Genomic DNA, 288,358 nt, shown 5'->3' on the forward strand with positions numbered 1-288,358 from the left:
AATGTCAGCCTACACATGACACAAAGATTATTATATTACCATTATTGAAACATTTCAAACTTTAGGGTAATACAGATCAATGCAGCATAATACTAAGTCATGATGACCACCATATTCAAGGTCTAAGATCTGTAGGGGATGGAAGTGCTTACCCTGAGGGGGGTCGATGGAGGTCAGAAAAGCCTAGGTAATTTGAACAAGATTGATCAGTATTTGCACGACTCAATGCACATCTGGGACACCTGCCAATGAAAGGGGCCATAAGTTGAGTATTCCTCCCGCCGGGACAAGCTGTAACGTATAGCCAGGAGGATGATTATACACGAAAAAATCTACTGTTTTGGAATGTCAAGATAGAATCCGAACCTGGGCTCCAGTCTCCACTGCCCCCCTCCTTCCCCACCACAGGCGGGGTCCACATCCCCATTTGGTGGCTTGATACACCCTCTCTCACCAGCATATTGTTCCTGATCCTATGCCTATTGAGGAAATGGGAACTCCCGATAATGGGGAATGATCCTTTGAGAACTGAGGAAATGGGAACTCCCGATAATGGGGAATGATCCTTTGAGAACTGAGGAAATGGGCACTCCCGATAATGGGGAATCCCCCTTCGCTTTCCTGAGGGAGCTCTCATCACTCCCATGTTTCAGCCTAACGTCTGGTGAATGGAAAGGACCTGGGGCTAGATTCTCTGCAGCCCCGCACCAAAATCACGTTTGGCACGGGAGCGGAAAATCCACTTTTACGCCCGAAACGGGCCCGGCACCGCTCCCGCGATTCTCCGGTCTTCGGGAGAATCGCTCGCGCGCGATTTACGCGGCACGGCTGGGGAGTAATTTTTAGAGGTGGCGATCAGGCGGGTTAGATGGAGCGGCATGGGGCAGATCATTGGGACCTTGTTTGTTGGTCCAGGTCCGCCGGCTGAGTCCGCCATCGCGTTCGGCACGGCCACTGGAGGCCACCACTGTGCACATGCGCGGACTTGAAACCAGACATGCGGGGGGCCCGTATCCGCAGCTAAAGCACTCCGAGGCCCTGCCAGCCTCCTGCAGGTAGGGGAATAGGTCTTCATTTTTTTTAAGGAAAGGCTGGCAGCGTTTTTACGCAGGAGTGGGGTCACAGCCCCATTTTTGGTGAATCCAGCCCCTGATATTTTCCCACACTCACAGAGTTCCATATATTAAAAACAGAAGATAAGTTATATTATTCAATGCAATACCTGTTGTACTTGCAGGGAACGCATGGCATTAATATGAAGTCCAGTACAGTGTTCCCATCTAAAGCAGCAGCTGGGATGCAGAGATAGCAGTTATAAATTTTCATGTAGTTCTATTCTTTGGCCACCAGGTGGCTCTGCAGCAATGTTTGTGTTCCAATGAAAGTCTGAAAATATAATTAGAAAACTAGAATGATTTATAATGTCATGATGGGAAAGAATGTTTAAGTTGAAATTTCTGAAATGGAAATGAATAGATTTTAAAAACTGTAAACAGAACCAATTTTGGAACCCATCCTCACAGCCAAAGGCACCTCACTCTCTAAGCTTCAACATACTTCATGTTCAACATAGCTCTGTGACATTGGCCATACTACATTTCAACTCCAAGATCTTTTCTGTACCCTGAAACTGGTAGGCTATCTCGCAATTCAGACCTGACTGGTTTCCTGAACTATTTTGTGTCTGATGGCCGTGCCACACCCAGTCCTCAGATGGTTCTACATCATTCCTGACTCAACAATAACCCTCGATAGTTCACTACCCCCATCCCACACTCTTAGAAGCTTTAGAAACTCATAGAAACAACCTCCCTCCAGGATTGGTACATTCGTCTTCTCATCAGTATAAACATACCAATCATTTTTTTTATAAATGTATTTTTATTGGGTTTTTGAACAAAGTATATTTACCATTATGTACACAGAATAAGAAATATATATATATATATATACATATATAGAAGAGAAGGGCACATCCCAAACATACCAAAAAAAGAAGTAATAATAAAAAAATTAAAAATAAAATAGAATAACTGGTAGGGTATTGTGCACCAGCTCAACAGCAGCAACTCTGTACAACTGGCAAAATTATTTACAACACATAAGTGGGTGACTGTTTGTGGGGCGGGAGGGAGGGGGGGTGGGGGGGGGGGGTGGAGTCTGGGGAGGTAGCACATTTGGGTGCTGGAGAAAAAATTACAGTGGGCAATACTCGAATGGGCTTGGTGTTGGTGTTGTCACTCGCTTCTCTCGGATGGATCTCGCTGCCGTTGTCGTCTTGTGCTCAGCTCCGCTTCAACCGTTCCTCCCGTCTTTCGCCTGTATTCTCCTTGTTTTCTGTTCCTGGAGATGCCAAGTTTGTTATCGTATCCCGTGCCCTCCTTCCAGCTCTCATTCCCCTGCCTCCCCCCCCCCCCCCCCCCCCCCCACCTCCCTGGTTCTCCTCTCTTATTTCCTGTCCCTGCCCTCTCCGCCCCCTCCCCCCCGCTTCTGCCCTCTCCCCCCTGCTGCGGTTCGCCTTTCTTTCCACTCAGGTTTAGCTGTTCCTCCCCTCCCCACCCCTCTCTGGGTCTATCTCTCCCTCTCATGGCATCAGCCATGATTGAATGGCGGAGTGGACTCGATGGGCCGAATGGCCTTACTTCCACTCCTATGTCTTATGGTCTTATGCTTTGGCTACTTTCCCCTGATTCTTGGCTACCTGGCTATTCTTCTGCTTGTTCGCTGGACACAAACAGGTCCCGGAACAATTGGGTGAATGGCTCCCACGTTCTGTGGAAGCCGTCGTCTGACCCTCGGATGGCAAATTTGATTTTCTCCATTTGGAGAGATTCCGAGAGGTCGGACAGCCAGTCTGCAGCTTTGGGTGTGGCTGCTGACCGCCAGCCAAACAGAATTATACAGCGGGCGATCAGGGAGGCAAAGGCAAGGGCGTCTGCCCTCCTCCCCAGGAATAGATCTGGCTGGTCTGAAACCCCGAAGACCGCCACTTTCGGGCATGGCTCCACCCTCATCCCCACCACTTTGGACATGTTGGAACTAACAATTCTACGGACACGTGCTTGTAGGATTAGAATCCGGTGGGAATCACATTCACCACATTCACCCCCTGTGAAAAAATCGAGTCCAGCGGGGGTGGTGGCTCACAGAGTTAGTCTGTCCGGTGGATGAATTGTTCTTTTCGATCTGCGGAGCACCGGGGTTGCAGCCTCTTGCGGTGGCTGGGTGGGTGTTGAGAGCTGGGATACGATGGTAGACTCCGGGGCGGGTCTCGTCCGAACTTTATACACCTCTGGCTCGACCGGAGACTGGGGGCGCTGGGGGCGGGCTGGTTCTGGCGCGTGGGAGACTTGGAGTTTTCTAGACCGGAGGGTCAGTAGGACGGTCTTCCAGACCGTCGCGTTCTCCCTCTCCACCTGCCCGTTCCCACTGGGGTTGTAACTGATCGTCCTGCTCGAGGCGATGCCCTTGTCGAGCAGGTACTGATGCAGCTTGTCGCTCATAAAGGACGAACCCCGGTCGCTGTGCACGTAGCTGGGGAAACCGAACAGAGTGAAGACACTATGCAGGGCCCTAATGATTGTGTGGGAGGTCATATCGGGGCATGGAATGGCAAAAGGGAATCGGGAGAACTCTTCGATGATGTTGAGGAAATAAATGTTCTTGTTAGTGGAGGGGAGTGGCCCTTTGAAATCGTTCAAAGGGCCTAGAAGCCTTGACCAGGTGGGCCCTGTCTGGTCTATAGAAGTGCGGTTTGCACTCTGCACAGATCGGGCAGTCCCTGGTGACCTCTTTTACCTCCTCGTTGGAGAAAGGCAGGTTTCGGGCTCTGATGTAGTGGGCGAACCGGGTGACCCCTGGATGGCAGAGGTCAACGTGGATGACTTTCAGACGGCTGATCTGCGCGCTGGCGCATGTCCCGCGGGATAGGGCGTCCGAGGGCTCGTTGAGCTTCCCCGGTCGATATTTAATATCGTAACTATAGGTGGAGAGTTCGATCCTCCACCGAAGGATTTTATCATTTTTTATTTTGCCCCTTTGCGAGGTGTCAAACATAAAGGCAACCGATCGTTGGTCGGTGATGAGGGTGAACCTCCTACCTGCGAGGTAGTGCCACCAGTGACGAACAGCCTCCACGATGGCTTGTGCTTCCTTCTTGACTGAGGAGTGTCGGAGTTCTGAAGCGGATAGGGTACGGGAGAAAAATGCTACGGGCCTCCCTGCCTGATTTAAAGTGGCTGCTAGAACTACCTCTGAGGCGTCTCTCTCAACCTGAAAGGGAGTGGATTCATCCACCGCCCGCATGGCTGCTTTGGCGATGTCCTCCTTGATGCAGCTGAAGGCCTGGCGCGCCTCAGATGACAGGGGAAATCGTGTGGCCTTAAAGAGTGGGCGGGCTTTGTCCGCATATTGAGGGACCCACTGGGCGTAGTATGAGAAGAACCCCAAGCACCGTTTGAGGGCCTTGGGGCAATGAGGGAGGGAGGGTTCTAAGAGGGGGCACATGCGGTCCGGGTCTGGGCCCAGGACTCCGTCCTCCACGACGTAGCCGAGGATGGCCAGTCTGTTTGTGCGGAAAACACATTTCTCCTTGTTATAAGTGAGATTTAATTTCTGTGCCGTTTGGAGAAAACGGTGGAGGTTGGCGTCGTGGTCCTGCTTCTCATAGCCGCAGATGGTAACATTGTCCAGATACAGAAACGTGGCCCGCAGCCTGTACTGGTCTACCATTCGGTCCATTGCTCGTTAGAATACCGAAACCCCGTTAGTGACGCCGAAAGGGACCCGGAGGAAATGGAAGAGGCAGCCATCTGCCTCGAATGCCGTGTAGTGGCGGTCCTCCAGGCGGATTGGGAGCTGGTGGTATGCAGACTTCAGATCCACCGTGGAAAATAGCCGATATTGGGCGATCTGATTAACCATGTCTGCAATTCTGGGGAGGGGATACGTGTCTAGGAGTGTAAAGCGATTTATGGTCTGGCTATAGTCGACGACCATGCAAAGTTTTTCCCCGGTCTTGACGACCACCACCTGAGCTCTCCAGGGACTATTACTGGCCTCTATGATCCCCTCACTGAGCAGCCGTCGGACCTCCGATCGGATAAAGACCCTATCCTGTAGGCTGTATCGCCTGCTGCGAGTAGCTACTGGTTTGCAATCTGGAGTGAGATTGGTGAAGAGCGGAGGGGGGGGGGAGATGCGCAGCGTGGTTAGGCTGCAGATATTGAGTGGGGGCAGGGCCCGCCGAAGCTGAGGGTGAGGCTCTTGAGGTTGCACTGGAAATCCAGGCCTAATAAGAGTGGCGCGCAGAGGTCGGGCAGGACATAAAGTTTAAATTTTGAATAACTAGCGCCTCGAATTGTGAGCGTAGCAATGGTGCGTCCTTGGATTTGGACTGAGTGGGAGCCCGAAGCGAGGGCAATAGTTTGGCTCACAGGGAAAATAGGAAAGCGAACAGCGTCTTACCAGCTCTGGATGGATAAAGCTCTCAGTGCTCCCGGAGTCAAAGAGGCATGGCGTGCTGTACCCGTTGATCTGGACCTCCGCTATCGAACTTCGTAAGTGCTTGGGGCAGGATTGATCCAGGGTGACTGCGCTGAGTTGCGGGTAGTCGACGGCTCGATCAGCTGGCTGGAGTGGCCCTGTGATGACTGCCCTCTGAGTTCGTAGTCGTCATGGTGAGTTTCAGAGTTTGAAGGGAATGGATCCCAAGATGGCCGCTCCCATGAGTCGCACATGGCCGGCCGCATGGAGGAGGATTGCCAAGATGGCTGCCCCCATGAGTTGCACATGGCCGGCCGCATGGAGGAGGATTGCCAAGATGGCCACCCCCATGAGTCGCACATGTCGGGAGTCGGCATACAGGCTGCAGCATTTCGGGGCCTGCAGGCCGGTGAATTCAGGGAATGAGTGCTTTGAGCCGTGGGAGGGTTAGAGGCTGGGGCTTTCTTCGCCAGACACACTCTGGCATAGTGTCCTTTTCGCCCGCAGCTGCTGCAGGTCGCATTACGGGCCGGGAAGTGCTGCCGCGGGTGCTGGCTTTGGCCACAGAAATGGCAGGCTGGAGCAGCCGAGTAGCTGGCTGGGACAGCAGAGTAACTGGCTGGGGCAGCAGAGTAACTGGCTTTGGCAGCGCGGTAGCTGGGGGGCCGTGCGGCACAGGCTTGGTGGAACTATTGGTCAGGGGTCCACGATGAGGTCGCGGGGTCAGCGGGAAACGAGGTGAGGCTGCGGAAGGAAACGTCCATAGTGGTAGCAGCCTCCACAGTAGTGTCTAAGTCCTGGGCCCCCTTTTCTAGCAGTCTTTGGCGCACATAGTTAGACCTAAGGCCCGCCACGAAAACATCCCGCACAGCAAGCTCCCTATGTTCAGCCGCGGTAATGGCTTGATAATTACAGTCATTGGAAAGATTGTTCAATTCCCTTACAAACTCGGCTAGCGTTTCTGTAGGCCGCTGACGGCGAGTTGTAAACACGTGGCGTGCATAAACCTCGTTAATGGGCCTAACGTACATTTTGTCCAATATCGCCAGCGCTGCGGTGTAAGAACTGACCGGATTTAGCTGTGTGGAGATCCTGTGGTTTACGCTCGCATGCAGTAGGCTGAGTTTTTGTTCCTCCGTTGTTCCGGCGGTGCTGGCTTCTGCCAGGTAGGCTTTAAAACATCTCAGCCAGTGGGAAAAAATTTCCTTAGCCTCTGCATACTGTGGGTCGAGTTCTAGGCGTCCGGTCTTGAGGGCTGCTTCCATGATTTCATCGACTGTTTCCTGAGTATATTAAATTGTTGGAACCAACAATTCTACGGACACGTGCTTGTAGGATTAGAATAGCGGTTTTAATATACTCACAACAGAACCAGCCTATTAGCCATTGAACTTTCGGTGAACTGGCCGGCTGACCATGTGGCATTGATCTTTATACAGCAGCTTCCAGGGGAGGAGTCCTGGGCAGAGCCAAGGGAGAAGCCCCGTACAACTCGAGCATTCCCAGAGCTACTCCCCCTGGAGGACAGGTAGTGCAACTTCACTTACAATATAGACACATGTATATACAGATTATAATCCGGTGTGAATCACATTCACCACAGGACATTGCCTCGAAGAAGGCTGTCCAGTACCCCGCAAGTCTGGGGCAAGACCAGAACATGTGGGCATGATTGGCCGGGCCTCCTTGGCACCGTTCACATCTATCCTCCACCTTGCTAAGTGGGCTCTATGTACCACTTTTAGGTGCGTCAGGCTGAGCCTTGCGCACGTGGAGGTGGTGTTGACCCTGTGCAGTGCTTCGCACCAGAGTCCCCACCCTATTTCAATCCTCAGGTCCTCCTCCCATTTCTTTCTTGTTGCGTCCAGTACGGTGTCGGCCCTTTCTACCAGTCGGTCATACATGTCGCTCCAGTTTCCTCTCTCTAATATGCTTACGTCCAGTAACTCTTCCAGTAATGTCTGTCGTGGCCGTTGTGGGTACTTCCTTGTCTCCTTTCGTAGGAAGTTTTTGAGTTGTAGATACCTTAGCTCGTTCCCCCTGGCTAGCTGGAATTTCTCTGTCAGTTCGTCCAGTGTATAGGTCCCTGACTGTCAGTGTCCCTGTCTCCTGCCCCCACCTTTTGAAGGTGGCGTCAGTCAGTGCTGGTGTGAACCTATGGTTGTTGCAGGTTTGTCCGACATTTTGGTGAGGCCAAATTGCTGCCGCAGTTGGTTCCAGGATTGGAGGGTGGCTATAATCACCGGGCTGCTGGAGTGTTTTTTGGGTGGGGATGGGAGTGCTGCCGTGGCGAGGGCCCGGAGGGAGGTCCCCATGCAGGAGGCCTCTTCCGCGCGCACCCACTCGGCTTCTGGCTCCTTGATCCATCCCCTTATTCGCTCGGCTGTCACCGCCCAGTGGTAAACTTGTAGGTTTGGGAGGGCTAGCCACCCCCACCGGGTGTTGTTTTTGTAGGACCTTCTTTGGGATCCTAGCATTCTTCCCCCCCCCCCCCCCCCCCCCACTCCCTCCCCATACGAACGCCATGATTAGTTTCTCCAGTGCTTTGAAAAAGGCCTTGGGGATGTAGATCGGAATGGATTTAAGTAGGAAGAGGTACCTGGGCAGTACATTCATTTTGATCGTCTGGACTCTCCCTGCGAGGGAGAGTGGGAGTGTGTTCCATCTTTGCAGGTCCTTTTTTACTTCCTCCGTCAGACTGGTGGGGTTCCATTTGTGGATCCCTTTCCAGTCATGGGTTATTTGGATCCCCAGGCAGCGGAATTTGTGTCAGGCTTGTTTAAACGGCAGTCCCGTTAGTGCTGCCCCACCTACTACTGGGAAGATCTCGCTTTTGCTCATGTTGAGTTTGTAGCTCGAGAAGGCGCCAAACTCTTTCAGGAGCGCGATGATTCCGAAACATACCAATCATACACAAGGGTTGGTGAAACAATGATGTGGGTTCCTTATTTGAAGATACGACCATGTATAGATAGAGTTAACTGGGAGACCATTGTAAATATATCTTATGTCTAGTCCTGGTGCTCATAAGCTGCCTATGAGTCATGGGACTAATATATCACATGTGTCTAACTGACAACAGTTTACGATATGATACCATAAAGCTGAATGCACATGATACCACAACAAGGTTCAGCTTTTTTTATTTGCTCCATGTTGTGCGTTGTATTGAGTATGATTAACACATGCCAGCTACAGGCAGCCATTATTGAATTAAATGTATTTACACCTCCCCAACAGAGAGGGCTGAGGAGAGGGCAATACAACAAAATGTTCAGATCTTGCAACATACTATGCTCCTTCCCCATTTAAAAATCAACTTATGCTTTAAAACATAAAATGGTATCTGTACATAAGTTCCTATGGGGATATGCAGGGGGCCTGGGGAGATCTTGTACGATGCACATGATCTGCCAAGCAAGGAACTCACGCCATTGAGAATGGAGCTAGTTCCGGCTAGTTTCTCGATTGTCCGAAGACAGTTATCCATAAATGCATTATATGATATGATATTTTATTGATTAAACATACAACAGTATTTGAATAACAACAGAAACAAAAATTTGCAAATTATCATAGGATACCCAACCCAATGCTCCCAGGGAACATTCGTATTTTCACAGGTCCTTACCCAATCCTTCGGGGCTCAGACGGATGGGTGCCATGTTCGGAAAACGTCTCCTGGTTTGTGCAAACCAAATCTTGTCATCATCACCAGTGACTCCCTTTCAGGACAGCCACCCAGGCCCTGGAAGGGTCACCAACATCCATCCATGGTACTGCTCTTAATGGGTGCTCGGCTCTTCATTAATAGTCATCGACTTTTATTTCCTCATGACCGTTCAAAAGAGTTGAGTTTGCTTGTCCCTCGGCCGCCTGACAGCTGTACAGTGTAGTGCTCCCATCAAAAGATGAGAAGATACCAATACGGAACGGTGATTATCATAGAATTTACAGTGCAGAAGGAGGCCATTCGGCCCATCGAGTCTGCACCGGCTCTTGGAAAGAGCACACTACCCAAAGTCAACACCTCCACCCTATCCCCATAACCCAGTAACCCCACCCAACACTAAGGGCAATTTTGGACATAAGGGCAATTTATCATGGCCAATCCACCTAACCTGCATATCTTTGGACTGTGGGAGGAAACCGGAGCACCCGGAGGAAACCCACGCACACACGGGTAGGATGTGCAGACTCTGCACAGTGACCCAAGCCGCAATCGAACCTGGGACCCTGGAGCTGTGAAGCAATTGTGCTATCTACAATGCTACTGTGCTGCCCGAAAAAAGATGAATGTAACAATCCTGGAAGGAGGTTGTGGAATCTTTACTTAGGCGTATACACACTGACTACTCAATGTTGGAAGTATACACTTCCCATTTTCCAGGTGTGGCAAACATCGGGCTTAAAAGATTATTTTCAACCATAGCCATCAACTATATTTAAGACAGTGTGTGGTGATGTTCCTGATGTGACTCACCGGGGTATAAAATAGCCAAAATTCCTGCAGCTACAATAGCTAACCCTCAACTCCACATCTTATCTAAATTGGCAGAAAGCTTGGCAGCAACCTTTGACCTGAACACTGACATTTAACACGACGGCGAAGGCTTTCCAGCCAATACCCCCCGCACAGCTGGATGTGTTAAGTGGAAATACCATGTCAAAGAGAGTCATAGTTACTCCCACCAAGGGTGTCTGGGAACACTCACTTTAAGGTCCCTCACTTCCTCCACACCTCTCAGTATTCTCCCATTTAGTATCGAATAACTTGCTGGTTTAGCACAGTGGGCTAAACAGCTGGCTTGTTAATGCAGAACAATGCCAGCAGCATGGGTTCAATTCCCGTACCAGCCTCCCTGAACAGGCGCCGGATTGTGGCGACTCGGGCTTTTCACAGTAACTTCATTGAAGCCTACTTGTGACAATAAGCGCTTATTATTATTATCATGCTTTGTTTGACCTCCCCAAATGCATCACCTCATACTTCTTCAATTGATATCCATTTGCCACTGTTCTGCCCACCTGACCAATCCATTGCTATCTTCTTGCTGTCTACAGGTATCCTCCTCATTATCAACCACCCGGCCAATTTTAATATCATCTGCCAACTTCTTGATCATGCATCCTACATTTAAGCCCCAATTATTAATATATACCACAAAAAGCAGGGCACCCATACTGATTCCTGAGGAACCCCACTGAAAACAGCCTTCCAGTCACCAAAACACCTGTCAAAAATGGCCCTTTGTTTCTTGCCACTAAACCATCCCTGGGCCCGATCCTGGCGTAGCTAAAATGCCAGCCTAGCACCCTGGAAGTGGCCCTGTCAGCCTGGTAGTGCCACCTGGCACCTTGGCAATGCTGAAGAGTCTCATGGCCACTTCCTCCCAACTGTATAGCATTGTGGCGGCATATTGGTGGGTCTGTCCTTTTGGGGGGGGGGGGGGGGGGGTGGCTGGACACGTTCCAATTATGGCTACGGGGGGAGTCTGAGTTAACTAAAAGGTATTATCTTGTGAATATGATTTTTTTTTCCAGGAACACCTTGTTACTTGCAAATATGATGGAAAAATAATGAAAATATCTCTGGGCCAAGGGCCCAAAGAAAGAAGAGTGGTCCATTTTCTACAGGTGCCAGGCCTCTTGAGTGTTGCTGCCACCTCATTGCTAAGTCCCCAACTTAGAACCTGAGAATCCCTTCAGTGCAGAAGAGGCCATTTGGCCCATCAAGTCTGCACTGACCCCCCGAAAGAGCACCTTAGCTAGGCCCTATCCAGTCATCCCCAGACGGCTCACCAATCTTCGCCGCAGCATCTTCCAACCCGCAATCTCCATTGTGTGCAAGGACGAGAACAGCAGGAACATGGGAAGACTACCTGTAAGTTTCCCTCACGTTTCTAAAGTGCCACAGGGTCAAAATCCTAGATCTCCCGTCCTAATAACACTGCGGATGTGCCCACACTACACAAACTGTAGTTCAAGGAAGCTCACCACCACGTCAAGGGCAATTAAGTGTGGACAACACTCCTGAATGCTTTTTCCTCCTGGATCATGTTGTGCTATCACAGTGGGCATGGAGGAAGCCATAGATTGATGCTTTTGCTAATACATTATAGAGACTGCTCAAGATATGAAATACTGCACAGAACAGATAGTGTTAGCCTATCCCACAATATCTTTGTGAGGAGAGTTAATCTTAAAGCTCTCTATTCAGCATTATCTGTGGTTCAGTTGGTAACACTTAACCTCAGAATTGGAATTTTGTAGGTTCAAGCTCTACTCCAGGGAGTATACAAACCAGGGCAGACACTCCAGTGTAGTACTGAGAGACTGCCACAACATCAGAGATGATGCTTTCTGAATGATACATTAAACGGAGGCACAGTCTGCCCTCTTAGGTGAATGTAAAAGACACCATAACACTATTTTGACAAAGAGCAGGGGACTTAACCCTGATATCCTGGTCAATATTTATCTCGCAACTAAGGTTGCTTAAAAAGAAAGATTACCATATTGCAGTTTGTGGGAGCTTGCTTGCATAAATTGGCTGCCACCTTTCCTATGTTACAACAGTGACTACACTTCAAAAGTAGTTTGTTGGCTGTGAAGCATTTTGAGAGTCTGATGGTCAAGCAAGATGCTATATAATGCAAGCCTTTATTTATTCTCAAAAAGAATCCAGGATTTAACTCCTCAGTAACACCCAGGTGATGACCATTCATCTCTTTATTCAGTTTAAAGTGGCAATTCATGCTCGGCTGCAATTTGCAACTTGTGGCAACCTTTGTTACCTCAATTAATTATGTGTGAATTTGAGCAATGTGTCCAAGCAGGCTATTTAACTATGGAGACCATCACAACCTCAAACCTCACCGAACTACATGCACTTCCAGTACAGAGTGAGTGACCCAGAACTGTGATGAAAAATTACCTCATAAAAATAGAGGTATTATGTTGTATCATATAATTCCCAAGGTCAATATAAATGTCAGATAACATTATCATTGCCATTCATTTCACATGTTTTATTCAAAGGCTCAGTTTTCTATTTTTGAAGAAGTTATTGCTGCATTCCTTTGATTTAAATGTACTGACCGTACATGGAATTCAATGCACCAAGTATGATGTGCTTAGTAGGTTTAAGTGGAAAATTAGTATTATTGAATGTCTGGGGAACTAATTCTACCTACTTTCAGTGACATTAAAATGGGTCCCTGTGCCCACTTGCTATGTCAGTGACTAGTAGGCTTGAACTGTGTCGCCAAGGTATCGGATGTTATCTTGTTTTGAAGGCGCGAACCACACTGCAGCCACTTGGTGAGAATCCTATGAGAGGCTGATGATGTATGGGTCCAGTCACTGGCCATGTTCCAGAAACATAGTTCAACTTTCAAGGAATTCTTCCTGCTTTCTCACGCTGGCCAATTTTCCATAGTGCCTCAAGCCGCATTGATCAGCTAGATGGGGTCCTCGCCTGCAATCACCAAAGTAAGATGAACTAACAAGGTCATGGTTTTGTTTTGCATGATTTAATTAATTTGTAAGCCGTGAATCTATCCATATTCAGGCTGGAGTGATTGATACTGTTGCGACAGCTTACAAGCTTTCAGGTAGATATTGTAGATAATTTATTTGCTCCAGTCAGAACCCATAATTTTATCAAAAGCACTGGTGATGAAGAAATGTTAGCGGTGCCATCAGCATTAATGGCCAGGATAAAGGAAAATGCGACTGCGCAATGAAGGCACGCCCCACGCCGTGTTTTCTGCCAGCGGAGGCGGCGCGGCATTGGCTGCCAGTGAGATTTTCCAGTCCCGTTGATGTTTATGGCGTTTTGTGTGACTCATCCGTCCTGCCGCTGGGGAACGCATCATGTGGGGAGTCCCCTTCGTCGGGACCGGAAAATCCTGTCGGCGGGAAGAGCTGGAAAATCCCACTCCAGGAGATTAGTAAAAGACGTGTTCTGTATTTGTCATGTTAACTAGATTTGATTGATTACTTCCCCACCTTTGCTGTTCTGTAGATAAAGTGTGGTAAAACAAAATAGTGGATGGGCAGAAAGGAAATAGAAGGACAGGAATCAGAGTGGCACAGTCAAAGGCAGTCAACCCCTTTGATATTAATCACTGCTGTTATCTTCCATGTTGTCTTTAGAAGGCCAGCAACTGAACCCGTCCTCATTTTCAGTACAAAGTAAGAACAGAAAATGGCGGAAAAACTCAGCCGGGCTGACAGTTTTGAGTCTGCATGACTGACTTGGAACGTTAACTCTGTTTCTTTCTCCAAAGATCCAGCCAACATTTTCTGCTTTCATTTCAGATTTCCGGCATCCGCAGTATTTTGCTTTTATTTTAGCGCTTTCAATTTCAGTTTGGCTGGGAATCCTTTCGGCTTGAGAGAGGTGACCGAGCGGGGATGAATCACAGGAATACATGAGGAACATCCCCAAACATGAGCCTTAACTGCTGTCAGAACATAGACGAGGAAAGACGGAAAACACACTTGTCCATCAGTTTGGAATTTCTGACAGGATCCTGGTGGTGAAGGTTGTAGTGAGACAGATTTGAAATGAATTCCGAAGGTGATCTTTTGTACTGTGCTTTAGTTGTCTAAGAATAAAGTTTAGTTTCCAGTCAGGACTGGGTGCTAACTTTGCTGCAGTGGTGTCCAGCTTTCTTTCTTTAAAAAAATATTTTTGTTGGAGGTATTTTCAAATATACACAGAATAGAAATGAGCAAACAACAGTTTACCATGCACAATTGCCACTATTCCCCCATACCAACCCCTCCTTTTACACCCAGTCCCCCCAACCCCAAACAGAACACAACCCCCCCTCTCCCCCCCCCCCCCCCCCCCCCCCCCCCCCCCCGACATGTCACTGTCCTTCAGACACATCAATGAACAGCCTCCACCTTATGGAGAACCTCTCTTCTGCCCTCTTATGGCAAACTTGATTTTCTCTAGGTGAAGGAACTCTGCAAATTCACTCACCCATGCCCCCGCTTTCAGCAGCTTTGAGTCCCACCTGCCCAACAAGATCTGACTCCGGGCTACCACGTCAGCCTCTCTCCGGACCTGCACTCCCGAATCCTCTGACACCCCAAACATCGCCACCCAGTTGCTCGGCGCCACCTCCACTCCCAAGATCTTTGACATTACATTTGCAAACTCTTTCCAGAACCCCTCCAACTTTGGATATGCCCAAAACATATGAACATGGTTTGCCAGATTCCCTGCACACCGCCAACACCAATCTTCCACCCCTGGACAAAACTGACTCTTCTAGACCCCATCATATGAGCCCTATGCACCATCTCAAACTGTATGAGACTTAATCCTGCACCCAATGAAGACGCATTTATCCTCTGCAGCGCCTCACTCCAAACCCTGGCTTGCATCGCTCCTCCCAATTGCACCGCATCTCCTCCACTGGAGCGTCCTCCTTCCCCATCAGATCCCCATATATATCTGACACCTTACCCTCACCTATCTCATCCTCGGACAACAGAATGCCCTGTAGCGCTGGAGGAGGCAGCTGCAGGAATGAATCAAATTCCTTCCTCAAGAAGTCCCTCACCTGCAGGTACCTGAACCCATTCCCCTTCGGCAGCAAGTACACCTCCTCAAGCTCATCCAATTCGGCAAACAGGTCCCGAAAATACTCTATCCCCAACTACCCCAACCCCGAATCCTTGCATCCAGCCCCACCGGAACAAATCTGTGTTTACCACAAATCAGCAGCCACAGAGACATGCTGTCCAGCCTACAATGCTGCCGACATTGATTCCACACCCTCAACGCTGATACCACCACCTGGCTCGTAGAATACCTGGCCGGCGAGAATGGAAGAGGTGCCAACAATAGTGCCCTCAGAATGATCCCTTTACACAAGGCCTCATCCATCCATCCGATCACTGACCTCTCCTGCAAAGCCTAGTTCCATATCATAGCTATGTTCGCCACCCAATGATAATTCTGCAGATTCAGCAGCTCCAGCCCGCCATCTCTTTCCAGAAACACCCTCCTGGTCCGAGGGTGTCCAGCTTTCTTAACAGTTGTGTTGATTGAGACTGTTGTCTCACAGTGTCACATGCAGGTATGACCCTGCTATATTCAAAATAAAAATGAGACCAAGACTGATCGGTTACCATTGCACTCTAGGAAACACCACTGACGGAACATCAGCAAAGTTAAAGTTAAAAAAAATTTTTTTTTAAGAGTACTCAATAATTTTTTTCCCATTAAGGGGCAATTTAGCGTGGCCAATCCACCTAACCTGCACATCTTTTGACACAGACAGTGACCCGGGGCCGGGATGGAACCCGGGTCCTCAGCGTCGTAGGCAGCAGTGATAACCACTGCGTCACCGGGCCGCACATCGGCAAAGTTAAATAAATACTCCCTTGCAATGTTTTGCCAAAATAGCATTTATCCTCCTCCCGAAATAGAATGGCTTGGGTGCAATTCCTGTCATACTTGACGTCAACTATGTGTTATTGGCAGGAAATTATTTGTAGCAACAATGTTGCCATAATGGAGGCTATAAATTAGACTGTTTTGCACACTGTTCTTCCAGTGACTAATTTCATTGCAAAGCTGATCCCCGAAAGCACAGCAGTAAAAGCATAGCGGTGAATCAAGAGCAACACAGCTAATGACTTGTATCTGTGTGACTGTCATGACCGGTCCCCAGGCTGGGTTCCCCAAATTTGTTAACCTGAATGAAATCCCTCAATTTATTTAAATTCTGGATGGGATACGCCCAAATTATTAAAACCCTGAGTGAGAAGGGGCGAGCTGGCTGCCTTTCTTTATTCAACCTCCTCAATTGGTCGCAACTAGATTGTTTCAAAAACAATCCCTCTCTTGTGGATGCCTTTTCCTAGGCATAGAACATAGAACAGTACAGCACAGAACAGGCCCTTCGGCCCTCGATGCCGAGCTTTGTCCGAAACCAAGATCAAGCTATCGCACTCCCTGTCATCCTGGTGTGCTCCATGTGCCTATCCAATAACCGCTTTAAAGTTCCTAAAGTTTCCGACTCCACTATCACAGCAGGCAGTCCATTCCACACCCTAACCACTCTCTGAGTAAAGAACCTACCTCGGACATCCCTCCTATATCTCCCACCCTGAACCTTATAGTTATGCCTCCAGCTACATCCACCCGAGGAAATTGTCTCTGAACATCCACTCTATCTATCCCCCTCATCATCTTATAAACCTCTATTAAGTCACCTCTCATCCTCCTCCACTCCAAAGAGAAAAGCCCTAGCTCCCTCAACCTTTCCTCATAAGACATACCCTCCAAACCAGGCAATATCCTGGTAAATCTCCTCTGCACCCTTTCCAATGCTTCCACATCCTTCCTATAGACACCAGTCCTGTTGTTTTTATGTTTTATGTTAACCAGACTTTCTTGAGTTAAAGTAAGAGTGGGTTTATTAGCTACTAAATGTGAGAAAAATGATAAAATATGTACGCTCACACAGATTGGAAGTGAGAATTGAGTCCAGATATAAGTTGAAAAAAGATTTACGCATCAGTCTTTGACTTGTCCAAGAGGGGTAGGTGGTGAAACAGGGTGCCATGACAGCACAGTGGTTAGCACTGCAGTGTCACGGTGCCAGGGGTCCGGGTTCAATTCCTGTCTTGAGTGACTGTCTGTGTGGAGTTTGCACTTTCTCCCTTATCGCGTGGGTTTCCTCTGGGTGCTCCGGTTTCCTACTACATTCCAACTCTGGGGCCGTTTAGCACACTGGGCTAAATCGCTGGCTTTGAAAGCAGACCAAGGCAGGCCATCAGCACGGTTCAATTCCCGTAACAGCCTCCCCGAACAGGCGCCGGAATGTGGTGACTAGGGGCTTTTCACAGTACCTTCATTGAAGCCTACTCGTGACAATAAGTGATTTTCATTTTCTCATTTTTCAAAAATGTGCAGGTTAGGTGGCTTGACCATGCTAAAACTGCTCCTTAGTGTACAGGATGTGCAGATGAGGTGGTCTCAGGCAGATAGTGTTGGGAAGTGTGCCTAGATAGGATGCACTGTAGGGGTTCTATGCAAACATTGCGGCCACTAGAGGTTCATAATTCCAGTAGTGCTGACTTCAGCAGTTGAGTAGTTGGTTTCAAGGTTCCAGGATCCTGTAGCTTAGCTGAAAGGTTGCCCTGCTTCCTTTTCAGCATTGGTTTCACTGATTTAGCTGGCTTCAAAAAGCAAAGTGAGAGCAAGACTTGTATTTTTACCTGCCAGAGCAGCAGAGGTGGCTACTGCTGTCTTTTTGTTTCTGTGTCACACGCTCTGACACACCCGACACTAGTCCACCCTGACCAAGTTTTGCAGTTGGCTTTTGTCCCAGTCCCTTGCATATTGCTGGAAAATCCACAAACTGGTCCAAGACATTACTTACAGGATATCATTCTGCTGAGATGATAATCAGCTTCCATTATCTCCACAGGAGATGGCAGTTATTTCTGTACGGATTTTGTGCCTTTGATAAGTCCCTATCTGGAAACAGGTTGTGATATTCCATTGTCCCTCTCTTATTATCACCCACACCGGAGCAATTCAGATAGTGACTAAATGAACATTCTCAGAATTTACTTCGGCAGCTATCTTTGGCTTGTATATCCAATTTTAAAAACACATGTCTTATTTAAAAGTTTAGCATGTCTAAAAAGGGTTATAAATCATACAGGTTCAATAAAAACTAACAGGCTCACATGGGCTGATACTTGCTATCTGGTAAATTCTTAAAGGCAGAAACTAGTGATGAGAAACCAGTTGCTACAGCATTCAAGGATCCTTGTTATATTAATTGTAGTAAGGCTGCAGTCACATAGCTTGCACACAAAAAGTCAATTGATCATTATGCAGCTGCCGCCCATGTGTGTCTTACAAAACACTGGACAATGAGATGGGAGTATGAGTATCACAGCTCAGGCATATCTTTATCTTACTCATATCTAGTAGTTAGTAGATAAGTGGAGACAAATATGTGCTTACTGATATTATAATGATACATATAATTGGTGGTTATACTCATATGTAATACATTAGTTGGAATGGACATAAATAACTTTTAAACAAATTTTGATTGTTGTATGTTAATTACTTGGGAGATACATAAAAATATGATTGCTTTGTATTTTCTATGATCAGGGAGCTGGCAAGCCACCTAGTGGATGTTTAGCTCCCCTGCTATAGCTGGAATAAAGTTCTCGAACTGAAACTTGGGGCGCGATTCTCCCAAAACGGGAGAAATCGTAAGGCTGGCGTCAAACCCGGGCGGGTTTGACGCCAGCGCGCCCCTTCCCGACTGGGAACCGATTCTGGTCCCCGGTCGGGGCTAGCAGCCCGACGCCGCAAGCTCCGGCATCACGGGCTTAACGAATTTCGTTAAGCCCGCTTGCCGGAGTTAGCGCCGGCTGACGCGTCATATGACGTCAGCCGCGCATGCGCGGATTGGAAGACTCCAACCCGCGCATGTGCGGATGACGTCATCGCGTATTTGCGCGAAACCCGCGCATGCGCGGGCCGGGATGCCCCTCAGCCGCCCCGTGAATGGATACTGCGGGGCGGCGGAAGGACAAATAGTGCGCGGGCATCGGGCCCGCTGCCCGCGATCGGTGCCCACCGATCGCGGGCCCATGGCACCCTTGGCACGGCCGTGGTACTGCCGTGCCAATCGGTGCCATGGTTAGAAAAAGCGAGTTGTTCCAGCCGTTTTTACGAACGGCCAGACCAGGTCTGTTTGCCGTTCGTAAAAACAGTGTAAAGGGCTGGGACTTCGGCCCATCGAACAGCTGTGAATCGCTGCCAGCCGTAAAAAAACGGCGGCAGCGATTCTGTGTCGGGAGCTGGGCGGGGGGGGGGGGGGGGGGAGGGGAGAATAGCGGGAGGGCGGGAAAAATGTCGGGAAGGCCCTCCCGCTATTCTCCGACCCGTCGTGGGGGTCGGAGAATTTCGCCCTTGAAGTCTGGTCAGTTGGGGAGTAAGGGATATTATAGTCAAATGGTGGGGGCGGGGGGCACTGTGGTGCAGTGGTTAGCACTGCTGCCTGCAGCGCTGATGACCCAGGTTTGATCCCGGCCCTGCGTCAGTGTCCGTGTGGAGTTTGCACATTCTCCCCATGTCGGCATAGGTTTCACCCCAACAACCCAAAGATGTGCAGGTTAGATGGATTGGCCACACTAAATTGCCCCTTAATTGGAAAAAAATAATTAGGGACTCTAAATTTATTTTTAAAAAATAGTCAAACAGGGTTGGAACACCCAACAATGTCCGTATGTAATTTTTTTTCCCATCATTGTGACAATGACAATGGAGACCAACGTTCCGCATTTCGTTCATTTTTAAATCATGAGTTGAGGAATCTTACAGTGGTGCAAGCATCCAGAAGAGTTTATGGCCATTACATTTACACCTTTGTGTGATTTATATCCTTGTCCTTCTCAGCGTTATTCAAAGTAGCTAACCCCTGATGTGTTGGGCAAGCTGGGTCTGCGAGGACTGCGTTTACTGCAGCAGTAAGAGAGACAGGCTACCAACACTTGAAGAAATGAAACTCGATTTTATTGAACTCTTAACTATCATACATACTTTAACTGTGGGTTGACACTATGCTGAGTTGACTGGAGACCTGAGGCTAACCTGACCAGATTACCTTGCTACCACATGGTGGATGTCCTAATTGTTGCTCACGGGCTCTGACTGTCTCAGAGGCTGGATCCCAAGAGAGCGGGAAAACTAGTGCCCTCTGGCTTTATAGTGGTCGTATCCTGTCTGGTGATTGGCTGCTGTGTTCTGTGTGTTCACTGGTCACCCTGTGTGTCAATCACTGCCTGTCTGTGCACCATCATATACCTGTGTGTATATTATGGCAACCCCAGGACTACTGACTGAGTCAGAAATCCCCACCTCTTACCCTAAAACTAATACATCAGGCACTAGGAATTTCAGGCCCTAGAATTTAGATAAGGACTATTTTACCCCAAAAACTATTTTCATGGAGGCCAATCATGATTTTTAAAATTGTTTCTCAACCACTTCTGCAGAAACATATCTAATGTTTGTGAGCACATCTACACTCCCTGGAATGACTTTGCAAAGCAAATTATTGCATAGAATTGCTGGGTATTCTGCAAGTCTTTTACCATTAGTGGAAAACCCAAACTTGATTTTTCTTCTTATTCTTCAACTTCCTCAGTTTTACCTTGTATTGAGACTTCTCATTTTGTTGATCATTTGCCTTGATGTGCTTCGGCAATCTCATTTGAAACCCACCCTAAAGTCTGAAAACAACGCACCCGGTCTCCTTAATCTTTCCTCTTAACTTAAATTCCTTTCATCGGAAAAACAAACCATTCATACATCTTACTGCACCAGAATACAAAACAAACCTGTTACAATGGCTTTTCCCACACACGTTTTACATTTCCCTGTAGCTAGCTTAAGTGGCAGCCAAATAGGAAAGATTACAGCGGCCTTCCTTCTCTGCTTACATTGCTGGCAAGATATGTAAAGCCCCTAGTTGGTGCTGAACCATGCGTAGAATGGTTCCACACTATTCTTCGAGCTTCTGAAGCAATGGTCACATGGGAACACTTGTTCCTTCTTGTTTCAAGTTGAAATTATTAAATTAGAGAAAAATGCTCCCTATTCAATAGGTCAATACTTTAAATGTCACTATGTAAAAAACCTTCATGTTGTGCTCCAATGACTCCTGTACTTAACTGTGATATCTCCCTGCCTGAAAAAATCACTTCAATCTTCCATTTCCTGCTCTCCCAGCATTGTGATAACAGGATGACTAATCTCTCAATGTGGTACGAACACATTTCCAGTATGGATATACTTTACTGTGAATTTATATTTCAAATGGAACTCCCTCATCAGTTGCAAGCTTGGTTTCACCTCCGGTTTTTTTTTCAACGACTCTCAATTCTATGTTAAGGGCAAATCCATCCAAGTCTCTAATAGGCCTGCCATGCCTGGGGAAATCTTTGAACACCCCACTGGATTTCTGCGCAGAATAGATACCTGATCCAATTTTCACATCAAACCTCCATAACATCTCTGCCCATTGAAACCTTTCCTCTTTCATAAGTTCTAAGTTCATAAGATATAGTAGCAGAATTAGGCCATTCGGCTCGAGTCTGCTCCGCCTTTCGATCAGGGCTGATCCCATCCTGGCCTCAACTCCACCATCCTACCAGTTCTCCATAACCCTACAACCCATTACCAATTAAAAAGCAGTCTAACTCCTCCTTACATTTACTCACTGTCTTAGCATCCACCCCACTCTGGGGTAGCGGATTCCACAGATTCATAACCCTTTGGGAGAAGTAGTTTCTCCTCAAATCTGTTTTAAATTTGCCACCTCTTATCCTAAGACTATGACCTCTTATTCTAGAATGCCCGACTAGAGGAAGCATCCGCTCCATGTGTACTTTATCCGTACCTCAATTTGACCTAATTCTTCCAAACTGTTCAATCTCTCTTCATACGACAAACCCTCCATCTCTGGAATCAGCCGAGTGAACCTCCTTTGAATTGCCTCCAATGCCACTACATCTTTCCTCAAATAAGGGGATCAGAAGTGTGCTCAATACTCCAGGTGTGGTCTCACCAATGCTTTGTACAGTTGCAACACTTCTCACCTTTATTCTCTATTCCTTTAGCTCTAAATGCCAACATTTAAAAATGGACGGCACCTAACAGCACGTCTTTCGGGATCTGTAGGAGGAAACCGGAGCACCCGGAGGAAACCCACGAGACAAGGGGAGAACATGCAGACTCCGCACAGATAGTGACCCAAGCCGGGAATCAAACCTGGGACCCTGGCATTGTGAAGCTATAGTGCTAACCACTGTGCTACCGTGCATATCGAGGATAGTGACCACAAATCAGTTACATTTAATGTGATTGTGGAAAAGGACAGAGTTAAATCAGGAGTAAAAGTTTTAAACTGGGGAAAGGAAAATTTAACAAAACTGAGAAGTGATTTGGCTAAGGTGGATTGGAAGAGATTGCTAAAGGATAAATCAGTGGTAAATCAGTGGGAAGCATGAATAAATGAGATCCTTATGATACAAAGCAGACATGTCCCATCCAAAACTAAGGATGGAGCCCCATGGTTGTCTGGAAAAATACAGGGAAGATTAAACAGAAAAAGAAACCTTATGATAGTCACAAACAACTCAACACTGCAGATAGCCTAGAGAAGTACAGAAAGTGCAGGGATCAAGTAAAAAAGGAACTAAGAAAATCAAAGAGGGGCATGAAAAAATATTAGGAAGCAAGATTCAGGAAAACTCAAAGATCTATTACCAGTATATAAAGAGCAAAAGGATAGTTAAGAAAAAAGTGGGACCTATCAGAGATGAAGAAGGAAACTTGTTTAAAAATGCAGAAGATAGGGGAAGAGTTTGAAATGGATTTTTTGTCTCTGTATTCACAAAGGAAAGGGATGATACGGATATAGTAGTCCAAGAGGAACAGTGTGAAATATTGGGTAAAATAATCATAATGAGAGAGGAAATGTTAGAAAAGTTGGAATCCTTGGTGGATAAATTGGCAGGGCCTAGGATATGACAGGTCAGGGAGGAAATAGCAGGTGCTCTGGGGGTTATTTTTTAATCCTCACTCGACACAGGGGCTGTTTAGCTCACTGGGCTAAATCGCTGGCTTTGAAAGCAAGCCAGCAGCACGGTTCGATTCCCGTAACAGCCTCCCCGAACAGGCGCCGGAATGTGGCGACTAGGGGCTTTTCACAGTAACTTCATTTGAAGCCTACTCGTGACAATAAACGATTTTCATTTCATTTCACAGGGGAGATGCTGGAGAATTGGAGGAATGTAAATGTGATTCCATTGTTTAAAAAGGTTATGAAGGAAAGACCAATCAATTATAGGCTGGTTAGTCCTACTTCGGTGGTGGTCAAATTGTTAGAATCAATCTTGAGAGATCGGATAAACTGTCACTTAGAAAGTCATGGACTGGTCAGGGATAGTCAGCACGGCTTTGTTAAGGGATGGTCGTACCTTACAAATTTGATTGAATTCTTTGAGGAAGTGACAAGCGGGATCGATAAGGGTAGTGAAGTGGATGTTGTCCACATGGACCTTAGTAAGGCATTTGACATGGTCCCACATGGCAGACTGGTCAAAAATGTAAATGTCCATGGGATACAAGGTAATGTGGCGAATTGGATCCAATGTTGGTTGAGTAACAGGAAACAAAGGGTATTGGTCATTGGTTTAACATAATAATGATTTGGACTTGAACGTGGGGAGCACAATTGGGAAATTTGTCATGTAATGGAAAGTGTAGCGATAGCTGTAAGCTCCAAAATGATATAGATGGGTTGGTGGAGTGGGCAGGAAAATGGCAGCTGGAGTTCAACTCTGATAAGTGTAGGGTAATAAACGGGAATATACTGAGAGAGGTGGATGAAGTAGGAGATCTTGGTGTGCAAGTGTACAGGTCCCTAAATATAGCAGTGGTCAAGATACGGTGGTCAAGAAGGGATATGAAATGCTCTCCTTCATTGGCAGAGGCATAGAATATAAAATTAGGGACATATGATGGAACTGTATAAGACACTGGTGAGTCCATAACTGAAGTATTGTGCGCAGCTCTGGTCACCACAGTACAGGAAGGACGTAAGTGCTCTGAAGAGAGTAAAGGGAAGATTTACTGAAGAACGCGGCCAGGAATTGTAGCTACGAGGAGGGAATGAGAGAAGTTGCTTTTTTCCATGGAGCAGAGAAGGTATTCATAAATTGTGAGGAGTAGAGATAGAGTATAAAGGTTTCCCTTGGCAGTGAATTCAAAAACCAGGGGCCATAGATTCAAGCTAAATGGGAGAAGGTGTAGAGGGGACATGAGGAATAACTTATTTTATGCAGAGGGTGGTGGGAGTCTGGAATTCGCTGCCCGAGTTGATGTTGGAGGCAGAGACCCTAAACTCCTTTTAAAATGTATCTTAAGTGCTGTAAGCTACAGGGCTATGGACCTGGTGCAGGAAAGTGGGATCAGAAAGGACACCTGGGTGTTCTTGTGATGTAATGGACAAGATGGACCAAATGGCCTCCTTCTGTGCTGTAACTCTTATGTGATTCTATGAGGAAAACCTTTTTACACAGAGGGTAATGGGAGTCTGGAATTCACTGCCTGAGTTGATGGTGGAGACAGAGACCCGAAACTCTTTTAAAAAGTACCTGGATCTGCACCTTAAGTGCTGTAAACCCAGCGCTATAGCCCGCGTGCAGGAAGATGGGATTAGAAGGAGTACCTGGGTGTCTTTGGGTCGACATTGACAAGATAGGCCGAATGGCCCCTTCTGTGCTGTTTCTTTTCTGTGGTTCCATGGTTCTACATCACATGGTGCGCAGCTCTAATTCATCCTCTGAAAGGAAATTAAAAATGGGAAACACTCTGCTCCCACTTCGCTGCCTCCTGCTGCAAAGCTTCATATCTTTGGCAACACCAAGCTATTCCTCTCTGACAAAGGCGGTTCGTTAGGTGAGGACGGTCAGGCACAGACTCCCCGAGAATTGTCAGACGTGCACTGACTGCAGAATGGCTTAAACATGAAAAAGAAATATTGTTTTAGAATATTCCAGGCGCAAACCTGCAACTTGCAGCGGAAAAACCTTTTGTTCAAATGGCATTATTTTCGGAGTATCCCCCCCACCCCTCACCCTTGACAGGCAGGACACCCCCACCCTATACTCCCACAATCCTTTTGAGCTTCTCTGCGGGTTACGGGGTCTCCGTTCCTGCTTTGCAATGTGTGCAGCCAAAGATGCTGCAGATGCTTGAAGGGCCTGTCACCATGGTGACAAGCTAGCTTGGTTATACAGCGTGTGCCTCACTTACCAAAAAGAACACCAGCCACCACGGTTTCTGAATTACTTTATCTCTTTTTAACTTCAGCGCCCTGCAGCATGAGTCATGTCTCGTTCCTGTGCAGTATTGCTGTTTGTTGCAGGCATTTTGTTACTTAACACATTTGAAGAACATCCTTTGTTAATTGTATATTTTGCCAATGCAGGAAAGACATGCCTGACTTTTATTAATGAGATTAGCACTAAAGTAACACTGAACAATAGGAGCGTAATTGGTAATGACAAAGTTATGTATCAGAATCACATGCATTGCATGAGTGCAGTCTCTGGTTGGAGGCTGATCAATCTGATACAGAAAACTGATTTGTCAGGGAAAGTATTCACACTTAAAAGCAGAGGTCCAAAAGATTGATAATGGAATTCTGCATTCCCAGTAAGTAGTCAGACTTCATCCCAAGAATACTGGGCAATCCCGCCCAGTAAATCCCGCCCAGTTCTCCCACCTGAAGGCAGAGTGTTCACGCCGTTGTAAAAACGGGAGAGTTTAACGAGGGCGATCATCGGACCGCTAAATGTAGCGATCCTCTGCCGTCCAGGAGGCGAGCACGGCACTGGAGCGACCCACGCTGCTCGAGCTGCCGATACCGACGTCAGATGGGCGCCGCGGGTCTGCGCAGGCACTCTGTTACCGGCGCAAATGCGTGCATGCACATTGCGACCAGCACAAATTCGCAGGCGCATAAGCAGTAGCTTCCTTCTCGGCGCCGGCCCCGACGCAACATGGTGTAGGGCTACAGGGGCCGGCGCAGAGCAAAAGAGGCCCCCACCACGAGAGGCCCCGATTGCGGGCCAGGTCACGGTGGAGCCCCCCCCCCCCCCCCCCCCCGGAGTCAGACCCCCCCTCCCCCCACAACCAGGTCGCCCCTGACAGGATAGACGCCGATGTCCCACCGGGTAAGACCAGATGTGAACGGCGCCGGTGGGACTAGGGCTTTGTTGGGTGGCCAATCGGCCCATCCCGGGCAGAGAATTGGCGTGGGGTCCGTGTAGAGCGGCCCCCGACCTGCTCCGTGCCGACTACGCCGGTACCAATGGCGCCGATTCTCCAGTGACTGGAGAATCGGCGGACCGGTATTGGGGCGGCGTCACGTGAATCACGCCCGGCCCGGCGATTCTCCGACCTGACTTGAGCTGAGAGAATCCCGTCCACTATCTGTGATGCCTGCCTTTCCTGGCACGGTGTTTTTAAAACTGTGCAATTCAGAGAGTGTAAGGGACAAATGTGAACACAGAACAAGAGATATATTGGAAAGAATCTGTAAATAAGTGTAATGGTGAATAATTCCCATGTGAATCATCATAAATAGGGCACAATTGTTTTTTATTATTCGTTCCTGGGATGTGGGCATCATTGGCTGGGCCAGAATTTATTGCCCTTTCCCTAAGGGCACTTACGTGTCAACCACATTGCTGTGGGTTTGGAGTCACATGAGGGCCAGGCCAGATAAAGGTGGCAAGTTTCCTTTCCTAAAGGGCATTAGTGAACCAGCTGGGTTTTTTTTAAATTTAAAGTACCCAATTCATTTTTCCAATTAAGGGGTAATTTAGCATGGCCAAACCACCTACCCTGCACATCTTTGGGTTGTGGGGGCGAAACCCACACAGACGCGGGGAGAATGTGCAAACTCCACATGGTCAGTGACCCAGAGCCGGGATCGAACTTGGCGCCATGAGGCTGCAGTGCTAACCACTGCGCCACCGTGCTGCCCCCAGATGGGTTTTTAACGGCAATCAACAATGGTTTGATTGTCATCATTAGACTTTTAATTCCACATGTTGTATTGAATTCAAATTCCACCAACTGCCCTGGTGGGATTCAAACAATACCACTATGTCACTTCATAGCTCTAAATGGCATGCCCTTAGCATTCTGCCAAGTCTTTCGTAAACCAATGAATCAAGAGTTCAGAACTTTACTAAACATTGAAAAAGAAAATCATACCAGTGTTATTTCAATAAGTTTTGGGAGGAAATCAGAACTGTCCATATGATGATTATATTCTATTTTGTTGTTTTTAAAATGGACTTCATCTGAACCACAAAATGGCTGCTAAAGGTCACATGACTAACAAGATTGACCATCTGTTCTAGTAAGTTCCATCAGAGGTTACAAGAACAGAAGAGTCCCACTCCCATCCTAGTGGAATCTCATACCCCATTGTATGTCACATCCTAATCACAAAAATCGACAACTCACAGATGAACCGATGCCCCCCAGCCAGGGCGATAACAAGCACAGAGATATCGTTATGCCCCAATAAGTGCCAACAGCCACCATTTCACTCCTGAGGGAAACAATGGATTTTAGTCAGTAGCATAGAAACTGGTTGCAAGGCAGCAGGGTGACTTGGACAGGTTGGCTGAGTGGAAATATACTTAACATATGCAATAAAAATGTGGGTAAATCTGATGTTATCCACTTTGGTGGCAAAAACAGGAAGGCAGATTACTATCTGATTGGTGGCAGTTTAGGAAATGGGGAAGTGCAACAAAACCTGGGTGTCATGGTGGAACAGTCGCTGAAGTTTGGCATGCAGGTACAGCTGGCGGTGAGGAAAGCTAATGGCATGCTGGCCTTTATAGCAAAATGATTTGAGTATAAGAATAGGGATGTCTTGCTGCAGTTATACAGGGCCTCAGTGAGGCCACACCTTGAGTGTTGTCTGAATTTTGTGCAGTTTTGGTCTCCTAGTTTGAGAAAGGATAATCTTGCTATATTGAGGGTGTACAGCGAAGGTTCACCAGATGAAATCCTGGGATGGCAGGACAGACATATGAAGAAAGATTGGATTGACTGGGCTTGCACTCACTGGAGTTTAGCAGAATGAGAGGGAATCTCATAGAAACATAAAATTGTGATGGGACAGGACAGGGTAGATGTGGAAAGAATGTTTCCGATGTTGGGGACGTGCGGAACTAGGGAGTCACTAGTCACCAAAAATAAAGGCAAGTCATTCAGGACTAAGATGAGGAAGAACTTCTCTCAGAGAGTTGTGAACTTGTGGAATTCTCTCCCACAGAAAGCTGTTGGAGCCAGTTCGTTGGATACATTCAACAGGGAGCTGGACGTAGCCCTTGTGGATAAAGGGATCAAGGGGTATGGAGAGAAAGTGAGACTGGGATACTGAATTGACATGATCATATTGAATGGTAGTGAAGGCTCAAAGAGCCAAATGGCCAACTCATGCACCTATTTTCTATGCTTCTATTAACATTTAAAGGGCCACGTCACATGACCTCATGCTGCTAGACTTTTGTAAAAGCAAATTACTGTGAATGCTGGAATCTGGAACAAAAACAGAAAATACTGGGCAATCACAGCAGGTCTGACTGCATCTGTGGAGAGAGAAAGGAGATAGCGTTTCAAGTCTGTATGACTCTTTGTCAAAGCTAGACTTTTGGATCATTTTAATATTGCATTTCAAGGTTCACAAGTGAGTCTGCTGCTTTAACGTCAACTGGAAAGAGCTCCAGCAGCTCCCGGCTGACAAAGCAGCCAGCCACCATCTCTCAACGCCTCGAAGCCTGGCTTATTTTAAATGCCCCTGAGCATCTCCTGCCATGCAGCACGGTAGCACGGGGGTTATCACATTTGCTTCACAGCTCCAGGGTCCCAGGTTCGATTCCCGGCTTGGGTCAATGTCTGTGTGGAGTCTGCACGTTCTTCCTGTGTCTGTGTGGGTTTCCTCCGGGTGCTCCGGTTTCCTCCCACAGTTCAAAGATGTCCAAGTTAGGTGGATTGGCCGTGATAAATTGCCCTTAGTGTCCAAAAAAGGCTAGGTGGGGTTACTGGGTTACAGGGATAGGATGGAGGCGTGGGCTTAAGTTGGGTGCTCTTTCCAAGAGCCAGTGCATTTTCGATTGGCCGAACGGCCTCCTTCTGCACTGTAATTTCTATGATTCTACGATCTCCTGCCAAGCGGCCTAAGCACAGAAAGCCCATCATTTGTTTCAAGGATTTTTATGTTGTTGCCTCTTACCAAGAACTCATCTGTGCTGAACTCCACCACAAAGGAGACTCCCTCTGAACCACTGACTTTTTGGACTCTGGAAATCATGTGAACTAATATTCATTTCTGAGGTTCTTTTCCGGTTGTTGCCCATAGTTGTAAATCTTCCTCTTTTCTGTCTGCCATAATGTATGTTGCGTTTGTGTGGTTGCGAACAATCCCCACTCACACAGGTTTGAATGTGAATAATCTGACCTTCCGACTTAATCATAATGCGAGTTTGTTGGGTGGTTATTAAATTGGATCACCCATACTGAGGGGTTTGGAAAGTCTGCCACAGCTGACTATAAATTCTCCACCCCCTGTCCGAAACTAGGTAGCTATGGTTTTCACCCAATAAATGGAATAATGGAATACATTGTCCTGTAGTCTTCACTATTTGAAACTGGCATTCAATTGAAACCATGGAGACCAGAAGCTTCTCTGGCCCTCTGAGATCTCAAGGTGGGGATCAATCACTAACCTCCTCATAGGGGCTGGTTTAGCACAGGGCAAAATCACTGGCTTTAAAAGCAGACCAAGGCAAGCCAGCAGCACGGTTCGATTCCCGTATCAGCCTCCCTGAACAGGCGCCGGAATGTGGCAACTAGGGGCTTTCACAGTAGCTTCATTTGAAGCCTACTTGTGACAATATGTGATTTTCATTTCATTTGACCACATTGGCAGGGCTCTTGGCCAATTGATCACACTATGTGGGCTGGTAAAGGGAAATATGGGCACATGGGCGAGATTACAATGTTGACACAATCCAAAGTCAGGTTAGCGCATGAATTAAATGGGTTTGCAAGCAAAGCAAGGATAATAAAAGAAAGACGAGATGGCAAAATTGCTGAACTTGAAAAATGAAAATCACTTATTGTCACGAGTAGGCTTCAATGAAGTTACTGTGAAAAGCCCCTAGTCGCCACATTCCGGTGCCTGTTCGGGGAGGCTGCTACGGGAATTGAACCGCGCTGCTGGCCTGCCTTGGTCTGCTTTAAAAGCCAGCGATTTAGCCCAGTGTGCTAAACCAGCCACTTTAGATAGACAGTGATCAAATACAACGGCTGAGAATACAAACAGGAAAAATCAGAATCCATGGCATGGTAGAGTAAGAAGGACACGGGGAAGAGGCCGAATTGTGTCTCTATCTAGACAATTGGGCAATACCTTTTGCCTAATTGCTCTGTACTATTGCTACGTGATTATAAATACCTCCGTTGTCCCTTATCAATGAAACCATTCATCAATATGGAGCGTCCTACCAATTGCTTACAAGTTTAGTGCAAAAACAGATTCTTCTTAGACAGTGTTCTTTTCTCTCCGGACTGCACAAAATAAAATCACTGCGTTCATTTATTTTTCGATCTCCCATTTACCAGTTTGAGGAATTGCCACAGAAAAGCTATTTGGTGTGGCGGCGAAGGCTGTGTTGCTGTTGCTGCTGGAACTGCAGCAGCGTTAGGACCTGAGGGTCCCGGGAGTTTGCTCCATCTCCAGGATGGAGGAGCTTATCACCAGCGCTGGGCTGCTGCGAACAGTCCCCAGGACCATCAGGAGGCGGAGAAGGCGGATTCTGGCAAGAGATCGCCCTCTGCTACTCCCGTTTGGTGTTGAGATGTTTTGACTCTTAAGTGACTGGACCCGGGCCAGGAGACTGTCAGCAACCCCCCTCCCCCCCCCCTCTCTGTGGCATCAAACCGTACGAAAGCTGGATGAAAACCTCACAATCGTGTGTGATCAGATCAGTGGTGAAGCCCAGCAAAGGAATGGACTAGTTATTTGTTTTTTTTTGTTGTTGTTGAAGAAGGCTAACCCATCAGCTGTACAGCCGTCTGAAGTAAGTAGATATTTGTGTACTGTATTTCCGCTAAATAATGTATTAACATTATTTTCCTTTATGGGCTTTGCTATGGGGCTTTAAATAAAAAATAAAGGTTCCTTCTAAGCTTATTTTTCAATGAGACTTTTTTTTTGCATTTTAGTGTATAGTACAGCAATGAGATCGCTGCACAAGTTATGATGCATTTGCCACCACGATTTGTTGAGATTCTCCTTAATCGTGTTTATTTGTCTGAACTCGCGTTTTTTCCTGGATATTCCAGCTCGCTGTGAGGAACTGTTCGCTGTCCAATCCTTTCTAAAGTTACTGTTGCCTTGGTCTTCCCAGCTGAAGACTGCGGTGTGTCACTTTTTCATGAGCGGTCTCAGAGAGAATCACCATCATTATTAGATTCCAAATTAAACTAGTGAGAAAAAAGATCCACTCACTGACGAGTAACGAGCATGTGTGTATTTGTAAACTTACCCAAGTCCAGAGAGGTGGAAGAAGCAGTTGGCATTGATATAGCGCCTTTCTGGACCTCCCGGAGGCACTTTTCAGATTTACCTTGAAATGCTTTTGAATTGTAGTCACAGTTGTAATGCAGGCAATAATGTTGGCAACGGTTAAGGATTAGGAATTTCGAGTGTATATATAAGGGTTGCTGAAGTATTTTAATTCACAGGATGGGAGTGTCACTGGCTAAGCCAGCATTCTGCTGCCCATCCCTCTTTGCCCCTGTCCTTCTTGAACCGCTGCAGTCCATGTGGTGTAGATACACCCACTGTGCAGTTAGGAAGGAACAGCACAGTGACAATGACACAGACCCAGTGACAGTGAAGGAACGGCAATATTTTTCAAGTCAGGATGGTGTGTGGTTGGGAGGGGAACTTGCAGGTGGTGGTGTTCCCATGTACCCGATACACTGTTCCCTCTAGATGACAGAGATTGCAGGTTTTGAAGGAGCTGAAGAAGCCTTGGGGAGCTGCTGCAGTGCACCTTGTAGATGGACTGTTTCTGCCACTGGGTGTTGGTGGTAAAATGAGTAAATGTTGAAGCTGGTGGATGTGGTGCCAATCAAGCGAGGCTGCTTTGCTTGGGTCGTGTTGAGCTTCTTGAGTGTTGTTGGAGCTGCACTCATCCGGGCAAGTGGGGAGAATTCCATTACACTCCTGATTTGTGCCTTGTAGATATTGGACAGGAGGTGAGTTACTTGCTGCAGATTCCCAGCAACTGACCGGCTCTTGTAGCCACAGTTTTTATATGGCTAGTCCAGTTCAGTTTCTGGTCGATGGTAACCCCCAGGATGTTAATAGTGGCAAATTCAGCGATGGTGATGTCACTGAATGTCAAAGGGTGATGGTTAGATTCTATTTTGTTGGAGATGTTCATTGCCTGGCACTTGTGTGATGCAAACGTTGCATGCCAGTTATCAGTGCAAGTCAGAATGTTGCCCAGGTCTCACTGCATTTGGACATGGACAGTATCTGAGAGTCGGGAATGGTGCTGAACATTTGTACAATCATCAGTGAGCATCCCCACTTCTGACTGTATAGTGGAAGGAAGGTCATTAATGAAGCAGCTGAAGATGGTTGGGCCTAGGACATTATCCTGTAGCAATATCCTGGGAATGAGATGGTAGGCCTCTAACAACCATAACCACTTTCCTTGTGCTTGGATGACTCCAGCCAGCGGAGATCTTTGCTCTAATTTACATTGACTTCAATTTTTCTAGGGCTGCTTGTTAAAAGAAAGACTTGCAATTGTATAGCATTTTCATGATCACTTTTACTGCCAATCAAATACATATTGAAGTGCAGTGACTGTTGTAATGTAGGTAATATGGCAACCAATATGCACACACCCACAAGAATGGCCTCCTTCTGCACTGTAGGGATTCTATGGAAATAGCAACATGGTAATGACCAGATAATCTGACTTCTGATTGTGATTGATGGATAGATATTGACCGGGACATCCCTGCTTTTCTGCAAGATAGTGCCATTGGATGTGTTCACATTCACCCTAAGGGGGTTGATGTAGCCTTGGTTTAGCATTTCACGGGGAAGACGGCACCTCCAACAGTGCAGTGCTCCCTCAGTATTGCACTGGAGTGTCAGCTTTTATTTTTGACCTCAACCTCTGTAATGGTACTTGAACCCAGACCCTTGCAAGTTAAATGTGAGTGATGCGCAATCAATAACTACTGAAACGAGGATGTAGTCCGAATTGAAGGCTTTAATCAACAAGATGTTTTCCCAGCAGCTCGAGTACAGAATGAGGCCGGCTGCTGGGAAACACGGGTTCTTATACCCCGCCTCACTGGGCGGAGCTACCTTACATTCCGACCAATGAAATGCAAACACTTGGGGCCAATGAGCAGCGAGCCTTCTCCACCAATGGTAGCTCACACTCCCAGGTACCGTAGTACCTCTAGTCATACTACCACAGTGAGAATGCTATAAACTGAGGCACCGCTGGTACTCACTACATTCGGTCAAAATCCACCTTGATTGCAAAGTTACTCTCATCTCACTTCTGCAACTTAATGGGTGGGACACTTCATTTCTGAGACTAAGTGTTGATGCAGGGGCAGAATTTGTGGACTTTACCGACAGCAAAACTGGCACCGAACCTGCATCGATTCAGACTGTGGAGGGGCTAGCATCGGCGCCACCCGTGGAACACAATCGATTCCAATGAAAAACAGGGTGGGATTTTCCAGGTCCGTGATTGACACTCGGGAGGCTGACGAGCTGCAGCCGCACATATTACAATCCCACACACACTCAGCCCAGCCAACAAGATGGCACTGGTTGTGATGGAGCGCGCCCTCGACCCCACAGCCCACCTCCTGGCCATCCCCCTGCGTCTACCCCCCCAGCCCTGGAAAAAGCCCCCTGGCAAGTGGTACAACTGTCAGCAAACTATTGGACAGTTTCCGCACCCTCTCTCTCTCCCTCAGCAGCCACGACACCGGTTTCATGATTTTTAAAAGCACAAGTGTACCACGCAGTCGGGAACTCGGCCCATCGGAGGCGGAGAATCGCGGAGGCCACGGAGAATACCGGGTGGGCCTGCTAATGACTTGCAAATGGTGTGTACTGTACATGCATTCCGGATTGACGCCGCTGTCGGGATGATGGAGAATTGTGATTTGGCGCCAAATCGGCACCCATTGTGATTTTGGTCTCGGAACCTATTCTCCGCCCAATCGGGGTTCGCACTTTCAGCGTCGGACAATGGACAATCCCGACCCATATCTAGTCTATCAAACCCCCTACAATTTTAGTCTCCCCACATAACTAAAGTCCTTCATCCCTCGTATTCTGCTGCTAAATCTTCTCTGCACCCTCTGCAAGACTTTGAAATAATTGCGAAAGTATGATGTCAGAAATGAACACATCAATCTCGCTGAGGCCAAATCAGTGATTTCTAGATGCTTAGCATAACTTGTTTGCTTTTGTACTCTATGGGCGGAATTCTCCGACCCCCCACTGTGGCCCGAATTCTCTGCCACCCGGGAATTGGCGGGGGCGGGAATCGTGCCGCGTCGGTCGGCGGGCCCCCCACGGCGATTGTCCAGCCCGCGATGGGCCGAAGTCCCGCCGCTGACAATCCTTTCCTGCCAGCGGGAATCAAAGCACATCTGGTGCCGGCGGGATTGGTGGCGTGGGTGGGCGCTGGGGTCCTGGGTGGGGCACGGGGCGATCTGGCCCCGGGGGGTGCCCCCACGGTGGCCTGGCCCGCGATCGGGGCCCACCGATACGGCAGGCGGGCCTGTACTGTGGGGGCACTCTTTTTCTTCCACCTCTACCATGGTCTCCACCATGGCAGAGGCGGAAGAGACCCCCTCCCCCGCGCATGCGCCAGGATGACGTCAGCAGCCGCTGACACTCCGGCGCATGCGCGGACTTCCGCCGGCCGGCGAAGGCCGTTCGCGCCGGCTGGCGGAGCGGAAACCACTCCGGCGGGGGCCTAGCCCCTAAAGGTGCGGAGAATTCCTTGGGGAGGACCGACGCCAGAGTGGTTATTGCCACTCCACAACGCCGGGACCCCCCGCCCCGCCGTGTAGGGGAGAATCCCGGCCTCTGTCTCTATCTGTGTCCTTTTTAACAGCCTTCTCAACTTGTTTTGTCACCATCCAAAGTTTGTCTATATGACCACCATCATCCTCTCCCCAGGGCCCCTCTTGTACCATTTAGTTGACATTTTTCTCATCATTTTACTGTTCATTACATTTAATCAGCCATGTGTCTGCACTGTATGTTCTATGTTCTATGTTCTACATGCTGGTAACCAAGCCAACAACAAGCCCAGAAGGTAAGATTTTACTTATTTGCCAGGGGCTTGGAAACACTAGAGTCTCTGCAGTTCAGCAGTTGACTGGTATCATAGGTGGAATTTTCTCCTCTGAACATATTTAAGTGTTGGATCCAGTACTGGGTACAGATCCCACATGGGTCAGAGGGATGCCGACACAGGCAATCATGAAATGGCCAATCAGGAATCTGTCTCTGCCTTTGCTGTCCAATTAAGGATAGCGGGTGTGTTTCTCGAGATGGGAGTGCAGAATGTTACAGCCCACTCCAACGGAAAAATCCCATTGTGGGATCAGTGGGAGTGCTGCTGAGCAACCAGGCTGATGGAATGACAGGGAGGCACTGCAACCACCATTTGAGTCCGTGGAGCAGATGAAATGTTAAATGCATCTGGACATTGGCAACATTCACCTTTATGGTTTGATCACCAAAGAGTCAAAACTGCAATACGGGCAGAGAGTAGCCTTGCCATTTACTGCCAGTAAGCAACTTCAACAGCGTCAAAATAAATAGGCTCCAGCTTCCCACTTCTCACCCGCCAAGAGGCTTATGCAAGGTTTGGTGGTAGTGGGGGGGAGGGGGGGGGGGGGGGGGGATGTTGCTCAGGGCTGGAGGGGAGGGGAGTTGAGTTGATCAGAAGGTGTCTGATATGATAGGCTTTGTTGTGTTGAGCTGGGTATCTCCAAGGCTGGTGTGGGATGAGTTGTGGTTGAGTGCTGCCTTCAAGACTCCAGCTATGTTCAAAAATAGGGCCGAATTGCCCTTTGAAGTACATTTATTGGAAGCCAGACAGGCATTTGCTGCCAAAGGGACTCTGCCTCCTGGAAGATAAGATCAGTTCAAAATTGTCAAATCCCAATAAAAATCAATAATATTATGACCAGTAATACTGGAGTTCCATTTTGAGGTAAACAAGATCTATTCAGACAAGCTTTACAGGTCTCTATTGTTTCCAAACTTTATTGGTTTTCTTTTTAGGTGACCTTCGGCAATTTGACACCCCCTTAACCTCCACAGTTGCCTCTGTGGGCTGGTAAGATTCTGACTATGTTCCTTGTGTACAGCCATAAACAACAGTCTTGGGTTCTGAAGTTAGAACAGTTTGCAACCTTCCCCCAAATCCAAGATGCTATTGTTTGCACCCATATCGCCTTGTAGGCTCCTTTAGATGATCACAATGCTTTTAAATTGTAAGGCCTTTCACTTCCTTGTAATCAACAGAGCATTTGCACATCTGTGCCTATTTTCCTGTAATGTGGAGATGCCGGCGTTGGACTGGGGTGAGCACAGTAAGAAGTCTTACAACACCAGGTTAAAGTCCAACAGGTTTGTTTCAAACACGAGCTTTCGGAGCACGGCTCCTTCTTCAGGTGAATGGAAAGGCTTGTTCCAGAAATGTTTATATAGACACAGTCAGAGATGCCCCGGAATGCGAGCACCTGCAGGCAATCAAATCATCAAAGATGCAGAGAGAGAGGTAACTCCAGGTTAAAGAGGTGTGAATTGTCCCAAGCCAGTTCAGTCGGTAGGCCTCTGCAAGTCCAGGCTTGTTGGTGGGGGCCGAATGTAATGCGACATGAATCCCAGATCCCGGTTGAGTCCGCATTCATGCGTGCGGAACTTAGCTATAAGTTTTTGCTCAGCAATTTTGCGTTGTCGCGTCTCCTGAAGGCCTCCGTGTAGAATGCTGACCCGGAGATCAGAGGCTGAATGTCCTTGACTGCTGAAGTGTTCCCCAACTGGAAGGGAACAGTCCTGCCTGTTGATAGTCGCACGATGCCCGTTTATTCGTTGTCGCAGTGTCTGCATGGTCTCGCCAATGTACCACGCTTCGGGACATCCTTTCCTGCAGCGTATGAGGTAGACTACATTGGTCGAGTCGCACGAGTATGCGCCGCGTACCTGGTGGGTGGTGTTTCCACGTGTAATGGTGGTGTCCATGTCGATGATCTGGCATGTCTTGCAGAGATTACCCTGGCAGGGTTTTGTGGTGTTGTGGTTGCTGTTCTGAAGGCTGGGTAATTTGCTGCAAACAATGGTTTGTTTGAGGTTGCGCGGTTGTTTGAAGGCCAGTAGTGGGGGTGTGGGGATGACCTTGGCAAGATGTCCATCCTCGCTGATGATGTGTTGGAGGCTGCGAAGAAGATGTCGTAGTTTCTCCGCCCCAGGAAAGTACTGGACGACGAAGGGTACTCTGTCAGTGGTGTCCCGTGTTTGTCTTCTGAGGAGGTCGGTGCGGTTTTTTGCTGTGGCGCGGTGGAACTGTCGATCAATGAGTCGAGCGCCATATCCCGTTCGTACGAGGGCATCTTTCAGCATCTGTAGGTGTCTGTTGCGCTCCTCCTTGTCTGAGCAGATCCTGTGTATACGGAGGGCTTGTCCATAGGGGATGGCTTCTTTAATGTGTTTCGGGTGAAAGCTGGAGAAGTGGAGCATCGTGAGATTATCTGTGGGCTTGCGGTAAAGCGAGGTGCTGAGGTGACCGTCCTTGATGGAGACGAGTGTGTCCAAGAATGGAACTGAATTTGGAGAATAGTCCATGGTGAGTTTGATGGTGGGATGGAACTTATTGATGTCATCGTGTAGTCGTTTCAGTGATGTCTCGCCGTGGGTCCAAAGGAAAAAAATGTCATCGATGTATCTGGTGTATAGCATCGGTTGAAAGTCCTGTGTGGTGAGGAAGTCCTGTTCAAACTTGTGCATGAAGATGTTGGCATATTGAGGTGCAAATTTGGTCCCCATGGCTGTTCCGTGCGTCTGGATGAAGAATTTGTTGTCGAAGGTGAAGACGTTGTGGTCTAGAATGAAGCGCAACAGACACCTACAGATGCTGAAAGATGCCCTCGTACGAACGGGATATGGCGCTCGACTCATTGATCGACAGTTCCACCGCGCCACAGCAAAAAACCGCACCGACCTCCTAAGAAGACAAACACGGGACACCACTGACAGAGTACCCTTCGTCGTCCAGTACTTTCCTGGGGCGGAGAAACTACGACATCTTCTTCGCAGCCTCCAACACATCATCAGCGAGGATGGACATCTTGCCAAGGTCATCCCCACACCCCCACTACTGGCCTTCAAACAACCGCGCAACCTCAAACAAACCATTGTTTGCAGCAAATTACCCAGCCTTCAGAACAGCAACCACAACACCACAAAACCCTGCCAGGGTAATCTCTGCAAGACATGCCAGATCATCGACATGGACACCACCATTACACGTGGAAACACCACCCACCAGGTACGCGGCGCATACTCGTGCGACTCGACCAATGTAGTCTACCTCATACGCTGCAGGAAAGGATGTCCCGAAGCGTGGTACATTGGCGAGACCATGCAGACACTGCGACAACGAATAAACGGGCATCGTGCGACTATCAACAGGCAGGACTGTTCCCTTCCAGTTGGGGAACACTTCAGCAGTCAAGGACATTCAGCCTCTGATCTCCGGGTCAGCATTCTACAAGGAGGCCTTCAGGAGACGCGACAACGCAAAATTGCTGAGCAAAAACTTATAGCTAAGTTCCGCACGCATGAATGCGGACTCAACCGGGATCTGGGATTCATGTCGCATTACATTCGGCCCCCACCAACAAGCCTGGACTTGCAGAGGCCTACCGACTGAACTGGCTTGGGACAATTCACACCTCTTTAACCTGGAGTTACCTCTCTCTCTGCATCTTTGATGATTTGATTGCCTGCAGGTGCTCGCATTCCGGGGCATCTCTGACTGTGTCTATATAAACATTTCTGGAACAAGCCTTTCCATTCACCTGAAGAAGGAGCCGTGCTCCGAAAGCTCGTGTTTGAAACAAACCTGTTGGACTTTAACCTGGTGTTGTAAGACTTCTTACTATTTTCCTGTAGGCTGCAGGGACTTTATATGGAGCTACAATTGAATGAAGACCTACATAATGATGACTTAGATGACACTGATGACACAAAAGGTGACAAAGAAGATGGAGGTTCCAACATCTATCAGTCGTCAATGCTCTTTAGCAGGAATTCATTGAAGAATGACCGTCATCTTTGCTATCCATAATGCAGTCTGCTATCTCTCTCTGCCATGGTGATTGATGTCAGACTTTGCATTGTACCAACATCCTCCTGTTCCTAAAGTCTTCCTATTGCATTTGCCAGATCTTCCTGCAAGATGAATGGAAGTGGATTAATGTGTGGCCCTTTGAAAGGCTTTGAAGATGCACAAGACAACTTAAGGCAGAAGAAAAAGCAGCACGGTGACACAGTGGTTAGCACTGCTACCTCACCACGCCAGGGACCCGGGTTTAATTCTGGTCTGGGTGACTGTCAGTGTGGAGTTTGCACTTTCTCCCTGTGTCTGCATGTGTATCTTCCGGGTGCTCCGGTTTCCTCCCAATGTCCAAAGATTGACTGTGCTAAATTGTCTAAAAGGTTGGGTGGGGTTAAGGTAGGGTTACTGGGTTAGGATAGGGTGGGGTTCTGGGCCTAGTTAGGGTGCGCTTTCGGAGGGTTGGTACAGACTTAATGGGCCGAATGGCCTCCTTCTGCACTGTAGGAATTCTATGATTTTATGAAATGTAGGCAAGAGGAGGAGATCGTTCTGTGAGCAGCAACAGGTGGTATTGGGAAGCTCCTGTCCAGATCATTGCAGGCTACTGCAAATCAGTTGTTGCAAAATGAACTTGCCCCTAAAGGGAAAAATGTACGCGCATTTCGTTGCTCCAGGACTTGAACATATATTCTAGATCAGGGGTGGGCAAACTACGGCCCGCGGGCCGCATGCGGCCCGCCAAAGGTATTTCTGCGGCCCACCAAGTCATTAAAAAAAAATTAATTAAAAAAAAATTTTTTTTTTTTTTTTTTAAATAAATTTTTTTTTTAAAAGGTTAATGGGGGGGGGGGGGCTTTTGGGTTACTTACTGGTATATGGTGGATACGTTGACTTGAGTAGGGTGATCATTGCTCAGCACAACGTCGAGGGCCGAAGGGCCTGTTCTGTGCTGTACTGTTCTATGTTCTATATGAGGCGCCCAAAATCATAACCGGGTGAAGTAATTATTTTACTTAATATACTATGCGGCCCTTTGTGAATTGTGAATTTCTGAATGTGGCCCTTGCACGGAAAAGTTTGCCCACCCCTGTTCTAGATGGATGTAGTGCAGCATTGAAGGAATGGTGCTTCAGCAGAGGTGTTTTTCTTCAAATGTAATTTTGAACTGAGACCTTGACTGCTCCAGTGATTTGCATAGACATTAAGAATCCATCAGTAGCGAGTTCACTCAGTGTTCTGGCTCACCCACAAACAGCACCATGGAAAAATATCACATAGTCATTCACCTCACCACTGTTAGAAAGACTATTCTATGCTCAGAATGGCTGCTGTACTCTTCATAAGGGCTAGCTGCACTTCAAAGTAATTCATTGTATTTAAATTGTGGGACATTGTGATGTGTAAGGCACATGATATGATTGTGTAGTAGTTATGTTGCTGGATTGGTAATCCTCCAAACCAGAACTCAAACCTTTCGGAAAATGCAAATATGAAATTAGTTTAATAACATAAAGCTGTAATGCCATCAGTAAAAATAACCAAAAGCTGCTGGATGGTAATAAAAGCATACCAATTCACTAAGTTTCCGAAATGAAGAAAATCTGTTAGCATTACCTCATCTGGCCTGTATGTTACTCCTGTCCTGTTTCAATGTAATATATTCATAACTGTATTCTATAATGACTTTGCATGCCACTTAGTGGTATCAAATTACTTAAATGCTGCATCAAAATCTTGGAAGTCCCCATACAACAATACTGTGAGTGGAATCCTATCAACCTCATGATAGGCAGATTTGGAGGTAGGGAGGGAAATTTGGAAATGCCACATTAATAATACAACGACGAATCAGGCTACAGGAGGGAGATAAATCACTTGGTTGCATGGTGTACCGAAAACAACTTCTTTCTAAATGTTGGAAATAACAAGGAACTGATCAACTTCAGGAAGCGTAGCACGACACCCACTCCCGTCTGCATCAATGGCTCTGAAGTAGAGATGATCGATAGCTTCAAGATCCTGGGGGTTACCATCACCAACATTCTGTCCTGGTCCACTCATGTTGATGCAAAAGTCAAGAAAGCCCAACAACATCTCTACTTCCTACAGAAGCTAAAGAAATTTTGCAAATCTCCATTGGCTCTCACAAAGTTCTACAGATGTGCAATAGAGAGCATCTTATCCAGCTGCATCACAGCCTGATATGGCGACTGTTCGGTCCATGACCGCAGGAAACTGCAGACTGTGGTGAACTCAGCCCAACGCATCACACGAGCTTGCCACCTCCACATTGATTCTGTCTACACCTCCGGCTGCCTCAGGAAGGCAGACAGCATTCTCAGAGACCCCTCCCACCCAGGCATTGCCTTCTTCCAGACCCTTCCATCAGGCAGAACAAAGAACAAAGAAAATTACAGCACAGGAACAGGCCCTTCAGCCCTCCCAGCCTGCGCCGATCCAGATCCTTTATCTAAACCTGTCTCCTATTTTCCAAGGTCTACTTCCCTCTGTTCCCGTCCGTTTATATACCTGTCCAGATGCCTCTTAAATTATGCTATCGTGCCCGCCTCTACCACCTCCGCTGGTAAAGCGTTCCAGGCACCCACCACCCTCTGCGTAAAAAACTTTCCACGCACATCTCCCTTAAACTTTCCCCCTCTCACCTTGAAATCGTGACCCCTTGTAACTGACACCCCCACACTTGGGAAAAGCTTGTTGCTATCCACCCTGTCCATACCTTTCATAATTTTGTAGACCTCAATCAGGTCCCCCCTGAACCTCCGTCTTTCCAACGAAAACAATCCTAATCTACTCAACCTTTCTTCATAGCTAGCACCCTCCATACCAGGCAACATGTTGGTGAACCTCCTCTGCACCCTCTCCAAAGCAGCCACATCCTTGTGGTAATGTGGCGACCAGAACTGCACGCAGTATTCCAAATGCGGCCTAACCAAAGTCCTATACAACTGTAACATGACCTACCGACTCTTGTACTCAATACCCCGTCCGATGAAGGCAAGCATGCTGTATGCCTTCTTGACCACTCTACCAACCTGCGTTGCCACCTTCAGGGTACAATGGACCTGAACTCCCAGATCTTTCTGTACATCAATTTTCCCCAAGACCCTTCCATTGACCATATAGTCCGCTCTTGAATTTGATCTTCCAAAATGCATCACCTCGCATTTGCCTGGATTGAACTCCATCTGCCATTTCTCTGCCCAACTCTCCAATCTATCTATATTTTGTTGTATTCTCTGACAGTCCTCCTCGCTATCTGCAACTCCACCAATCTTAGTATCATCTGCAAACTTGCTAATCAGACCATTTATGTAGATCACAAACAACAGTGGTCCGAGCACGGATCCCTGTGGAACACCACTAGTCACCCTTCTCCATTTTGAGATACTCCCTTCCACCACTACTCTCCTGTTGCCCAGCCAGATCTTTATCCATCTAGCTAGTACACCCTGAACCCCATACGACTTCACTTTTTCCATCAACCTGCCATGGGAAACCTTATCAAACGCCTTACTAAAGTCCATGTATATGACATCTACAGCCCTTCCCTCATCAATTAACTTTGTCACTTCCTCAAAGAATTCTATTAGGTTTGTAAGACATGACCTTCCCTGCACAAAACCATGCTGTCTATCACTGATAAGTCTATTTTCTTCCAGATGTGAATAGATCCTATCCCTCAGTATCTTCTCCAACAGTTTGCCTACCACTGACGTCAAGCTCACAGGTCTATAATTCCCTGGATTATCCCTGCTACCCTTCTTAAACAAAGGGACAACATTAGCAATTCTCCAGTCCTCCGGGACCTCACCCATGCTCAAGGATGCTGCAAAGATATCTGATAAGGCCCCAGCTATTTCGACCCTCGCTTCCCTCATTAACCTGGGATAGATCCCATCCGGTCCTGGGGACTTGTCCACCTTTAATGTCTTTTAGAATACCCAAAACTTCCCCCTTCTGTATGACAACTTGACCTAGAGTATTTAAATATCCATCCCGAGCCTCAACATCCGTCTTATCCCTCTCCTTTGTGAATACCGATGCAAAGTACTCATTAAGAATCTCACCCATTTCCTCTGAGTCCACGCATAAATTCCCTCTTTTGTCTTTGAGTGGGCCAGTCATTTCTCTAGTTACCCTCTTGCTCCTTACATACGAATAAAAGGCTTTGGGATTTTCCTTAACCCTGTTAGCCAAAGATATTTCATGACCCCTTTTAGCCCTCTTTATTGCGCGTTTGAGATTCGTCCTTCTTTCCCGATATTCCTCCAAAGCTTCATCAGTTTTGAGTTGCCTCGATCCTATGTATGCTTCCTTTTTCATCTTAGCTAGTCTCACAATTTCACCCGTCATCCATGGTTCCCTAATCTTGCCATTTCTATCTTTCATTTTCACAGGAACGTGTCTGTCCTGCACTCTAATCAACCTTTCCTTAAAAGACTCCCACATTTCAAATGTGGATTTACCCTTAAACAGCTGCTCCCACTCCACATTCCCTAGCTCCTGCTGAATTTTGTTATACTCTGTCTTTCCCCAATTTAGTACTCTTCCTTTCGGACCACTCTTGTCCTTGTCCATGAGTATTCTAAAACTTACGGAATTGTGATCGCTATTCCCAAAGTAATCACCGACTGAAACATCAACCACCTGGCCGGGATCATTCCCCAATACCAGGTCCAGTATGGCCCCTTCCCGAGTTGGACTATTTACATGCTGCTCTAAAAAAACTCTCCTGGATGCTCCTTACAAACTCTGCTCCATCTACGCCTCCAACACTACACGAATCCCATTCAATGTTGGGGAAGTTAAAATCTCCCATCACAACCACCCTATTGCTCCTACATTTTTCTATAATGTCTTCATATTTGTACCTCTACTTCATGCTCAATTTTGGGAGGCCTGTAGTAAAGTCCCAACAATGTTACTGCACCCTTCCTATTTCTCAGCTCCACCCATATTGCCTCAGTGCTCGAATCCTCCGTCGTGCCCTCCTTAATCATAGCTCTGATATCATCTCTGACGAGTAATGCAACTCCTCCACCCCTTCTACCTCCCTCTCTATCCCTCCTGAAGCATCTATACCCTGGGATATTCAGTTGCCAGTACTGCCCTTCCCTCAACCAAGTCTCAGTAATACCAATAACATCATATTCCCAGGTACTGATCCAAGCCCTAAGTTTATCAGTCTTACCTGCTACACTTCTCGCATTAAAACAAATGCACCTCGTCCTGAGCAGGGGGCTGGTTTCGAGGGTGGAGGATGCCATTGCCATTTCAGATCATGCCCCGCACTGGGTGGACCTCGGGCTGCGGGGGGAGAGGGACCAACGTCCGCTCTGGTGCTTGGAGGTGGGGCTGCTGGCAGACGAGGAGGTGGCCGGGAGGGTTCGGGGGTGTATTGAGAGATACCTCGAGGCCAATGATAACGGGGAGGTCAGAGTGGGGACGGTCTGGGAGGCATTGAAGGCGGTGATTAGAGGGGAGTTGATTTCCATCCGAACCCATAGGGAGAGGGGGGAGCAGAGGGAGAGGGAGAGACTGACAGCGGAGATGGTGAGGGTGGATAGGAGATATACGGAGGCTCCGGAGGAGGGATTGCTGAGGGAGAGGCGTAGCCTTCAGGCCAGGTTCGACTTATTGACTACCAGAAAGGCGGAAGCTCAGTGGAGGAAAGCACAGGGGGCGGTGTATGAATATGGGGAGAAGGCGAGCAGGATGCTGGCACACCAGCTCTGAAAGCGGGACACGGCCAGGGAGATTGGGGGAGTGACGGATAGAGCTGGAAAGGTGGTGCGGAGGGGGGTAGATGTTAATGTGGTCTTCAGGGACTTTTATGGGGAACTGTACCGGTCTGAACCCCCGGTGGAGGGGGGTGGAATGGGGCGCTTCTTGGACAAGCTGCAATTTCCGAGGGTGGAGGAGGGGCAGGTGGAGGGACTGGGGGCGCCGATTGAGTTGGAGGAGTTGGTTAAAGGGATAGGGAGCATGCAGTCGGGGAAGGCGCCGGGGCCGGATGGGTTCCCGGCGGAATTTTATAAAAGGTATGCGGACCTGTTGGGCCCCCTGTTGGTCCGGACCTTTAACGAGGCAAGGGAGGGGGGGGGCTTTTCCCCCAACCATGTCACGGGTGCTGATTTCCTTGATCCTGAAGCAGGACAAGGACCCTCTGCAGTGTGGGTCATATAGGCCGATCTCGCTGCAAAATGTAGACGCCAAGCTGCTGGCAAAGATCTTAGCCGCAAGAATAGAGGATTGTGTGCCGGGGGTCATTCATGAGGACCAGACGGGGTTTGTGAAGGGAAGGCAGTTGAATACAAATGTACGAAGGCTCCTCGCGTTATTATGATGCCGGCTGTGGAAGGGGAGGCGGAGATAGTGGTGGCATTAGATGCGGAGAAGGCCTTTGATAGGGTTGAGTGGGAGTATCTGTGGGAGGTGTTAGAGAGGTTTGGGTTTGGGGAGGGGTTTGTCCGTTGGGTGAGGTTGCTCTATGAGGCCCCGATGGCGAGTGTAGCCACGAATAGGAGGAGGTCGGAGTACTTTCGATTGTACCGGGGGACGAGACAGGGGTGTCCCCTGTCCCCCTTGCTCTTTGCATTGGCAGTTGAGCCCCTGGCCATGGCGTTGAGGGAGTCGGGGAACTGGAGGGGCCTGGTGCGGGGTGGGGAGGAGCATCGAGTGTCGCTTTATGCGGATGACCTGTTGCTGTATGTGGCGGACCCGGTAGGGGGATGCCGGAAGTGATGAGGATTCGTAGGGAATTTGGGGGCTTCTCTGGGTATAAGCTGAACCTGGGCAAGATCGAGTTGTTCATGGTGCACCCGGGGGATCAGGAGGAGGGGATTGGTAGGCTCCTACTGAAGCAGGCAGGGAAGAGCTTCAGGTACCTAGGAGTCCAGGTGGCTGGGAGCTGGGGGGCCCTGCACAAGCTCAACCTCACAAGGTTGGTGGAGCAGATGGAGGAGGAGTTCAAAAGGTGGGATATGTTACCGCTGTCACTGGCGGGGAGGGTGCAGTCCATTAAGATGACGGTGCTCCTGAGGTTTTTGTTCCTGTTCCAGTGCCTCCCCATCTTTCTCCCGAAGGCCCTTTTTAGGAGGGTCAACAGGAGTATTACGGGATTTTTGTGGGCACATGGGACTCCGAGGGTGAGAAGAGTGTTCTTGGAACGGGGCAGGGATAGGGGGGGGCTGGCGCTGCCCAACCTATGTGGGTACTATTGGGCTGCCAACGCAGCGATGGTGCGTAAGTGGGTAATGGACGGGGAAGGGGCAGCATGGTAGAGGATGGAGGTAGCGTCCTGTGTGGGCACGAGCCTGGAGGCGCTGGTAACGGCGCCGTTGCCACTCCCTCCAACGAGGTATACCACGGGCCCGGTGGTGGCGGCTACCCTAAAAATGTGGGGGCAATGTAGACGGCATAGGGGAGAAGTGGGGGCTCGATGGAGGCCCCGATACGGGGGAACCATTGGTTTGTTCCAGGGAGCATTGATGGCGGATTTCTGGGCTGGCACAGGGTAGGGGTTAGGAGGTTGAGGGACCTGTTTGTGGATGGGAGGTTTGCGAGCCTGGGTGAGTTAGAGGGGAAGTTTGGGCTCCCCCGGGGAACATGTTTAGGTACATGCAGGTTAGGGCATTTGCCAGGCGGCAGGTGGAGGGGTTCCCCTTGTTGCCCCCACGTGGGGTACGGGACAGGGTGCTCTCGGGGGTGTGGGTTGGAGGAGGGAGGATTTTGGACATATACCGGGTAATGCAGGAGGTAGACGAGGCCTCAGTGGAGGAACTGAAGGGTAAATGGGAATAGGAGCTGGGTGAGGAGATTGAGGAGGGGACGTGGGCGGATGCCCTGGAGAGGGTGAATTCCTCCTCTTCCTATGCGAGGCTTAGCCTCATACAGTTCAAGTTGCTACATAGGGCCCACATGACTGGAATGGGGATGAGTAGGTTTTTCGGGGGCGAAGACAGGTGTGCTAGGTGCTCGGGGAGCCCAGCGAACCACGCCCATATGTTTTGGACGTGCCCAGCGCTGGGGGAGTTTTGGAAGGGGGTAGCAAGGACGGTGTCGAGGGTGGTGGGATCCAGGGTCAAGCCAGGCTGGGGACTCGCAATTGTTGGGGTTGCAGTGGAGCCGGGAGTGCAGGAGGCGAAAGAGGCCGGTGTCCTGGCCTTTGCGTCCCTAGTAGCCCGGCGGAGGATTCTTCAGTGGAAGGATGCGAGACCCCCAAGCGTGGAGGCCTGGATCAATGATATGGCGGGGTTTATTAAATTGGAGAAGGTGAAATTTGCCCTGAGGGGATCAGTACAAGGGTTCTTTAGGCGGTGGCAGCCTTTCCTGGACTTCCTGGCGGAACGGTAGGGAAATAGGCCGGCAGCAGCAGCAACCCGGGGAGGGGGGGGGGGGGGGGGGGGGGGAGGTTGGTTCGGTGGGAGGGAGGACTGTGTACATGGGTTTGTGGGATGTGGCGGGTGTTATCTCTTTCCCCTTTGTTGTTTGCTTTTTTTCCTTTGTTTTCAGTTGCTTTTGTAGTTGGGTGGGTGTTGTTCTTGGGTTTTTACCATGGTTGTTTTGTTAATATTGTTTTGTTGTTTATAGTTTGTGAAAATCTTAATAAAAATGATTTTCAAAAAAAAACAAATGCACCTCAGACCACCTGTCCCTTTGCGTTCATCATCTCTTCCCTGTCTACTCTTCCTCTTAGTCACATTGAGTTTATTGTCTCGTACCTTACTGGCTTTAGTTGCTGCTTCTTTACTGACCTCTAACTTCCTAATCTGGTTCCCGTACCAGCCTCCTCGGACAGGCGCCGGAATGTGGCGACTAGGGGCTTTTCACAGTAACTTCATTGAAGCGTACTCGTGACAATAAGCAATTTTAATTTTTTTTTCATCCCCCTGCCGCGTTAGTTTAAAACCTCCCCAACAGTGTTAGCAAAAATACCCCCTAGGACATTGGTTCCAGTCCTGCCCAGGTGTCGACCATTTGGTTTGTAATGGTCCCACCGCCCCCAGAACCGGTTCCAATGTCCCAAAAATCTGAACCCCGCCCTCCTGCACCATCTCTCAAGCCACGTATTCATACTGACTATTCTTGAATTTCTACTCTGACTGTCCCGTGGCACTGGTAGCAATCCTGAGATTACTACCTTTGAGGTCCTACTTTTTAACTTATCTCCTAACTCCCTAAATTCTGATTGTAGGACCTCATCCCGTTTTTTACCTATATTGTTGGTGCCTATATGCACCACGACAACTGGCTGTTCACCCTCCCCCTTCAGTATGTCCTGCAGCCGATCGGAGACATCGCTGACCCGAGCACCAAGGAGGCAACATACCATTCTGGAGTCTCGTGTTCGACCACAGAAACTCCTGTCTACTCCCCTTACAATTGAATCCCCTATGACTATAGCCCTGCCAGTCTTTTTCCCGCCCTTCTGTGCAGCAGAGCCAGCCACGGTGCCATGAGCCTGGCTACTACTGCCTTCCCCTGGTGTGTCATCTCCCCCAACAGTATCCAAAACGGTATACCTGTTTTGGAGGGAGATGACCGCAGGGGACACCTGCACTGCCTTCCTGCTCTTTCTCTGCCTTTTGGTCACCCATTCCCTGTCTCCCTCACCAATTCTAATCTGCGGTGTGACCAACCGACTGAACGTGCTATCCATGACCTCCTCAGCATCGCGGATGCTCCAAAGTGAGTCCACCCGCAGCTCCAGAGCCGTCAAGCGGTCTCACAGGCGCTGCAACTGCACACACTTCGCGCACGTGAAGGAGTCAGGGGCATCGGCCGCGTCCCTGAACTCCCGCATTGAGCACGAGGAGAATAACACGGGTCTGGGATCTCCTGCCATTTTTACCCTTTACCTTAACTGACTACAAACTATACTATCAAATAATTAATAAGTGAAAGGAACAAAGATTTTACTTACCAATCACAATACTTACCAACACATGGAGTGTTAAATTTCTCCCAGCTGCTGCTAATTGGAGCACTTTCCTTACCAGCCAATCAGGTCACTGCTTTGCTGTGATGTCACTCTTCCAGGTAAGTTTTTAAAGTTTTAAAGAGGTAAACTTACCTTCCCAACGACCCCTGGCCACTGCTCCCGCCGAGAATCTGAAGGCCGCTGCTCCTTATCAACACAGTCTTTTTTTTTGGTTAGAGGAGGAGGGCGGTTGGGAGACACTACACGTGTAGTGTCTCGGGTTTAGCCGCTGCCCAAATATATCAGTTCACTCACCTTCCCAGAGCGCTATTCGGCCGCTCCCGTTCAGCTCCTCCCACGCACTGCTCCTGCAAGGTAAGTTTTTAAAAATAGGGGACCTTACCGCTCCCGTTCAGCTCCTCCCATGCACTGCAACTGCAAGGTAAGTTTTAAAAAATAGGGGAACTTACCGCTCCTGTTCAGCTCCTCCCACGCACTGCAACTGCAAACAACCCCCTGGTTACTGCTCTCGCTGAAAAAAAAGCACACTCCGCGCTCCTGAAATGGGTCTCACCCCTGTCTCTCCGCTCTTTTATGAAGTCTCCTCACCTTCCCAGAGCGCAATTTGGCCGCTCCCGTTCAGCTCCTCCCACACACTGCTCCTGCAAGGTAAGTTTTTAAAAATAGGGAAACTTACCACTCCCATTCAGCTCCTCCCACACACCGCTCCTGCTAGGTAAGTTTTTAAAAATAGGGAAACTTACCGCTCCCGTTCAGCTCCTCCCACGCACTGCAACTGCAAACAGCCCCCTGGTTACTGCTCTCGCTGAAAAAAAAGCACACTCCGCGCTCCTGAAATGAAGATACAGAAGTCTGAAGACCCGCACATCCAGACATAGGAACAGCTTCTTCCCCACAGCTACAGGACTCCTCAACGACTCCCCCTCGGACTGATCTGTTCCCTGTAAGAACACTATTCACAACGCCCTATGTTGCTCTTGGTCATGTATTTGCTTTGTTTAGCCCCTTATTCTGCACTGTAACTAATCACTGTTTGTTGATGTACCATTTGTCAATGTTCTCTGTTGATTATTCTTTTGTCTACTATGTACGTACTGTGTATGTTCCCTTGGCTGCAGAAAAATACTTTTCACTGTACTTCGGTACATGTGACAATAAATCAAATCAATCAATCAATTAATACGCCACAGCACTAGGGGAGCACTTCCTGCACATGTGCAGATGCAGTCCTGGAAATCATAGTGACATCTGGCTGGATTCAGGATTTGGGTCTCCAATTCTTTAAAGAGTAAATGAAAAGTAAAAGTGGTACCATTGGGCGATATACACTTCTGAAATAGCTTAGAAGCCTTATAAAAAAAATAAAAGCAGAAACACGAGACACCAGAGAAGCCAAAAATGTGAGAAGGAGGGAAAAATTAAATAAGAGCAAGGAGCAGGTCAAAGATCTGACTGCGAGTTTTCGTCATTAGAAGGAAGCACATTGATAGATTCCAATCTTAAAAATCATCAGCTTGCCTTGCAAGGAAATTCAAAATCAGGAAAACAGCAAACATCCGTCATACAAAGCACAGGTCCTCAAACTTTACATCTTTATAACAGATTGAGTTATTGAATTAACCTTTGACAAAAATCCCACAGTTCAATTTAATGTGCAATTACACCAAAGAATGAATGTTAAAGGGAAAGGTTTCTGCACAGAAATCAATGACAAAAAGGAACCTAAACACTAATTATACGGATTGTACCCACTCCATTTGTGCCAAATTTAAAATTATTACTTGTTGGAAGAGTTTGTATGGTAATTGTGCTGATATATGTCTGTGCCTGTGCTGACCTGGAGAGCACAGTAAGAAGTCTTACAACACCAGGTTAAAGTCCAACAGGTTTGTTTCAAACACGAGCTTTCGGAGCACGGCTCCTTCTTCAGGTGAATGGAACAAGCCTTTCCATTCACCTGAAGAAGGAGCCGTGCTCCGAAAGCTCGTGTTTGAAACAAACCTGTTGGACTTTAACCTGGTGTTGTAAGACTTCTTACTGTGCTCACCCCAGTCCAACGCCGGCATCTCCACATCATGGCGACCTGGAGAGAGTTTGGATCGAGGCTCTGCTCTCTACCATAGGCAGGCAGATTATTACCTGAATGGTTGTAAATTGGGAGAGGGGAGTTTGCAACAGGACCTGAGTATCCTTGTGCACCAGTCGCTGAAGGTAAGCATGCAGATGCAGCAGACGGTAAAGAAGGCTAATGGTATGTTGGCCTTCATTGGGAGAGGTTTTGAGTGTGGTGCTATGAATCACTGTAAATACACAAGGGGTTAATGTAAATACATGTAGACTAGCTAGACACTAGAGGGAACACCAAAGACATGACACACAGACACTCAACCAACAGATCAGTTAGATAGGACATGACTAATGGGCATTCACGATACACACAGAGGTGACACCACCACAGGAGGGCATTACACCAACCCATATATAAAGGACACAGCACACATGATCCTCCTTTTCCAGTGGAGACACTCAGTGAGAACAGACACAGGGTTGATTCAACATCACACCCACCACGTGGATTGTAGCAGACTGGTTAGTCAGTCTGAGTAGCTATAGAAGGATTAACAGTAGTGGCGAACCTAAGTAAGAGAATTGTAAATAGTTTAATAAAGGTGTTGAAGTTATCTCCATGTCTGAACCTTCCTTTGTCAGCGTGCACATCAAGGAAGCCGCTTATGCTACGCTAAGAGCATAACAAGACATTGAGTATAGAAGCAGGGATGTGCTGCTGCAATTATACAGGGCCTTAGTGAGGCCACACCTGAAGTATTGTGTGCAGTTTTGGTCTCCTTCTCTGAGGAAGGATGTTCTTGCTCTCGAGGGAGTGCAGCAAAGGTTTACCAGACTGATTACTGGGATGGTGGGAGCGTCATATGAGGAGAGATTGACTAGGTGGGCATTGCTCTCGCTGGAGTTCAGAAGAATGAGGGGGGATCTCATAGAGACTTATAAAATTCTAACAGGACTAGACAGGGTAGATGCAGTTACCAATGATGTGTGTGTCCAGAACCAGGGGTCACACTCTGAAGATTCACACTCTGAAGAACTGTTTTGGACAGATATAAGGAGACATTTCTTCACCCAAAGAGTGGTGAGCCTGTGGAATTCATTACCACAGGAAGTAGTTGATCCTAAAACATTGAATATATTCAAGAGACGGCTAGATATAGCACTTGGGGAGAATGGGATCAAAGGTATGGGGAGAAAGCAGGATTAGGCTATTACAAACAAAGAACAAAGAAAAGTACAGCACAGGAACAGGCCCTTCGGCCCTCCAAGCCTGCGCCGACCATGCTGACCGTCTACTAAAATCTTCTACACTTCCGGGGTCCGTATCCCTCTATTCCCATCCTATTCGTGTATTCGTGTATTTGTCAAGATGCCCCTTAAACATCACTATCGTTCCTGCTTCCACCACCTCCTCCTGCAGCGGGTTCCAGGCACCCACTACCCTCTATGTAAAAAAACTTGCCTCATCCATCTCCTCTAAACCTTGCCCCTCGCACCTTATTGAGTTGGGTGATCAACCATGAGCGTGATGAATGGCAGAGCAGGCTAGAAGGGTCAAAAGGCCTCCTCCTGCTCTATCTTCTATGTATCTATGCATCTATAGGGATGGATTGCTTTGATCACTCTGTGTAAGTGTGACAAGAAATACGTTGAGACAAATTCTCGTCACCGTTTCTGGCAAAATTATCACTTGATTTGAAAAAAGCTTCTATACTCTGACACCATTTTGATGACATCATTGCCTTCTTTGTGCATGTGCACATGCACAAATATGGCTTTCAAACAGTGGGTTACAGTTTTTTGTTAGAAAATCTTGTGTTGGGCAGCTCCCTGACCCGTTGCGATCTTGTCAGAGAGATGTGAGACAGGCATCGGCTATCCGTTGCTGCTCAGAAGCCCGTTAATTGTGAACAATGATGTGCCCACTTGGGAACAAAATAGTGATGCCATCAGGACATTCCCAGTGGCAGATAGGCCTCCCCATTGAGTGCCTCTTTGCAGCAGGAAGAAGAGGGGGGGTTGCAGCCATTATCGCAGTTTATTTTAAGCTTTTTTTGAAGTCCTCAGTCAGTGCCTCAAATCCTAAGGATCACTCACAGTCTCCCATTGGGGCTGCCAATCGCCCTGAGCCTTGGATGCTCTTATCTGTGCAGCCCACCAGCCATCCTAAATGACAAAGGTCTCCAAGAACAACCTGTTAATTATCCTCCTTCAGTGAAATCACCCAGGTGGGTGAATCTCATAAATCATCCGGGCTGGGACACGGAGATGATCTGTCTCTTGTTTAAAAGCAAGATTGTAAGGGCGGGATTCTCCGGCCACCGGAAATTCCCGCCCGAGGTCAATGGACCTTTACATGGTATGCTTCCCGCCCATGGCAGGGCAGAAGAATTCAGCCCTAAACATCCGCCCTCTGAGAGCACTCTCACCAAAGGAACTAGTATGTTTTCACGCAAGGCACTGCTTGCGCAGGGAATCTCAAAATGAACCTTGGCATCAATGCCTACATCAAGAGAATGAATAAAGGAAACAAAAATGAATCATCGGCTGGATTCTCTGACAGCGGGATCCTCCGTTTCGCCGCCAGCATACTCATGCCTGCGGAATTTCCGACGGCGCTGGGGTGCCCACAATGGGTAACCTCATTGACAGACTGCCAGGACAGAGAATCCCGCCGCACCAGAATACGGGTGCGGCGGGACAGCGAATCCTGCTCCATATATTCACATCCATCATTTAATCATAACCTTCGTTCAATTTAGAAAATCAGACATGTTTCCCCCACTGCTGAACATGACAATCAATGACAACTTCATGTAATTAAATTATGATATGAGGTTTAAGAGAGTGATGCCTGGAATGAGGAAAGGTTAGATAGGCTGGGCTTGTTTCCACTGCAGTTTTAGAACAGTGAGGGGTGACATAAGATCCTGAATGATCTTGACGTGGACGGGGAAAGGATGTTTCCTCTTGTAGGTGAGTCCAGAACGAGGCAGCACTGTTTTTAAATTAGGGATCGCCCTTTTAGGACAGAGATGACGAGAAATATTTTCTTTCAGAGGTTTGTGCGAGTCCGGAATACCCTGCCTCAGAAGGTGGTGGAGGCTGGGCCCTTGAATATTTCGAAGGCTGAGGTAGATAGTTTCTTGTTCAGCAAGGGAATCAAAGGTTACTGGGGGTAGATGGAATGCAGAATTTGTAACACAAACTGATCAGCTATCTTACCAAATGGTGAAGCAAGCTCGATGGGCTATATGGCCTTCTTCTGCTCCTATTTCGTATGTTCGTGTATGAGCTTGACAGATCACTGGATTTGACAACAGACATTTTGCTTCAATGGTTGTACCTTCACCTTTAGGTAGGAAAGTAATTACACTCCAGAAACCTGATCACTTCAGTGCAGTACTGAGTGTGTATTACACTGTTGGAGGTGTTGGGCGGGATTCTCTGTTGCCCGATGCCGAAATCGTATCCGGCGATCGAGCTGAGAATCCCCGTTTGCTACCGAATCGGGGCTAGCGCCTTTTTTTAGATGCTCCGGCCCCTCCAAATCGGCATCATCGTGGTGCGTGCCACACACCGCGCGTCGCTTTGTGACCCTCCCCTGATGGGCCAAGTTCCCGACCACGCACGTCGCATGTGGTCTGAGTTTTTGTAAACCCGGCGTGGCTTCTGAGCACTGTGTGCAGCACTGCCACAGTCGGGCAGTATCTGTGCCGCTGGCAGGGGGGGGGGGGGCTTCGGCGAGGGCTGAGGAGACTGGTGAGGGGTGTCGAAGGTGTGGCGAGTGGATGTCCAGGGCGACACTATTTGGTCGGCCGGGTCCACGCGTGGCCGGTGGCATGTTGTACGGGTGAGCGCTGTAGGTCATCGCCGTGCGCATGCCCGGCCACGGACCAGGAAATTCTCCAGCCGTTTATGACGGGAATGCTGGGAGTTTTACGTGGCGAGGCTGCTATCTCCCCACGGGTGGAGCATCGATGCGATGTTAAACTAGATACTTCCCCCAGACATAGCCTTAAAATCGGAGTACCCAGCTCCTTGTCCTTCAGATGGAACTTTAATCTGAGACCCTGTCTGCCCTCACACAGTTGTAAAATATCCTTTGACACTTTAAATGAAGACGAGCAGGGAAAGTTCTCCTGTGTCCTGTTCTTAATTATCCCTCGATCAGTAACACTAGGACAGATATGGAATGGGTGAGGACTCTGGGTCTGTACTCGTTGGAGTTTAGAAGGATAAGGGGGGATCTTATTGAAACTTACAGGATACAGCGAGGCCTGGATAGAGTGGACATGGAGAGAATGTTTCCTCTTGTGGGAAAAACTAGAAGCAGAGGACACCATCTCAGACTATAGGGACGATCCTTTAAAACAGAGATGAGGAGGAATGTCTTCAGCTAGAGGGTGGTGAATCTGTGGAACACTTTTCCGCAGAAGGCTGTGTAGGCCAACTCACTGAGTGTCTTTAAGACAGGGATCAATAGGTTTTTGATTAATAAGGGGTTATGGTGAGAAGGCAGGAGAATGGGGATGAGAAACAAATCAGCCATGATTGAATGGAACAGACTCGATGGGCCAAATGGCCTAATTCTGCTCCTATGTCTATGGTCTTGGTCTTATTATCAGATATTATCTCATTGCTCCTATGGGGCTTTGCGATGTGTAAACTGGCAGCTGCATATCCTGCAGTTCAAAATTACTTGAAGATGCTCTTTAAGACATCCTGAGATAGTGAAAGATTATAAATGCCAGTTTCCTGTCCATTAGCTACGTAACGCGAGATTGGTAGATTGTCCATATATCAGAAGAAATAACGGGTACTGATGGAAAGCAATATTAAAATATTTTGCAATATGAAAACGTTTCATTTCAAGATTTTCCAAAGAAATAAAACAGCAGGCACTGGGATAAAGCACAATGCGGCACATGTTCGTGAAAGCTTATGGAGGTGTGGAAGACATGTTTACTCTGACACAAATGTTGGCTATTTACATTAAATCTTCCATGGATCATTCACACCACACAAGTGCCAGGCAATGGAGAGAGGCTGTGCATCTTCCTTTGTCACTGAACACCATTACTGGAGAATCCGACAGATGAGAAACACTCATAGGACACACAGTAGGACACAGCAAAAGAGATTTATGAAGATATACCACTAATCTCCCACGACCAGAAGGGCCACCCTCCTTGCCCTGCACCCAGGCTGAGGTTTTTATTACTGTGGCGCCTTCGCTGTTAAGGGGAAATCCGCCCCCAATTACCGGGCAAATTCATACTCGTTATGAGTTAATGGGAATCGGATGGTGCATACACTCCCTTAAGGGTCATAGGGGTCATAATACTCCTCCTTCCCCCATATCCGGAGAAATGTCCATCTCCTCTGGCCGATCCATGGGGCCCTTTGTCTGTTTTGCTGGTGTTGGTGTTCTGGCATTGAAGGGGTTAGCCCAGGAGGCGCATACCTGATTGGTGAGCAGTGCTTCTGCGCTGAGCGTCAAGGCTGGTGTCGGAGGAGGAGCGGATGCATGTATCGACATGGGTGTGGATTGTCTTTGTGCAGCGGGACATCCATGTCAGAATCTGAGTCGGGATCCGAGAAAACGGCGTTGGGCATCTCGACCGCCAACTGATGGAGGGGATGCTGGTTACGGTGGAGGTTATGGCTGGGGGATCCCAGCGGGTGCTGGAAACTCTTGGAGGCAGCCAGGGATGTGGCCCACATGGTTGTTAGATTCCCGGCCCAATGCCTGTACAGAATAAGATACCAGCATCGAATGGCGTAGCACGAGCCCTGAGACCCACGTGGCTCCATCGTCGAAGTTCTGCATGTAGATGGTGTCCTTAGGAGTGGAACTGTGGAGTGGCCTCCGAAGTCCCGCATCGGCTTCATACCACTCTTAACCCTGCTGGACCTTCCCGATATCCGGATGGCCAAGGTTAACCACGTCTTGAAGCATTGACCCATGAGTAGCTCAGCCGGTGCCACCCCAGTGGTTGCATGCGTTCTGGTTCTGTAACTAAACAGAAAACAGGCCCATCGGGTTTCCCAGGTTCCGTTGGTCAGCTTCTTCCTCCGCCTCTTAATTGTTTGGACCGTCCGCTTGGCCAGTCTGTTTGAGGCTGGGTGATATGGGGCGATGCGCACGTGGTGGATCACTTTCCCGGCCATGATGTCTCAAACTCCGCACTAGTGTAAGTGGCTTCGTTGTCGGAGACCAGTACATGCCATATGTGCTGAAGATGTAGCACAGGCGGGCCGCAATTGCCATTGTGGTTGTTGCCTCCATCCTGTGGATGTCGAGTCGCTTCGAGTGTGCGTCTACAATGATCAGGAACGTCGATCCCTGAAAAGGACCGGCAAATTCTAGGTGAAAGCGCGGCCTTGGTCGACTGGCCATTTCCATGGGTGTAACAGTGCCACTGATGGAGCTTTCTTCTGCTCCTGGCATGCCCCAGCTTCTCTAAATACATGTTGATGTCTGGCCACCAGACATAACTGTGGGGTAGTATCATCATCTTGGACACCCCCGGGTGTCCATTATGGAGGTCCTGTAGTAGTGTGGCTTTCCCATGTTTCGGGACAACACAAAGGAGGACACCGTCTTCCATACTGAGCTCCAGAATTTTGGAAGTGTAAACCTTCCAATTGTTCAGTAAAGCCTTGTGATGTGCTCTGTGTTGCTACATGTGGCAGACGCAGGATAGCTGTGGGTCCGCCTGGGTCCAACCCTTTATTCAAGCCGCTGTCACTACAGTGTAGCGCAGCCAGCACCTCCTCCATTGGAGGGGCGTCCGTGGACTTGTGTAGCGGAGGAGCTGGCTTAATGCATTTGCATGGTGCCAGGGCAGTGTTTCAAGCTGTACGCGAATGTCCCCAGAATTAGGGCCTAATGCTGGATCCAGGAGAACGGTTTATGGTAAACGTAGACCGTGAAAGTGTGCCCGTAAACGCATTGAACTTACAGACTTCAGAGACGACTGCTAACCCTTCCTTTTCGATCTGTGCATAATTGCATTCAGTTTACCGCGAAAATCCCCGAGTCGCCACACTATAGCGCCTGTTTGGGTACACTGAGGGAGAATTCAGAATGTCCAATCCAGCTAACAAGCATGTCTTTCAGGGCTTGTGGGAGGAAACTGGAGCAGCCGGAGGAGGAAACCCACGCAAAGACGGGGAGAACGTGCAGACTCCACACAGACAGTGAGCCAAGCTGGGAATCGTACCCGGGTCCCTGGCGCTGTGAAGCAACAGTGCTAACCACTGGGTTAGAATGCTAGAAATCTTCCTTTACTGCACTGTGGGAGTTCTTCCTCTGTTGTGGTTCAAGAGTTTCACCAGCACCTTTCAAGGTCAGTTAAGGATGGGCAATAAATCTTGGCCTTGCCAGCTATGCCCAAAATGCTTGAACCTTATGTGGTTGCATTTTGATATCTAACACATATCACAGTTACCTTTCATGGAATGTTTTAACTTGTTGAAAGACATGCTGTGACTGAGAACAGAAGGCATATTTGCATCGATGCTGGGAGAACCACTCCAATCTATAACACAGAAGGAGGCTATTTGGTTTCTTCTGTCTGTGCCAACTGCTCACAAGGCAGTAACTCTCTGGGGGAAGATGGACTGTGCGTTGCCAATTGATTGTTGTGTTCAGCCCTCAAAACAATTTTTATTTCAGTTTGAGCCCTGCTTGTCGATCTTGAGTTCCATCTCACATTTGTTTACAGGCATTTTGCTCTGTATTAAGCTATTTTTAGCTCATTTCAAACTGCTTAGTCATATCTTTTCATTATGTTCCTGTCAAGATCTTTTATCAGATTTTAGAAGATGTTGATCAACAATAAACTAGTTTGGAAAGTGACAAATTATAATTTCTAACTTTGTTCCAAAAGTTGTAGATTCTTGACTAAGATTTTCATCCTTGAAAATGCTTTGTCTCATCTCTGATGTTACAGCATGGTATAGGATTCAACAAAAATCAACAGAATAGCAATTCTCAGGTTTAAGTTCTTCTGGCTATTATCAGAAATTTACTGTTCACCGAAGTTGACAACCACACATTGATGTAATACTATACCCTAATTTATTTTCATTGGAAACAGGCCCCGAGGTCAATATATGGAAATATTCCAGTGCCACTATGATCAGTCCCACTGCACCTGGTTTAGAGAGTAAAACATTAGTTGGGATTTCTAATGGCGCTGTCTATCCAACATAAGTAACTCGAAATACAGTTGTGTGGATGTGAGGTGAGAATAGGATTGGGTTTGGATCTGGAGAGCCTATTTGAACTCAAGATAAGGGTTTACCCATGGATAATGGCAATTTGGGCAAGACATTGGTGGGTGCACAGCATGCATGGAAACACACCCTAGCATGGAGTCAATCTCTTCAGTGGAGGGTTAAAAAATCTGAAAGATTATGACTGTACTGGCCACTGAAGTGTTTTTCTCAGTTTGGTTGAGCAGGTGTATTGGACCAGATTGCACCCTCTTTATATGTTCCAATAGAAATTGGACTTCAACCTTCTGCATCAATTCAAAATGTCTACACAGAATATAAGCAGTGCAGTTTCAGATAATGTCTAATTCAGGCCCAATAATATAATCCCCTGAATCTCGATCAATTATACATATCGAAGCCTTACTCGACATGTATTAAGCATTGTCCAGGAAATTCGGAACATTCCTGAATCCCAAGTGTTCTGAGGATGAAGCACATTGGGCAAGATTTTCCACCCCCTCCGTGGCATGTTTTGCGGCAGCAGAGGCAGCCCGTCATTGGTCAGCAGTTGGATCTTCCTGTCCCACTACTGCCAACAGGGTTTCCCACTGTTTGCACTCCCACAGGGGGTGTGGGTCGCCATCGTTGAGACCGGAAGATCCCACTGGTGGGAATGCCCGGAAAATCCCGCCCATTATTAACTGTGATCCACTGAAGGATTGATAGGCGAGGAGAAGATGGTGGTAGGCCACGTTTTGAACCTCTGCAGTCCATGTGCTCACACTGTGTTGTCAGAAACAGGAACATTGGCTCAGTCAGTTAGCAGAGTCTCAGAGCTTGATTTAATGGTCTCGTCACGCCCGACGTGGGGTCAGGACAAGGCTGTTGAATGTCATGAGAGACCTCACACGATATACTCGACGCTCGAAACGCCTCGCCAGATTTAATGGAGTCTGCGAGACGTCGCAATTTGAATCTCTCCCTCACTGGGCATGATCCAGATCAGCATATTTAATGCTCATTAGACTGGACCAGTCGTAATGGAACCTGGGCGGCGGCCTCAAAGGCCGTTAGAGAGCCCTGGGTGGTGGGGAACAGGGCAAGGTGGCAACCTGGCACTCTGTCTGGCACCTGGGCAGCTTGGGACTGCCAGCCTAGCACTCTGGTAGTGCCATATGGGCACCTGATCAGTGACAGCTGGGCACTGCCAGGGTGCCTGGGTAGCACTGCCAGGGTGGCAGTGCCAGGTTAACGCTGTCAGGGATTGGGTCGGGGGAGCCTTACAAGATGGAGAGGGGATGAGGGGGTGTTCCCAGGAGCCTCCGAAAGGTTGAGGGGGAAGTGGTTCGAAGATGGGGGGTGGCATGGGGTACTGAAAGGGGGGGGTGGAAATCGGGGCAGCCAGATAAAATGGCACCCCAATTGGCGAGGAGCTTTGCAGCTCGGCAGCAGGAAGTACCTCTAAGTGCTGCCCTGGTGGAGAGAAACTCTCCGAGCCAAAAGGAATGGCAAAGTGTAGTTAAATAGCAAGATGTTTCTCAGAGCCTAATGGCCCTGAATTCATTAATATGAATTTCCTTGTAAAGTGATTTGTGAATGACAGATCATCATTCAGACTTCAGGAAAGTGTCATGTTCGGGGCCTCACGGTAGCATGGTGGTTAGCATCAATGCTTCACAGCTCCAGGGTCCCAGGTTCGATTCCCGGCTGGGTCACTGTCTGTGTGGAGTCTGCACGTCCTCCCCGTGTGTGCGTGGGTTTCCTCCGGGTGCTCCGGTTTCCTCCCACAGTCCAAAAGATGTGCGGGTTAGGTGGATTGGCCATGTTAAATTGCCAGTAGTGTAAGGTTAATGGGGGGATTGTTGGGTTACGGGTATAGGGGTTACGTGGGTTTAAGTAGGGTGATCATTGCTCGGCACAACATCGAGGGCCAAAGGGCCTGTTCTGTGCTGTACTGTTCTATGTTCTATGTTCTATGTGAGAGTCATTCTTTATAAAGAAATGGGTGTTTATAAATGGATGTGTATATAAGTATCTGCAGTGAGAGTACCTTTAAGAAATGGGTGTTTATTACTGCAGTGATGTCAGAGAGTGGGTGGAGCTGGGCTGTCTGTCAGCTTTTTACTTTTATTTTAGGCTGTTTGCTGCAGGGTGAGTTTTAGTTTCGTTTCAGAGCTGGATAGCTGCAGTCACAGCTAGAAGGTGCATTAGAGTCTCTCTCTGTAATCTAAAGACTGTAAATCTATTCAGGTGATTTAAAACTAATAACAATAGTGACTTTAACCTGATGTGCTTCTGGTAAAAGGTGTTTTAAGTCTTATGGATGTTAAAAGGAAAGCTTAAAGGATTACTTAGTGTTGTATTCTTTGGGGGGTTGTATTTGAATTAATGGTTGCTAAGATGTTCACTGTATGTTTTAATTTCTGCTGTACCACACATGTAGAGTGGGCCGTGTGCTCCCATACCACAATCTATTAAAAGTTGTGGGTCAGGTGAACTCCATGATACACTTTGGGGTTCTCTAAACCCTGGCCCATAACAAAAGAATGGTTACAAAGTTCCTTTTTAAAATGTTTGTCATGTGAGGGCAGTGGAAAGGCCATATTTGGAGACCATTTGTCATCACTGTGATGGCAGTAAGAGATAATCACAGGGTGTGGGATTGCAGTGACATGTAGGCTAGACTAGTTTTTTTTCAATGGCAAGTTGGGCAAAATATATGGGGCTACATTCTCCGTTTTGCGACGCCGGAAGGGCAAATCACAATCGGGCGGATAATCGCATAAAATGGAAACAATCACCAAGCTCTGGCCCCCTGCTGCCGGCAAAATTGAAGTTTGCGCCCTGCACCAGTGGGCCTAAGCAAAACCATTGTTTGTATAAATTTTTATATAATTAGCAGCTTGGGCACTTCATGATCCACCGTTCTGCGAAGCTCTGACTCTCTTAGGTGTATGTCCTGAAGGCACAAATTAGTGCAAGTATTTACCAGCAGTGATTGGATGCCATGGCTGTGGAGGGAATGCGGAAGGCTAAAAACACTGAAAAAGACTCAAACATTGTCGGACTTGCTGGGGGGGGTGGCTGTTCAGGCCAGTGAGAGTGGTGGGGAATAACATGGTGCCAAGACCGTGGACTCGGGCTGTCCCCTTTGAGATCGGGGTGGTCTGGCTCAGACCATCATTGCTACAGTAGATGATTTGAACACACCCTTCTGGTGTTACTCACAGGCCCCTGGTTGCTCACATTTCTGAGTGCTGCCTGTGTCCTTTGGATGCTCAGAAGGCTCTGCACATCTTGGAGCCCACTCAGCCTGCCCCTCTGGACACCCTCAGAGCACAGTTGGTTCACCAAGGGGATGAGGTGTATATAGGGCATCTGGACTGTGGCGTTTAGACCACTGCCTGGTTCTCTGCCCCTCTCAGGACAGAGGCCTCTCCAGTGACCCCCACCCATCAGATCAACGGCTGTCTTCACCTTTGGAGACTGGCAGCACTGACTGTTTCTGCCATCACCTAGAGGCTGTTCAGGAGGGTAGACTTCAGTCAGCGGCACACGCTGGGGAAGAGGGTGTCTCTCCGCACCTCGCGGGGGGGGGGGGGGGGGGGGTGCGTGGGTGCGTGGATGTGGTGCAGGTTTTCTCTGAGCCACCTTGGTGGCTACAGTGAGCATGTGGTGAGTGGAGCGCTTAAAATAAGCTCCAGCTGCCAGGCTCTTTGGTGCTAACTCCGGCCCCAGTGCTTACAACGTCTGCTAGGCCGGGAATTGCTCTGAACTTGCTCCGACAGAGTGCTGCCTCATTTGCATGTCTTGACTCGCTTACCGAATAGCGTCCTTAATTGAAGTGCGAATCGCAAGCTATTCAGTTCCAGTGGCAGCACTGTCTCCCAAACATAGTGGGCGGGCCCCGACTGCGGTCCAGGCCACTATGGAGTCCCCCCCAGGGTCGGACCCCCCCCCCCCCCTCTCACAGGCCGCCCCGGGACCCCTCAACGCCGAGGTCTCGCTGGTTCAGAGGATGTTAGACTCGGATTTTGTGTGACGGCCGCTCGGCCCATCTGCGGAGAATCGGGGCGGAGGATGCAATGCACGCCGCGCCGATTCTCCGACCCGGCGGATGGTCAGAGAATTCCGCCCAATATTCCGGCCACGATAGTTTTCTGGTGCTTATCCTCAAATCACCATGGGGTGAATCTTATGTGGGAATGGCAGTAGTTGATTTGGAGTTTGTATTTTAGAGGCAAAGTGAGGGGGCACAAGGGTGAAGGGGGGGGGGGGGGGGGGAGATATCTTGGGAAACGTACTTTCCTATGGACACAGAGCCTCCCTCGAAAGAACCAGGGAAAGTAGTGGACTAGCCACCTTTCTTCCTCTTATCACCTCTTTATGGTGGAGGAGACAGGAAAAGACTCCAGGGGGGTCCTTAATTGCCAGTTAAGGATCTCGATCTTACCGAGTGTGAGTGGGCTGACTGACCCCTTATGCGCCAGTCTTGATATGGGAACTGCTTGGGGGTCGGACAGGCAGCAGGCTAGCTCCTCCTCCCCCACCCCATGCCTCCTCACGCACACACACACACCTTCAAATATGCTTGGGGGATGCTATATTTCACTCCCATATTTTTGAATTCATTTTAAAATTTTGGTATGGAGGGAATTTGAACTCATAAACTCTGGGTTCCAGAGTACTTTATGGAAAGCAAACCAGAGGAGAAAATTTTCCTTTTCCCTTCCCTAGCTAGTGATCCTAAGCTCAGTTGCACTTCCCCATTCCCATTTCAAAAACTCAACTAGTCTCAGAATTGAAACTGGCTTGTTTCGTCTCACTGGTGCTGACGAAGGTGACTGCTGCACGCCCCACTCCACATATACTGGATTGGGTTTGGCCTTTCCACACAATAGGCCACTGCTAATCATGATCACCTCGTTAGCCCTTGGAAATGATGTGTATGTAGCCGCTTTTCTATTCCTTATCGTATTTTTGTTAAGTGAAGTTTACTGGTGTGAAAACAAGATTAAAAAATACAGGAATAGATGCAAATCTGACACACAAACAGCCTCTCCCAAGGTCTAGCAATGTGACATACTGAATAATAATGCATCTCTTGTGCTGCTGTGCATGAACTAAAAATAAAAATCACACTTATGCAACGATGGGATAGATTTTCCAAACTGATGCTCCCAGGGTAAAGCTTACAGGGCAGAACCACAAATCAGAAATTCATACACAGAGATCACATAATTTTCCATGTAAGTAGATATGAAATGTCCTGTTGTGTGGTCCGATAAGATGTATGAGCCCCGTGGTCATGCTCTATGTGCAGATTACTGCTGGTGTCCTGCACTCATATTGTTTTGTTAATGTGCTGGAACTTTAGCGTCAGTGTTTAGGAGTGAGATGGGTCTATATGACCCGCACTCCTTTGGGTCCTTGTCCTTAGGGATGAGCGATAGCGAGGCCTGAGCCAGCGTGGGCGGCAGGTTCCCTCTCGAAAGTGAGTCATTAAACATCTCCTGCAGGTGTGGAGCCTGTGTTGCCACAAACATTTAAAGAAATACATTGGGAATCCGTCCAGACCCCGATGCCTTCCCTGGCTCAATGGAGTTGATGCTCTCCATGACCTCCCCAGTGCTAGTGGTGCTTCTAGTCCCTGTTCTCCCCGCTCCCCTATATTGGCATGTGATGCACCATCAATTGGACTTGAGTCGTGAAGAAGTTCCAAATATCTGGCTTTAATGAACTAGTTGTGTGCTCGGCAGTCGACTTACAGAGAAAGGCCGGCTGCTACTGGTTCTTATACCCCACCTCTTAGGAGGGGCTACTGGCCTCTCGGCCAATCGGCGAGCAGTCACATGACTGACCTCAGCCAATTGGCAGAGAGACACATGACCTGCCTGAGCCAATGGGCAGCGAGTCCTCTGCACCAATGGCAGCACTACTCTGAGGTACCGTAAACCTCCTAGTCATACCACCACAGCATGTCCAGTCCGTAGAGCAATGGTTTGTTCCTCAAGTACTCCTTCAGGGGTTCGGAGGTGTACAGCCCTCGGTAGTAGGTCACAAATGCCTCATTAATCTTGACAGGGGCCATGGCTAGTCCACTGTTCTTATCTTTTATCTGTGCTATTTCCCTCGTGGCTGCTTGCTTCTTCAGCTGGTGAGCCGGCCGGCCTTGTTTCATATTTGTAGAAGTTGCCCCATGTCTCACGGAGCTGGTTCACTGCTTTCCCAGTGAGGAGCAGGTCAAACTTCATTTGTAACCTTTTCATCTCCACCAGTAGTTCCACGGCCAGGGCCGTGGAATATCGCCGGACCACCTCCAATATGGAGTCGACCAGTTGTAACCTGGCGCCCTCTCCTATCTGTTCCTAAGCACCTTATATGTAATTATTTCACCCTTTATTACTGCCTTAAGTGCCTCCCAGACTGCGGAGGGTGAGACTCTGTGTTCTGGTTGCAGGTTACATATCCCTCGATGGCCTGTGACATTTTCTCACAGTAAGTGTTGTCGGCGAGGTGGGCTGCGTCCAGCCTCCATGGGGTGCGTTCAGCCCAGCCTGCTTCCACGGTAGCATTGTGGATAGCATAATTGCTTCACAGCTCCAGGGCCCCAGGTTCGATTCCGGCTTGGGTCACTGTCTGTGCGGAGTCTGCACAACCTCCCCGTGTGTGCGTGGGTTTCCTCCGGATGCTCCGGTTTCCTCCCACAATCCAAAGATGTGCAGGTTAGGTGATTCCGCCATGCTAAATTGCCCTTAGTGTCCAAAATTGCCCTTAGTGTTGGGTGGGGTTACTGGGTTATGGGGATAGGGTGGAGGTGTTGACCTTGGGTAGGGTGCTCTTTCCAAGAGCCGGTGCAGACTCGATGGGCCGAATGGCCTCCTTCTGCACTGTAAATTCTATATAAGAAACCTCACATCTACATAATGTGGAGCGTGAGCGGAGATTATCCCTGGCAGCACCAATTCCCCACTCCAAAGAAGTCAATGCGGGAATATGCATTGTGGACTTGGGAAAAGAAGGAGAACTCCCTCTCCCTCGGGTATGTGAACCTCCATGGGTCCACCGGCCCCATCAGTTCCATAAAGGCGTTCAGTTCTCTCGTCATGCCTCACTGTTTTGATGATTTGGGGCTAGATTTATCCATCCTTCGGTTCTGTACACTGTTGAAGGTTGCCCCCCCCATGATTAGCCGGTGGGAGTCTAGGTCGTGGATTTCTGCCATGGCCTTTTTTGTATATGACGTTCCAGGTGATTATTCTGATTGGGTGTTTCTGTCCTCCACCTCCTGCAGGGTCAGCCATACTTACCATGTGGATGTGCGCCTGCACTCCAGGGGTTTCCCGTTGTCCAGTGGCCATCCAAGATTGCCACCATTCTTTTTTTTGTTCTGACCATCCTACGTGCAACCTGTTATAACCAGCATTCTAGCCTCCTCCCCTCCCCTTCCCCCTACCCTCTCCTATCCTGCCTCCTGTGCCCCTGTGGGTTTCTCTTCCCCATCGCTCCCTCCTATACTCTCTACCCCCCTTCCCCCTCCCTGCTATTCTACCCCCTTCTGCCAGGCATTCACTCTCGGGAGCTGTGCCGTGGCCCTCCCTCTCTTATCTTGGTGTGCTCACATATTTACTCGCCCAACGGCTCCCCTCCTGGGAGCGTTTCCTCCTATCTTTGCCGATATTGTTCCCCTCCCCCTCGCCTTCCCCCCCACTTCCACGGAGAATCCGCCCCTGTTGTTGAATGTTACCCAGAGGTTTGCCTGGTAGAACATCCCAAACCGTATTTGTTTTTGAACAAGGCAGCTTTGGCTTTGTTGAATCTGGTCCAGCGTTTGGCCAGCTCAGCCCCAATGTCTTGGAATATACGGATCGCATGGCCCTCCCATTTACAGTTTAAGATGGATGGCACAGAGCACAATAGTTTGCACTGTTGCTTCACAGCGTCAGGGACCCGGGTTTGATTCCCAGCTTGGGCCACTGTCTGTGCGGAGTCTGCCCGTTCTCCCTGCGTGGGTTTCCTCCGGGTGCTCCGGCTTCCTCCCACAAGTCCTGAAAGATGTGCTGTTAGGTAATTTGGACATTCTGAACTCTCCCTCTGTGTACCCAAACAGGCGCCGGAATGTGGCGACTGGAGGCTTTTCACAGTAACTTCATTGCAATGGTAATGTAAGCCTACTTGTGACAATATAGATGATTATTATTAAAGATCCACTCCTTGTCCTGGTATCTGTGGAGCTATGAGATGATTGCTCTTGATGGTTCCTCTGATTTGGGCCTTTGCCTGAATGATCTGTGAGCTCTGTCCACTTATAGGGGCTTGGGAAAGCTTTCACCCCTGACTAATTTCCCCAGCATTCGTGCTACATAGACTGTTGGGTTCCTCAACTTTAGGTTCTCCCGTGCCAGGAAGTCTATTGCTCCTTCGGCGGCTTGGTTGGTGCCAATGGTCACGTCAGCGATTCCTCCCAGTCCGGCATGCTCTGTTTGGCTTCACTCCTCATGTCCACGTCCTCCTCTCCTAGCTCTTACCGCTCCTGCTGTCTTTTCTGTTTCTTAATGGATTTGAGAGCATTTTCTTGGGTGGTTGCCATTCTGTTTGTTGCAGGTGAGGGTGGGCAGGGGGACAGTTGGTCGGTTTAGAGGTTGCTTTTTAGGCTGAAGGTGCCAAAATTAAAGTTTCCAGAGGAGCCCTGCCTATTGTGCAATTGTTCAGCACATCGCCACCACCGGAAGTGATCTTGAATGGCGGGATTTATTTTTTTCTTCAACTTTCAAGCGCCCAATTGTTTTTTTTACCAATTGAGGGGCAATTTTGTGTGGCCAATCCACCTACCTGCATATCTTTGGGTTGTGGGGCTGAGACCCATAGAGACACGGGGAGAATGTGCAAACTCCACATGGACAGTGACCCAGGGCCGGGATGGCCACTACGAACAACAGTGGGGAGAGGGGGCATCCATGCCTCGTCCCCCTGTGCAGCCTAAAATAGCCCGATGTCAGCCTGTTCATCCAAACATTTGCCATGGGCGCCTGATACTGCAGCCTGACCCAGTCAATGAAGCCCCGCCCAAATCCAAATCGCCCCAGTACCTCTGTTGCTCTTTTTAACTGGATACTGATATGGTAGGTATTAATGATGATATTGATTTTCAGAGTCGCCAGGTATCAAATGATACCACCACAAGATTTTACCGGATATCGATCAAAGACCAAACAACCAGTTAGTTAGTTCAAGTTCAATGAGAGTTTATTTACATACAAGAATTACTTCGACATGCAACATAAAACACGACAAGCTAAATTACATCTAACACTACAATACTTAACTTAACTTCAGGCACCGAACACATGGCAGTGTCTCTCTTTATCCTTCAGGGGTTTTCTGCAGGCTTCGATTACTGCCTTCGATTTTGGCCAATAAAGGGGCGGTTGTCTTGATGGTGGGACGAGTCCTGAGCGATCTTTAACCATGGCTTTTTGAGCTCCCTGAGCAAAGGGAATGGCGCTGATGAGTATGTTTCTGTATCTGTTACCTGAGTACAGGTCTTTTGTTCTGAGGAAATGGGCCATTAGAATGCAAGTAGCTGGGGGTTTTGATAGCGTCTAGTTATCTGAGTTGCCAATATACATTAGCTCTGGGCGTCTGAGTCCTGGGTTGACCATATTTCCCATGGTTCTTTGTAAGTGGCCATCCCAGATGGCTACACCTCCCACAGATAATCCCATTCCACCCAGCCAAATACCTTCTCTGCTTCCATTGCGACCACCACCTCTACGCCCCTACCCTTCTTACGTTGTCCGCCAACTGCCTCCCTTTAACAAATCCCGTCTGGTCCTCCCCATTCACACCCGGGATGCAGCCTTCAATCCTGGAGGACAAGTTTTAGCCAACAATTTAGCGTCTACATTTAGTAGGGAGATCGGTCTGTAGGACCCGCTTAACTCCGGGTCCTTATCCCGCTTCAGGATCAATGAGATAGTGGCCTGTGACATCATTGGGAAAAGCACCCCCTCTCTCCCTTGCCTCATTAAATGTCCTCATCAGCAGTGACCCCAGCATCCCAGAGAACTTTTTGTAAAACTCCACGGGGTACCCATCCGGTCCCAGGGCTTTACCCGACTGCATGGCCTTCAGCCCATCTGCTATCTTTTCCAACACGATCAGGGCCCCCAGCCCTTCTATCAAGTCTTCATCAACCTTTGGGAACTTCAGCCCCCCAAAGAATTGCCTCATCCTCTCCGGCCCAGCTGGGGGTTCCGACTCATACAGCCTGCTGTAGAATTCCTCGAATGCCTTATTGATCCCAGCTGAATCTCCGACCAGGTTCACCTCTCTGTCCCTTACTTTCCCAATCTCCCTGGCCGCCTCCCGCTTTCTAAGCTGCTGCGCAAGCATTCTACTGGCCTTCTCCCCATATTCACAGATCGCCCCCCCCCTCGCCTTCGTCAGCTGCTCTACCGCCTTCCCTTTAGTTAACAAGCTAAATTCCACCTGTAGCCTCCGTTGCTCCCTTAGAAGCCCTGCCTCTGGGGTCTCCGCATACCTCCTGTCGACCTGTAGTATTTCCTTTATCAGTCGGTCCGTCTCTGCTCTGTCTGCCTTCTTCCTGTGGGCCCATATCGAGATCAGGTCCTCTCTAACCACCACCTTCAGCGCCTCCCAGACCACCGCAGCTGAAACTTTGTTAACTTCAAGATAGTTATGGATACATTTTGTCAGCTGCCCACACACCTCCTCAACATCCAAAAGTCCCACGTCCAGCCTCCAAAGTGGGCGCTGGCTACTCTCCTTGCTCACCTGAAGGTCAACCAAGTGCGGGGCATGATCCGAGATTGTGATTGCTGATTACTCAGTGTCAGTAGAGCCCTGTTCAGGATAAAAAAGTCAATCCGGGAGTACACTTTATGCACGTGCGAGTAGAAGGAAAACTCCTTCACTCTCGGCTGCCCAAATCTCCATGGGTCCACCCCCCCCTCCATCTGCTCCATAAACCCCTTTAGCTCCTTTGTCATTGCTGGCACCCTATAACCAGCTTATGCAAATCCAGGTCCGGGATCTTCCCCAACATCCTTCTTATGAACTCTACATCATCCCAATTCGGCGCGTACACATTCACGAGTACCACCGGCAGCCATTCCAGCTTCCCACTGACCATACTGTACCGACCCCCCACTTCCGCAACTATTCTTCCCGCTTCGAATAACACTCGCTTATTAATCAGGATCGCGACCCCTCTAGTCTTAGAGTCCAGCCCCGAGTGGAAAACCTGTCCGACCCATCCCTTCCTTAGTCTGACCTGGTCAGTTACTCTAAGGTATGTCTCCTGTGTGTCCACCTTCAGTCCCCTCAAATGCGCGAACATGCGTGCCCTCTTAACCGGCCCATTTAGGCCTAATACATTTCATGTCATCAGCCTGGTTGGGGGGGGCTTCCCCCCCCCCCCCCCCACCCGCCTCCCCCCCTGCCGATCAGCCATCACCTTTCTTGGGCCAGTCTCCAGCCCGCACCCCACGCGTCCGCAGGCCCGCCCCCCAGCAGCCTCCATCCCCAACCTCCCTATTGTCCTCCAGCCCTACAGCAAAAGTCCATGCCCCGTCAGCAGAACATTTTCCCCCCACACACTCCCCCCCCCCAGTAACAGCCCTATACACACAGCCCCCTCCAACAAGCATATCATCTGCTCACCCCCCACACTGCGCTTCCATGAGCTAGCCCACCCAGCTAGCTTGGTGGCCCCCACCCATAGCGCCAGATATTGTCCCACATATTGTTCCCCCCCCCCCCCCCCCACTCTGTATGTGCCTGGCCCACCATAGAATGCACTCCTTGTCAAGGTACCTGTGGAATCTCACCACCATTGCTCTTGGGGGGGTCACCCACACGTGGCTTCCTCGCTGGCGCTCTGTGTGCCCTGTCCACTTCCAAGAGTCGGGTGAATGTCCCCTCCCCTAGTAGCTTCTCAAACATGGCCGCTATGTATGCCCCTGCGTCCGCTCCTTCGCATCCCTCCGGGAGACCCACGATTTTCAGGTTCTGCCAGCGGGACTTGTTCTCTAGATCCTCCACCTTCTCCAGGAGCCTTTTCTGTTGGTCTCTCAACATTCCCACCTCCAACTCCACCGCAGTTTGATGTTCCTCCTGCTCAGCCAGCGCCTTCTCCACTTTCTGGGTCCCCCGATCTTGAGCATCCAGTCTAAGTTCCAGTCGCGAAATCGACTCCTTAATTGGGTCCAAGCATTCCTGTTTCTGCTTGGCGAAGCTCTCCTGTATAAACTGCATCAACTGCTCCGTCGACCGCTGGGTGGTCAAGCCAGAACTCCGGTCCTCCGCCATGCTTTCTCCCGTTGCAGTCTCAGCCCAAGCCTTCTCTGTTTGCCTATTTCTTCCTTTGCGAGCACTCCTGGTTCGCTTCTCCATGCACTGATGTAGGATTCCTTGTCACAGTGGTATCCAACATCAATTTTCCACTTCAGATCTGATTAAAAAAATCGGGGAAATAGGTCCCAAGTTCCGGCCTGAGCGGGAGCCACCAAATGTGCGACCTACTCCTTCATAGCCAGCACCGGAAGTCTGGGATCTCGATGTTATGAGACCCATGAGTCGGAAACAAACCTGCTGCAATGCAGTAGTATCTTTGACATCCAGTTGCCTCATAACTTTTAGGGTGTCCCTTTCGTTGGCTCTTGTGCTGGTCTTGAACTCCATCCTAAAAGACCCTCCTCCTATCTGAGGGATCTCAATGACTGACTAACCGCCTGGTTAAGTTCAGTTTGGAAAAAAGGTGTCGTCACCTTTCAAACTTGCTCCACCACTGCCTGTCCTCCCCCTGTCACCCACCAACTTTTCTCCATCACCATAGACCCACCTAATATCACCATTCATTCCCCCTTTGAACCTCCCCAATTACCCTGGACCCGACAGCCCCACATGCCTCCCCTCCCTTCAAAGCGGACACCCGATACCATCCCCATGTCCACCCTGCCCCCTCCATTTAATCAAGCCACCTGTCTGATTTTTTTTTTTCTTAGTATACAGCTAGAATACCTGTTTCGAATAATCCAATCCCGATATGGGAAAAGTGTGGGTTTGGGAACCCAGTAACCATGGTGTCCAGCCTGATATTCTTCAGGGATAATGGAGTAATTAACTGAAGCTTTTTTGCTTGATTTTGCTGAAGCTTTTTCTTTGTTCTGCCCGTTTCACAAGATTGTGGAGCTGTGTGAAAGGAGGGGAGGGCGAGAGCGGGTGGAGGCAATGGCATTCAAAAGTGAGACCATGCCAAGGTGGAACAATCTCAATGGATCACCTGTCCTTTCTTGTATATTCAAAATCCCAGCGCTGCATGCCAAGTTTACTTGTTACCATCTGGTTACTTCGGATTCTTGTGCATAAGGTTTTGGCAAAGAGACAAACCCACTGTGAGGCTAGTTTCTCTTCCAAAACAGTCCAGTGATCCATGACCGTGAAAGGAGTGGTCCCGATTCTTTCATATTTATCATCTTCTCATACCATGGATTGTTGAAGAGACGTAAAGAGCTATCAAGGAGGGAAATAAAGGAACACCTTTTCACTGATTACCATTGAAACCTATTTTTGATCATTCCAAATCTCAGAATTTTGCAATTAATATTAGAATGTTTGGTGATCCATTTTAAGTTAAATTAGCATCGTTATCCTGGGCAAACCTGAAATATGTCTGTCTCTGAAATAGGACTGACTTTGGTGGCTTATTTGCATTAATAGTATATGACAGCAATCAAAGGGGGGTGGGGGGGGGGGGGGGGAGAGCCCATGTTTTCACCAACCTTTTCAATCAAAAGAGGAATCAGATGTTTGAGAGAAGGGTATTGAAGCGGGGAGAATTGGAGTCTTGGATAATATACACTTCTGTCTCTGTTCTGTTTCTTATCGGGTGCATTGTGCAACATCAATCCGAAAGCTAATCTCGAGATTTGAAGAGAATGAAAATCAGGTGATGTGTAGAATGGACGCCGATGCACTATTGCCCATTTTATGCAACTGTCCAAGATGAACTTCCCCTCCATAGTGACTAAAGTGGACCATTTTCCTCCCACAGTTGGGACTGTGAAATATATAGGGTGTGATTTAACGGGAAAGACAGTCTCATTTTGGACATGTTTAGCGGGGTTATTCTCGATGCCTGCAGCGCCATGAACAGGCCTGTTGTCAAAATGAACTCTGGTTATTTTTCTGGCTTTGTGAGGCAGCTTGGCGACTGCCTCACAGCGCTGAGGACCCGGGTCCGATCCCGGCCCTGGATCACAGTCCATGTGGAGATTGAACATTCTCCCTGCATCTGCGTGGGTCTCACCTCTACAACCCAAAGATGTGCAGGATAGGTGGATTGGCCACGGTAAATTACGCCTTGATTGGAAAAAAAATGTCTGTCCTCGGCGAGGAGCTCACCGACGACCCTGCACTGATGAAATGCTGCCCCGATCTCTCAATCACACCACGGCCTCCGGACCCTCCCAACTTACTTGTTAGAGGGTCCTTGAGCCCCCACACCTCATCTCATGAGGGCCTGAACCCCTGGTATGGGCAAACTGCCAGCTGGTCACCTTGGCATTGCCAGCCTAGCACTGTGGAAGTGCTCCTGCCAGCCTGGCTGTAACACCTGGACACTCTGCTCAGAGCCTGACCACCCATGGGCCTTTGATGGGAGATGCCCCCAGGTGCCATTTCACGTTTGAGTGGATCAGTGCTAAACGGCGGCATGTCTCCTATGTGCGGGTGTTTGATCCCAGGCCTGGGAGAATCCGGCGCACACATATTTACGTGAGTCCAACAGCTCACTTAAATATGCAAATCTAGATCCTCCCTCAGAGTGGGGGAGATCTAGATGGGGATGTCTCACAAGATCTCGTTAGATCTTGCAAGATGTCCCAAGCGCTGCAAACCTCAAGAGAGGCCTCTTGCGAGATTTCAAGGCCTCGTCGCGTCCCGAGATGAGCACATGAGGGCGTCCGATTGCGCCCGTAATGTATTGTCAAAAAATGCATGTCAAAGTGCCTTTTTTAAAAGATGCAGTTGGAAATTACTGCGGCAGGACAGGATGCTGTGCAGTTTTGATTCTAATGGATTTGAGACCACAGGAACAATTGAAGCAATTGAATTTCATTATCAACAATGCATTACATTTCCAGAGTTGTAGCATGTACTCCTGCAACCATGGTTCAGCAAAAATGATAGTTTGCTCTGCATTTATACCCACACATGCTTTGTGCAAAGATCAGAGAGGGTGAAGAAGGTCATTTTCACTACATTCCTTGGTCCATATGGTTTCGAAGCCTGAGAGCAAATGATATTGTTCGGAATTTTCCAATCCTGTTGTCGGTTTCGTGACAAGAGTGGGAACCCAAAGTGTTACCCGTGATGAGCCAATCCACCTTCTAGCTGCTAGAGTTTTGAGGTCTTGTTGGGGTGATGAAGTAACCTTGGGGATTAGCGGTAATGCATTGTCCACACGGCACACAGCTGCCACTATGGGTTTGTGGTGGAGGGGCTGAATGTTGAGGGTGCTGGATGGGATGCCAAATCAAGCAGGTTGCTTCGCCCGGGATGGTGTCCAGCTTCCTGAGCATCGTTGCAGTTACATTTATCCAGGCAAGTGGACATTATCCCCTCAAGCTCCTCACATGCAAGACAGGCTTTGGGAAGTCAGAAGGTCATGTATTAACCACAGAATTAGCAGCATTCGACCTGCTCATAACGTCCAGCCCCTCACACAATTTGAAAAGCAGGGAGGGCCATGACCAGGCCTGTGCTGATGGCAAGGTTGACAGTGAGGAAGCATGCTTAATCTCTGAAAATCGGGAGTTGAGGGTGATGCTCCGTGCACTGTAGGAGCCAGCCTAGGCCCTCACCCATTTCTGCTCCCTCCATTCCAGCTTTTAGGAGGAAGAAGGAGAGGCTCAGCCCGGGATAGTTCAAATAATGATAACCACTTGCTCACATATGTAGCGCTATCACAGTGCTCACCTATGTTAGATGTTTAGCTGCTGTTGTATAAACAGTCAAAGATTCTGCTCCTATTCCAGAAACACCTTTAATTTACTTCAACAGGCTCTGCACACAACTCTATCATCACATCACCTGACACAAAGGCCACCTGAAGCCCCATTACATATCAGTGTCAATTATTGGATACTTAACATAAATGAGACAACTAATTGGAATGTCTCTTAACCCATTACTTAACAACCTACTAGCAGCACGGTAGCATAGTGGGTAGCACAGTTGCTTCACAGTGTCAGGGACATGGGTTCGATTCCCAGATTGGGTCACTGTGGAATCTGCACATTCTCCCCGTGTCTCCCAGACATGTGGGGCTGGATTCTCCGCAGCTCCGCGCCATAATCGTGAAACGCGGTCGGCTGGAGAATAGGCTCCAATGCTGAAATCGTGATGTCTTTGACGCCATTTTGCCACCGGTTCCCAATTCCCCGGATCCCCCATCGTGACGGAATTGCGGCGTCCGCCGCGTGGCCCAGAAAATCGCATTAGGTGCCCCGACGACCGATTCTCTGGGACCTGAGCGATTCTGCGGCCCGGATGGGCTGAAGCCCCGATGCCATGGTTCTAACCACGTATACAAAATCGTGATACTGGTGTGCTGGCTGATGTGTCGACGACAGGAGGTAGGAGTTGGCATGGGGGGACTGCGGGTTCCCTTATCGGACACCGGCCGGGTTTTCTGTGGGGGAGTGGCTGCCAGGGTCGGGGGAGGGGAGGGGACAGGGTGGGCAGGCCGAGCAGTTGGGGAGCCCCCGACATGACAGGGCGGTGCCTAAGCAACAGGTGTGCCATCTTGCTGGCCACCCACCCCAGCCCCAGGAGAACGCAGTGCTAACGGCCGTATGGGTGGGTGCCAACCTCCTCCCCGGCCACCCCAACCGGCAAGACCCACCAGGGGACCATCCAGGGCCACACCGACGGCAGCCCCCAGTGAGGGCAGTGCCATCTGACGGTGGCCCTGGCAGCGGGGACGGGCGCCAGGAGTGGGAGCACCGAAGGGGCGGGGGTGGGCGACATGCGTGCTCGGAGCACAAAGTTCCAACTGGGGCCCCATGTAGCCCTTGGTACCTGGCTGTGTACGGGTGCATGTGCGATGACAACACTGTGTCCCCTCACCCCATCAACGATGCTTGCCGCTGTGGAGGGGGCCGCTGCCTGTGGCAGTGTGAGAGCATGCAGCTCAGAGAGGAGGCTGAGGCCGCAGCAGAGGAGCGGGCTGCAGAGAGGCAGGTGCCAGCCACTCAGGCTGGAGGGCCGCCTGCTCGACAGGGCGAGGAGGAACGGGACGAGGGGGGGGAGGAGGAGGAGGAGGAGGAACAAGACGAGGAGGTGGTGATGCCAAGGAAGCGCCTGATGAGGTCCTGCGTGTACAGGCAGCACATGGCCTTTCAGGAACTCCCAGACTTGGCATGCAGCAGGAGGCTGCGGATGAGCCGGGAAACCGTCGCCCATATCTGCTACATAATGGCACCGCGTGGGGCAGGGGAAGGACACTCGGTACTGGAGGACATCAAGGTGACGGTTGCCCTCAACTTCTACACCACGGGGTCATTCCAGTTGCCGAGTGGGGACCTATCTGGCATCTCGCAGGAATCGGTGCACAGGTGCATCGGTGCTGTGATGGACGCCCTGTATGCCCTGGCGGATTGGTACATTCAGTTCCCTGTAGACCACCAGGATGCCCGGGCAGCAGGGTTCGCTGCCATCACCAGGATTCCCAGGTCCAGGGCGTCATCGATGGGGTGCATGTCGCCCTATGGGCACTGGCGGATGAGAGGTTGTTGTTCATGAACAGAAATGGTTATCATTCCATGAACGTACAAATGGTCTGTGAACCCCAGATGAAGATACTGCACGTCGGCGCCCGGTATCCGCCCAGTGTGCAAGACTTGTTTATCTTGGCACAATCATTCATACCCAGCATGTTCGAGGGACAATCCTCCCCCCCTCCCCCCCCCCACCCCCCTCCCCCCCCCCCCCCCCCAGCTGCGAGGCTGGTTGCTGGGCGACAGGGGTTATCCGTTGCAGTAATGGCTGATGACGCCTGTACAGAGGCCACAGAGCGATGCAGAGAACCGCTACAGTGAAGCCCATTGTGCGACAAGGGGTGTGGTAGAGAGGTGCTTGGGCTGCTGAAGATGCGCTTCAGGTACCTGGACTGCTCTGGAGAGGCCCTCCAGTACGAGGTAAGGAACGTCGGCCACATCGTTGTGGTCTGCTGAGTCCTCACCAACATTGCGCAACAGAGGGATAATGTGCTGGAGGAGAATGAGGGGCAAGGGCAGGCCTCATCAGACGAGAAGAATGGGGAGGGGTAGAGGGACAATGGGCGGGAGGTGGGGGCTGGGCATGCACGGGAGGCTTCGCTATGCCACCGGCAGGCGCAGCGAGCATGGGACGCTTTGATCGCGCATGTTTCACCAACTAGTTAGGAGGGGGTGCTGGGCAGGGACATGGACACCAAATTACCACACTCCCTCACCACCGAACACCCTCACCTCCCACACCACCAAACAAACTCACCTCTCCCACCACCGAACAGACTCACCTCCCCCACCACCGAACTACCCGCATGCACACCACCCCTCCATACACCTGCGACACAATGAACTGGGAGCACACGGTTGGCAGTGACAGCGGGTCTGGTCCATGGGATGGAGGATAATGACAGCCCGCTCTGCGATGAGCTCCACATCATTAGACAATATCTGACATGCCCACAGTAGTACTCCCACCTTGGTGATCCCTGCATGTGAGCTTGCCAGTCCATCACATGGCCCTGTCGTATCACTGGGGATGGGGTGGTTGGGGCTGCACGCGGGCACCCACTGGGCCTCACTCTTCCACCACCCCTCAGCCACAGTGGCCATCACTTCCCATCGCACCCCCACCCCCCCCCACCCCCCCCCCCCCCCCCCGCCCCCCCCCCCCCCACCCCACCCCACCTCCCCACACAGCTATCGGGCAGAGCACACAGGCAGCTTACATCGGTGATAACGTGTGTTTAATGTGCACAGGTATATACTGTCTGTGCCCTGGCCCCTATAAGTAAACTGTGCCCTGCACCCATGCCAACTGAACTTGTGTCTATCTTTCTGGCCTTACGGGTCCTCTCACTATGCCTGGATGGTTCCCCAGACGGTACAGCAAGAATGGAGGCGAACTGCTGTGACTCCTGCCCCGCGATGAACATAGAAGGGTAGCATGGTGGTTAGCATAAATGCTTCACAGCTCCAGGGTCCCAGGGTCGATTCCCGGCTGGGTCACTGTCTGTGTGGAGTCTGCACGTCCTCCCCCTGTGTGCGTGGGTTTCCTCCGGGTGCTCCGGTTTCCTCCCACAGTCCAAAGATGTGCGGGTTAGGTGGATTGGCCATGCTAAATTGCCCGTAGTGTCCTAATAAAAGTAAGGTTAAGGGGGATGTTGTTGGGTTACGGGTATAGGGTGGATACGTGGGTTTGAATAGGGTGATCATGGCTCGGCACAACATTGAGGGCTGAAGGGCCTGTTCTGTGCTGTACTGTTCTATGTTCTATGTTCTAACAGTACAGCACAGAACAGGCCCATCGGCCCTCGATGTTGTGCCGAGCAATGATCACCCAACTCAAGCCTAACGTATCCACCCTATACCAGTAACCGCACCCCCCCCCCCCCCCCCCCCCATTAACCTTACTTTGACACTAAGGGCAATTTAGCATGGCCAATCCACCTAACCCGCACATCTTTGGACTGTGGGAGGAAACCGGAGCACCCGGAGGAAACCCACGCACACACCGGGAGGACGTGCAGACTCCGCACAGACAGTGACCCAGCTGGGAATTGAACCTGGGACCCTGGAGCTGTGAAGTATTTATGCTAACCACCATGCTACCGTGCTGCCCACAAGGTGCCCTGTTGGCGCATGGTTCCTGGGTTGCCCGGCCTGGGTGAGCCAGGCTGCTCCTTGGGCGTCCCGGCTGGCATGGTGCTGTCCTGTTTTGCCCGCTGCCTACCAGATGCACCAGGAACAGGAGGAGGGGAGTCCGAGATGCTGCGGTGTTCCGGCATCTCCCCTGCAGGAGTCACCTGCATGGGCCCCAGCACCACCTCCTCCCTCAGGGTGCCCGATGGCCCCTGGGCTTCTCCATGGGACGGGGGTGCCAACAGAGCCAAACCCCGAAGCCCCCCCGCCACCTGCCTATACCAGTCCTGGAGGCCCGCTCTGGTGTCTACCTGGGTCCGAGCGCTAGCAGCCATGGAGCTCAGGGAGTGGGCCATTCCTGCGAACCCGGCCAGCACCTGGGCAATGGTGTCAATGCTCTCAGCCATGGCCTGCTGAGACTGGGCCACACTGCGGAACGCCGCTACAATCTGCAGCTGGCTCTGGCACATGGCTGCCTGTGAGTAGGCAGCCCTGTCTTGGGCCATGGCCCCCGCCTGCCCCAGGCCTTGCATAATCTTACCCATGTCCGACACCTTCGTCCCCAGTGTCTCCACTGCGGACGCCACCCGTGCGGTGTCGGCCTGGGTGGCACGCATGACCAGCACCACTCCCTGCTCCTGCACGTGGTTGGACCCCTCCACCTGCGTCTGCAGGTACTGAAAGCCAGCCGTCATCCCCTTCGGTTGTCCTAGGTCTCTGGACTGCACCTGGTCTTTGTGGGACTGGAAATTTTCAGAACCCGGGACCCATCTGGGCAGCAGCTGGTTGCTGAGGCCGGGCTGCCCTCCTACCTCAACCTGCTGTACCGGAGCGGCTGTGTGGTGCACACCAGCAAGTCTCCCAGAAGCCTCTTCACTAAAGAGCCCAGCCGAGGTGATAGTCTCTGAGATGGTGGAGGGTGTAGGGAATGGCAGTGACTGAAAGTCCAAGTCTTCATCGGACCCGAAGTCGGGGGTCTCCTGTGTCGTATTGTGTTGTGTGTCTGAGTCGTGTGCAGGGGGTCAGCCCTCAGCGCTGACCCCCTGCACAGACTCTTCTCCATTCTAACCAACTGGAAGTCCCCCCCACCCCTCTAACCCAGCCCCTCACGTTCTCCGCATTTGTCACCCAGTAATAATATAGTAAATTCGGAAGACCCAGCCCCCCCTGACTGCCGTCAGTTCCATAACTCTTAACACAATAGCCTAACAAAAAAGAATCAGCCTCAGTTTGACATTTTCAAGCTGGCTGGGGGATAAAATTGCTAAATTTTCACCAACCATTGTGTGAAGAAGTCTTTCCTGACATCATCTGGCAATGCTCACAACTGGAAAATTTACAGGTTTTATCGAGTAGAGCTGGGCAAAGCATAGAACAGTTGAGGTGTCTGCATGTCCTCTGCCAAAAGCCATATGCTCATCCAATTGAGTCTGATGGTCTAACTGATACCTGTAAAATCACAGGGGTCATTGGAGCCCATGTTTCTGCTTTTTTGAGGGAGAGGAAGGAATGGTGATGAAGCATTTATCATGAATATGTCCATATAGGTGGCACAGTGGTTAGCATTGTTGCCTACGGCGCTGAGGACCCGGGTTCGAATCCCGGCCCTGGGTCACTGTCCGTGTGGAGTTTGCACATTCTTCCCGTGTCTGCGTGGGTTTCACCCCACAACCCAAAAGATGTGCAGGGTAGGTGGATTGGCCACACTAAATTGCCCCTTAATTGGAAAAAATAATTGGGTACTCTAAATTTATAAAAAAAAATAAAAAAAAAGAATATGTCCATATATATTCAGCTACCTGCACCCACCATTAATCTCCTGTTCGCTATGCTGGCTTATTGAACTCCCAGAGATCTGTACCTATCTGTCACTTCTATTTAATGTAGATTGTTATCAAAGGATGGAATTTCCAAAGCTTTCGTTGAAGATTGAATAACTTGTGACCATATAATAATAATCTTTATTGTTACAAGTTGGCTTACATTGCAATTAAGTTACTGTGAAAAGCCCCTAGTTGCCACATTACGGCGCCTGTTCGGGTACACCGAGAGAGAATTAAGAATGTCCAAATTACCTAACAGCACATCTTTCGGGACTAGTGGGAGGAAACCGGAGCAGACACGGGGAGAACATGCAGACTCCGCACAGACAGTGACCCAACCAGAAATCGAACCTGAGACCCCGGCGCTGTGAAGCCACAATGCTACCCACTGTGCTACCATGCTGCCCAATAAACCTATCACCAGTTGAAATTGAAGGAGTGAGGTGGGAGGGGAACTGATCCCATCTCTTTCCAATACAGATGGCCCCTTAGAAATTGTTGTAGTATATACAGCAAAGAATACCCAATACTTATAGTTAAAGGGTGTCTGGTTAGAGGCATGAGGGAAGGAAAAGATAAGAAAGCCCACACTAATAAATGGTGCTGATAAAACTGAAGTTTTATCAACCAGTGAGTAATGGTTACGATGGTGCATATCTTGTAATCTTTGTTTTTTTTTAACCAACCAATAAGAGTACCGGAAAGCTGGAACGATGGTGCTCCATTGTAATGCTGCAGCAAACTCCATCTATTCACTTCCCACCTCCACTGTTGCTGGGCCTGCATTAGTGGCATTGCCCCTTAATGTGTCAGAACATCAGTTGCAATGCCTTTGAGCAACAATTCCTGATAGCTCTGAGCTTTTAACATAGTTTAGCACAGTGGGCTAAATAACTTGCTTGCAATGCAGAATAATGCCAGCAGCACGGGTTCAATTCTTGTACCGGCCTCCCCTAACAGGCGCCGGAATGTGGCAACTAGGGACTTTTCACAGTAACTTCATTGAAGCCTACTTGTGACAATAAGTGATTATTATTACAACCCGTAGATCAATCTCCGACTGTGCCCCCAAATTTCACTTAGCCATCCCTTCTGGCGTCATGTTAATCAATATGCTGTTGTTTAACAAGCAGTCCTGCAAAAGGTATTTTCTTAATACATTTTCGCACAATAATATATTATGGCTGATTAGAATGAAGATTAAGTATTGTGCTGCAGCCTTTTCACAAACTGGGATCATGGGTAGCTGAGAATTCTGGAGAAATGTTTGGGAGATTAATGATTTACAAATTGATGAGATCACAAAACCATTTGAACATTGGGAACCTGGTACAGTGGTTATGTTACTGGACTAGTAACCTGGACGAATGATCCAGGGAGATACGAGTTCAAATCCCAACACAGCAGTTGGGGAATATTAATTCAATAATTCTGGAATGTAAAAAAACATCTAGCCTGAGCTATGAAACCACTGATGTTGTAAAAACCCATCTGCTTAACTAATGGCCTTCACGCAAAGATAATCAGCTATCCCTACCTGGTCTGACTGACAGCAATGTGGTTAACTCTTAACTGTCCTTGGCAGTATGCTAACAAGCTAGTTGGTTACACCATACTGCTCTGAAAAATTCTAATACAATTAAAACTAAACAACCCAGCAGCAAACTAAGCACTGGAAACAATATAAGCACATCCACCCAGCCCAATTAACATTGCACAATGCTCCTCACTAACATCTGTGGGCTTGTACCAACATTGGAAGTGGTGTGCCACAGACTAGTCAAGCTTGACATGATTAGTACTGAATCATACGGTTCAGGCAATGTCCTAGACTTCTCCATCTCCGTCCCTGGGTATATTGTGACCCATTGTCAAGACAGACCAGCGGTGGTGGCAGAGCACTATATAGTCAGGAAAGAGTATTTCGGAGTCCTCAACATTGACCAAAGTCTCAAGTCCTGGTGAGGAAAATTCCTGCTGATTAAGATCCCCCACCCCCCCCCCCCCCCCCCCCCCCCCGCCCCCTCCTCCACTCCCGTTGCGGATGAATTAGTACTAGTCCATGTTAAACAGTGCTTGGGAGAAGCACCTTAGGGAAGCAAGAGCACAGAATCTACTTTGGGTCGGGGCTTCAGTGTCAATCACCATGAATAACTAGGTAGCACCACAACTGACTGAACTGCCCGAGTCTGAAAGACATAGCTACCAGACTGTGTGTGGGCCAGGTGTTGAGAGAGCCAACATGAAGTGAAAAACTAATCGGCTTTATCTTCATTAACCTGCCTGTCGCAGATGCATTATCCATAACTGCTCTTATGGAGAGACAGGGACTGACGTTCCACCAATTCAATTCACCCACGTGAAATGAAGAGATAGCTGAGCTCACAGAATCATAGAATTTACAGTGCAGAAGGAGGCCATTCGGCCCATTGAGTCTGCACTGGCCCTTACAAAGATCCCCCTACTCAAGCCCACGTATCTACCCTATCCCCGTAACCCAGCAACCCCCATTTAACCTTTTTAGGACACTGAGGGCAATTTAGCATGGCCAATCCACCTAACCCGCACATCTTTGGACTATGAGAGGAAACCAGAGCACCCGAAGTAAACCCACGCACACTCGGGGAGAACATGCAAACTCCGCACAGACAGTGACCCAGCCGGGAATCAAACCTGGGACCCTGGAACTGTGAAGCAATTGTGCTAACCACTATGCTACCATGCTGCCCGTTGGGTACAACAGTGGCTATGGTTCCATCCAGAGTGTAGTGCTGAATACTTGTACTCCAGAACTAGCCATCCCTCTGGCCAAGTTGATCCAGTACAGCAACAACACTGGCATCTACCTGACAATGTCCAGGCATGTCCTGTTCACAACTTGGAGAACAAATCCAATCTGACCGATTCACTGACCCATCAGTCTACCCTCAAACATCAGCAAAGTAATGACAGTGGTATCAGTGACATTTAGCCATCATTTAGCCTGCTCACTGATATTCAGTTTGGGATCCATGAGGGCTACTTGGCTCCTGACCTCTTTACAATTTTCTTCCAAACATGCACACAAGACCTGAACTCCAGAGGTGAGGTGAAAGTGACTGCTCTTCACATCAAGGTTGCATTTGACTGAATATGGTATCAAGGAGCCCTGGCAAAACTGGAGTCAATGGGAATCAAGGGAAAGCTCTCCACCAGAGGAGACATAGCTAGCACAAAGGAAGATGGTTGTAAATTGTTGGAGACCAATTGTTGGAGCATCTCGTCCCCAAGCCATCACTGCATGTGCTCCACAGGGCAGTGTCCTAGCCCTAACCATCTTTAGCTATTTCATCAATGACCTTCCCATTATCATCAATTCAAAAGTGGGGATGTTCACTGATAATTGTGCAGCTCCATTCACAACTTCTTAGATAGTCCATGTCCCGGGTTTGGGCTGATAACTGGCAAGTAACACTCATGCCACGAAAGCGCCAGGCAATGACCATATCTAACAAGAGGGAATCTAACCAGCCCCACTGGAAGTTCACTGGTATTAGCATCACTAAATCTTCCAGCGTCAATAGTCTGGGGTTACCAATGGTCAGAAACTTAACAGTTTCAGCCATGTAAATGCTATGGCTGTCAGAAAAGGTATGGATGGTGGAGAGACCTTGGTGAGTCACCTCCTGCCTCACCAAGGTCTCTCCACCATATGCAAGATACAAGTCAGGAGTGTGATGGAATACTCACCATTTGTCTGGATGAGTGAAGCTCCAACAAAACTTAAGAGGTTTGGCACCGTCAAGACAAAGCAGCCCACTCTTTTGGCACTCACATCTACTACCTTAAGTATCACTCCCAGGGCAGCACGGTGGCGCAGTGGTTAGCATGGCTGCCTCACGGTGCCGAGGTCCCAGGTTAGATCCCAGCTCTAGGACACTGTCCATGTGGAGTTAGCACATTCTCCCCGTGTTTGCGTGAGTTTCGCCCCCACAACCCAAAGCTGTGCAGGGTAGGTGGATTGGCCACAGTAAATTGCCCCTTACTTGGAAAAAATGAATTGGGTACTCTAAATTAAAGAAAAAGTATTCACTCCCTCCATCATGAGTGCATAGTAACAGCAGTGTATGCCATTTGCAAGATGCATTACAGAATCTCGCAAAGGCACCGTCAACAGCACCTTCCAAACCCTGCCACCTAGAAGAACAAGAGCAGCAGACTAATGGGAACACCCCCACATGCAAGTTAACATCAAAGTCACACACCATCCTGACTTGGGAAAATATCGCCATTTCTTCACCATCACTGTCGAAATCTTGAAATGCCCTCCCTCACAGTAGTGTGGTGTGCCTACACCACGCAGACAGTAGTGGTTCATGGTGTGAGCCACCACATTCAAAAGAGAAATTAGAGATGGGCAGTAAATGATGGCTTTCAAGCCTGGGGAGAAGGCAGGAGAATGGGGATGAGAAAATATCAAGCATTATTGAATGGCGGAGCAGACTTGATGGGCCAAGTGACCTAATTCTGCTCCTATGTCTTCTGGTCTTATGGTCTAACACTCATGTCCAATGAATAATGAACATGGATAGAAAACAGAAACTGCTGCAAATGTACGGAAACTCTTCTGCTCGCCTGCTTTGGGAAGGCAGCTGAGTGGCAGACAGTATCTGGTGCCCAAGACTCAGATTATGTAATAAAAATAGAAAATGCTGTAATAACTCAGCAGCTCTGACAGCATCTGTGGAGAGAGAAACAGAATTAAAGGCAAAAAAATTTAAGTTGACACTGCGGACGCGCGCCCGTCCCGGAAGCGCATGAAATTGCATGAGAAGACGCCGGCACACATCCCAGCATCATCGCGCACTCGCACGGTATTTCTGTTGATGGGCACAAACTAGAGTCGGATGCACATCCGCCGACAATTAAGCAGTTTGTTCAGAGGATTAAAACTCGAACAGGCTTGAATTTTATGATGTCTGTGCGACTTTTAGGTCAGTGCATGGGGAGCGCGGGCAGGTGGCCAATCTGTTTTTGCTGATTTGTCATCCAAAGGCAGGATAAGAGGCAGGGGCAAAGGCAGCGTAAGTTGGTAGGAGTTAGTGGGAGTTTGATGTGTGCTTAACATAGAGTTTTGTGAATGTTTCCTCTGCTTTCTTGTGAGGGTTTTGCATATTCTGTTCTTGTCAGGAGATGTTATTCTTGTAATATCGCTGAGAATTTCAACCGATTGGCACCTACAGTGCACAGGTTAGCTCCATTTGCATATCAGCAGATGGATATTGTTTACTCCTGCAGGATTCCCCCCATCTGACCTTCAAGGTGCAACTAGCCAGCTAGCCAGCCAGGCACCTTTTGACAGTAGGAAGGGACATTCCACCATGAATGTTCAGTTTGGGACCATAAGACCCAGATTCTGCAAGTTTGTGCGAGGTTCCCTGGCACTACGCACGATACCTACATATGTGCCACTCACAAGTGCCAAGATGTTTTGCATTTCCAGCTATTCTTAATGGGTGATTGCTGGGTGACATGGGGCACCTTTTGAAAAAGTGACTCTTGATTCCACTCAGGCACCTGAGAACAGAGGTGTAGGAAAGATACAATCACTGTCATGTTTCCACAGGGGTGATGCTGCTTAAAATGAGGCTCTGATGCCTGGACTGCTTGGGTGGCCCTGCAATATCCCCAAGGGTGCCAGTTGCTCACAGCCATTGTGTGCTGTGCTCTGCACAATCTAGCTCTTGTAAGGCTGGCGCCACTGGACAAGGAGGACTCTGAGGCAGGTGCATCCGCCTCAGAGGAAGAATCCAATGAAGACTCAGGTGGGAAGCCTGTGCAGGCACATGGTGAAGATGAGGAGCTAAGCATGAGGAGCCTTCAGAGATGCAGGGACACCTGGGAGGCACTAATTCAACAGTCCTTCAGCTAGGCTGCCTGGACTGGCCTTCCTTCTGAGAAGGTAACCCTCTCCTTCACAAACATTTCAGACAATACCATGCTTGACCACAATGTCATTTCACTACTTCTGCAATAAAGTTTGCTGCCCCTACCATCTATCACAAGGCACTGATGAGACCTACACCAAGAGAACACTCAAGGTAATTGCACAAAATCTTGATTTATCTTTATAACATAGATGCAATTAAAAACATAAATTGTTGATACAGTTAAAACAAAAAGATTGTCTTAAGGAAAACAACTAAGGTCACCTATGAAAATTCCTTCCTGTGGTCACTGAGCCTTAAACTTATGATGTGGAGAAGCCGGCATTAGACTGGGGTGGGCACAGTAAGAAGTCTCACAACACCAGGTTATTTGGAAACTGGTTTATTTGGAATGACGAGCTTTCGGAGCATAGCTCCTTCATCAGGTGAATGAACCTGATGAAGGAGCTACACTCCAAAAGCTCGTGATTAAAATTAAACTTTAACCTGGTGCTGTAAGACTTCTTACTGTGCCTTAAACTTATGCTTGTGAGTGCTATCTTCTCACTGACAGTGGCATTATAGGAAAATGCTGAATTTCCTGTTGTATTGGCCTTGATGACCTTGGGGGTCATCCTCTGGCCAGTGGGACCCGAGCAGACACTGACATGGCTGGGCACAACTAAGTCATTTCAGACTCAGAAGATGGTGTGGAGGCTGGCAGAGGAGCGGAGGAACTGCCACCCTCATCCGGAGGATTGCGAGAGAAATCCACAGAGACAACAGGCCGGCGTGAGGTATATCTGTACCTCCCTGTTCACCATTGATGGATGCTCACATATCTGAAAGACTGGGTGCCACATTAATGCCTCCTGAGGTCATTGCTGGTGTGTGGGTCCAAGTGCAGCCCCAGGAACCGTTGGTTCTGTTCCTGAAGCTGCCTCTTGATGAGAGTTGCCACTGTCTCTATGAAGGAAGCTGTGCACTCAGGGCTCAGGGTCAATGCAGTGTCCCGCTCCGCATGGACCCCTCCATGACAGAGACCATAGCACGCCGACGTCCCGCCCCCCCGCGGGATGGAAGCCCGATTTCTCCATCTCCCCCCCCCCCCACCCCTTCCCCCTGGGATCTAAGCCTGATTTCTACATCCCCCCCCCCCCCCCCCCCCCCCCTCCCCCCGCCCAGGTTCTAAGCCAGATTTGTCCACGCATACTGCTGGATACCGAGGATCTGTTGCCTGATGGACAAATCTAGAGGCTGATTGTCCCCCTTGGACTCCACATGGTCCTGGTCTCCAGCAGTCCTCTGAATGCCAACACCCTGCCTCCAGCATCTGCCCCCTTATCTCTGTTTCTCTCCAGAGACACTGCCAGACCTGTTGAGTTTATCCAACATTTTCTGTTTTCATTTCAGATTTCGAGCATCCTCAGTATTTTGATTTTACTCAGATTATGTAACTTCAGAACTCACTAATCTTGCCCCTGCGCCCAACCCTTACAGTTCCAAACCATTTGGAGTTAAATTTGAACACTGTCATTCAAAATGGGCGCATTTCTAAGTAGGATGTATGCAAACTGACGAAACGATCAAGGAGAAATCAAAGGCTGAACTCTGAAAACCCTAATTCGGGAAATTAATCACATTGCTCTTGTTCGTGAATCTTATGACAGGAGGAAATTCGGCCCATGATGTCTCTGCTGACTCTTTAGAAGAGCGGTCTAATTAGTGCCATTCCCCATAACCCTGTAAACCTTCCCTTTGAGAAGGGACATTATACAGTGTGTGATAATGTTGCAATTATTTGGAAAGCAACTAGAAGGCAGATGTGAGAAGAGACACTTAGGGAATTTGGTTATGAATCAGTAAAGACAAAGTCTGACAGTTTTCGCTTGCATGTTACATATTCTCCTAAGAGGCCTCTTTCCTTCTACCATTAGATTAAGTGCCATTTTTCTGTTCTGATTTTATCGACATACACAATTGCCTCTGGAAAATGAATGTGTTTGTAATTCCGTTTGCTGCATTCTCTGGCAATGAGTTGTATAACACATTTCTCAGCAAATTCTAGTATTGTTCTTAAAATCCTTGAGATCTTGCTTTTTAACCTAGGACCTATGCGGTCTATCCATATCCTTTTGACAAGAATCACACCTTTTGGCTGCCCTGCCTTCCTTTCCAAAAGCTTTTCTGTCCAATTAATTATTTCTTGCAATCCAGGGCTAAATGTTACCCTGCATGGTGGGTGAATGTTGGTGCATATGGCAGGGTTTTTGTAAAACTCATTTATGGGATGTGGGCATTGCTGGTTAGGCCAGCATTTATTACCCATCCCAAGGTGCCCTTCAGAAGGTGGTGTTGAGTTGCCTCTTGAACCACTGCAGTCCCTGGGGTGCAGGTACACCCACAGTGCTGTTATGGAGGGAATCCCAGGATTTTGACCCAGCGACAGTGAAGGAACAGTAATATATTTCCAAGTCAGGGTGGTGAGTGGCTTGGAGGGAAACCTCTAGGTGATGGTGTTTCCAGGTACCTGCTGCCTTTGTCCTTCTAGATGGTAGTGGTCGTGCGTTTGGAAGGTGCTGTTATAGGAGCCTTGGTGAGTTCCTGCAGTGCATCTTGTAGATGGTACCATAAGACCACAAGACATAGGAGCAGAATTAGGCCACTCGGCCCATCGAGTCTGCTCTGCCATTCAATCATGGCTGATATTTTCTCATCCCCATTCTCCTGCCTTCTCCCCATAACCCCTGATCCCCTTATTAATCAAGAGCCTATCTATCTCTGTCATAAAGACACTCGGTGATTTATACATGGCTGCCACTGTGCATCGGTGATGGAGGGATTGAATGTTTGTGGAAGGGGGAGCAATCAAGAGAGCTGCTTTGTTCAGGATGGTGTGAAGCATTTTGAGTGTTGTTGGAGCTGTATTCATCGAGGCAAGTGGAGAGTATTCCATCACAGTCCTGATTTGTCCCTTGTAGATTGTGGACAGGCTTTAGGGAGTCTGGGGGTGAGTTACTTGCTTCAGGATTCCTAGCCTTTGACCCGCTATTGTAGCCACAGTATTTATATGGCTTATCCAGTTAAGTATCTGGCCAATGGCATCCCCCAGGATTTTGATATTCTGGGATTCAGTGATGCTAATGGCATTAAATGTCAAAGATTAAAAGAACAAAAGCAACCAAAGTGTCAGCAAGCTGGCACAACCCAGCAAATCCGACATAGTGTCGAGGGAACGCCCATGAGACAGGTGGGTCTGCTATTACTGTAGGCTGAAAGGCAATTGAGTGCATTTTTGACCATGGATTCTGTCTTCACAGTGAGGATTAACAGGGCCGAGCAATTGACTGCTAGAAAGGCATTAATACTGAGAAATGACACTTGCTTCTTTGTCAAAGTAAAATACTTTTTCTCACAGGACTTGCTCTGACAGTGTGTTTTCATTGCTTTAGAGATGACTTCTGCAACTTGCCATTTGTGCCTTTCATCTGCACTTTCTTGATGATAACCCCCCCCCCCTCCTCCCCCCACCCACCAGGCCTATCTGCCAGATCCCAGCATAAAGCAATGCCACACTTAGCAAGCCATCCTTTACAATGATACTGCTTGTCTTCAGCTCTTGTCACATCATCATATTTTCCCCAAGGTGGAAGGCTACACGATAACTAACAGGAGGATGGAACAATGGAACTTTGAAAAAATGTCTCTGATGTGTAGACATTGAGCATAAAAGTGATTGGGAAGTGGTGACATACAAAGGGACCAGAGTATCCCTGTGCACCAGTCACTGAAAGCAACCATGCAGATACAGCAAGTAGTTAGGAAAGTAAATGGTATGTTGGCCTTCATTGCGAGAGGACTTGAGAACAGGAGCAAAAATGTCTTCTACCACTGTACACGCTCTTGGGGAGACCACACCTGGAATATTATGTACAGTTTTGTCTGCTTACCTAAGAAAGGATATACTTTCTATAGAGGGTGTGCAGCAAAGGTTTACCAGACTGATTCCTGGGGTGACAGGATTGTGGGATGAGGAGAGATTGGAGTTTAGAACAATAAGATGGAATTTCATTGAAATGTGTAAATTTCTGACAGGCTGAACAGACTGGATGCAGGGGTGATGGATGCGATCTACCCAAATGGAAACAGAGTCCCATAGTGAGTGCATTTACCCGGGTGTTTCTCGACGCTATTGAATGCCCATTCGGGTAGATACAGGACCTCAGTGGGGAATGCACTGTTTTCTGCATCGAGGAGCGCCTCTCGTCATGTTTAAATGGGGTCCTGATCTCTCAACCCCGCAACGTGACCCCAAAACCCAACTCACCAATAAGGGGGTTCTCGGGCCCCACCGCACCCGCACAAGGAACCCCTGGGCTTGATCCACAGCATGGGAAAAATACCAGCTTGGCACTGCCAGCCTGACACCCTGGCTGTCCCTAAAAACTTCTTTGCAGAAGTGCCCCTGCAAACTGGCAGTGTTACCTGGGTACCTTGGCAATGCTAGGCTGGCATCCAGGTGGCAGGGGCACTGCCAGGGTGCCAGTGCCACCCTGCCCAGAGGACAAGCATCTGGGGGCCTTTCATCCAGTGCCATTCTGTCTGGTTCACGTTTGTGGAGACCAGCACTGAACAGCGCTCGCCTGAGATCTCCAAAGCGGGGGCGAGATCCCATGCCTTGGGTATCGGAATCATAGGAATACAGATTGGATCATAGGAATACAGATTAGAGTGAATCTAGCTGAGACTAGCAGATTTGCTAAAAAGAGCATGAGAGAATGATCGCGCCCACAATGAGCAGGGTTCATGTTACGACATCTCAGGAAATCGTGTTAGATCTCGCAAGACGTGGTGGTCGGGATAGATCCTGAATTAGGGTGCTGTGCAGCTGGTAGATTGCGCCCGATGTTTTATCTGGCTGGGAGGGTCTCGAACAAGGGGTCATGATCTCAGGGTGCAGGGCAGGATATTTAGGATTGAGATGAGGAGAAACCTCTTGACTCAGAGGGTGGTGAACTTGTAGAATTCTCTAGCACAGAAGGCTGTGGAGGTCAAGTCACTGAATACATTTAATAAATAAATATATTTTTAGACTTTAAAGTTGTCAAGGGATATGGGGAGAGCATATGGTGTTGGGATAGAGGTTCAGTCATGATCATATCAAATTGCAGAGCAGACTCAAATGGCTGAACAGCCTACTCCTGCTCCTATTTTCTATGTTTCTACACATCTATAGGTTCTGCAATCTCTCACTATTTAAATAATATACTGCTTTTCTATTCTTCCTGCCAAAGTAGAGAAGTTCGCATTTTCCCACGTTATTCTCCATCTACCAAATTATTGGCAACACATTTAATCTATATATATCCTTTTGCAGACTCCTCCTGACAACTTCCTATCTTGGCGTCATTGGCAAATTTAGCTGCCATACATTGAGTTCCTTCATCCAAGTCATTGATATGGATTGTAAGTAATTCAGTCCCCAGCACTGAACCCTATGGCACTCCACTAAGTTACAGCTTCTGTTAGCTAACCAATTCTTTATCTATGCTAGCATGTTACCCCTTACACTTTGTGCTTTTATCTTTGATCTGGCACCTTATCAAATGCTTTTTAGAAATTCAAATCACCAGATCCGCGGGTTCTCCCTGATCCACCTTTTGTTACCGACAGGTGTCAGCTTAATTTAAGCAGCCTAATTCTTTATTTTTAAAAATGTATTCACTGGATGTGGATGTCGCTGTCCAGGCCAGCATTTATTGCCCATCCTCTCACCCTCTCCACCAGTTCCTCACACCTCGCATCAGTAAACAGAAAGATGTTGTTGATTATTGATTTCCTCCTTTGTAAATGGTGCCCTATTTTTCCAACCCCTCTGTATTGGTGGATCCAGTCCTCTATTAATAACCACACAGCAAACTCGAGGTAGGGTCAAGTCAGAGGGTGCATTTATTTGGACACACTTAAACAAGAGAGGAGGGTAGCAACATGGCTTCCTTTTCATTCATACCATAAATGTGAGATAGAGAGGAGAAAGTGGCTCAGGTCAAGGACCACAGATAAAGGGCACAATTCGCCCCCAAAACTTTTCTCGCCAGCAAAGTCACCTTCCCCCAATCACTGGTACAAGTGCCCCCCTCCCACCCTCCAGGTGAGTGACACTCCACTATGGGGGGGGTCACCAAATACCCCACCTTGTGCCATATCCCTTCATGCTGTGCCAACCTGGCACCCACCCTGGCAGTGCCAGGACACTGCCCTAGAATGACTCCGACCACCCGGGGCTGCAATGGCCTCCGAGCCCACCCCAGTATAGCCATCATACCAGGTCTCTTTCGTTTGTGGAGACCAGTAGTGATTCACGCAGGCTTCGCTTGGCACCAGCAGATGGGAGAATTGCAGGAGCCATGGAAATCCGGCTCAAAATAAATCCCGCATATTTAAACGAGGATTTAAATGTGCTAATCTGGTAAAGGCCCGGTGAGGGTGTTAAACGGATCCCACCAGCTGGAGTGGGCCGAGAGCATTATAAACTGGCGCTTGGTGCAAATCCCGTTTTTGGGTCTCTCCTGGAATTCTCCCGACATAGTGCCAGGCGCAACACCGCCAGAGAATCACCCCCAAAAAAGGAATTTTTTTTTCACATGAGCCCAGAGTCCAGAATCAAAGTTGACTGGTGTATTATTTCACAGAGGCCAGCAGGTTGAAGACTGATAGAAACATAGAAAATTGAAGCAGGAGGAGGCCATTCTGCCCTTCGAGCTTGCTCCACCATTCATTATGATCATAGCTGATCATCCAACACGGTACCCTGATTCCACTTTCCCCCCACTATTCCTTTGATTCCCTTTGCCCCAAATGCTATATCTAACTGCTTCTTGAAAACACACTTTTTGACTTCAACTACTTCCTGCGGTAATGAATTCCACAGGCTGATCACTCTCTGGGTGAAGAAATTTCTCCTTATCTCTGTCGTAAACAGTCTACCACATATCCTCAGACTGTGACCCCAGGTTCAGGACACCCCCACTATCAGAAATATCCTTCTTGTATATACCCTGCCTAGTCTTAGGATTTTTGAGATTGCCCCTCATTCTTCTGAACTCTAACGAATGCAACCCTAACCAACTCAATCTCTCCTCAGACGTCAGTCCTACCATCCCAGGAATCAGTCTGGTAAACTATCGCTGCACTCCCTCGAGAGAAAGAACATCCTACCTCAGATAAGGAGACCAAAACTGCACACAAAATCCCAGATGTGGCCTCAGCAAGGCCCTGTATAATTTCAGCAAAACATCCTTGCTCCAGCACTCGAATCTTCTCACAATGAAGGCCAACATGCCATTTGGCCTTCTTTACAGCCTGGTGCACCTGCATGCCTACCTTCAGTGACTGGTGTGCGAGGACACCCAGGTCTCGTTGTGCATTCCCCTCTCCTAATTTATGGCCATTCAGATAAAATATGCCTTCCGGGGGGCCTATGTTCCTCCGTGCCAGGCCCTGTAGGACTCCGCCATGTTGCGTGGGGTCGGCAACCCATGTGCATTCGCGGACCCACACCGGCCATGGTGCGCATCCGTGGACCTGCGTTGGCGTGGCACGCATGCGCGGACCCGCGCCAGCCGTGCTGGGGCCTATATCGGCGGCTGGAGCTGCGTGAAGCGCTCCAGTGCCATGCTGGCCCCCTGTGGGTTGGGGGATCGCTGCTCTTAGCAGCTAGATGACGCCGTTGTAAAAACGCTCTGGCCTTTACGACGTCGTCAACACTCTGCCGCTGAAACGGAGAATCCAGCCCATTACATTTAGATCCCTCATGTTACAAGTTTATAACCAATCCATCAATTATCTCTGCTGCCACTTTTAAGACTATCTGGAAGTAGGAAGTAAGTCACTTGGTCCTGCGGACGTTTTAGCCTTTAGGTCTAATAGTTTTCCCAATACCTTTTCCCTGGAAATCATGAGGTGAGTAGCCATCTTCGCTCACAGACAAAGAGCCCGGCGCACTGGGCTTGCTGCCGCTCTGCTCAGAGAGGGGTGGGGGTAATCGTGGGGTGGGGGGGTTCCAATCTCAGTTGGGGTGGGCTGCCATGGGGGGTAGGGGTATCGGAGCAGGGGGTGCCTCTGCTGGGGGATGGTAACCATCCGGGGGTCCGCTATGCCAACCTCTGGCCCTACATTCAGGAGGAGAGAGCATTGGACCTCCGAGGGACACCTTGTACTGGAGAGAGTATAAAGACATCCCAAGGCTCAGGGACGGCACTTACCGTGGGGGGGAGAGAGCAGTCACATAACAGGAAAGTGGTAAGCTGATTGGTCGGTGAGTAACTGCTATTAGGGACTGTGTATAAATAGCTGTACCTGAAAGAACTTAAAAAATATATATTTGTCCACGGGACCTGGCTGTGTCAGCGTTTATTACCGTTCCCTAATTGCCCTTGAGGGGCAGTTATGAGTCAACCACATTGCTGTGAATCTGGAGTCACATGTAGGCCAGACCAGATAAGGATGGCAGATTTCCTTCCCTAAAGGACATTAGTGAACCAGGTGGGTTTTCACAACAATCAACATAGTTTCAGGGTCATCATTAGAATTTTAATTCCAGATTTTTATTGAATTCATATGTCAACATCTGCAGTGGCGGGATTTGAACTTGGAAGCCCAGAGCATTACTCTGGGTATCTGGCCTCCTAGTTCAGTGACAATACCACTATGCCACCTCCCCAGGAGGCTGTCTAGCCTGCTCAACCTTTCCTTCTACACCATACCCTTCATCCCAGGAATCAACCTAATGAACCTTCTCTGAACTAGCTCCCAAGCCACATCCCTGCTTAAAATAGATAACCAAAACTATACACAGCACTGCTGCCTCAGTAAGGGACCCAGATTCGATTCCGACCTCAGGTGACTGTCTGTGTGGAGTTTGTACATTCTTCCTGTGCCTCGTGGGTTTCCTCTGGGTGCTCCAGTTTCCTCCCAGTCCAAATATGTTCAGGTTCGTGGATTGGCCATGCTAAATTGCCCTTAGATGGGATTACGGGGATGGGATGGGGGTATTGGATTGGGCCTAGGTGGGGTGCACCTTCAGAGGGTCGGTGCAGACTCGATGGGTCGAATGGCCTCTTTCTGCACTGTCGGGATTCTGTAATAGTAATGCCTTGCCCCTTTGCAGCAAGACTTCCCTACTTTTGCACTCCACCATCCTTGCAATAAGGGCCAACATTCCATTAGCCTTCCCAATTACTTGCTGTGTGTGCGAGCTAACTTTTTGTGATTCTTGTACAAGGACACCCACATCCCTCTGCATTCTGCAGTCTCTCGATTCAAATAATATTCTACTTTTCTATTCTTCCCACCAAAGGGGACAGCCTCACTTTTGCCCATATTACCCTCCGTCTGCCAATGTTTTGCCCACTCACTTAACCTATCTATATCCCCTTCACACTTTTTGTGTCTAACATAGACATAGAACAATACAGCACAGAACAGGCCCTTCGGCCCTCGATGTTATGCCGAGCAATGATCACCCTACTCAAACCCACGTATCCACCCTATACCCGTAACCCAACAACCCCCCCCTTAACCTTACTTTTTAGGACAATACGGGCAATTTAGCATGGCCAATCCACCCAACCCGCACATCTTTGGACTGTGGGAGGAAACCGGAGCACCCGGAGGAAACCCACGCACACGCGGGGAGGACGTGCAGACTCCGCACAGATAGTGACCCAGCCGGGAATCGAACCTGGGACCCTGGAGCTGTGAAGCATTTATGCTAACCACCATGCTACCGTGCTGTCCTTCTCACATCTTGCTTTCCTACCTATCTTTTTAACATCAGCAAATTTGGCAGAGTACATTCTGTTCCTTCATCCAAGTCATTGGTATAGATTGTAAGCAGTTGATTCCCAGCACTGATTCCTGCGGCACTCCATTAATTACCAACCTGAAACTGGCCTATTTATCTCAACTTTCCATTTCTTGTCAGTTGGCAAATATATTTTCCTGAACACTGTGAGCTCTTGTCTTGTGCAGTAACCATTTATACAGCACCTGATTGAAGATCGAATTTGGAAATCTAAATGCAATTCATCAACTTTTCCCTCTTCTACCCACTTGACTTGTTACTTTCTCACAGAACTCTAATAAATCAGTGAAAAACGGTTTTGCTTTCACAAGATCATGTTGAATCTGATTGTAGCATGATTTTCTAAAAGTCATTCCGCCAATTTATAAGTAATGGATTCCAGCATTTTCCGAATGACAGATGTTTGGCTGACTAGCCTATAGTTTCCTGCTTTCGATCTCTCTCCTTTTTTGAATAGAGGGGCTGGATTTTACCATTCCCTGTTTATGCGATTGAAGTTGTAGGTGCACGTAGGTCCAGCAGATTCTCTTCCTGTTGGCTACCCGCCAGCCTCTGAACTATCTGAAAATGTACAGGGGCAGGGAAGGCACCATGCCGACTGCCTGCTCTTGGTCCTGTTGAAGCCCTTCAGTGGCAAATTATTAGCCACTTAAAGGCCTCCTTTGAAGATTTTCTGAACCTGTCAGACACACTCCCCAAAAGGTCAAATCCCCTTTAACCTTCCCTCTCGCCAATTAAACCTGGACCCTACCCCCTCATGCTTCTCGCTAAGACGCATAACTCTGGACTTACCTATGCTCGTCAGTGTGGGGGATTGTTTATATAATAATCTTTATTAGTGTCACAAGTAGGCTCACATTAACACTGCAATGAAGTTACTGTGAAAATCCCCTAATTTCCACTCTCCGGCACCCGTTCGGGTACACTGAGGGAGAATTCAGAATGTCCAGCCCACCTAACAAGCACGTCTTTCGGAATTTGTGGGAGGAAACCGGAGCACCCGGAGGAAACCCACAAAGACATGGGGAGAACATGCAGACTCCGCACAGACAGTGACCCAAGCCAGGAATTGAACCCGGGTCCCTGGCGCTGTAAAACTGTGAAGCAACTGTTCTACCATGCTGCCATATGTCCCAGCTGCGGCCATTGCTCCCAGTGGTGCAATTGATTGGCCATCTGATTGGTTGGCATCTTTCTAAGGCAGAAGTCCCTCCTGGGTGAGGGGCAAAAAGCCTTAAAGCAATTAACACTGCTCCTGGCATTAAATTGCTGAGGGGCATCCGTTGGGAGAGTGGGCAGACTTCATCCCTTACCTATTAGATGTGGTGGCAGGGCCTATGGTGCCCATAACATCCAGCCGCATTTGTGGTTTTTCCATCTGAGGACCTTTCCAGAATAGAGGGAACTCTGTAAGATAACAGCTAGTGCACTCACTATCACTGCAGCCATTTGCAGGTCATCAGCCCAGGGGACCTGTTAGCTTTTAGTCCTCATAGATTTACTGGTACTTTTTGTTTTGTCATAGTGATTGTTTAAACTTACTCCCTCTCTTTTAACCGATGAATTTCTACTATTCTTGGAATGCTACTGTAAAGACAGAAACAAAATACTTGTTTAAAATCTCTGCCGTTTCCTAATTTCCCATTATTAATTCCCCAGACTCATCCTCCCAGCGACCAACGTTCACTTAAGCTAATCGCTTCCTTTTTATATTCTTGTAAAAGCTCTTAATGTCTGTTTTTATACTTCTTGCCAGTTTATTTTCATATTCTAATCTCTCCCTCATTTTTAGTCATGCTTTGCCTGTTTCTAAAAAAATTCCCAATCTTCTGTTCTGCAATGGAACATCTTTCCTTTCAATTTGATACCATCTTTAAGCTGCTCAACCACAGATGGTGACATGTCACACATTTAACAAAGAATGATATTAATCTGGGTTTACTTCCAGATAATGAAGCAGAACAATTAGGTGAAGATGTAAGAATGCTGAGGTAATAATGACCACAATTTAAAAGGTTCCAAGCAATGGCAAAGTTGAAGTTATAGGTTGGTTGGTTCCTCTTTTGGGGTTTCCCACGTCATACAGGCACACCACAATGCTGGTTGAACATCTTTATATCAATTTGGAGCTGGTTATGCATCCAGATGCCCTTCCTGTTGCGAACCCTCCTGCACGGTAGCAGCTACCAGCACGGTAGCATTGTGGAGAGCACAATTGCTTCACAGCTCCAGGTTCTCAGGTTCGATTCTGCCTTGGGTCACTGTCTGTGCGGAGTCTGCACATCCTCCCCATGTGTGCGTGGGTTTCCTCCGGGTGCTCCGGTTTTCTCCCACAGTCCAAAGATGTGCAGGTTAGGTGGATTGGCCATGATAAATTGCCCTTAGTGTCCAAAATAGCCGTCAGTGTTGGGTGGAGTTACTGGGTTATGGGGATAGGGTGGAGGTGTTGACCTTGGGTAGGGTGCTCTTTCCAAGAGCCGGTGCAGACTCGATGGGCTGACTGGCCTCCTTCTGCACTGTAAATTCTATGATATTATGTGGGCTGTGGACCAGCACACACCAGCTTGCCTGCACCAGTGGCTGGGTTCTTTTGCAGCCAACAAGCCCTGGAGTGAGTCTTGTACCCAGGGTCTTCCAGCTCAGAGACAGGAGAGCTACCCACTGAGCCCTTCGGTGGGTAGGTGTGGGTGTCAGACGCAAATGTATTTGATGTCATTGGGATGAAAAAGGACCCTGTCCAATTTATCTGGGTGCTTCCCTGGAGGGGATTTAGCAATGATCTGCAGAAACCCCATTTGCAATTGAGTCTTCGGCTATAGGAGATTTGACCCTGAACCTGTAGCTGGCCTGTGACTGAGACAATAATTTTCTTTGAAGCTGTACTAAATGTATAGATGTTAATGTTGGGAGGAACAGAGAACTCCACCTAGTGCCCATTTTTGTGTGCAGATATGGAAAAGTCATTTCTGGTGCCCATTTGAATTGTGCCTGCAACATGCCGAATACTAATGATTGAAGATTTCCATTTTTTGAAGTATAGAAAACTTAGTTCATTTGCCCATATGATGCTGTATGATTGGCAATGAAGAAATGTGCAAGCATGCATCAGCATGATTCAGCATTTCTTGCTGCCTGTGGGTAAATGGCTGAGTTCACTCAACAGCTATCTATCACAATACAAATGGAACCAATTATTGAGGAATCCATGTTTTAATAATGTTTACACAGTGCCCTTGCCTTCCCCTATTTGATGAACTGTTTATTGAGAATTTAATAGAGCACCATTGATTTGGTTTCCCAGAAGTACAACTTGCATAATTCAATCGCAGTCTTGGACATGATTCAGGGTCTCTTTTGACTGGATGAGCTTCAGTTATTAATTGGTATGAAGCTCTCCCGAAAGAATACAGTTGTGTCACTGCCTCCTGTTGCATACAAACGGTGGACTTAACTTTAAAAAATTGCAAACCTTTTGCTGTACAGTTCATTTCTAAACGCAAACAAAATTGCATGGGGGTAAAATTCAATTTCAGCACGGGGCACCAGTTTGGTGGGAGCAGAGGACGACTGATTCTCCATCAGAACATCTTACAGCTATGCAAACCACAACTCTCCTTGACTTGAATTCTATTCTTGTGGCTGTGCATTTGATTATTAAGGATGGGCAATGAATGCTGGCCGAGACAGTGAAGCCAACGTCCCTTGAATGAATATTTTATGAAATGATCGTTGTGTTGATTTAGTTGATTGCTAATCTGCACTGGTAGGATATGTTAGACTTTGAGTCTGCTGAGTCTTTCTAGGCTCTTTTGGTTCCTTTTGAGTTGGAACGGCTGCACAGTGGTTAGCACTGCTGCATCACAGCGCAGAGGCCTGGGTTCGATTCTGACCTTGGGTGGGATGTCTGTGTGGAGTTTACGCTTTCTCCCCGGGTTTCCTCCGGGTGCTCAGGTTTCCTCCCACAGTCCAAAGATGTGCAGGTTAGGCAGATTAGCAATGCTAAATTGTCCCTTAGTGTCCAAAGAGGTTAGATGGATTGGCCATGTTACATTGCCCCTTAGAGTCCAAAGATGTTCAGATTGAGTGGTTTGGCCATGTTCAATGCGCGGGGTTGCAGGGATAAGGTGGGGGTGCGGGCCTAGGTAGGGTGTCCTTTCAGAATGTTGGTGCAGACTTAATGGGCCGAATGGCCTTCTTCTGCACTGTAGGGGTTCTATGATTCATGGCTCTTTCAGATCAGTTGGAGGTCATTCTCATAGCTCCACCCCCATTACAATCACCAGCAATTGTGATTAAGTTCAGTTTTCTACATCTCGGGGCGACTTAAATGTAAAGAATAATGGTGGCTGTGCTCTAGTTGGGTGACACCACACCTTCAAATAAATAACAGTGAGAAAATATTGTTCTAATTTAACAAGAAAGCTAATTGCACCAAATCGCCTGCAAAATGTTTGGAAACAAATGCACCAAGCACAGATCAAGTTTCCACATTTCCCCAGAAGGAAGAAACATAAGAGGGAATGTTAGGCTTCAAACGGTGTCTGATAGATTGCGCCAATTTCCTCGGTTGAAATCATCCTGTTCCTGATTTGTAAATCATTTCATCACTTAGTGGTTCTTGTTATTCTTGAAAAGGAACTTAATACCTGAGATACCCTCAATCATCACACAGGAGAGAAGATAGATGATTCAAAGACTTTAATCATCTGAGAACTGTACAGCAGCCGAGAGGTGTGCTCATCACATGTTGCCTGAGTGAGCCTTATCTTATGTATACCGTTTCCTGGGGGCGGAGCCAGAGGCAAAGTCCCCCAGGGTTCCAAGCCCGGTCTTAAAGGGCCAATGCATTAAAGGTAAGGTACCATTATAGCAGCTACTGATAACATTCATCACAATACCCATAAAATAGATTTTGCTGTCAAAATAACAGCGAGGCTAATGATTGTTGGGGTCATTTATGAGTTTCAGACCAAGGAAGATGTACGGTCGAATGTAAGTTTCCGAAGGTTGCATTCCAAGTTGCCATTAGCTCTGTGCAAATGGTGTGTTGTGGTCTGCCTCACCACTGACATTAATTGAATATTATGAGAATGCTATAATTGTGCAGTATATTCGAACCAAGGCTGAAATGAAAAAATGAAAATCGCTTATTGTCACGAGTAGGCTTCAAATGAAGTTATTGTGAAAAGTCCCTAGTCGCCACATTCCGGCGCCTGTTCGGGGTTAGGGTGGAACCTTGTTTCAGCATTGCGTGTCCCAATGTTGCGACTGGGAGTACATGGGATACCCATTCATAGATAGGATGGCTGGAAAAGTGCAATGCCGCAGAAACTAGCAAATTAGATATTCATGCATGAGATGGCCGGCTAATCATGTGCAGGGCCTGGGCCATTGTAAAGTCTCAGGCAAGCGACTGCTTGAAAGCAATGACTGTAGACAATTTTCAATTTATTCTCCTTATTATGTACACCTCCTACTCCCCGAAAGGTTTCCCGCACCCAGCCCACACCCCGGCCAGGGTACTTATATCCCAGCTACCCCCCCAACCCCCTCATCTGGGTAAATCTTACTCAGGTGAGCCCACAGGCACTCCGAGGTTGCCGATCTATGGGCCTCTTGTAAGGTTATAACACCCCTCCACTCCCCCCCACCGCCCCAAGTCCAATATGTTGTCCATTTCAACGGGAGGGGGGAAATCTTTTGCCCTCTTCGCCTGGATTGTCTATCCAGCCCTTGCCGTTCTGGAGGGGTATAATGGACTGGGGAGCACTGCCTCCTGGTCGAACATCAGGAAGGTTCCTCCGCCCCTTGCTCGTCGGTCACCCCCAGACCTGTGTCAACTTTCGTGGGCAAACCTCCATGTCCGACTCCTGATCGGATTGGTCGACCTCCTGCATTTCGGAGTCACAAAGTTCAGCCGTCTCGCTGGGCATCACTGGGAGCTGTTCTGTCGGGAAGGGCACCACAGGCCTTGGTGGCCTTGGTTGGTCCTCGGGCCTCAGATCCACCTGGCGTCAATGATGGTCCACATGTTCGATGGAGTCTTTACCTTGCACCCTGCACCAGGCCACTTTGTTATCGTTCCCGGAATTCATAACACCCTGTCTACAAAATTCCTGGGGTAAATGGCATTGCCTGCAACAAATTCCCTGATGGTCCTGGCTCGCTTCACTCTGACCTGTTCCTCCTGGCTGCGAATCCTATCCCTGATGTCCAGCGAAATGAGGCCTAATCGTGTGTGCAAGCGACGTCCTATCAAAAGTTCCATGGAAGTCACCACGTGGTAGTGTGCGGCGTGGTTCTATAGTAGAACAATAAAAGGGTTTCTGGAGAACCTGAGGCCTGTTTTTGCATCCCGAGTTTGAATATCTGTGCGGCATGTTCCACTAACCCATTTGAGGACGGGTGATAAGGTGCGGTGAAGACATGATGTTTGGCAAACTCCAAACTCGTAAAAGTGGTGCCCTTGTCTGAATCAAGTATTTCCGGGAGTCAGTGAATGATAAATTTTGCCTGAGCCACTCAGTGGTGACATGCGATGTAGTTGTCGTCTACCGGTCATGTCCATCCATTTGGAATGTGCATCTAGTATAATCAGGTTGATTGCCACCTGAAAAAGCCCTGTGAAAACTACATTGATAGGAGACCATGGCCAGCCTGGCCATTCCCATGGGTGAAGTGGAGCTGCGGGGGGAGCTTTTGATGCTTTTGCACCGTGTACACTGTTTTTGCCAACTTCTTGATATCCGGGTCTATGCCTCATAACTTCGAGCCAACATTTTCATTTTGGAGACCCCCCGGATGTCCGTTATGGCAAAATTGCTCCCCGGTCGTGATCAGGGATGACCACCTGGGAACACCACAGCAGGTTGGCATCCACTACGCTGAGTTCCACCACTTTTGTGGTAAATCCCTTAGGTCCTCTGGGAGAGAATAGTGCTGGGTCCCGTCCAGCACTTTGTGGCATACCCTGGACATCAACGGGTCTATCTGCGTCCATGCCTTTATTTAGGCCGCCATCACCAGTAAAGAGGCTATAAAATGGAAGGTTGTGACGACTTCATCTGATACTGTTGACGTAGGTGGGTAGTGGGAGGCAGCTGAGAATGTCCGCGTGGGGAATTTTCGTTCCAAAATATATTCATGTGCTGCCAAGAGGAGAGCCCAACGCTAATGTGGGCACATGCCACTGGGGTAATCGCCCTGTCCTCTTTGAAAAACCCCTTTGAAAAACCTGTTTGAAAGGGGTTTATGGTTGGTATACACTGTGAATGCATGTCCATAGACATGCTGATGGTGTGAATTGCGCTTTCACGTATCTGATCGTCAGTCCAGAAGTAAAACACTCGAACACGTCAGTAACGAATATTCGTTTATTTACGGCCGGGACAAATCTCTAAGCAGTCGGGTAACCACCTTCGAGAAGTGCCAAAATCCCAGAATAAGGACGGTATCTTTATACATCTTACAGCTTAGGGGTGGTCCCTTTAAATTCCTAGATACACCTATGATTTGGCAAGGATCCAGAACATGTACATATATGGAATTATTCTTCGAGGTCGGGAGGTTATTTTTGACATAATCATTAGCACAAGTCACTATCAATATTAATACAAAGGTTTTTGTATCCCATGGCCATATGGGTCAACTCACTCAAAAGACAGTCCCTCTTACATTTCAATGTTTATTTGTTCCAACTGGTCAAACGAGCTTAATTATGTTATCTCTGCAATAAAGTAACGGTTCCCATTCATTCCATTCTTTGCCTTTTTGACCTCTCTGCTTTTACAGATACGGGTCAGAACATTAATTAGTACCAAAGTCACACTCCCTATATTCCATCCCATAACCTTCTGACATCTTTGCTTTTACAGATGCCGGTCAGACACACTCCCTTTATTTCATCCCTTGACCTGTTGACATCTCTTTCACAGAGCTTTTCAGAACTGTTATATTAACCCTATCAGTTAAGTTCCAAATGAAATCCACTTCTACATTCCCCCCTTTGATCATTCCTTGATCACATAACACTCAGGATACTTTAGATGGAAATGAGAGCGAGGCGGAGGTACTCCTCCTCTACTAGGCTCCGGCAGGATGCCACTTCCTCATATAGGTCAGGGGTAGGTGGACCCAGTGTTTCTTTTTCGTCTAGGGCGGATCTCTGAAGCATCTGTGGTAATGCAGTGGCACCCAAACGGTTGCATAGGCATTTCACACCAGTAGCTATGATACAGAGCAACAAACAGATGGTAACGAAGATAATGAGCCCATGGAATAGGTAAGTGGCCCAAGAATTGGACCACATCCAGCTCCACCAGTCAGCCTGACCGGCGAGTCGCAAGCGCTGTACTCCATCTCTGATATGGGTTACCAGACGCGTGATATTCTCTGAACTGTCTGGAATGTAAGTGCAACATTCGGTCCCTATGATAGCACAGGTCCCCCCTTCTTTGGCTAGTAAATAATCCAGGGCCATGCGATTCTGTAGGGCTACCGTTCGTACGGCTACCAACTCTGCACTGAGTTCACTAAATCCCTCCGCGGTGTCATTTGCAACCTGTTCCAATAGGTCGCGGAGGAGCGCGTACTTCTTGAGGGACCAGATGGCGCCTATTTGGGGCCATAAGAGGGAAGTCACCACCTCCCACGGTGGTACTGACCTCTGGGCTCGAAAGTGGGGATGATGTTCGAGCTGGGCATAGTGTGTAGTACCCGGAACAACGAAACCCAAGTAGCACGACCCTGCCCAGTCAGTGGGGAGCCAGGGGTAAGCCTTATGGCCACAAATGAAGTAGGTGCCATTATAGGAGGTGAGGCTAGTTACCATCGAGGAGGTCCATATTTGGGTCCAATCATGGCCCCCTGTGTGGTTGATAATGTTATTGATGATGGCGTGGCCTTTCCAGTCAGTAAGACCAAAAGTGTACTTACATGAACTGGTTCCTAACACATATGTTCCAGGAGTTCGTACTTCCCGGAGTAAGCAGACCGTTCCGGTCTGGGGGTTCTGGATATTGAAGAACGGGGGTGTGCGATCTGCTGAGTAAGATGGCTGTCGCCAACCAAAGAAATCCCGCAAAGGGTAGCCGGCACTCAGCCATTCTTGGGCTGCTTCCCTGTGGTTTACAGAGGAGGACCTGGAGGCCCTGGTTGGTAAGGCAGAGTGACTAGTTACTGTCCTGTTCTGGAATATAACCCATTCAGCCGTCTGTTCGATCGAGAAAGGAACAGATATCAAGGGAACGCCTCCATGGGCATGGGTCGGGACCTGTGTACATACCCAGCAAGAGGAGACACCCACTTTCTTAGCATAGACATAGGACATAAACAGAAAAGAATTTGCTGTTACATGGTGCGTTGCCCGCTTCCTTCTGGAAGGCGAGTAGGGGTGAGTAGTCCTTGATGGTAAAATTTGTACCCTGTCCTTATCAATGCACCAGTGGTTCCACCGGCATGTGCGGCGATCGTAGATCAGAACCATGTACGTAGTCAGGAATCGGGGCTTCTGGTCGTCGGGATGAACGGTGGTCGGGCAGGTGTTGATAGGGGTGGTGATCCATCGGAGACCTGTCGTTGTTCCACATCGTGGGGTTCCTTCTCGGCACAGGGGTGGACGTCGGCTTCCATACGGGCATCTCCTTCTTCCGGATGCAGCGAGAGAGAGCAGGGTGGCGAGTATTGTGACGGTGAAGAGGGACTTCATCCTGGTACTCGTGTTCCTAGGACTTAAAGGAAAAGTTTAGAACATCATGGATACTTAATTAACTTACAATGGTGCATATGTACCCATGCGTTCCGGCCCTCCACTTTTACTGCAGTGGGGGTAGTGAGTAGAACCTGTAGGGGACCCTCCCATCGAGGTTCCAAACCCTTACGTGTCCAATTTCGAATTAGGACATAATCCCCAGGGTTGATGGAGACGTCATGAGTAATGGAGGGGACTTCTTCCTGGGTGGCACGAACTCGGGAGTGTAATCCTTTCAAAATTCTAGTTAGTGTTAATATATAATTAGCCATCTCGGTAGTCATGTAATGGAATTGAACATTCCGTGGAACACTGCTGTCCCAAGGCGTTCGAAAGGGTCTGCCATATAGTATTTCCGCTGGGCTTAGGCGAGTTTTTCCTGCGGGGGTGGCACGTAGCTGGAAGAGTGCTAAAGGCAGGAGTTTGAGCCAAGTGGCCCCAGTGTCTGCTTGTAGTTTAGCGAGTTTAGTCTTTAGAGTCTGATTAGCCCTTTCCACCACTCCAGCGGCTTGTGGTCTGTAGGCACAATGAAACTGTTGCTTTATTCCTAGCAGAGCACAGAATTCCTTATTGATTTGACCTATGAAGTGGGGACCATTGTCAGAGCTCAGCCGGGCTGGAATTCCAAATCGCGGAACAATTTCTCGCATTAACACCTTAACTACTGTCGAGGCCTTGTTATCCGTAGTCGGGTAGGCCTCGATCCATTTGCTAAAAGTGTCCACAATGACTAACACATATTTATAGCATTGACATCTTTCCAACTCAATGTAATCCATTTGCAGGGTCTCAAATGGACCCTCAGGTAAGGGGGTTGTGCCAGGATCACAGGGGACGGCCTTACCGGGGTTGTGCTGTTGACAGATTAGGCACCGACTGCTAATTTGTTGGGCCATTTCTTGCAGTCGTGGGTGCCACCAGCTTTTTAACAATATGTCCCCTGTGGCACGAGCTCCACAGTGAGTTGCAAAGTGTACACATTCGGTCACCCAGGCTGCTAATGCATCGGTCATACATGTTTGTCCTACCGGGGTGACCCACAGCTTATTTTCGATATCATATATACATCCTAAGTTTTTCCACATATTTACAGCAGTTGCAGGAGCGTCCTCCTGCATTTGGATTATGTCAGCAATGGTTGGCATAGGTTTTTCAGAGGGGGACTTTCCCGAGGGGGTTTTAGTCTGTCTCATCATTCTAGGCACCATTAGTTTGCCAGATTTAGAAATTTCTTTTGCCTTCTCGTCCGCTCTCCTGTTGCCCGTTTCCACCAGTCCTGTGCCTTTTGTATGCGCTGCGCATTTTATCACCGCTATCTTGTCTGGGAGCATAAGGGCCTGCAATAACTGGGTTACTAACTGCTGGTGTGAGATGGGTGTACCAGCGGAGGTTAGAAATCCTCTGTTTTTCCATAATTGCCCGAAATCATGTACTACCCCGAAGGCGTATCGGGAATCTGTATAAATATTAACCTTCCTCCCCTGTGCCAATATGCATGCTCGTATTAACGCAAACAATTCTGCCTGTTGGGCAGAAAAGGGAACTTCAAATGCTGCTGCTTCTACTACGTCACCGTCTTGATCGATGATTGCATAGCCAGATTGTCTATCCCCCCTTTCGCCGACGGAAGAACTTCCATCGGTGAAAAAGGAACAATCTGCACTTGGGAGGGGTATATCGGAGAGGTCGTCTCGAACCGAGGAGACTTCCTGCAACAGTTGCAGACAGTCATGAGTTGGGTCGAGCATGTCTGTGGGAGGATGCGTCAAAAAGTTAGCAGGGTTGATAGTGGTGCAGTGGGCAAACTGGACCTTTGGGTTATTAAGGAGAGCAATCTCATATCTATTCTGACGAGCCATCGTGAGATGCTGAGTCTGTAGCTGTCCCAAAAGGGCCGTAACAGAATGGGAACTATAGACAGTGATATCTTGTTGGAGGGTAATATTAGCAGCCGATTGCAGGCTGTTGTAGATAGCTGCAAGAATTTGGGTACAGATAGGATAGCCAAGGGCTACCGGATCGAGTTTAGAGGAGTAGTATGCAACCGGGCGACAGCGGTCGCCGTGGCGTTGGGTCAGGACAGCTGTGGCGCAGTCGGCAAGGACTGTGCAATAGAGCTGAAAAGGGCGATCATATAAGGGTCGACCAAGGGCAGGGGCCTGGAGGAGTGCCTCCTTGAGGCGGTTAAAGGCCAGTGCGGCTTCCGGGGACAAGGAAAAAGTACCGGGTTCATTGGTGTAGGGGGTAAGGAGGCGGGAATCCAGAGTAATATTCGGGATCCACTGACGGCAATAATTGACCATGCCGAGCCACTGACGGAGCTGCTTGGCCGTCGTTGGGGGTGGGAAATCGCAGATAGGGCGGATCCGGTCTGGATCTAAGGAACGAGAGGTGGCAGATATCCTAACACCTAGGAACTTAACAGTAGGCTGAGCAATCGTAACCTTCAAGGGAGAGACAATGTAACCAAGGGAAGCCAGAAAATTGAGTAAAAGTTGAGTATCGGCCCGACATCCCTCCTCAGTCGGGTTAGCGATCAAGAGATCGTCGACGTACTGAACAAGAGTGGAGCCCTGGGAGAAGGAGAGGGATTGTAGTTGGCGTTGGAGACAGCGGGAGAAAAGAGTGGGAGAGTGAATAAAACCTTGAGGCAACCGTGTCCAAGTATATTGTTGGCCATTATAAGTGAATGCAAAGAGATACTGGCATGATGGATCGAGTGGCAGAGCGAAAAAGGCATGCTGGAGGTCTACAAGGGAAAAAAATAGTGCATCTGCAGGGACCTGGGCGAGAATATGAGCAGGGTTAGGAACAAGGGCGTGGAGAGGTTGAACAATAGAATTGATAGCACGTAAGTCCTGTACGAGGCGGTACTGATCTGGTTTCCCAGGTTTGGGCACCGCTAGGATGGGGGTATTGCACGGAGACTGACAAGAAACTAGGATGCCCTGGTCGAGAAGTTTAGCTATGAGTGCATCGATGGAGTGGCGAGCTTGTGCCTTAATGGGATATTGGCGGATCGAAGGGAGCTGAACATCGGGGAGGAGAGGAATAGTAATAGGCTGGGTAGGGACGAGACCAACATCAAACTTATCCGCAGCCCATACGTGGGGAGAAACAGTCGCATCGGTCCGGGCGCGATGGTGTAAAAGAATGGACTGGGATGTAGCTGGTGGTGACATGTATTTAATGGTGAGACCGCCAGGGAGAAGTTGGGGTTCCAGAAGAGAGGGGTCAGACTGGTCCAACGCCTGTCGGACCATAGGCCCTAGATCCTTGGCATGGTGGGGGTAGTGGACATGGCGGGTGACATGCGGGGCGGTGTACCCGTCTTGGCGCCATAGCCAGGTAGGCACTTGCGCCGCATCCGCAGTCCCTTGGGGCCCGCTCACAGAAGCAAAAAGGGTGACTGAGAATTCTTGTTCAAGATGAGGGCTGTAAGAATCGACCAGGCCTTCATCGGCTCCGGTCGAGTCGTAAGCCAGCGTGACATGGAACAACCGCTCAGGCATCAAATGAAGTGCCCACCATTGCGGGTGCACATGGGTGAGCAACTGGCGTGGTATGCTGGGTGAATGGGCAGTGATCCCGTTATCCCCACATTCAAGATGTATTCCAAAGGCACAGAGAAGGTCTCGGGCCAGTAGATTACAATCTAGTCCGGTTGTAACAATAAATCGGTGCTGGAGGGTGTAGCCCTGGTAGGAAACGGGCACAGGGAAAGAAATGGGGTAACTAGCTACCTGTCCCTGGAAACCAGATAGTTGCTGGGTCTCTGATGAGAGGGGAAGGTTGAGGTGAGCCTGTACAGAAGACATGGTAGCGCCCGTGTCTATGAGAAACGGATAGGAGTGACCGTAAATGGTTAAAGAAAGGACAGGTTCAGAATCAGGGGAGGTTAAACGAGAAGGCAACATCGACTGTCAGTTTTGTTGGAAGGGGTTATTCTGAGTGAACGGAGTAGTGACTGGAGCAGCCACTGCGGGCGCTCCCCTGCCCCGTCCTCCCCCTCTACGACCCCCTCCGCCGTGGTTAGGGTGCGTGGGACAGTTACGAGCATAATGCCCTGGCTGACCACAACTATAACAGAGCCTTGCCTGTTGTGGTGGTTGTGCGGGGGTAGGTGCTACCTGGGTCGGCGCTGGTGAATAATAGGGAGATGGGGGAAGGGGGGGGTACTGGTAGGGTGTGGCATAGGGATAAAAGGGGGGTAGCGCGTAGGCCGCCGCTGCTCCCGGGGGGGCATACGGAGGCCCATAGAGCGGTGCTTGGGGCCCGTTTGGATGGGGGGTATATCCTCCACCCTGTGGGGTCACCCAAGCAGGGGCGCGGCACTGAGGTGCCACCTGGCAGCCCGTGTTATCAGGCTCCCGGGAGGGTGTTGGAACCTCCTGGGCGTCTTTTCTAAGGACATACTCAGTCTTAATTTTAGGGGTTACTTTAGACGGACCCTCAGGTGAGCTGTTTTTCCAGTAGTACCTCACAGCTCGTGCCATTTGGGTGGGACTATTATCGGACCAATCCATATTGTTAGTCTTAATTGCATCTGATAAGGAGATGGGCAGGCAGCTCAAGAGCATGGCACAATACTGTGGGCTGTTGTTGCCAGCACGGTAATTAGCGTCTCCGGCTTGATTACGGTAGGCCTCATTAAAACGCTCTAAAAAGGAGTCGGCTTCCTCATCCTTGCGGGGTTTGGTCTCAAGTATTCTAGTAATATCTACAGGCTTTTGAAGAGTAGTGTCTAAGGCAGCAAAAATAGCATCTTGGCGTAGCTGGTCCGCCTGGTGGAGCACGTTAAGGGACGCTAAAGACACAGGGAGGGTAATAGTAGGATTCTGCTGTTGTAAGACATTGCAGAAGCGAACGTGTTCCTCTGGGCGCAAGACCCGCTGGACCAAGGCCCATAAGTCTCGTGCTTCGGCCTCATATACACGAATTGTGCATTGGAGTTGGTCAACAAAGGCACTAGGGGACACTTTCCTATCAGGTATTCCAGCCAGTAGGGACATGATCTCATTGGGTTTCCACGGAAAATAAATATTCATGGTACGTTCAGCATTAGGGTTGCCCGCGTTTGCATTAGGGTCATAGGCAGGATTTGGCACCTGGCGCATTGGCATCTGTCGTGGTGGGGGTGAGGGATGGTCGAGGGCTGGTGGAGGAGGAGGAGGAGGAGGAGGAGGTACCTCCTCGTCCTCATCCTGGTCTTGGAAAAGACTATCTAATTGTTTTCCCAATTGCTCCTTTAACTGGACTAATTGCATGAATGGTCTCCCTTTTCCCCTTGTTCTCGACCTTGTACTCATGGCCGGGGGTTGATATGCTGGTTGGGGCGGTGGTGCATAAGGTGGTGGATTCTGAATGGGCGCGTTAGGTGGAGACTGGGGAGGCTTCTGACGTCCCCCGCAATTGAACAGATGTTCCTCATCCCCATCGTCCCCTTCCTCCCAACCTTGCTTCGCATTGCTGACCGGCGCCGGGGGAGGAATAGCAGTCTTACGTTCTTTATATTCTTTACATTCCCTCTTTAAAACCTCTACTGTTTTAACAATTCCCCCTTTGGTGAGGCCAATACCCAATTTTGAGGCATTTGCCTGCCAGCTAGCCAGTATAGAGGCATCTTTCACTGACTGACAGTATTCCCTCCACAAGGCAATTAATTTCTTTGCGGTGGAACCGCGATTGGTTTTCCAGATTACTTGTTGGGCCTCCAGGACAGGACCCAAATCTTTAGGTCCCCCCAGAGGCCATTTATCTTCGCCTAGGCTCTTATGGAGGGACCCGACAATTGTCGGAGTTGCTTAGAATGTTCAGGGTATTGTTCACACAGAGTTTGGAGCGCACTGCCCGAGTCATTACAAGTGTCTACCGTATTACCCATGGTGGAAATCTAATTCGGTAGACAATTGGAAAATTAAACGATGTGTAATCACAGAAATAAAAGTTAACTATTAAAACAAAAGCAATTTTTTAAATCGAATCTGTGAGGAGACGATATGCCTGAAATGAATAATTAGTTGTAGTAAGATGTTTACATCAAAGATACTTTTAAACTATCAAAGTGAAACAAGCCCATATACAATACAGTCGTTAAAACTTAATAACTCTTCGAAAGAGAATATAAACCCAGGGAGCAGAAGCAGCAGCACTCTGTCACAGCAACAGGAGAGAGAGAGAGAGAGAGAGAGGGAGAGAGGGAGAGAGACGCAGCCTGCTGGAGAAAGACAAGGAAAGCAGCCGAGTTTAAACAGCTAATACAACTCAAGAAGACCAGATTTTAAGTGGTTATTAGCTTACTTCACTTCCTTAATAACGCAGGACCCCGAACACAATTGCCATTAAGGGGTAAGTAGGTAAAATTCTTCGGTGAAAGTATGGGTTATACCGGGGGATAAGCTCCGAGAACCCCGCCCGTAACTTCCAGAGAACGCTGCCTGGAATCACGGCGGCAGTCCCGTCCGGAGCCCACAGCCCGTTAACCGTCCCCTAGCAGTCCTGAGAACCCCGCCCGTAACTCCAGCGAACGCTGCCTGGAATCACGGCGGCTCATCAGGCTGCCCCTAACAGTCCTGGCAACCCCGCCCGTAACTCCAGCGAACGCTGCCTGGAATCACGGCGGCAGTCCCAGGCTGCCCACAGCCCGTTAACCGTCCCCTAGCAATCCTGAGAACCCCGCCCGTAACTCCAGCGAACGCTGCCTGGAATCACGGCGGCTCCTCAGGCTGCCCCTAGAGACGATAACCACAGGGTTCACTCACTTACCCTCTTTAAAACGGGTTCGCTGGACTGACCTGGATCTCGCAGAGGCTTCTCGACAAACCAACGGCAAGGCTGAGCAACGATCAAACTAGTAGTAGGCGAATACCAAGGTGGAAAAGAAATTTTTACTCACGTTGGGGGCCAAATTCGTCCTCTACTTTGAACGAGCTCAGTCGATTACGCCGGTTAGTTGCGCAGACCCCTCTGGAGATCCCCGTACGGGCCACCAAATGTGAATTGCGCTTTCACGTATCTGATCGTCAGTCCAGAAGTAAAACACTCGAACACGTCAGTAACGAATATTCGTTTATTTACGGCCGGGACAAATCTCTAAGCAGTCGGGTAACCACCTTCGAGAAGTGCCAAAATCCCAGAATAAGGACGGTATCTTTATACATCTTACAGCTTAGGGGTGGTCCCTTTAAATTCCTAGATACACCTATGATTTGGCAAGGATCCAGAACATGTACATATATGGAATTATTCTTCGAGGTCGGGAGGTTATTTTTGACATAATCATTAGCACAAGTCACTATCAATATTAATACAAAGGTTTTTGTATCCCATGGCCATATGGGTCAACTCACTCAAAAGACAGTCCCTCTTACATTTCAATGTTTATTTGTTCCAACTGGTCAAACGAGCTTAATTATGTTATCTCTGCAATAAAGTAACGGTTCCCATTCATTCCATTCTTTGCCTTTTTGACCTCTCTGCTTTTACAGATACGGGTCAGAACATTAATTAGTACCAAAGTCACACTCCCTATATTCCATCCCATAACCTTCTGACATCTTTGCTTTTACAGATGCCGGTCAGACACACTCCCTTTATTTCATCCCTTGACCTGTTGACATCTCTTTCACAGAGCTTTTCAGAACTGTTATATTAACCCTATCAGTTAAGTTCCAAATGAAATCCACTTCTACAATGGAACCGTTTTACGCCGAACACAAGTGCCAACCCTTCTTTTTCTATCTGAGCATGATTTCGCTCTGCCATCGCCAAAGTACGTGAAGAGAACGCAATGGGCCACTCGGTACCATCGTCCATCTTGTGAGCCAGGATGGTCCCAATTCCGTAGGGCTAGGCATCGCATGTGAGCAACAAAGGCTTTGATGGGTCAAAGTGAGTCAGGAGATGTGAGGACGACAGTCGTCATTTCACTTTGTTGATTGCACTCTACTGCGGCGGGACCAAAAGCCACCACTGGCCCGTCCTTAACAACAGATGTCGTGGGGGCAACACTGTCGCCAAGTTCAGGATGAACTTGCCGTAATAGTTTCTGAGGCCCAAGAGCGAGCGGAGCTCTGTTGAATTCTTTGGTTTGGGCACCTGCCGGATGGGCCTGTAGTTTACTGTCTAATGGGTGTAGTCCCTGCCTGTCTACACTGCAGCTTTAATAGATCACCTCCTTCCCCTTTTGCACCACAGCGGACGCCGGCTGTCTCAAACCGACGTATCCCATCCTCTAGATTTTTCAGGTGCTTCCAGTTGGAGGAGCACATGATCCAGGTAGATTGGCACCTGTGGCAATCCTCGGAGGATATTTTCCATCACCCTGGAATATGGCACATGCTGAAGATACTGAATGGCAGCCTGGTGTACTCGTACAACTCCCTTTTGTGTTGATAGTCACATATTTGCGTGAGGATGGGTCCAAACCCAATTGAAGACAGGCAAGGATCATGTCGGGCATGTGAGAGTCCTTCCTCCGCTGAGCTTCGCATAAAGGTCCTGAATCTTTGGCACTGGGCAACGATGCAGATGGGATGCTCGGTTGATTGTCATTTTATAATCCCCGCAGAGGCGGGTGGAACCGTCAGGCTTCATAACCGGCGCAGAATGAAGTGCCCAGGAACTCTGAGGGAAGGTCGTCCTGAACTTCGGTCACCCAACAGTGCCCCGAATTGCAAATTGCACCGGGCGGATGATTCCCAACTTCTCCAAACGGTCCAATTCTGCATCAACCTTGGGTTTCAAAGCGTAGGGAACAGGGCAGGCATGGAAATAGTGAGTTGGGCCTCTAGGTCTACTGATATCTTGGCGGAGGCCCCTCGGATGGCACTGAGGCCGTTCTGGAATATCCCCAGGAAACATGCCAATACCGCATCCGACCCGTCGGGGCATATCCGGCATACTTGCTGCCAGTCCACCGGGAAATGCTTCAACCAGGTCATGCCCCAGCACATTTGGGCCCGAACCTTTTACCACTACCAGTGATAAGTTCACCGATTGAGCTCTTTATTCCATGGGAACTTCTGAGGTGCCCATGATCTCCAAATGCTCCCTGGTATGCCCCGCCAACCGGGCATCAGCCTCTCGTAACGCCAAGATGCCTATCCCTGAGCGAATTTAGTCGTACATTCAGCGGCTGATCACAGAAACCGTGGTTCCGGTATCAAGTTCCATCCATATCGGGAAAACAATGATCCGGACCGTAACTTGAATAGGTGCGACCCCTGTGTCGAAATGCAATAAAGGTCGGTAGGCCTCCTCCAGCTCATCGTCGATGAAATGTATCCGAATCTGGGACTATCATCAGAATGTTGGTGGCGGGTGGGTGTAAGTGTTCGCTGGCGTCTGTCCTGTTGACTACCTCTGGTGCCAGCATGTTCATCATGCATGTCAGGGATCTCTGGTGTGTGGGAAGCATGGCACCTCTCAGGAAAATGTTGCTGTCGGTACTGATCACCCGGACTACGCCCCAGCGGTGGGAGTCTGGAACTGCAGTACAGGAGAGGGGCACTGTTGGGCGACCGAAGTTCAGGACGGCCATCCCACTGAGTTCCTGAGAACTGCGTTCTGTGCCCTCCCAGGACAAAGCTATCTCAGTCGCTTTCTTCAGGAAACCTGGCGCTGTGAGGCAACAGTGCTAACCACTGTTAGCCATCCTCTAACACGTGCCGCCCTCTCCAAGGTGGGGTGAATCAGAGCTGACAACAAGTGGCCCAATGGCACACGTAAGGGCATTAAAACAATGTAAATGGGCAAGTGGTGAGGGATGCCAAGCAGGAGGTCGGGTTCTAGGCACCAATAACAGATGGAACATGTGGTCAAATGCTGTGAAATGTGTACCAATTGCAGGACAGTGCAAGTGTGCAACACTTACTGGAGAGGTGAGAGCAGCTGCCACAGGCCTTCATGATCATTAATTGTTTAGGAGGCCATTAAAATGACACTCATTCATTCTTTCAGCCTGCAGGAAAAAGGAATGGCGAACATCACGAAGGAGTCAAATATGCAGGACATTCTCCCAGAAATTGGAATCGTGATCCCCCCCCCCCCCCCCCCCCCCCCCCCCCACAGAGGAGGAGACAGTGAAACTGGCAGGGCAAGCAGTGGGTGATTCTGTTCTTATGGCCATGCCCCCTTTTTGGCACAATATGATTGTGGGGGGGGGGGGGGGGGGGGGTCAGGTGGTTGGGGCGGGGGTTGGTCGGTGGTTGTCAGTGGGGTGGCAGTCAGTCTGAGGGCAGTGGATAGGTTAGGGGGTTGGCAGGTGGTAAGTGGATAGTGTCAGGCAGGGAAGGTTGGTCAGGGCAGATTGGATGGTCAGTGGGGAGGGGGTGTCCGGTGGTGGGGGAGGTTTGGTAAGTGGGTGTCGGCCAAGTAGCCAGTGGGCGGATTGGTCAGGAAGGGGGTGGGGGAGTGGGGTCTAGGTGGTCAGAGAGGGAGGATTAGTCTTGTAGTCGGGGGTACAATCAGGGGGTCTGCAGTCAGGGGAAGGTGTGGTCATGGGGAGTGCAGTCAGGGGGTCGGCTGCAGGGTGGTGGGGGCGTTGGGAGAAGTGGGTTGGGGTGAGGTGTTGGTGGTTTGTACGGGTGTCCTGTGGGTGTTGGAGGGTGTGGAACGGGTCCTGTGGGTAGTTGAGTGGGATGTGGCGGTCCTGTGGGGGGATCAGGGCAATGGTGTCAGTACAATAGATCCCCAGAAGTTGGGAGTGAATTTCATTATTCTAACCATTTACTGGGTAATTGCTGCTGTAACATAGCCGGAACCACCTGAAGTTTGCAATTTGAATCAGGTTTTCCAATCCTTCCATTGGAAGAACTTCCGGAGCAATTGCCAAGCAAACCTTCCCTTGGAACTTACAGGGAGGGTTCCCCAGCACATTTTTGGGCTACCCCCAAATATGCCTGAGAGCTCGGAGTTAATGGGCCTTTGTGCTCCCTCCTAAAGGTAATCACAGTCACCGCAGACAGTGAAAACAGCCTGCAGCAAGCCTAGCCTTCACCTCTGAAGATGATGAAATGTACCAGTTAGAGGATGCACTGTCACATTCTTCCCTGCAGCCTCCACCAGAGCAGAGGTATTCACCTCAGTAGTTGTAGGTTTGAGATTCGACTCAGGGTCTGGTGAACAGTTATATCCCCTCAGCCGATAGAGGATGTAGAGCACCATATACCGTGTACTTCACCCGCTGACTATGTTTATGTATTTTCATTATGGTTCCTCATGTATGGAGCGATCTGCCTGGACTGTATGCAGAATAATACGTTTCACTGTACCTCAGTACACGTGACAATCAATCAAAATCAAAATCTAATGATTGGAGGACTGCTGGAGACCATGTCCATGCTGATTACAGGCCTCAGTGGCTGTAAGCATCCTAATGGAGATGCAGAGACTACAGGAGAACATCAGGCAGAGATGCCAGAGACCAGGAACAGACTTAAGTGAAAGGTGGTGGAATCCGTCCGAGATCCACGTTCTGCCATGGCTCCAGTGTGTGAGTGCATGGTATCTTCCATGGAGAGGTTGGCCACCACCGTGGTGAGCCAGGCCCAGCAGAACAGTCAGTGGCTGTCAGGTAAGATCTGGATCTGCCTTCTTTCAAGCCATCCTGGGACATCATTTCAGGGTGTTCCAAGACTGAGTTGCTGCTCCTCCTCCACTCTGCCAGTTAAATACCTCCAGCAGGTGAGACTGGAAAGGGTGCAACTGACCCTGTGCAAAATACCCTCAGCAAACCGGCGTGCTCAAGGACCACCAGAGTGCGGCTGCTGAGATGATCTCAGGTAATGGGGCATAGCAGTCAGCAATCTCTATCCATCTCAGCTGCAGATGTCAGCGCTGTGTCACCTCCCTGACTCCAGGAGGAGAATGGGTCCCTGGAGGGAGATCAAGATGCCTGGTCCGGATCTCACCTAGCCAATGGTGTATAGAACCCAAGTTGAGATCTTGAACAACGTGGACCACTTTCCATACCTTGTGAGTCTACTGTCATACGTGTCCTTCTACATGGCTCAGAGGTGTGAACTATGTATACAGCAGGCACCTCAAAACCCTGGAGAAGTACCATCACCGCTGCCCCCGCAGGTTCCTGCAAATGCATTGGCAGGATAGTCTCACCAATGTCAGTGTTCTCCCTCAGGCCAACATCCCCAGCATCAAAGCAGTGACCAAGCCCAATCAGCTCCGCCGGACAGGCCACCAGGGCCACATGCCACAAGACTCGTAAAACTAGCACTCTACTTGGACATGGTAAGTGAGCCTGAGAAGGGCAGAGGAGGCAACCCTCAAAGTCTCCTTGAAAAAGTGCCACATCCCCACTGACAGCTGGGAATACCTGTTCCAAGATCACCCACAGTGGAGGAAAAGCACCTGGGAAGGAGCTCAACACCTAAAGTTTTACTACCGAGAGCAAACTGGAGCCCAGTGACAGCAAAATGAGCGCATGGCATCAGCGCCGGCCCTAGGGTTGCTGGCGCCCCGGGCAAGCTGAACTTCGGCGCCCTTTGGGGGGGGGGGGGGGCCGGGGGGCCGAGGAGGGGGGGGGGGCGGACGGAGGGGGGGGGGCCGAGGAGGGGGGGGGGGGCGGACGGAAGGGGGACGGAGGGGGCGAGGGGCGGACGGAGGGAGGGGGGCGGACGGAGGGAGGGGGCGGACGGAGGGAGGGGGGCGGACGGAGGGGGGGCCGCCCTGGGGGAGGGCGGCCACCGCGCATGCGCTGGTTGGCACCGGCCCAACTGTGCATGCGCGGGACCCGAGTCTCTGGCGCCCCCTAGCACATGGCACCCCGGGCGACTGCCCAAGTTGCCGGTACCTTGGGCCGGCCCTGCATGGCATCCCGGGCACCCTACCCACCGGCTCGTCCAACCACCATCTGCCCCACCTGTGACTGAGACTGTAGGTTGTGTATTGGACTCCTCAGTCACCTGAGAACTCATTTTTAGTGTGGAAGCAAGTCATCCTCAACTCCGAGGGACCGCCTTAGAGACAGAGAAGAGATGGTGGGGTTGCGTTAGGAAACCTAAGTTGAAAAACTTCTAATAACACAAAGATGGCACTGCTGTCTATTCATTCTCTGATTATTTATAAGTCATGTGTAGATATATGGGGCTGGAGTCTCCATTTCAGGGACTATGGGCGCGATTCTCCCAAAACGGGAGAAATCGTAAAGCTGCCGTAAAACCCGGGCGGGTTTTACGGCAGCGCGCCCCTTCCCGACCGGGGACCGATTCTGGTCCCCGGTCGGGGCTAGCAGCCCGACGCCGTAGGCTCCGGCAAGACGGGCTTAACGAAAATCGTTAAGCCCGCTTGCCGGAGTTAGTGCCGGCTGACGCGTCATATGACGTCAGCCGCGCATGCGCAGTTTGGAAGACTCCAACCCGCGCATGCGCGGGTGACGTCATCGCGTTTTTGCGCGAAACCCGCACATGCGCGGGCCGGGTTGCCCCTCAGCCGCCCCGTGAATGGATACTGCGGGGCGGCGGAAGGACAAGTAGTGCGCTGGCATCGGGCCCGCTGCCCGCGATCGGTGCCCACCGATCGCGGGCCCATGGCACCCTTGGCACGGCCGTGGTACGGCCGTGCCAATCGGTGCCATGGTTATTAATAGCGAGTTAGTCACGCCGTTTTTACGAGCGGCAAGACCAGGTGTGTTTGCCGTTCGTAAAAACGGCGTAAAGGGCTGGGACTTCGGCCCATCTAACAGCTGAGAATCGCTGCCGGCCGTAAAAAAACGGCGGCAGCGATTCGGGTCGGGACTTCGGCGGGGGGGGGGGGGGGGGGGGGGAGAGAATAGCGGGAGGGCGGCAAAAATGTCGGGAAGGCCCTCCCGCTATTCTCCCACCCGTCGTGGGGGGCGGAGAATTTCGCCCCATGTCTCCAAACCATCGTGAAAACAGTGGTATTTTACACCAGAAAAACTAGCATCAAAAGGCCACAGATTCACAGCCTTGCAGGGAGCTAGCAGGCAGCTGTCATGGAGCTCGCAGCTCCAGCTGCCGATACAGCCTCATGCACTTCCGGGTCAGAGGCCACGCATGCGTACGGCGGCGGCCTACAGCGGCCGCGCCGTGCTCCATGGCGGACTCAGATCGCAGACTTGGACCGCGGAAATAGTGTCCCGGATCGGCCACGTGTCCGACCTGGACTGCCCACTCAAAAATAGCCCGGTCTCGAATGAGGCCCCCCCACCCACCGGTCCACCCACGACTGCGGCGGCCGCGGACTGAGTCCGCAGCTGCCTCGCGGGTATTCCAAATGGCAGGACCATGAGTGGTCCACACCGTCGGGAATTCGGCTGATCGGGGCGGAAAATAGCGGGGTGGACCTCTGGTCATGGCTTCCGGGGGTGGATAGTTCTGCTTTTCGGGGGGCAGAGAATCGCTGAACCGGTGCCAGTCCCGATTTCATGGAGGAAACTGGATTCTCCGCCCCGTCGCCGAACGCGATTTTGGCTTCGGAGTGCAGAGAATCCAGCCCATGGTTTAGATTACTTTATTCATGTATGTTGAATGGTCATTATGTTGCGAGGTGTATAAACTGGTTACTGTATTTAAGGGCATGGCACTTAATTGACTATCAATGATGGGTAATGTGGTCCCATGGAAACACCTTTATTGTGTGGCCTTGGAATTTGTGGCATCTCTGATCCTTTTCCAATGCAGATTTATATTTTAGGCAACTGTTGCAAGAAGGTTTGGAACCTTTAGCTGGAAAGCCAGTGTGTGATACTCACCCCGTTATCATCCATCAGAAACTGTTATCTAAACAGTGTCTGTAGCTGAGGCATTCCATGTATTGCAGGTGAACGTTATCAGCAAGACATCAACAGCATTTGGCGTATGTGTCACTGAGTCATGTGCGACTTCCTTCCCAATCACAAGTGTGTGTCACTTTAACAAAACCATGTGTCGAGTTTTAAGTGTGAGTTGGCTCCAAATGCACAGCTCTAAGTCCCACTTCCTTTTACTGCCCACTTGAGCATTTATTGGCAGTGGGCAGGACCTGCAGCCAGCCTTGGAAGGTACTGCAGCATTCTGCCTCGTATTAAATCCCGGGATCTTCGAAAATGTATGTCCTGAGGGTCCGGGGGGTGAGGGAGTTGAGGATGCCTGGGGATGTTGGGAGGGGGGTGATCACGGCATCGGGAGATAGGCCAGAGGGGAGAGGGTCCCTGAGCACCAACAACCCGGGGGGAAGGATGCCCCAACTCTGAGGAGACCTTCACAGTGAGACGCGACCATCACTTCCCCTCCCTGCTCCCACCAGTCTTAAAATGCTACTTAAGGGCCTTAATAACTGAATGTGTGTGCTTCCAGCCAGAGGTCCTGCCCGCCCAAGTGTGAAATGGCACCTGAGTTTGGGTAGGTGCGCTCCCAGCCGGGAATCCAGTCCATACAATTTTATACTCCCCCACCTCAGAAGGAGGGAGAGTAAAATTCTGCCCGATGAATATGGGCCTACTTGGACCAAGATTCTTCAATGTTTGCCTTACTATGCTTCAGAGGTCACAGCAATGTTTATTGGTTTGGATGGAGTCTGCAAGATCTGCTGGTACTTGGCAGCCACACCATGCACTCCCTCCGGATCATTAGGTTCTCCCCCTACTCCCCTCCGTCATCTTTGATCTTCCCTTCATCAACAATGACCTTCGCTCCACCACTCTTACCCTGCCTTTGTTGACTCTCAAGCCTCACCTTTGCTCAACTTGCATTCACCCTGAAACTTTCTCCTTGCAGCCTAGACCTTCTCCTTGTTATCCTCATTTGCCAGTGATCATCATCAAACCTCCCCCCATCACCCGTGACCTGCCCTCTTTTATCCTAGACGCTCAGAACCTCACCATTGACCTTTCCTCTGTAACCTGGATGTAATCATACTCGAATTCCCACCTGTAGATATTGACCTTCCCTGTGTGATATAGGTTCCTTCCTCTGCCCCGCAAGAATTCTATAGGTCTGCCGCAACCCATTCTCCCTCTCTCAGTCACCCATGCCCCGATCCCCCTTGCAAAGCTAGCACCATGCCTCACTCCCTCTCTCCCTCGCTAAGCCATGCCTTGACCCTGTCGCACTTCCACCACCCAATCTCAATGAATCAATGCCTCCTCATCTTTCTTGGTATTTAAAAAGTCCCCCTCCACCCTCCTGGTGAAATAAAAACAGTTCCTACTCAGTCCAAATCCACAAGGAAAACTGTCCCTCCTGCTGAGCTCCATTTTTGACCAGTCTTAAATCTAAACAAAAGCATAATAAATTGGAATAGGCAGGGACCATATGGCCCATCAAGCCTGCTCCACCATTTATTCATATCCATTTATTCAAGGGATATTGGCTTTGCTGGTGAGGCGAGCAATTATTGCCCATCCCTAATTGCCCTTAAGAAGGTGGTGGTGAGCTGCTTTCTTAAACTGCTGCAGTCCCTGTGATGTAGGTACACCCACAGTACTGCTGGGAAGGGGGTTCCAGGGTTTTGACCCAGCGACTGAAGGAACGGTGATTATATTCCCAATCATAATGCTGAAGGTAAGCGTGCAGGTGCGCACGCGATAAGGAAGGCATATATGGTGGCCTACCTAGCGAGAGGATTTGAGTACAGGATCATGTCTTGCTGCATTTATACAGGGGCTTGGTGTTGCCACACCAAGAATATTGCATGCAGTTTTGGTCTCCTCATCTGAGGAAGGATGTTCTTTCTATAGAGGGAGTGCAGAGAAGGTTGACCAGACTGATTTCTGGGATGTCAGGACTGATGTATGAGTAGATATCGAGTTGGTTTGGATTATATTTGCTGGAGTTCAGGGGAATGAGGGGGGGATCTCATAAAACCTATAAAATTCTAACAGGCCTAGACACGGTAGATACAGAAAGGATGTTCCCAATGGTGGGGGTGTCCAGTGCCAGGGGTCTTGGTCTCAGGATACGACGTAAACTTTTAGGACTGAGCTGAGGAGAAATTCCTTCACGCAGAGAGTAGCAATTCACTAGGTTCAAATGCCAAAATCACGATGGGCGCTGATTTGACGCCAAATCATAATTCTCCGTTTCCTCGCCGGACAGCTTCTTGACGCAGACCATGGAGCTTACCCAGTCTGTGGATTCCGTGACCCTAGAAATGACTCCTTGGTCCAGGAGGCGGGCCTTGAGGGGCATTGGGACTCTGCGAGGTGCGTGAACGACAGGCGTGGAGTTGGGCTTGAGTAAGATTTTGTACGTGTACAGGAGCATGCACATGCGTTCGAAGACATCATGGTATTGCTGGATGATGGAGTCGAGTTGCGCCTTTAAGTCTGTGTCAGAGGATGCAGACACATCGCTTGAAGAGAGAGAGTGTACTCTCTGCACTAAGTGGAGCAGCTTGCATGCCTGCGCATCAAGCAAGGAGGCTTTTGAGGCAGCAACAATCTCAAACGGCAGAATGGCTGTATGAGCACAATGTGTCACCTCAAGGTGGCAGGAGCTGCTGGCGGCGATGGCATTGCCATTGTAGTCCAGCAATTTACACGCAGATGGCAGGACAGCAGACTGTACACAGAACTTGCGAAAATCAGACGACGCGATGAAATTGGCAGAAGCGCCAGTGTCCAGGCGGAACCTGACAGGGGACCAGTTGACTGTAAGGGTGGCACACCACTCATCATCCTGGCTGATGCTGTGGACGTGGACGGGTTCAGTGCCACGCTTGGGGGACATCCTGTTCGTGGTAACAACGCCGATTGGCACAGTCAGAAGCAAGGTCTGGAGTAGGTTCATTGATGGCAGGCTGGATAGCACTGACGTCTCTGTGGGGCTGGGTGGACCTCCTAAAAACAGCAGGCAGGGAAGATCTGCACATTATAGCGTAGTGGCCTCGGTTGCCACACTGCAAGCAGCGTCGGGACTTCGCGGGACATTACCGCTTTAAGTGGGCGGAGCCGCAGTTGCCGCACGCCGGAGCGTCGGGACGTTCGTCACGCCACCGCGCATGCGTGGGGCGATCCAGCAAGGCGCGCACCTGCACGAAGCGGTCCGTGACATCAGCACGCTCGCTGCATGTAAGCGCGGGACTCCGCGAAAAGCGTGGAAAATGGCAGCGATCGTTCAGATCCAGAGCCTGAAAATATTTAATCATTTGGACCTGTTCTGCCTGGTAAGGGGCTTGCCACGCCGTTTCAGCGGCCTGGATGCAGGAGTAGCGCGTGGAGGCATGCTCATGAAGTACACAGTTCTCAATGGCCGTGGAGAGAGTGAGCTGCTTTACTTTTAGTAGCTGCTGGCGCAGGGGCTCAGATTCAACACTAAAAACAATCTGGTCACTGAGCATGGAGTCAGAGGTGGACCCGTAGTTGTAGGACTGCGCAAGGACGCGGAGGTGGGTAATAAAGGACTGGAAAGGCTCGTCCTTACCCTGAATTCGCTGCTGAAACATGTACCTCTCGAAGCTCTAATTGACCTCGACCGCGCAGTGGCTGTCAAACTTTAGAATTACGGTCTTGAACTTCGATTTGTCCTCCCCCTCATCTAAGGTGAGCGAGTTGTAAATCTGCAGAGCGTGGTTACCGGCTGTGAAGAGGAAGAGAGAAATCTTCCGTGCGTCTGAGGCAGCTTCCAGGTCCCTGACTTCGAGGTACAGCTGGAAACGCTGTTTGAAAAGTTTCCAGTTCGAGCCCAGATTCCCTGCAATGCGGAGAGGCGGCAGCGAGTGAATGGAGTCCATTCTGTAGGATGGCTGGAGACTGGTGGAAGGCAGATCACTGAAAGGTAGGTCTCAGAAGTGCGAGCATCCCTCAACTTCTGGTACCATGACGTGTTGGCTAGTGTCGACTTGAGAGATGAACAGACACTTCCAACACTGATGAAGGTTCAACTCAATTTTATTAACTACTTTTAACTAACCAACACACGGTGACTGTGGGTCGAAATGATGCTAACTTAAACTAGAGACCTAAGCCTTGTCCGAACCAGTTGATTCAGCATGTGGTGTGAGTCTGTGCTGGGCTGGATGAGTTCTTGTTACACTCAGAGGCAGCACCCAGAATGAACGGGAACCGTTGTGCCCTCTGCCTTTATAGTGTGTGTATTCTAACTGGTGATTGGCTGCGGTGTTTTTACATGTTGATTGGTCCCTTTGTGTGTCCATCAGTGTGTGGCTGCACCATGATCTGCTGGTGTATATTATGACAACTTCTTTATTAAAACCATAGAATTTCTACACTGCAAAAGGAGGCCATTCAGCCCATCAAGTCTGCACCGACCCTCCAAAAGAGCACCCTAACCAGTCGCATTCCCCTACCCTATCCCTGTAACCCCACCTACCCTGCACATCTTTGGATATTAAGGGGCAATTTAGCATGGTCAATCTACCTAACCTGCACATCTTTGGACGGTGGGAGGAAACAAGAGCATCCGTAGCAAACCCACGCAGACACGGGGAGAAAGTGCAAACTCTACACAGACAGTCACCCGACGCTGGAATTGAACCCAGGACCCTGGCGCTGTGAGGCAGCAGTGCTAACCACTGTGCCACCATGCCACCTATACTCCAAACCCCTTGGGAGTAAAGACCAATATGCAATTTACATTCCTAATTGCTTGTTGCATCTGCATGCTAAATTTATGTGTTCCTTATACCAGCACACCCAAATATCTCTCAGCATCAACTCTAATGGGCAGAATGTTCCACTCGCACCATTGACAGGAATTGTGATGGGTGGGGATACAAAATTTGGTGTGATGGTAAAAGTCAGATTCCTGCTGTTGGGAAATTAGTTTGGAATTTCGTTCTCCACCGACTTTAGTGATCTACTTCGGGAACCACGGGCTGGATTCTCCGACCCCCCGCCGGGTTGGAGAATCGCCGGGGCCGGCGTGAATCCTGCCCCCGCCGGCCGCCAAATTCTCTGGCACCGGATATTTGGCGGGGGCGGGAATCACGCTGCGCCTGTCGGCAGCCCCCCCCCCCCAACGATTCTCCGGCCCACGAAGGGCCGAAGTCCCGCTGCTGTTATGCCGGTCCCCCCGGCGTGAATTAAACAAGGTATTTACCGGCGGGACCAGGCAGCGCGGGCAGGCTCCAGGATCCTGGCGGGGGGGCGAAGGAGATCTGGCCCCGGAGGGTGCCCCCACGGTGGCCTGGCCCGCGATCGGGGCCCACCGATCCGCGGGCGGGCCTGAGCCTTGGGGCCACTCTTTTTCTTCCGCCTCGGGCCGACGCGGAGGTGACCACCCCCCCCACCCCCGCGCATGCACGGGGATGACTTCAGCAGCCGCTGACGCTCCCGCGCATGCGTGGACTTCCGTCGGCCGGCAGAGTCCCTTCGGCCCCGGCTGGCGTGGCGCCAAAGGCCTTTCCCCCTGGCCAGCTGCGTGCCAACCACTCCGGCACGGGCCTAACCCCTAAAGGTGAGGGCTTGGCCTCTAAAGGTGTGGAGGATTCCGCACCTTTGGGGCGGCCCAACACCGGAGTGGTTCACGCCAATCCATCCCGCCGGGGCCCCCCGCCCTGTCGGGTAGGGGAGAATCCAGCCCCACATTTGCAATCAGTTACATCTTGTGAATGCTGATTAAAGGTCAATCCCGCGGAATCACGTTACCCTTGCAAATCAAGTTCCCTGCCAGTGGATGTTTAAAAATGTCTGTTTTACAACTGTAATACTTGACGTGCAGTTGGCGAGCCCCACTTCATCAACGACTTTGGGGTTTGTAGATGCTGCCTTCATGTATCTTTAACAGTGATGCTGTGATATTTCGGTACTTCTCCGATTCTGCGCCAAGGCTGGTGCCCATGAGGCCACGCCAGTGGGAAGGGGGGCGGCAGAGGCATGAGTGTGAGCGGAGCTGCTGGTGTTAAAGGAACATTGTGGAGTAATGAAAGACTCCTAGTGCAAGAGTTATATGACTGTCTGAGGAGGAGTCATGGATTGAGGCCATGCTGTCACGGTTGATAGGACAGATTTTCCTATGGTTGTGTGGGCCATGTTACAGGAACCTGCATGGCATGTATGCCTTGGTCCCTGTCTTTGGTGGGGGAAGGCCTCGCTGGGCAGCAACGTTTGTGTTCAGAATGATGTGAGGGGCTTGGTCAGCCATTAAAGGCATTTGGTCCATTTGGTCGGAGCCATAGTGCAGAGGAACCAGTTACATTGACTGGAGGCATCTGGATTCGGTACATTGGCAAATTCAGAGTCGTGAGGTGTATGGTATGGCCTCAAGGTATGGGTCCCTGAAAGTGAGGGTGAGATCAACAAATGGCATGGGGACATCAATGTTGACGGGAACAGGGAAGAGAACAAGAGGGACAGAGGCATTGGTGGGGTGGCGAATAACCTGCCCACCCACAATGAGATTCGATGAGCTCCTCGCTGCTGCATAATGAATTAGTTGGAAAGGTCAGGTAAGAACTCCCTCTCCCACCCCACCCCATCTCGCCACTGCAACCCAAAATTGAAGAGTCTGTCCCAGACGTTTTCTCAGTTTTTAAAAAATATTCTAAAGGCGCATGAATTTCCTTTGCTGCACAATTTAACGTGGTGAAATGGTGCTTTAATAAGAGTGCCTAACTTGTGAATGCATCAAAACTGGGTTCTAACTGTTTGCTGTCAGAAAGCCTGAGGCATCTTCAATCCACCACATCTTTAATACCCAACTTTTATCCTGCTGTTGGGATGCTGACATTTTGTTTACAATTATTATAATAATAATAATCGCTTTTTGTCATGAGTAGGCTTCAATGAAGTTACTGTGAAAAGCCCCTAGTCGCCACATTCCGGCACTTGTACGCGGAGGCTGGTACGGGAGTTAAACCCGCGCTGCTGGCATTGTTTTACATTACAATCCAGCTATTTAGTCCACTGTGCTAAACCAGCCCCGAAGTAAATTTTCATTATTTCTCGTTCTCTATCTTTTTACTTCTTCATTCATGGGATATGGGTAGCAATTAAGTGCTTGTCTCATTTCCCACTGCCAGTAGCAGCATGTGATTCTGGCCTAAACTTGTCGCCCATTATGTGGGATGATTAAGTAAAAGTATAAGAACCCTTTTAAAGAGGAAATGCTAATGGCAGACAATCAACGTCTCTGGAACTGAATATGTACAAATATGACTTTGGAGTTACGTTTCTTCAGTTGACAGTTGTATTCGGGGATTTTTTAAATGTCAAATTTAAAAAGAAATGTCTTATTTTTCTTTCTGGTTTTTTTCTCTCCCTTTTCACCCAAATTTTAATTATTTCTCGTTCTCTATCTTTTTACTTATTCATTCATGGGATATGGGCAGCATATGGAAAAGGCCAGCATTTATTGGCCATGCCAAATTGCCCTTGAGAGGCCCATGTTCATAAGTTCATAAGACACAGGAGCAGAATTAGGCCATTTGGCCCATCGAGTCTGCTCCGCCATTCGATCATGGCTGATATGTTCCTCATCAGCTACCTACAATGCTACAGATCAATGCCCTAGAACACATGACCTAAGAGCAGGAGTCGGCAATTTAGTCTCCCGAGCTTAAACACCCTCAATGTGATCGTGGCTAATCCCATCATGGCCTCAACTGCACCGTCCTGCCAGTACCCTATAACCCTTCAATCCATTAGCAAATAAAAATCTCTCTAACTCCTCCTTAAATTTACTCACTGTCCTAGTATCCACCACACTCTGGGATAGCGAATTCCACAAATTCACAACCCTTTGGGAGAAATAGTTTCTCCTTAAATCTATTTTAAATATGCTAGAATGCCCCGCAAGAGGAAGCATCTGCTCCACATCTATTTTATCCATACCATTTAGCATCTTGTATACACAGAATTTACAGTGCAGAAGGAGGCCATTCGGCCCATCGAGTCTGCACCAGCTCTTGGAAAGAGCATCCTACCCAAGGTCAACACCTCCACCCTATCCCCATAACCCAGTAACCCCATCCAACACTAAGGGCAATTTTGGACACTAAGGGCAATTTAGCATGGCCAATCCACCTAACCTGCACATCTTTGGACTGTGGGAGGAAACCGGAGCACCCGGAGGAAACCCACGCACACACGGGGAGGATGTGCAGACTCCGCACAGACAGTGACCCAAGCCGGAATCGAACCTGGGACCCTGGAGCTGTGAAGCGATTGTGCTATCCACAATGCTACCGTGCTGCCCACTAGCAGTATACCTGCTAGTTGGTACTGCCATGGTGCCATTAGGATTTTGGTTCAGCGATGATGAAGGAAGAGTGACATATTTCCAATACAGGATGGCGTGTGACATGAGAGGGACTGTTCCCATATGACTTTCTATTTAGCAGAGGTCACAGGTTTAGAAAGTACTGTCGAAGAAGCTTTGGCGAGTTTCTGAATTGCGTCTTCATCGATGTGGAGGGAATGAATGTTTAAGGGCGGATCTGGTACTGGTCAAGCAGGTGACTTTTCCCTCAATGATGTTGACCTTCTTCAGAATTGTTGGAGCTGTGCTTATCCAGGCAAATTGAGATTATCCCATCAGAATCCTGACTTATGCCTTGTGGATTGTGGAAAAGCTTTGGGGAGTCAAGAGACGAGTCACTCACTGTACAAATTCCAGCCCTTAACCTGCTCGTGGTTAACCACGGAACAACTGGATTCGTCAAAACTCAGCACTCCGGTGAACTTGGTGGCTGTAGGTAGGAGACTCTTCAGATTTTTGACTAACAAGTGAGTCAAAGATTATGGGGGGGTAGGCAGAAGGTGGAACTGAGGCCAAAATCAGAACAGCCATAATTCTATTAAATGGTGGATCAGGCTTAAGGGAAGAATGGCAGATTCCTGTTCCTAATGTATGTTCATATTTTCGACTGCCAGAAGGGTTGAAAGGCTTAAGCTCACGATGCAGCAAAACGCAAATCTCTCAGACCATCTCCCTGGATAGGTGCTGTCTCCTCTGGCACTGGCACTCTGTCATGTAGGGTGGAACACCCAATGTCATGGGTAGAGCACAATGCTGCAGCCCCTCTCTATGCTCTTTCAGCCTCCTCCTAACGCAGGAAGACGTGTCTACTGAGGCTCCTCTTCGCTGTCCCACCCAGTGTCAAGGTGGCCTGTTCACATCTCTAGTCACTGAGTGGCCTGACGCTGGTCTTAGGACTCTCACTACAGAGCCTCTCAGCACCAGCAATAATAACTGCCATTGGCTGAACAAGATCAACCATCCTTTATACGAGTTGACTAGTGTCTCCATTAGCCCAGATGGCTCTCCACTGTATGCACACAAGGTTCACCCTGACATCTACCAGGCATTGTGTCTAACCCATACCTGCTGATTGAAAATATTAAACTCCCCCAGTCAGGCCTTTTAATTGTTCCAACAAGTATCTTCACAACCACTTAATTGGTGAAGTGGTAAGTTCTATTCGTGCCCCCTTTCACTGGTCATTCTACTAAATACCTTCACAACTATAAAAGAGCATGGGCGGGATTCTCCGACCCCCAGCCGTGTGGGAGAAACGCCAGGGGTCGGCGTGAATTCCGCCCCCGTCGTCCTCCTAATTCTCCCGTCCCCCAAAAGTTTCCCCGGTGTGAGTTGCGCCGTCCGCCTCGGAGAACGGCGGGGACCGGCACAACTCAATGGGCCCCAGGGCTGACCGAGTTCAGCGGCCCGCGATGGGCTGAAGTCCCGCCCGTTCTTTGCCAGTCTCACCGGCATAAATTAGAGTAGGTCCTTTACTGGCGGGACCTTGCGGCGCGGGCAGGCTCCAGGGTTCTTGGGGGGTCGCGGGGGAATCTGGCCCACGGTCGGGGCCCACCGATTCGCAGGCGGGCATGTGCCGTGGGGGCACTCTATTGTCCCGCACCGGAGGCCATGGTCCTCCGCCATTCCCGGTGCAGAAGCGAACCCCTCTGCGCATGCGCGGGGATGATGCCAGCATGTGCTGGTGCTCCCGCGCAAGCCGGCGGAGGCCCTTCGGCGGCGTTTGGCATGGCGCCAAGCTCCTTTCCCACCGGCCGGCCATGCGCCAACCACTCCGGGGTGGGCCTAGCCCCTGAACACCTCCGCAACTTTGGGGCGGCCCCACGCCAGAATGGTTCGCGCCACTCCGTCCCGCTGGGACCCCCCGCCCCGCTGGGTAGGGGTGAACCCCGCCCTATATTACCCTTACCCATTCCAACAGAAAATAGCCCTTGTTCCTCAAGCCTGTCTAAAAGAGTTAACATTTTATACAACCTGGGACCTTCTTGGTAAATCTGTGCTACATGTTGTCTGTAGTCATAATGTCATCTCCAGACATAGAGGGCGGGATTCTCCCATCCCACAGCAGAGTGTCCACGGCGTTGTAAACGCCATTGCGATTTACGACAGCGTGAACGGGCCGCTGCCAGGAGTAATTCTGGCTGGTACAGGGGCCAGCATGGCGCTGGAGCAGTTTCAACTGTCAATCCCGGAGCGAATTGGACGCCGCGAGATCCACGCTTGCACAGTGGCCTCCTTCGACGCACAGGCCCCGACGCAACATGGTGCAGGAGTACAGGGGCCGGCGCGTAGGAAAAGAGGCCGGGGGACAGAGAGGCCGGCCCGCCGATTGGTGGGCCCCGATCGCGGGCCAGGCCGCATTGGAACCCCCTCCCCCCCCGGGGGTCGGTGCCCCCCCTCCTCCCCCCACAGGCCGCCACCCGACCCTTGCATGCAGAGTTCCCGCCGGCTGCGAGCAGGTGTGGACAGTGTTGGCGGGTCTCAGCGTTTTAATCTGCGGCCATTCGGCCCATCCAGGGCCGAGAATCGGCGGACCTGCCACGTAGAGCGGCCTGCGACCGGCGTTCCGCCAAACACGCCGGCGCCAATGGTGCCGATTCTCTGCTCTGCGGAGAACCGCATACCGGCGTCGGGGCGGCGTGGCCCGGTCGCGGGGATTCTCCAGCCCAGCCCCGGGCTGAGAGAATACTGCCCAGAGTGCCCAGAACTGCATCATCCTCTAACGATGGCACATGTATTGCCTTATACAATTCAACATTACTTGTTCTGATATTCGGTGTCCCGACTGTAAAATGAGAATGGGTTTAACTGACTGATGTCCATTTTTGCCTTCCACCCTATCACAGACGTTTTCATTTCCACTCTGCTCCCTTTCGCTTGCTTAAAACCTGTTACATTGTGTTCTGCTGCATTCCCTTTTTCTTTCCAATTGATCACTTCTTCACCAAATTCGATTAAATTTGTCAGCCGTGACTTTGCTTCAACAAAACTAATCCATAAATTTTTAAACATCAGGAAAACCTCATTGTGAATTGCATATTCAAATGGTTTGCTTGCAGCTGATGTGAGACAACCCTGGTCTATAATTAACCAATTTATCAATTTCTACTTTCTTGAAAAATGTGATGATGTGGCGATGCTGGCGTTGGACTGGGGTGGGCACAGTAAGAAGTCTTACAACACCAGGTTAAAGTCCAACAGGTTTGTCTCAAACACTAGCTTTCGGACCACTGCTCATGTGAATCGAGCTAGTGTTTGAAACAAGCCTGTTGAAAAATGTGGTATCGGTGCAGTGACAGTTTGCCGTTGGCTACTGTCCAATTCCGTGTACAATTTAATATCGAAGGATTGTTTGACCAGAGCCTTTCTTCTCTGACGCCTTCAGCAGCCTTGGATGGGTAACGTCAGGACCATAGTGACGAATCCATTTTAGGGTCTGTTTTTCTTTTAAGAACAAATTATTTTGCTACAGTCATCTCTGAGGTTGCCACATATCCTCATTTCATCCTCCTACGTTCTAATTTATTCCATCATTTGTGAAAACTAACTCAAAATATTGCATTAATATATTGATTCCTCATAACTAAAGTCCTTCCTGCATCCCTGAACACCCCGTGAGGCAAACGTTGTGCCATGGAAAAACATATCTGATCTATTCGGCTACTTTCTCTTTTTAATCTCTCTGCTTTCTTCTTTCGTTAAGAGATCATTTTTAATTTGGAATATGGTTTTGTACACAAAGGCAATCGGGTAGTACATTGCCTAAAAGGCCAGTGTTGTCTGATCTAGAATTATCTAGAAAGTATTCAAATGAGTTAGACCTTTTAAAAAAAAGTGTCATATCCACCTTTAGCATCGAGAAGAACTTGCACCTGAGCTTCCATGATCGACTCATTTGCATGCACATTGGTACTAGTATTGGTGTGAGACAGTAGCGAATTTGCATCTGTCCAGGCTGTGCAGAAAGAGTCCAGTCTGCACACTTGCTCAGCAGACTGGGGAATAAACAAGTAAGAGGATTACAGCGCTTGTCCCTTTTATTTCACCTGGAGTATCACCTCGGCCAATCTCAGCAATATTTATATTTGACTTAAATAGTTGTGACTATTCAAGCACCATATGTACCTGGAGAGTACCAAGCCAAACTAGAAGAACCCACAACTGCAATCATTCAGATCCGAGTGAGTCCTGAAGAGAATTGAGGCAGGATGAGCAGGCCCCAGGGTGTAGGCACTGTGACATTATCATAAATGTAAAGAACTGCAAGGGTTAATGTAATGTCTAAATCAACCACTAGAGGGAGCTAGATGTACAACTATATAAGACATTGATGCTAAGCCTTGTGGGGGAGAGATGGAGGAGAAAGCTAGAGGACAGACTGAAGGAAAGGTAGTGTAAATGAGAGCAGATCATACTTAATGTAATAGTGTAGACTAGAGATTGGTAGTAGATGAGTGTAGATTATATGTTTATTATCAACTGTATTATACAGGAGTAAGTGTAGAATCCAATTAATTAATGTTAATACATTTATAGCTTTGATCAATTTAAAACTATTTGTGGTCTTTGTGAACACTCCTAATAATAATAACGATCTTAATTGTCACAAGTCACAAGAATTAACACTTCAAGGAAGTTACTGTGAAAAACCCCTAGTCGCCATACTCCGGCACCTGTTTGGGTACACCGAGGGAGAATTTAGAATGTCGAAATTACCTAATAGCACGTCTTTTGGGACTTGTGGGAGGAAACCGGAGCACCCGGAGGAAATCTATGCAGACACAGGGAGAACATGCAGACTCCGCACAGACAGTGACCCAAGCTAGGAATTGAATCTGGGACCTTGTTGCTGTGAAGTCATAGTGCTAGCCTCTATGCTACCATGCTGCCCCATACGCCAACCATCCTAAAATTAGAAACACAAAGAATACCACAGACACCATTAATTCTCCAAAGAATTATCCCTTTTGCCATCTGGACAGAGGTGGTCCTGACATGTACTGCAAATTCATTCACCCTCAGCGCATCTGAATAGTGTTCAATTCTTACCCAACCTGGGCACCAGAAACTCTACACTCTGTTAAAGTAACACTTGTTTAGTGAAATGCTCCTTGCTTTACAGGGGCGCTAACCTCGCATCAGCACTATGGACTCCCAGCTCCCCACACAGCAATTACATGTATAATCATAGCATCTCTTCATCTAGTTTACTTTACTTCTCTCATGCTACTTGGCACACACTCCTGAACTGCTGGGCATACTCTCATTTATTTTCATATAGGACACATTGGCACGTACTGCCTGTCAAAGCCAGGTCACAGGAAATACATTCCCACTTCTAAGGCCCTCACCTTACTTTGAGGAGAAGACCACTTGTCTCATGAAAAGGCCCTCAAGTCTTGCTGTCGAATAAGGTGAGGTTGAGTATATTTTGCCTGCACAAAGTATTAACTAGGCATCTGTCTGTTGCACTGGCATCCCAGTGAAGCACAGTAAAGACAATCTTCCACCTCCTTCTCTGTCTCCTTAATTCCAAGGATTGATGTTTTGAGGAATGGACATTTGACAGAGAAGGAGGAACTGGAAGTCTTCAAGCACATCAAGGTAGAGAATTCCCCGGGACCTAGTGAAATGTATCCCACGAAGTTGTGGGAGTTAGGGAGGAAATTGCGGGTCCCCTAAAAGAGATATTTGAATTGTCGACAGCCACAGGTGAGGTGCCTGACTGTTGGAGGGTAGTCTTTGTTTAAGAAGGCCGCATAGAAAACACTGGGAACTACAGACCAGTGAGCCTTACTTCTGTAGTGGGTAAATTATCTGAAGGTATTCTGAGAGACAGGATCTACAGTCATTTAGAGGGGCAAAGACTGATTAGGGCCAGTCAGCATGGCTTTGTAAGTGGAAAGTCACGTCTCACGAATTAGGTTGAGATTTTTGAAGGGCTAACCAAGAAGGTAGATGAGGGCGGTGCAGTCTATGTTGCCAACATGGGCTTTAGCAAGGGGTGGGGCAACCTCAAGAGACTTTTGCAGAACATAAGTAACCAACGACATAAGTAATCAACAACCTCCTGTCAGCCTGGTCCTCATGTATCAGCTGCAAGAAACAGTTAAATTAGTGGGCGTGCCATGCCTGCTTTTGAAAAGCCCCGATGTGGCTGGGAAATCTGAATATTTTTCTGAAATCCAGCCCTGTGAGGATCAATCAGAAAACGCAGATGCCTGTAGACAGATTAGCACATTAAAAAACAAAGACACGGCTTTAAAAATGATCTAACTTAGCTTGGTTGGCTGTTCAGCTGGTTTGTGATGCAGAGCAATGCCAACAGCGCAGGTTCAATTCCTGCACTGGCTGAGGTTACATGAAGGCCCCTCCTTCTCAACCGTGCCCCTTGTGTGAGGAGGTGTGGTGACTCTCAGGTTAAATCACCACCAGTCAACCCTCTCCCTCAAAGGGGAAAGCAGCCGATGGGACTATGACGACTTTCATTTTACTTTACCTGATGTGAAATGCAGGAGCTCCAGTCTTTTCTGATTCAGGAGCTGCTCACCTTGTCCCTGAATACCTGACCTTGACAGCTGCAGCACCTCTTGAACCATGTTCAAGGTACCTCAAGTACAGCAGCAGCAGCAGCCCAAAGCACGTTAACTCGGATTTGCTTTGCTACCAACTCTCAAAACTGGGAACAGAAATATTATTTGCGGCGGTGAGGGGTTTGGGGGGGGGGGCAATGAATTGGGCAAAGTGGTTAAAAGGGGACAAATATGGTAAAGAGAGACGAAGACAAGGGTGGGATTTTTCAGCCCTGTCGCAGCGGGGGTGGCGCTGAAAATTACGGCGAGCCGTTCAAATGTCCATTGATGTCGTCAGGCCTATAAAATCCCACCGGCATAAAGTTCCACTCACAAGGTGGTTAACAAAACCTCAGCAGTAACTATGTACCTGTCCTGTCAGAGAGATCAGTTGAGGAGACTGATGAGATGCCTGGGGAATTGCAAAAACAGTGGGAATTTTGTTTTGCAACCTTTCCAGATGGCAAGTCACAGGAAGACCATAGAAATATAGTAACAAGCAGCTGTTTTGTATGTCAGCAGTAAAGTGGCACCCCACGTATGAACAGAGATGATTAAAAAGCACCACTTCAAAACAGTATGCCTTGTAAAGGTCAACTGCTGGAAGTTATGTCAATGTAGCCAAAAACTAAGATTCACTGTAGTCAGGTGAAAAATGATTGAAATTGTTTTTCCATGATTCTGTGAGGTTACCATTGTCTGCCCATTCAGACTAACTGGTTTCCTACGAGTACAGTTAGAATGATAATAGCAGGTTCACTGTCCTATCGCCATTTTGTTGTTGTTTCCCTGGTGGTGCACAAGGCAGGCTTTCATCTGTTTTGTTGGATAAACTGTATCTCAACCCTTTCTACTGTCCTGGTCAAATCACACTGATGCAACTTTAATTCAAATCACTCGGTTTATTGGTTTTCCTTATGTCTACTCACGCAGAATTAAAGCTCCAATTTAATTCTCACAGTTTGTCACGCCGTTCCTAGTCAGTTTCTAAACGTTTCTTTCAGGTTAGATAGGGTGGACAGCGAGAGCCTTCTCCCGCGGATGGGGGTGGCTAGCACGAGGGGTCATAGCCTTAAATTGAGGGGTAATAGATATAGGACAGAGGTCAGAGGTGGGTTTTTTACGCAAAGAGTGGTGAGGCCGTGGAATGCCCTACCTGCAACAGTAGTGAACACGCCAACATTGAGGGCATTTAAAAATTTATTGGATAAGCATATGGATGATAAGGGCATAGTGTAGGTTAGATGGCCTTTAGATTTTTTCCATGTCGGTGCAACATCGAGGGCCGAAGGGCCTGTACTGCGCTGTATCGTTCTATGTTCTATGCTCTAAGTGGATTAACACGAGAGACTTCCTGTGGCGGCCGTGGAGGGAGTGGTCGCACACAGGGCGACTCCTGCTCAAAGATGTTCGTTTTGGCCATTTTCCCCCGGTTTTTGGGGGCAGCACGGTAGCATGGTGGTTAGCATAAATGCTTCACAGCTCCAGGGTCCCAGGTTCGATTCCTGGCTGGGTCACTGTCTCTGCGGAGTCTGCACGTCCTCCCCGTGTGTGCGTGGGTTTCCTCCGGGTGCTCCGGTTTCCTCCCACAGTCCAAAGATGTGCGGGTTAGGTGGATTGGCCATGCTAAATTGCCCGTAGTGTCCTAAAAAGTAAGGTTAAGGAGGGGGTTGTTGGGTTACGGGTATAGGGTGGGTACGTGGGTTTGAGTAGGGTGATCATTGCTCGGCACAACATCGAGGGCCGAAGGGCCTGTTCTGTGCTGTACTGTTCTATGTTCTATGTTCTATATTACCCATCTTGCGGCTGTTTAGCACAGGGCTAAATTGCTGGCTTTGGAAGCAGACCAAGGCAGGCCAGCAGCACGGTTCGATTCCCGTAACAGCCTCCCCGAATAGGCGCCGGAATGTGGAAAACTAGGGGCTTTTCACAGTAACTTCATTTGAACCCTACCCGTGCCAATAAGCGATTTTCATTTCATTTTCATTTCTTGGAGGAACTGGCCAGCTTCATTCCTATGAGGGAATGCTGTCAATCTCAGAGCTCAGACCTTTAGGTCTTCAGTCCTCTGCGATGATGGCCTTGAATCCTCCCTCCTCCTGTCTCCGGTGGATTTCTTTTTATCCTTTGCTTCCCATGTATGTTACTCAGTTCAGCACTCAATGTTCCTCCAAACTGTGAGCCACCGTCCAGGGCCGGCTCAAGGTACCGGCAACTCGGGCAGTCGCCCTGAGTGCCATGTGCTAAGGGGCGCCATCAAGGAGTGCGTGACTGGCGTCAGAGACCCGGCGCCGCGTAAAAGACTCGGGTCTCGCGCATGCGCAGTTGGGCCGGTGCCAGCCAGTGCATGCGCGGTGGCCGCCCTCCCCCAGGCCGCCCCGCACAAACATGGCGGATGGATCCAGGCTCGCCGGTGGAAGAAAGGAGGCCTGCCGACAGAGAGACCGGCCCGCCGATCGGTGGGTCCCGATCATGCACCAGGTCACTCCGCCCCCCCTCGGGCCCCCTCCGCCCCCCCTCCTCCGGCCCCGCCCCCCCAAAGGGCGCCGAAGTTCAGCTTGCCCGGGGCGCCAGCAACCCTAGGGCCGGCGCTGCCACCGTCCCATGTAGATAACAGAATACACTTCAACATTTTCCTTTTTTCTGCAGGTGCCCACTGTCTGGACTGAAATCTGATATTAATTACATCAGCTTAGTTAATCACATCAGTTTGGTTGATCACACCAACTTCAGGAATGTTTAGTCTCGTATGGAGCCTGCTCTGATATCAAAAGCATTTCCCTCACTGCCAGCAGTTTCGCTGTACTACTTGTTTCTGCTTCGTTGTTAGCCTCCTTTTCCCATCATGCTTAGTTTGATCAATGTATGTACCTGTTGATGTACATACTGTTAGGCTAAATCTCAGTTCAATGAGTGAGTCGACACAGTAAGGCTTCAATCAAGTAGATAGTTTTTACTTAGGATTGTAACACGTACAGCCATCTGAGTTATGGCTGGAGAAGGCGCATTCTGCCGAGCCTCAAGTTACACACACTGATAAAGGTTGTTCCGCGCGCAATGGCCTTGGGCGGGTTACATAGCTGCCCACTCACAGTACTGTTGCTAACCTAAATGTTATCTAAACCGCCACCCCCATCGCCCTCCTTAGTCAGAGCTAGAAGCAGCTGCACAAATATACCTTACAATACTTACCATCTCCATAGTGAGTTGTACATGAAATAGGTCACTAGCCTGTCACCAGATGCTTGTAGCTCGAGGGGCACCACTCTACTTCAAGCATAGCCAACCAGCAGTCTCCCCCTGCTCTTGCCACCTGCCATTGGTATGTGTCAGAGGGATTTTGCAGGTTGATACTCAGTCTATTTGGCTACATTGTGAATGCACCTTCCTCGGCTATCAAGCCCTGGGGTGGGACTTGAACTTTGAGCTTCTGGCTCAGAGCCAGGGATGGTACCCAATGCGCCATCAAACTTCCATTTTATGACCATGACTTTCTTTTTTATTTACTTGATGGCTGTAAACTGGGGAGACAATGTGCATGTTAAATAATTCAGGGCGACATTAATCCTAACAAATGTGACTGAATGTCCGAGTGGCTTATTGATAGAACTCCAGTGGGGAGGTGGTGAAGGGGGTCCTGCCTGGCCACAGCAACACAACGAAGAAGAGAGAGAGAGAGAGAGTGACTGTCGTACTAATGTTCAAAAACAGTGTCACTTTAACTGACAAACTTTGCGAAAAGCTCAGGTACTAGTACTATGCACACTTTGGAGGTTAGTAGCAGGGAGTTGTAATCAGCATGTGCTGAGACATCTAGGCATGTGTGGACTACAGTCAGGTCAAAGATAAAGGGAATGCTCATTTGCCAGTTCACCAGAGGTTGAGGTTGCAGGATTCAGATGAGGACATCAATGAGGTGGCACACAGCAGAGCGCTCATTGACATGCACGCTGATACAATGCACAACCAACCTCCTGTTACAGTCAAAGCTGCAAGTTGCTAGACCACGTCACGTTGAGCTTGCTCTGTCCACAGCGTTTGCTCCACTTCCCTGTCTTGTTGACAGAGAAGAGCCAAAGGTTAAATGCGAGCAGTGAGGGAAGTAGTTTCAAAACTATATTTGAAATAAAGGATCAGGTATGTATTAGTTACGTAAAATGAGGCAGCAGGATGTCCTATCAGCAAGATGCACCTCATCAATACTTCTTTGATAGCGCTTCACAAATCCACAAATTCCACCACCTCGAAGGACAAGTCAAATGCCACCTGATTTAGAATAGGCCTACCTGCACTGTCGTGGGTCAAAAATCCTGGAACTCCCTCGCTAATAACACAGTAGGTGTACCTACACCACATGGACTGCTGCATTTCAAGATGGCAGTTCATCTCTACTTTCTCAAGGGCAACTAAATGAGCAACAAATCCTTGCCAGTGATGGTCAGATCCCGCAGTTCAACAAAATTATTGTTGTGAAGAGTACAATTTACTTGCGCTTCAGTGGACATAATACTTAAGATAGAAACACTGCTTGTTAAGGTGTTTTCACCTCAAAGGAGAAATTGTTAATTATTTGATGATAGCTATCGGCATTTCAAGTAATGGTAAAATATTCTACTCTCTTGGAACTGGTATTATCAGGTCAACTCATTGAGTTTCAAATGTAAATGAAGTTAGTCCCTGATTAATTTGTTCTGTTTTAATGTTGTAGATATCTATATAATCCCTACGGTGCAGAAGGCCCACTCCTCCTGCCCTATTCCCATAACCTGCACATCATTGGACACTAAGGGGCAATTTAGCATGGCCAAACCACCTAACCTGTTCATCTTTGGACTGTGGGAGGAAACTGGTGCTCCTGGAGGAAATCTACGCAGACACAGAGAGAATGTGCAAACTCCACAGTCACCCAAATCCGGAAATAATCCGGGTCCCTGGAGCTGTGAGACAGCGGTGCTAACCACTGTGCCCACAGTGCCACACATTGGTCCGGGATGCGCACTTATTGTCAAGACACCTGCTTTAGTGTCATTTTACAGCCGGCCTATGCGACAACAAGTGTCCCAATTGGCGCCATTTAGGAATGAATGTGAGGAGAGATTTTCGATCGCATTCAAAACAACAGTGACATTTTCCTTAAAACTCTGCAGTACAGTGTCATGTGAAGGATATCAATACAAACAGTATTCATATATGGCCTGCACTTCTGTTTCCTATGGCCTGTTCGCTGACACCCTCCATTTCACCACCTCTCCCTGCTTCCCTGCCTGATCCTCACAATCATGGCCTCTTCTGTTCGTCGATCCTCCAGTTTGCCAACCCTTCCACTCGTGTCCCTCCCACTTATTAATCCTGGCCGAACCTCCTACTTGTCGACCCTCACTCATCGACCCTCCCACTTGTACACCTGGCCCCTCATCGACTCTGCCACTTGGTGACCCGCCTACTCAGAGACCTACCTACTCATTAACTCTCCCACTTGCTATCTCTCTCCATCTCACTGATCCAGCTGACCAGCCCCTACTGAGCATTCAATCACTTCAACCGATTGGAAGAGGGAAGCAAAAAGTGAGAGGGAGAGTTGAGGAGGGAAGTGATGAGTGGGTGAGGCAGTGAATGGGTAAGACAGTGAGTAGGTGGGTCAAGGAGCAGGTGCAGTGAAGAGTGGGAAGTGCAGGGAGCAGGAGGTTCAGCTGGTGGGAGGGTCCGGGAACAGGATGGGCAGTGAGTGAGAGAGATGGCGAATGGCAGGTTTGGGGAATGAGGGTTAAGAGCTGGAGGGTTGGAGAGTGGGAGGGTTGATGAGTGGGAGGGTTGGAGAGCGGGAGGGTTGGAGAGCGGGAGGGTTGGAGAGTGGGAGGGTTGGAGAACGGGAGGGTTGGGGAGCGGGAGGGTTGGGGAGCGGGAGGGTTGGAGAGCGGGAGGGTTGGGGAGCGGGAGGGTTGGAGAGCGGGAGGGTTGGAGAGCGGGAGGGTTGGAGAGCGGGAGGGTTGGAGAGCGGGAGGGTTGGAGTGCGGGAGGGTTGGAGTGTGGGAGGGTTGGAGAGTGGGAGGGTTGGAGAGTGGGAGGGTTGGAGAGTGGGAGGGTTGGAGAGTGGGAGGGTTGGAGAGTGGGAGGGTTGGAGAGTGGGAGGGTTGGAGAGCGGGAGGGTTGGAGAGCGGGAGGGTTGGAGAGCGGGAGGGTTGGAGAGCGGGAGGGTTGGGGAGCGGGAGGGTTGGAGAGCGGGGGGGTTGGAGAGCGGGAGGGGTTGGAGAGCGGGGGGGGTTGGAGAGCGGGGGGGGTTGGAGAGCGGGAGGGTTGGAGAGCGGGAGGGTTGGAGAGCGGGGAGGGTTGGAGAGCGGGAGGGTTGGGGAGCGGGAGGGTTGGAGAGCGGGAGGGTTGGGGAGCGGGAGGGTTGGAGAGCGGGAGGGTTGGAGAGCGGGAGGGTTGGAGAGCGGGAGGGTTGGAGAGCGGGATTGCCGCGGAGTGGGTGGGTTGATGAGTGGGAGGGTTGGAGAGCGGGAGGGTTGGAGAGCGGGAGGGTTGGAGAGCGGGAGGGTTGGAGAGTGGGAGGGTTGGAGAGCGGGAGGGTTGGAGAGCGGGAGGGTTGGGGAGCGGGAGGGTTGGAGAGCGGGAGTGTGGGAGGGCGGGAGTGTGGGAGGGCGGGAGGGTGGAGAGCGGGAGGGTTGGGGAGCGGGAGGGTTGGAGAGCGGGAGGGTTGGAGAGCGGGAGGGTTGGAGAGCGGGAGGGTTGGAGAGGGGGAGGGTTGGAGAGGGGGAGGGTTGGAGAGCGGGAGGGTTGGAGAGCGGGGAGGGTTGGGGAGCGGGAGGGTTGGGGAGCGGGAGGGTTGGTGAGCGGGGGGGTTGGAGAGCGGGGGGGTTGGAGAGCGGGAGGGTTGGAGAGCGGGAGGGTTGGAGAGCGGGAGGGTGGGGAGCGGGAGGGTTGGAGAGCGGGAGGGTTGGAGAGTGGGAGGGCGGGAGTGTGGGAGGGCGGGAGTGTGGGAGGGCGGGAGTGTGGGAGGGCGGGAGTGTGGGAGGGCGGGAGTGTTGGAGAGCGGGAGGGTTGGAGAGCGGGAGGGTTGGAGAGCGGGAGGGTTGGAGAGTGGGAGGGTTGGAGAGTGGGAGGGTTGGAGAGTGGGAGGGTTGGTGAGCGGGAGGGTTGGAGAGCGGGAGGGTTGGAGTGCGGGAGGGTTGGAGAGCGGGAGGGTTGGTGAGCGGGAGGGTTGGAGAGCGGGAGGGTTGGGGAGCGGGAGGGTTGGAGAGCGGGAGGGTTGGAGAGCGGGAGGGTTGGAGAGTGGGAGGGTTGGAGAGCGGGAGGGTTGGAGAGTGGGAGGGTTGGAGAGCGGGAGGGTTGGAGAGTGGGAGGGTTGGAGAGCGGGAGGGTTGGGGAGCGGGAGGGTTGGAGAGCGGGAGGGTTGGAGTGCGGGAGGGTTGGAGAGCGGGAGGGTTGGAGAGCGGGAGTGCCGCGGAGTGGGTGGGTTGGTGAGTGGGAGTGTTGGAGGGTTGGTGAGTGGGGGAGCCGCAGAGTGGGTGGGTTGGAGAGTGGGAGGGTTGGTGAGTGGGAGGGTTGGTGAGCGGGAGGGCTGGAGTGCGGGAGGGTTGGAGAGCGGGAGGGTTGGAGAGCGGGAGGGTTGGAGTGCGGGAGGGCTGGAGAGTGGGAGGGTTGGAGAGCGGGAGGGTTGGAGAGCGGGAGGGTTGGAGAGCGGGAGGGTTGGAGTGCGGGAGGGTTGGAGAGCGGGAGGGTTGGTGAGCGGGAGGGTTGGAGTGCGGGAGGTTTGGTGAGCGGAAGGTCGGGGAACAGATAGATGGACGAGCAGTTGGATCAGGGAGCAGGAGGTTTAGCGAATAACCGAGATGGAGGGAGGGGGGAGAATGGGTTGGGGTGGGGAAGGATCAGGGATTGGGCGGGTCAACGTGTCGGATGCCAGGGGGCAAATGGGTCAAGGAGAGAAGGTGTCGGGGAGTTGGGGAATGAAGAGTGGGAGGTCAGTCGAGTTCACATTTTTCTTGAGTAATTAATTTGTTTCAGAAGGTATTTTCTTTCTGAATATAAAAATTATAGGAATGTATGGTATTTTGATTTTCAGGGTATAATATTTTAGTGTTCTGTTTGCTGTTGTGAAAGGCACTACAGAACCTAGCTACATTGTGTGGTCACATGGGAAAATTGGATCCACTTAATATTGGTTCATTTAAAGTTGAACTTTTCAGGAATGTTTGGCGAGGAATGACTGAATTTAGAATCGCGGCTTATCTGAGGAATTGGGGTTGAGAAAGGGAGAAGTCAGGAATGGTGGAATGGTGGTCCATTCTCATGTAACAGTGAGCCTCCATGGTATTCTGTTTCATTTTGTCTACTTTAGCACCACTAAACCCAAACAAATGATGCATTCTTGCTGAAAGGTTGCAGTTTGTAATTTCATAAGATCTTGAGGCCCAGAAACAGAACCAAAAAAGAATTCTGATAAGATCTCTTGCCACAAACTGGAGTTTCCTGCATGACTGTTCATCTGAAGACGTGGTTGCAATGTAACGAGATGGAAATCTGAAACGATACATGTGAGGGAAGAAGATTGTGCATTTTGTTCTTCTGGAATGATCAGTACTGCATCCATTTCAGTCCAATACTCAACATCAGTAAAGAGCAGTTGGTCGGTGGCAATCCATTGCGTCTCTCTGACTGTAAGTAACATGAAGACTTGAAGTGTTAATTTTGTTTGCATGAGGGACGTTTGCAGATACCAAGCGATAGAACGCATTCTGCGCTCTGTCTGCAATCAAACATTTCTGCAGCTGTTTTTGCAGTTGAATACAATTGCAAAAATCTGAGGTTGTAAAATGCCGCTTTCTAATTATGCCTTTTGTATTAATTGTTTCACGGGGTGTGGGCATTGTTTGCTAGGCCGGAATTTGTTGTCCATTCCTAACTGGCCTTGAGAAAGTGGTGCTGAGACCCCTTCTTGAACAGCTGGAGTCCATGTGGTGTAGGTATATCCACAGTACTGTTAGGAAGGAGGTTCTCGGATTTTGACCCAGTGAAAGAATGGCGATATAGTTCTAAGTCAGGATGGTGAGTGGCTTGGGGAGGAACTGGTTGGTGTTCCCTTTCATCTGCTGCCCTTGTACTTCGAGGTGCCAGAGCTTGCAGGTTTGGACAGTGCTGTCAAACGAGTCTTGAAAAACTGCTGCAGGCAGTGCAGCTTGTCGATGGTACACACTGCTGCTACTGTTACATTGGTGGTGGTGGATGGAGTACAATCAGGTGGACTGTTTGCCCTGAATGGTGTCGAGCTTCTTGTGTGTTGTTGGAGCTGCACTCATCCAGGCAAGTGGAGAATATTCCATCACATAATGACTTGTGCCTTGTAGATTGTGGACAGGCTTTGGCGAGTCTTTGGTGTTAGTTTTGGTGATGCAGCTGCTGTTTTAAGTGAAAACTGGCATTTGTGCCACTCCCAGCCACTGCTATGCTGAATGTTGTTGGGAGCATTAGCCCAATGTGTGCACTGCAAGTGTGCAGGCAGGCCCACCCTGCCATTTTGGATCGGATTTGTTTGTTGTCACGTGTACTGAGGTACAGTGAAAAGTATTTTTCTGCGAGTAGCTCAACAGATCATTACAACAAAGCGATTTGCTGTTGTTCGTTCCCTCCGTTGATGATACCTGAAGATGCCACAAGCGGCAGACCTGGAGGCCAGTTCTCCAGGATAAATTTGAGATTCCACCACTATACATTGCTACAGATGTGGTTGCAGGCTGCCCTGAGGAGAGGTGCCCCATTCACAATGATGGCCTGGCAACTCTAGACAATTCATTTTTTGAAGTTTATTGAAGAGAATTATGAGAAGGTGCTTCCATCTTGAGGTACCTTCTCTCCCTTAATTGCATTGGCAAGTTTCCTGTCGGCACTGGAGGGGCTCAACTGACCTTCCAGCTAATGGAGTCAGCCCGTTGTCCTTAATGGGGTGGCGAGGGAATCCTTTGGCTAGTCGAGTGACTATTTCCAATACAGTGTGGGGTCAGGTTCCAGGAGGCGGTTGCATAGTGGTCTTATCACTGGACTAGTAATCCGCAAACACAGGATACCGCTCTGGGAACCCAGGTTTGAATCCCACCATGGCAGATGGTGAAATTTGAATTCAATAAAAATCTGGAATTAAAAGTCTAATGATGACCATGAAACCATTGTCGATTGTCCCATCTGGTTCACTAATGTCGTTTAGGGAAGGAAATCTGCTGTCCTTACCTGGTCTGGCCTACATGTGACTCCAGATCCACAGCGATGTGGTTGACTCTTCAATGCCCTCAGGGATGGGCAATAAATGCAGTCCCAGCCAGTGACACCCACATCCCATGAAAGAATATAAAAAATATCGATCCTGCGTTGGGCCCCCGACACCAGAACAAACATTCAGCGCATTAAACCACAGTCCATGCTTTTGAAGGAGCCTGAGGCCTTCATGTATTGACAACATTAAGGAGCACAAAAGATGATTCCCAAGATAAAGGTAATTAACATTATGAAATGCATCAATTTTTGACTTTTAGACTTCTGTTCAGAACTTTTAATTTGAATATTAGAAGGTCGATGAGAAGCATGGAGGCTGTGAAACAATTTCAGGAAGCATTTTGAGTGATGCCCTTTTGAATTATGTCAACGACATGAGAAATATGTATCGCAGTTACTAATAAAGAGTTTTCAATGGTGTCTGCACCCCTTGTTTTTGTGGGCATCGCTAACTGGGCCAGCAATTATTTATTGCCCATCAATGGGGTATTTTAGAGGTATTTTATTCCAAGCATAAACAACATCAAAAAATACACAGTCCATCAAAGCACAGTCTCCAATTTTTCCCCTTTTAAACCCTCCTCCCCCCACCCCACCCACCCCCGCTGCACAATGTAAAGCTCCTAACATAATGTCACGAACGGCCCCCACCCCACCTTGAAACTCTCTTCTGACCCCATCAATTTGAATTTAATCTTTTCCAAAAATGTATTTTTTAAAATAAATTTAGAGTACCCAATTCATTTTTCCAATTAAGGGGCAATTTAGCATGGTCAATCCACCTAGCCTGCACATCTTTTGAATTGTGGGGGCAAAACCCACACAAACATGGAGAGAATGTGCAAACTTCACACAGACAGCGACCCAGAGCCGGGATTGAACCTGGGACCGGGGCACCGTGAGGCTGCAGTGCTACTCACTGCGACACCGTGCTGCTGACTTAATCTGCAGCCTGAGAAAGTCGTACAAGTCCCCCAGCCAGGTCACCACCCCTGTCAGTGTATCCGACCTCCAAGTCAACAGGATACTTCGCAGGGCAATCAGAGAGGCGAAGGCCACTACATTGGCCCCCTTCCGCTCCAGCAGCTCCACCTCCTCCAAAACCCTTTAGATTGCCACCATAGGGTCCGACCTGACAGCAGTCCCCACGATCCTGCATAATGTCTGAAACACCACCTCCCAAAAGTTCTCCAGTTCTCGTAACCCCGTAACATGTGAGCATGATTCGCCGGCCTCCGCCCACACTCACACCCGTCGGTCACCCTCTGGAAGACCTCACTCATCCTTGAGTGCACCATGTGTATCCTGTGCACCATCCTGAACTGAATCAAGCTCATCCTTGCACAGGAGGAGGTCAGGTTCCCCTGAGTGCATTTAAGAGTCAATGACATTGCTGTGGGACTAGAGTCACATGTAGGCCAGGCAGGTAAGGACGGCAGATTTCCTTCCCGAAGGCATCAGTGAATCAGATGGGGTTTTTCAACAGTCGACATGGTTTCATGGTCATCATTAGACTTTTAATTCCAGAATTTAATTCAAATTACACCATCTGCCATGGTGGGATTTGAACCTGGGTTCCCAGAGCATTGCCCTGGGTCTCTGGATTACTAGTTCAGTGACAATACCACTATGCTACTGTTCTGAATCAAGGATCTGATAAAGAAGTTTTGTTGTTGCCTTAATTTTCTCTCTGAAGATAGCTGAATTCCTGTTCATAATGCTTGCACATGAGGTAAACCTCTTGCAGCAAATTTTTGTTTGTGGCACCAAGCTATTTCCTTCGTTCTTGTCAGAGGTACGGCTTTCTCAAGAAAGTTTTGCTTCTGCTATGATTTTGGAAGTGAGGATTTCTGCGTGGATGTTCTTCGGGATTTTGGCATGCGGTGTAACTAAAACTCCTCTGAGCCTGGATTGTCACTAATTAAACAATAATTTTGGGGGAATTCAATCATTAAATAATTGGCCATTTGTTGCATACACCAGCAGTAGGTTATTTGTTGCACTCTTCATAACTTGCTGGAATCATGAGATGATAAAAGTACGATGAGGACAACAAGACATCTTAGTAAATGGTGGCACCAACAAGCGTATCTACTTAACCATTCAGATTTAAGAATGGAAAAAGAAACAGCAAAGATGGAGAAAGAGGGTGAATTGGAGTCAAATCAGAAATGAAAAGGGGAAATAAAGAGTGACGGAAAGATTAGATTAAGAGAGAGAGAAAAAGAGTCAGAAAGGAACAGTAAAGAAAATTATATTTTTAAAATCGCAACAAGAATTTACTATCTGCAGGCACGAGAATCAACAGTTTAAACTGCATTAACCATGATTAAGTCTTTGAAAGAGTACTTATGCTCTCAATCACCAGCCCAACTTTCAGCAAATTCTTTAAATTATACAAAGGAGAAGGATGAGATGTCATTTGTGTGCAGTAAATAGGGGAGTGGTGTAAATCAACTAGCAAATTCTGGGCTTGCAACTCACAGCTTGGGCACGATTCTCTGGCCTCATTTTGCTCGAGCAAGAATGCAACAAGGCCAGTGAATAAAGGGAGAGGGCAAAAATGAGAACCGCGCCAGGTGTCAAATCGTTTGCGATGCATCCGGCCGCTCTCGTAGGCAAAATTGGGTTCCTGTCGTGGTGTGGTGAGAAACCAATTATCTCCACTTAAACCTATTTCTATACAATTAATAGGAGCCACCCCACATCCAATGGCCTCCCGCGATCTAGCAGCCTCCCCAGCAAATGGTTACGCTGGTGTCGATTGGTACTCCTGTTGACCCCGGCAGATGGGCTGCTGCAGGGAGCCGAGGAGATCTCTCGTTCACAGGCACAAAGCCCAGGGACACTGGGCATGCTGCCCCTGTGCTCAGGGGATGGGGGGGGGGGGGGGGGGGGGGAAGACGCTGATGGGGGCAGGGGGTCGATCGTGCGTGGGTCCTCCATGCTAATCCCTGGACCAAGTGTTCCCATTCCGGGGGCAACCCTAGTCCCTGCCTGTTTGCCCAACAATCACCCATAACTCCTACTGACCGTGGAGGCCGGCGTTTGATGTCTATTGCTCATGGGAATTGACAATCGTGACCTCCAGAGGTCACAGTTACAAAGATACAGGGAACAGAGCAGCACAGGAACAGGCCCTTCGGCCCTCCAAGCCTGCGCGAAGCATGATGCCTGTCCAAATTAAAACCTTCTGCACTTCCGGTGTCCATATCCCTCTATTCCCATCGCATTCATGTATTTATCAAGATGTCTCGTATCTGTTTCCACTACCTCCCTCAGCAGTGCATTCCAGGCACTCACCACCCTCTGTATAAAAAACTTACCTTGCACATATCCTCTAAATTTTGTCCCTTGCACCATAAACCTATTTCTTCTCGTAATTGACTTTTCCTCAGTGGGAAAAGCATCTGGTTATCCACTCTGCCCATGCCACTCATAATTTTGTAAACCTCTATCAGGTCACCCCTCAACCTCCGTCGTTCCAATGGAAACAATCCGAGTTCATCCAACCTCTCCTCATAGCTAATATCCTCCATACTAGGCAGCATCCTGGTAAATCTCTTCTGTACCCTCGCCAAAGCATCCACATCCTTCTGGTAGTGTGGCGACCAGAATTGAATGCAATATTCTAATTGTGTCCTACTAAAGGTTCAGTACTGCTGCAGTATAACTTATTAATGCATATACTCAATTCCCCGACTGATGAAGGCAAGCATGCCATTTGCCTTCTTGACTATCTTATCCACCTGCGTTGCTACTTCCAGTGATCTGAGGTCCTGTACACCCAGATCTCTCTGCCTGTCAATACTCCTAAGGGTTCTGCCATTTACTGTAAAATTTCCACCTGTGCTAGACCTTCCAAAATGCATAACTCCCATTTGTCTGGATTAAACTCCATCTGCCATCTCTCCGCCCAAGTAGCCAACTGATCTATATCTTGTGACAGTCCTTATCGCTATCTGTAATTCCACCAACCATTGTGTCTCTGCAAACTTACGAATCAGACCAGCTACATTTTCCTCCAAATCATTTATATATACTACAAACAACAAAGGTCCCAGCGCTGGTCCCTGCAGAATACCACTGCCTTCCATTCAGAAAAGCCTTCCATTCAGAAAAAGCCCCTTCCACTGCTATCCTTGGTCTTCTCTGACCGAGCCAGTTCTGTATCTATCTTGCCAGCTCACCTCTGATCCAATGTGACTTCACCTTTTGTACCAGCCTTCCATGAGGGACCTTGTCAAAGGCTTTACTGAAGTCCATGTAGGAAACTCCGCTGCCCTTACTTCATAAATTGTCTTCATCACTTTCTCAAAAAACACGATCAAGTTAGTGAGACACAACCTTGCCTTCACAAAACCACGCTAATAAATCCGTTTGTTTACAAATATGAGTAAATCCTGTCCCTAAGAATCCTCTCCAATAATTTTCCTACCACTGACACAAGGCTCACTGGCCTATAATTTCCTGGATTATCCCTGCTACCCTTCTTAAACTAAAGAACAAGATTGTCTATTCTCCAGTCCACTGCGATCTCACCTGTAGCCAATGAAGATAAAAAGATTTCTGTCAAAGCCCCAGGCCGGGATTCTCCGAAATCCCGGTCAAGTGTTGACCCCGGCGTCACAACCGGGGCGAGCAATGCCCGCGTCAATGGGCCTCCAGGCCCAGTCATTCTCCCTTTCCTCGGGGGCTAGAACAGCGCCGGAGTGCTGTGCGCCGCTCCGGTGCTGAAAGCCGGCCTTACATGGCTGGCACGGGTCCACGCATACTCGCCTCGGCCAGCGCGGGTCCACGCATGCGCGCCATGGCTGTCTCCGTGCCGGCCCCTGGACAACATGGTAGAGCCCTACAGGGGCCCGGCGGGAAGGAACATAGGCGCCCCCCCCGGAATGAGGGCGGTCGACGATCAGTAGCCCCTGATCGCGGGCCTGGTCACCGTGGAGGCCCCCCCTGGAGTCTGCTCCCCCCCCCCCCCCCCCCCCCCACCAGGATGGCCCCCACAGCCAGAACACCGAGGTCCCGTCTGGTAGGACCATACGCGAATGACGCCGGCAGGCCTCGGCGGGCACTCGGCCTGTCGATTGCGGAGAATCGACGCGGGGTTCACTTTCAACGGCCCTGACTGGCGCCGCGGCGACTGCACCGGCACGATTGCCGCCTATTCTCCAGTCGCCGGAGAATCGGTGGCCTGGCGTCGGAGCGGCGGGATTTGTGCACCCCACTGGCAATTCTCTGACCCAGGCTCGGAGAATCCTGCCCCCAGCAATTTCCTCCCACACTGCAGCGAAGTGGCCCTTTTTGCTACAAGACTTGCAAGTGGCGGCGCGGGCCAGGCAGCATTGGCGGGGGTGCTTCTGTTGGCCGCAGAAGTAGCAGCGGGGACCCCCGGGGTGCGCGGATTGGCGTGCGGCGCAGGCGTATTGGCTAGGCAGGGCCCCAGCTGGGGGAATCGTTTGTGGGGTCCAGGAGGGATAGTAGGGGTGGGCCGCGCGGCAGGGGGGGTAGGCCTGAACATTACGGGAAGCGACCGTCATGGAGAGCGCTATAGTTTTTGTCTCCGCTAGGTCGAGCATGGTCCCTTCCAGCAGTCATTGTCGGATGAGGTCCAACCCAATCCCCGTTACGAACGCATCGCGCATGAAGAGATTAGAATGTTCGGTGGCTGTAACGGCCTGACAGTCACAGTCCCGGACGAGTGGGATTAGGGCCCACCAGAAGTCTTCGATGGACTCATCAGGGAGTTGAGAGCGAGTGGCGAGTGCGTGCCTGGCGAAGAGCGTGTCTGCTTTCTGCGCGTAGTTCTCTTTTAGGAGTGCCATGGCTTCTGAGTAATTCGGGGCGTCCTGGATCAACAGGAACACGCTTGAACTCAACCTGGAATACAGGACCTGTATCTTCTGAGCCTCCGTTGGTGTAAGGGTCGCTACGTTGATGTAAGCCTCGAAGCAAGCTAGCCAGTGATTAAAGTCCTTTCTGGCGTCGGGCGAGTGTGGATCCGGCTGCAGGCGATCTGGTTTGATTCTGATATCCATCTCGTTGAAAATCTGACTGCAATAAATTGATGCACAATCAATTGCACAAAGACTCAGATTGGGTACAACTGTGGCTCACCACACTGATGCAAAGTACTCATTTATTACCTCGCCCATTTCCTCTGGCTCCATAAGCAGATTCCCTCCTCTATCCATGACTGGGCCAACCCTTTCCCTGGCTACCCTCTTGCTCTTTATATACCTCTAAAATTGTCTCTAATTCTGCTTGCCAAGGACTGTTCATAACCCCTTTTAACCCTCCTGACTCCTTGCTTAAGTTCCTTCCTACTTTCTTTATATTCTTCAAGGCCTTCGTCTGTTCTCAGCCTTCTAGACCTTACATGCTTCCTTTTTCTTTTTGACTAGGCTGACAATATCCCTGATTTTCCAAGGTTCTCGAAACTTGCCATTCTTATCCTTCATCCTCACAGGAACATGTCAGTCCTGAATTCTAATGAAATTATGATTGAAACACTCCCACATGTCAGATGTTGATTTCCCCTCAAACAGCTGCCCCCAATCTAAATGCTTCAGTTCTTGCCCAATGTTGCTGTAATTAGCCTTTCCCCGTGGAGTACACATATCTTTATCCACAAGTACCTTAAAATTTACAGAACTGTCAACATGCTTCTCGTTAGTGTTTGAAGTGCCCTCACCACTGTGCATTCATTGCCTGTGGAGAAGACAACATAATGCCCACCACTTTATGACTATCTGCGCTGGTGCCTGGCACTGAAAGCCAGTGTAACACAGGTGCAGGAGTGATGTCCTCCTGGGTGGTCTCTGTAAATTACATTTGGTTTGTACAGATTTTTTAATTTGGAGTGTATAAAATGAAAAACTCTCATTAAAAAATTTTCAAAAGCGAAATACTGGCATGCTTGCAAAAGATCCTGGTGCAAGACAAAAAGCTTCAACATGTCTCTTTTTTCAGCATTATTCAAGCTCTGTATTACCAAATGACTAAAGAGGTACAGAATCATACAGCACAGAAAAGGCCCTTCAGCCCATTGCATCCGAGAGGTACAGAATCATACAGCACACAAAAGGCCCTTCAGCCCATTGCATCCGAGCCGGTCAAAAACAACAACTTTACTATTCTAATCCCATTCTTTCCAGCACTTGGCCCATATCCTTGTATGCCCTGGGATCACAAGTGCACATCTAAATACTTCTTAAATGCGATTAGCTCCTGCAGCTGGCTAATGTGCTGAAGGAAGGCACATCATCAGTGAATTCAATCATCCTCGTCACTAAACTGGGTGGCCTGCTGAGACAATGGAGACCTACTGCATGGTGCCATCTGCATTGGAGCTTCAGTGGGCACTCTGCCTGCGACAGCTCACTTTCTGTTGCAAGGAGTCCATGATGTTTCCTGTACCCACGGCGCATGCACCTGGGACCTATCCTCTTCCCTTCATCCCAGACCCCCGACTCACCAGGACTGGAGGATTGAGCTGGCCAGTAGCACACCAGCTCCAGGGCATCACTTTCATTCCCGGTGGGGACCTGCAGATTTGAAATTCCCTCTGGCGCTCTGCAGTATTGTGATTTGTCTTCTCCTGACAGGGATCTTAGTGTTCTACCTTCCTTAAGGTCCATTACAGATGCTTTCTCTCCCCCCCCCCCCCCCCCCCCCAACCCGGCCATTAAGCGGGCCATTTCACTGTGACACACCTCCCTCTCCAACACACTGCAGCCTATTGTGCCAACATTCCAGCATTAGCAGGGCAGGTTCAGTGCCAATTGGCATACACACTCAGGTCCCTCAGCACTCAGGAGAATGGTCACCTGACTGTACCTTTCAGTACAGGCCCATGACACCTCTGCACTTACCCTTGTCAGCCACAGAAGATTATTAAAGCTTTTATAGCACTGAAGCCAGGTGCGGCACACAATGTCATGCCCACTGATCTAGGTGGGGACCTTCAACCAGGCCTTCTTTGTCGGTGGGGTGGCTTTTTCTTCCCGTCCCTGGGCGTGAGAGTGTGCCCCCTGACACTGATCTCCTACACTAGGATGTCCAGGCACTCATCAGTGAAACAGGGAGCATTTAGCCCACCCAAAGTACCCACCCACCTTCCATGACTTCCCGGTGTTGATGCTATTAGGGGTTGGTTTAGCACAGTGGGCTAAGACAGCTGGCTTGTAATGCAGAACAAGACCAGTAGCGCGGGTTCAATTCCCGTTCCAGCCTCCCCGAACAGGCGCCGGAATGTGGTGGCTAGGGGCTTTTCACAGTAACTTCATTGAAGCCTACTTATTATTACTGTCCACAAAACTTCTTGCAATTGTTGAATCAAGCACCCTCAGCCTCCCCGCGACTCCTGGCAGTCGTCTGTGAGCTGCCTCCTCCAGTTTTAAACCCACCTGCTGGGTCCTCATCGATGTATTCCCACTCCCACTACATGCTGGGCAGGCCTTAATTGACCCCCTAGTGTGATATTGCGTCAACTATGTGATCTTGGGTGGGAGTGGGTTTCACATCTGCTTCCGCCCACACCAATCTTGGGCCCACCCTGAAGCTAAAAATCAGACTCTGATGAATTTTGTGTGTCACACAACAAGTTCATCAAGCATTTTGGGTGATAAATTATGTTTAAACAATGAGAAAAAGGTGTGTCTGAGACTGGGCGTACTTATGGTTTAGAATATGAAGCAAGCTCATCAACTAATTTGTGGCTGACAATGGAAACGTACCATACATTAAAGAGCCAACATTTTCCCCTGAAATACATTTCTGTTAAACATTCCACAATGAGGAGGGAGAGGCCATGATACCTCACAGTGACTCTTAGCATAAGCAATGCAGCCTGACTTGTTAGCCGGCTACATGAAACCAAACGATCTTTATTTTAATAACAAAGACAATTGGGTAACTGGAGCTTAATTCTTCACTGACCTGTTTAAATCTATTCAAACATTTAATTTAAAATGTGATATTAGTAAATGGCATTATATGTTCACTTATGAGGAGAGATGGTAAGGTAGCGGTAATGTGACTGGATTAGTAATCCAGAGGTTTTGGACGCAAATCCCAATATGGCAGCTGGTGAAACTAATAAATGTGGAATATCAAGCTCGTCTTAGTAGTGGTGACCATGACAACTATCACTAATTGTCATTAAAACCCATCTGATTCACTGATGTGTTTTAGGGAAGGAAATTCATCATTCTTACCCGGTCTGGCCGACATCTGGGCCGGGATTCTCCCCTACCCGGCGGGGCGGGGGGCCCCGGTGGGATGGAGTGACGTGAACCACTCCGGCGTCGGGCCGCCCCAAAGGTGCAGAAGTCTCCGCACCTTTAGGGGCGAAGCCCTAACCTTGAGGGGCTAGGCCCCAGCTGGAGTGGTTGGCACCCCGTCGGCCAGTGGGAACGGCCTTTGGCACCACGCCAGCTGGGGCCGAAGGGACTTCACTGGCTGGCGGATGTCCGCACAAGCGCCGGAGCGTCAGTGGCTGCTGATGTCATCCCTGTGCATGCGCAGGGGAGGGGGTCACTTCCGCGTCCGCCATCGTGAAGACTATGGTGAACGCAGAAGGAAAAGAGTGCCACCATGACACAGACCCCCCGCCGATCGGTGGTCCCCGATCGCGGGCCAGGCCCACCGTGGGGGCACCCCCCGCGGCCAGATCGCCCCGCGCCCCCCCCCAGGACCCCGGAGCCTGCCCGCGCCGCCTGGTCCCGCCGGTAAGGTCGGTGGTTTGATTCACGCCGGCGGGACCGGCATGACAGCGGCGGGACTTCGGCCCTTTGTGGGCTGGAGAATCGCCGGGGAGGGGGGGGGGGGGGGGGGGGTGCCCGCTGACAGCAGGCACAATTCCCGCCCCCGCCGAATCTCTGGTGCCAGAGACTTCGGGAGACGACGGGGGCGGGATTCACGCCGGACCCTGCCGATTCTCCAACCCGGCGGGGGGGTTGGAGAATCCTGCCTGTGACTCCAGACACACAGCAACGTGGTTGACTCTTCAAATTCTCTTTAAGGTGGCCCAGCAAGCCACTCAGTTCCAGGGCAATAAATGCTGACGGCCAGTGATACCCACATGCCAGGAAAGAATAAAGGGGAATAAAACGAAGGAAACATCAATCCTGGTGTTCAGCTCAGAAACCACCTGTTCAGCAAAACTGCAGTTCCAATTTTCAGGTCATTTTACTTCAGTGCTTGGTCTGATAAATTAAGGAATGTTTCCTTTAAGCACTGGACGTCACACAGGATAAAGCATTTGTGTTTTGTTTCAGGGGTGTGCTTTTGTTCAGAAATTACTTGCTTTGTCAATCAAAACCATCCAATGGTGCAGACTACAAAATGCAATTATGCAAGTGAAAATGATCAGAACTTGCAAAGAAACCATTTGGCACTTGTTGCTACTGAAGTCTAGTTGTTCTCATTCTTACCTTGAAATCAAAAGTTGCATATTTGTATTCTTTTGGGGATTTAAATTCAATATTGCCACCATTCCGAAGTTTAAAAGCTAGCTGTATTTCTGTACCAATTTGAACCTAAGGGGTGAACTTCTTTTATGGGCACAATCTTGTGCCCTCCCCCATGGCATATTTGGTGGTGAGGGGCTTTAATCAGGGTGGAAACCCTGCACATTTCCACTCCATCCCAATTAAGTCCTTCGGTGGAGTGGCCTTCCTATCCCACCGTCAATTAAAACCTGCAAGTGGGCAATCAGTGCCCAATTGAGGTACTCATCCCACTGTTGCTGGTATTAACCCAGTAGTGGGCATTTGTCTCGCCATGTGGTATGCACAACAGGGATATCCTGCCATTACTGCTTGTCTATTACTGGAGTGGTCACATGTTCAAAGACTTGCGGTGCCTGATCGAGGTACTCAACATCAGGAAGGTAGGATGTGCCACCGAGAGGCACCCCCTTGCCCTTGCTGCTGACTCCCCTACACACCCCCTCACATGGCCCCACCCTGCAAAGTCCCTAGCCTCCACCATTTGCATGAATCTGGGTTGTGGGCCTCGGGTCGGTGTCGCTCTGGCTGCAACCACCACCTTCCTGGTGGTGTTGCTGTTCAAAAGAGCTGCGCTCGTAGGGCGGGGATTCGGTCCTCGTGTTCCTGATCCTGGGCAAAGGCGCACCGATGACCTGTTGAGTGCCTGATTGGCATGTAGCACTTGCAGACCTTAGCAAAGGAGCCAAGACCCCAGTCGCCAACACAAGTTTCCAGCTCACATTTGTTTCATAACAGGAAGTTACAATGCGTACACTTTTAGGTACTTCACGATGGGATCCATAGAATGCGTACTGTGCAGAAGACAGCCATTTGGCCCATTGAGTCTGCACCGAAAGAGCACCCCACCCAGGCACACACCCCCACCCTATCCGCACAACTCCACCTAACGTGTGCATCTTTGGACTCTGAGAGGAAATCGGAGCACCCAGAGGAAACCCACGAAGGCATGGGGCGAATATGCAAATTCCACACAGAGTCATCCAAGGGTGGAATTGAACCAGGTCCCTGGTGCTGTCAGGCAGCAGTGCTAACCACTGTGCTGCCCTGTCACCATAGGAAGGATATGAAAGTAATGGAACATAGTTAATCAGAAATGAAGAGATAACTTTGAAGGGAAACTTGAGGGATTAGAGATTATCATCAACAACATATTCACTATCAAATAGCTGGTTAAGAGAGACAGAGGACATTAGTTGAAGTGTTAGTCATCACCATGTAGCATCCTTTATGAACTGTAATTCACATCTTAAACGGAAATCAGCTGTTAACTAGCCTTCTGTTGGCCCTTTCCAGTCCTGACTTCAACCTTTTTAACAAGCTGATGGCTTGTGCTAAATGTGGGCCCGCATTCTCCACTTTGATTTGGGGTGGCATGGTGGCATAGTGCCTCATGGCACCAGGGACCTGAGTTCAATTCCAACCTTGGTTGACTGTGTGGAGTTTGCAAGTTCAGCCCGTGTCTGCGTGGGTTTCCTCTGGGTACTCCAGTTTCCTCCCACAGTTCAATGATGTGCAGGTTAGGTGGGGAGAGGGTGGGGGAATGGGCCTAGGTGGGGTGCACTTTCAGAGGGCCTGTGCAGGCTCGATGGGCTGAATGGCCTTCTGGACTATAGGAATTCGATGCTCTAATTCCTATTTCAGCCATCTCTTCTCGTCCTTGGTGAAAAATGAAAATTGCATCACCCCAGCAACCTTTTCCATCTCAATCTGAACAGGTTATGGTGGCACCTGATTGAAAACTTCATGATTTTCAAGGTATATGATACCACTTATGATGCAAATAGCGATAGATGATTTCCTCTATTTGCAAGACAACAATGAATAGATGTCCATTTAAAATAGCCACAGACCTTAGTTGGAGGTTAGGTGAAATGTCTTAACACAGGTGCTCAGAAGGTGGAATTCCCTGCCGCTGACTTATGTTGAAGCAAAATTCATCAATTCTGTTAAAAAGGGATTAGATTGACTTCCGGTGGCGGCTATGAAAGAGTAAGTTACACATTTGGTGGTTCCCGTTCTGGTCAGAGTTTTGAATCTTTTCCCCCGGTTTCTTAATGGACTTGAATTGCAGAACGGATGTTAGTGGCAATTTTCTACTGAATTCCCACTTTGGTGCATGGAGACAAGGACTAGAAGTGTTTGTAAGGGCAGAAATAAGGAGACAGAGAAGACTTGGGCTGTAGTTGCAACAGGGGACAGCATGGCGGAGGGGCAAATCTCTGGCTCGTCGACCCAGCAGTCTCTGGAGCAGCTGATGCAAGTCATCCAGGAGGGCTTTGCTATGCAGAAACGGGACGGCTTGAACCCTATAAAAGCATCGGTTGAAGGGCTGGAGCTCAGGTTGGACGCGCAGGATCGGGCGATCCAGAAAGTGGAGAAGGCGCTGTCTGAACAGGAGGAGCATCAGACTGCGGTGGATATGGAGGTGGGGATGCTGAGGGACCAGCAAAAGAAGCTTCTGGAGAAGGTGGTGGACCTAGAGAATAGGTCCCGCTGGCAGAACCTAAGAATTGTCGGGCTCCTGGAGGGGTCCGAAGGAACGGACGTTGGGGCATATGTCGCAAGCATGTTTGAGAAGCTGCTGGGGGATGGGGCATTCTCCCAGCCCTTGGAGGTGGATAGGGCTCACAAAGCACCTGCGAAGAAGCCGCGAATGGGAGATCCCCCGAGGGCTATGGTGGTGAGATTCCACAGGTTCTCAGATAAGGAGTGTATTCTGCAGTGGGCCAAGCAGACACGGAGCTGTAAGTGGGAAAATAGCATCCTGCGGGTTTACCAAGACCTGAGTGTGGAAGTGGCCAGGAGGAGAGCAGACTACAACCAGATCAGGGCGAACCTTTTCAAGAAAATGGTGAAGTTTGGACTGTTATACACAGCCCATCTCTAGTTCATGCATAAGGATCAGCACTTTTACTTTGAGTCGCCTGAGCACGTGTTGGACTTTACAAGAAAGAAAGGGCTGACGAAGGACTGAGAACTTTTGATCTTGGCTGCAACATTCGTGTTTCTGTTTTCTCTGTTTTGTTTCTCTGGTTTTGTAAAAAGTTTCTCGTTTTGCTTGGAACCAGCAGTAGAGCTGGGTGAGTTTAGGTTTTCATTTCACTGTTGGGGGATGGTTGTGTGATAGTTTTGATCTTGGTGTTTTTCTGTTGGGCAATTGTGTGGGGATTGTTTGATGCTGGAGTTTGTTCGCATGAGCGGGGGGGGAGGGTGGGGAGGGAACAATAGGTGGGAGACTATCTGGTGCCGGGGATGTGGGCCACCAAGCTAGCTGGGTGAGCTAGGTCTCGGAAGCTCAGTGGGGGGTGTGCATATCTTGTTTTAGGAAAGGGATTGGGTTACAGGGTGTTGTTGCTGGGGGGGGGGGGGTGTGTTCTGCTGGCGAGGGAGGGACTTGGGCTGAGAGACAGAGAGGAGTCGGGGGCTGCCTGGGGATGGACTGGTGGAGGTGCGGAGAATGGGCTGGAGGCGGGCCCAAATAAGGGGATGACAGATCGGCAGAGGGGGGGGGGGAAATGGTCCCCTCAACTAGGCTGATCATCTGGAATGTTCATGGGTTAAATGGACTGGTCAAGAGGGCGCGTGTGTTCGCGCAATTTAGGGGATTGAAGGCCGACGTGGTGATGTTGCAGGAGACGCACCTTAAGGTAACGGACCAGGTTAGACTGAGGAAAGGCTGGGTCAGTCAGGTATTTCACTCGGGACTAGATTCAAAGACTAGAGGGGTTGCGATCCTGATCAATAAGCGGGTGGTGTTTGAGGCGGGTAGAATAGACTCCGGTGTGGGAGGTGGGTATATTATGATCAGTGGGAAACTGGAGCGGGTGCAGGTGGTATTAGTAAATGTGTATGCGCAAAATTGGGATTATGTGGAGTTTATAAAGGGGATTCTGGGGAAGATACCGGACCTGGACTTGCACAGGTTGGTCATGGGAGGGGACTTCAACACAGTTTTGGACCCGGGCATAGACTGGTCAAGCTTGAAAAAGGGCAGTGTGCCAGCAATGGCAAAGGAACTAAGAGGGTTTATGGAGCTGATGGGGGGGGGGGGTGGATCCATGGAGGTCTGGGCAGCCGAGGGCGAAGGAGTTCTCCTTCTACTCACACGTGCATAAAGTGTATTCCCGGATTGATTTCTTTATTTTGAGCAGGGTCTTTCTGGCTAGGGTGGTGGGCACGGGGTATTCAGCGATCACAATCTCAGACCATGCACTGCACTGGATTGACCTGCAGGTTAGTAAAGACAGTAATCAGCGCCCACACTGGAGGTTAGATGTGGGACTTTTGGCAGATGAAGGAGTGTGCAAGCGGCTGAGGAAATGCATTCAGAGCTACCTGCAGGTCAATGACACGGGGGAAACTTCGGCAGCGGTGGTTTGGGAAGCACTGAAGGCGGTGGTAAGGGGGGAGCTGATCTCGATCCGGGCTCATAGGGGGAAGGTTGACAGGGCAGAGATGGACAGACTGGTAAAAGAGATATTACAGATCGATAGGAGGTATGCGGAGACCCCAGAGGCAGGGCTCCTGAGGGAATGGCGGAGGCTGCAGGCGGAGTTTAGCTTGCTGACCACAGGGAGCGCGGTGGAGCAGCTGAGAAAGGCTGGGGGTCGATCTATGAGTATGGAGAGAAGGCGAGCAGAATGCTTGCACAGCAGCTTAGGAAGAGGGAGGCAGCTAGGGAGGTAGGGAAAGTAAAGGACGGAGATGGGAACCTGGTTGGTGATTCAGTAGGGGTGAATAAGGCGTTCAGAGATTTTTACAGCAGGCTGTACAGGTCGGAACCCCCTACGGGGCTGGAGGGGATTAGGCACTTCTTGGAGGGGCTGAATTTCCCAACAGTGGATGGAGAGTGAGTAGAAGGGCTTAGTCTGGGCCCCGTGGGTAAGACAGGTAATGCTCAAGCGGAACCGGGGAGAGGGCGGGCTGGCGCTGCCAAATTTTAGTAATTATTACTGGGTGGCTAACATAGCCATGATCAGGAAGTGGGTGGGGGGGGGGGGGGGGGGGGGGGGTCGGCATCGGTGCGTATGGAAGCGGCTTCTTGTAAGGGCACCAGTCTGGGGGCATTGGTAACTGCACCTCTGCTGTTCCCGCCGCAGCAGTACTCCACCAGCCCCGTGGTGGTGGTGGCCCTGAGAGTTTGGGGCCAGTGGAGGCGGCATGTGGGAGCAGTGGGAGCATCGGTCTGGGCCCCAATTTGTGATAGCCACCAGTTTGCCCCAGGGAGTATGGATGGGGGGTTCCGGGTATGGTGGAGGGAGGGGATTGAGAAGATGGGGGATGTGTTCATAGAGGGGAGCTTTCCGAATATGAGGGTGCTGGAGGAAAAGTTTGGGCTGGCGAGGGGAAACAAATTCAGAGATCTGCAGGGGGGGGATCTTCCTCCGTAAACAGGTGGCAACCTTCCCGCTCCTACCGCTGAGGGGGGATTCAGGATAGGGTAATTCCCAGAGGGTGGGTAGGGGAGGGGAGGGAGCGTTTTGGACATCTATAAGGAGCTTATGGGGTCGGAGGAGACGCAGACTGAGGAGTTGAAGCGTAAGTGGAAGGAGGAGCTGGGAGGTGAGATAGAGGATGGTTTATGGGCAGACGCATTGAGTAGAGTGAACACGTCCGCAACATGTGCCAGGCTCAGCCTGATACAATTTAAGGTTGTGCACTGGGCTCACATGACAGTGGCCCGGATGAGCAGATTCTTTAGGGTGGAGGACAGGTGCACAAAATGCCCGGGAGGGCCAGTGAATCGTGTCCACATGTTTTGGACATGCCCAAAGTTTCAGGGATTTTGGCAGGGGTTTGTAGACGTCATGTCCAAGGTTTTAAAAACAAGGGTGGCGCTGGATCCAGAGGTGGCGATTTGCAGGGTGTCGGAAGATCCGGGAATCCAGGAGGAGAAAGAGGCAGATGTACTGGCCTTTGCTTCCCTAGTAGCCCAGAGATAGATACTATTAGCTTGGAGGGACCCAAAGCCCCCGAAGTTGGAGACCTGGCTATCGGACATTGCTAGCTTTCTCTGTATGGAGAAAATTAAGTTCGCCTTTAGACGTTCACTGTTAGGGTTCACCCGGAGGTGGCAATCGTTCGTAAACTTCCTTGCGGAAAATTAATTGTCAGCAGACCCGGGGGGGGGGGGAGGAAGGGAAGAGTAGTTTAGGTTACAGTAGGGGGGTAATAAGGGTGGGACCTGTACGAAAGGTAAACGGTTTTTGCACTATGTTTATGGTTTCATGTATCTTGTCTATTTCGTTGTATCTTGTCTATCTGTACCAAAAATACCGATAAAATGTTGATTAAAAAAAAGGAATTCGATTGTGCTTTTCAAAAAGGTGCAATAAGGAATAAGTGAAACACCCAGAAGAGTGGGATGGAGAATAATTGGTTTATGCAGAGAAAATAAAGAATACATTAGACCAAGCAGTCTATTTCTGTGCGGGAACATTCCATAATTCCAACCTCAAAATCCTGCCGGTTTGGAAAATGAGCACTTACTATTGTTACCTATCTAAATGTATTTTGTTGTCTCCCCTCTTCCAAGCAGAAGCTGCATTTGCAGGATGACTGTGCTGCTTTGCTGACAAAATATTCTCAAATGAAGAAAATGATGCTGTTCGTGGGCAGGGGATAATGCAACGATAGTCACTCATGGCTGGCTTTTTTGACATGTTCTATTGAGGCGTTGATTTCACTTTCTCAACTTTGAAGCTGATACATTTTATGCAAATTCAATGTCGCTTGGCAGGTTACAATTTTTTCAAAAACAACATTCCATCAATTAATCTGACAAGGTGGAATCTCAGGTATTTTGGAAGTATCGAAGAAGCTTACAAAGCGTGTAGTGAAAAAAGTTGCAATGGTTCAGAGAAAAGGTGAAATAACAATTATTTGTAACATCTGCTAATCACAACTGACACAATTTTTCACCCCAAATTCACCAGCTTTATTGGCAGAAATACAGACATGAAACCAGGACAGTGATTTAAAACATGCGGTCACTCCCTCATTAGTCACTAGCTTGACTGCAAGTTGAAGAGAGCGAGCTTCAGTTCAACGCGCCTTGCTGGTGAGAATCAGAATTGGCAAAAAATTGCAGACTTCATATGGGTGGAGCACATATCAATGCTGCCACGGTCCAAAAATGCAAAAGGATTCAGCTTCCCTCAACATGTAGCTGGCGTGTGACAGTGATCATACAGACCAGTGCCCAGTGTCCTGGCACAAGTCATGATTCATTCATTCTGTGGCTGCCTGCGCCAGTTTCTCAAGGATATTTATGGATGAGCGATATGTACTGGCCTAGCCAGCGACGCCCACATCCTGCCAACGCATAAATAAAAAAGTCAGAGGTGAACAAAAGCAAGTTGATAAAACAGTTGAACTTAAAAAAAAAGCAAACTACTGCAGATGCTGGAAATCTGAAATGAAAACAAAAAATGATGGATAAACTCAACAGGTCTGGCAGCATCTTTGGAGAGAGACAGAGACCTTCAGAGTCTAAATGACCCAAGGGTCATAGAATCATAGAATTTACAGTGCAGAAGGAGGCCATTCGGCCCATCGAGCCTGCACCGGCTCTTGGAAAGAGCACCCTACCCAAGCCCACACCACCACCCTATTCCCATAACCCAGTAACCCCACCCAACACTAAGGGCAATATTGGTGGGCATTAAGGGCAATTTATCATGGCCAATCCACCTAACCTGCACATCTTTGGACTGTGGGAGGAAACTGCAGCACCCGGAGGAAACCCACGCACACACGGGGAGAACGTGCAGACTCCACATAGTGAGTGACCCAAGCCGGGAATCGAACCTGGGACCCTGTAGCTGAGAAAGGGGGGGGGGGGCAAACAAATCCAGAGCACCCTGAAAAAGGAGTCGATATTAAGATAAGGAAGAAAAAATGTGCTGACGACGAGTATCAGGTAGAAAAAAACAGTTGAGAACCAAGAGGAATAAAGAAGGTTCAGAAGGGAGGTGGAAAAGTACATTAGAGAACCAAAGAGTATTATGAGAAAAGATTGGTAGCCAACATAAAGGGGAATCCCAAGATCTTCTCCACGCATGTTCGGCACGGTAGCACAGTGGTTAGCACTGTTGCTTCACGGTGCCAGCATCCCAGTTCCGATTCCCGGCTTGAGTCACTGTCTGTGCGGAGTCTGCACGTTCTCCCTGGATCTGCGTGGGTTTCCTCCGGGTGTTCCAGTTTCCTCCCACAATTCCTGAAAGACGTGCTGTTAGGTAATTTGGATATTCTGAATTCTCCCTCCCTGTACTCAAAGAGGCGCTGGAATGTGACGACTTGGGGCTTTTCACAGGAACTTCATTGCAGTGTTAATGTAAGCCTACTTGTGGCAATAAAGATTATTATAAATAGTAAAAGGATGGTAAAAAAACAGCAGGGCAGATTCGGGACCTAAAAGGGAATTTACACATTGAGGCTGGGGGCAAGGCTGAGGTATTAAATGAATATTTTCTATCTGTCTTTACGAAGAAGGTAGAAGCTACCCAGGACATGGCGACAGACAAGGAAACGCTGTCCCTAGAAGGGTTGAAAATTGATAAGGAGGTATTGTTGAAGAGACTCTCGGTTCTGAAAGTTGACAAGGATATTGAAGGAAATGAGAATGGAAAATATAGGCGCTGGCCATAATCTTCAAGTTTTCTCCAGACTCAGGGGAGGTGCCAGAGGATTGGAAAATTGCAAATGTTATGTCTTTGTTCAAAAAATGTTGTTAGGGTAGCCCCAACAATTACCGGTCAGTCAGTTCAACATCAGTGGTGGGCAAGATTCTAGAAACAATGATTTGGGATAGAATTAGCAGTCACATGGAAAAATGTGGGTTGAGTAAGAAGACCGCTCATGGATTTTAAAAGGGAAATCATGTTTAATCAACTTGCTGAAGTTCTTGAGGAGGTAACAGAAAGAGTTGAGAGCAACGCAGTTGACGTGGTGTACATGGACTTTTAGAAGGCAATCGTTACAGTGTACATAAGAGAATTGCGCGAAAAGTTATAGCTCATGGAATGAGATGGATAGTAGCAACACGGATACAAAAGTTGCTGAATAATAGGAAGCAGAGCGTATTGGTCAATGGATATTTTTTGGGCTGGAGGAAGGTTTGTGGTGACGTTCCCCAGGGGTTGGTGTTGTGACCTTTGCTTTTCCTGATATATATGTATTAATGATCTACATCTTGGTTGCAGGGAAGGTGGAGTGGGCAGATAGATGTCAGATGATGTTTAATGTGGGGAAGTGAGGGTAGGAAGAATATGGAGAGACAAAATAAAATAAGAGGCAACATTCTTAAGGGGTGCAGGAGCAGAGGGACCTTGGTGTATATGTGCATCGATCCATTGGAGGTGGCAGGACAGATGCAGAGAACAGTTACTAAAGCATATAGTACTCCGGGCCTTATTAATAAGGGCATAGAGTACAAGGGCAAGGAGGTTATGCTGAACTTATACAAGACACCAGTTAGAGCTCAGCTGGAATAGTGTGTACAGTTCTGGGAGCTGCACGAGAGGAAGGATGTGAACATATAGGAGAGGGTGCAGAAAAGGTTTACAAGAATGGTTCCAGGGATGGGAAAGTTCAGTTATGAGGATAGATTGGAGAGGTTGGGACTGTTCTCCTGGGAGAGAAGAAGGCTCAGAGATTTGATAGAGACATTCAAATCATGAGAGGGCTGGGTAGAGTAGATAGGGAGAATTTGTTCCCGCTCGTAAAAGGATCAAGAATGAGAGGGCACAGATTCAAAGTGGTCTGGAAAAAAGTAAATATGATGGGAGTTTAAACCTTTTCACACAACAAGTGGTTTGAGCCTGGAAAGCACTGCCTGGAAATATGCTGGAGGTAGGTTCAATTGAAGCATTCAAGAGGGCATTGTATGATTACTTGAATAGAAAGAATGTGCATGAGTTCAGGGAAAATGCAGGGGAATGGCACCAAGTCATGATATTTATTTGGAGAGCCGGTGCAGACACGATGGGTCAAATGGCCTCCTTCTGTGCTATAACAATTCTGTGATTCTATATTGAGTTTGTGACAGAGAACAAAAATTATGTACCATTTTGTTCTTCCCAATTTTTAGCTGGAGTAACTTGTCGCTGAGCCAAGACTTTGTGTTGTTGTATTTAGCCTTTAAGTGATTGCAGAAGGTTTACGAGACTAATAGGATGGTTGTCTGATGAGGAAAGGTTGGACAAGCTGCACCAGTATCCGTTGGGAGTTCAGAAACGTAAGAAGCAACTTGATTGACGGATATAAGAGGCTCAGGGTTCATGACATCATGGAAATGGAGAGGATGTTTCCTCTTGTGGTAAAATCTAGACTAGGGGTCACTGTTTAAAATAAGGGGTCACCCATTTTTAGACAGAGCTGAGGAGAAGTTTTTCTTTCAGTGGGCAGTAAGCCTTTCAGACTCTCTTGTTCAAAGGCAGTGTGGAAGCCGAGTCTTTGAATATTCCTTGATAAGCAAGGGAGTGAAAGTTTAGCAGGGGCAGGTGGGATTGTCGAGTTGAGGTTACAATCAGATCAGCCATCTTCAATTCTGGTCGCCACACTGCCAGAAGGATGTAGAGGCTTTAGAGAGGGTGCAGAAGAGATTTACTAGGATGTTGCCTGGTATGGAGGGCATTAGCTATGAGGAGCGGTTGAATAAACTCGGTTTGTTCTCACTGGAATGACGGAGGTTGAGGGGCGACAATAGATAGAGGTCTACAAATTTATGAGGGGCATAGACAGAGTGGATAGTCAGAGGTTTTTTCCCAGGGTAGAGGGGTCAATTGCTAAGGGGAATAGGTTTAAGGTGCGAGGGGCAAGGTTTAGAGGAGATGTACGAGGCAAGTTTTTTACACAGCGGGTAGTGGGTGCCTGGAACTCGCTGCCGGAGGAGGTGGTGGAAGCAGGGACGATAGTGACATTTAAGGGGCATCTTGACAAATACATGAATAGGATGGGAACAGAGGGATACGGACCCCGGAAGTGTGGAAGATTTTAGTTTAGACGGGCAGCATGGTCGGCACAGGCTTGTAGGGCCGAAGGGCCTGTTCCTGTGCTGTACTTTTCTTTGTTCTTTGTTGTTCTAACACCAGGTTAAATTCTAACAGGTTTGTTTCGAATCACTAGCTTTCGGAGAACACTCACCTAAGGAAGGAGCTGTGCTCCGAAAGCTAATGATTCGAAACAAACCTGTTAGATTTTAACCTGGTGTTGTAAGACCTCTTATTGTAAATCCACCTGGACCTTTCACTGCTTACTAAAGTCTAAAGGCTTTCTATGATATAGTCTTGAAACTGACAAAAGTTAGAATTGCTGCATGTTTATATTCTGTCACCAGTCATTTCCATGGGATAATTTACTGCTGTAACTTTGGTGGGATGTAATTTCTTAAAATAAGTTCATAAGATATAGGGGCAGAATTAGGACATTTGGCCCATTGAGTCTGCTCTGCCATTCACTCATGGCTGATCTCATCCTGACCTTAACTCCACCGTCCTGCCCATTCTCCATAACCCTTACACCCATTACCAATTAAAAATCACCTGAGAAAGGAGCAGTTCTCCGAAAGCTAGTGATTTGAAACAAACTTGTTGGACTTTAACCTGATGTTGTAAGACTTCTCACTGAATTAAAATCTGTCTAAATCCTCCTTAAATTTATTCACTGTTCCAGCATCCAATGCACTCTGGGGTAACCAATTCCACAGATCCACAACCCTTTGGGAGAAGTAGTTATCTCCTCAACTGCGTTTTAAATTTGCTACCTCAGCCTCCACGGCACAGGCCCGCCCACGGATCGGTGGCCCCGATCGTGGGCCAGGCCACCGTGGGGGCACCTTCCGAGGCCAGATCCCCCCGCGCCCCTCCCAAGAACCCCGGATGCCGCCCACGCCGCCAGGTCCCGCCGGTAAGTGACCTACTCCAATTTACGCCGGCGGGACTGGCAAAAAACGGGTGGGACTTCGGCCCATCGCAGGCCTGAGAATTCAGGGAGCCCCGGAGCCCATTGTGTCGCGCCGTTCCCCGCCATTCTCCGAGGAGGGCGGCGCGACTCACGCTGGCCCTTTTTTTGGGAGGTGGGAGAATTTAGAGGATGGCGGGGGCAGGATTCAGGCCGACCCCTGGCGATTCTCCAACCCGGTGGGGGGTCGGAGAATCCCGCCCCATATCTCTGGAATCAATCCAGCGAACCTCGTCTGAGCTGCCTCCAGCGCATTACATCTTTCCTCAAATAAGGGGACCAAAACTGTACACAATACTGCAGGTATAGTCTCACCAACGCCTTGTATAGTTGCAACAACACTTATACTCTATTCCTTTAGCTATAAATACCAACATTCCATTCACTTTCTTTATTATCTACTGTATCTGCATGCTATTTTCTGTGACTCATGAAAGTGGATCCCCAGATTCCTCTGCATCGGAGCACCACAAAGGCTCTCCCCATTTAGATAATAAGTTGCCTTCCCATTTGCCTTCCCATGCATGACCTCACACTTATGCACAATAAGCTCCATTTGCCACATTTTGGTAGAATTCCCAAATATTAGCTTAAGTAAATGCTTGTGCAAGTGTTCCTGGGTTTTAACAATTTTCCACCAAATTTGTACCAGAAAATCCTGAGAATTCCTGTGGGAATTCCATTCTGTGACATTGCACACCAGCTCCAATAAATCAACGTACCAATTGGGTTTTGTTACACTGCTTATAGACAGGTAGATTGGTGAACCTTTGTGAAACACATTGACAGACAGAATTGTGTTTTACTACATCTGCTACATGAAGCAGCAGCCAAGACCAAAATGAAGAAGTGGGAATTCAATCTGATTGGATTTTTACATAAGAACTGCAAAGAAAATTGGACAGTTGATTACATCTGGAAAACAATCTCATTGAAACAATTTCACATACACATTACTAGAGATATTAAAATCTTTAAGATTAAGGATTGGCAGGGTAGACATTGAGAAATCCTTTCGACTTGTTAGGGAGCCCAAAACCTGGGCACATAAATTGACTAATAAATCCAAGAGTATACTCAGGAGAAACATAAGAATATGAACTTGTTAAATCGAATAGTTGAGGTGAATAGATTATTTAAGGGGATGGTGGCTAAACATATGTGGGAGAAGGGAATAGGCAGATAAGCCAACAGGATTAGTTGAGGAGTTGTGGGAGAATGTTCATGTATTGTAGAGCATTAATGCTGACATTGACTAATTGAGCTGAATGGCCTTTTAAAAAAAAAAATAAGTTTAGAGTATCCAATTATTTTTTTTCCCAATTAAGGGGCAATTTAGCGTGGCCAATCCACCTAACCTGCACAACTTTGGGTTGTGGGGGTGAAACCCACACAGACACGGGGAGAATGTGCAAACTCCACACGGACAGTGACCCAGGGCCAGGATTCGAACCCAGGTCCTCAGCGCCGCAGTCCCAGTGCTAACCAGTGCGCCACGTGCTGCCTTGCTGAATAGCCGGTTTGAACTCTATGTTCTAAGTTACTCGGTAACATTCCACTAAGTCAGCTTGGTGCGAGTTTTTTGTTTTCTTTTTTGTTTTCTTTACAAACCTTTGAGAAATGCCTTAAGCTTAATTTCTCATTTAAATCAAATTTTTATAAAAGCAAACAAATTCCAAATAACTCTCTCCCATGCTTTTGACAGTGAGTCATGTGCACCTCCCTTCCCATGGTCATGCTTTGCTTTCTTATAACAAATTTATTCTTTGTTCAAATCCACTGCTGGGAGAAGAAATTATATTCTGCCAGATGTCACAGTCCTTCTAATTTTAATTGTTTTCATCCTTTATGATCATACATTACAACTATATAAAGATACCAGTAAGATTCCATTTAGATAGAGCGTCAAACCTGATTGTGGTAAATTTAAACCCAGCTATGTGTGAGAAAGAATCAGCCTCGACAAAAGGGATTGCTGGTGATGGTTAAATCTGCTCTTATCCTTTTCTCCGTTGTCAAGCTGCTGCTTAGCAGTGACATTCATTGGGAAGAGGTCAGTTTTAATGGTAACACTGCCGTTTTCACCACAGCCTCCATGATCACAACTTTCCTACTAAAGACCATAAGACATAAGAGCAGAATTAGGCCACTTGGCCCATCGAGTCTGCTCCGTCATTCAATCATGGCTGATATTTTTCTCATCCCCATTCTCCTGCCTTCTCCCCATAACCCCTGATCCCCTTATTAATCAAGGACCTATCTATCTCTGTCTTAAAGACACTCAGTGTTCTGGCCTCCACAGTCTTCTGCAGAAAAGAGTTCCACAGATTCACCACCCTCTGAAGAAATTCCTCCTGTTTTAAAGGATCGTCCCTTTCGTCTGATATTGTATCCTCTGGTTCTAGTTTTCCCTAGCATAAGACCATAAGACATAGGAGCAGAGCCTTATACAGCCTCAGAATTACATACCTGGTCTTGTATACTAGCCCTCTTGACATGAATGCTAACATTGCATTTGCCTTCTTAACTGCTGACTGAACCTGCACGTTAACCTTAAGAGAATCATGAACAAGGACTCCCAAGTCCCTTTGTGCTTCTGATTCCCTAAGCATTTCCCCATTTAGAAAATAGTCTATGCCCAAATTCCTCCTTACAAAGTGCATGGCCTCACACATTTCCACATTGTATTTAATTTGCCACTTCATTGCCCACTCTCCTAGCTTGTCCAAATCCTTCTGCAGCCCCCTGGCTTCCTCAATATTACCTGTCTCTCTACAGATCTTTGTATTATCTGCAAACTTAGCAACAATGCCTTCAGTTCCTTCTTCCAGATCATTAATGTGTATTGTGAAAAGTTGTGGTCCCAGCACAGACCCCTGAGGCACACCACTAGTCACCTGCTGCCATCCCTTTTATCTCCACTCTCTGTCTTCTGCCAGTCAGCCAATCCTCTATCCATGCCAGGATCTTACCCTCAACACCATGGGCTCTTAACTTATTGAACAATCTCCTTTGACGCACCTTGTCAAAGACCTTCTGGAAATCTAAAAAAACCACGTCCACTGATTCTCCTTCGCCTAACTTCCTTGTTACCTCCTCAAAGAACTCTTAACAGATTTGTCAGACATGACCTCCCTTTGACAAAGCTGTGCTGACTCAGTCCTATTTTACCATGCACTTCCAAGTACTTTGCGATCTCATCTTTAATAACAGCCTCTAAAATCTTCCCAATGACTGAAGTCAGGCTAACTTTCCACTTTAACAGCGGTGTTACATTAGCCACTTTGCAGTCCTCTGGGACCCTTCCTGCCTCCAGTGATTCCTGAAAGATCAGCACCAATGCCTCCACAATTTCCTCAGCTATCTCTTTCAGGACCCTGGGGTGTAGACCATCCAGTCCAATTTAGCATGGCCAACCCATCTAACCTGCACATCTTTGGACTGTGGGAGGAAACTGGAGCACCCAGAGAAAACCCACTCAGATACTCGGAGAAAGTGCAAACTCCATACAGACAGTGACCCAAGACGGGAATCAAAACTGGGACTCTGGAGCTGTGAAGCGACAATGATAACCGCTGTGCTCCCATGCTGCCCCTAATGCTAACATTCCATTTGCCTTCCTAGCTGCCGACTGAACCTGCATGTTAATCTTAAGAGAATCTTAAACTTAGTACTTATCTGACATCAGGCCATGGATGAGTGATTAACATTGGCAAGATGTTGCCTCCTGTCAAAAACCCCGCACAGCTTTGGTTGTGTCGGCATCACAAGACCAAGATTCTGCCAATAATTAGTAAATTTGCCAGTGCCAGATGAACCAGATATGACCCGCTGATATGGTGATAGACTCCTGATAGTGAGAAACCTATAAATGCAGGTGATTTGTTGCCTCGATCTTCCACAAGCTCAATTAGATCCCCAACCCTCAACTCATAGAGTCAAAATCCTTGTTGCCATCTGAAAGTCTCTCCGTGACTTTCCTCCTCTTACTTCTGCAATGTCCCCAGGCCCTACATGACTGCATGTGTTACTTGCTATTCTGAATCAATCCTCCTTCCTCTGTTCTCCCTTCAACCTTGAAGTCTTCAACCATCAAAACTCGACACTCTGCAACTCTCACTTGCTTTGTTTCTTCTTTCATTGCACAGCTATCCAAGTGCAACTGTTTTGAGCATCCCTTCGGCCACCTCTTCTATGCATTCTTTCTTCACCCTTTGGTGTCTCCTACCACTTCCAGGAAATATTTGGCAAAGTTTGATTGCATTATAAGTGCTATGGTGGTGCTAGCGGTGAGGTTCTTCATGAACTGACAAAGGCTACACGTTAATCGCAAAAGCTGTGCAATATCCACAGCCGCCTTTTCTTGTTTGACAAGATTGTCATGGAATCAGTAACGAAGAGAAAGGTCAGTATGATTAGTCACTGTTCATCTCACAACATGATAGCCTGCAGAGCAAAGACAAAAAACATTCGCAGCAAGAGCGTTTCTTCTGACATACTTAATCTGAGTCATTGTTGGTATTCGGACTTCATACAGCTACTTCATGTTGTCTGTGTTTAAAATGATTCATAAAACTAGAGGGGGAAAATGAATTTCAGTGTTTCAGCCAAATAAATCGGCAGAGACTTGAATTATATTGTCGAATGAACAATTGTCCAGTTAGTGGGTGGTGCTGGGCTCCGCACCCAATCACGAGCTTAGGCAGGGATGTCATGCAGCAGAGGGGTTACCAGGAATTGGTCACAACTTCAAATTTAAAGGTCCCCTTCTCTCTCAATCTTTCCTTCTTTGTTACGACAGGCTCTAGAATATAAACATGCCCTTCCACCTTCAGCAGCAGAATCTGAGTAGCTGAGACTTCTGAGACTCTGAAGTAATCTGTGCCTTCATCCAACAAGACCAGGACAACATTCAGATTTGGGCCGAACGTGGCAAGTAACATTCACGCCACACAAGTGCCAGGCAATGATCATCTCAAACAAGTGGCAGCACAGTGGCAAGCACTGCTGCTTCACAGTGCAGGGAACCAGGTTCGATTCTGACTTTTGGTGACTTTTTGTCTGTGTAGAGTTTGCACATTCGGTGGCATTACTGTCACTGAATCCCCCACTATCAACATCCTAGGAGTCACAATTGACCATAAACTGCACCGGATTAGTCATATAAATACTGTGATACAAGAGGAGGTTAGAGGCTGGGAATTCTGAGTATCTCATCTCCTGACTGCCCAAAGTCTGTCCACAAGGCACAGGTCAGGAGTGCAATGGAATACTCTCCAACTGCCTGGCCAAGTGTGACTCCCAACACTCAAGAAGCTCAACACCATCCAGAACAAAACCATCCACTTGATCAGCCTCCCATCCACCATCTTCAACATTCACTCCTTCCACGACTGATACACAGTAGCAGCCATGTGTACAATCTATAAGAAGCTTTGCAGTAACTCACCACGGCTCCTTTGACAGCACCTTCCAAACCAGCGACCTCTAACACCAAGAAGGACAAGACCGCAGATGCAGGGAAACATCTCCATCTGCAAGCTCCCTTTCACACAGCAGCCTGATTTGGAATTGTATTGCTGTTCTTTCTCTGTCACTGGATGAAAATCCTGGAATCCCCTCTGTAACAGTACTGTGGATGTACCTACACCACAAGGACTGCAGTGGTTAAAGAAGGTGTCTCACCACCACATTCTCAAGGGCAATAAAAATACTGGTCTAGCCTTTGATGCCCACATTCCAAGAACAAAAAATGAAAAACTTCTTCCAGTTCTGTTGAAAGATCATTGACATGAAACTTTTGCCCGATATCTATGAGGCTGCAGTTTCCGGAATTGGGTGGTGGAGTTCTGGTTGTGTCCAGGTGTCCCTGAATGCTGTGGAGATTTGACCATTGATTGTGCAACAGGCAATCTGTCCAATCATGGGTGGGTTATCCAATCACTGGGTGGAAGGGTTCCTATCAAGGGGAGGAAAGCACGGCAGCTTAAAGTGCAGTGGAAGCACTTCTTCTCCTCCTGTTCCACAGGTGTGCTGGAAAGGTACTTTACCTCTTTATCACTTCCCTTTAGCTGCCACATTCAAATAAAATTGATAAGATCTGAAAATGGTGCGCATTGTGGCTCAGTTGTTAATACACTCTCCTCTGAGTCAAAGGTTTATGGGTTCAAGTTTCGCTCCAGGAGTGGTGAATGTACATCTAGGCTAACACTCCGATGCAAAACGGAGTGACTGCTGCATTGGCAAATGAGACATTAAATTGAGGCCCACTCTGCTGATTTAGGTGGATGGTCTCATGATACTATTTCAGAGCAGGGGAACTCCTCCCAATACATTGTTATACCTGTAACCTGTAACTATGGCCGGAATGTTCCAGCACCTCCACCCCCCCCCCCCCCCCCCCCCCCCCCGCCCCCCCCCAACCCCCCACCTCCCCCCATGACAGGCTTTTCCTCGTCGCTGACAGTTTGCCATTGGCCGCAAAGGGATCTTACGGTTTCACCGAAGTCCACAGAGTATTGCATGACTCGCCCGTCCCACCACCAAGGAACCTGCAGCGGGGTCCGACTGTAGGATCCCACCGGTGGAAAGGACCGGAAAATCTTGCCATGCATTTGAAAGTATTTATTTGGATGTGGGACATTCTGGCATCATGAAAGGTTGTATACAAATGCAAACCTTTCTTTCTGAGGCACATGAGTGCATTAAAATATTTAAGTAAATTATCCAGCCAGAATCGCATGTAGGTAGCTTGCCTCACCTCCATTCCTCCGCTGTGAAAACCGGAAGTGGGTGGTTTCAAGCTGGATTGGTTCAGGTTACGCGCCCCTGCACTGCCGGCCGCAGGTCCGCACATGCGTGTGGTAACCGCTTCCACGCCCACCCTGCGCAACATGACAGAGCCACACAGCAGGCCGGTGCAGAAGAAGATAGGCCCCCCCCCAGAGGGCGCGCGCCGGCCAATCGGTGGCCCCCGATCGCGGGCCTGGCCATCGAGGAGGCCGCCCCCGGAGTCTGATCCCCCGCCCTCCCACCAGGACGGCCACCGCTGCCACGGGCCCGAGCTCCCGCCGGGTGGAACCATGTTAGAACCACGCTGGGGGGAACTCGGCTGGTTGACCGCGGAGAATCGCCGCGGGGGCCTATTTTAACGGCCCCCGACTGGAGCCACATCGATCGCACGCGTGGCTGCCGGCGATTCTCCGGTTGCCAGAGTATCTCGTCTCGGCATCGTGGGCCGCCTCGGCGTCAACTACGATTTTCCAAGCCGGTGCGGGGTTGAAGGATCCCGGCGGGGATGACCCTTTCAGAGATGCTACGGGACAGACTAGTCTGCGGTATCTGTCACAAGGTATCCCAAGCCGAAACTGCTCGCTGAAGCCTAACTGGACCTGAAAAGGGCTGTCGAGATCACCCTATCGTGGAAAAGCGCGGAGCAGGGCAAACGAGAGTTGCGATGGTTGGAGGTCCTCAGTCTGGACTGTGCCTCCTCTCAGAGAGTGGCACCCTCTCACCAGGGCGATCTTGGCCCCCGACCCTGGATGAATGCCTGCTGGGAGTCGGACTGTCCACTCCAGACCCCGGGAGACTGTCCCTCCCCCAATCCTAATGAGACAGACCCAGGTTGTTACAGGGCATATGGTCAGTGTGGCTGCATACATTTGTGGGATGGCCCTTGCTCCGCCAGACCTGGCCACCCTCCCCAGTACCGCACCTTCTTCGTGAAAGAACCCGAGGACGATTGCGAGCAGCTGATCTGCGTTTTCTCAGCCAAGGTCGGGCCAATTAGGGTCACTGTCCATGTCAACGGTCATCCAATCCGGGAGAATTTGGACACGAGTGCCGCGATCTCGGTTTTCGGTGAGGGCACTTTTGACAGAATTTGGACAGGGTTTCAGCCCCTATTGTTGCAGGACACCGAGGCCCGGTTAGCCATTTACACTGGGGAGCCACTGGCAATCGCTGGAACTATGGTTGTCCTGGTTGTCTACAGCAGTCATTTTTAAATATCAGGGTCGCGTCCTGCGGGCAGGTGTTGGGAGGGTCGAGGGGCTATCGGTCGCAGCATTCCGGATCACGCGAAGAAATGCCCAACGGTCGCGACCGGCTTTTAAAAATACCCGTGGCACCCGGCTTTCAGAATGATGACTGTCCCACGCATTCATGCCCCCTCAGCAGTATGCAGGCCTGGAGCCCAGTGTGACAGACCGCCTCCTCCTGACATCAGCATGCTGACCCAGGAGCAGATTCTTTAAAAACAAATCGATGGCGTCTTCCCTCCAGAAGAGGCAGCAGAGAGCAGGTCACGCACCCCATAAACTGACATCATGTACCCTGGGTGTGGCAGAGATTCCTCCATTTTGTAGCTGTCAGCAGTGCTGGTGTGAGCTCCAGGGCTCTAGTGAACAACCCATGAAGAAGCTGAAAACAGGAACAACGCAGTACAAAGATGATTTATATGGTTTATTAATTGTGCCACTGCAAATCAGGAGGCAAAGTTCATGTGTGTTATATGCAGGGAAGTACTGGCAAATGAAAGATTAAAACCCTCAAAACTTCAAAAGCATTTCAAGGCTAAGCCTTGCGAGTTCAAGGACAAACCTCATGATTTTTTTCAACGGATGCAGTGAGATCTTAAATCATTAACTGAAGTCCTTTGCAGAAATGTAACACTGAATAACAAAGCAAGTGAGATCGTGAGGACTAAGCAGGCTCATCTGCAGCATTAAAAGTAAGCAAAAATGGTGGGTCATGAAGTTTGGGCGACGTGAGTCCCGAAAGATGGCCAGTTGGTAGAAATGGGTCCTGTGTGCCTTTGTGGTAACTATGATAATAATACTAATAATCGCTCATTATCACAAGTAGGCTTCAAATGAAGTTACTGTGAAAAGCCCCTAGTCGCCACATCCGGCGCCTGTACGGGGAGGCTGGTACGGGAATTGAACCCGGGCTGCTGGCCTGGTTCTACATTATAAGCCAGCTGTTTAGCCCACTGTGCTAAACCAGCCCCAAGATGACTGTGAACCGGGCATCCAAGCTAGACCGTTACCCCATGCCAAGGATCGAGGACCTTTACGCAAACCTCAATGGTGGACACTCGTTCACCAAACTCGACAGGATCCATGCGTACCTCCAATTGGTACTAGATCCGGAATCACACAAGTACGTGATGGTAAACACTCTCCGAGGTTTGTTCGAATATACCAGGTTGCCTTTTGGGGTCTTGTTGGGGTCTGCGCCATTTTCCAGCGTGGAATGGAGAATATATTGCGGAGCTACTGTGCGTGGTGGTTTCTTTGGATGACGTATTGGTCACCAGGATATCGGACCTTGAACCCCTGAATAACCTCGACGAAGTATTCCATCGCTTTGCGGCCTCTGGCTTTTATTTTCGTACGGAGAAATTCATTTTCCACAACCTTGTGGTGTGTGGACTGGGATGGCCTTCACCCAGTTGAAGGTAAGGTTCAAGCAATTCACTAGGCCTCGTCCCGGAGAGGCTACGAAACTCCGTTCATTCCTGGGACTCGTTAATTATTACAGATGTTCGTCCCAAACTTGACAACTATTTTGACCCCTCTGCACAAGCTCCTCAAGAAGGGTTAGACCTCATGGTACCACCATATGAGAAGGAGGTGAAGAAACAGCTTTTTTCTTCCCAGCTGCTCACCCATTTCGACTCCATGAGACTGCTCCTGGTCACTTGTGACACTTCGCCTTACGGCACTGGGGCAGTTTTGTCCCACCAAATGGACAACTGGATGGAGTGCCTGATCGCATTCGCCTCATGGATGCTTTCCATGGTGGAGTGTAACTATGCCCAAGTCTAGAACAGCCATAATGTTTGCTGTGAAGAAATTCTATCATTACGTCTATGGGTGTCAGTTCACGGTGCTCACTGATCACAAGCCATTGTTGGGATTATTTAACGACGACATGGCCATTATCCGCATTGTGTTGACTAGGATTCAGCAATGATAGGATTCTGGAGGACCTCCACAACACGCACCCTGGGGTGTTGAAGATGAAGATGCTTGCTCGCGGCTACATGTGGTGACCAGGTATGGACCTGGAGGTCAAGCTGCTTGCCCAGCACCACGGGATATGTCCGGAGCAGCAGACCCTCCTGCCAGCAGTGCCCCTCCACCAGTGGAAGTGGCTGGGTCGCCCATGGGCGCGACTCATCACCGACTTTGCAGGACCTTTTCAGGCGTCGATGTTTCTTCTCCTTATTGACGTCCACTCGAAGTGGCTGGAAGTCAGCGACTTCTAAGGTGACGGTTGAGAAACTCTGGCAGTCATTCAGTGTCCACGGCATCGGATAACGGGACACCTCTCACCAGCATGGAGTTCAGGACATTTATGCAGCTGAATGGGATTCCCCACGTCAGCACCTCGCCATATCACAGAGCATCCGAACATTTAAGCATGGGCTGTACACGCAGACGACTGGGTCCCTCAACACTTGCTTAGTCTGTTTTCTCTTCAGTTACCGCACCGCACCTCACGCTACAACCGGCGTGATACCAGCAGAGATATGGAATGTTGAATCTGGACTCGTCTCAGCCTCGTGCTACCTGATACAGGTGGGGAGATCTGCTAAGGGCAAGACCACTTAGAGCATGGCATTGGCAGACGTGCACCACCTCAGTGTTTCGCATCGGGGGACACTGTCCATGTACAAAACTTTGCCGACGAGGTGATGTGGGCCCTGGGCACCATGTCTGACAGACAGGGTGGGTGTTGTACCAGGTTGTGTCCGAGACCAGGAGTCCAAGAGGCACCTGGACCTTCTCCGCAGCCGATCATCCGTATTAACCAACGCCCTTCTGGAGGGCCCAATGCAGCCTTTGGGCTCTCCACTGCTGCCGTCGACCCTGCCACTGCCCCATGAGGTTTTCAACACCGAGGTGCCCGATACAGCTGACTCGGACTCCGAGATGGAGATACCGCTGCTGGGGACGATGGTCTGGGCGAGCAGCCGCCAGAGATGATATTACCGAGATGCACAACCCAAAAGCATGCGTCCCTTGATTGATACACGCTGCCTGACCCGACGATGCCAAAATGGCAACCTTAAGCTAAAAAGTACAGAGGTCCTTCCCTGTCCCTTTTCTCGGCGGACGCATGTTTGTACTTGTGAGGGGGGGGGGGGGGTGAAGAGTGATGAGGGCCTCGGGACTGGGCCAGTTAGGCTCCCCATGACTCTCAAGGAATACAGCCTACCCCACTCAGGAGGTGGGGCTCCCTCATTCGCAGGGAACAAACCTGGACATAAAAACCCCGGCCCAGGTATGGGCCGGGGGTGGGGAGTCCCTTTGGAGGGTGGTAGTGTACGGAGTTTTGTTCTACGTTCAATAATCCTTTGTTTCCTTCAGGCTTCCATGTGATCACTTCCTTAGATTCAGCAGAGCTCCCATTGCTAAAACCTGTCGGCACATAATTCAAGCACTTAGCCGGTTTCTCAGCTTATTTTTTGGGTGTGGAAGGGACAGTATGGGCCACATTACCTAAATATCTCTTAGAAATGTGAACTTGAGACCTGACTTTCTTCATGCAGGTGAGCCTGTCACGTGTGTCCACATGCACATTTAAAAAATGCAATTGGCCTGAGGTGTGTTCCTCAGATTGCTGCTGGAAGCCACACCTCCCCTGCTCTGTGCAAAGACGGATACTGTTCACTGCACAGTCAGAGGTGGAGCCTTCACTGACATCTCTCTTACCTACAGAGCTTACAGGAGAAAAGCTAGCGTGTTCCTGGGCACAGTAAGTCTTTTGTCTTAAATATCCTTAAAAATATTGATGCTTCTGGCCGGAGGCCTGGCATGTTTCCTTACCGGTTCTCGGTCGGACTGTTAAAGTGAACTTGTCCCGTTAAATAATGTTTCTATTAATCTGACATTTACACTTCAGTGATTTAGTGAGCAGTGGGTCGTGGTCTGCTAATTCAGGAATGCGTGCTCTCTTCTTTTGTAAGATTGACTGACTGCCGTGTAATTAGTTTGATTCCTCTCCTAACCATTTTACACCCAAAAGCAGCCTGAGGTGATGATCTTCCTGGAGTAAGAGAAAACAATTCCATTTGTTTTTGAAGCGTTGGGTAGAATCTGAATGCCAGTCAAAGGACTTTGAATTCTGACAGGTCCTAACTTGCATTTAGCTTGCGCGATGAAAAAGTACAGGACTCGCTGAGTATTGGAGCAGTGACATATGTACTTTTCAAAAAATACATTTAGAGTACCCATTTCTTTTTTTCCAATTAAGGGGCAATTTAACGTGGCCAATCCACCTACCCTGCACATCTTAGGGTTGCGGGGGGTTGAGACCCATGCAGACATGGGGAGAATGTGCAAACTCTACACGGGCCGTGACTCAGGGCAGGAAATGAAACCGGGACCTCGGCACCATAAGGCAGCAGCAGTCACATATGTACAAACTTAACTCAGTCGAAATGATGTCAAGAACCCTCCTGCAAGGAGAATTTAGTTTTGGGTTTGCCTTTTTTTTTTGTTCACCTGTGGGGTGTGGATGTCACTGGCTGGTGAACCAGCATTTATTTCCCATCCCTTGAGCTTGAACTGAGTGGCTTGCTAGGCCACTTTTTAAAGAGTCAACCACATTTCTTTGGGCTAGGAATCACGGGTGCAATTCTCTCCCCCCCCCCCCCCCCCCCCCCCCCCCCACGCCAGGTGGGAGAATCGTTGGGGCGCCGGGCAAGTCCCGCCACGTCGTCCCGGCAGCACGCAATTCTCCCAGCCCCCCCCAAAATGGCGGGCCGAGATTTACGGCAGGCCGCTCGGAGAATCGCCGCTCACCGTTTGTAACGGGCGAACGGCGATTCTCCGGCCCGGATGGGCCGGGCGGCCTGCCCAATACGACATGTTCACGCTGGCGCCAACCATACCTGGTCGCTGCCGGCGTGAACAGCGTGCTAACGTTGCAGGGGCGGCCTGTGGGGGGGGACGGACATCGAGCACCGGGGGGGGCGCTCAAAAGGGGTCTGGCTCACCGATCGGTGGGCAGGCGTCTCTGAAGGACGCACTGCTTTCCTCCACCGCCCCGCAAGATCACTCCTCCATTTCTTGCGGGGCGCTGGCCAACCTGCGCATGTGCGGGTGACGTCATTTATGCTGCGCCGGCCGCATAATTTACGCGGCGCCAAGGCCCAGCGCGCGTAAATGACGCGGTGCCGCTCCTAGCTTCCCAGGGGTGGGAGAATAGGGGGCGAGGAGCGGCGTCCGACGCCGGAGTGAAACACTGCGGTTTTCACTCCGGCATTGGCACTTAGTCTCCCATTGGGAGAATTCCGCCCCTCATGTATGCCAGACCAGGGAAGGACAGTAGCCTTAAAGGACATTAGCGAACCAGATGGGTTTTTAATGACATTTGATTCATGGTCATCATTAAACTTTAATTCCAGACTTCCACTGAATTCAAATTTCACCATCTGCTGTGATGGGATTCAAACATGGGATTTGAACATGGGCCCCGAGGTTATTATCCCGCTTCTGTGGATTATTTTCCGAGTGACAATACCACTAGGCCACAATCTCCTGTTAGAGGTTGTATAGCTTCTGTTAGAGATTTCGGCGATGTAATTTTTGTACTCCCAATTCTGTTTATTTTTATCTGTCTATCATCTGGGTTTCCAGTAGAAACTGTACAAATGCTTCCTGCCCCGGATTACTTGGTTGACATTCAGAGTACCCCCTTTTACAGGAAGGTCAACTTTGAATCCCAAGAAGATACCCTAATTATGTTTACAAGACATGCAAATCGATTTATTTTAATCTGAAATTTTTTATTTGCATGTGAAATGAGAAGGAAAAAAAACTGCACGGGCAGGAAGAAATCTGAATTAAAAGCTGAAAATTATGGGAAACTTGGCAGACCAGGCAGCATAATAGGTTATTGGCACGTTAGCCACATATTTTAATTGATTCATAAAGTGTGACCATCTTTTATTGCCCATTCCCAGTGTGCTGTGAAGGTGATAGTGCGCCACCTTCTTCAATGGTAAAAAGATCTTGCTTCTGCATCCTGCTGGTTGGTTGTAGGGACCTTCAGGCCCACCTTGACACTCAATCCTCTTTAGATTCTGGTCATTTTGGGATGTATTCGCTGGTTAGCTCTGTTGCTGTGCCTTGTTGATCCATGTACTGAGCTATAAGAACTAACTTTGCTAGCTATCTCTAAGCTGACTCTGACTCCTGTTTAAATTCTAGTCTTCCTTAGATGTATAACTGTTTAAACTCGGCTGCTTGCCTTGTCTTTCCCATGACCGAGCTCTCTCTCTCTCTCTCTGAGTTCTCCTCCCCTTCTCTCCTGTTGCTGTTTCTATTGTTCTTCTGTTTCTGCTCCCTGGGTTTATATTCTCTTTCTAACAATTATTAAGTTTTTAGAGCCTTATTGTAAATGAACTTATTTCCCTTTGATTGTTAAAAAGTATCTTTGATGTAAACATTCTAATACAACTAATTATTCAATTTGGGCATAAAGTCACCTCTCAGATCGGATTACATTATCCTTTGTGTTCAAAGTTCCTTTGGTTTCAATAGGTGTTACTTTTAATTTCTGTCTTTCGAATAATTTAATTTTATAATTGTCCCCAGCTCATAACTTTGCCTTTGATTTTGACTTTAAATTATGTCTCTCGTAGACAGGTCGTCTCCAATTTTCTTTTAATTGACTTGATGTTCGTAGAATTTTACACTTAGAATTGACACCAAATTCGACTGAGCATCATCCATCCTTTCCAGCTGTTTACTAAGAGAGTTTATTTCAATTAAGGTGTGAAACTTTGCTTTTAGCTGTATGCTAAAATTTAACTTGGTTATGACTTGAAAGACCTGCCTGCTTTAAACATTCGTCACTTAATTCAATTGAAACTCTCATCCATGCTTTTCCAGATGCTTCCTGAGATAGTTACTTACAATGAAGGTGTGAGCCATTGTTTTAGCTTACCACAAGGATCCTGTGTGTTTGATAAGCCTACTTGTGAGAAAGAATCTGCATTTTATAATCCTGCTCTTTGCAGCTGCTATTGTGGGATCTTTCCCTGTATCCTCTCAGACCAGATATTGCCAGACTTCCATGTTTCAAATGACACGTTTTTCTGTATTTTCAATTACAAACTAAGTTACCTAAGTTGGCCATTTCAGAGACAGGTGTCAACTACATGTCTTTCGCGACTTGGAGGAAACCGGAGCACCCGGAGGAAACCCACGCAGACACGGGGACAATGTGCAGACTCCAAATAGACAGTGACCCAAGCCGGAAATCAAACCTGGGACCCTGGAGCTGTGAAGCAACACTGTGTTGGTTTCCTCCAGGTGCTCCGGTTTCTTCCCACAGTCCAAAGAGGATTGGTAATAGGCCATGCTAAATTGCCCCTTAGTATTAAAGATATGCAGGTTAGATGGGGTTACGGGGATAGGGCAGGGAAGTGGGCCTAGGTAGAGTGCTCTTTCAGAGGCTCAGTGCTGGAATTCTATGGTGTTGTAGTTGTGTTTTAAAATATTATGGACCCCAACAAATTTGAAATTAGCTTTCCCCCAAATCTCTTACCTCACGTTTTAGGTCTTGCAGAATTCATTGGTTTGCATAATGAAGTTTATTTAACCGTGCTGTTCCAGAGAAGCTGTCTAGTATTTACCAGGGAGGTATTAACCGTAATCACTGATAAATCGGTCTGGTATGATGATAATTGCCAGGGTCATGCAGATTATTTGAACAGTTGATCTGGGAACATACCATGGTATAATCTGCTGCCATGTCGGTCGGTGCAGCGTCACCATGAGTCAATCCCATGCAGGGGCAGCAGGGTAGCATGGTGGTTAGCATAAATGCTTCACAGCTCCAGGGTCCCAGGTTCGATTCCCGCCTGGGTCACTGTCTGTGTGGAGTCTGCACGTCCTCCCCCTGTGTGCGTGGGTTTCCTCCGGGTGCTCCGGTTTCCTCCCACAGTCCAAAGATGTGCGGGTTAGGTGGATTGGCCATGCTAAATTGCCCGTAGTGTCCTAATAAAAGTAAGGTTAAGGGGGGGTTGTTGGGTTACGGGTATAGGGTGGATACGTGGGTTTGAGTAGTGTGATCATGGCTCGGCACAACATTGAGGGCCGAAGGGCCTGTTCTGTGCTGTACTGTTCTATGTTCTAGAAGGCAGACAGTGGGGATAAAGGGGTCTTTTTTGCATGGCAGTCAATGCTAGTGGTGTTCCATAGGGGGCGGTGTTGGGACCACAACTTTTCACAATACAGTATACATTAATGATCTGGATGAAGGAACTGAGGGCACTGTTTTTAAGTTTGCATTTAAAGATGTGCAGAGGGACAGGTAGTATTGAGGAAGCAGGGGGCTAGCAGAGTGGAAAAGAAGTGGCAGGTGGAATGCAATGTGGAAAATGTGAGGTGATGCACTTTGGAAGGGAGAATGGAGGCGTAGACTAGTTTCTGAATGGGAAAAGGTTTAGAAAATCAGAAAGACAAGGGTCACCCCCTGTTTCTGTGACAATGCACTGGGAGAGGATCCAACTTGTAAAAAAATATTAGATATAGTTTATTGTGCTGTGTTGAAACCACACCAACATTCCTTGGGTACAGTACCCCAATGGAAGCCCAGTTCCCAGAATTGAACCGGAGTGTGTGCATGTGTTAATACTTTGAAACATCCTGAAAATGCTTGATTCTCAAACAGAAGAGATTAAAAGTTCATTAGAGCAGGATAGTTCTATATGGGGTGATCTGATAATGGGATTGCTCATTAGCCATGTTGCTGTACTACATTATTAAATATCCTTAACGTATTTATAATAATCTAAACCCAATTCTAAAGATGACCAGCCGTGAGTTTGTTAATTGCATTGTATCAAGAAAAGTGATCAGCCTGAAGGTGCTTTTATTTTTAAATAATAAAACTCAAATTAATTTGTGTCAGTAATATTTTCTCTGGTAATGGTGCATGAAAAATAACTTGCTTGCAGGAAAGCCATGGCCTTTAGTATATATCGTGCACTTCAACTCATCAAAAATGGATCATTGTGTGCACTTTTGCACCATAAAACCTTCTAACCTGTGCTCAACGCAGGCAAAGCAACTGCTGCCTAATTATTTAAGTAGTCTTTGGAATTTTGAATTTATGCAAGTTTTTAGACTTGCTTTTTTCACTTTGTTCTTGGGACGTGGGCCTCGCTGGCAAGGCCAGCATTTCTTGCCCGTCCTTAATTGCCCTCGAGGTGGTGGCTGTGCCTTCTTGAACCACTGCAGTCCATCCGGTGTAAGTACATCAACAGTGCTGTTAGGGAGGAAGTTGCAGGATTTTGATCAGGTGACAGTGAAGGAATGGCGATGTAGTTCCAAGCCAGAAAAGTGTTTGGCTTGGAGGAGGACGTGCAGAAAGTCAAAAGTGACACTTCTCTTAATCTCAATTATCAATAAATTGTATCATTTTGGATAGATATTGGAAAATGAAAAGGGATGTATATGAGGGGTAATTGTTAGATCTTTATTGCTCTGTGAATTAGACCAAGTTGTAGGCACACAGGCTAGTGAAATAAAGATATTGCATTGGATGTGGACAGCACGGTGGCACAGTGGTTAGCACGACTGCCTCACAGCGCCAGGGACCCGAGTTCGATTATGAACTTGGGTGACTCTCTGGGTGGAATCTGCGTTCTCCCTGTGTCTGCGTGGGTTTCCTCCTGGTGCTCCTGTTTCCTCCCAAAGATCAAAGATGTGTGGGTTTGGTGGCTTGGCCATGCCAAATTGCTCCTTAGTGTCCAAAGGTTAGGTGGGGTTACGGGGATGGAGCGGGAGGAAGTAGGCCTGGGTGGGTGCTTTTTCGGAAGGTGGGTGCAGACTCACTGCACCGAATGGCCTCCTTCTGCACTCTAGGTATTCTATGTGAAAGGAGGATTTTGGATAATTAGCTGGGAGAGACAAAGTGGCCAATACTAAAGTAATTGGTGGAATTTTCCACTTTGTGCACAGAGTGCTGGCTGGGGTAAGAAAACTGGTGTGCCGCTCTCAGCCGAGTTTTCTCTCCAGATATTCTGGCACTCTGTGTACAAGAAATCTGGAGGCGTGGTCTTCACCGTCATGGTGGCGAGGTTGGGGGGTGGGGGGTGTGGACCGCTAAACCTGGCAACACTGGCTCCACAGAGATTGGAGTGGCATTTTTAAAGGGCACCCCAAAATGGACGAGACGAATACTTAGCACCCATGGTTATGGTGAACCCTCACAGCTACAGGGCAAGCTCATACCACGGATACAGGGACCCCCCCCCCCCTCTCCTTCATACGAACCAGGGCACTCCCTCCCGCCCCCGCCCCCCCAGCACAGGGGCGAACACTCCCACACAAAAGGAAACACCCCCAACATGGAGCTCCCAGAGGGCCCACCGCAGACAGGGTGACAGTGCCACAGTGGCAGTGCCAGGGCACTGCCCAGCAATGTCTCTCTCCCTCTAGAGCCTACACTTACCGATGCGTCCCTGGTAGGTTCCAGTCAACTGTTTCACTTTTTTAAAAGGGGCAAGATGGAAATCTAAATGAGGGGGCAGAATATGGCAGGAATGCTCACTAATTATGTTAAAATTTATTAAAATGATTTGATGGAGGAAGTCAGAAAACAAGATCTGATTGGTGAGAATCTCGGTTTCCAATTCTCATGCGATTCTGAGCCAACATTATCGTTTGAACTCACGGCTAACATGGGTGCAAAATCGCCCACAATGTACACAATAACAAAAGGTGCTAATTGACAAGATTATGATGACCATTAGGTCTATTATATAGCTGAAGATAACCATTTGCATTTAATGACATATTTAAAATTGCTAAATGTCTCAAGGCATTTCACTGGAGCGTGGTCAGACAAAACAGTGTGCCATCTTTTAAATAATTGAATGAGTCCAGTGGAAAATGAGTGCTTGGAAGGTTAAAATTTATGTACGGAAATTCTTCAATGAAATAGTGATAACAGATAGGTGGGTGCAGGACTTGTTATTAATGCAATAGAGCAGACTTGTGGGGTGGGTATCAGCACTTAATGAATCTATCCCCCATATAGTACCTATGTAGTTTATACAAATGACAAATAATAGGGAACCCAGCACAGATCACTATGGTATACCACTGGACACTGGCTTCCAGTTACTAAAGCAGTTGTCTGTCATCACCCTCTGTCTCAATTTTGAATCATTGTCTTTCTCCCTGCATCCTACATACCTACATCCTCATTCTCTTGGATGAAGACACATGTGAAATATTCAGTCAACACCTTACCAATGTCCTCTGGCATCACCCACAGATTGCCCCCTTGGTCCCTAATGGGTCTGACTCTTTCGCTGGTTATCCTCTTCCCATTAATATACTTATAGAATATACTTTTACCAGCCAGAGCTTTCTCATATCCCTTCTTTGCTCTTGTAATTGCTTTCTTAAGCTCCATCCTGCACTTCCTGTAATCCACGAATGCCTCCGCTGATTTGCTTCCTTTACACTTACTAAAAGCAATTATTTTTCTTTTCATCGTATCCTGAATATCTATGGTCATCCATGGTTCTTTGAGCTTGTTACTCCTTCCTGTCATCCTGGAGGGAACATGTCGAGCCTGTAGCCATCCCATTTCCTTTTTGAATGCCAGATATCAGGTGGAAGGTGGATTTATAAAATGCTGACGAGGTCCTGATGTGACATTTGGCAGGACCTTTGCATCCTGGGCTTTGCTGGGGCCTTTGCCTGCTTTCAGGCTTCTCTGGTCCCTCAACTGTTTCCTCCTCACCAACACCCCTGTAAATATTAGGGCCACATCCCAATATAAAAGGCGTAAAGCTAAGAAATGTCTGATTCAGTGGGGTAGAACCTGTTTGCATTCCATTCCTTTTACGAATTGAAACTTGAGAACAATGAAACACAGTATTGGCTAAGGTACACCCGAGTCAATCGTAGCATCATGCCAGAATGAGAACTCTTTTGAGAAACTGGTGCCCATGAGTGCTGGAGACAGCATTTCGTACACTACCCAGCAAACCGTGGTGGAAAGGTCAGGAGCTGACATTCAAAAATGCTATTTAAAGGGATCCTCGCCTCCATTTAAGGATTCATCTTGGAGGAAAATCAAGCAAAAACAAGACAAATTTATATTTATATAGTCTCTTTAAAATTAGAAAACATCCAAAGGCGCTTCACAGGAGTATTCCAAACAAAACATGATACCCAGCCACATAAGGAGACTTTAGTTAGATGACCAAAAGCTGGATCAAATAAGTAAATTTGATGGACCGATGTAGGGAGGTATTCCAGAGCTTGGGACCTAGGCAACTTAAGGCACGGCCACCAATGGCAGAGGGATTAAAATTGGGAATGCTAAAGAGACTTGAAATATATAAGCACCGATGCCACAGAGGGTTATAGAACATAGAACATAGAACAGTACAGCACAGAACAGGCCCTTCGGCCCTCGATGTTGTGCCGAGCCATGATCACCCTACTCAAACCCACGTATCCACCCTATACCCGTAACTCAACAACCCCCCCCCGCCAACCTTACTTTTTACTACACTACGGGCAATTTAGCATGGCCAATCCACCTAACCCGCACATCTTTGGACTGTGGGAGGAAACCGGAGCACCCGGAGGAAACCCACGCACACACGGGGAGGACGTGCAGACTCCGCACAGACAGTGACCCAGCCGGGAATCGAACCTGGGACCCTGGAGCTGTGAAGCATTTATGTGGGACAGGAGGAGATCACAGCCATAGAGAGAATGAAGCCATTGAGAGCTTTGAAAGCAAGATTGACAATCTTGAAATCAAGACGCTGATGCGACCGGAGAGTTGAAGTGAACTGTGGCTTTAATCAGCCAGAACTGTGCCTGCCTGCGACCACTGCACTGAGAGCGCCTACAGGGCAGCAGCTCTATATACCTCCCCTCAAGGGAGTGGAGCCAGGGGCGGAGCCCACAAGGGCACCAACCTGATACAAAGTGGTGTGATACAATACAGTGGTCCATAGATGGAGCCCGCAAGGGCAACAACATAGTACAATGCAATACAGTGGTGAATGGCTGTCATAATACATTCACCACATTCATCCCCTGTTCAAAAATTGAAGTCCAGCGGGGATGAAGTGGCTCACAGGTTGATTCTGTCTGGTGCCCTGATTGGGCGCTGCGATCGCCTGAGTTCTGGTTTTGTTGCGGGCACGGGTGTTGAACTCGTCAATGCGGGCACAGGTGTGGATTCCGGGAGCGTGTCTTCTGGAGCTTAATCCCAGTAGGTCGGCGATGGGGGAAGGGGGTATAGTAGGAGGGGTGGAGACCATGTAGGGGCGGGGGCGCTGTTCGGTGTAGATTGGGGGGGGTAGGTGGTGGTCATAGGGGATCCTGCGGGAGTCAGGTCCCGGAGGGCGACTGTAACTTGACGGCCGTCGTGGAGTGCCACGTAGGCATACTGGGGGTTGGCATGAAGGAGCTGGACCCTCTCGACCAGGGGGTTGGATTTATGGCTCCTCATGTGTTTCCAAAGTAGTATGGGCCCCGGTGTCTTCAGCCAGGATGGAAGCGAGACCCTGGAGGTGGATTTCCTAGGGAAAACAAATCGACGGTCATGAGGGGGTCTCATTCGTGGCTGTGCAAAGAAGTGACCTAATGGAGTGGAGCGCATCGGGGAGGACCTCCTGCCAGTGGGAAGCTGGGAGATTCCTAGACCATAGGGCCAGGAGGACGGCTTTCCATACCGTCGTGTTCTCCCTCTCCACCTATCCGTTTCCCCGGGGGTTATAACTGGTAGTCCTGCTCAAGGCGATGCCCTTACCGAGCAGGTACTGATGCACCCCGGTCATTGTGGACATAAGTGGGGAAACCGAACAAGGTGAAGATACTATATAGGGCCTTAATGATGGTGGCCGCGGTCACGTCGGGGCAAGGGATTGCAAAGGGAAAGCAGGAGTACTCGTCAACGACGTTAAGAAAATACGCGTTGCGGTTGATAGAGGGGAGGAGCCCTTTGAGGTTGATACTGAGGCGCTCAAAGGGGCGGGATGCCTTCACCAGGTGGGCCTTGTCTGGCCGATAGAAGTGCAGCTTACACTCGGCACAGATTTGACAGTCCCTGGTCATGGCCCCGACCTCCTCGGTGGAGTAGGGCAGGTTGCGGGCCTTGATGTAGTGGAGAAGCTGGGTGGCAGAGGTCATTGTGGATAGCCCGGAGTCGGCCAGCTTGCGCGCTAGCGCATGTGTAGCGGGACAGGGCATCTGGGGGCTCATTAAGCTTCCCAGGACGATACACAGTATCGTAATTATAGGTGGAGAGTTCGATCCTCCACCTCAAGATTTGACCATTCTTGATCTTGCCCAGCTGTGTGTTATCGAACATGAAGGTTACCGACCGTTGGTCGGTGACGAGGGTAAACCTCCTACCAGCGGGATAGTGCCTCCAGTGCCGTACAGCTTCCAAAATAGCTTGAGCTTCTTTTTCGACTGAGGAGTGTTGAATCTTGGAGGCGTTTAGGGTTCGGGAGAAAAAGGCTACGGGCCTACCTGCCTGATTAAGGGTAGTGGCGAGGGCGACTTCTGATGCATCGCTCTCCACCCGGAAGGGGATGGACGTGTCTACCGTGTGCATTGCGGCTTTGGCAATCTCGGCTTTGATGCGGCTGAAGGCCTGGCGGGCCTTAGCCGCCAGTGGGAAGATGGTAGCTTTGATCAGTGGGTGGGTTTTGTCCGCATAGTTGAGGACCCACTGGGCATAATAGGAAAATAACCCAAGGCATCTCTTCAGGGTCTTGGGGTAGTGGGGGAGGGGGAGTTGCAGGAGGGGGCGCATAAGGTCAGGGTCGGGCCCTAGGACGCCGTTTTCCACGACATAGCCGTGAATGGCTCGTCGGGTTGTGCGGAAAATGCATTTCTCCTTGTGATAGGTGAGATTGAGGGCTTGGGCGGTTTGGAGAAACTTCTGAAGGTTGGCGTCGTGGTCCTACTGGTCGTGGCCACAGATGGTGACGTTGTCCAAGTACGGAAATGTCGCCCGCAGCACGTCCACCATTCGGTCCATCGTTCTTTGGAAGTCTGTGGTTGGTGGCGCCGAAGGGGATCCAGAGGAAGTGGAAGAGGTGGCCGTCTGCCTCCGAAGCTGTGTAGTGGCGATCCTCCGGGCAGATTGGGAGCTGGTGGTATGCGGCCTTCAGATCCACCGTGGAGAACACCCGGTAGTGTGCGATCTGATTCACCATGTCAGCTATCCGGCGAAGAGGGTTACGCATCGAGGTGCGTGTACCGGTTTATGGTTTGGCTGTAATCTACAACCATCCGGTTCTTTTCCCCGGTCCTGACGACCACCACCTGGGCTCTCCAGGGGCCAATACTGGCCTTGATGATCTCTTCCCGCAAGAGTCACTGGACCTTGGACCTAATAAAAGTCCTGTCCTGGATACTGTACCGCCTGCTCCTGGTGGCAACAGGTTTACAGTCAGCAGAGACATTTGCGAAGAGCGGGGGAGGGTCGACCTTCAGGGTCGCGAGGCTACAAATGGTGAGAGGGGCTAGGGGCCCGCCGACTTTAGGGTCAGGCTCCTGAGGTTGCACTGGAAGTCCAGTCCCAACAGAAGAGGAGCGCAGAGATCGGGGAGTACATATAGTTTAAAGTTTGCGTATTCGACACCTTGTATCGCGAGGTTTGCGACAGTGTACCCCCGAATCTGCACTGAGTGCGATCCGGAAACGAAGGAGATTGTTTGAAGTGCGGGGGAGATTCGGAGTAAACAGCGCCTTATCGTGTCTGGGTGTACGAAGCTCTCCGTGCTCCCAGAGTCAAACAGGCAGGGCGTTTTGTGTCCATTGACCCGGATGGTCATCATGGAGTTCCGGAGGTGCTTTGGGCATGACCGGTCGAGGGTGACCGCGCCGAGTTGCGGGAAACTGGCGTGGTCAGAGGTGGTCGTGTGGTCCCGAGATGGCGGCCCCCGTCGGTCGCACGTGTTGGGCGGTGATGAAGGTGGCATCCAAGATGGCGGCCCCCATGAGTCGCACATGGCGGGCCGTGTGGGAGACGATGGCCAAGATGGCGGCCCCCGTGAGTCGCACGTGTTGTGTAGAGTCGGAGATGGCTGCCCCCACGGACAACACGAGCCGGGTGACGCGTCTGAAGGGGGCGGAGACGGCAGGCACGCAGCCATGCTGTGGGGTCTGCGGGCCTTTGAGTCCGAGAGTCGGGCCTGTGAGGAGTGAGTGAGGAGATGCCGCGCGTACACTTCATTCACCGGCCTCACGTATTGGCGCTTCAGGATAGAGACCGCTTCCTCGACTTGCAAGGAGATTCGATGGCTCACCCGGGCGTGGAGGAGGTTCAGCTTCTGTTCGTTGGTGACGGAGGGCGAGGAGGAGGCGGTGAGATAGGCCTCGAAACATCGGAGCCAGTGCGAAAAGATCCCTTTGGCTTCAGCTGCCTGTGGGTTGAGTTCCAGTCGGTCAGGTTTGAGGGCTGCTTCCATCGCGAAGTTGTAGCTGATTAAGTTAATGCGACCGTCAATCCACATGAGACGGAGCGTTGAAGTGAACTGTGGCTTTAATCAGCTAGAACTGTGCCTGCCTGCGACTGATCTGCACTGAGAGCCGCCTACAGGGCAGCAGCTCTATATACCCCCTCAAGGGGGCGGAGCCAGAGGCAGAGCCCACAAGGGCACCAACTTGATACAAAGTGGTGTAATACAATACAATGGTCCAAAGATGGAGCCCGCATGGGCAACAACATAGTATAGTGCAGTACAGTGGTGAATGGCTGTCATAATACATTCACCACAGACGTTGCGAGTGATAGAGGAACGGAACTCGGTGCAGGTTAGGATAGCAGAGTTTTGTATTATTTCGGGCTTACTGTGAGTGGCATAGGGGACACCAGCAGGAGTGCATCGGAATAACCATGTTCAGAGATAACAAAGGCATGAATGGGAGTTTCGGAGCAGAAGCCGGGGCAAAATCATAGGCGCAAATAGATGACCTTAGTGCAATACCTGCCTGAAAATCTATATCTGTTCAGTTGTTTGAACTGAGAGGCTTAACTAATATGAAATACAACTAGTTGTTTATTTGACTTGGGAGCCTATTCAGTAAGTTATATGATCTGTAACTTGATGGTATTAAACTAACACAACTGAGAGAGACCTTGCCAGCTTTTCTATGTTCTGTCTGTTTTGTTGATAGTGATCAGCATGTTTGCAGCAGGGTTTTGAGTTCCTGGTTTCAATTACATAAATTTCAGATTGTAATTTTGATCAAAAAGCAGACCATTTGCTTGATTTAATTAGCAGCATAGTTCCTTTGGCCATTTAGGACTGGTTTTGCCCTGTTGTAAAAATGTATTTGTTGCAGTATTTCATGGCAAGCTGGTTAGTCTTTTTTATGTGTAATATCTGCCATCCTGTCATTCATTTGATGTGTTACGGGAAAATGTTAAGAGGAAATGTGGTGTTGGCATCAAAGGAATGGTAAAAATGGGCGTGTAAACCTGAATGGCTTTTTGTCCGGATGCTGATGATCGATGAGGACAGGGTTTAGGATAGGGTGCTGGATTATCTGTTTGGGAGACATGGGACGGGATTTTCCAAAATGAAGGCAGAGTGTCCGCACCGTCATGAACACCGGCGCGTTTCACGACGGCGCGAAACGGGCACGGGCACTACCGATTCCGGCCCCCACAGCATGTGGTCCACGCCGCTCCAGCCTCCCTTCCCGGCCCCCACCCTGGGTGCTGCGCCAACCCGCGCATGCGCAGTTGTGCCGCACCAACCCGTGAATGCGTGGGGGACATCCTCAACGCGCCGGCCCCCGATGCAACGTGGCGCGGGGGTTCAGGGGCCAGTCGAGTAACAAAATAGGGCCGTGGCTGGCCCCGGTCGCCGGCCAGACCCCATCGGAGGCCCCCCCGGAGAATTGCGTGCCGGCGTTGGGGTGGCGTGGCGCGGTTGCGGTGATTCTCCGGCCCGACGCGGGGCTCGGAGAATCCTGCCCTAATTCCCTAAACCGGCGTAAAACCGATGGTGTTTTACACCAGGAAAACTGGCGCATAAAAACTCTGATTCCCTGCTCCGAGAGGGGGGGTGGGGGGTGGGAGAGGGCTAGCAGCCTAGCAGCATAGAGCTCGCAGCTCTAGCTGCAGATACGGCCCTTCACCGACTGTGACACCGCTGGACTGAGCCCGCAGCCGCCAAGCTGAGTTCATGACAGGTGAGACTACACGTGTCCCACGCCGCTGGGAACTCGGACGGTCGGGGACGGATCATCGCTGGGCGGGCCTCAGGCAATGGCCTGAGGTCGTGGATACATTGCGTGGCATTCTCCTAGAGTGCGCCGCTTTACAGGAGACAGAGCATCGCGAAAGCGGCTCCGCCCCCGATCTTTCCGTCTTTGGGGATTCTCCGACCCCTCCCCAAACGCGATTTCGCCGTCGGGGAGCGGAGAATCCAGCCCAGGGTTTTTCAAAGTGCGCAACCCATGGGTGGGTCGTGGGCGGGTGCTTGAAGAGTCGCTGAGCTAAGGGTCACAGTGTTCTGCTTCCAACTGCCAATAATGCAGAGATTCCCAACATCAGCATTCAGAATCCGGCAGGGCAAATCCTGTCTAAAATGTCAATTCAGTCCTTTAGTCTCGAGAGGGGGCAATTATGTGACCAATTTCCTATAAGCCTTGTGGTTCCCACCTCCCCAACCCACCATCACCCTCTTTCCGTTGACAGCTCCACTTTGAAAACCATGTGTGCATTCCTTGCCCTCTTCTGGCCAAAGCTGCGGCCCAAGAGTTTGCCCAGACATGGTGCATCTGCACTTCCATCCGCCTGGACAAGGACCCTGGGTGGGATTCTCCGTCACGCTACACCCTTTTCTGGTGTGACACACCCGTGCCGGCAGAGGAATTCTCTATCCCGTCAGCTGGCCAATGGGGTTCCTCATTGTGGGCACGTCCCATCGATGGGAGAGCTGCGTGTGTGAGTGCGTTGCCGGGGAAACGGAGGATCCCGCTGATGGAGAATCCAACCCGCTATATATTCTGTCCTGATGCAGAACAGCTATCCAGTGGATGACATCAAGGGGCCCATACTCCCCCTTTGTGAGACTGTTCTGCTGCAGAAAGAGCCCATCATGAAACAGAAGGAGACTATCAGAGAACTCACTGCAAAGTTCAGCAGATCCGAAAGTACGTCAAAGTCCTCAGTGAATGAGCAGAAACATGGACAGGAATTTCCAGTATGTATGTGTGTGCGCGCGCTTGTAATATGATAAGAATTTGGATTTATTTTGTTTCCCTTAAAAATTCTGGCCTGCTCAGAAGAAGTTATATTTGGATATTAGATTAGATAAGTCTTCAGCAGTCTTTGGAACTGTGATTATTAAAGTATATGACACTATTCTCAAAACTTAGAACATAATGTCCAATGTCAGATGTGATTCCATGATTGAACAGCACTTGCTAAATAATCCCGAGTGTGCTAAGAATTACATTACCAAATCATTTAATATTATCAGCAGGGTTGGCAATTTGGCCCACTTATATTTGCCAGATGCTACATTTGCAGGCACTTCACCTTTGACCAGCCTCTGACCAGCTCTGCATATTTTGAATTAAATAAATGAGTAGCGAAAAATAGTTCCTTAGTGCATTTTACATGGCAACACATTGACCAATCAGAACTGACTTCTAAACCAATCAGTACCCACTTTCTTATGCAGTATAAATTGTTGTTCCCTTTGAAATTTGGAATTCTCGCTTCAGTCCTGATGAGTCTGAGACAAAATGTCACTTTTTTCAACAGCACTCAATTTCTGTACGACCGAGCAATTACTTGACATTGCATTTCTGCCGAACAACCATGCTGATTCTGAAAAATCAAATGTTATAAATATGGCATCCCAATCATTCAGGGGAAAATTCCAGCCTACGTTTCTTTTCTTTTTAAAAAAAATAATTTTAATTGGAATTTTTTACAGAAAATATAAAATATAACAACAAACAATGAAATGCAACAAAATAACCCATAACAACTGTAACACCCCCCAGACCGTATCAACGTATGTATCACATCCCCCCCACCCCCCAACCCCAACAAGAGAACTTAAAAATAAATTAAAATTAAACAAACAAACATAGTCATCGTCGTCGTCCCCCCCATCCCCCCCTCCCCCCCAGGTTGCTGCTGCTACTGCCCCAGTACCCTATCGTTGAACCAGAAAGTCGAGGAAAGGTTGCCACCGCCTAAAGAACCCTTGTACCGACCCTCTCAGGGCGAATTTGACCTTCTCTAGCTTAATAAAACCCGCCATGTCATTGATCCAGGTCTCCACGCTTGGGGGCCTCGCATCCTTCCATTGTAGCAAAGTCCTTCGCCGGGCTACTAGGGACGCAAAGGCCAGCACACCGGCCTCTTTCGCCTCCTGCACTCCCGGCTCCACCCAAACCCCAAAAATCGCGAGTCCCCATCCTGGCTTGACCCTGGATCCCACCACCCTTGACACCGTCCTCGCCACCCCCTTCCAGAACTCCTCCAGTGCCGGGCATGCCCAGAACATATGGGCATGGTTCGCTGGACTCCCCGAGCACCTGACACACCTGTCTTCACCCCCAAAGAACCTACTCATCCTCGTCCCAGTCATGTGGGCCCGGTGCAGCACCTTGAATTGGATGAGGCTGAGCCGCGCACACGAGGAGGAAGAATGAACCCTCTCCAGGGCATCAGCCCATGTCCCGTCTTCGATCTGTTCCCCCAGTTCCCCCTCCCACTTAGTTTTCTGCTCCTCTACTGACGCCTCCTCCACCTCCTGCATAACCTTGTAGATATCCGATAGCTTCCCCTCTCCAACCCAGACCCCCGAAAGCACTCACCCCCCTCGCGGGAAGTGAAGGGAATTCCTCCACCTGCCATCTAGCAAATGCCTTTACCTGCAGATACCTGAACATGTTTCCCGGGGGAGCCCAAATTTCTCCTCCAACTCCCCCAGGCTCGCAAACCTCCCATCGATAAACAGGTCCCTCAGCTGTCTGATGCCCGCTCTGTGCCAACCCTGAAATCCCCCATCAATGTTCCCCGGGACAAACCTATGGTTCCACCTTAACAGAGCCTCCATCGAGCCCCCCACTTCTCCCCTATGTCGCCTCCACTGCCCCCAAATCTTGAGGGTAGCCGCCACCACCGGACTCGTGGTATACCTCGTGGGAGGGAGCGGCCACGGCGCCGTTACCAGGGCCCCCAGGCTTGTATCTCCACAGGACGCCCTCTCCATCCGTTTCCATGCTGCCCCCTCCCCCTCCATCACCCACTTGTGCACCATCGACACATTGGCCGCCCAGTAGTACCCCGAGAGATTGGGTAACGCCAGCCCCCCCCCCCCCCCCCATCTCTACCCCGCTCCAAGGAGACCCTCTTCACCCTCGGGGTCCCATGCGCCCAAACAAAGCTCATGATGCTGCTGGTCACCCTTCTAAAAAAGGCCCTAGGGATAAAGTTGGGCAAACACTGGAAGAAGAACAAGAACCTCGGGAGAACCGTCATTTTGACGGACTGCACTCTACCCGCCAACAATAGCGGCACCATGTCCCACCTTTTAAATTCCTCCTCCATCTGCTCCACCAGCCTGGTAAAATTAAGCTTATGGAGAGTCCCCCAACTCCTGGCCACCTGCACCCCCAGGTATCTGAAACTCTTCACTGCCCTCTTAAATGGGAGCCTCCCAATTCCCTCCTCCTGATCTCCCGGGTGTACTACAAATACCTCGCTCTTGCCTAAATTTAACATATAGCCCGAGAAGCCCCCAAATTCCGCTAACAGCTCTATCACCCCCGGCATTCCCCCTTCTGGGTCCGCCACATACAACAGCAGGTCGTCCGCATACAGCGATACCCGATGTTCCTCCCCACCCCGCACCAGACCCCTCCATCTCCCTGACTCCCTCAACGCCATAGCCAAAGGTTCAATTGCCAGTGCAAAGAGCAAGGGGGACAGGGGGCACCCCTGCCTGGTCCCACGGTAGAGCCTAAAGTACTCCGATCTCCTTCCGTTTGTAACTACACTCGCCATCGGAGCTGCGTAGAGCAGCCTCACCCATTTGATGAATCCCTCCCCAAATCAAACCGCTCCAGCACCTCCCACAGGTACCCCCACTCAACTCTATCAAACGCTTTCTCTGCGTCCAGCGCCACCACTATCTCCGCCTCCCCCTCCACTGCCGGCATCATGATAACATTTAGCAGTCTCCGCACATTCGTGTGGAGCTGCCGTCCCTTGACAAATCCTGTCTGATCTTCGTGTATCACCCCTGGCACACAATCCTCTATCCTGGTGGCCAGGATCTTCGCCAGCAACTTGGCGTCAACACTGAGGAGCGAGATATGCCTGTATGATCCACACTGCAAGGGGTCCTTATCCCGCTTTAGGATCAGAGAGATTAGTGCCCGCGACATCGTCAGGGGCAAACTCCCCCCCTCCTATGCCTCATTGAAGGCTCGCACCAACAGGGGGCCCACCAGATCCGCATACTTTTTATAAAATTCCACCGGGAACCCGTCCGGCCCCGGGGCCTTACCTGACTGCATTTGTCCAACCCCCCTGACTAGCTCCTCCAACTCTATCGGCGCCCCCAGCCCCTCTACCAGCTCTTGAACCCTTGGGAAACATAGCATGTTCATGAAGCTCTCCATTCCCCCTCTCCCCATCGGAGGTTCCGACCGGTACAGTTCCTCGTAGAAGTCCCTAAAGACCCCATTTACTTCTGTCCCCTTCTGCACTACATTCCCACCCCCATCCGTCACTCCACCGATTTCCCTAGCCGCATCTCGCCTGCGGAGCTGATGCGCCAACATCCTGCTCGCCTTCTCCCCATACTTATATACCGTGCCCTGCGACCTCCTCCACTGTGTCTTCGCCTTTCTGGTGGTCAACAAGTCAAATTTGGCCTGCAAACTGCGCCGTTCCCCCAGCAACCCCTCCTCCGGTGCCTCCGCGTATCTCCTTCCACATCCAGGAGCTCCCCCACCATCTCGCCCTCTCCTTCCTCTCCCTCCTTTCCCTATAGGCCCGGATGGAGATCAGCTCCCCCCGGATCATTGCTTTCAGAGCCTCCCAGACCATCCCCACCCGGACCTCCCCCGTGTCATTGGTATCAAGATACACCTCAATACTTCTCCAGACCCTCCTACACACCCCCATCTCCAGACCAACCCAGTGCGGAGCATGGTCTGAAATTGCTATGGCCGAATCCTCAGCGTCCTGCACCCTCGGGATCAATCCCCTGCTCAGGACGAAAAAATCTATTCGGGAATAAACCCTATGGACATGAGAGAAAAAGGAATACTCCCGCGCTCTCGGTCTCCCAAACCTCCAGGGATCCACCCCTCCCATCTGGTCCATGAATCCCCTCAGTACTTTGGCCGCCGCCGGTCTCCTACCCGTCCTTGAACTGGACCGGTCCAGTGGGGGATCCAGCACTGTGTTAAAGTCTCCCCCCAAGTTCAGGCCCCCTGCCTCCAGGTCCGGAATGCGGTCCAACAAGCGCCTCATGAAGCCAGCATCATCCCAATTCGGGGCATATACATTAACCAGCACCACCTTTTCTCCCTGCAGCCTACCCTTCACCATAATATATCATCCCTCCTTGTCCGACACCACCTCAGCCGCCTTGAACGCCACCCTCTTCCCCACAAGAATCGCCACCCCCCGGTTCTTCGCGTCCAATCCTGAGTGAAAAACCTGCTCCACACACCCCATCCTCAGACGAACCTGGTCTGCCACCTTCAAGTGTGTCTCCTGGAGCATAGCCACGTCCGCCTTCAACCCCTTCAGATGAGAAAATACCCTAGTTCTCTTAACCTGCCCATTCAGCCCCCTCACGTTCCAGGTAATCAGCCGGATCAGAGGGCAACCCACCCCCCTCCCCCGCCGGCTAGCCATAGCTTATCGACTGCTCGCCCCAGGCCAGCTCGCCCCGCCCGACCCATTCCCCATGGCGATAACGCCTCTCCTCTACCCCCCCGGTCCACACCAGCTCCTTCCTGGTCATTCCAGCAGCAACCCGGTATCCCCCCCCTCCCCCCACCACCCAGGCTAGGACCCCTCCTAGCCGCGACGTACCCTCCATGGTACATCCGTGAGTCAGCTGACATCTGCTGACCCCAGCAGCTCCCGCCAAAACCCATCCCCTCCCGGCATGGGGTCATCCCCCCTCCTGCCACTCTTCCTTGGCACCACTTCAGCGCGGGAAAGAAAACCATTAGAGGCCACACCCCCACCGCCAGCTCCGCCCCCCTTGCCCCACCGTGCGGGAAACCAGAGGAAAGCCCGCGCTTTCCCACTGCCACACCCCACCCTTCTGACGCAGCTCCCCAAAATCCAGTTTCACCCCGACCCCCAGCCCCGTACTGAAGAGAACATATAAAATACAAACCCCCAACATTCCCCACATACCCCATATCCATACCCAACAGACAGACCCACCCGGAAACAGAGCAAAAAGAAAACCAGCATAAAAAACATACATGTCAAAGTTGAAGAACAGCAACAGCGAAAACAGCAACGGCCATAGTGTGTCCCCAGACCCTAGTTCGAGTCCACCTCCTCCGGGGACTCGAAGTAATGGTGCCGGTCCTTGTATGTCACCCACAGGCGCGCAGGCTGCAGCATTCCAAATCTGACCTGCTTGGCATGCAGCACCGCCTTCATCCGGTTGAACCCGGCCCTCCGCTTTGCCACCTCCGCACTCCAGTCCTGGTAGATTCTCACTACCGAATTCTCCCACTTGCTGCTCCTCTCTTTCTTGGCCCAGCGCAGCACACACTCCCGGTCGCTGAATCGATGGAACCGCACCAGCACCGCCCTCGGGGGCTCATTTGCCTTAGGCCTCCTGGCCAGCACTCTGTGAGCTCCCTCAAGCTCCAGGGGCAAATGGAAGGACCCCGCCCCCATCAACGAGCTCAGCATCGTGGTCACATACGCCGGGAGATCCGACCCCTCCAGCCCCTCCGCCAGGCCCAGGATCCTCAAATTCTTTCTCCTCGTGCGAACGTCCAGCTCCTCCAAGCGGTCTTGCCACTTTTTGTGAAGTGCCTCGTGCAACTCCACTTTCCCCACGAGGACCACGGCCTCCTCCTCCCTCTCAGCGGCCTGCTGCTGCAACTCCCGAATGGACGCCTCCTGGGCCGCCTGGGTCCCAAGCAGCTTGTTGGTAGTCGCATTCAGGGAGTCCAGCAGCTCAGCCTTCAGCTCCGCAAAGCAGCGCAGAAGAGAGGCCTGCTGCTCCTGCGCCCACTTCCACCAGTCCTCGGGTGTTCCGCCAGCCGCCATTTTGTCCTTCTTCCCCCGCTTTTCTTGGGGAGCTGCTGCAGCTTTTTCCTTTGCCCCACTCCGGGTGAGCACCATAAATTATGGGGAATGCTCCTCTAGACACCTTCCCCCACCGGGATTCATCGAAACAGCGCCGTTTGGGGCCCTCAAATCGGCCCAAAAGTCCTTAAGTAGCGGGAGCTGCCGAACGTGCGGCTTAGCTCCGCACAGCCGCAACCAGAAGTCCTACGTTTCTTTTCAACAGCAAAATACGATGGATGTTGGAAATCTGAAGTAAAAACAGAAAGTTCTGGAAATCCTCCTCAGATCAGGCAGCATTTACAGAGGGAGAAACAGAGTTAGCACTTCAGATCAATGACCTATCACATTGTCTTTCTTGAATTGTTTTGGATCATCCTGCCGGCATGAAAGTCACAACTTTTTTTCTCTTTTCCACATTTACCCACGAAAAATATGGGTAAATGTGGTGTTTATCAAACTTTTTTCCCGGGACCCATTTTTGGCAACAGACTGACCCATGCCGGCTGACTTCGGTACCCTCTCCACGTTTGCTTACCCAGTCTATCCTGAGTCAAGGCAGTGTTTGAAACACTTAAGTTTTCTTTCCCCAGGCAAGTGAGACAAAGTAAATCATCAAGATTTTCCGTTCATAATCACTATCCAATAGCCGCTGGATTGAATTTATGCCAACATTGAGTAGGGACAGGATCATATATGCCTGTGATGCTCTCCCATCTATAAACATTCACTGACCAGGGTCACACATGAAGGATAGTTCCTCACGAGAGATACTGGAGACCTGCCGACTACTGTGAACTTGCATTCATCATGGGACACTGCCATGAAGAAATAAAGAAATGAAGGAAGAAGACTGAGGAGAGGAGAACACAGAACAGAAATCACTGGGAGAGAGCCATATGTGGTTCTTGTAAATAAAACAGCCATAATCCGATTACAGTAGTTGCAATATTGTAGTGGTAACAGAATGTGACAGAATTGTATATATCACCATAATCTGTAACCTCATGACCCAGTATACCCCTCACTCTCCCATTATCACCAAACTAGGGGAACAACTCTGGTTCAATGAAGAATGCAGGAGGGCATGCCAGGAGCAGCACCGGGCATAACTAAAAATCATATACCAACCTGGTGGGGCTACAACATAGAATTATTTGCATGTCAACAGCAGATACAGCAAGTGATAGACAGAGCTACATGATCCCACAACCAGAAGATCAGATTTAAGACCTACAGTCCTGCAACATCCAGCCATGAATGGTGGTGAATGATAACTAACTGGAGGAGGATGCTCTACAAACCTGCCCATCCTCAATGACGGGGGAGCCCAACATGTCAGTCCAAAAGACAAGACTGAAGCATTTGCAACCATCTTCAGCCAGAAGGGCCGAGTAGATAATCCAACTCAGCTTCCTTCACAGGTTCCCAGCATCACAGATGTCAGTCTTCAGTCAATTAGATTTATTCCACCTGATATCAAGAAATGACTCAATGTGCTGGATTCTGCAGAGTGGGTCCTAACAACATCCTGGCAGTAGTATTGAAGACTTGTGCTCCAGAACTTGCCGTGCCCCTAGCCAAACTATTCCGGTACAGCTTTAACTACCCAGTAATGTGGAAAATTGCGCAGGTATGTCCTAAACACAAACTGCAGGACAAATCCAACTTGACCAATTAATGCCCATTCAGAATATTCTTGATCAGCAGCAAAGTGAGGGAAGGCGTTGTCAACAGTGCTATCAAGCAGCACTTACTCAGCAAAAACCTGCTCACCAACTCTCCATTTGGATTCTGCCAGGGTCACTCAGCTCCTGACCTCATTACAGCCTTGGTCCAAAGGCCAAAACAGCTAAATTCCAAAGGTGAAGTGGGAGGGACAGTCCTTGACATCGAGGCAGCATTTCACTGAGTATGGCATCAAGAAGCACTTGCTAAACTGGAGTCAATGGGAATCAGGGTGAAAACTCTCCACTGGTTGGAGTCATACCTGGCAGAAAGGAAGACAGTTGTGGCAGGTTGAAGGTCCCAAGATATCACTGTAGGAGTTCCTCAGGATAGCGTTCTAGGCCCAATCATCTTCAGTTGCTTCATAAATTACATTCCTTTGATCATAAGGTCAGATATGGAGATGATCACTGATGACTGCACAATGTTCAGCCCTATTCACGTCTCCTTAGATACTAAAGCAGTTCCATGTGGTGGCACGGTGGCACAGTGGTTAGCTATGATGCCTCACAGCGCCAGGGCCCCGGGTTCAATCCCAGCCTTGGGTGACTCTCTGTGTGGAGTTTACATTTTCTCCCTGTGTCTGCGTGGGTTTCTTCTGAGTGCTCCAGTTTCCACCCATAGCCCAAGATGTGCAGGTTAGGTGGATTGACCATGCTAAATTGCCCCTTAGTGTTCAAAGATGTGCAGGTTAGGTGGGGTTACGGGGTGACGAAGAGAGTGGCCTAGTTAGGGTGTTCTTTTGGAAGGTTGGTGCAAATGGCGTGGGCCAAATGGCCTCCTTCTTCACTGTATGAATTCTATGTCCAAATGCAACAAGACCTGGACAATATTCAGGCTTCGGCTGACAAATAGCAAGTAACATTCATGCCAAACAAGTGCCAGGCAATGGCCATCTCCAACAAGGGAAAATTCAATTATCTCCCCATGACATTCAATGGCATTACATTGCCGAATCCTTCATCCTAGGGTTTACCATTGACCAGAAACAGAGCTGATGCAATCATATAAATACTGTGACTACAAGAACAGGTCAGAGGCTGGGAATTCTGAGGTTAGTTACTGACCTCCTGACTCCCCAAAGCCTGTCCACCATCTACAAGTCAGGAGTGTAATGGAATACTCTCCACTTGCCTGGATAAGTGCAGCTCCAACAACACTCATGTAGCTTGACACCATCCACGACAAAGCATCTTGCTTGGCACCCCATCCACCATGTTCACTTCCTCAACCACCGACACACAGTGGCAGCCGTGTGTTCTATATACAAGAAGCATTGCAGCGACTCAGCAAGGTTCCCTCAACATAATCTTTAAAACTTGTGACTTCTCCCACCAAAAAGGACAAGGGCAGAAGATACATGGGAACATCACCAACTGCAAGTTGCACTCCAAGCCACCAGCATCCTGACTTTCAGATATATCGCCGTTACTTCTCTGTTGCTGGGTCAAAATCCTGGAACTCCCTCCCTAACAGCACTCTGGGTGTACCAACACCACATGGATTGCAGCGGTTCAGGAAGGCAGCTCACCATCACCTTCACAAGGGCAATCAGGGATGGACAATAAATGCTGGCCTAGCTGATGAAGCCCATATCCCGTGAAAGAATAAGAAACAAAATTGCACTAATTTGTCTTTCAAAGTATGAAAGGCTTTGATAGCCAAATATATTTCCACCTGTGGAGGAGTCCAAAGAATGGGGGCCATAAAATATAAAAAGTCACGGTTAAGGAATTTAGGAGAAATTTCTTTACTCAGATAGCAATTTGAATGTGAAGGCTTCTGCCACAGGGAGTGGTTAATGCAAATAGAATAGATACATTTGAAGGAAAGCTGGATAAGTGCAAAGAGGGAGACAGGAAAAGGTGGATTATGATGAAATATGATGAAAAAGATAAATAGTGTAGGAAGTGGCAACACAGTGGACAAGGTAGTCAAGAAAGGACACATGATTGCCTTCATTGGACGGGGCATCAAGAATAAAAACCGGCAAGTCATGCTGCAGTTGTATAGAACATTGGTAAGGCCGCACTTGGAATATTGCACACAATTCTGGTCGCCACACTACCAGAGGCTTTGGAGAGGATGCAGAGGAAGTTTACCAGGATTTTGCCAGGTCTGGAGGGTGTTAGCTATACAGAGAGACTGAATAGACTCTGACTGTTTTCATTAAAACGACAGAGGTTGAGGGGTGATCTGATAGAGGCCTACAAGATTATGAGGAGTATGGATAGAGACGATGGGCATGCACTCTTTCCCAGGGTGGAGGGTTCAGTCACCAGGGGGGATTGGTTTAAGGTCCGTGGGGCAAAGTTTCGAGGAGATGTGTGAGGCAGGTTGTTTTGCACAGAGGGTGGAAAATGCCTGGAACACATTGCCAGGGAAGGTTGTGGAAGCAGATACATTAACAATGTTCAAAAGACATCTTGACAAATACATGGATAGGATGGGTACAGAGGGATACGGCACAAGGAAGTGCCGAGGGTTTTGGCCAAGTATCATGACCGGTTCAGGCTTGGAGGGCTGAAGGGCCTGTTCCTGTGCTGTATTGTTCTTTGTCCTTTGAGGCTTGGGCAGAGTACAAACATCAGCATAGACCGGTTGGGTTGAATGGCCTCCTCCTGTTTTATGAAACTCGTAACCTTTAACATATTAATGTATGTGTGTAATGACATGAAATGAAATGAAATGAAAATCGCTTATTGTCACGAGTAGGCTTCAATGAAGTTACTGTGAAAAGCCCCTAGTCGCCACATTCCGGCGCCTGTCCGGGGAGGCTGGTACGGGAATCGAACCGTGCTGCTGGCCTGCTTGGTCTGCTTTAAAAGCCAGCGATTTAGCCTGGTGAGCTAAACCAGCCCCATATATGTATATATGTGTCAATACACTCAGAGATGCAAGATGATCATTGTTTGAAAGGGCTAGCTTTTTTCATCTTTTGATATTCCTTTGGTTAAAGATTCCTCATTTGCATTTTCAGCAAGCCACTTATTCCAGGATTATTTTTCTACACATATTAACAACAATAACAAACTTATGTGTGCCACATTATAGTGGATCTGGAGTCACATGTATGCCAGGCCAGGTAAGGATGGCAGATTACCTTCCCGAAAGGAGATTAGCGAACCAGACAATCAATGATAGTTTCATGGTCACTATTACTTAGACTAGTTTTATAATTCCAGATTTTATTAATTGAATTTAAATTCTACCAGCTGCCGTGGTGGGATTCGAACCCATGTCAAATGGGCATTAACCTGGGTCCCTGAATTACTAGACCAGTGACATTACCACACTAGGGGCTTTTCACAGTAACTTCATTGAAGTCTACTCGTGACAATAAGCGATTTTCATTTTTCATTTCATTCCCTCATCCACAGAACAGCTTTGGTATGTATGTTAATGACATTCAACCAAGTCTGTACCACTGCATTCAACTCCATGATGTGGAGATGCCGGCATTGGACTGGGGTGAGCACAGTGAGAAGTCTTAGAACAACAGGTTAAAGTCCAACATGTTTGTTTCAAACACTAACTTTCAGAGCACAGCTCCTTCCTCAGGTGAATGAGGAAGGATGAGGTTCACCTGAGAAAGGAGCAGTGCTCCGAAAGCTAGTGTTTGAAACAAACCTGTTGGACTTTAACCTGGTGTTGTAAGACTTCTTACTGTGTTCAACTCCATGAGCACTTTTTCTTTTAATTGTTCTTGAGATGTGAGCAATGCTGACAAGAGCACAATTATTGCCCATGTAACGGTTGTAGTGGGCCTGATGTCAGTGCTCCTTTGATTAGATTTGGTGGGAAATTCCAGGATAATGTCCCAATGCTGTGGAAGGTGAGGTAATATATTTCCAAGTAGGCAGGTGTGGGACTTGGAGGGATATTTGTAGGTGCCGGTGCTCCCACTACATTGCTGTTCTTGTCCCTTTAACTGATGGAGGTTGTAGAAGAGGAAGGTGTTTTGAAGTAACCTTGGCGAGGTAGTGCAGCACATTCTCTGAATTATACATACTGCAATCACAGTGATGTGATGGTGGAGATAATGGCTGCGCAGTCCAATTCTAATCAAGCAATCTCCACTTTGGATGGTGTTATGCTTTTTAGTGCACCGATTTGGGGAAGTGGATTGTATTCCATCACATTCCTGATCTGATCCTGATCTGATCCTTGTAAACAGAAGAGAGGCTTTGTAATGTCAGGGGTGAGATACTTGCCACATAATATGCAGAGTGGTCTTTACTTCTAAAGCTGCAGTGTTGATATAGCTAGTCCCAATTCATTCTCTGTCTAGAGTTTACCCTGAGGATGTTCAGAAGGAGGGGTTTAATGATGGGCAAGCCACTAAAGGGCAACAAGAGATGGTTGGACCATCTCTTGCTCAAGATTTGTGACTAACTGGCACTTAAATAAATGTGACTTGCTAACAGTGAGTCCTTCAACTGAACATTGAGGCACTGAAAGCATTAATTATGTTATTACTGTGTGAAAGGAATATGGAGGCACTGGAGATGATGAAGAAAGGATTAGCTAGAATGATACCAGAGCTGAGGGGGTTATACGTATCAGAAAAGGTTGAGCAGGCTGTTTTCTCAAGAAAAGAGGTAACCAAGAGGTGACCTGACAGAGATCTTTAAGATAGAGTGCTTGATAGAGTAAACATATTTCCCAATGCAAGCAAGACCAGAACTAGGGGCCACAAGTATAAGATAGTCACTCATGAATCTATTAGGACATTCATAAAAAATGTCTTTATACAGAGAGTGGTTGGAATATGAAGCTTGTTAAACCGAGGGAGAAAGGGATAGTAGAATATGTTGCTAATGTTAAATGAAATAGCGTCAGAGGAGGCTCATGTGGAGTATAGGCACCAACATGAACCTGTTTGATCAGATAGCCTGCTTCTCTGGTGATTCCATCTTTTTTGCTGCTTATGAAGTTTATTATTCATTCATACCTTGCATATAATTACAAAGGGTGCCACTGTCGATGTACTTTTCTGCTCCTACTGTTGGGGTAAGATTGCAAAACCGCTTCTTACAAAGGAACTCACCATTCCTTGTATGGTATCAACTTATCACCTACACTGTTGCATGTGTGGTCCTTTTATATTAAGAGTAAATTAAGGTCTGTGCATTTTGTTGGAATTTATGAAATGAAATACTCCTTTTCACTGTGGTGCATAAGCTGTTGACAAAGGAGCACAGCTTTTTAAGTTACTTTTTTGTGCCGTGGCATATCCCTTAATGTTTACTCTGAGAGGCACTTCTGCTTCCCACTTCATTCCTTCACGCCGCCAAACCTATCCTTTGGCCTCCCCCGGATTTCTCTTCCACTCTTCCATGCCCCCAACTCCACTCCCCACCCTGCCTCATTCCTGGTCCCAAGCTTCCATGCAAGTTGCCATTCTTCTGCTCCACAGAGTGAACTGCTGACCATCCACAAACCTGACTAGTGTTCGCCACCTCTCAGTGATCCTGAATTGGATGCCATGAGATTCTTGTGCACTGCTGACTTTATTCTGAGGGTAAAACTGTACTGAAAGCTGCTTTACACTAATGAATATTCATAGCATGCAAATGTTAAGTATGAATAAGTAGAAACCTGCCACAGGGCAGTGTAACGCTCAACTTCAAATGCTGTCTCTGTATCTCACACCCCTGTGTTGGGAAATCAATATTTTGCATCGCCCCTATTTAGGTCACCCTGCTCGCCATGATTCCTGCTCTTGTAGGCCCCATGTAATCCCGCTCTTGTGCGAGAAATTTACCAGGTAGTTTCCAGTATAAATGTGAAGATAAGAACTTAAAATGGAAAAAGTCAAGAGGAAGTGTTTCAGCCTCAGTAGTTGTAATATGGTATGCAGTAGTTAAAAGCTGGCCTTGTGCTTATTAAATAGCACGTGTAATTTAAAAAGATTAAGAGTGCTAAGGGTTCACAAGACACTTTTGATACCAATTTTGAGATATACATCTTTATGGGCAGCACGGTAACATTGTGGATAGCACAATCGCTTCACAGCCCCAGGGTCCCAGGTTCGATTCCGGCTTGGGTCACTGTCTGTGCGGAGTCTGCACATCCTCCCCGTGTGTGCATGGGTTTCCTCCGGGTGCTCCGGTTTCCTCCCACAGTCCAAAGATGTGCAGGTTAGGTGGATTGGCCATGACAAATTGCCCTTAGTGTCCAAAATTGCCCTTCGTGTTGGGTGGGGTTACTGGGTTATGGGGATAGGGTGGAGGTGTTGACCTTGGGTAGGGTGCTCTTTCCAAGAGCCGGTGCAGACTCGATGGGCCGAATGGCCTCCTTCTGCACTGTAAATTCTATGATTATGAATATATTTTTGGATTCAACGTGTTTATCTGCTCAGGTGAGGAGCATTCGGTGGTCCTGTAGCTTTGGGACCATTTGAAACTCGAGTGTTTTTTATCAACAGCCATACAGACAGGATCTAAAGAGTGAAGGTGCTCCCTTACACAGTGAGATTTTGGTTCTCAAACACTGCTCTTTTTTTGACAGCGCCAGTGTGAATAGCACTATGACTGATGGGGACTATGATTATCTGATCAAGCTCCTGGCTCTCGGAGACTCGGGGGTTGGAAAGACCACGTTTCTGTACAGATACACCGAGAATAAATTCAACCCCAAATTTGTCACCACAGTGGGAATTGACTTTCGAGAAAAGAGATTGGTAAGTGCTTGCCTATTCTCTTAACTATTTTAGCTGCAGTCTTAACACCGTTAATAATTTCCATACATGGACGACAGAGGGAAAATACTACAAAAGAACTTAAAATGAGCTTTTAAAAAATGTATTTAATTTTTACATAATTTCTATCTACCTTAAGATACTGTTGGTTTCCTCCTCTTGCAATGTCAATTCTGGATTAGTGGAATCTCTGTCGTGAATTGAATCATGATAAATTCACCTAGTTTAGTTAGAAAAGTGTGTTCGTAATAGTCCAAGCATCATATTGAAGCTCTAAAAATTGAAATTATGAAGTGTATTAAGTTGCTTTCTGCCTTGTATCTTTATAACTGGGAGGAAATTATTTGTTGTTTCTTGAAAAGTTAACAGAGAGGGTTGATGAGGGAAATGCTGTTGATGTGGCATACATGGACTTCGAAAAGGCATTCAATACAATACCACACAATAGACTTCTGGGTAAGGTTACAGCTCAGGGAATATAAGGGGCAGTGGTAAAATGGATGCAAAATAGGCTGAGTGACAGGAAACAAAGAGCAATGGTAAATGGATGCTTTTCGGGCCGGAGGAGAGTTTATAGTGGAGTTCCCCAGTGATCAGTGATGGGGGCCTTGCTCTTCCTGATATAAATTAATGACCTAAACCTTGATCCACAGTTTCAACATTGTAAATTATTCAAAACCTGGAAGCATTGTGTTCTGTGAGGGGGATAATGTAGAACTTCAAAGGACACAGACATAGTGGAATAGGCGGACAAGTGATAGTTGAAGATCAATGGGGAGAAGTGTGAAATAATTAATTTTGGTAGGAAGAATATGGGGCGAAATTCTCCTCTACCCGACGGGTGGGGGGGCCCCGGCGTAGCGGAGTGGCGCCAACCACTCTGGCTATGGGCCTCCCCAAAGGTGCGGAATTCACCGCACCTTTAGGGGCTAGGCCTGCGCCGGAGTGGCTCCCGCTCCGCCGATGGCGCCAAAACTGGTGCCAATGGCCTTTGGCGCTACGCCGCCCGGCATCGGGGCTGGCCAAAAGGCCTTCACTGGTCCGCACATGCACCGGAGCATCAGCAGCTGCTGACGTCACCACCGGCGCATGCGCGGTGGAGGGGGTCTCTTCCGCCTCCGACGTGGTGGAGGCCGTGGCAGCGGTGGAAGAAAAAGAGTGCCCCCACGGCACTGGACCGCCCGCCGATCGGTGAGCCCCGATCGCGGGCCAGGTCACCGTGAGGGCACCCCCCAGGGTCCGATCGCCCCGCATCCCCCCTGGACCCCGGGGGCCCACTCGCGCCGCCAATCCCGCCGGCACTGATGTGGTTTAAACCACGTCAGCGGGATTGGCCTGTCAGTGGCGGGACTTCGGCCCATCGCGGGCCGGAGAATCGCCACAGGGGGCACGCCGATCGGTGGGGCGTGATTCCCGCTCCTGCCGATTCCCGGGTGGCGGAGAATTCCGGCCACGGCGGGGGCGTGATTTACTCCGGCCCCGGGCGTTTCCCCGACCCTGCGGGGGGGTCAGAGAATTCCGCCCATGGAGAGACTCTGGTCAATTTAATCTCTGGCTCCAAAAAACTTTCTGGTCTTGCAAAACCAGATTCTTTTAAAAGCATGACTACTACAGTCAAACAGACTTAAACCCAGGCTTTTGATCCTTAAATTGCCAAATGGTTACAATCCAATATATCGTAATATCCTGCATCCGATACTCCTCCCTGCTTAAATATAATGAACCAGCAATATAAACAGATGGCTTCATTTTTCCAAAGCCTTTCAAGTCTAAACATTTCTGATGATTAAACGCAACTTTTACATTTTATTTTTTTTTATAAATGTTTTTATTCAGTTTTCGTATTTTATATTGAACAAATTACAAATTGTTAGGAGAGAGAAAAAAAAAACAAACAAAAACAAACACGCAAAAATTAACACACATATTTACAGGTAAGCATCTTCGTAGTAGTAACTGCGCCCCCCCCCCCCCCCTCCCCCCCTCAACATGTTTATTTAGCTTGGTTTTGGGCCTTAGCTAGCCATCGAACCCCCGTAACGAACCTGTAGCCCCCCCCCACCCCCCCCCTCCCGCTACCTTCCCCCGACTATTCTTCCTCTTGTACATTGGCCACAAATAGGTCCCGGAACAGTCGCATGAATGGCTCCCACGTTCTGTGGAAGCCGTCGTCCGACCCTCGGATGGCAAATTTGATTTTCTCCATTTGGAGAGATTCCGAGAGGTCGGACAGCCAGTCCGCAGCTCTGGGCGGTGCTGCTGACCGCCAGCCAAACAGGATTCTACGGCGGGCGATCAGGGAGGCAAAGGCAAGGGCGTCCGCCCTCCTCCCCAGGAATAGATCTGGCTGTTCTGAAACCCCGAAGACCGCCACTATCGGGCATGGCTCCACCCTCACTCCCACCACTTTGGACATTACCTCGAAGAAGGCTGTCCAGTACTCCACGAGTCTGGGGCAGGACCAGAACATGTGGGCGTGGTTGGCCGGGCCTCTTTGGCACCGTTCACATCTGTCTTCCACCTCCGGGAAGAACCTACTCATACGGGTTCTTGTTAAGTGGGCTCTATGTACCACTTTTAGTTGCGTCAGGCTGAGCCTTGCGCACGTGGAGGTGGAGTTGACCCTATGCAGTGCTTCGCTCCAGAGTCCCCACCCGATCTCCATCCCCAGGTCGTCCTCCCATTTCCTCCTTGTTGCGTCCAGTACGGTGTCGTCCCTATCTACCAGTCGGTCATACATGTCACTACAGTTCCCTTTCTCTAGGATACTTGCGTCCAGTAGGTCTTCCAGTAGTGTCTGTCGTGGCGGTTGTGGGTACGTCCTTGTCTCCTTTCGTAGGAAGTTTTTGAGCTGCAGGTACCGTAGCTCGTTCCCCCCAGCTAGCTGAAATTTCTCTGTCAGTTCGTCCAGTGTTGCGATCCTGTCGTCCGTGTACAGGTCCCTGACTGACAGTGTCCCCCCGTCCTGCCTCCACCTTTTGAAGGTGGCGTCGGTCAGTGCTGGTTTGAACCTATGGTTGTTGCAGATGGGAGCCCTGTTCGACATTTTGGTCAGGCCAAGTTGCTGCCGCAGTTGGTTCCAGGATTGGAGGGTGGCTGTCACCACTGGGCTGCTGGAGTGTTTTTTGGGTGGGGATGGGAGTGCTGCCGTGGCGAGGGCCCGGAGGGAGGTTCCCATGCAGGAGGCCTCCTCCGCACGCACCCACTCAGCTTCTGGCTCCTGGATCCATCCCCTTACTCGCTCGGCTGTTGCTGCCCAGTGGTAGAATTGTAGATTCGGGAGGGCTAACCCTCCCCTGGTTTTTGTTTTTTGTAAGACCTTCTTTGGGATCCTAGCATTTTTACCCCCCCATACGAACGCCATGATGAGTTTGTCCAGCGCTTTGAAAAAGGCCTTGGGGATGTAGATCGGAATGGATCTAAACAGGAAGAGGAACCTGGGCAGTACGTTCATTTTGATCGTCTGAACTCTCCCCGCGAGGGAGAGCGGGAGTGTGTTCCATCTTTGCAGGTCCTTTTTAACTTCCTCCGTCAGGCTGGTGAGGTTCCATTTGTGGATCCCTTTCCAGTCATGGGCTATTTGGATCCCCAGGTAGCGGAATTTATGTCGGGCTTGTTTGAACGGCAGCCCCTTTAGTGCTGCCCCCCCCCCTTGCGGGTGTAATGGGAAGATCTCACTTTTGCTCATGTTGAGTTTGTAGCCCGAGAAGGCTCCAAACTCTTTCAGGAGCGCGATGATTCCGTCCATGCTGCTTTGTGGGTCCGAGATATAGAGGAGCAGATCATCCGCATAGAGTGAGACTCTGTGCTCTCTACCTCCCCTTCGGATCCCCCTCCAATTTTTTGCTGCCCTGAGCGCGATTGCTAGCGGTTCGATTGCTAGTGCGAACAGCAGCGGGGACAGTGGGCATCCTTGTCTGGTGCCCCTGTGCAGCTGGAAGTATTGGGAGTTGGTATTGTTGGTCTGTACACTCGCCATGGGAGCGTTGTACAGGAGCTTTACCCAAGCGGTGAACCCTGTTCCAAGCCCGAACCGCTCCAGTACCTCTATGAGGTATTTCCATTCGACTCTGTCGAAGGCCTTTTCTGCGTCCAGGGAGACGATCACCTCCTGTGTTCTCTCCCCGGAGGGGGTCATTATCACGTTCAGCAGGCGCCTGATGTTCGCGGTCAGCTGTCTACCTTTGACAAAGCCCGTCTGGTCCTCTGTGACCACCTCAGGTACACAGTCTTCTAGCCTTTTGGCTAGGATTTTGGCCAGTATTTTGGCGTCTGCGTTCAGCAGAGATATGGGTCTGTATGACCCACATTCCGTTGGGTCTTTGTCTTTCTTAGGTATCAGCGAGATTGAGGCCTGTGCTAACGTGGGTGGCAACGTGCCCCTAGCTAGCGAGTCTGTGAACATCTCCCGCATGTGCGGGGCCAGCGCTGTCGCAAATTTTTTGTAGAAGTCCGCCGGGAATCCGTCCGGTCCCGGCGCCTTCCCCGCCTGCATGGAGCTAATGCTCTCCATGATCTCTCCCAGTGCTAGTGGTGCTTCCAGATCCCGTTTTCTGCCCTCTCCCACAACTGGTATGTTCAGTCAACTTTTACATTTTAAACATGCAAACGCAAACATGAGCATCGCCTTTCCTTTCCACCTTCGAAAATGTCACTCTACTCCATGGATGGGCAAACTACGGCCCGCAGGCCGCATGCGGCCCGCCAAGGGTCTTTATGCGGCCCACCAAGATCAAGTCATTAAAAAAAATTTTTTTTTTAAATTTCTTTTTTTTAAATTTTAAGGTGGGGGGGGGGGGAGGGGCTGTTGGGTTACTGGTATAGGGTGGATACGTTGACTTGAGTAGGGTGATCATTGCTCGGCACAACATGTGTTTCATATGAAGTTTCTACTTTAAAATATTAATTAATGAAAATTAATTGCGTTTTTTTTCTTTAAAAACCTTTTATTTTGGCTATTTTAAATATTAATTATTTTACTTAATATACTATGCGGCCCTTTAAAATTGTGAATTTCTGAATGTGGCCCTTGCACGGAAAAGTTTGCCCACACCTGCTCTACTCACACTTGACATTCATTTTTTTTTTTCTTTTTTTTTTAATTTTAGATTATCCAATTATCTTTTTTTTCTATTAAGGGGCAATTTAGCGTGGCCAATCCACCTACTCTGCACATTTTTGGTTTGTGGGGGCAAAACCCACGCAGACACGGGGAGAATGTGCAAACTCCACACGGACAGTGACCCAGAGCCGGGATCGAACCTGTGACCTCAGCGCCGTGAGGCGGTTGTGCTAACCACTAGGCCACCGTGCTGCCCTACACTTCACATTCATGATAAAGCATCAGCAATCACATTTTCACTTCCTGCTGTATGCAGGGTTTTTAATTTAAATCAGTGTAACCATTTGGCAATTTAAGGATTAAAAGCCTGGGTTTAAGTCAGTTTGACTGTAGTAGCCATGCTTTTAAAAGAATCTGGTTTTGCAAGACCAGAAAGTTTTATGGAGCCAGAGATGAAATTGACCAGAGTCTCTCCATGGGCGGAATTCTCCGACCCCCCGCAGGGTGGGGGAAACGCTCGGGGCGGCATAAATCATCTGAACATCTGAACAGTCTTGCATTTTAATTTTTAAACTTGCCCAAAAACTTTAATGAATTGGTCTGTATATACAATTGTCTCTGATGAATTGTTACCAACATCAATGTCACAATGTTGTAACACCAATACCAAACTCAATGTCTCCTTCTCGATGCTCGAATATGTCTTTTGATGAATATTTATTTTCCAAGAAAAATACCCGATAGGTCTTTCGATTCTTGTCATCTCCTTGCAGCAGTACAACACCAGCACCAACATCACTCGCATCACTTGCCACCTTAAATTGCTTGGCATAATTAGATATAATCAACACTGGTGCAGATTATTGAATTTCTCCTGACATTCCGACGTCCGCTGAAATTTTTAGTTTTTTTCAGAAGTTCCGTTGGTGGAGCAACCACGCTGCTGAAATTTGTGCCAAACTTCATTTGGAAACCTCTAGAACATAGAACAGTACAGCACAGAACAGGCCCTTCGGCCCTCAATGTTGTGCCGAGCCATGATCACCCTACTCAAACCCACGTATCCACCCTATACCCGTAACCCAACAACCTCCCCCTCAACCTTACTTTTTTTTATTAGGACACTACGGGCAATTTAGCATGGCCAATCCACCGAACCATGCCCAGAAATCCCAGAACCTCTCTCCATGTTGATGGTATTGGAAACTTTCCAATAGCTTTTGTTTTCACATATCATTGAGCCATCCGACCATGTTCAACTGTATGGCCTAAGACTGTGACTTAAGCTTTTGCAAATTCACTTTTCGCCAAATTTACTACAAATCCAGCTTCCTTTAGTTGATCGAATAATTATTTTAAATGCTCCAAATGCTCCTTCCACGTTTGAGTGAACACCACCAAATCATCAATGTACACTGCACAATTGTTTAGTCCAGAAATGACCTGTTGGTAAATCTTTGGAATTTTCCTGGCGCATTCTTCATTCCAAATGGCATGACTTTAAACTGATACAGATGATTTGGCGTCACCAAAGCTGAAACTTCCTTCGCCCTGTCTGATAATGATACTTGGCAGTATCCTTTAAGCAAGTCAAGTTTGGCAATAAAATTCACTCGCCCCGCCTTTTCAACACAATCTCCCAAACAAGGAATATGATACAAGTCAGACTTTGTAACTACATTGACCGTTCTGTAGTCCATAGACAATGGTTGCGTTCCATCCGGTTTTGATACCATGACAATCAGTGAGGTCTAATCGGTGAACTTCAGTTTGATGATATCATCCTTACGCATCCTGTCAATCTCCTTTTGTATCTGTGCGAACTTTAGTGGATTGAGACTGAATAGATGTTGTTTAATGGGAACAGCATTTCCTACATCTACATCATGTATAATTACTTTTGTACTTCCCAATTCATTCCCACATACAGCTCTATGTGACTGTAATAACGCTTTTAGGTCATTTGATTTTCCTCTGGAACATTGCTCAATAAATTACCCCCATTTCTTAATACTTCCTCATTATCCAATTTAATTTTAGGAACGTCAAATTCAGAATCATCTGGATTTATCTCTTCTCCCTGAGTTACAACGACTAACACTTCCGCCTTCTTTCCTTCTCTGTCAAAAGTCTGCCAAGGCATGACTTTTCCCCCCCGGGCTTTACTTTTCAGGATGACCCAGCGGGACCATTTACAAGGTCCCCGTTTGTCAATGGGGGAAAATCCTAACGGTGGGGGGCACAGTACAGCAGGGAAGCCCACTAATGACAGGTGAATATATGGATTGGGGTTCCTGATCTTTTTTGATGGGAACCCCATTATGTAATTGGCATGGGGTGAGGAAATGGCAACGGGAAATCCCGGCAGCGCAAAACCATTTGGGGACTCCCATTGGATTCTCCGTGCTCACCGCCTTCCCCGGCCACCAAAAATGGGGTGGAGATTCCTAACCATAGTCTAAGGTTACCGTGATTTTGGCAAAGGTGAATCTGCTTTCTTGAAATTCTTTTTTGAATGGGTTCATGGGATGCTGGTGTCACTGGTAAGAATAGTGGGCGAGATTCTCCGCACTCCCGACAGTGTGGAGAATAGCGTGGCTCGTAAAATTTTACGGCCACGCTGTTCCGACGCCCTCCCGCTATTCTCCCCCCCCCACGCCCAACTCCCGACACGAATCGCTGCCGCCGTTTTTTTACGGCCGGCAGCGATTCACAGCTGATAGATGGGCCGAGTTCCCAGCCCTTTACGGCTGTTTTTACGAACGGCAAACACACCTGGTCTGGCCGTTCGTAAAAACGGCCGTAAACACTCGCATTTTATAACCATGGCACCGATTGGCACGGCAGTACCACGGCCGTGCCAAGGGTGCCATGGGCCCGCGATCGGTGGGCACCGATCGCGGGCAGTGGGCCCGATGCCTGCGCACTATTTGTCCTTCCGCCGCCCCGCAGTATCCATTCGCGGGGCGGCTGAGGGGCATCCCGGCCCGCGCATGCGCAGGTTTCGCGCAAATACGCGATGACGTCATCCGCGCATGCGCGGGTTGGAGTCTTCCAATCCGCGCATGCGCGGCTGACGTCATATGACGCGTCAGCCGGCGCTAACTCGGGCAAGCGGGCTTAACGAAATTCGTTAAGCCCGTGATGCCGGAGCTTACGGCGTCGGGCTGCTAGCCCCGACCGGGTCCAGAATCGGTTCCCGGTCGGGAAGGGGGGGGCTGGCGTCAAACCCGCCCGGATTTGACGCCAGCCTTACGATTTCTCCCCATATGGGAGAATCTCGCCCAGTATTTATTGCTCATCCCTAATTAACCTTGAAAAGGTGGATTAAGCTGCCTTCTTGATCCATACCAGTCCTTAAGGCGCAGGTACACCCACAGTGCTGTTAGGGAGAGAGTTCCAGGAATTTGAGCCAGCCACAGTGAAGGAACGGCGATATGTTTCCAATTAGGATTGTAGCTAACTTGCAGGTGTTGGTGTTCTCATTGTTACTTCTGCCTTTGAGGTGATAGTGGTTGAGATTTTGGAAGGTACTGTTGAAGGAGCTTTGGTGAGTTGCTGCAGTGGGTTTTGTAGATGGTACACATTGTGCGTTGGTGGTGGACGGAATGAATGTCTAAATTGGTGGATGGGGTAGCAATCCTACAGATTGCTTTCTCCTGGATGGTGTTGAGCCACTTGAAAAATGATAGAAAGCAATAATTGTATGATCTCTTTCCTGATTTTCAGCCTGTCAAAGTAGAAATATATGGAAGAGGGGGAGTGGTTCTTCAGATCTCTAAATAAAATGTTGACTCATGGATTAGAAACTAATGGATACAGATTGCGATTTGTTGCTGTAATCTGGTGAAGGATGTTATAGAAACATAGAAACTAGCAGCGGGAGTAGGCCATTTGGCCCTGCGAGCCTGCTCCACCATTCACTAACCTTGGCTGATTCTCAATCTCAATGCCATATTCCCGCTTTCTCCCCATAACCCTTGTGCCATTAAAGTATAAAAAATATCTTGAATACATTCAGTGACTTGGCCTTCACAGCCTTCAGTAGAACAGTAGAACAGTACAGCACAGAACAGGCCCTTCGGCCCTCGATGTTGTGCCGAGCAATGATCACCCTACTCAAACCCACGTATCCACCCTATACCCGTAACCCAACAACCCCCCATTAACCTTACTTTTTAGGACACTACGGGCAATTTAACATGGCCAATCCACCTAACCCGCACATCTTTGGACTGTGGGAGGAAACCGGAGCACCCGGAGGAAACCCACGCACACACGGGGAGGACGTGCAGACTCCGCACAGACAGTGACCCAGCCGGGAATCGAACCTGGGACCCTGGAGCTGTGAAGCATTTATGCTAACCACTATGCTACCGTGCTGCCCTGAATCTGTGGCATGAAAATTCCACAGCTTCATTACTATTTAGAGTGAAGGAATTTTTCCTCATCTTAGTCCTGAATGGTCTACCTGGTATCCTGTGACTGTGTCCCCGGTTCTAGATTCCCCAATCAGGGAAAACATCCTCCCTATTTCTAGTCTGTCCATCCCTGATATATTTCATCCCTTTATATATTTCAATCAGACCTTCTGTCATCCTTCTAAACTCCAGGGAATAGAGTCCCAGTCAAACCAACCTCCCCTCATAGGACTGTCCCATCAACCCCGGTATCATTCCAGTGGCAAGTTTATCCTCTTGCAATGAAGGCCGACATACCATTCTCAGTTGCTTGCAGCACCTGCCTCTTTGACTTTCATTGACTGGTGTACAAGGATGCCCAGATCCCTTTGTACATTCACACTTCCCAATATATCACCATTTCAATAGTACTGTTCCTTACTGTTTTTCACACTGAAATATATAACGTTACATTTAGCCACATTTATTTCATCTGCCATGTGTTTGCCCACCCACTCAACTTGTCTAAATCACCTTGAAGCCTCCTTGCATCCTCCTCATAGCTCACAATTCCATCCAGTTTTGTATTGCTAGCAAACTTGGGAATGTTATATTTTGTTCCCTCATCCAGGTCATTTATATCGTGAACAACTGATCATTGATCCCTGGCAAAACCTCACTAGTTACTACCTGCTATCCGAAAAGACCTATTTGTTCCCACTCTCTGTTCCCTGTCTGTCAACTAATTCTCAATACATGGCAATACATTATGACCCTGTCATGAACCCCATCACTACCGCTAGAAACCTGAACAATCCCTGTTGTACACATCTTATTAGAACATACCTAGCAAGTTGCATGTGCCGAATATCCTGCTGGTGGGGAATGACAAAAAAATGAGCCAAGTTGGCCAACCTGGTGTGGAGGGAGGGACAATTTTAAGGGTGTGGGCTGTGGGAGTGAGAATGCGTTGCAGGAGCCTCCAGCGTGCCAGAATATCTTTCTGGATCCATGGTGTTTATCACCCTGTTTTCCAGTGTAAATGGAGCAAGTAGCCATAGGAGATCTGTCCATGGTGTCACTGCCTCGTTACTGCAAAATCTTGAGATCTGCTATGTGTAATTAATGGATTTAATAAACCTACTAATATTACCTGATCAAAGGCTGTAATACCTATTGTCCTGCTGCAAGCCATCTTTGACAGGCAAGATTGCTAACCTGATTGTATTCATGTTTTAGGAGCACCATGGTGGAGGCGCAAATGGTAAAAACCCTTTAACAATTCATCTCCAACTATGGGATACAGCTGGGCAGGAAAGGTAATGTTATATATGCTGTCAATGAACAGTCAATGTAAGTTAAAGCAGTTTTTATGATATACTGAACAATGGCAGACTTAATTTTCTCCTGCTGGTCTCATTGTGTTCTACTTAAAGAGGCACTGGCTTTTTGAAACAAATGTACAGCAAGAAATTTTTTATTAGGAGAGAGAAAAAACATGTACTGTTTCATGAGGTGGATTTTAACTGCCAGTAGATTCCCGATGGAATTCCTGATTTCAATTTGCTTCCTACCTGCCTGGAGCAGTGTATGACCATAGCGAATCTAACCCCTACATTTCGTGTTGTTGGTAGATTTTATATGGCCCACTTGATTGCAAGGTCCAGATCAGTAACTATATACGATTTATAAAAACTTTGTTAGTCTGGACGTACTCAGCAGGTCTGATGAAAGATAATTGACGGGAATCGTAGCAAGCGGATGGATAACGTGGTAGACCAGCGAAATGTCCGTTGACGTCGTCTGGGAATCTTCAGTCCCAGGGCATGATGGACCGGAAATTCCCGCCTCTTAAATCTTTTTCTCTCCATAGACACTGCCTGTACTTCTGGTATTTTCTGTTTTAATTTCAGATTTTCAGCCTGCCCCGTATTTTGTTTTTGTACTCATTTCGTTCGTTAATTAATTAATATGATAGATTTCAAATGTGTTTTATTCATTTGTAACTGTTAACAAACATTTAGCAGGATGCTCCCATCCCCTCTTCTGTTGTGTTTTTAAATGATCGACATGGAAATGTAGTATTTAACATCACTATAAATGCTAGAGACAATGCTTTCAGTGTTGCCAATCAGATCATGTAAAGTCCTTACCCTGAGCCTAAATACATTTTCAACATATCCATCAGTTTTAAATTATTCATTTATTTGAAGCAAGAGCTTAACATATATTTGGGCAGTTTCTTTTTGGTTGGCAAGATAAATATATGTTGTATAGATGTTTTATCATTCAGAATTGCATTATAATGTACAAAATTCCGTCTACTCTCCTTCCTGTCATTTCCTTTTGCCGTGAGACAAGGCCTCTGCCCAAATACTGACATTCTCCTCCTGCTGGAAGGCAGTCAACACCTGAGGGAAATGGTGCTTTAAGTGCAAAAATATTGGCTGGAATTTTCACACAGACAGAGAGGCTCTCCGTCTGGCCGAAGAGGCCCGCATTTAGAAGCCCTGACCCCAAACCCAGCCGCACGGTGGCGCAGTGAGTAGCGCTGCTGCCTCACGGCGCCGAGGTCCCAGGTTCGATCCCGGCTCTGGGTAACATTCTCCTCATGTTTTTCAACGGGGCTGTTTACTGGGCTAAATCGCTGGCTTTGAAAGCAGACCAAGGAGGCCAGCAGCACGGTTTGATTCCCGTAACAACCTCCCCGAACAGGCGCCGTAATATGGCGACTAGGGGTTTTTCACGGTAACTTCATTGAAGCCTACTCGTGACAATAAGCGATTTTCATTTCATTTTCATTTTCATTTAAATGCAAATTACTGCGGATGCTGGAATTTGAAACCAAAAGAGAAAATGCTGGAAAATCTCAGCAGGTCTGGCAGCATCTGTAGGGAGAGAAAAGAGCTAACGTTTCGAGTCCAGAAAGGGTCATTCAACCTTTCACACGTCTGCTAGTTTTTGTAAAGGAATGGCCCAGTTAGTCCTGTTCCCCTTGTCCTTTCCCAAGACCCTTCCAAGTTCTTACTTTGTATGGCCGAGTACTTGCCCACCGTAAAAAAAATAAGTCACCCAGCCACCTGCGCCCATGCCCATTCTGGGCACCCATAGCCAATTAAGCTTGGAAATGCTTTGCTCACCTTCTTGACCCACAGATGGTGTCTGCTGTCTGTTCTTTCCATGTTTTCCAGTGCTTAGTAAAGAGAAATGCTGGAGGCATGTCTCACAGCATTCTGCTGGCGGTGCAGGGCCTGATAGAACAGGAAACATCGGCTCTCTAGAGATTGGGAAAGGACGCCCCAATCTTAATAAAATAAAAATGAAAAAAAATTTGCCCCCAACAGACATGGAGACCCCCCTACACAGATCCCCCGGTACATGAGGATTCCCCCCACATGGACCTGGGCAGGAACCTTGTTATGTCACAGCCGTTGGGGAGTGTGAAGGGATGTGATGGAGCGTGGGCAACATTTTTGTTTTTCAGCTCTCGTGGAATTTTGCGCCCACGGTGCCCTTTGTGTCACTCCAAACGCAGGCCCAATTTTTTTTGGTTTTATCTATGGAGTCTCAGAAAATGTGAAGGGAAGAAATAGCTTTGATTATCACCCTTAAATGGAGGATATAAGTTATCCCACAAGAAACAAAAATCTTCATTGTTAAAGAAAATAATTTCATACTGAATGTCAAGATGATGAGGGCAGCACGGTAGCATAGTGGCTAGCACTGTGGCTTCACAGTGCCTGGGTTCCAGGTTCGATTCCCTGCTGGGTCACTGTCTGTGCGGAGTCTGCACGTTGTCCCCGCGTCTGCATGGGTTTCCTCCGGGTGCTCCGGTCTCCTCCCACAGTCCAAAGACGTGCAGGTTAAGTGGATTGGCCATGCTAAATTGCCCTTAGTGTCCAAAAAAGGTTAGGAGGGATTATTGGGTTAGGGGAATAGGGTGGATGTGAGGGCTTAAGTGGGTTGGGGCAGATTCAATAGGCTGAATGGCCTCCTTCTGCACTGTATGTTCTATGTATGTAACTCAATGATGCGCAAAAATATAAAATTCATTTATTGACTTGCGAACCAAAAATTCTTAACGAGATATTCCACTGTGACAGGGCATAATGATAGTTGGTAGGAGACTGACTACTTGATTTATGCATTTTTAAATTGCATTGCTTTCATTTTATTCCTGTAGGTTTCGGAGCCTCACCACAGCCTTTTTCAGAGATGCAATGGGATTTTTATTGATCTTTGATTTAACGAGTCAACAGAGTTTTCTGAATGTGAGAAACTGGATAAGTAAGTGATGATAGTAATTCAGTTGTAATTGAAGCATTCTTTTGAGAGGTGGAGCTTTTATTGAGAACTAACATGAACATGAATAAACCTGTTTTTCTGCATTGGAAAGTTTCGACAAAAAAACGTATGCATACTCAGCAGTGTTGCGTTTACACAAGGCTTTCAGGTAATCTGAAATTTGTGACACTTTATTTGTTGGAAAGCCTAATAGTTCACTTGTCTGAACTTGGCATCTGTTATAACCTTCATGGGAGCCACAGGAACGACCTGATTGATTTCTCCATGGGGCCCATGGAGTAAGAGTTCCCCTTCTGAGGGGCGGAGTCCAAACAGCAGTCTCGTTAATTCTCCGAGATAAAACCCGGCCCAGGAAGGAGCCGGCATCTCAGGGTGGTCCCCGCTGGGACTTGGACTGTTGCTTAGTTACTGTATTTCCTCCCTGTGAGTAGGAAATAAACTACTTTTGACTCACCTTTTTGGGGCTCCTCATTGACTACAATAGCATTAGTCAATCTACGTTCACAGTGTGATGTGCCATTAGAAACAAGATATGATTCTGGCAGAGGCGAATTTGATTTGTCGAACTTGTAATGAATTTACAGCTGGAAAGTTAAATGTGTGTGTGCTCTGGGAATATGAAAACGTGTGAGAGCTACAATAGCAGAATGGAGAGATTTTTGACTTTTAGTTAAAGAAACATTAACATAGAACAGTACAGCACAGAACAGGCCCTTCGGCCCTCGATGTTGTGCCGAGCAATGATCACCCTACTCAAACCCACGTATCCACCCTATACCCGTAACCCAACCACCCACCCCCCCCCCAACCTTACTTTTTTAGGACACTAAGGGCAATTTATCATGGCCAATCCACCTAACCCGCACATCTTTGGACTGTGGGAGGAAACCGGAGCACCCGGAGGAAACCCACGCACACACGGGGAGGACGTGCAGACTCCGCACAGACAGTGACCCAGCCGGGAATCGAACCTGGGAACCTGGAGCTGTGAAGCATTTATGCTAACCACCATGCTACCGTGCTGCCCCGCTGGAATTCTCTGGCTGTTCGGATTCCCTGTTCCCGCCGGCAGCAGACCCTTGCCCATGGGTTTACCAGCAGCCTAGGCTGTCTCCAATGGCAAATCCCGTTGATAAGCGGCAGAGTACTGAATCCTGCCGCCAGAGAATGACGCACTGTGAGAAACACCCGGCTGGGGTACCAGAGAATCCAGTCGTAAACATACATGTGGGGCTGGATTCTCCGATTGTGAGGCTACGTCCTCATGCTGGAGTGGGAACGGTGCATTTTACGCCCCAAAATTCAGAACAAAATGGCCACTGATCCTCAGTGTAACTGGGGGCTAGCATGTCAGCAGTGTAGAGCACCCGCTCTCGCTGCTGATATGGCCCGGAGAATTGCCAGATCCGTGGCCGCGCACGCGTACAGAGGTGGCCTGCAGCGGCCGCGCCATACAACATGGCGCCGGCCGCTTATGGACCTGGCAAAATAGTGCCCCTCCTTTGGCAGGCTCACGCACCCTGGTCCATCCCCCAACAGTGCCCCAGCCCAAGATAAAGTCCCCTCTGCCCACGGATCGGCCCTCCCCCTGTCGTATTATGCTCCTTGACATAGCATAAGCTGCTTCCTTGATGTACACTTTTACAAAGGAAGGTTCCGACTTGGAGCTAGCTTTAACACATTTATTGAACAGTTAACAATTCTCCTAGTTGAGTTCAACTCTCTTGCTAATCTAACTATAGTAACTATATCTAACTAACCAGTCAGCTCTAATCCATGCGGTGGGTGTGATGCTTTCCTGATCTGCTCCTGTCTCTCTGAGTGTCGCCTATGGAAAAGAGCAAGAGTATGTATGACCTGTCCTTTTATATGGGTAGCCCCCTTGTGGTAGTGTCACCTCTGTGTGTGTCTTGACTGCCCATTGGTCGTGTCCTATCTTACTGCCCTATTGGTTGAATGTGTGTCATGATGTCTCTGGTGCTCCCTCTAGTGTTTATTTAGTCTAAGTGTATTTACATTAACCCCTTGTGTATGTACTGTGATGCATATCACCACACCCCCGACTGCGGTGCTGGACTGAGTCCGCAGCTGCCACATCGAGATCCCGACTGATGAGACCCCACGCGACCGATCCTGACGGAAACTCGGCCGTTCAGGGGTGGAGCATCAGGGGGCAAGCCTCAGGCAACATCCTGAGGCTGTCGATATGTCGCGTACTGTTCAAGTACGCCGCTTTAGAGGGGACGCCACCCCCGATTTGATTGGGAACTTTCAATCTCCGGTCAATCGCCAAATGCAATTTAGGCGTCGGCGGCCACAGAATCCAGCCCATGATTCCTAAGAAAATTTACAGTACAGTTTTTATTGACAGATATGTAAGTAAAGGTTTATTTTGAAGTCACCCACATGCGCTGCATTTTCAATTACTATTTATAAAGACACCTTCACAAGTAAAACAACCACACAGTAACAATGGGGTAAATTCTCCAACCCCGAGGAATCGTTGCGGGCTGGATGGACAATTTGACGGACCACTTAATGGTCTGTTGACCTCAGGTGGGTAGTTCCTGTCTCGGGGCGGGCACAACTGAAAATAGATTGCCGTTCCTTCACAGGGTCGAAATCCTGGAACTCCCTCCTTAACAGTACTGTGGGTGTACCTACACCTCACGGACTGCAGCGGTTCAAGAAGGCAGCTCACCACCACCTTCTGAAGGGCAACTAGGGATGGACACCTAACCAGTGACACCCACATCCCATAAATGAATAATAAAAACAAAAATCCTGCCCAATCATTAAAATGGGTGCTTGAAGTTGAAGTATATTTGTTTCCAATATAACTCTATACTTTTATCACTTAATGGGTCCTGCATATCAACATATTAAATCATAAAATTCCATTATTTACTTATTGCATGATAACACGCATATGTGTGTTATCAATTGAAATCTAGATATGAAGCAGTATGATGTGAGAAGTGAATTCACCATCCTTATGCGCACCGAACCTGGCCTGGACTCTCCGTAAGCGGGATCCTCCGATCCACCGGCAGCACACTCACGCCTGCGGATTTCTAATAATAACAATCGCTTATTGTCACGGGTAGGCTTCAATGAAGTTATTGTGAAAAGCCCCTAGTCGCCACATTCCGGCACCTGTTCAGGGAGGCTGTTACGGGAATTGAACCCGCGCTGCTGGCATTGTTCTGCATTGCAAGCCAGCTACTTAGCCCACTGTGCTAAACCAGCCCCTGGGGGTGCCCACAATGGGAAACCCCATTGCCCAGCTGCTGGGACAGAGGATCCCGCTGCCAGTGGGGCGCGCCGCACCAGAAAACGGTCGCAGTGGGACAGAGAATCCTGCCCCCTCTCTTTCAAAATGGTGCTCAGAAAATTACTGACTGAAAATGGTAATATAAAGCCAGAGTTAAGGGTTGGTGATGACCAGCAGGCAGATGGGAGAAATAATTTGCCAGTGAATCTGAAACATGATGAAGTGAAGCTACTTGTCATGGGCTGGATTCTCTGTTTTTGGGACTATGTCCCCAAGCCGTCGTAAAAACTGTGGACTATCTAGAACAGGGGTGGGCAAACTTTTCCGTGCAAGGGCCACATTCAGAAATTCACAATTTTAAAGGGCCGCATAGTATATTAAGTAAAATAATTACTTCACCCGGTTATGATTCTGGGCGTCTCATGTAGAACATAGAACAGTACAGCACAGAACGGGTCCTTCGGCCCTCGATGTTGTGCCGAGCAATGATCACCCTACTCAAGTCAACGTATCCACCCTATACCAGTAAGTAACCCAACAGCCCCCCCTCCCCATTAACCTTAAAAAAAAATTTAAAAAAAAAAAAATTTAAAACATTTTTTTTTTTTTTTTTTAATGACTTGGTGGGCCGCATAAAAACCTTTGGCGGGCCGCATGCGGCCCGCGGGCCGTAGTTTGCCCACCCCTGATCTAGAAAAACTGGCGTGAAAGGGCTACATATTCCTAGCCCTGCAGGCAGCTAGCAGTGAACCAGCATGAAACTCGCAGCTTTTGCTGCAGAAACGTTCCCCTGCCCGCAATTCCAGTTCAGAGACCACGCATGCGCACGGCTGCGGTCTCCAGCGGCTGTGCCATGCTCCATGTGGACTCAGACCGCGAAGCTGGACCTTAAACATAATGTCCCCGATTGGCCGCGTGTCCGACCCAGACCGCCCACGCAAAAGTTGCCCAGCTGCGTATAAGGCCTTGAGTGCCCTCCGATTGGCCCGTCCCCAACCTGGGCGGCCGCGGACTGAGTCCGCCGCCACCATGCCAGTATACCGCTCGGCAGGACCATGTTAGATCCACGCTGTTGGAACTTTGGCTGGGTGGGAGTGGAGAATGGCAGGGCGAACCTGCAACAATGGCTGCAGGTTGGAGATATGCTGCACGCCGTACTCTCCTAGTATGCTGTTTTTTGGGGCCTTGAGAATTGGGATACTGGCTCCAGTCCCGATTTCATGCGGGGAAATGGATTCTCGCTGCCGGACGTGATTTCGGAGTCGGGGTGCGGAGAATCCAGCCCTCATATATCTGTCTGCTATTGGTACTGGCATATTTGAGATCTTGGTGGTACAAATCTGAGACGGCACACGATTCTCCGTAGAGCAGAGAATTGTCGTCATTGGCGCGGGCGTGGTTGGCGCGGCACCGGTCGGGGTCTGCTCTACACGACCAGCCTGCTGATTCTCGGCCCACGATGGGCCGAGCTGCCATCGTAAAAACGCCGAGTCCCACCAGTGCAATCCACACCTGCTCTCAGCTGGTGGGAACTTGGCGTGGAAGGGTTGGGGGCTGCCTGTGGGGGGTGAGGGGGGGGGGCCAAGCCCCCGGGGTGGGGCCTCCGATATGGCCTGGCCCGCAATCGGGGCCCACCGATCGGCGGGCCAGCCTCTCTGGCTGAGGGCCTTCTTGCTTCCACGTCAGCCCCGTAGTCCTGCGCCATGTTGTGTCGGGGCCGCCGCGTTGAAGGAAGCCACTGCGCATGCTTCCCTTTACACCTGTGCCACTGCGCATGCGCGGATCCCGCGGTGCCCAGTTCACGCCAGGATCAGCAGCTGGAGGGGCCAGAATTGTTGATCCTGACAGCAGGGTAGCATGGTGGTTAGCATAAATGCTTCACAGCTCCAGGGTCCCAGGTTCGATTCCCGGCTGGGTCACTGTCTGTATGGGGTCTGCACGTCCTCCCCCTGTGTGCGTGGGTTTCCTCCGGGTGCTCCGGTTTCCTCCCACAGTCCAAAGATGTGCGGGTTAGGTGGATTGGCCGTGCTAAATTGCCCGTAGTGTCCTAATAAAAGTAAGGTTAAGGGGGGGTTGTTGGGTTACGGGTATAGGGTGGATACGTGGGTTTGAGTGGGGTGATCATGGCTCGGCACAACATTGAGGGCCGAAGGGCCTGTTCTGTGCTGTACTGTTCTATGTTCTATGTTCTATGTTCTGAGGCCATGTTGACGACATCGAGAAATGTGACGGCGTTTCCGACGGCGTCAACACTTAGCCTCAGGATCCCAGAATCCCGCCCCACGTCTTCAAAAAGCAAAGGTAAGTAAATGAGCTATTTGATCTGAATGACATAGGTAGGTCTAGAGGACACAAGCTCAAAACTCAGAAGCCTCGAGTAAGGTTAAAGATGGAACAAAAACCTTTTCTGTCCACAGAATAGTGGGTATGAAAAACAAATTTGCAGAGAAAGTTGTTGCTACAGGATTAAATTGCATGATTAAAAATGAACTGGAGACAGCTGTTTGGTAGCCTGATAGAATGTTAAAGAGAGGTTACAGAAGGGAGATCAATGATCCTAAATTAAGGACTAACGACAGAGATCCATGATGGAATAATCGTACATTGATATGACCAGAGTGGACTTGATGAGCTCAATGACCTTTCTGCCTGTAGATCTTTATACACTTGTTTTAACAGCCCCTTCCGACATGTCACTAATGTACCTATTCGAGTAATAGACTCCTCTTCAAATATTAGAAAACTAATTATGTTAGTGTGGCAAAATATCAATCTAACTTTAATTAAGTATAATTAGAATACTCATGCCTTCCTTGGTTGATTGGTTCTTAATGTTTGGCCCTGAACAATGGTTTTGTATAGGAAAATGGGCTTGATTCTAATCAGTCATCTGAATAAGGCTGCCAGTGTTCAAGTTAACATAATTATAGTCACCGAAAAGCTGGTTAGTCTCAAGGTTGGTTCCGTCCGAATGCCCTGCCCTTTTGTCATATTTGTCACTAATTGCCAGTATTTCCCAGTTCCTTTGTTTTCAACAGAAGACTTCCACTGTTGCTGTGAATGGTGCGGTTATCTTAAATCCATATATTTCCCTTTCTTTCTGTTCTCCAGCACGGTAGCATTGTGGATAGCACAATTGCTTCACAGCTCCAGGGTCCCAGGTTCGATTCTGGCTTGGGTCACTGTCTGTGCGGAGTCTGCACATCCTTCCCGTGTGTGCGTGGGTTTCCTCTGGGTACTCCGGTTTCCTCCCACAGTCTAAAGATGTGCAGGTTAGGTGGATTGGCTATGCTAAATTACCCTTAGTGTCCAAAATTGCCCTTAGTGTTGGGTGGGGTTACTGGGTTATGGGGATAGGGTGGAGGTGTTGACCTTGGGTAGGATGCTCTTTCCAAGAGCCGATGCAGACTCGATGGGCTGAATGGCCTCCTTCTGCACAGTAAATTCTATGTTAAAAGACACAAAAATAATTAAATTAGCTGTTATTTACTGTTTAGAATGTGGTGGCACTGGAAAAAGGCAACCGCTATTGCCCATCCCTAATCTCCCCAAGGGCATTGAGTCAACCAACATAGAGCAGGAGCGATATCTAAGGCAGACCCCAGTAACTGAGACAGCACCCTTCCCTGAAGGAGTTTAAAAACCTGTTGTGCTTGTACAACCTTTTAAAATAAATTCTTTTCCTGGTTATGGGTGCCACTCGCAATGCTTTTTGTTTATTTAATGGCATATATTGGCCAATCCCATTCAATTTTGGGAAGGTGGTGGCTGGTTTTCTTTAAACATTGCAGCCATGTGGTGAAAAACAATGCTGTTCAACAAGGAGTTCCAGATTTTGACACAGTGCTGATAAAGAAAAGCCAATATATATTTACGCCTGAATGGTCTATGATTTGGTTGCGATGATGTTGCCATAGAATTCCCAAAGCACAGAAGGAGGCCATGCACTGCACTGACCCTCTGAAAGAGCACCCTATTTAGGCCCACTAACCCCCACCCCCCATCCCCGTAACCCCAAACCCCCACAACCTACACATCCTTAGACACTATGGGGCATTTTAACATGGCCAATCCACCTAACCGGCACATCTTTGGACTGTGGGAGAAAGCCAAAGCACCTGGAGGAAACCCACGCAGACACAGGAGAAAGTGCAAACTTCACACTGACAGTCAGCCAAGGCTGGAATTGAACCTGGGTACTTGACGCGGTGAGACAGTAATTCAAATCACTGTGCCAGCGTGCTGCCCCATGCTCCTGCTGCCTTTGTCCTTCGAGACAGTGGAGGTCGCAGGTTTTGGCATGTTGCTGAAGAGGCATTGGTGAGTTTCTGCAGTGCATCTTGTAAATGGTACACACATTGCTGCCACTGTGAGATGGTGGTATAAGGGTATCAATCTTTGAACTGATGGCTCGGGTGCTGATCAAGTGAACTATTTGCCCTGGATATTACCAACCTGTCAAGTTTTTTTTTGTTTATTCATTTACAGGATGCAGGTGTCACTGCCTAGGGCAGCATTTATTGTCCATCCCTAATTGTCCTTGAGAAACTGGTGGCGATCTGCCTTCTTAAACCTCTGCAGTCTGTGGTGTAGATATTATTATGGTTGTACCCAGCCCAGCAAGTAGGAGTGCACTCCATCACACTCCATTTGAGGTTAAAATCAAAGGTGACCCTAGGATAGTGATAGTGGGAGGTTCAGTGATGGCAATACCATTGAACATCAAGAAAAAGTGCTGAGGCATCCTCTTGTTGGCGATGGTCATTGTCTGGCATTTATTTAACACAAATGATTCTTGCCACTCAGCCAACTGAAATCACAATGGTGTCCCCATCATAATGCTGCACGCATTATTGACTACTTTGTTATCTGAGGATTGATAATAGAGGTGAACACTTCAATCATCAGAGAACATCCCCACATTTGACCCTATGGTGAAGGAAAATTCATTGATGAAGGAACTGACATAGTTGAGCCTGGGTTGCTGTCCTTTTTCAGTCCTCCTGTTGGGCTTCACCAACTGTAACAATCTTGCTTTGAACTAGGCACGACTTGAGCCAGTGGAAATTTTCTACCGATGCCCACTGACTTAACTTTCAGTGTGGCACTGTCTTGGTGCCACACTGGGTAAATGCTGCCTTAGTGACAAGGACTCTGATCAGAGGCCCTCTGGAAATTTCCAGTTGGTCTGCAAGCCCTCTGTGGCATTGGGAGCATGGCAGATGCCTGGGGGTGACCATCAACAGTAGGCCAGTGGGATCGATCCTCAAAGCCACAGCTTCAGCTTTGGAAAACTTACAGCTCAACCGATATTCAAATAGCTTTGTTAGGAGGAACTCATACTTTTCCTCCATTTCATGGCTGCATTCCTGTTGTTTGGTATGAATTGTTCTCCAATTGACTGGTTCTTCAACTGTTGACAAATCTGTGGGCTTACCTGACTGAGTCCTGAATAATGATGTGTTTGTTCTGCCAGCAACTTATTTCTCCCTGTGTTGATTGTGTGTGTCAATCTGTTTGGGAGTTATTTTAGCCAAACCCACCAACAGGAAACAGGCGCCAGAATATGGCGACTTAGGGAATTTTCACAGTAACTTCATTGCAGTGTTAATGGGAACCTACTACAGTAATGACAATAATAAAGATTCTTCTTATTATTAGATGAGATTGGATTGACTGTCAGCTATATACATAACTCACTTGAATTGAAAACAGTGCAAAGAAAACCAGATGAAATTGAAAACAGTGCAAAGAAAACCAGATGAAATGTAAACCCAAGTGGTTGGCCCCATCCCATCAGTTTCCAGACAAAGGCTTACATTAAAATGACCCTCGTCATTCTCTCCTCTCTGGGCGTGATCGAATGGAAAATTTTGGTTCCTGGCAGGTTTGGCTGGGAGTTTCTCCCACCTCTGTTGATGAATTCCCCACCACTATCTAACCACGCTTTTTTGGGCCCTGGGGACTTTCTCCCCAGGCCAGCCCACACTTTCAATTATTTTCAGCAATTTTTTTCAGCTCAGGGGAGCTGAACCCACCGGCCAGACAAGGTCCTCAGAGATCGGGCCAGCATTTTGAAGGGGTGCCCCGATCTCTAAACTTGAGGGTCCCCCACACACCCCACCCATGGGCAATGTCACCCCCCCACACACATGGGCATTACTCCACACCTCCCCAAGTGAGGACACCCCGCTACGGGGTCCGCTGAGGGCCCACCTTTTCAGGTGCTTCATGCCCCTTTTCGGGCCCCCTCACCCTTCACCCCCCGAACCTTCCAGAGACTTCTTCCTTCCCACCCTTCAACCCTCTCCCATCTTTCATACCCCCCTCATCCCTCCTTTCATGGGCATGGCCCCCCTCAGGATTGACCCTTGGAAGTGCCACCCAGGCACTGTCACCATGGTGCCCTGGCAGTGCTCCTTCCAGCCTAGCACTTTGGCAGTGCAAGGGTGGTGAAACCAAGGTGACCAGGTGCTAGGGGGAAAACCAAGGGACCACCCTGTCCTGTCCCTGATCACCGAGGGGTCTGCAAAGGCTTGGAAGAACCCCCTACGGTGCCACTCCGCCTTGTCCACGTTGCCTGGCTGGAATCTCCCTGGGGAAGCTGATAGATGCCGGGAACCTGTTAGATCCAGTATCAGTACGGTTAAGTGGGCTGGACCCAGATCATTTTGGCAGATCTCGTGAAGCTTATTGGCCATTGAGAAGCCTGGGGGAGGCCTCTCCCACCATCTACTGGCAGTGTTGCGCCCCCATTCAAGCGGGACGCAGGCGGTAGATTGTGCCCTATATTCAGAGTCTTACAGCACGAAGACTATATTCAGAGTCTTACAGCAGGGAAAGAGGCCTTTCAGCCCATCATGTCTGCATCCGCCACCAAGCATCCATTTACTAAAGTCCATGTAGTCTCCCTCATTTACACTTAGTCAGCACCTCGAAAAATTGAATCAAATTTGAAAGACAATCGGTGTGATTCAGTGACCTTGTCACGCCCGACGTAGTGTCAGGATCAGAACACTGAACCTCGTGAGAGGACTCTTGCAAGATTCGCGACGCACAAAACTTGAATCTCATGAGATGTCGCAATGTGGATCTTGCCCTCACTAGGCGTGATCCAGATCAGCATATTTAAATGATTCATTTGGCTCATTTAGATATACGTTCGCCAGATTATCCCGGCATCCAGGACTCAACAGTCGTGCCACGTAGACCTCGCCAGGGTGCCATTTAGTATTAGTCCACACAAACGTGCACCAATTGTAATGGCACCTGGCAGGGTCCCCCAGGTGATCAGGGACACGGAAGGGTGGTATCCTGGCTCTCCCTCTGAGTGTCTTTAAGACAGAGATAGATGGGTTCTTGATTACAAAGGGGATCAGATGTTATGGGGAGAAGGCAGGAGAATGGGAATGAGAAACATATTAGGTATGATTGAATGGCGGAGCAGACTTGATGGGCAGAATGGCCTAATTTTGCTCTTATGTCTTATGGTCTTATAGACTAGTCATGGTACAATGGTTAGCACTGTTGCCTGGGACCCAGGTTCAATTCCAGCCTTGGGTGACTGTCTGTGTGGAGTTTGCACATTGCCTGCGTGGGTTTCCTCCCACATTCCAAAGATGTGCAGGTTCATTGGATTGGTCATGCTAAAAAATTGCTCCTTAGTATCCAAAGATGTGCAGGTTAGGTAGGGTTACATATATAGATAGAAAATAGAAGCAGGAGGAGGCCATTCGACCCTTCGAGCCTGCTCTGCCATTCATTATGATCATGGCTGATCATCCAGTTCAATAACCTGATCCCTCCTTCCATCCCCATATCGCTTGATCGCTTTATCCTCAAGAGCTATATCTAATTCCACAGATTCACCAGTCTCTGGGTGAAGAAATTTCTCCTCACTTTAGTCTTTAGTGGCATGCGCAACACGGCCGGCGTGGATCCACGCATGCACGTTACGGCCAGTGCGAGTCTCCATGCCGGCCCGTGGGCAATATGGAAGAGCCCTACAGGGCCTGGCGCAGAGGGACATAGGGCCCCCCCCCAGAATTAGCTTGCCCACCGATCCGTTGCCCCCGATCGCGGCCCTGGCCACCGCGGAGGCCCCCTCTGGAGTGGGCTCCCCCCACTCCCCCACCAGGACGGCCCCCGCAGCCAGAATGCCGAGGTCCCGTCGGGTAGGACCATACGTAAACGATGGCGGCGGGACTCGGCGGACACTCGGCCTGTCGAGCATTCAGAATCATGCGGCCCCCGACTGGCGCTGCGGCGACTGGAGAATCGGCCGCAGGCTCGGAGAACCCTTGCCCATAAGTTTCGATGAGATCACCTCTCACTCTTCTAAACTCAAATGAACATAATCCTAACCGATTTAGTCCCTCCTCATATGACGGAGCTAGGTCAGTGGACTGGACTTGCGTACGGTGCCCTTTCAGAGCGTTGGGGCAGACTCAATGGGCCAAATTACCTCCTTCTGCACTGTTTGTATTCTACGAAAAGTAAATTTTCACTTGATATCGCCACTAACATCTATCTCTCAACCAACACCATGGGGTCATCATTCTCATATTATCATCATATGTGGGATCTTGCTCTGCCATAACATACTGTTACTTTTACCCAAAAAACAAACAAACTGCAAATATAATTCAATGTCTGTGAAGACGTTCCTGAGAGATATAGTAAGGCAGCATTTAAATGCAGAAACAATCCTTAGTTGACTATCCCACACATTTAACTATTTTAAGAAAGCTCACTGGGGTGGCCAGTTGGGACCAGCTTGACCTATCTCTTCTGGCCTACAGGCCTCTGAAGTCTCAGGAACACTTACTGTAGGAAATCCATGCCCTATTTTTCTCTGCCAATGGTCTTGGGTCGAACAACCAATGACTTAACTCCAACCTGCCAACCCAAAATCCCTGTCATAAGATTGGGAAACAATCTTCCATCTTTTTTTTCTATAAATTTTGAGTACCCAGTTAATTTTTCCCAATTAAGGGACAAATTTAGCGTGGCCAATCCCCCAACCTGCACATCTTTGGGTTGTGGGGGCGAAACCTACACAAACACGGGGAGAATGTGCAAACTCGACACGGACAGTGACCCAGAGCCGGGATTGAACCTGGGACCTCGGCGCCGTGAGGTACCAATGCTAACCACTGCGCCACCATGCTGCCCAACAATCTTCTTTCTGAAGTTACCCTGGGACTGAATTAGAAGGATCCTGAAATCTTAACTCTAAAACATTTTCCCTTGTGCTGCTTTTTAGGTGGAATGAAAGAATCTCATGTCAGGAAATTTCAGCTAATTATTGGGTTAGGGAGTGTCTTTGGATTGGATTGGATTTTTTGTCACGTGTACCGAGGTACAGTGAAAGTATTGTTCCGCGTACAGTCTGGACAAATCGATCCATACATGAAAAACATAGAACATACGATAAATACACAATGTAAATACATGGACAGAGGCAGTGGGTGAAGCATACAGGAGTGCGGTACTACTCAGTTGAGAAGATGTGTGAAGAGATCAGTTCAGTCGATAAGAGGGTCATTCAGGAGTCTGGTAGCAGTGGGGAAGAAGCTGTTTTTGAATCTTTTAGTGCGTGTTCTCAGAATTTTGTATCTTCTGCCCGATGGAAAAGGATGGAAGAGAGAATAACCCGGGTGGGAGGGGTCTTCGATTATGCTGTCCACTTTCCCAAGGCAGCGGGAGGTGTAGACAGAGTCAATGGATGGGAGGCGGGTTTGCGTGATGGACTGGGCTGTGTTCACGACTCTGTAGTTTCTCTTTCAAAAAATTTCGAGAGTACCCAATTCTTTTTTTTCCAATTAAGGAACAATTTAGCATTGCCAATTCACTTACATTACACGTCATTTTGGGTTGTGGGGGTGAGACCACGCAGACACTGGGCGAATGTGCAACTCCACACGGACAGTGACCCGGGGCTGGGATCGAGCCTGAGTCCTGGCATCGTGAGGCAGAAGTGCTAACCACTGCGCCGCCATGCCGCCCTCTCTCTGTAATTTCTTAGTCTTGGGCTGAGCAGTTGCCATACCAGGCTGTGATGGCGCCAGATAGGATGCTTTCTGTGGTGCATCTATAAAAATTGTTAAGTGTCAATGTGAACATGTCGAATTCTTTAGTTTCCTGAGATTTACCCATGGTTTTATATTAGCATCCCGAATGCATATGAATGTTTACCTTGGATGTATAATACTCCTTTGCCTGCAATGGGAATAATAATAATAATCATTGTTTATTGTTACAAGTAGGCTTCAATGAAGTTAGCCCCTAGTCGCCACATTCCAGCGCCTGTTCGGGGAGGCCGGTACGGCAATTGAAACCACGCTGCTGGCCTTGTTCTACATTACAAGCCAGCTGCTTAGTCCACTGTGCTAAACCAACCCCATATAATTGAAGCTTAGAAACATCAGCTGGAATTTTCTTTACTTAAAAGATCCTGCATGTTGGCACTATTTCCAAGTAATGTCACAGGTTTCCAAGCCATAGCCATGTCGCAGGTGCACCCTCCAACATGACCTTATGGAAGCAGACACTTTGCAGGTCAGAGCAAGTGGACACTATATGCGAGAGAGCGAATCAGAGCAACCAAAGGGAAGGGTGGGCTAGCAGTCCCAGTATGAATGGCATGCACTGCTGAAGTGAATGAAAGAGGAGGTGTCATAAATGTAGGCACGCCATGAATGCTGGAATCGCTTAACACATCCTAACACGCAGAACTATCAGGTGGATCCATCTGCAGGGAAAACACTCCCCTTGAAAGCCTTTGACTGTTGATATGCTGAATGAAACCTAAATGCTCATTTAAAGATACCTCTGAATATTCATCTCATGGCATTCTGACCTCCTGTCTCCCAGTCATCTTCAGCAACTTGCCATTGCCAAAGGAAGATGCTGGTGTTATAAAGGCCTTCCACCACTACCGGACTCGTGGAATATCTTGCCGGGGGGAGTGGGAGCGGGGCCGTCACCAATGCCTCCAAACTCGTACCCACACAGGACGCCACCTCCAACCTCTTCCATGCGGCACCCTCCCCCTCCATCACCCACCGGCGAATCATTGCCACGTTCTGAGCGTGGGTCAGTCACAGCGGCCATGGCTCAGAGCATTGGTGGCATTGCCCAGGCGCTGGCTGATGTGACGCAGACACAGAGGGAGATGGCCCAGTCCCAGAGGGAGATGGTGCAGTCGCTGGCTGATACATCACAGGCCCAGCAGGTTGTGGCACAGTCGCAGCATGATGTGGCGTAGTCCCAGAGGAAGATGGTCCACTCCCTGTGCTCCATGGCCACAAACATGCAGACCCTGGTCAAGATGAGAGCGGGCCTCCAGGATTGGCAGTGCCCCACCGAACCTTTTGGACACTAAGGGGCAATTTAGCATGGCCAATCCATCTAACCTCCACATCTTTGGACTGTGGGAGGAAACCCACGCAGTACAGGGAGAATGTGAAAACTCCATACGTACAGTCACCCAAGGCCAGAATTGAACCCGGACCCTTGGCACCGTGAGGCAGCAGTGCCACTGTGCCACCATACTAGTGGAGGAACAAATGATGAGGAAGAATGTTTGGTGACCTACATTCTGGTTCAGTAATTCCTCGTTCTATGAATTTAGTTCAATCCTTATGGTCAAAGCTCCATTCACTGGTGCTTAGCTTCTCTGTGTCGAGGTTTGATTTGTAGATTTGATTTCCTTGTTCATTCAAATTTTGATTTGTAGCAATTTGAACTCTTTGGTGCCACCTCCAGTCTGTTTGGGTTTCCATATATTTTTTATAATTTTTTTTCATTCAGGCCAGCTTCAAGCCAATGCGTATTGTGAAAATCCTGATGTGGTTTTAATTGGGAACAAAGCGGATTTGTTTGATCAGAGAGAGGTACAGGAGAATCAAGCCAAAGAACTGGCGGACAAATACGGGTAAATGTTCACTCATGTAACGTGTCTGACTTCCATCAAGAAAATGGAATTGTGTGTGTGTTTGTTTACTCACAGTAAGGTTGTAAGTATCTGTCTTCTATAGCGACCCTGTCAGAGTAACTTCTGAAAGTTGGTAAATTAGGACTTTTAATTCTGGGAGGGTTTTTAGGCTAGTAACATGAGTTAAAAACTCAAAGCTGTTGCAGCACGAAGGCATGAACAATTTTCACTGCCAGGCCACATTTAAATCCTGCTGGCGGAATTGCCGCTTGTTCTGTGGGGTGGGGAGTGTAAAATCCAACAGGCGAGAAACACTCAAAGGATGCACGGTAAAATACAAAGTGAGAGATTAATTAAGATACACCACTAAACTCCCAGGTCCTGAAGGGTCACCCTCCCCGACCCGCACCCAAGCGGGGTTTTTAATACTGTGGAGCCTTTCCTTTTAAGGGGGAAGCTCCGATGTCAATTATCGGGTGGTTCATACTCGTTCTGAGTTAATGGGAATAGGATGATGCACACTCCGTTACTTCCCAAGGGATCGTAACAGGGAGCAGCGGAAAATCGCAAGCAGTATAATCACCGACACGATAAACTAGGTGGCAGGATTGGCTCCCAGAGCTGTCTGCTGAGGGAAGGCCTTGTGTTCTGGAAAGTTCGAGGATGGAATCAGCGGCAGAGAGGGCCTCAACTTTCATGTGGAGCACTTCTGTTCCCCCGACCCCATAAAGGGAGCATTAAAAAAATAACCTGTTTGGTCCTCTTTTTGTCCGGATCCTCTTAACCCCTGCCTCAACCTGGCAGGTTTCTCCAGCAGTTTCCAAAACAGGAGTATTTTGTGACATGCTTGGATGCTTAAAAGCAGAACACCAGGCTTAAAAATTAGAGAAAGTGCATGGAGCTGGTGAAGTGGAGTGGGGATATATTAAATGGGTAAACAAGGGACTAAACTATATATTTTTTAAAAATCGTAAGAATTTGCATATGATGTTCCCTTTAAAATTTTGTTGTTCTGCTTCGTATGTTTTTTCCAGTATATATTTTTGTACAACTGCACACAGGCAGTATTTCTCACAGAGCAACATTTGCATACCACCATTCAGCCTGCCTCTCATACCTGGGCAGCTAAGTGAGAACATTACCTGCATGTGAATTTTAACAATGGAGACTATCACAAGCATCATTCTGATCTGCACCATCGTTCAATCTTTAGATGATAGATACTATTGGGGGAAAAAACAAATGTTCACATTGGACTATTTCCTTTCATACAAAATGGAAAACTATTTCCTGTTCTTTCCTTCCTCTAGGATTCCCTACTTTGAAACGAGTGCTGCCACTGGAGACGGCATTGATGAAGCTATAATTGCATTGCTGGACTTAATAATGAAACGCATGGAGCAGTCTGTTGACAAGAGTGAAATACCCGATTCAGTCAATGGAGGATCTGCCCAAAAACTCAAAGCTGCCGACCCAAACGAGAAAAAGTGTGCCTGCTAGAAAATAACTTCACCACAGCTAAAGATCTTTTTGCATGTGTAAATGCTTTCTGCAGAAAGTTTATTTTCCTATCTCATTGCTTTTTTGTTTCTCTTGGCCGTCTTTAGTTGTAACTGCAGGATATTGCTGCAGATGGGACTGTTTGGGTGTTGCAGAAAGTGTCTCCAAGATGAAAGGTTCCAGCTGGAACATTTGACTTGTGGATGTATACCTCAGTACATTGGATTATCTGCCCCAGCCAAATTAACAGCACTAAGGTGCTTCCAGCCAAATATTGATGCTGCCTAATGGCTCCACGACAAATAAAGGAAATATGATTTCTCTCAAAGAGGTCATTCATGACAAAGGGGGAAGTTACATTTACACTTAAATGAAGTGTTTGAAAAATTGTCCTTGAAAAACATTGGCAACCTTAATTGAATTAAGAAGCAACCTTAATTGACTCTCTTTGAAGAGATCCACCTTTTTCTAATTATAAATTTAAGTATAATCTTAGTTTCTTTGTGTGTGTGTGTGTCCCTCCCAAAACGTTTGCTGATAAAAAGCTTCAACTTCCAGCCATTCCCCCAGAGCTGAGAAATGGTCAAATTGATTTTAGCCTGGTTTATAACCTTGCACCTCATTGTCTATGTATTAACAATACAACAAAAAAATATTTCAATGTGTTTCCATTCAACGTGGTGTGAATTTGTTAATCTACATCGGTGAGGGCAAGGCATGACAACCATTGTACACAAAGAATAGTTGATATTGAGTTTCACTCTGTGATAAACTTTGAACACTGCATGTGTTGGCTGCTTATCTTTGTAGCGTATTTACATGTTAAAATATGAAAGCCGCCACGTTTTTAACAGAAAAGTGTAATTTGCGCCTTCTGAATGTAAACTGCACAAAGGAGTGCCAGCCAAATTGGGTGGAACGCATTGGAAATATTGGGCAGATTTTCCAAAACCAGCTAGGGTGGAGCCGGGTGGGGAGCAGTATTGGGGTAGTGTGAGGAAGCAAAATGCAGAAAATAGTGTCAGGTTAGGATACTGATGTGATCCTGCCCCCTTCTGACTTTCCCAAGAATAGATGTGCTGTGGGGAACCCCTGTGGCTGAGGGGGGAAGCTAATTGAAGAACTGAAGAAGGTCAATTAGGAGCAATGTGGCACATGGATTTCCACTTTCCCAGCAACTGAGCAGTACCATGATGTTTCTCCAACCTGATAGGTTGGACAAAGCGAGAGCACAGTGGGGAGTTCAGAAGCCCTTGATAGGTTACACTGGTGGGCAGATGTGGGCAGGTGGGTGACTGCAGTTCAAAACAGCCCTTCTCTCAGCTTCTTGAAAGTCATGTCACCTATCTATGAAATGAAAAATGAAAATCGCTTATTGTCACGAGTAGGCTTCAAATGAAGTTACTGTGAAAAGCCCCTAGTCACCACATTCCGGCGCCTGTTCGGGGAGACTAGCACTCCATTCACCTTCAGCTGCATTACTTCAAGCTTTCACCAAGGCATGGGGGTAGTATCTGCCCCTGCACCTTCCACCTTTGCTGAGTGGCAGGATTAGGGTTAGGAGACATACTACCCTCAACAGTACCGGCAGCGGCAGGGCCAACACCAGCAGTAGGACCAGGTGACTTCTATTCGGTTGCGTATCCCCTCACAAGGTTGATGGGATGGATACATAGATCCAGCTGGAAGGAGGTGAGACCTCCCCCCCCCCTCCCTCCCCAACACAGGGTTTACAGGTCTACAGATCAGCCCTCTCGACATGTGTGAAAACCAGTCACTCAGGCTCTCATGGCAGGTCACCATTGGCATTAACAGATTCGTCGAACAAGTCCTTCCTCCAAAACCTGATGTTGGGGTCTGGGTGGAGCAGCAATCCCAGGGTTCCTATCCATTCTTCTGGTTATTGCAGCCTGAAAACGTGCTGCTGAGCTTTTCTGAGACATGGCAGTTCCTTGTCAAGCAGGGAAAACTGGATATGTTAGTTTTTTCCCCCGATAGCCACATTCCTTTTGTAATTCTGACAGCTCCTAACACTCCCATGTACTTGTGTGCACAGTTGAATGAATAGCTAAAACAGGTGAATGAATCATATGAATAGACTGTAGGGCAGATGATAAGAGACTATCTGGGAAGCAAGTATTTTGTCAGTCCTGCTTCTAATTTGCCTTTTGAAACAGAAACTGTCAAGTTAGTTTTAAATTTTGATGATGTGGAGATGTCGCCGCTGGACTGGGGTGGGCACAGTAAGAAGTCTCACAACCCCAGGTTAAAGTCCACCGGCTTTGTTTCGAATCAGTAACTTTCGGAGCACTGCTCCTACACCAGGTGACTTTAACCTGGTGCTGTGAGACGTCTTAAATTTTGACGCCATTTTGGTTTCTGTCTTCCCTTTCGAAATGAAAAAAAAAATAATGAAATGAAAATCGATTATTGTCATAAGTAGGCTTCATATGAAGTTACTGTGAAAAACCCCTAGTCGCCACATTCCTTTATACATTTGGGGAACTAACTGTGGGAGTTGCTGAGAGCAACAGCGAGAAGATTGAAGAAATGAATATGCACCCATTGAAATAACCTTATATCTGAAGCATCCTCGGCCAAAGACTGTGGGCGAAATTCTCCGCCCCCCACGACGGGTGGGAAAATAGCGGGAGGGCGGCAAAAATGTCGGGAAGGCCCTCCCGCTATTTTCAAACACTTCACTTAACTCCAACCTGCCAACCCAAAATCCCTGTCATAAGATTGGGAAACAATCTTCCATCTTTTTTTTCTATAAATTTTGAGTACCCAGTTAATTTTTCCCAATTAAGGGACAAATTTAGCGTGGCCAATCCCCCAACCTGCACATCTTTGGGTTGTGGGGGCGAAACCTACACAAACACGGGGAGAATGTGCAAACTCGACACGGACAGTGACCCAGAGCCGGGATTGAACCTGGGACCTCGGCGCCGTGAGGTACCAATGCTAACCACTGCGCCACCATGCTGCCCAACAATCTTCTTTCTGAAGTTACCCTGGGACTGAATTAGAAGGATCCTGAAATCTTAACTCTAAAACATTTTCCCTTGTGCTGCTTTTTAGGTGGAATGAAAGAATCTCATGTCAGGAAATTTCAGCTAATTATTGGGTTAGGGAGTGTCTTTGGATTGGATTGGATTTTTTGTCACGTGTACCGAGGTACAGTGAAAGTATTGTTCCGCGTACAGTCTGGACAAATCGATCCATACATGAAAAACATAGAACATACGATAAATACACAATGTAAATACATGGACAGAGGCAGTGGGTGAAGCATACAGGAGTGCGGTACTACTCAGTTGAGAAGATGTGTGAAGAGATCAGTTCAGTCGATAAGAGGGTCATTCAGGAGTCTGGTAGCAGTGGGGAAGAAGCTGTTTTTGAATCTTTTAGTGCGTGTTCTCAGAATTTTGTATCTTCTGCCCGATGGAAAAGGATGGAAGAGAGAATAACCCGGGTGGGAGGGGTCTTCGATTATGCTGTCCACTTTCCCAAGGCAGCGGGAGGTGTAGACAGAGTCAATGGATGGGAGGCGGGTTTGCGTGATGGACTGGGCTGTGTTCACGACTCTGTAGTTTCTCTTTCAAAAAATTTCGAGAGTACCCAATTCTTTTTTTTCCAATTAAGGAACAATTTAGCATTGCCAATTCACTTACATTACACGTCATTTTGGGTTGTGGGGGTGAGACCACGCAGACACTGGGCGAATGTGCAACTCCACACGGACAGTGACCCGGGGCTGGGATCGAGCCTGAGTCCTGGCATCGTGAGGCAGAAGTGCTAACCACTGCGCCGCCATGCCGCCCTCTCTCTGTAATTTCTTAGTCTTGGGCTGAGCAGTTGCCATACCAGGCTGTGATGGCGCCAGATAGGATGCTTTCTGTGGTGCATCTATAAAAATTGTTAAGTGTCAATGTGAACATGTCGAATTCTTTAGTTTCCTGAGATTTACCCATGGTTTTATATTAGCATCCCGAATGCATATGAATGTTTACCTTGGATGTATAATACTCCTTTGCCTGCAATGGGAATAATAATAATAATCATTGTTTATTGTTACAAGTAGGCTTCAATGAAGTTAGCCCCTAGTCGCCACATTCCAGCGCCTGTTCGGGGAGGCCGGTACGGCAATTGAAACCACGCTGCTGGCCTTGTTCTACATTACAAGCCAGCTGCTTAGTCCACTGTGCTAAACCAACCCCATATAATTGAAGCTTAGAAACATCAGCTGGAATTTTCTTTACTTAAAAGATCCTGCATGTTGGCACTATTTCCAAGTAATGTCACAGGTTTCCAAGCCATAGCCATGTCGCAGGTGCACCCTCCAACATGACCTTATGGAAGCAGACACTTTGCAGGTCAGAGCAAGTGGACACTATATGCGAGAGAGCGAATCAGAGCAACCAAAGGGAAGGGTGGGCTAGCAGTCCCAGTATGAATGGCATGCACTGCTGAAGTGAATGAAAGAGGAGGTGTCATAAATGTAGGCACGCCATGAATGCTGGAATCGCTTAACACATCCTAACACGCAGAACTATCAGGTGGATCCATCTGCAGGGAAAACACTCCCCTTGAAAGCCTTTGACTGTTGATATGCTGAATGAAACCTAAATGCTCATTTAAAGATACCTCTGAATATTCATCTCATGGCATTCTGACCTCCTGTCTCCCAGTCATCTTCAGCAACTTGCCATTGCCAAAGGAAGATGCTGGTGTTATAAAGGCCTTCCACCACTACCGGACTCGTGGAATATCTTGCCGGGGGGAGTGGGAGCGGGGCCGTCACCAATGCCTCCAAACTCGTACCCACACAGGACGCCACCTCCAACCTCTTCCATGCGGCACCCTCCCCCTCCATCACCCACCGGCGAATCATTGCCACGTTCTGAGCGTGGGTCAGTCACAGCGGCCATGGCTCAGAGCATTGGTGGCATTGCCCAGGCGCTGGCTGATGTGACGCAGACACAGAGGGAGATGGCCCAGTCCCAGAGGGAGATGGTGCAGTCGCTGGCTGATACATCACAGGCCCAGCAGGTTGTGGCACAGTCGCAGCATGATGTGGCGTAGTCCCAGAGGAAGATGGTCCACTCCCTGTGCTCCATGGCCACAAACATGCAGACCCTGGTCAAGATGAGAGCGGGCCTCCAGGATTGGCAGTGCCCCACCGAACCTTTTGGACACTAAGGGGCAATTTAGCATGGCCAATCCATCTAACCTCCACATCTTTGGACTGTGGGAGGAAACCCACGCAGTACAGGGAGAATGTGAAAACTCCATACGTACAGTCACCCAAGGCCAGAATTGAACCCGGACCCTTGGCACCGTGAGGCAGCAGTGCCACTGTGCCACCATACTAGTGGAGGAACAAATGATGAGGAAGAATGTTTGGTGACCTACATTCTGGTTCAGTAATTCCTCGTTCTATGAATTTAGTTCAATCCTTATGGTCAAAGCTCCATTCACTGGTGCTTAGCTTCTCTGTGTCGAGGTTTGATTTGTAGATTTGATTTCCTTGTTCATTCAAATTTTGATTTGTAGCAATTTGAACTCTTTGGTGCCACCTCCAGTCTGTTTGGGTTTCCATATATTTTTTATAATTTTTTTTCATTCAGGCCAGCTTCAAGCCAATGCGTATTGTGAAAATCCTGATGTGGTTTTAATTGGGAACAAAGCGGATTTGTTTGATCAGAGAGAGGTACAGGAGAATCAAGCCAAAGAACTGGCGGACAAATACGGGTAAATGTTCACTCATGTAACGTGTCTGACTTCCATCAAGAAAATGGAATTGTGTGTGTGTTTGTTTACTCACAGTAAGGTTGTAAGTATCTGTCTTCTATAGCGACCCTGTCAGAGTAACTTCTGAAAGTTGGTAAATTAGGACTTTTAATTCTGGGAGGGTTTTTAGGCTAGTAACATGAGTTAAAAACTCAAAGCTGTTGCAGCACGAAGGCATGAACAATTTTCACTGCCAGGCCACATTTAAATCCTGCTGGCGGAATTGCCGCTTGTTCTGTGGGGTGGGGAGTGTAAAATCCAACAGGCGAGAAACACTCAAAGGATGCACGGTAAAATACAAAGTGAGAGATTAATTAAGATACACCACTAAACTCCCAGGTCCTGAAGGGTCACCCTCCCCGACCCGCACCCAAGCGGGGTTTTTAATACTGTGGAGCCTTTCCTTTTAAGGGGGAAGCTCCGATGTCAATTATCGGGTGGTTCATACTCGTTCTGAGTTAATGGGAATAGGATGATGCACACTCCGTTACTTCCCAAGGGATCGTAACAGGGAGCAGCGGAAAATCGCAAGCAGTATAATCACCGACACGATAAACTAGGTGGCAGGATTGGCTCCCAGAGCTGTCTGCTGAGGGAAGGCCTTGTGTTCTGGAAAGTTCGAGGATGGAATCAGCGGCAGAGAGGGCCTCAACTTTCATGTGGAGCACTTCTGTTCCCCCGACCCCATAAAGGGAGCATTAAAAAAATAACCTGTTTGGTCCTCTTTTTGTCCGGATCCTCTTAACCCCTGCCTCAACCTGGCAGGTTTCTCCAGCAGTTTCCAAAACAGGAGTATTTTGTGACATGCTTGGATGCTTAAAAGCAGAACACCAGGCTTAAAAATTAGAGAAAGTGCATGGAGCTGGTGAAGTGGAGTGGGGATATATTAAATGGGTAAACAAGGGACTAAACTATATATTTTTTAAAAATCGTAAGAATTTGCATATGATGTTCCCTTTAAAATTTTGTTGTTCTGCTTCGTATGTTTTTTCCAGTATATATTTTTGTACAACTGCACACAGGCAGTATTTCTCACAGAGCAACATTTGCATACCACCATTCAGCCTGCCTCTCATACCTGGGCAGCTAAGTGAGAACATTACCTGCATGTGAATTTTAACGTTTTTGCTGGACTTAATAATGAAACGCATGGAGCAGTCTGTTGACAAGAGTGAAATACCCGATTCAGTCAATGGAGGATCTGCCCAAATTCTCCGCCCCCCACGACGGGTGGGAAAATAGCGGGAGGGCCTTCCCGACATTTTTGCCGCCCTCCCGCTATTCTCCCCCCCCCCCCCCCCCCCCCCCGCCGAAGTCCCGACCCGAATCGCTGCCGCCGTTTTTTACGGCCGGCAGCGATTCTCAGCTGTTAGATGGGCCGAAGTCCCAGCCCTTTCCGCCGTTTTCACGAACGGCAAACACACCTGGTCTTGCCGTTCGTAAAAACGGCGTCACTAACTCGCTTTTTATAACCATGGCACCGATTGGCACGGCAGTACCACGGCCGTGCCAAGGGTGCCATGGGCCCGCGATCGGTGCCCACCGATCGCGGGCAGCGGGCCCGATGCCCGCGCACTACTTGTCCTTCCGCCGCCCCGCAGTATCCATTTGCGGGGCGGCTGAGGGGCAACCCGGCCCGCGCATGCGCGGGTTTCGCGCAAAAACGCGATGACGTCACCCGCGCATGCGCGGGTTGGAGTCTTCCAAACTGCGCATGCGCGGCTGACGTCATATGACGCGTCAGCCGGCGCTAACTCCGGTAAGCGGGCTTAACGATTTTCGTTAAGCCCGTCTTGCCGGAGCCTACGGCGTCGGGCTGCTAGCCCCGACCGGGGACCAGAATCGGTCCCCCGTCGGGAAGGGGCGCGCTGCCGTATAACCCGCCCGGGTTTTACGGCAGCTTTACGATTTCTCCCGTTTTGGGAGAATCTCGCCCTGTACCTTTACACTTATTCAACTTACTTGTGGTACCATTCTCAAGACTTCCTCCAACTCCGTTTTCTCCCTAACATTACCTTTTTGTATTCGTTATTAAATGTAATATTCAGAAGGATGAATAGAACAATACTGAATTTAATCAGTTTTCTCTGCTTGAGCTCCTTTTAAAAGTGCCGGCAGTCTGTTGTCAGTTGTGCTTCTCATGCTAATTAGGAGATACTGGCAACATGTTGAGTCAAATCAAAGTAATTAGAGTCTCTTGGTGGATCCAGCGCAAACTTATTAAGAAAAAGGAAAATTCTTTTGAAAGAACTTCACTATATCTCAAATGGTTGAGTATTGATTTTTCAATTTGACGTTTGAGGTTAAATTCAATACACCCAATTGGGATCTACATTCAAAGAGATGGGTTTCTGTAATAATGAGTGAAAGGCCAAAATGGTATTTTTCAAATGGAATGCCCATAGTCCTGGGCTGGAATCTAGATTTAAAGGTCCCGCGAGCAAGGCCTTGCTAGGGGGGTCTCCACCCGCTCAACACGAGAACTTGGGATTCTCAAGTCCAAGTTAGTGGTTTAGCACAGTGGGCTAAACAGCTGGCTTGTAATGCAGAACAAGGCCAGCGCCGGCATGTGGCGACTAGGGGCTTTTCACAGTAACTTCATTGAAGCCTACTTGTGACAATAAGCGATTATTATTATTATTAAGTCACCCCTCTCACTCCCGCAGCGATCAGGCTTCTTTCATCGTTTGGCACAAGGCCACGAGTCGGCGACAGGTGGAACCGGATCAGGGGCGTGAAGTGAACTGGGGATCCTCGCTTCCTGTTGAGCATCAAAGGATCACAGATGGAGGTTCGTCTTCAGTGCTGACCTCTGGCGGAGGAGAATCAATCTTTTCAGTCTTCATTTCGGACTCCGAATCTTCATCATCGGGGGAACGACTCTCGGGTCCCCAATAGGCTATGTCCCTTTGCCGAGGTAGTCGCAATGACTGTCAAGGATGTCATCCTGCTGAAATTGTACCTGCTGGAGTGGGTTCCCTGCTTCTCAGGTGGTCCAGGTGTTTTTTCAGAATCTTCCCTTAGACTTTGGCTTTGTAAGAAACTGACCCAGCATCACTCCTGAGATCCATTGCGAACCATCTCCAAAGTTCCTCACACAGATGGCATCTCCTGTTCTGAAGGTCTTTTTCAGTCTTCTGGTGTAATAGTTCCTTGTTTGGGTCTCCTGCTTGGCTCCAACTTCCCTCCCAAGCTGGAGGCCAAGCAGACCGAGCCTGTTGCGCAGTCATCGTCCCATGAACAATTCTGCTGACTCCTGTCATTGTGTGCGACATAGTTCTATAATCAAAGAGGAAGTGGGCCAATTTCATATCCAGGGAACCAGCAGGCTGTTCCTTCATTCCGGTTTTGAATGTTTGAACTGCCGAGCCTATAACCCTCTCTCTGTCCTGCTGCTTTATTTTCCATGTTTTAAATTTCAGCAACATTATACAGTGCAACTTCCCTTTAAGAGGAACAGACAGTCTTTTGGAAAACCAGGCTGGCTGCACCTCATACTTTCAGCACAATGCTGCTCGGCCTCCTTCTGAGCACAGTCAGCCAGCAGCACTAAGAGGAAACCATTAACAAGCAACCTGCTTGACCCTACACTACAATCATGATAATAAGGAGGGAGCGCTAAGTTCAGGGATCATGACTATCCACATTTAAAGATTTGGACTTTCTAAATTCTTAGCCCAGTTTCTTTTGACAGTGTATTATCTAATAATGCTGTAAAATGTTTAAAACTAGCCCATTGACGCAGAATGAGGAGATTCATTTCACATCCAGTTTGTTCATAATTAGATTTTTGCATGGCAGCTCCTGTTGATGAATTGTCCCCTTCCTCTTCTTGTAGCCAAAAACCTCTTTCTTCAACAAGTATTGAAAGCAGACCGAACCGTTAGGCCTCAGGGTTGTGAGGAGTCATGGTGTAGCTATTTGAATTAAAGGGTCAGAGGGAATGTTTTTAATTTAAGTTTCTGTGGTAAAAAAAGAATCGTAAACAATGAGCGAAATGATTTGTATGTTTTACGCTATGGACATGACCTGTAAATCTCATGTTTGCTTTGTCTGAAAGGGCCATGCGTGTGTTTTGACATTATTTAAAATATAACTTCATGCCCCTCCCCTCTCCCCAAAATGATTATATTCTGTCAGGCTGAATTCCATTAGGTAGGTTGGGTGGAGGGAATTTAATGAAGAAGGTAACTCCATAGGTCAGCATTTTTACTATCCTACAAAGGGCAGGATTCTCCCAAAACATTTCGAGGTTAATGTGTGGTGGGTTTTTCAGGGGGTTTCCCGCCCGCTGCTGGTGCCACCTGGGCACCCTGGCAGTGCCAGCCTGGCATTCTGGCGAGTTCCCAACTGCTATTCAATGACACTTTGTCACTTTTTTGGAACCTGGGGAGTTTCTCAAGGGTTTAGCCCACACTTAGAATTTTTTTTAGCACTGGGAAACTGAACTCAGAGATCGGGCTGCCATTTTGAAAGGGTGCTCCGATCTCTAAATGGGCTTGTGGGTCCCCCAGACCCACCACCCATGGACAATGTCACCCCCCCAAACACATGGGCACTACCCCATACACCCTCGTTTCATGGGCATGGCCCTCCCTTGACACGAGGGCACCCTTACACTGGCACCCAGGCAGTGCTTCTGCTGGCTTGGCAGTGCCACCTTGGCACCATGGCAGTGACATGGTGGCAGTGCCAAGGTGTCAGCTGGACAATGCCAAGGTGCTCACATTCCAGGGGAAGGCCAGGGAGCCACCCTGCACTGAACCTGACCACTCAGGAGTCTCTGATGGCCCAGGTAACCTCCTGGTGCAGTTCTGCCTGGTCAATGTTTGTGTGGACCAACACTGATTGGCACCTGGCTGTAGCTTCCCTGGGGAGGCTGGAGAATCGAGGAAGGCCGGTGCATCCCAGGCATGTAGGTCATAAGTAGGTTTACGAACTACCTCTCCAAGCACTATTTGGTCCCACCCATTTTGGGTGGAGTTCCGACTCCGACATAGCAGAGGCTACCAGGAGGTCAACCGGAGGGCTCTCCTGGGATTCTCCAGCCATGTTGTGCTCTTGCAACGCGGCAAGGGACCTCCGATCTCTTTGGAGACCCCCCCCACCACAAGTGCTGTTCTGTCTGGTCCCCATGTGGCAACCAGTGCTGAACAGCACCCGCCCAAGGAGGCAAAGGGATTGAATCCCAAAACCTAAGGTACCTTGGGAATCTGCACATTAGAGTGAGGCTTACTGTCTCGCTCTAATATGCAGATTTGCCAAAACCTGATCTAGTGCATTGTGGGGGGTGGGGGGGGGGGGGGGATTTCCCTTGCAACGTCCCGTGAGATTGTGTTGAATTTCGCAAGGCGTTGCAAGCCAGGTAGATCCCGGGAGCGGGGTCTCCCAGCTTTAACCGGCCACGCTGCACCGCAGCGCGCTGCTTTTCCAGCACAGCACGACCGCAAGACCACCCCTATTATTTTTGATAATCATGGAAATCGATGTCTGGAAAACTGAAGGGAGAGGTGAAAAACCTGAAAGCGAAACGTTGATGGAAGTTGCGGAGAGGCATAATTTAAAAAAAATTGAAAGTGTGTGTTTTGAAAACAGAATTTGAAATCGCTCGTGTGTAAGCCAGTATTCAGTGAGACAGGGTGGCTCATGGTACAAGAATCATCTGGCATGATTTGCCGAAATCTACAGACACTCACTTGGGTTCAGAGAGGAATGTATCTTACCACAGTCATCTTGTGTGCTTAAAAGGGACTTAGTGTGTTAATGAGACCATTGTATTTCAGAAATATTTTGTAATCTGTGTTCATCTTAAAATATGTGTGCATTTGTTAAGCTAAGGGGACTACAGGAGTATTGTATAATAATCCAACTTTTCATGTCTAATAAATTTTTTTTTGTTGTTAAAACTAATTAACAATCATGCGACTCTGTTCCTCCACGTTCTATTAAAAACACGTTTTAAAGTTGTCCATTGAGCCAGGGCTCCATTCTAGGTTCTGAACTGGGATATTAACACTCTGGGTGGACTTAACAGAGGCAAGAGAGCAAACGGGGTTAGGAACAGGGGAAAGATGGACGAAGGAGGGGTATGGGAGAGGGGGGGGGAAAGGGGGGGAAGGGAGAGACTGGGGTGGGGGAGACACAGGGAGGGAGAGACCGGGGGGTGGTGGAACACAGGGAAGGAGGGACAAACAAGGCTAGAAAAGGAATAGCAATAGGGCTACAAAGTGCCACAACCAAGGACTCGAAACAAGGAATCGCTGCAAGCACCCATCCAGTATGGTCTCTGGCGAAGGGAGACCCCAGAGTGCAGGGGACTACCCGCGTGGCGGACATACAGTGGACGGCCATGGCGGGTGCCCCCGGGACAAGGGGAAACCCCGGAGCACAGGGACCCGACTGCATGGAGAGAGCAGTGGCAACGGCCATCCTGGACGACCCCCGAACAAAGGGAAACCACGGAGGGCAGGGGCGCGTCCATTAGGTAAGTATGGTTAATCCCACAGAAGCGATCCCCCCCACCAGGATAGTCACCTGGAATGAAAGGGAACTCAACGGCCCAGTGAAGAGATCTAGAGTCCTCACCCACCTCAGAAACATGAGGGCCGACATAGTCTTCCTCCAAGAGACGCACCTGAGGGAGCAGGACCAACTGCGGGTAAGAAAGGGCTGGGTGGGACAGACCTACCATTCCTGCTATGGGACAAGGGCCAGGGGGGTGGCAATACTGATCGGCAAGAGGACGATGTTTAGGGTGACAAAGACAGTTATGGACCCAGGGGGACGGTATGTCATGGTCAGTGGGGCCCTGGATGGGGCACCGGTGGTACTAGTTAACATGTACGCACCCAACTGGGACGACACGAACTTCATCAAGAAGACCATGGCAGAAATCACTGACATAGCGACGCACCGACAAATAATGGGGGGGGGGGTCTTCAACTGTGTACAGGATCCAACGACAGACAGATCAAACCCCAAAACAGGGAAAACCTCAAGCTTGGAAGGGAATTCAGTCACTTTATGGAGCAGATGGGAATGGTGGACCCCTGGAGGTTCGCCCACCCAGGGGAGAAGGAATTCTCCTTCTTCTCCCCAGTACACAACGTATACACCAGAATTGACTTCTTTTTGGTGGGGAAAATGGTGCTTCCAGGGATTGACAAAGTGGAATACTCCGCAATTGTGATATCAGACCACGCTCCACACTACATGGATGTGAGGCTGGAGACGGGCAGGGCCCAATGTCCCACATGGAGGTTGGACATTGCCCTACTAGCTGACAAGGACTTTGACGAAAAGATATTGCGGGCCATAGCACAGTACACGGAGAACAACCACAATGGGGAGGTCTCACCCTCCACGTTCTGGGAAGTGCTAAAGGTCGCACTAAGAGGGGAAATCATCGCTTTCAAAGCGCGGATAGGGAGGGAAGGGCGGCTAGGCAGCAGCTGGTCGACTCCATACTGGATGTTACTGGATGTAAATACTCTGAGGCCCCTACCGTAGAGCTCCTGGCGGAGAGGAAAGAGCTACAAAGGAACCAGGAAAGCAGTGCACCATCTCCGCCAGGCACGTGGGACCCTATACGAACACGGAGACAAAGCCAGCCGCCTGTTGGCACACCAGCTGAGAAAGCAGGCAGCCACAAGAGAAACTGCACAAATCAGGGATACCAGAGGCACATTAGAAACAGAACCAGAAAAGATCAACAAAACCTTCAAGGCCTTCTACCAAGGGCTGTACACCTCAGAGCCCCCAATGGGGGAGTCCGGGATAAAACGGTTCCTTGATAGACTAGATATTCCAGTCGTGGGGGAGGCAGAAAACGGGGCCTGGAAGCACCACTAACACTGGGAGAGATCATAGACAGCATTAGCTCCATGCAGGCGGGGAAGGCTCCTGGACCAGACAGGTTCCCGGCGGACTTCTACAAAATATTTGCGACAGCGCTGGCCCCGCACCTGCGGTAGATGTTCATAGACTCGCTAGCTAGGGTCACACTGCCACCCACGCTAGCACAGGCCTCAATCTCGCTGATACCTAAGAAAGACAAAGACCCAACGGAATGTAGGTCATACAGACCCATCTCACTACTGGCCAAAATCCTAGCCAAAAGGCTAGAAGACTGTATACCAGAGGTGGTCGCAGAGGACCAGACGGGCTTTGTCAAAGGTAGACAGCCTACCTCGAAATTCAGGCACCTGCTGAACGTGATAATGACCCCCTCTGGAGAGAGAACACCAGAGATGATCATCTCCCTAGACAGAGTCGAATGGAAATACCTCATAGAGATACTGGAGCGGTTCGGGCTTGGAATAGGGTTCACCTCCTGAGTAAAACTCCGACACAATGCTCCCATGGCGAGCGTATAGACCAACAACAGCAACTCCTGATACTTCCAGCTGTAAAGAGGCACCAGACAAGGATGCCCACTGTCCCCGCTGCTGCTCGCTCTAGCGATCGAACCACTAGCAATCGCGCTCAGAGCAGCAAAAAGCTGGAGGGGGATCCGAAGGAGCGACAGAGAGCACAGAGTCTCACTCTATGCGGATGACCTGCTCCTCTACATCCCGGACCCACAATGCAGCATGGACGGAATCATCTCGCTCCTGAAAGAGTTTGGCGCCTTCTCGGGCTACAAACTCAACATGAGCAAAAGCGAGATCTTTCCAGTACACCCGCAAGGGGGGGGGGGGGGGGGGCAGCGCTAAAGGGCCTGCCGTTCAAACAAGCCTGACACAAATTCCGCTACCTGGGGATCCAAATAAGCGATGACTGGAAAGGGATCCACAAATGGAACCTCCCAGACCTACAATTCTACCACTGGGCGGTGACAGCCGAGCGAATAAGGGGATGGATGAAGGAGCCAGAAGCCGAGTGGGTGCGCGCGGAAGAGGCCTCCTGCGTGGGGACCTCCCTCCGGGCCCTCGCCACAGCAGCACTCCCATCCCCCCCCAAACAACACTCCAGCAGCCCAGTGATGATAGCCACCCTCCAATCCTGGAACCAACTGCGGCAACAACTTGGCCTCACCAAAATGTCGGACAAGGCTCCCATCTGCAACAACCATAGGTTCACACCAGCACTGACTGACGCCACCTTCAAAAGGTGGGGGCAGGACGGAGGGACACTGACAGTCAGGGACCTATTGACGGACGGCAGGATCGCAACACTGGACGAACTGACAGAGAAATTCCAGCTAGCCAGGGGAAATGAGCTAAGGTATCTACAACTCAAAAACTTCCTATGAAAGGAGACAAGGTCGTACCCACAATCGCCACGACAGACATTACTGGAGGAGTTACTGGACGCAAGCATACTAGATAAAGGAAACATTAGCGACATGTATGACCGGCTGGTAGAAAGGGCCGACACCGTACTGGACACAACAAGAAAGAAATGGGAGGAGGACCTGGGGATTGAGGTAGGGTGGGGACTCTGGAGCGAAGCACTGCACAGGGTCAACACCGCCTCCAGGTGCGCAAGGCTCAGCCTGACGCAGCTAAAGGTGGTACATAGAGCCCACTTAACAAGAACCCGTGTGAGGAGGTTCTTCCCGGAGGTGGAGGATAGATGTGAACGGTGCCAAGGAGGCCCGGCCAACCACACCCACATGTTCTGGTCTTGCCCCAGACATGCGGGGAACTGGACAGCCTTCTTCGAGGTAATGTCCAAAGTGGTGGGGCTGAGGGTGGAGCCATGCCCGAAAGTGGCAGTCTTCGGGGTTTCAGACCAGCCAGACCTATTCCTGGGGAGGAGGGCGGACGCCCTTGCCTTTGCCTCCCTAATTGCCCGCCGCAGAATCCTGTTCGGCTGGCGGTAAGCAGCACCACTCAAAGCTGCAGACTGGCTGTCCGACCTCTCGGAATCTCTCCAAATGGAGAAAATCAAATTTCTCATCCGAGGGTCAGGCGACGGCTTCCACAGAACGTGGGAGCCATTCATGCAATTGTTCCGGGACCTGTTTGTGGCCAACGAACAAGCAGAAGAATAGCCAGGTAGCCAAGAATCAGGGGAAAGTAGCCAAAGCATGAGAGGGAGAGATAGACCCGGAGAGGGGGGGGGGAGGGGAGGAACATGAGAGGGAGAGATAGACCGGGAGAGGTGAGGCGGGAAACAGCTAAGCCTAAGGGGAAAGAAAGGCAAACCACAAGAGGGGTGGGAGGGGGGAGAGGGAAGGGGCAGGAAACAAGAGAGGAGAACCAGGGAGGTGGGGGGTGGGGAGGGGGGGGGAGGCAGGGAAATGACAGTCAGAAGGAGGGCAAGGATACGATAGCAAACTTGGCATCTCCGGGAACAGAGAACAAGGAGAATACAAGCGAAAGACGGGAGGACGGCTGAAGCAGAGGTGAGTGCGAGACAACAACGGCAGCGAGAAGTGACAACACCAACACCAGACCCATTCGAGTATTGCCCACTGTAACTTTCTCCGGCACCCAAATGTATATTTACAGTCCCAGTCTCCACCCCCCTCCCTCCCCCTCCACAAACAGTCACCTAATTATGTGTTGTAAATAATTTTGCCAGTTGTGCAGAGTTGCTGCTGTTGAGCTGGTGCACAATACCCTCTTCTATTTTTTAAAAAATTATTACTTTTTTGTGGTATGTTTGGTGATGCACGATCAATCACTACTGAAGTGAGATTGTAGTCCAACTAAAGGCTTTAATGAACAAGTAGTTACCCCAGCACCTCCGGTACAGAAAGACTGCTGTGGGTGAAACACAGACTCTTATGCTCCGCCTGCTGGGCGGAACCAGCAGGCAGGTTCCACCACTCATACTACAGTATAAGGTACATCCCACCTAGGTACCGTGATACCCCTAATATGGCCTAACACATTCACACCCTGTTTAAAAAAGAGTTTGGCGGGCGTGGTGGCCTTGCTTTTACAGTGGTAGAGGTTATAGCGGTACCCTTCGGTGCCTTTACATGTAACACACATATTTATAGACAATTATTTACAAGTTCAGTTTACAATGAAACTATCAGCCGGTCGGTGGCCCTGGTTGTCCTCTGCGATCGTCGCAGTCCCGGCGGTGATGCTGGCATCGGCTCACGCATCGGTGGCTCTGGGAGCATGTCGTCTTCAGCTTCATCGCATCCAGATGGGGCCAGTGGGAGGACGGGACCTCCTGGGAAGGGGGCTGCGGTGGTGTGCACCGGTGAATAAATGGTTGGGGTTGGTGGGGGGGGGGGGGGGGGGGGGGGTGTGATGGGGGGATCCAGCGGGGGCCAGATCCCGGAGGGAAACCATATCTTGTCGGCCGTCGGGGTGCGCCACATAGGCGTACTAGGGGTTAGCATGGAGATGTACCCTCTCGACCAGTGGGTCCGACTTGTGAGCCCGAACGTATTTGCAGAGTAGGACAGGTCCAGGGGCTGCCAGCCATGTTGGGAGCGAGGTCCCCGAGGAGGAATTCCTAGGAAAGGCAAGGAGACGTTCATGAGGTGTTTCGTTGGTCGTAGTGCTCAGCAGTGATTGGATGGAGTGAAGTGCATCGGGGAGGAAATGAAATGAAAATGAAATGAAAATCGCTTATTGTCACGAGTGGGATTCAATTAAGTTAGTGTGAAAATCTCCTAGTCGCCACATTCCGGCGCCTGTTCGGGGAGGCTGGTATGGGAATTGAACCGTGGTGCTGGCCTGCCTTGGTCTACTTTAAAAGCCAGCGATTTAGCCCAGTATGCTAAACCAGCCCCTGAACCTCCTGCCATCGGAACACTGGGAGATTCTTGGACCGTAGAGCCAGTAGGACGTCTTCCAGACCGTCCTGTTCTCCCTCTCTACCTGCCCGTTTCCCCGGGTGTTGTAACTGGTCGTCCTGCTGGCGGCAATGCAGGAATTGAAGCAGCTCGTCACTCATGAAGAAGGACCCCCTATCGCTATGGATGTAGGTGGGGTGTTGCTCGTTCTGGGTGAGTGTGCTTTACACTCAATTTGGCTCTGTTTTGTTCCTTAGCTCTAGAGTCGCCAGGTATTGTTAAGATACCGCCACAAGTTTCAAGTTCAGACCAATAGCTCCATACACCAGTTAGTAAGTTCAAACAAGACACGTTTATTATAATACAGTTATCTACTAATTATGCATATAAAAATACAAGACTAGGCTAATCCTACCACTAACAGGCCAATACTTATCTGGAATAAGGGAACTGCCGGATCAGGGAACAACGGCCACTAGCTTTGTCCTGGATCCGCAGGCTTCCTGTCGGTGTGGACTAAAGGGGTCAGGAGTGTCTACTCTCGTAGTGTGCATTGTGTGATACTTACTTGATGGTGGCTGCTGGCCAGGCCTCTCCTTTCCGTGGTCAAGTTCGAGAGCTGCTACAAAGGTGTTCTTGTTGGGAGGGACGGCTGAGAGAGAGAGCTGGGGTCGGGGTCTCTGTCTTATACCTCTCCCAGGGTCTCATGCCCACCTGGGCAGACCCTCTATACACTCACAATCGATTGGGTCTCTTCCCAATCGATTGATTTGAATTTCCCCAATAACGGGGCAGTCCCTCGATCACTCGGCGGTTTTGGGGCTTATTGTTTTGGACTTCTCTTGGCGCCGAGAAGTCTGGCCTTCTATTCACTGTAGCGATTTGAGTTAACTTGTTTCCATTGTACCTGGGAATCACCGGGTATCGCCTCATTAGTATGCTAACTTGTTTTTTTCACAGTGCTGTCTGGTTTCTGCAGCAGTCAGAATACACAATCACTTTTGCAAGCCGCTTGCTTTTGCAACATGTCCATTTTGCCTGCATTCTTTGTAATCTTCCATTTTGTGTTGGGCAGTGGCCACCCCAGGTGGCTACAGGGGAAACCGGACAGGGTAAAGGTGCTGTGGAGGGCTTTAATGATGGTGTCAGCCGTCATGTCGCGACAGGGGATGGTGAAAGGGAACCGGGAGTACTCATCAATCACGTTTAAGAAATACGTGTTGCGGTCGGTGGAGGGAAGGGGCCCGTTGAAATTCATGCTGAGGCGTTCAAAGGGGCGGGAAGCCTTCACCAGGTGCGTTTTCTCTGGCCTGCAGAAGTGTGGCTTGCACTCCGCGCAGATTTGGCAGTTTCTGGTTACGGCCCTGACCTCCTCGGTGGAGTAGGGCAGATTGCGGGTTTTAACAAAGTGGAAGAACCGGGTGACCCCCGCGCGGCAGAGATTGTCGTGGAGGGTCTGGAGTCGGTCTACTTGTGCACTGGCACAGGTGCTGCGGGACAGGGCATCAGGAGGCTCGTTAAGCTTCCCGGGACAATACAAGATCTCGTAATTATAGGTGGAGAGCTCGATCCTCCACCGTAAGATCTTATCATTCTTAATTTTGCCCCGCTGTGCATCGTCAAACATGAAGGCTACCGACCGTTGGTCAGTGTGGAGAGTTAATCTCCTGCCGGCCAGCTAATGCCTCCAATGCCGCACAGCTTCGACAATGGCTTGGGCCTCCTTCTCGATGGAGGAATAGCGGATTTCTGAGGCGTGGAGGGTGCGTAAAAAGAAGGCCATGGGTCTGCCCGCCTGATTGAGGGTGGCAGCCAGAGCTACATCTGATGTGTCGCTCGCGACCTGGAAGGGGAGGAACTCATCGATTGCATGCATCGTCGCCCTAACGATGTCTGCTTTGATGCAACTGAAAGCCTGGCGGGCCTATGCCGATAGGGGAAAAACTGTGGACTGGATTAGTGGGCGAGCCTTGTCCGCATAATTGGGGACCCAATGGGCGTTATAAGAAATGAAGCCCAGGCAATGTTTCAGGGCCTTGAGGCAGTGGGGGAGGGGAAACTCCATGAGGGGGCACATGCGTTCGGGATCTGGGCCTATGACTCCATCATGCACTACGTAGCCGAGGATGGCTAGGCGATCGGTGCTAAACATGCGTTTGTCCTTGTTATGGGTTAAGTTAAGGAGTTTCGCAGTATGGAGGAATTTGCGGAGGTTGGTGTTGTGGTCCTGCTGGTCGTGGCCGCAGATGGTGACATTGTCGAGATACGGGAACGTGGCCCGCAGACCGTACCGGTCAACCATTCGGTCCATCTCCCGTTGGAAGACCGAGACCCCATTTGTGACACCAAAGGGAACCCTTAGAAAGTGGTAGAGCCGCCCATCTGCTTCGAATGCAGTGTACTTGCGGTCGTCCGGGCAAATAGGTTGCTGGTGGTAAGCTGATTTAAGGTCTACTGTGGAGAAAACCTTGTATTGCACTATCTGGTTGACCATTTCAGAATGCGAGGGAGAGGGTACGTGTCAAGCTGTGTATACCTGTTGATGGTCTGATTGTAGACTATGACCATCCTATGCTTCTCCCCGGTCTTTACAACCACCACTTGAATTCTCCAGGGGCTGTTGCTGGCCTCGATAATGCCTTCCTTTAGCAACCGTTGGACTTCCGACCTAATGAAGTTCCGGTCCTGGGCACTGTACCGTCTGCTCCTGGTGGCGATGGGTATGCAATCGGGGGTAAGGTTTGCAAACAGGGAAGGCGGGTCGACCTTGAGGGTCGCGAGGCCGCAGACAGTGAGGGGGGGTGTGGGGCCGCTGAGTTTGAACGTTAAACTTTGCAGGTTACACTGGAAGTCCAGCCCTAGGAGTGTGGCAGCGCAGAGATGGGAGATCTCATCAGACGATACATGGCCAGCCGAGTCGGGGTCCTGAGACGTCATCCAAGATGGCTGCCCCCATGAATCGCACATGGCCTGTGAGGGGAGGAATGGCAGCGGGCCATTTGCCAGCGGTTCACCTGTGGAGACAGCGGCGGCTGACCGGGTCTGGCATACTGCCACGAGGTGCCCCTTCTTCCCGCAGCCCTTGCAGATTGCGGATCGGGCAGGGCAGCGTTGCCGGGGGTGTTTGTTTTGCCCGCAAATATAGCATCGGGCCTCCCCGCCAGGGTTTCCTGACTGTCGCACTGCACAAGCTTGTGGGGAATTTAGGGGTGCTTTGGAATCGGCCACAGGTGGGGTCCACCCTGTCCATGCGGGTACCGAGCGGTTGGGAACGTAGGCCTGGGCGTTGCAGGAGGCTACATCTAGGGAGTGCGCAAGTTTCCGTGCCTTTTTAAGCCCTAGCGTATCGTTTTCCAGCAGTTGCTGGCGGGTTTTAGAGGACAGCATGCCCGCAACTAAAGCATCCCGTATTAAGAGTTCGGTGTTGTCATTGGCTGAGACTTGTGGACAGTTACAGTTTCTACCTAACACTAACAATGAGCGGTAAAAATCATCCAGTTGGACCTGCCCTGGGATCTGCCGTCTGGTAGCTAAAAGATATCGAGCATATACCTGATTCACAGTGCGGACGTAGTGCTCTTTTAACAAAATCATTGCGTCCTCGAAACCGTCCGAGTCTTCGATAAGAGTGTAGATTTCTGGGCTCTCCCTTGAGTGGAGGACTTGCGTTTTCTGTTCCTCCGTGGGATGTACCCGTTGAAAGATGCCAGCCAATGTTTAAAAGGTGCTGCTGCATTTGCCGCGTGGGGGTTGATTTGTAGACACTCTGGCTTGGTGCGGAGAGCAGCCATTCTTCAATTTTTGTTCATTAAATTGATGCACGATCAATCACGACTGAAGCGAGATTTTCGTCCAATTGAAGGCTTTAATAAACAAGTAGTTACCCCGGCAACTCCGGTACAGAATGACTGCTGTGGGTGAAACACAGACTCTTATGCTCCTCTTGCTGGGCGGAACCAGCAGGCAGGTTCTACCACTCATACTACAGTATAAGGTACATCCCACCTAGGTACCGCGATACCCTTAATATAGCCTATCACATTTGGATGTGCCCTTCTCTTCTATATATGTGTATATATATATATATATTTCTTATTCTGTGTAAATAACGGTAAAAATACTTTGTTCAAAAACCCAATAAAAACATTTATTAAAAAACCCACTGTGGGTGGGATTCTCTGGCTGCGTTCGCCAGGTGACCGGAGAATCCCGCCCGAGGTCAATGGATTTCTCCATTGTCGGCGTCTCACCCGTGGCATTCTTGCGGTGGGTGGGGCAGAAGAATCCAGCCCTGAGTATTTTAAAATATTGGTTTAGCGGCAGTTTATTAGCTGGGTGTTTAATAGTATTGGTACTTGATTCAGCTATCGTGGGCGGGATTCTCCGAGCCTCCGTGCCAAAATTGCGATCGGCGCGGGGGCGGAGAATGGGCGTTGATGCCGGAACCCGGCACAATGCCGCTCCCGCGATTCTCCGGGCCCCGGAGAATCACCGCGAATCGAGCACGCGGGGTCTAGGGTAGGGAGCCATTGACAGAGGCCCCCCCCCCCCCGCATTTCTCCGACGAAAACTGGATGAGTTCCCGACGACGTAATTCTAACCACGCTTTGCCTGTCGGGAACGGCCAGTAGCAACTGCGGAGTCAGTCTGCGGCCACCCTAATGGCGGGCGGGGAATCCTTCATCGGCGGGGGGGGGGGAGGGGGGGGGGGGGTGCTCGCGGACTTGAACTTGATGATACATTTTTGGGTGAGTTAATGCCAATGGGAAATGAAATTGAACAGAATGTAAACCAGATTTCTGACTCACTACCGCCTGTTTTGCGTTTCATCCCATAATATTCCAAACAGTTATTTAAATTTAAATAACCTCTGTATCAAATCACTTTTCTTTTAGACAGTTGACTAACATTTGACATCTGGCAGCCATTTTGATTGCTACTGTCAGGAACACGGAAGATGAAGTCAGCGAACATAGAGATAGATGATTCAAATGCAAAGTAATTCAGAATGAACCATGTACAGTGTTTCAGGAGTATACTTCCTCAACAGTGAAGTCTGGGCCATGTGAAGCCATGAAAGATGCTATGTGAAAGAAGTATGTGAATGCAAATTATTTCTCTACCCAGTTCCATCTACCCGCAAAATGTGCCATCCACTGGTAAGAGGATGGGTGATCTGCCAGCCCTCTGGCAAAATAGCTATCAGATTGAACATTTGAGAGGTATGCAATAGGGTCACAGAAATGCTTCTTCTGTTTAATGTTTTACCTTCTTTCTCCCAAAGCACAGAGAGCAATATTGAGCTCAGCAACTTAGTGGTATCAGAAACTGTGGAGATAAACCCATGCCTTATCAGTCTGTGAGGCCATAATTAGGCCTACCTGGCAGAAGCGAGCACAGCCGAAACAACAGAGGAACAGAAGTTAAGTCTACTGCACACGGGGGTGAGCCACAGTATCTCTACGCAACTAAACTCGGCCGGTTCATATACTGCAGCGCTAGAGATACTCGATAAGATGTATGTAATGCCCATTAACGAAGTTTATGCACGCCATGTGTTCACGACTCGCCGCCAGCGGCCTACAGAATCACTTGCCGAATTTTTAAGAGAGCACAATAATCTATCAAATGACTGTAACTATCAAACGGTTATCGCGGCTGAACATAGAGAACTTGCTGTACGCGATGCTTTTGTAGCGGGCCTCAGGTCTAATTATGTGCGCCAACGACTGCTGGAAAAGGGGGCCCAAGACTTAGAAACAACTGCGGAAATTGCTACCACGATGGAGGTCTCCTTCCGCAGCCTCACCTCGTTCCCCGCGGACCCCGCGACCCAATCATGGGCCCCCGACCAGCGACTCCCCCAGGCCTCTGCCACGCGGCCACCCAGCCACCATGCTGCCCCAGCCAGCCACTATGCTGCTCCAGCCAGCCACTATGATGCTCCAGCCTGCCATTTCTGCGGCCAGAATCAGCACCCGCGGCAGCACTGCCCGGCCCGCAACGCGGCCAGCAGCAGCTGCGGGCGGAAAGGCCACTACGCGAGAGTGTGCCTCGCAAAAGGGGCCCCAGCTTCCAACTCCCCAGCGGCACAAAGTAATTGCTCCCCACATCCGCAGGCCCGCGAGGCCCGAACGCTGCGGCCTATGCCCTGACCCCGCCCCCTCCCACCACGTGCGATCCATGGGGGCCGCCATCTTGGCAAACCTCCACCACGCGGCCAGCCACGTGCGACTCATGGGGGCCGCCATCTTGGACGCCATCTTCCTTGCCGCCCGCCACGTGCAATCCACGGGCCCAACCTGCATCTCCACGCTCGGACAACTCATCGGAACAGTACGACCTCCCCGGGCGCTCGTCACACGGCCCGCAACTCGGCGCAGTCACCCTGGATCAATCACGCCCGAAGCATCTGCGGAATTCGATGGCAGAGGTCCAAATCAGCGGGCACAACACGCCATGCCTTTTCGACTCCAGGAGCACTGAGAGCTTCATACACCCAGATCTGGTAAGACGCTGTTCGCACCCCGTTTTCCCCGTGCGGCAAACTATCTCGCTCGCTTCAGGCTCCCATTCTGTCAAGATCCAGAGGCGCACCGCCGCGACACTCACAATCCGAGGCGCTAGCTACTCAGAATTTCAACTCTACGTTTTGCCCGACCTCTGCGCGCCACTCTTATTAGGCCTAGATTTTCAGTGTAACCTTAAGAGCCTCACCCTGAGCTTCGGCGGGCCCCTGCCCCCACTCACTATCTGCTGCCTCGCTACGCTGCGAATCTCCTCCCCTCCTCTCTTCGCCAATCTCACAAAGGACTGTAAACCCATAGCCACTCGTTACAGGCCATACAGCCTGCAGGATAGGGTATTTATCAGATCAGAGGTCTGAAGGCTTCTCAGTGAGGGGATTATAGAGGCCAGCAATAGTCCCTGGAGATCTCAGCTGGTGGTCGTTAAGACCGGGGGAAAATTCCGCATGGTTGTCGACTAGAGTCAGACCATAAGTAGATTTACGCTCCTCGACGCGTATCCCCTCCCCAGGATTGCAGACATGGTAAATCAGATCGCCCAGTATCGGCTCTTTTCCACGGTGGATCTGAAGTCTGCATACCACCAGCTCCCAATCCGCCCGGAGGACCGCCACTAGACAGCATTCAAGGCCGATGGCCGCCTCTTCCATTTCCTCCGGGTCCCCTTCGGCGTCACTAATGGGGTCTCGGTGTTCCAACGAGCAATGGACCGAATGGTGGACCAGTATGGGCTGCGGGCCACGTTTCCGTATCTGGACAATGTTAGCATCTGCGGTTATGACCAGCAGGACCACAACGCCAACCTCCACCGTTTTCTCCAGACGGCTCAGAAATTAAACCTAATTTATAACAAGGACAAATGCGTTTTCCGCACAAACAGACTGGCCATCCTCGGCTACGTCGTGGAAAACGGAGTCCCGGGCCCAGACCCAGACCGTATGCTCTTACAACTCCCCCTCCCCCATTGCCCCAAGGCCCTCAAACGGTGCTTGGGCTTCTTCTCCTACTACGCCCAGTGGGTCCCTCAATATGCGGACAAAGCCCGCCCACTCTTTAAGGCCACACGATTTCCCCTGTCAGCTGAGGCACGCCAGACCTTCAACTGCATCAAGGAGGACATCGCCTCAGAGGTAGCTCTAGCAGCCACACTAAATCAGGCAGGGAGCCCAGTCGCATTTTTCTCCCGTACCCTCTCCGCTTCAGAACTCCGACACTCCTCAGTCGAGAAAGATGCACAAGCCATTGTGGAGGCTATTCGTTACTGGAGGCACTACCTCGCAGGTAGGAGGTTCACCCTCATCACCGACCAAAGATCGATTGCCTTTATGTTTGATAACTCGCAAAGGGGCAAAATAAAAAATGATAAAATTCTTCGGTGGACGATCGAACTCTCCACCTATAGCTACGATATTAAGTATCGACTCGGGAAGCTCAACGAGCCTCCGGATGCCCTGTCCCGCGGGACATGCGCCAGCGCGCAGATTGACCGACTGAAAGTCATCCACAACGACCTCTGCCACCCGGGGGGTCACCCGGCTCGCCCACTACATCAGAGCCCGAAACCTGCCTTTCTCCAACGAGGAGGTAAAAGCGGTCACCAGGGACTGCCCGATCTGTGCGGAGTGCAAACCGCACTTCTATAGACCAGACAGGGCCCACCTGGTCAAGGCTTCTTGGCCCTTTGAACGCCTTGCGATTGATTTCAAAGGGCCACTCCCCTCAACTAACAAGAACGTTTACTTTCTAAACGTCATAGATGAGTTCTCCCGCTTCCCATTTGCTATCCCGTGCCCCGACATGACCTCCCATACAGTCATTAGGGCCCTGCATAGCATCTTCACCCTGTTTGGTTTCCCCAGCTACGTGCACAGCGACCGGGGTTCGTCCTTCATGAGCGACGAGCTGCATCAGTACCTGCTCGACAAGGGCATTACCTCGAGCAGGACTACCAGCTACAACCCCAGGGGGAACGGGCAGGTGGAGAGGGAGAACGCGACGGTCTGGAAGACCGTCCTACTGACCATCCGGTCTAGAAAGCTCCAAGTCTCCCAGTGGCAGGAGGTCCTCCCAGACGCGCTCCACGCTACTAGGTCCCTTTTGTGCACAACGACAAATCAGACCCCTCACGAGGCTCTTCATTTTTTCCAGGGGCACTACCACGGGGGTCTCACTTCCGGCATGGCTGAGGACACCGGGCCCGGTACTCCTGAGGAAACACGTCAGGGCGCACAAAACCGACCCCCTTGTTGAGAAGGTGCGCCTGCTCCACTCCAACCCCCAGTACGCCTTCGTCAAGTTCCCTGACGGCCGTCAGGACACAGTATCCCTCCGGGATCTGGCACTCACCGGATCCAGCGCCCCCTCTACCCCCACAGAAGGATCTCCTACTCTACACCCCATGCTGCCACCCCCTCGCGCTCCCGAGCCCACGAGCTCGCTCCACCAGTTCCGTGCACCCGAACCGGCTAGCCCTCAGCACCCCCAGTCCCCGGTCGCACCAGAAGAGTATGAAGCTCGGACACAACCCTCCCTGGAGTCCGCCATCGTACCCCAGCACACAACACCCATCCAGCCACCGCAAGAGGCTGCAATCCCGTTGCTCCGCAGATCACAGCGGACAGTTCGACCACCGGACAGACTTACTTTGTAGACCACCACCCCCGCCGGACTTGATTTTTTTGCAGGGGGTGAATGTGGTGAATGTAACTTAGTAATTCACACTGTATTTACCAATACCATTGTAAGCGCAGTAGCGTTATCCGACCACTAGGGGGAGTAGCTCTGGGAATGTTCAGGCGTTTGTAAAGGGCTCCACCCTTGGCTCCGCCCACGACTCCTCCCCCTGGACTGCTGTATAAACACCCTTGTCCAGAGCCAGCCTGCAGTTCATCGAGAGTTCAACGGGTAACAGGCTGGCTCTGTAGGAAGTAGATTAAAACCACTGTTCATATCTTAAAGCACATGTCTAGTGAATTGATGGTTCCATCACGCAGTAAAGCAACAATGCTAACCACTGTGCTACCGTGCCGCCCTGTGGACGTACACACAGTAATAGTTCATTCATATGGAGAATCAGTGGTTAACGATTTAAGGCACAAAACTGGTGATGTTATTGGATCTGAATCGCAATGCGTGAAGAAGAGCGCAACTGGTTTCCGGCGGGTTGTCCTTCAGGTAATTCAAATAAGCAAGAGAGTCAGATAAAATCTCCTGAACAGTTTTTACTGCTTCCCTGCTAAGTTTTGGCCCGGTAATAGGGTGAATATCACCCCTACAGAACCTTTGTTGCCATGGGTTGCTGAATTATTGTCAGGTTAATATGTCACAAGCGTTGAAGAAAAGCCAACTTGAACACACGGGACTAGATTCAATATAAACGTCAAGCACATCATTTATAAATGCCTGAGCTGTGTTTGGGAGAGTCAATTTAAATGAGAAATTCAAATTTGGCACTGCTGTTGGCTTCAAATTATTGTAATTGTACTCAGAGCTGGTTTTAAGATGTCCATCTGGAGCAATGGAAATGTTTGCCTGCTCTTTTTACATGATTTTCAGGTGTAATTCTTTGGGAGTCATCTGACTCACTGCACACAAGGAAATATAACTTACTTTTATTGATTTCTGGGATGAGAGGGTTTTCTCATGAGGAGAAAGTGGGCAAGATTTTCCGACCATTCCCGCTGGCGTGATCTTAAGGTCCCGCTAAAGGCGGCTCCCCAGCGTGGATTCCCCAGCGGCAGAGGGTGTGGACAACAAGAAACCCCGTTAACAGTGGCAGATTGCCTCTGCCACCGCAAAACATGCTCGGCAGGGGGGGGGACAGTGTGGGAAATCCTGCCTAATTCGAATGGATTTATACTCCCTAAGGTTTCAAAGAACTAAAGGAAATTTCATTGAAATATATAAAATTCTTCAAGTGCATGAGAGGGTCGATGAGTTTATATTTTTATCCATTCATCCAGCCTTTATTATTTGTACACCTTTTATTGCCCTTGAAAAGGTGGTGGTGAGATGCCTTCTTGCAGCCAATGTGGTGAAGATGCACTCACAGTGCTGTTAGAAAGAAAGTTTCTGGATTTTGTCTCGGTGGCAGTGAGGAAACGGTGACACTATTGACTTGGAATCAATAGTTCCAAGTCGGAATGATGTGGCCATTTTAGAGACAGGAGCCAACTACACGTTTTTCGGGACTTGTGGAAGGAAACCGGAGTACCCGGAGGAAACCCACGCAGACACGGGGAGAACGTGCAGACCGCACATACAGCAACCCAGCCGGGAATTGAACCTGGGACCCTGGCACTGTGAAGCCACAGTGCTAACCAATTTGCTACCGTGCTGCCATAATGTACTGTCCTCCTTGGTCCGTAACCGTCTTTGTCGCTATAAACACCTTTCTCTTGCTTTTCGGAATGGCTACCGCCAGCTCTCGCCGCGTAACATGAATGGTAACATGGAACATACAGCGCAGAAGGAGGCCATTCGGCCCATCGAGTCTGCACCGACTCACTTAAGCCCTCACTTCCACCCTATCCCCGTAACCCAATAACCCCTCCTAACCTTTTTGGATACTAAGGGCAATTTAGCATGGCCAATCCACCTAATCTGCACGTCTTTGGACTCTGGAAGGAAACCGGAGCACCCGGAGGAAACCCACGCAGACACGGGGACAACGTGCAGTCTCCGCACAGACAGTGACCCAGTGGGGAATTGAACCTGGGACCCTGGAGCTGTGAAGCAACTGTGCTAACCACTGTGCTACCGTGCCACTCACATCTCTTCCTTCATCGCAGTCAGCTTTTTGGTTGGGAATGTCTTCCATCTCTTTCCAGGTGGTGGGTGGGAGTGGGGGTGGGAGTGGGGGTGGGTGACAGCCGGGCAGGGGGGGCCCCGTCTTCCAGGTCTTTGATCTCCTTCTCTCGGGAGTGGCCGGGGACCTCTCGCTTTATGGATCCACCGACTGGCTCGCTGGTCCTGCCCTTTTCCAATGCTTCTGGCTTCCCTGCCGCCTCTTGAGCCACTGCTTGCTGGCATATTGCTCTTCTTTGCCTTTTCTGTTGAATAGTTGAATAAGTCTGACTTTTTAGGCTAAAGGTAGCCAAAAGTGCCTATTTTACTGTGTTCTGGAGGAGAACCACCTGAGGGGCAAGTGCTCAGCACACCCCCGTCACACCCCCGATAATCAAAATCAACAACTTCAAAAAGCAAGGAGAACATTGGAATGCCTCTGGAAGAGTTGTTTACATTAATTGACAGATAAAATTTGAATAAATGAATTGTTGTCTATAAAGAATGCAGAATAGCTGAATCAATAAAGACATTTCAATAAGTGTCAGAGAAACCAGATGTGATTTCATTCACGCTCCCCTCCTACAACTGAAAATTCATGCTCTGAAACAATCCTGTTCTTTAATAATATTGTTGAATTTACCCTTGAATATACCTGTCCAAACAAAAGATAATGAGCGGAGTTTTGCCAAAAATTGCAGAGTGCTGGAGCAGGTGAGAAAAGCAATATGAACATTGCTGAGCAAACAGCACTCTGTGCAATTTCAAACTGCTGGCAAGGATCATGGAGCTATTTCGTGGGGTGGTGACTTGACCTAAACTCACTGGCAAGCTGGGATTCCGAGATTGGGGTGCCATTTTTAAAGAGTGCCCCATCCACCAGCGGCAGCTGTCACCTCTGGGAGTGTAACCAAGAGGACTGGCCTTCAGTGCAGGAAGAGGTCAACGACCTACACCGGGCAGTTCGTGAGTAAACACCAAAGACCCCCCACTCCCCCCAAGGGAGCATCTACCCCTCCCCAACTCCCCATGCGATCCCCATCCCTTACTCAAGCTCCACCCCCATCAACCGCACCCCCCCCCAACCCTTTCTTCACACCCCTTCTCCCACCACTGTGAACCAGATGTGTACTTCCGACAAGTGAACCGGGGCCCTCCCGCCTCAGAGCCCCCAGAAGTTGCCCATGAGGGGCATCGAAAGCCTCGGGACATTCTGGCCATGCACATGTTCCCGGAGCTGTGTCCCATCCCCTGGGTGTTCGGATGTTGCGTGTATGGTGTTTCCTCCTGCAGTGTTCAGGCACAAGGTGCGATTGGAATGCTAGGCAATGGATCCCACATGCTACATGGCCTGCCCACCCATGGGGTTTCACTTGGCATCTGTGACGTGCTCACTTAACCACGATTGCCAATTCCCTATTTGCAATAGCCTTCAGTTGTGCAGCCAGAGGACTCAGCAGTCATTTGGGGTTTTGGGTGGTCGTCGGGCAGACGGTCAGGGACAGGGGTTGCCCCAGAAAGGGTACACACGATCCAGGGGTTGGCATGGGTTCACACATTGCCGTGAGCGGTTGCCCCCCGCTTTTACCCCAGTGCACTTCCTCACCCCCCCAAAGAGGCCCACCCCTGCGGAGGGTCCCCCAACCCTGCCAATGGTTCCTTAGCCCCCGCCGGGCATTGGGGTGGCAAGCCCGAGTACCCCAGGGCTCTTTGCCTGCGAGCAATGATGGCTACTCACCTCCTTGGCTCCCCACAGAAGCCCTTCCGCTAGGTTCATGTTTTTCAAAAGGAGTACTAATCGGTGCCAGCGTGAGCACTTGCTGGGGAGGCCGCTGGATGACAGAGGCTGTTGGATAAGGGGTGATTCTAGGTAATTGGATGGAAATGGAGTTTAAATGGCAATGATTGGTTTCTCACCGCGCTACAGCGAGATCCCAATTTAGCCTGCAGCAGCGGACCAGCTGCATCGCAAACTGTTTGACTCCTGGAGCGGATCTCATTATTGAAATCTCCCGCTACTCACTGGCCTTGTTACACTTGAGCGAAAGCACAACGAGGCCAGAGAGCAGTCCAGACAAAGGCACTGAAAAAAAATCAGGGATGATGTCCCCTGTCCCCAATCACCCGAGGGCTCCAATGGGCATTAATTATCCATTTTAAGGGCCTCAATTGGCAGTGGAGTGGGTGTGCTGAACACAAGCCTTCCTGTCCCGAGACTTAATCAGGGCAGAGGCAGGAAGGCAAGGGGGTCCCTATCTGTCGCCCTCTCCCAATTAAAGCCCCCCCGCCCCCAACAACTAAACTCACCTTGGGGGAGGGTATTAAATTCCACCCAGGGATTTTTTCAAACCTGTGTTGCTTAGCAAAATATAGGGACTTCGAACATTATAAAACTGTAATGAACTCCAATTGGCTTTATTGGTTGGCCAATTGGAGTATGAGCTCCCTCAATGATAGCTCATTGAGGGGGCCCATATAATCACCTGTGTAGGCTTTGTGAGGCAGTCTTAAGTTGACTGGACTGCTAGCAGCACTGTTTGTAGCTGCTCCTGTAATATTGTTATTGTAAATAAATATTGGTGTGGTGCCGGAACTCCTGCCTCCCGTGGATTACTACAGTGGCGACGAGGTAAACTACGGATTTTGCGGAGACCAGCTGCCGCACTCGGAGGGTAAGCCTTGCCATTTTTTTTAAAATGCCGTTTTTTGGGAGGTTAGAGGCATTCGACCCGGCTATTGAGGACTGGTCCCAGTATGTGGAGAGAATGTGTTACTTCTTCCGGGCAAATGATATACTGACAGACGAAAGGAGACGGCTTATCCTGCTGTCGGCGTGCGGACCCTCCGCTTTCGCCATTATACATAGTCTGACTTATCCCGATGCGCCGGACATGAAAACTTTCCAAGAAGTAACGGAATTGGTGAAAGAGCACTACGACCCAAAACCACCCCTCATTTTGCATAGGTACAGATTCTACACAGCGAAGCGGGAAGACAGGGAGTCAGTCACAAATTTTTTGAACCGCCTGAGAAGGCTGGTGGAAAAATGTGAGTTCGGCCCGACACTAAATGAAATGCTTCGGGACCGGTTAGTGTGTGGTATAAACAACCTCACAATACAGAAACGCCTGTTGGCGGAAATGGAGCTAGACTGCAGGCAGGCGTTACAGCTCGCACTGTCCCTAGAAAAGGCAGCAAGTGGGGCGCAGGAACTACAGGGCACACCAATGGAGGTAGATACCTGTGAGAGGGACTACCACAACGGGTCCTGCTACAAGATAGCCGCTCTCAGGAAAAACCTGAGGAATAGAGGGAAAAAGGAAAACCCCAGAACTGCCCCTAAGTCTGCCAGGACTAACTGGAGACAGAGGGAAGTACCGGCTGAGGCTCCCCCAACAGAGAAGGACCGTTTCTGGCACCAGACAGAGTGGGGTAACAACGACAGAAACCCTAGAAGGAGGTGGCAAAAGAGGAATAGCAGGTGGGGACGCAGGGAAGTACACAACCTAGACGCCCCATCCTCCTCCGAAGGGGAACAATTATATATTATTACAACGAAGAAAGCAGAACCCATTAGGATTACCCCACGGGTGAACGGGCGGCCGACAATAATGGAAATGACACGGGTGTGGCCGTATCAGTAATGGGAGTGGCAGCATTTATAAAAATCAAAGATGGACTCCAGCCACTAACCCTAACAAAAACATCAACAAAACTTAAAACCTACACGGGGGAACCCCTGGAAGTTCTAGGCACGACTCGTGTACCTGTGGAATATGAGAAACAATTGCTCAGATTACCGTTGATGATAGTAGAGGGCTCCGGACCGAGCTTAATTGGACGGAACTGGCTGAAAGACCTGAAATTAGACTGGATGAAATTTTTCCAGAGTGGAAGCGGGCAGTTGAGTGGAGTACTCCAAAAATACCCAGAGGTCTTCCAGGAAGGTTTGGGGGAAATCATAGGCGCCAAAGCAACTTTGCACGTGGACCCAGAAGCCCTTCCGAAATTTTGTAAGGCCAGGCCGGCACCTTTTGCATTAAGGAAGAAAGTAGGCGACGACATAGGAAGGTTACGGCGCGACGGCATTATCAGACCAGTACAGTTCTCGGAATGGGCAGCGCCGGTGGTACCAATTTTGAAGCCAGATGGCTCGATACGTCTCTGTGGAGATTTCAAACAGACAGTAAACAAATACGCACTGCTGGGCAAATACCCAATTCCGAAAATAGACGACCTATATGCCAAATTGGCAGGTGGGCTTTTGTTCACGAAACTAGACATGAGCCACGCATTACCTGCAGTTAAAACTGGACAAGGGCTCCCAGAAGTTCGCTACGATCAACACCCTGAAAGGCCTTTTTCGTTATACTAGGCTACCTTTTGGAGTGTCATCAGCCTGCGCTATATTCCAGCGTACGATGGAAAATATTCTGCAGTGACTACCGTAGGTGCCGATTTATTTGGACGATGTCTTAATCACGGGTAGGACAAACAGGGAACACTTAAGGAACCTGGAGGAAGTGCTCAGGCATTTCGCAAAGGCAGGCGTACGGCTAAAAAGGGAAAAATGTGTTTTTCTGGCCCCACAAGTGACGTACCTGGGATATAAAGTAGATGAGTCAGGCTTACATCCATTAGAAGACAGAGTAAGGGCAATAAAAGAAGCCCCAGCTCCCACCACGGTCCAGGAGTTACGATCATTTCTAGGGTTGATAACCTATTATGGAAAATGTATTGAAAATAGGGCATCCATCCCAGAACCCCTCCAGCATCTACTAAAAAAGGGGCAAGAATGGAAATGGTCCACCCGCCAAAACCGAGCATTAGGGACATTAAGGAACAGCTGTCATCCGAAAATGTCCTAGAGCATTATGACCCAAGGAAGGAGTTGGTGATCACTTGTGATGCATCCCCCTACGGGGTAGGAGCCGTCTTCGCCCATAGAGGAAGGAATGGGGAAGAACGGCCAATAGCCTATGCTTCGAGGACCTTGGCGATGGCTGAGAGGAAGTACGCCCAAATCGAGAAGGAAGGACTGGCGGTGATATTCCCAGTAAAGAAATTTCACCAGTATCTGTACGGGCGGAAATTCACCATAGTGACGGACCATAAGCCGTCATTAGGGTTATTAAAAGAAGACAAGGCAATACCCCCGATTGCATCAGCTAGAATCCAACGCTGGGCGTTGCCACTGGCAGCATATAGATACGTTCTGGAGCACAGACCGGGAACGCGAGTAGCACATGCAGATGCTTTGAGCAGGCTTCCCCTCCCAGACACTCCACCGCAAATACCAAAAGTAGAGGAGACAGTAATGACTCTAAATTTTTTGGACACCCTACCAGTAGACGCAAACATATTCGGTTGTGGACGCAAAAAGACCCAGTTTTAACCAAGATGAAGCATTTACTGCTAACAGGGTAACTGGAAAGACCAGTTGAGCCCCAGATGCACCCATACTGGAGCAGAAGGGACCAAATAACCGTAGAAGACGGTATCCTATTATGGGGAGCCCGGGTAATCGTCCCAGCTCAGGGCCGTCAGGCAATCTTAACTGAGTTACATCACGGACACCCAGGGGTGTCTAAAATCAAGATACTAACTCGAAGCTATGTTTGGTGGCCAGGTTTGGACACAGACATAGCAGCCTTGGTACGTTGGTGCCAGGAGTGCCAACAGGGGCAAAGAGTGCCACCAGCGGCGCCATTGCACCCGTGGGAATGACCAGGCAGACCGTGGACCTGCCTGCATATTGACCACGCCGGCCCTTTCATGGGCTCAATGTTTTTGGTGATAGTGGACGCCCACTCCAAATGGTTGGACGTCCACCGGGTAAACACGGCAAGCACAGCATCGACAATTGAAAAGCTCAGGGCCTCGTTTGCAACACATGGACTTCCGGAGGTATTGGTGTCGGACAATGGAACGGCATTCACAAGTGGGGAATTTGGAAAATTCCTGAAGGAAAACGGAGTCCGTCACATCAAAACAGCCCCTTACCATCCAGCGACCAACTGCCTGGCAGAGAGAGTGGTCCAGACACTTAAAGCGGGACTCAAGAAGCAGCCGGCAGCGTCAATAGACACAAAGCTCTCCCGCTGGCTGTTTGATTACAGGACCACACCGCATTCCACAACGGGCATACCGCCAGCTGAACTCTTAATGGGAAGGCGGCTGCGAACGAGGCTGAGTCTCCTTTTCCCAAATTTAACGGGGAAAGTGGAGAAACAACAGGAGGCCCAACGCAGGGGGCATGATAATAGTCGGCAGCAGAGACATTTCCAGGTGGGGGCACCGGTTTGGGTCAAGAATTATGGGAATGGACCAACGTGGGTCAAAGGCACGGTAGAGTCCCAAACAGGGCCCATATCCTATGAGGTTTCAATAGGAGGTAAGGTGCTGAAGAAACACCTAGACCAAATAAGGGCAGCGGAACCACACCTGGAAGCAGGCGAAGCAGGACCGCCTCAAGCTGGGATAGCCCAGACAGAAAGGATACCCACACCCCAGCCCCGAGCAATTTCTCCAGACCCCGTCATCCAGTCATCAGAGTCGGAGATGGACACACTCGACGAGGCCGCGGCGACACCTCTCCCCGAGGAGGAGGAAGAACAACTTCCAAGGAGGTCGTCAAGGAAAAGACAGGCACCTATAAGGTACACCCCGCCCACTTCGGAGAACGACCGGTGGACGACACAGAGGTGACAGACCCAGACATGAGGAGCAGGAAGAAGCTCAGAGGAATGCCAGCTGGCAGGAATTCCTCGGACCTTGTGGGGGAGGGGTGTAATGAACTCCAATTGGCTTTATTGGTTGGCCAATTGGAGTATGAGCTCCCTCAATGATAGCTCATTGAGGGGGCCCATATAATCACCTGTGTAGGCTTTGTGAGGCAGTCTTAAGTTGACTGGACTGCTAGCAGCACTGTTTGTAGCTGCTCCTGTAATATCATTATTGTAAATAAATATTGGTGTGGTGACGGAACTCCTGCCTCCCGTGGATTACTACAAAAACCTTTCTGCCTAAATGTCACATTTTCATGAAATGCCTCGAGTTACGAAGACAAACATAAACATATATCAAAATGCAAAATTTGGGAGAAATGCAATTTCATTTTCAGCATTAAAGAGAGAACTTGAGTGAACCACTTACTTCATCTTGGAAAAGGTTACTGCATTTTGTTTAAAATTGTCAACGCAGCCTAATTTCCAAATGCCATACTTAGCCTTGTCGCCTGTAACTGTTTCTGTTCATAAATATTCAGATCGTGACCTGAACGAACCTCCAGGTCCAATAAAGTCTCTGCTACCTCGTTTCAATCTGTAGCCAGCTGGTACTGAACAAGAATCACAGTAAATGACCTGTTTTTCCAGAATTTGCTTGGTCTTTGGTATAATGTGTGCAGAGAACAATGCTGGGCAATGAATATAGTTTGCAAAAAATGTTTAATTCTACAAATAACCATTTGTCTTAACTGTTTGGGGTTTATAATGTATGAGGAATGCCACTGGGAAAAATGTAATATTGTGCTTGTAAATGTGTGTATTTATCAAATTTAAAATCAAATTAATAAAGATCAGTGTTGAATTCTGATCCTTATGATTTTTTTTTCTGTTAAAAGATGACCAGATGATTACGGTTCGGCAAAGGGACGCTGTTCAGTGGAGAGCAGTGACCTTTCCAATCTTGGACATTCCTTTGTTTCTGTGGTTTATTCAAGATTGCTTCTGTCCTATCACAGAATTCTGCCATCCCATTTCAGAATGTAGGTCTTTAATATAAAATATCCTGCCCATTCATTTGACCTTGCAAATCAATCTCAGGCTTGGACATTTCAATTGATCCAACATCTGCAGCCATTGGATTTTTATGTGGGAGAATTATTCCTGATTTCACATCTAAATGATTTGTCTCAATAATTTAAAAATTCTGCTGCCTTGACCTGGTTTCTCAGTGGCAGAACATTGTGACTGGAAAATTAGGAGGCATTAGAATTAGAATTAGAATTAGAACAGTACAGCACAGAACAGGCCCTTCGGCCCCCGATGTTGTGCCGAGCAATGATCACCCCACTCTAGCCCACGTATCCACCCTATACCTGTAACCCAACAACCCCCATTAACCTTATTTTTTAGGACACTAAGGGCAATTTAGCCTGGCCAATCCACCTAACCCGCACATCTTTGGACTGTGGGAGAAAACCGGAGCACCCGGAGGAAACCCACGCACACACGGGGAGGATGTGCAGACTCCGCACAGACAGTGACCCAGCCGGGAATCGAACCTGGGACCCTGGAGCTGTGAAGCATTGATGCTAACCACCTTGCTACCGTGCTGCCCCAAAATTTAATTTATGGTCTCCACCATTTTGTGTAAATGGGTAGCACTGGCATTAAGATGCACACCGGAAGTATGCAGAGTAGGCGGATCATGATGTCAGTCAATGTGGAATGCTATTTTTGATTTTAGCAATGCCATTCCCAACCTCAGTGCTATATCTATTGCCCTCTCTTATCCTCATGTGACTCCTACAGGGAGTGCTGTGGCATATAGAACATAGACATAGAACATAGAAAAATACAGCACAGAACAGGCCCTTCGGCCCACGATGTTGTGCCGAACATTTGTCCCAGATTAATCATAGATTATCATAGAATTTACAGTGCAGAAGGAGGCCACTCGGCCCATCGAGTCTGCACCGGCTCTTGGAAAGAGCACCCTACCCGAGGTCAACACCTCCACCCTATCCCCATAACCCAGTAACCCCACCCAACACTAAGGGCAATTTATCATGGCCAATCCACCTAACCTGCACATCTTTGGACTGTGGGAGGAAACCGGAGCACCCGGAGGAAACCCACACACACACGGGGAGGATGTGCAGACTCCGCACAGACAGTGACCCAAGCCAGAATCGAACCAGGGACCCTGGAGCTGTGATGCAATTGTGCTATCCACAATGCTACCGTGCTGCCCTTAAGAACAAATTAATCTACACTCCATTATTCTACCATAATCCATGTACCTATCCAATAGCCGCTTGAAGGTCCCGAATGTTTCCGACTCAACTACTTCCACAGTCAGTGCATTCTTTGCCCCCACTACTCTCTGGGTAAAGAACCTACCTCTGACATCCCCCCTATATCTTCCACCATTCACCTTAAATTTTTGTCCCCTTGTAATGGTTTGTTCCACCCGGGGAAAAAGTCTCTGACTGTCTACTCTATCTATTCCCCTGATCATCTTATAAACCTCTATCAAGTCGCCCCTCATCCTTCTCCATTCTAATGAGAAAATGCCTAGCACCCTCAACCTTTCCTCGTAAGACCTACTCTCCATTCCAGGCAACATCCTGGTAAATCTCCTTTGCACCTTTTCCAAAGCTACCACATCCTTCCTAAAAGAGGTGACCAGAACTGCACACAGTACTCCAAATGTGGCCAAACCAAGGATTTGTACAGCTGCATCATCACCTCACGGCTCTTAAATTCAATCCCTCTGCTAATGAACACTAGCACACCATAGGCCTTCTTCACAGCTCTATCCACTTGAGTGGCAACTTTCAAAGATCTATGAACATAGACCCCAAGATCTCTCTGCTCCTCTACATTGCCAAGAACCCTACCGTTAACCCTGTATTCCGCATTCATATTTGTTCTTCCAAAATGGACAACCTCACACTTGTCAGGGTTAAACTCCATCTGCCACTTCTCAGCCCAGCTCTGCATCCTATCTATGTCTCTTTGCAGCCGACAACAGCCCTCCTCACTATCCACAACTCCACCAATCTTCGTATCATCTGCAAATTTACTGACCCACCCTTCAACTCCCTCATCCAAGTCATTAATGAAAATCACAAACAGCAGAGGACCCAGAACTGATCCCTGTGGTACGCCACTGATAACTGGGCTCCAGGCTGAATATTTGCCATCCACCACCACTCTCTGACTTCTATTGGTTAGCCAGTTCGTTATCCAACTGGCCAAATTTCCCACTATCCCATGCCTCCTTACTTTCTGCATAAGCCTACCATGGGGAACCTTATCAAATGCCTTACTAACATCCATGTACACTACATCCACTGCTTTATCTTCATCCAGATGTTTGGTCACCTCCTCAAAGAATTCATTAAGACTTGTAAAGCAAGACCTACCCCTCACAAATCCGTGCTGACTATCCCTAATCAAGCAGTGTTTTTCCAGATGCTCAGAAATACTATCCCTCAGTACCCTTTCCATTACTTTTCCTACCACCAAAGTAAGACTAACTGGCCTGTAATTCCCAGGGTTATCCCTATTCCCTTTTTTTGAACAGGGGCACGACATTCACCACTCTCCAATCCCCTGGTACCACTCCTGTTGACAGTGAGGACAAAAGGATCATTGCCAACGGCTCTGCAATTTCATTTCTTGCTTCCTATAAAATCCTTGGATATATCCCGTCAGGCCCGGGGAACTTGTCTATCCTCAAGTTTTTCAAAATGCCCAACACATCTTCCTTCCTAACAGGTATCTCCTCGAGCTTACCAGTCTGTTTCACACTGTCCTCTCCAACAATATGGCCCCTCTAGTTTGTAAATACTGAAGAAAAGTACTCGTTCAAGACCTCCCCTATCTCTTCAGACTCAATACACATTCTCCCGCTACTGTCCTTGATCGGACCTACACTCGCTCTAGTCATTCTCATATTTCTTATATGTGAATGTCTTCGTTCTCACCTCAAGGGTTCTGTTCAAACCACTTGTACCTAATCATGGGTGCTGTAATTTCCATTCCCCTCAGCCATGAATGAGCGGGGTGGGGGGGCGGGTTGGGGGGGTCACGAAATGGAAAGCTGCTGGAAGAGAGTCGAGGGGGGAAGAGAACGACTCTCAGCAAGCAGCCATTTCCACCGAGGTTTTCTGAAAGCAACTCTACCTCAAATTCAGACAGGAGTAAGACGGTTCCCACTGAAATCTGCACCTGTTGAGGTACAACCTGCTGCTACAGAGCAAGACAAGACTTTCACTTGCAATGGGTGTAAAATTGCAGCCTTAGTATCAGATTCCTTCCAACCTGTGATTGTTGGAGCATCTCCAACGTCTCACAGGTTGCTGTCCACTCTTAGACAAGCAAAGTGACGGATGCACTTTATACCAGGAGACGGAAGTAAATTGCCTTGTTCTCCTTTTGATCTTCCGTCCCATTTAACCTTAGTTCAAAATCTACTATATTTCTATCTTCCCTCAGTTCTGATGAAATGCCATCGCTCTGAAATGTTAACTCCATTTCTCTCTCCTGCCTGACATGCTGAGGATTTCCAGTATTTTCTCTTTTGATTTTTGAATAAATACATTGCCCGTTCTCTTTCCAGAAAGAAGCATGAGAAATGAGCACATGGTTGCTGCACCAGGACAGTGCCAGGATACAGTTCTCGGGAAGGGGCGGTTTCTGTGATGGGGGACGGGTTTCATGTGGGAGGTCGTGGGGGGGGGGGGGTTTCTCTGGTGGGAAAGTTGAGGGCTCCGTGGTTGGGGGTGGGGTGGTTTCCGTGGGCGGGATTGTTTCCATTTTTTAGAAAAAGGGTGCCCCGACCCTTTAAAAGCCGATGTTGCTGGACAGCCCTGCGGGGTGGACTCATTCAGAGAGGAACCCCGTGGGATCGACCCTGTGAAAGTTTTTTTTTGACCAAGTGTCTAAATATACAGCAGGAATAGCCAACAGCATAGCCGGCGGGTTACCTTCCGCTTTTCTCACCCGAGTTGACATTTAGAGGAAGAAAATCGGTCAATTCCACCCATGCAGCACATTCTCAAGCTGATGCACCTTACAATGATAATCTTTATTAGTGTCACAAGTAGGCTTACATTACACTGCAATGAAGTTACTGTGAAAAGCCCTTAGCCACCTGTGGTAGTCGGTATTAGGGGTGTTACGGTACCTAGGTTGGAGGTACCTGATGCTGTAAGATCATTGGTGTTGGAGGTACCTAATACTGTAAGATCATTGGTGAAGCCTGCCTGCCTGTTCCGCCCAGTAAGGCGGAGTATAAGAGTCTGTGTTTCCCTAGCTGCTGCATTCTGTACGTGCGCTGCTGGGTGAAACATCCAGTTCAATAAAGCCTTCAATTGTCCTACAATCTCACTTCGGGAGGTGTTGATTGTGCATCAATTTATTGAACTAGATTTGAAGAATGGAGCTCCGCATCAAGCTGGAGTGTCTGCAACTTAGCCCCCACGCAAACCCAGCAACGACCGTTAAACACTGGCTGGCATGTTTCAACAGATACATCAGGACGGCCACAACTACACCCACGGAGGACCAGAAACTGCATGTTCTCCACTCAAGGTTGAGCCCAGAAATCTACATGCTCATCGAAGACGAGGACGGTTTCAAGGCCGCGATGACCCTGTTGAAAGGACACTACATCCGCCCAGTAAATCAGGTTTACGCCCAACATCTTCTAGTTATCCGCAACCTGCCCTACTCCATCGAGGAGGTCAGGACCGTCACCAGGAACTGCCAAATCTGTGAGGAGTGCAAGCCGCACTTCTACCGGCCAGAGAAAGCACATCTGGTGAAGGCTTCATGCCCCTTTGAATGCCTCAGCATGGACTTCAAAGGGCCCCTTCCCTCCACCGATCGCAACATGTACTTCCTGAATGTGATTGACGAGTACTCCCGGTTCCCGTTCACCATCCCCTGTCCCGACATGACCGCTGCCACTATCATTAAAGTCCGCCACAGCATCTTTACCCTGTTCGGTTTCCCCGCCTACGTCCACAGCGATAGGGGGTCCTCCTTCATGAGCGACGAACTGCGTCAATTCCTGCTCAGCAAGGGCATTGCCTCAAGCAGGATGACCAGTTATAACCCCGGGGGAAATGGGCAGGTGGCGTACTCCGATGGCCGGCAGGATACGGTCTCCCTCCGGGACCTGGTGCCCGCTGGATCCCCGCCCACACCCTCCTCACCAACCCCACCCACCCTCCTTCCCTGGATCCTTCCCAGAGGGATCGATCCTTCCACTGGTCCCACCCAGGGGTGATGAAGCTGAAGAAGCCACGCTCCCGGAATCACTGATGCCCGAGCCGGTGCCTGCATCACCGCCGAAACTTGCGACGATCACAGAGGCCCCCGATCGACTAATAGTTTCATTATGAAATGTACATGTAAATAAATACCTGTAAATAATTTCTGTGACATGTAAAAGGCAAAACACTGTACCACCGAAGGGTACTGCCATAACCTCCACCACTGTTTAACGCGAGACCACCACCCCCATCGGACTCTTTTTTTTAACAGGGGGTGAATGTGGTAGTTGGCATTAGAGGTATTACGATACCTAGGTTGGAGGTACCTGATGCTGTAAGATCATTGGTGTTGGAGGTACCTGATACTGTAGGATCACTGGTGAAGCCTGCCTGCTGGTTCCGCCCAGTAAGGCGGAGTATAAGAGTCTGTGTTTCCCTAGCTGCTGCATTCTGTACCTGCGCTGCTGGGAGAAACATCTACTCCAATAAAGCCTTTAATTGTCCTACAATCTCACTTCGGGAGTTATTGATCGTGCATCATCGCCACATTCCGTTGCCTGCTCGGGTACACTGAGAGAGAATTCAGAATATCCAATTTGAGTCTGCACATCCTCCCCGTGTGTGCGTGGGTTTCCTCCGGGTGCTGAGTTATGGGGATAGGGTGGAGGTGTTGACCTTGGGTAGGGGGTAGGGTGCTCTTTCCAAGAGCCGGTGCAGACTCAATGGGCCGAATGGCCTCCTTCTGCACTGTAAATTCTATGTATTCTATGTAACAAGCACGCCTTTTGGGAGAAAACCGGAGCACCCGGAGGAAACCCACGAAGACACGGGGAGAATATGCAGACAGTGACCCAAGCCGGGTATTGAACCCGGGTCCCTGGCGCTGTGAAGTAACAATGCTAAGCACTGTGCTACTGTGCCACCCTCCACTCTTATTCACACTTCTTCCCAGTCAGGCACTTGCCCCCCAGCCATTTCCAGCACTTTGATAATGATGGCTGCCGCCATGATTCTATGCAGGGCAGCACGTTGTGCTTGCATATCAGCAAGTTGATTCTCCTCTTCAATTTGAGGATCCAGTGCACTACTGAAACATTGCCTGCGCTGCAATGGAAATGGTGACATCAGCCAATCAGTAATCAGCCCATCAGCCAATCATTGGTGAAGCCTGCCTGCTGGTTCCGCCCAGTAAGGCGGAGTATGAGAGTCTGTGTTTCCCTAGCTGCTACATTCTGTACCTGCGCTGTGATTCGTTCCACTAAATAGTCTCCTGGACTTGCCACAACATCCCGCCTGGGGTGGATGGCCTCCTAGCTCTGTGCAAAGTCATGCGGAATATTGTTACTCCTCAATGCTCCCTGACAATGACTACATGCTTTATGCAGACTGGGCTTTCCACCCAGCACCGCTGTGCAAATGCCCATCTGCCTTTTTCTGTAGAATTGCCTATCAACTCCTCATCTGACTTCTCTACAATCAAGCTCATGTGTGACCTTACAGCCCCTAATCACCACACTCCACACTAGTTCGGGTACATTGGGGAAGAATTCAGAATGTCCAATTCACCTAACAAGCATGTCTTTCGGGACCTGTGGGAGGAATCCGGAGTGCCCGCAGGAAACCCACGCAGACACGGGGAGAGCGTGCAGACTCCGCACAGACAATGTCCCAAGCCGGGAATTGAACCCTGGTCCATGGTGCTGTGAAGACAAAGTGCTAACCACTGTGCTATCATGCCGCCAATCAATTAGCCAATCCTCTATCCACGCTAATGTACTACTCCCAATTCCATGGGTTCGTATCTTATTAAGTAAAGTGGCATTGGGATAAATGATCAGCCATGGTCTAACTGAATGGCACAGCAGGCTTGATGTGCCAGATGGCTTGTTCCTGCTATGTTCCATGTTCACATATCTTAATGGTTGATTAGTGACAGTATGTGTAAGCTGTGAGATGTGGATGTGAGGGCTGCAGTAGTACTGAGGGTGTGGTGAACCAAGTAATTGTAGGTATCAGCTGTGCTTGATAGAGAATGTTGGGAGGTGAGTAAATGGGGTCGTAGTGAATTCAGCAGTCCATGAGGTTAGTGGTTCAATTGTAAGGTATTTGAGGCTGAATCTACTAACCCATGTGAGGTTATTAAATTTCTATCTGCATTACACAAATAATTTAGGATCTACACTGCCTGCATGGACAGTAATGGCCACGTGGTCGTGTTGCCGTTGCAAAGTTTGTCTGCAGGGCCTTCTGGACATCTCTGCTGCTGTCCACTACCTGCACTAAGACCTCCAGTGAAGCATGTGAGAAGTTTGAGGCCCACTCTCAGATCGATGCACCTTGTTCACTCTTCTTCCCAGTCAGGCACTTTACCCCCACCAATTCCAGCACTTTGTACAGCCAGGTGCAGGCTGGCTAGTGCAGGCTAGCTTTAAATGGTGTTAGCCTCACATGAACGTGGGCCATATGTTGAGGTCTCTGATACCATGGTTGTGAGTTTTAGATGTTGTTGCCCTTGGCCAAGATTTATAGAGAGGGCAGGGGGCCATTAGTAAACATTATCCTTCATTGAACATTCCACTAATTATGAACAGTGCAAGACTTAGTACAAGACTTTCCAGAAAGTCATCCCTTATCATTGATGATGTAGATGGTCTATTTACATATTAACATTAACCCTTTACCCTATCGCATCTACCCAGCATCATGTTCAACATTAGGTTGCACACTACTATTAATTAAATTAGCAGGTCAGGTTTGCATGCTGCATGCATCGGAAGGCATGAGGGCAAATTATGACTCCTGTGCCTGTTTTTAGGGGTTATTGAGTTTAGCCTCTGTTTCTCTGCGTCAAAATATTCAGTCACTCGGATGATATACTCTAATCACCTCTCCATAACTGATGCAAAACAAACACGTGTGCAGTTGCCTGTGGCAGAATTTAATGTGGCCCCTGGGAGCGGCAAATGTGACGGACGGAGGGAAATTAACTAGACGCCATGTGAAATTTTGTTTTTCCAATGGTCGGTTGAGAAATAGAAATTAAGCTTTTGGCTTTGCTGTGGTGGGTCAGGCTGCAAGTCTCCAGGTGGCGGTGGGTCACCATTTTCAATATATTTGCATCCACAAATTCTCATTATATTAAAACATTTGCAAATTACGCCCCACCTTCAAGTCAGTGGTGCACGGAAAGCATATGGCAGCAGTGTCACGCTTTTTAATAGGTGGCATGCACCAGTCGGGTTTGTCCAGTTGGATCTGAGGTCAACATTAAGACTTGTTTGAACTCCACGGCTCAAGAGAGGGAAGTAGGAGAATGGCGCATTGAAACGAGAGTCAGGAGGGGCATGGGTGATTTGGGGATGTGATTTGGAGTTTGGATCAGGGGCACTTAGGGGAGCCAGGGGGCTTTAGAGAAGGGGGGGAAGGGGTGATTGTGCCATGAAAGGGAACAAAAGGACTTGGGGGAAGAGGAGAGGTTGGCGCCAGGGCATGGATGTGCACAAAGATCTGGCCCCTTGGCTATGGCCAGGGGGAGGAGCAGTGAGCGAATGCAAGATGAAGCGTCTAAAGGATAGGTTCAGGCATATCCAATGTCAGGTCCTGGGTTGAAGTGAGGAAGTGTTCTGTCATGAGGAAAGTTGACAGTTGCTGGGCAGAGGTTGATGTGGTACAAGGGCTGGTCCATTATGAAATAAAGATAATAGAAGGTCTCAGAGGGTGAGTGAAAGATTTCGAAGGACGCTTCAAGGATGATGACAGCACAGTCTAGGATCAGAGAAGAATGTCTATGGTGGGGGGGCATAGTGTCAAGGGGAAGAGATGTTCACTGTTAGCGTCACAGGGTCAAAGGTGAAGTTCAAGGGTGACAGAGGAAAGATGCACAGTGATGTTCGGAGGGTCAAGGGTAATGAACACAACTTGGGAGATTTTAACTTCCCCAACATTGAATGGGATTCGTGTAGTGTTGAAGGCGTAGATGGAGCAGAGTTTGTAAGGAGCATCCAGGAGAGTTTTTTAGAGCAGTATGTAAATAGTCCAACTCGGGAAGGGGCCATACTGGACCTGGTATTGGGGAATGATCCCGGCCAGGTGGTTGATGTTTCAGTCGGTAGTTACTTTGGGAATAGCGATCACAATTCCGTAAGTTTTAGAATACTCATGGACAAGGACGAGAGTGGTCCTAAAGGAAGAGTGCTAAATTGGGGAAAGGCAGAGTATCATAAAATTCGGCAGGAGCTAGGAAATGTGGATTGGGAGCAGCTGTTTAAGGGTAAATCCACATTTGAAATGTGGGAGTCTTTTAAGGAAAGGTTGATTAGAGTGCAGGACAGACATGTCCCTGTGAAAATGAGAGATAGAAATGGCAAGATTAGGGAACCATGGATGACTGGTGGAATTGTGAGACTAACTAACATGAAAAAGGAAGCATACATAAGATCGAGGCAACTCAAAACTGATGAAGCTTTGGAGGAATATCGGGAAAGTAGGATGAATCTCAAACGCGCAATAAAGAGGGCTAAAAGGGGTCATGAAATATCTTTGGCTAACAGGGTTAAGGAAAATCCCAAAGCCTTTTATTCGTATGTAAGGAGCAAGAGGGTAACTAGAGAAAGGATTGGCCCACTCAAAGACAAAAGAGGGAATTTATGCGTGGACTCAGAGGAAACGGGTGAGATTCTTAAT

General features: G+C 49.2%; 1 protein-coding gene across 3 annotated transcripts; it reads left to right on the top strand.

The window, feature by feature from the left end:
* Positions 1 to 31,049: 31,049 nt before the first annotated feature.
* rab27b (RAB27B, member RAS oncogene family) lies at positions 31,050 to 242,634 on the top strand. Of its 3 annotated transcripts, none has more exons than XM_038790529.1 (6): positions 31,050 to 31,233; positions 211,180 to 211,351; positions 222,071 to 222,150; positions 225,015 to 225,118; positions 240,225 to 240,348; positions 241,659 to 242,634. In XM_038790529.1, exons 2-6 carry the CDS (start codon positions 211,199 to 211,201, stop codon positions 241,846 to 241,848), a joined length of 651 nt encoding a protein of 216 aa, XP_038646457.1. In that variant the 5' UTR covers positions 31,050 to 31,233; positions 211,180 to 211,198; the 3' UTR covers positions 241,849 to 242,634. The 3 variants fall into 3 exon arrangements, with proteins under 3 accessions (XP_038646457.1, XP_038646455.1, XP_038646454.1); XM_038790527.1 differs by lacking the exon at positions 31,050 to 31,233 and adding an exon at positions 145,438 to 145,518; XM_038790526.1 differs by lacking the exon at positions 31,050 to 31,233 and adding an exon at positions 181,234 to 181,365.
* The last annotated feature ends 45,724 nt before the right edge of the window (positions 242,635 to 288,358 follow it).

The sequence above is a fragment of the Scyliorhinus canicula genome, chromosome 3, assembly GCF_902713615.1.
Source record: "Scyliorhinus canicula chromosome 3, sScyCan1.1, whole genome shotgun sequence".
Lineage (NCBI taxonomy): Eukaryota > Metazoa > Chordata > Chondrichthyes > Carcharhiniformes > Scyliorhinidae > Scyliorhinus > Scyliorhinus canicula.

Bases quoted from the DNA above. Each gene is read 5' to 3' on its own strand.
- rab27b (XM_038790529.1), top strand. From the start codon at position 211,199: ATGACTGATGGGGACTATGATTATCTGATCAAGCTCCTGGCTCTCGGA. The intron at 211,352-222,070 runs GTAAGTGCTTGC...TTCATGTTTTAG, and splicing joins ACTTTCGAGAAAAGAGATTG to GAGCACCATGGTGGAGGCGC. The intron at 222,151-225,014 runs GTAATGTTATAT...TTATTCCTGTAG, and splicing joins GATACAGCTGGGCAGGAAAG to GTTTCGGAGCCTCACCACAG.